The sequence below is a fragment of the Schistocerca piceifrons genome, chromosome 1 (assembly GCF_021461385.2).
Source record: "Schistocerca piceifrons isolate TAMUIC-IGC-003096 chromosome 1, iqSchPice1.1, whole genome shotgun sequence".
Lineage (NCBI taxonomy): Eukaryota > Metazoa > Arthropoda > Insecta > Orthoptera > Acrididae > Schistocerca > Schistocerca piceifrons.
The window spans coordinates 987,015,146-987,303,503 of record NC_060138.1 but is presented as its reverse complement, the minus strand read 5'-3'; the positions used below and the strand labels follow the sequence as shown (position 1 = coordinate 987,303,503).

The 288,358-nt window shown below is 40.1% G+C and overlaps 2 protein-coding genes across 3 annotated transcripts; one reads left to right on the top strand and one right to left on the bottom strand.

Annotated features, from left to right (window-relative positions):
• Positions 1–145,343: 145,343 nt before the first annotated feature.
• Positions 145,344–147,422, bottom strand: LOC124795022 (nucleoporin NDC1). Its single transcript, XM_047258791.1, has one exon. The coding sequence runs from the start codon at positions 147,282–147,284 to the stop codon at positions 145,608–145,610; it is 1,677 nt and encodes a 558-aa protein (XP_047114747.1). The 5' UTR covers positions 147,285–147,422; the 3' UTR covers positions 145,344–145,607.
• A 146-nt stretch (positions 147,423–147,568) lies between these two features.
• LOC124777354 (ras-related C3 botulinum toxin substrate 1) lies at positions 147,569–271,852 on the top strand. Of its 2 annotated transcripts, none has more exons than XM_047252767.1 (7): positions 147,569–147,729; positions 147,902–148,048; positions 167,645–167,759; positions 179,774–179,891; positions 194,531–194,691; positions 249,522–249,655; positions 265,242–271,852. In XM_047252767.1, the coding sequence occupies exons 2-6, from the start codon at positions 147,933–147,935 to the stop codon at positions 249,597–249,599; spliced, it is 588 nt and encodes a 195-aa protein (XP_047108723.1). In that variant the 5' UTR covers positions 147,569–147,729; positions 147,902–147,932; the 3' UTR covers positions 249,600–249,655; positions 265,242–271,852. The 2 variants fall into 2 exon arrangements, with proteins under 2 accessions (XP_047108723.1, XP_047108799.1); XM_047252843.1 differs by having other exon boundaries at positions 147,601–147,686.
• Positions 271,853–288,358: the final 16,506 nt, after the last annotated feature.

The window sequence follows — 288,358 nt, the reverse complement described above, 5'->3', positions numbered from 1 at the left end:
TTTTCTTACAAGTTTAGTAATTGTGGAATAATTAAATAAAGAAACTTTTTTTGGTCCAGGTAATTTTTAATCGCCATTTCATGGGCAGCTATCTTTTGTCTTTAAATGCCGATAGACCCTGCAGTCATTTTTACATTATGAAGTCCGATTATAATTTAACATATGCTTTTCCGAAAGGAAATAGTATTAAATTTCAAGATCAATTTATAGATGAGAAATAGAACTGCTTCCAAGAGGACTGTGGGCCACAGCTATTTTAAAACTGATACCGAAATTGTTTAATAAGTTACATAAAAGCATCAACAATAGACTTTAATGTTGCTATCATTGCTAATTATTTCAAGTCAGAAATCAAAGAAAGTTAATATTTTCATTTCTCAGTTATTTCACGTAACATCAGTTCATTTACAGAAGACCGTCGCCACGACTTTATCAGTTGAGGGTTCGTCTTCGAACTTTTTCTACGGAGAAGAGGTGGTATAGCACCACTCCATGGATTATCGTTTTGTTTCTGGTTCGAAGTGATGAACCCATGTTCCATCGCCTGTGCCGATGTTCGACAAAAAATTGTCTTGTAACCTGCAAACAATTCAGCACAGATGATCCTTCGTTACTCTTTATGGTTTTCTCTTAGGCGGCGAGGAACCCAGCCTTGCACACACCTTCCTGTTGCATTACTTACTGAACGTTTCTCGCACTTCTATGCGTTTCTCATACACGCCATTTTCCTTACCCCCAATCCTGCCACAGTAAACAAATAAATCATCAGTGCCAGTGGAAGATACGGGAATATTGACGCAGAGATTAAATTTTTTCTTCGGCACAGTGTGTCAAGGGTGCATCAGCGACGTCTACGTGAATGTGATGAGTATATGAGAAATGCAGTGCAGTGTTCGTGTTGATAGGTGAACATGAAATGAAAATGAAGCACGATTTCGGTATATTGTCCCTTCCTCTCGAATAGCGCCGAGGCAATTACTGAGGTAGAAGTCGCTATCCAGGTCACACGCACTCATTTCACGAGACACAATGGAGAGCTATGAAATTTAAGCAAAGACACTGACGCTCATCAGGTGGCCAGGTACTGGGCGCTAACACCTGTCAACATCCTGACGTTTTTCTTTCTTCCTGTGGGTCTAACGTGGCCCGGCATCTTGTGTCAAACTTTTTATCTCAGTGTAGCACTTAATAGTTAACGTCCTCCATTATTTGGTTGGTGCATTCCAATCTCCGTCTTTTCCTACAGCCCCCTGCAGTACCATGAACGCTACTCCTGTTGCCTTGAAACCTGTCCCATCGTTCTGTCCTTCTTCTTGTCAGTGCTTACCACATACTCCTTCCAGCGCCGATTCTGAGGAGACCTCATTTCTTATCTTATCAGTCCAATCTTCTATAGCACCACATCTCATACGTTTCCCACAGTCTGTGACTATCTTATATACAGCGCTTTTCTCCACACACACATTATCAGAATTTTCTTCCTCAAATTAAGGTCAACGTTTGTTTTATTCTACCGAGAAATCCCCTCTTTGACTGCATTAGCCCGTTTTTTATGTCCCACTGGCTTCTTCCGTCATGTGTTATTTTTCTTCCAAGGTAGCAGAATTCCTTCACTTCGTCTACCAATGTTGTTAAGGTTATCACCAACCTCATTTCTGCTACGCTTAAATCCTCTCGTCATTCTTTAGTTAACTTTCAATCCATATTTTGTGCTTATTTCACTGTTCACTCCATTCAACAGGTCCTCTAATACTTCTTCACTTTCACTGAGGGTAGCAATGCAACCAGCGAAACTTGTTACTGAAATCCTTTCCCCACGAATTTTAAATCCACTCCTGAATATTTCATTTATTTCTTCGGTTTACCTTTTTTTAAGACGAGCACTTTGTTCTCGGTTTTTCATTCTGACACTTTCCTCTGGGTTCATGTGTTTGTTGTGTAGTGCTGTCTTTCCCTGTAGCTTACACCTATTTTCCTGAGAATTTCGAACGTCTTAGGCCATATTATGTTTTTAAACAAATTGCTGTAGATCGACAAATCCTTTGAATGTGTCTTTACCATTTTTAAGTCTTGTTTCCATTATCGAGTGCATCGTCAGAAATGTCTCTCTGGTGTCCTTAACTTTCCTAAAACTAAACTGGTCTTCATCTGGCAGGACCTCATTGTTCTCGTAAAGTCTTCTGTATATTGTTCTGGTAAGCGATTTCGATGCAAGAGCTTTTAAGATGATTGTTTAACATTTCCCGCACGTATCTGTTCTTGCTGTCTTCGGAATAGTGTGGAAGATATTCTGACGAAAGTCTGATGACATATCTCCAGTCTCATAGATTCCACATACCAACTTCAACAACCCTTTGGTTGCTGCGCCATCCAATGTTTTTAGAAATTCTGAAGGAATGCTGTTATGCACGTCACCTTATTTGATCGCAAGTCTTCAAAGCTCGGTCAGGTTCCTATGTCTTCCAAAAGCGACTCTCATTTCTTCTTCTATCACGTCAGCGAGTCCTTCTCCCTCGTATTTTCTTTCCACCTATCCACTCTCTCACTCTCGTATAGTTATGGAATTTCTCATGCGCCCTTTATGTTGATACCTTATCTTTAATTTCACCGAAGTCTGTTTTGAATTTTGTATTTGCTGAATCCGTTCTTCCGACGACCATTTCTTTTTCGGTATTTTCATATTTTTCCTGCAGCTATTTCGCTTTATGGAGCTAAGCTGGCAATGGGAATTTCTTTCACTACCAGGACTCATGACGCATAGCAGCTACCTCGGATTCGAGTATCATCGTTCTAACTTACGCTAGGGACGTGATTGCGGAAGCAAAACTAGGCATTGTGTACGCTGAACGTATTTGTGATGGCGCGGATGCTCGTATCCGCCGACGAGGGCCAAAGCTCTCGAATTTGGGCCGTTGCCCTCACGTGGCTCTGACAAGAATAGGCCGGAGGCCAAAGATAATCGCCGTGACACAGCAGGCACTCTTTTGTGATAAAGCAGATGTAAAGTCCGTACAGCTGGCAGCTGGTGCGACTGTCACTTGATTATCACATGCTTTTCTCGCTTCGGTATCGCATGTGATCGTAGGACTTCCAAGTTCTCTAAATCACAACACGCGGTAGCATTAAACTGCGTAGCAAGTTTTTTGACGTGATGCGACACACTGTGTAGCTGTCACAACGTACTTACGAACGACAAAATAAAATGGCCAGTTGCGAGTAGGACACGCACACTGAGGGTTCCGTGCAGACTTCACTATTTATACACACAGTTCGTCCATTACGGTAATCTAGAATCTCGACCATTTTTGCCTGTTGCCGACATTGGTACTGGCAAGATATCGGTCTCAGAGATTCCAAGATTTTCGAGAAAGTTTTAATTTCAGTAATATAAAGGTGACATAAAGTCATGCAGGAGGCAGGAATCATTTATTATAATAATGAACAGTTCTGCATTCAGGCTGACTGGGTTGCAATGGCAAAACTCAAACATCAAATAAGGAATGACTTTATTGCTCATATGATGCGTTACGTCATATCTAAATACAGTAATCGCTCCAGGATACCTGATGATGGATAAACTCCGATACGCGTCATATGAGCAATAGTCATTCCTTGTCTGATGTTTGATTTTTACTACTGCGACTCAGTCAATCGCAGTGGTTAGACACTGGACTCGCATTCGGGAGGACGACGGTTCAATCCCGCGTCCGGCCATCCTGATTTAGGTTTTCCGTGATTTCCCTAAATCGCTTCAGGCAAATGCCGGGATGGTTCCTTTGAAAGGGCACGGCCGACTTCCTTCCCCATCCTTCCCTTATCCGATGAGACCGATGACCTCGCTGTCTGGTCTTCTTCCCCAAACAACCCAACCCAACTCAACTAAGTCAATCTGAATGCAGAACTGTTGATTGACTTAATTTCAAGTTTGACGTCGGATAGCAAATGATAAAAGAAATAGTTTTTTCCTTGGATTATAAATTAACCATTTTTACGGTTTTTTCCTTTGCTTTTACTGTAAAACCTTGTTTTTTGCTAAATTTCATGATTCTAGGTCAGCGGGAAGTACCCTGTAGGTTTTGATGAATGAGTTTGCGAGCATCAAAACATGTGACGCCGGCCAGTGTGGCCGTGCGGTTCCAGGCGCTTCAGTTTGGAACCGCGCGACCGCTACGGTCGCAGGTTCGAATCCTGCCTCGGGCATGGATGTGTGTGATGTCCTTAGGTTAGTTAGGTTTAAGTAGTTCTAAGTTCTAGGGGACTGATGACCTCAGAAGTTAAGTCCCATAGTGCTCAGAACCATTTGAACCATTTGAAAACATGTGACCTAAATGAGCGTATTTTTTGGTTGCATAGACTTAGAAGCTTATATTTATTACACCAAGGGCCTATAGACGTGCCTATAGACCTCAGTAGGTGACAAATTTCAACTTGATACGTCTATTCGCTCCCCTTCAGTATATCTTATAATGAGAAGTATAGCTTATAATGAGAGAGTAGAGTCGTACCGCAAGGAAGCAAAGGAGAGGATGTTGTTATGGGTGGCTGGTATCCTCTATCTACAACACAAATGCACACGTGGATTAATTTGGTTATTTTATTTACATGAACTTTTACTTAACCTGAATAGAGTCCATGTGTTGTGGTACAAGCTTATTAATCCTCTTGCAGACAATATCGGTAATATTTCTGTTTCAAAATTTAGTCTCACTGCTTGTCCCAAAGTAGTCACTAATCTGATCACTATGCACTCTCATAGCCTTTTATGTGGACTGAGCCCGCTCTACGAATGTACTGACAGACGGCAAACTTGATGAATGAGTCAGTGCGTGAGTGAGACCCTCCGGTCAGCGGCGGGGGCCTAAATAGAAGCTGGCGAGCGGGCGTTGGCGGAATGTTGCTTGTCAGTGTGTCTCTGGCCTGTCTCTTGATGGGCGCACCTGATCCAGCGCCTACTAATCTTCACTTCATCTTCCTCGACCAGTGTACTGGTGACAGCTTACGCCAGCACATAGGGACTTGGCGAGTGTCTAAATATGGGACATAAATTGCCATGTCTTTTGACTGCATTGACTTAGAAACTTCAGTATTTTTGCAGATTAATACATCTACTCCTTTTTGCAGTCAAACAGACAGACAGAAGGGCAACAAAGTGACGCCGTAAGGGTTCCATTTTTACCGATTAAGGTACGGTATGGTAAAAGACTAGCATCTCACAATTTAGTGTTCTTGAACGTCCTGCTTAAGAAAAAGGCTTCATGATATTTTGTCTCTAGAAATTATTTCACGCTGTTACGAACTGTTAAATCTGAGCGTACACTTTGCCCTGAAGAACTACTCAGTGATCCCTCATTCTGTTACATAGTCGGAACATATGACAGAGCTGTAACTAAATAATTCCTTGCAAATTATCCATACTGCCTGATGAACATTCTGTTGTATCTTCATTCAATAAACTACATATTCACTGGTACCTAACCCACATCTTTAAGTCTAGCTCTTCAGCTGGAGTAATTTCAAAACCTTTTTTTTCCCAAAGTTTTACTTTTAACCTTTTGTTACCTTTGTCTGTGACTATAGACTCTGAACGTTATAGTGAAGTTTCTTTTTAAATCAATGAGAGGATAAACCGTGTATTCTACGATATCCTATTCTGTTTTGAATTGATTTTCCATTTAAAAAGTCCTTCGTCTGACAATTAATGACTCGAACTCCATGTCATTTATTGATAGTCGATTTCTGACTTTTATAGCGAGGAATTCCATGTCACCCATTGATGTATTATGTTCCCTGCTTCCCTTAAAATATTTTGTCGAAACGAAAATTATGGAAATCACAACTCTTGGATGGAAGCACAACTCGCACCAACTGTTCTGTCTGCAGTAATAAGAAGTTAAAGAAACACAAGAACTGTGGATAGAACAGTACAAAATTACAACTCATATATATGAAGTTACAACACTGACACTATCTGATACATAATCTTACGTGACATAGCCAAAGTTCAGAAGCAACCTTACGCTATCCTACTGGGAAGAGTCATTAGATGAAAAGGAAGGAAGATCAGGGTTTAACGTCCTGTGACAAAGGGGCCATCAGAGACACAAGACGAGCTCATACTGAGGAAGGATGGGGAAAGAAATCAATACCGTCCTTTTCAAAGGAATCATTGTGGCAGTTGCCCTACCGCGACGGAGCAAAGTAGGAAGTCTAAGCACCTACAACCGTATTATTGTAATTGTTTGTTGGGAAACAAAACCGTGTATTTTGGTAGCGTGTGGCGGAAAATTTTAATAGCAGCAAAGACAAGTGCGTTTACAGAACCATCGAATGCTTGAGGCAGAAGTCACACATGTCGTTAACGAACTTAGGGTAGGACCAAGATTTGATTACGTAATCTGCACTTCTTAAGGCCCAAACAGAAGGATGAGGTCGACCGTTACGCTTTCTCAAAGTGACAACTCATAAAATCAAAGTTGTTCTAAAAGAACAGAGTTGCAGAATTGTCAATTAACAATTATTGTAGTGTTGCCTAGTTGCTTGTTTTATCAGTAATTTTTTTGCTGATAAAACAGGCAACTAGGCAAAGCTACACTAATTGCTAATTGACAATTCTACAACTCTGTTCCGCAAACTGCATATCTGAAACATTTCTTATACAAGAAGAGCTAATTTAAAAAATAAATGTTTACAATTAAAACAGGCTTCTTTTTCGTTTTACCGATACATTGTGTTAATGTTTAAAGTAGCATTCATTACAATTGTTGTTCACCATACCTGGCTCCTTTTTTTTGTCACCTGTCTTCTGTTCGGCATCGGTGTTCGTCTTAACAACATGAAAAATTTCCTCTGTAACAATTATGCAATTAATCTGGAGTACAGCGTCGCTTAAATCTTTGTTTGTGATTTACAATTACTGTAAACAACTAAAATACTTTGTCACATCAATTCTCTCTTCTAACAGCGCGAGTGTGTATTATCTGCACCTATCGTAAATTAGCGCTGTTATAGAATTTGTTAGGGACCCTAATCTCAAAAATATTTAAAAAACATTAACTTTTGTTACAAGGTTTTCTGTGGTCGCAGTAAGTATCTCGTTTTGTTTGTTAACGCTTCAGTTCTGAAGGCCACTGGAAATATTTGTAGCGTATCATACCCATAAATTAAAAGCTAATCAGCAAACTTAGTTTAAAGTTATTTGCTTGCTATTCTGTAAAACATTGCACGGGCATAGTTCAGCCCACAGTGTAAGCAGTTCTCAGTAAGTTGCTGTTCGTAAGCAGCGGGAAATCGTCCTGACTTCTGTCAAGCGGTTGGAAGCTATTGCGAAGGGGTGTGTTGGGATGGCTACCGAGAATCTTGTACCAGATACACCAAAGGTATCTCTAATACTGTCCTCTCCTGTGGACGTTGTTTCTTCTGCAGGAAATGCAGGCTCTATCACGACTCGTCCATTTGACTGTGAGTGGTACGTCAATGATACGTCTAGGCGTTCTGTACAAAGGAGACAAGAGACCAGAGAGACCTCAGGATGTTACATGCCCATAGCGTGGTACTTTTTGCTTGCAAAAAACACGGTAGAAGATTTTATTTTTTTATCTTTTGCATATAGTTGAGAGTATGTTGAATCCAAGTTTTCGACCTCCAAACCCCTCGGGACGATTCTTTGTGGCCAAAAAAACCAAGAAATTTTGGCACTTTTTCCAGGCTTTCACCTATTACTTGGAAATTATGCGTCCTACCGAAAATTTAACTATCACCAGAATGAAAGAGCACTAAATTTTGCGTCGAATGACCAACTTCAATGTCAAAATCGGTGCATCCGTTTGCCCGCAGTCAGTTGTGAAAGTTCGTTTATTTTTACCAACTTCCCTAAAAAGTCGGTCCCCACGCCTGTAATTCAAAAACGGCAAATGAAAATGTCATGTTACGAATGATGTAGAGCTTGAAATTTCGTGTTACAAAAGAATCCAGTTTTTCAGATTTAGGCACAATTAAGCGTTCATACACTTGAAAGCCAAAGAAATTCCTTTTTTTTTAAGTCAAAGTTATTCGATGAAATGAAATGAAATTTCCAGTGGGAAGGCGGCTCTCTAATGAGCACATGCGCGTTTTCTATTTACATTTTTTAAATTTCTTCAGTCATGTCTGTTATTATTCATTTTTATCCATGCCTTAGTTGATAAATATGGGCTGCTATAATGAAAACTAAGAACATAGTAACGGCCAATATGTATTCACGTATGAGTTATATAAAAATTTGTACAAATGAACAAATAAAATGGCATGACAGTATTTAAAAAAACACAATTTAAATATCAGAGATTCACATTTCATCAAATTTCAGTTCCATCGAGGTCCTTTTTGGAGGTTGCGGCAGGTCGCGGTCCAGCACCCGTTCTTCAGGATCCATTGCGGCACCTTCACCAACTTCCTCGTCCTAAAAGATGTCTTCGATCTCTTTCTCATGCTCACCGTGCTCAATTTCTGGGGCGTTCTCGCAAGATAAGCCACAACAGTGTTTACACGTCGAGAAGCAGTTCAGTCCACATACTGCTGTACATCCTGTTTTACATGTGCATGAAACCATCTTCAGTAGCATGTGTGGCGCCGCATCTTTCATCATTGTCGCGGGAAACAAGCGTGATAAGTTTTCTTCCGGCCCCACTGGCATGGATCAGTTTTCTTCCCTAGGTGAGATTGCACTTGATGGTAGGATCGCAATTTGTGCCACCTTGTTGGGTCCGATGTTGGAGGTAACCCTTCAAGCTTGAAACATTTTCTCGGGTCAGACTTAAAAAAAGCTCGTAACTGAGCTCGTTCAAAGTTGCGCAGTTACAATTCCCGTACAGTGTCAACATCTGCTGTTCTCCTGCCTGTGCTATTACCTCTTGAGAGACTGATCGTTTAACAAATTCAGCTGCTTGCACTTTGAGGTATGGCTGTTGCTCTACAAGGTTTAGCAATTTCCCTTTTCCGCGGCCAAAAAAGAATATTCGGTATCACATCCTGTGAAGACATCGTTGAAAAGGGCAAATGCAGGATCGAAATTGAAACAATTACGGAAGTATCACACTCCTGCTGATTTCCCTCTTCCCGGTTTATGGAAGTACAAATTGTTGTTTCCTCGACGCGTTAGAAGGACAAGCACGTGAATATCCTCGCTCGCGATTGCTACACTGTCAGACTCAGCAACTTGGGAAATAGCTGTTCCCACGATTAATGAATCCGCATCTTCTTCTGCCTGTAGTACTTGAATACCTCCGTCCTCAAATTTCCGCATGAGCAACAAAATCGACGGTTCTTGTTGCTCTTTTTTGCGAGAATCTTCTCCTCTGCTACTGCAGCATTTGTATTTTCATCGAAAATTTATATGATGAATAACCTGGTGTCTTTAAACGACAAGATCTTTCAGAGGACTTTGTTCTCCTTTGCGAAGCATTTCTTGGGTGGCCATCGAATATAGCTGTGATTTCGGATCAGTGGTGCTTTCTCATTTAGGTTTCTTTTCTTAGATGCGCCAATCAATCTTTTGGAGCTTTTTATTTTGGGTTCTTCATTCTGTTGGAGAGGTGTGAATGCATCATAGAGAGATGATTTTGAATCTTTATTGAGACTGTCTTCTGTGAACAACGACATGGGGTATAGGTAAATTACAAATGAGAAAGAGAACTTCAAGTCTTTATTACACTGCTTGATAACACACAGTCTGTGAAACCATTTTAATGGGTTTATGGCAGAAATCCTCTTCTTCCTCATCTTGAGAGCTGTAGTGCAGGATGCAAGTCTTGTAATCTTGAGGTTGCATTGAAATGAGACGTTTCTAAAGTTCTCTCCTTTAATTCTGGAGATGCCCTTAGTTCCTTCTTCTAATGTCTCATGACCATTCATCACCAGTTGCTCCACTGCCTATTGACATACGCACATCACATTTTGGAAAAGGTGGATGTTTTAACAGCCAGTCGTTCAGTTTATCACTGTCTGCTGCATTTTGATCTCTGCGTGAAGCTGTTAAATCCATATGTTGCTCGCTTGCTCCTTATGATATATTATAGAATTCATAAATTTTTTGACAAATATCCTGTAAGGATGTCGTCCCTGAAGTCTACTTTGTGAGCGCAGTATTTGAAAACCCATGTCCGCAAGTTAAACCGCCTTTTACTTTCATTGTCTTCATTAAAGTTTGCTCCACTGTCATATCAGACCGTACGCACACCAAAATTTAACACTTCGCCTAATGGTGAAGTAGCCTCCAGTTGTAAATTTTTTGATTTCAGCAGCATCCATTCGGTCTTCCAATGTGAGCACCTGTTGTAAGTAAAGGTTAGGTTAGGTTAGTGTTTTTTAATGTCCCGTCGACAACGAGGTCATTAGAGACGGAGCGCAAGCTCGGGTTAGGGAAGGATGGGGAAGGAAATCGGCCGTGCCCTTTCAAAGGAACCATCCCGGCATTTGCCTGAAACGATTTAGGGAAATCACGGAAAACCTAAATCAGGATGGCCGGAGACGGGATTGAACCGTCGTCGTCCTCCCGAATGCGAGTCCAGTGTGCTAACCACTGCGCCACCTCGCTCGGTGTAAGTAAAGGTGAGTACTTCTAGCGTACAGCAAATACCAGCAGCATGAAAGTACGATATCATTTCCTTAATGGTGTTTAAATGTAAATTCCAATTTCCAGTACACTCAGCCTCGATGAACTGTTTTGTGAGCGTAAGCATGCGAAAAAATTGCACCCATAATTTAGCTGTTTTTTCTCTTGCTTCAGTGCTGCAAATCGCATTTTCAAAATTGGTTATCACCTTTATGTAATCTTCGTTCTCATGGCACCTGAACACTGATGGCACTTTACGGGGAAGTAACAATTACTCAGTTATTTTCGTTTCATCTTCTTTGAACTCACTCTCCTGAAAGATGTAATATGACAATATCACGTGAACCAGAGTTTGAGCTCTTACTGCTCGAGCGTAAGCTTGCCCATTCAAAACTTTATCAAAACTGTTTTCAGCAAATATTGTGGACAGTAAGTCTCTCAAGCCACTTCCTGCCATTTTTATACCGATGCACCCCAAGAAGAACATTAGAAGCAGCCGTGTACCGCAAGTCTCTAGAGGAACGGAGGGTTCCAAATGACTGGAAAAGAGCACAGATAGTCCCAGTCTTCAAGAAGGGTCGTCGAGCAGATGCGCAAAACTATAGACCTATATCTCTTACGTCGATCTCTTGTAGAATTTTAGAGCATGTTTTTTGCTCGCGTATCATGTCATTTCTGGAAACCCAGAATCTACTATGTAGGAATCAACATGGATTCCGGAAACAGCGATCGTGTGAGACCCAACTCGCCTTATTTGTTCATGAGACCCAGAAAATATTAGATACAGGCTCCCAGGTAGATGCTATTTTTCTTGACTTCCGGAAGGCGTTCGATACAGTTCCGCACTGTCGCCTGATAAACAAAGTAAGAGCCTACGGAATATCAGACCAGCTGTGTGGCTGGATTGAAGAGTTTTTAGCAAACAGAACACAGCATGTTGTTATCAATGGAGAGACGTCTACAGACGTTAAAGTAACCTCTGGCGTGCCACAGGGGAGTGTTATGGGACCATTGCTTTTCACAATATATATAAATGACTTAGTAGATAGTGTCGGAAGTTCCATGCGGCTTTTCGCGGATGATGCTGTAGTATACAGAGAAGTTGCTGCATTAGAAAATTGTAGCGAAATACAGGAAGATCTGCAGCGGATAGGCACTTGGTGCAGGGAGTGGCAACTGACCCTTAACATAGACAAATGTAATATATTGCGAATACATAGAAAGAAGGATCCTTTATTGTATGATTATATGATAGCGGAACAAACACTGGTAGCAGTTACTTCTGTAAAATATCTGGGAGTATGCGTACGGAACGATTTGAAGTGGAATGATCATATAAAACTAATTGTTGGTAAGGCGGGTACCAGGTTGAGATTCATTGGGAGAGTGCTTAGAAAATGTAGTCCATCAACAAAGGAGGTGGCTTACAAAACACTCGTTCGACCTATACTTGAGTGTTGCTCATCAGTGTGGGATCCGTACCAGGTCGGGTTGACGGAGGAGATAGAGAAGATCCAAAGAAGAGCGGCGCGTTTCGTCACTGGGTTATTTGGTAACCGTGATAGCGTTACGGAGATGTTTAATAAACTCAAGTGGCAGACTCTGCAAGAGAGGCGCTCTGCATCGCGGTGTAGCTTGCTCGCCAGGTTTCGAGAGGGTGCGTTTCTGGATGAGGTATCGAATATATTGCTTCCCCCTACTTATACTTCCCGAGGAGATCACGAATGTAAAATTAGAGAGATTAGAGCGCGCACGGAGGCTTTCAGACAGTCGTTCTTCCCGCGAACCATACGCGACTGGAACAGGAAAGGGAGGTAATGACAGTGGCACGTAAAGTGCCCTCCGCCACACACCGTTGGGTGGCTTGCGGAGTATCAATGTAGATGTAGATGTAGAATCACCTAATAGTACAATGATCACATAACTAATGAGGAGAGAAGAGGAGTTTGTGGCACATCTTGACAAGACGAACGGACCGGTTGGTAGGATATGTTCTGAGGCATCAAGGGATCACAAATTTAGCATTGGAGGGCAGCGCGGAGGGTAAAAATCGTAGAGGGAGACCAAGAGATGAATACACTAAGCAGATTCAGAAGGATGTAGGTTGCAGTAAGTACTGGGAGATGAAGAAGCTTGCACGGGATAGAGTAGCAAGGAGAGCTGCATCAAACCAGTCTCAGGACTGAAGACCACAACAACAACACAACATTGTGTCGTACAAAGCTGGAGGATAATTTTAAAATGGGAGACACATTATTTTTGAACAAACCGATTGTCGATGATTTGTGGCTGCTTCTATGAGTCGCCGGCCGGTGTGGCCGAGCGGTTCTAGGTACTTCAGTCTGGAACCGCGCGACCGCTACGGCCGCAGGTTTGAATCCTGCCTCGGGTATGGATGTGTGTAATGTCCTTAGTTTAGTTAGGTTTAAGTAGTTCTAAGTTCTAGGGGACTGATGACCGCTGATGTTAAGTCCCATAGTGCTCAGAGCCATTTGAACCATTTTTTCTATGAGTCAATTCCACTCTGGCATGTCAGTGAATTACTTCCACTTTCCATAAAGCCACAGAATCTCATATCCAGGGATCGATAAGTTCAAGCACTCAGGGCCGTTTAAGCCAACACCATTTGTTTTTTGATAGGTGATCAGCTGAGGCACACGAACTGTAGACAAAAATTAAGAAGTTAAACGTCTTCTTTCCCTATCAATGTTCTTGTCACATTCCACAGCTACATATGCACTGACTATCATGATTCCTCCTATGGAGTGGAAAGTATGCAACCCGTCAACGGTGCATATGTTAAAATCGGCGTTATCAAAGATGAACTGGATGAATCCTTCACTGGTTATGTTAGGGTGTTCAAGTCGAGCAATCGAGGACGTCTCAAATAGGGACGCTTCCATATATATGGAGCTGCGAAACCATTTGCAGTAAGGGCGTCGACAATAAGTCATGATCCGAATCTTTTGTTCAAGAATGTAATGAGTCCAATCAGTAGTTAAAATAGAAATGACCATGGTCTTACTGCAGAAATCACTGCATGTGACAAAGCAACACATTTTTCCCCTTTACCTAGAGTCCCTCCTTTGTTTCTCAAAATCAGCGACTTAAAGAACTGATTCAGAGATCACTACTTGGACATATGACAAGAAATCATCAGGTGGGTGATATTGCGATGTATCATAGACATGTGTATGGATGTCCTCACGAAGTATATCTGCAGCAGCGCGTACAATTCTCAGATGTTCTTCTCGTGGATGTGGTAGCTTGCTGTGACAGAAACTATCAGACAGTATCTTATAGCCTGTAGGCCCTACTTTTGAAACTCACTACTGTGCTCTTTTTATATATTTCAACAATCGTTATTTCTTCGCCATACTTCCGGAAATGACGGGTTTTTATGGTCCTTACATCTGCTTCCTAGCCATTGATTTGGTTCTTTAACTCTTGAAAAGTAAACTGGCATTCTTCTGATTGTTCGATACAGGAAGAAATCGTTTCCATTGCTTCATCTATCTATGTGGATCCAGGCCTTCCTTGTTTTCCTCCACCCTTGACCGGCCGGCAAAAACCCGTTTGACAAAACCAATGATACAAGCATCCTTAGCACAAAGGTCTTCACCATGGTTACGTCCCAATAATTCGCAGGCTCAGTCATCATCTCACCTTCAGCTACCCCAATAACAGATCTCTTAATTCAAGTTTCATCACTTTATGAAAAACATTTCGCTTTGCATAGGGAAGTATGCTGAGTTTCTCCAAATTAGCATCAATTTCCTCGTCACAATAAAAACAGTTATTATTAAAATCAAATATCTTCTTGTATGATGGAAGATTCGACTCGACGTTGACGGTGCAGGGCTTTTTGTTAAAGGCGATCCAAACAGTTTTGGTTTACTGTACTTTTTCTGACAAGTACTTCTTCAGCCAGACCAGTTAATAGCTTACTATGTGTTGCGATTTTCCTGTATTTACTGGATTGTAGTAGCGTTTCCAGTCCTTTCCGTTTCACTTTAACCATATCACCATCTGTCAAATTGCCGTCGCATATAAAACACACCTCCGTACAATCCGGAGCACTCATTTTAAATACACTGACGGCTCAACAAAAGTAAACTCAAACGAGGAAACGAAAATTTTGCAAGGCACGATAATCTTGAGGACAATATTAACAGTAACCCCAGATCGCACAGATGATTCAGTTATCTGTTATGAAGTACTATCTGAAAGAAGCTGCGCAAATAATTATTCAGATCTTGATAGAATTTCAGAGTAGTGTAGATACTGACAACTTGCTTATAATGTTCAGAAATGTGAAATTGTGCACTTTGGAAAACAAAAAAACGAAGCATCTTACGACTATAACATCAATGTGTGACGGCTGGAATGGATCATCTTACACAAATGCCTGGGTGTAATAATTTGTAGTGGTATGAAACGGAACGATTATTAGTTAAAACAGGTGGCAGACTGCACTTCTTTGATAGAATACCAGGGAAATGCACTCAAAAAGTGTGAAGGACTCGAACCTCCGGCGGGAGTGGCCGCGCAATCCGTGACATGGTGCCTCAAAGCGCGCGGTCACTGCACACGGCAAAATGAACTCAGCCGACAGAGTAGATTGCATACAGAACACATGCGCGAGCCGTCGTAGAATATTGCTCAAGTGTAAGGGATCCATATCAAATAGGACTGACAGCACGAATGGTCTCATGTTGTTTGACCCATGGGAGAAACTTGAAGATAGACGCTAACAATCCCCTGAAAACCTACTTAGAAAGTGTCTAGAACCGACTTTAAGTGATGAATCTAGAACTACATTACAGCTCCCTGCGTACTGTTCCCACAGGGATAGCAAAGACAATATTAGACTAATTACAACACGTACATAGGCATTTAAGCACTCATTCTTCACGCGATCCATAAGTGAATGGTAGAGTGGGACGTATTCTCTGCCACGCACTTCACCGTGTTTTGTAGAGTACATTGATTGATTGATTGATTGCCCAAAAACAAAACGTTTACAGCGATGTAAAGCTTGAATAAGCAACGTCAATAAATGTACAAACAACAATGACAATAAATACACAAATAATTAATCTATTTTAGAAATTATGCTCATAGAAATCTTCCATTGTATAAAAACAATTCTGAATTAATAAAGTTCTTACAAATATCTTAATTTTTTTCAGCTCCAGACTCTTAACTGACTCTGATAGTTAATTAAATAGCTTTACAGATGTGTGCTTGAAGCTGTTTAGAGTTTTGGTATATGAGCAGTAGTCTTTTCTTACATCATTACAGTGTCGTGTGTTATAACTATGTACATCAGAATTCAGATGAAAACTAGGCAAGTTCTTTTTAATGTACAAGAGACACTGAAATATGTATATACTTGGCAAGGTCATAATACTAAGTTAATAAATAATTCGCTACAGTGAGTCCTAGGTGGTACTTTACATATCAGTCTGACAGCTTTTTTCTGGACTGTAAATAAGCATTTTGAGTAGCAATTATTTCCCCACAAGATTGTCCCATACGTCAAATGAGAGTGAATATAACTATAATAGACAGATAGCAAAATTTTCTCATCTACTGTTGCTTGTAATTTTCTGAGCATAAATATTCCTTTGGAAATTTTTGGTGTTAAATAATTCACATGTGCCTGCCAGCCTAAATTGTTTTGCAACACAATGCCAAGATACTTTACAGGAACTGTCTCTAAGGTGATTCTAGTGTTATAAGAAATGTTTAATTCCTGTGTTTTATTTATGTTCATAGACAGGCTATTGGCATTGCACCAGTCAGAAAGTATATCTACCTTGAGTGAGGTAGAGTTACTTATGCTATTGTTCGTAGGAACTGTAACACTTAAACTGATATCATCTGCATACAAGTAACAGTTTGTAGTATCATCTATTACATTGCTAGGTAGGTCATTCATACATAATATGAGCAAGAGAGGGCCCAAGATTGACCCTTGAGGAACACCATGGTTAATGGGTAAGAAACTAGAATACAGATGTAGATGTAGGTGTAGAAGCTGTCTTTGTTCTCATAACAGTTTTCAAATTCGGTAGTTAAACCACAGTAGGTGTTTCCCATACCACACAACCTTTCTTGGCACATATGTGTTTTGAGGACATTGTGCAATATTTTTGATTTTTATCCTTTGGGAGTCCACTGTGTCACCCCAGATAAGAATACCTGGCACTGACTGCTCAGATTTTTGTGATCAGTTTCCTGTAACGATTTTTAAACAAAAATATTTTTCTACATTTTTTAATGTTTCTTTTAACAATTGGTGCTACAACAGCTTTATCGACGGAGATTCCCTCCACTACGGTAACTTAACCGAAACACTGCGAGTTTATTGGTTACCATAACATCTAATACGTTGCTCTTACAAGCTCGGTTCCCTGTTCAACAGTTGCAGATAGCTTTCTTGTTTCATTAATTTGTTAGTTTATTTTGTTTATAAATTTTCTAAACATCATCCTGTAAAATGTGCACTAACTCCGTCCCATGAGCAAGCGGCTTTGCCTCGCATAGTCCCACAGAATCTGATAAATAGATAAAATAAATACGTAAGGCTGACGAATGTCCTCAAAGAAATGGTGAGCAGTCAGGAGCTCACACGTCAAAGAAATTTAAAAATGAACCTACCGAAAAATTTTATTTGACGGCCGTGAAAACCTGGATAGTATTTTCCGTAAGTAAACACCATATCGGCAACCTCTCGATTCGAATAAGGAACCATTGTGTATAACGCTGTATCACAACCAGTACAAGGTGAGCCAGCAAAAGAAGTGAATCGGACACAACATTACCAATTACTATGGCAGCAGAGGGCGCTAGGACGTGACGTATGAGGAACAGACCACCCTCTAGCTGTAAACCGTGCATACTGTAACAGTGGCTCGATGATACAGCGCATGTTGTTGTGGTCTTCAGTCCTGAATTCAGTTCTGAATCTGCTTAGTGTATTCATCTCTTAGTCTCCCTCTACGATTTTTACCCTCCACGCTGCCCTCCAGTACTAAATTGGTGATCCCTTGATGCCTCAGTACATGTCCTACCAACCGATCCCTTCTTCTAGTCAAGTTGTGCCACAAACTCCTCTTCTCCCCAATTCTATTCAATACCTCCTCATTAGTTATGTGATCTACCCATCCAATCTTCAGCATTCTTCAGTAGCACCATATTTCGAAAGCTTCTATTCTCTTCTTCTCTGAACTATTTATCGTCCATGTTTTACTTCCATACATGGCTACACTTCATACAAATACTTTCAGAAACGACTTCCTGATACTTAAATCAATACTGGATGTTAACAAATTTCTCTTCTTCAGAAATGCTTTCCTTGCCATTGCCAGTCTACATTTTATATCCTCTCTACTTCGACCATCATCAGTTATTTTGCTCCCCAAATATCAAAACTCCTTTACAGCGCATATTAGAGCGCAATCTGTAACAAAGTATGACTGAATAAATGATCGCTAGTATGGAAACAATGCATTTCCGGACATAAGTTCATTAGAACATTTTTGTTCCGTATCTTCTCGTCAATCAAACCATACAGTTTGTACACAGTGGAAAAATCACACTGAATATTGCTGCAAAATACGTTGGTTAAGTCGAGTGTCATGCCTGGAACGGTTTTTTATTTAGAAGTCGCTATTGTTAAATTTATGGAAGGAAAAGGCGTGCATGAATGGAAAACAGAAACACCCGGAATGGATTCCAGACCTCGCTTTGTAAGTGGACCTGACTGCACACTGCCCAGAGTAAGACATTTCAAGGTGTTGTACATTGCTTCCCTCACGTTGTTTCCACATCTCCATAATGAGGTTGCAAATGTGCTGCCATATTTCGACCAACATTACTGTGTAAAGGAAGTTTTTTTTTCGATTATGAAACTAAATAAGTCACTTTTACATGGCAATCTGAGTACGATAATCCGTAGAATTGTTTGCTTCTGTCCCTATACCAACGGTTTGTACCAGATGAAAGCTATATATCTTCAACGCGACAAAATTAATTCAATAATACTGAAAATTTGTTTTATTTTTATCTGTTTTGTTGAGAAATGTGAAACACAAACCCAAGTCGTACGCAGTGCGGCTACACTACCACTATGTAATTGAAGGCAGAGGAGGAGAAAGGAAGGGAAAGGGGAGGAATTGATGATATCAAGTGCACCAAGACTTTATGCGGAATCGGTCGCGACGAGGGAAACTTCGAGCTGGACCGGGACTCAAACGCGCGATCTCCTGTTTAGAACGTATCTGCGTTAACCACTGCGCCATCCACACACAGCGTTCACCGCAAATGCGCGGACTATCTTAGCACGCCACCCAGCCCACCCACATTCCCATCCAGCGCCACCTATCCGCAGCCCTCGTCCATGTTCTCCATGCTCGCTAATTATAGCCAAAGGAAGCTGAACGATATTGTGAATCCACATGAAGGTTGTGGAGTCGTTGCCCATCGAGGCGAATTAATTACATGAATGCATGGTGTCTGTTCTTCATACATGTCAGAAAGAACAGGTACCACACATTCATATAAGACGTAACCGTTTAGAAATGCGGAACGTTCGCAGTTTTCCCCTCCTTATGCTGTGACAACGTGATCCTACCCTTCAACGGTCCCAGCGTACCCTCTAAACCCACCTTGACCAATTCACATCTTGGTGCAACCAGTGGTTCCTCCGTATCAACCCCTCCAAGACCCAGGCGACCATCATAGGCCCCACCACCCGCTCCTTCTGTCTCCATGATTTCTATCTCACCATTTATGGCCGTCCTATCCACCTCACTCCTACCCTCAAATACCTTGGCCTGACCCTCGACCGCCACCTCACCTGGATTCCCCATCTCCCTACTATCCAAAACAAAGCTCACAACAGACTCTGCCTCCTGAAACTCCTGTCTGGCCGGATGTGGAGTCTGCATCCTTCCACCATCCCTCACACCTACAAATTCTTGATCTGCCCCATCCTCTGTTATGCCAGCGTAGCTTGGATTTCCGCCCCTCCCCTGTTCTATAAAGCCCTCCAAATCCTCGAATGCCATGCGCTCTGTCTCCCCTTCCGCATCTGCCTTCCGTCCCCCACGCGCATTCTCTATGACCTCATCCCCTTCTCCCACCTTCTCCTTTTCCTTGAACACATCCGCACACTATATATTGTCCGCCGCCTTGATCCCCCTCACCCTCTGGTGTCTCCCATCCTCTTCACCCCCAACCCATTGCCGCATCTTTACTGCTTTGTCCCACCCTCTCTCCATCTCCACACCCTCCCAACACAACTTCCACCATCTACCCCTCCCGGATGATGAGCTTCGCCCTGATATCTACCCTTCCTACCAACTCTAACCCCATCTTCCTGCCTCATCCTCAGGGCTCCCTCTCCTCCCCCTTCCTTCTCCTGAGCGGCTTCCCCCTCCTACTCTGCCCCTCTGTTGTGCTCCCTTTAAGTGTCTCTGCACTCCCTCCTGCCTTGTCTTCCCTCTTCATCCCCTGCCCCACCAGTCTCCTGCCTCTTTGTGTACCTGCTGACGCTCCTACTCTCTTCATCCTGCCGCCTCCCCTGCTGCCCTTTGCTCTCCCCTCCTTTTTCATCCTCTCCCTCGCCAGGTCCCCCTGGCAGTTTTATACTTCACCGTGTGTGCTCCAAGTGGGTTTAAAGTGTGTTGTTCTGGAGTGTTTTTAATACTGTGGTCGACTTTTAATCTGTGCATATGCATTCAGTGTCTTCTTTGTGTTTTAAGACTCGCCAACTGTGTTTTTTTAACTTTATGGTAACTTTTTTAATTGTCCCCCCCATGTACATCTCCCTGTCAGTGTATTTTTACCTCCATTATCTCCCCTTACTTTGTTTTATGTTCCCCTTTTTTATCACCTTTTATATGTAACATTTTATTCTTGTTATAGTTGTCATGTCACTCGGCTGAAGAGCGGCGGATTGTGCCGCTGACAGCCCTCCCCTGCCCATGTGGGGTAGGGGAATGAAATCACAATAAAGAAGAAAAAAAGTGACAACGTGGTGTGCTAGTAGGGGAAATGTGCCAGGCAGGCTGATTGCTATGGCCCTCGTGCCAGAGTAAGGCCCGCGAGCCGAATTCTTGGCCATCCTTGACGTTTGGGGATGGCAGAGCGGGAACTTCAAGACATCTGAAAAACGGCATACATGGAGTTCTCAAACTGACACCGAGCATCAATCTGACCGTCATTTTCTGGGCTAAGAGTATTCTTGGCGAGTGTACGGAGTTGCCGCAAAAAAGTTATTAGGGCTTTCGTGGCCAACTGTTGACAAACTACTTGTCGGCTTCTGTCTCAGGTTCTTCGGCGGACGTTTGTTCGATAATTTTTCTGACATTTCGCCTGAACGAGTTGCTAATATTGCCAAAGCACCACCAGCAATGGAGAGTGAAGCTTTGAGAATACCATCTATTCGTGCAGGCGAAACGTCAGAAAAATTATCAAATGAACACTGGCTGACGAACCCGAGACAGAAGCCAACAGGCAGTTTGTTAAGGAAGGTAAACAAGCCTTCGCATTCCAGTGTGAGAAATGGTAGAGATTGCTCTTATAGTGAAGACTGCAGCATTCAGTTACTGCACAAGATCTTGAATGTGGGACTTCCAACAAAAATTTCCATCAGACTACAGTGCTAAGAATTTAAAATGGTCATCTTCACTGTTTGGGCACCTTGAAGTTATAAATTCCACTTTTAAAAAAGTTCTTTTTCAGAAACTGAAAGCATTGTGTTTTGTTCCAATTAAGCGTTAGTTTGTTCTCTGAAAGCCACATAGTAATGTTACTGACTACCCTATTAGCTAGACCATTTAATTACATTCTGTGACTTTCACAATTACGCTTGGGTCATCTACAAAGAGAAAAAGTGGAATTATCTGTCATATTTAGTGGCAAATCATTAATATGTATCAAGAAAAGCAACGGACCCAAAACGTACTCCTGTGGTACCCATCATTTTACATGAGTCCAGTCATATTCAAATCTCTTTCCTTTTTTTTGACATTGGAGGCAACTCTTCAGCTTCCTACTTTGCATATGTGCAGAGAAACATTGTTGAGCTTTTCTCCTAATTGCATATTGTTATGACTTATGCAAAAATATTGCATGGCCCTCTAAATCACATACTGTTGATGAATCGAAGAAAATACCTACTTTATTCAATCTATGGTTTAGCCCTGCTAAACACATAAATAAATAAACTGCATTTTCTGTGGCTTCCGCTTTCCCAAAGCCAAACTAGGTGTCTGTCAACGAACTGTGAGGGTGGTTTGTTAAGTCTGGAAAAAAGAAGAAAAAATTCTGTTTCCTAAACAGATCAACTAACTTCTCAACATATTCTCCTTTGAGGGACATATAACTGGTCCCAGCGAACCTCCAGCTTTTTCATCCCATGAGAAAAATAGGTTCTGTCACACTCTCCAAAATATTCCGTTGACTGCAACTATTACTTCCTCATTCGATGAAAATTTCTTCCCATCAAAATAAAGTTTGAAGAAGGGGAACAGGAAGATTTCATTTGAGCTTAAGTTTTGTGAATAGGGTGGATGAGGAACCACTTCAAACCCCAGTTCATGCGTTTTCACCATTGTTATCGCTGACGAGTGCGTGCAAGCTTTTTTATTTTTTTCATCCAGGACAAGTTTCAAACTATCCAACAATGAGGCATAATAGGGTCCAGTTATCTATGAGACTTATTCACTGGGAATCGCAAAAATTCAGTGGTATCTCATTAACAGCTAAGAAAATGGTCTTGCCTTCTTCGGTGCACTTTCACCAGCCTTTGTCCATTGTTTTCACTGCTGGTTTGACTCCAGTGTATAACGATGGATCCAGGTTTCATGAACAGTTACAAACTGGTACAAAAAGTCTTGCGGATTGCAATTAAACATCACAAGACATTGTGTTGAAATGCTGTGCCGGATGCGCTTTTGGTCGACTGTGAGCAGTCGTGGAACCCACTTCGCACACAGCTTTTTCATAGCCAGTTCCCCGGGTAGACTATTATGGATTGGTTCTGTTGAGTGCTTACAGTCCCAACTCATGAATTTTTATTCGGCGGTCTTGCATTATCATATCATGGATTTTGTCAATGGTTTCCTTTGCACTGACCTCAATTAGACGGCGAAAGCGCGCTTCGTCTTCGATGCTTGTCCAACCATGTTTAAATTCATTAATGATCTTCAAAGATAGTGCGAAGTCTGCGTGAACTTCATCCAATTCTGTTTTGATTTGTGTGGCAGCCCAACCCTTCGAATGAAAATGTTTAACAGCAACACGAAACTCGGTTTTCTCCATTTTCATCACAGTAGACTTGGTCACTGTTTCTATGTTTCGATACAGTGTATCGATACGTGGAACTGTTTCAGTGTTTCGGAACGGCTGTGGTTCACTGTTTCGAAACAGTGGTGTTTCATTCCGCCCCTGGCTCGGATAACCGGACCAGATTCGATCTCGAACCAGACACAAACTGTATCGTTGTTTCAAAATAAGGCTGTTTCAGTCCACCTGTGCTTGGAACGGACTAATTGTATCGAAACATTGATGTTTCATTCCGCTCTGTGTCGGACGAGATTCGGGCTCGGCACAGGTACTGAAACACAACATACCACTTCGTGAAACAGTTTCAAGAGTGTCGAAATCTTTTTGACAAGCAATAGCATGAAGCTTAAGATATCCGAAAATAAAGCTTCGTTTCTAGCTGACTGACCTATTCCGAAATGGCGTAACATCTGCTTTATAAACAATAACCAAACAATAAAACAACGCATACTATTCACATTCAAAGTAATAAATATATGAAAATCATTCAGTTAAATTACACTTTTTTACAACATACGCTTCTCTGTTCATGTACAGTAATCATATTAAGAAACGGAAGTAAGCCTACAACATTTTGAATAAATAAAGGCGTAGAGTGACAGTTATTAGACATATACATAAATTTAATGTAGGTATAATTGCAAGCAATCTGTTTGACATATCACTGATAGTGTAATGGTGAATGGGAAGGGCTGGGAAGCATGGTGAATTTATAGTAACGGTTCTAAACATCTTGGAAGACAAAATTTTTTTCTGTTATATTTTGTTACTTATTCTAATTATTTGGCGTTATTTGTGAGTCTGTAGTCACTGTACCTATTATCCACAATGATTCCCTTTGTGTGCATGTAAATTAGTAGGATGGGTGTATTACCCATATTAACGGAATGTGGGAATCCCAGTAGCATATCCGTTGTTTCTGCAGTTTGCTCCCATCTCCAGATCCGTTCGTGGTGGTTCTTCAGTCTTCAGCTATGGCTGTCCTCAGCCAATCGAAAAGTATGAAAGTCACACGACACGAAAGCAGCGCATTTGCTGCAGGAAATACTAAGTGATAGTTTCATACTTCCTGCGACATGATTAGCGCTCTCGTACCTCATTTGCGTTTATATGGACATACTTATACAGTAGACATTCAAGATGATGAAATGTGTAGCTCTATAAGACTACAAAACACAAACTGTTTCACTGTTTCGAAACAGCGTATCGAAACATTACATTGTACTGTTTCATTTGTTTCGAAACAGTTACGTATTTCAATTTGACCATCTCTACATCGCAGTCGACACACTGACGAATTCAAACGGCTGTCAACAATGAACTTATGCTGTACATTATTGAAACCGTTTATACGATCCTTGGATAATAAAGCTTACCAATCACGAAGGCGCAGCAAAAAGGTTTCATTCTTTCGTGGAAATCTACCAGACTTATCAAACCACCCTTGTATGTGTACTGTGATGTAGCACTTGTCTCTTACGTAAACCCTTTCTCAAATATTTGACGAAAACAGTGTCAGCAAAGAAACTGTCTGTCAACTGTCAACATTACTTCTTCCCTCCGTTTAACGAATTCGTTTCACATTAGGGAATTTCAATTAGTGAAGCAGCTGACCACACCAAAAAGACACGCTACACAATTGATTGGGTACAAGACTAAGATGTAGTCCACTGATTTTTATAATCTCCATGGGAATCTTTAGACTTTGGTGACTCAATACATGATTTAATTTCATATTTGCTAGTTCGCTGTAGCTGCATGTGATACAGTTGTCACGGAACTCTAGCCTTTAAGAGTTCTGCAAATTTGACTGTTCCAATAAAATATTGATTTAGCTGCAGACTACTGACAGGAACTGATTATTAAATATTTTACACAATTCTAGTGGATCACTAGCACTTTTAGTCTCACACAAAAGTAGTGTGATATGTTGAGCACCCACGTCCTGACCTGGTACCTTTTTCACAGCTGTCCATAAAGTTTTAATTTTGCCCTGAAGAGCTTTCTTTCCTCTTGGTGTAATAATGCATTGTTTGAGCCTGTCTGATGACATTCTTCAGTTGTTTGCAGTATGGTCTATAGTGAAATTCTTTTAGCTAGGCTGCGACGGTGGTTTGTATTATTATATATCTTTCGTTTCCTCGTACTTAATATTCTAATGCTGCAATTTATCCAGAGTCGTTGGTTATTACAACTGCATAACAAATGTGTGTGAAACATACACCTTAACCATCGTTACGTTCTTTGCCGTAATTGAACTTGACAAAATAGTGGTGCCCACGTGTTGTCCATTTTAGGTTTTCGTCCTTCTTCTTAAAGTTTGTGACATTGCAGTCACATATCGCTGAGCGATATTTGATTATTTCTCTTCTCATTTCTTGGTTGTTTTTGAGGAGAGTGCTAGGAAATAGCCAAAGGGAGGGGGTTCCAGACCCCACCTCCCCCCCCCCCCCCTATCAACCAAATGAAACTACACACAGACCCTAATTGTTAGCACTAGAGTCTTAATTTGGAGACTGTTAGAAGTTTGGAGTTGCAATATTTCAGTATTTCACATGGCAGCATAACGGTGAGCATCATTAGAAACAACATTACTTTAAAATCGGCACGTCAAAATAGCTCTGGCTTTGCCTGTGTCGCCCAAAAATCGCGTCGATCAACAGATTATCGCCCAAAGGGTGCTAGTTGTATTTCTTTTAAAAAAATGCTCAAAATTCTATTATTGGTAGCAAAATATCGTCCAATGTACTCACGTGGGTAGTACTCAGTTATGAAAACCAGTTTCGATTCGAAGCGATGGGGGAGGGATTTCTACAGAGTGAAAGGGGTATGTGATGACAGCACGTTCTGTATTTCGTTCGTTTCTAAAAGACTTTTTCAGTCGACTGCGCTCTGTGTCTCCCCCCCCCCCTCTCCCTTTCGCCCAAAATCTAATTAGCCCTCGTAATACTATAATAACTATGTCTGTACTTCCATGCAAATTAAATCTTAAAATATGCATGCTTTCATGCACTCTCAAATGATTAAACATGGACAGTTAAAGGAACAACATGGAGTATCAGAATTCCATCTGATATTTTGTTATATTTTTCAAAAAAATGCACGACAACTAGTTTTCCAAATTCTCCACCCACCGGGCTAGCCCTACGCATTGAGGTGCTGAGCTGAGCTCAGGCGTATCTATGGATTCGAGAGACGAGTTGATTCAAATCCATCTGCCGACAACCTCTACAATGGTTTCCTATGGTTTCTTTCCCATTTTCAGTTTAGACAAAGACTGTGATTGGCCTCTTAGTATGAGCCACAGCCAATTCCTTCCGAAATCCTTTCTTCCCTGAGAGAATCCAGTTCTCTTAAAGGTCCAGCCTCCCTGCTTAAATGAAAAGAGGTGTATTAAAGATAAGCTAAACGTCTCTTTGGAGTCTCCCGACACCCAAAGTCATAAATAACTAAATAATAATGTACATTATCCTTATTTAGGCTCTTGCTTTTATGTGCCGATAGATTCTGTAATGCAGAAAATTATGTTTCTACAATGCAAGAAGTGACAGATGCATACTTAAATAAGGTAATTTGGGATGATATAAGGCTGAATAATTCCAGAGTCCTTGAGTTTTCGCCACCAGAAATTATTCTAGTTTCCCTGTCCAACAAAACGCTATCAGATCTGTTTATTGCAACAGCTCTGTCGGTAAAAATGACGGTGTTCCAAACAATCAGCACTCATCCTTTCCTGACCACTTACTTGCTCGAATGCAAAGTGAAAAAAGAAGAGTGAAAATGACGTTGGAGCATGACTGCCTTTTAGTGGTTTTCGAAAACACAGCACTCCTAAGTAACGAGATTACATCCTGCTTGGTGAAACCTCTGAGATCATTATCGAATAAATTTGTTTACTGTTCGTTATGGAAACTTCTTATTTTATGGACTATTTAGACTCGTCTTCTGCCTGGAATCTCACTGACTGTAGTAGAATTGTGTTCAGTGCTGGTTCCCGCTTCGAATTTTGCTCCGATTACCGGCGAAAACGTATCTGGAGACGCCCTGGATAGCATTGGGAATCCAACCTGACGGTGGCCCGGCATACAGCCTGAAAACGAGAACGATTTCTTTCCATAGTAGGACCACTTTGGTTGTCATTCATGGCACTTCTACAGCACAGCGGTAGGTCGACGATATTTTACGCCCCGATGTGTTACCCTTCATAAAAAGCCATTCTGGGCTTATATTTGAACAAGATAATGCCCGCCCACATACAGCGAGAGTTCCTTCTTTTTTTCGTCGTGCTTGCCAAACCCTACATTGGCCAGCAAAGTCGCCAGATTTCTCCCCAATTGAGAACGTTTGGAGCACTTTGGGCAGGACCCTCCAAAGTTCTAACGCGTCAGTTGGGCAGAATTTGGTACAATATCCCTCAGGAAGACATTGAAACACGTATGTAACGTAGCAGCGATGGCGAGGCATTGCAGCGTCTCTGACCAGAGAGCCTTTTATCGTAGTTAGTCTGCGCTTGACCGCGCGAGTGTTGCGAGCAGTTCGCTAGTAGTAGTCGTGCAGTGCAGTGCAGTAGTAGTCGTCATGTAGAGCAGTTCGCTAGTTGTCGCTATGCAGAGCAGTACTCTGTCAGTAGTCGTTGCGAGCAGTAGCTCTGTTCAGTTGCGTGCAGTATGTCCGTAATAGCAGTCGAGTGGAGTTGTGTGTGTGAGGAGTCGGCGAGCGTCGACATGGCATTCTGGTCAAGAGGCTAAATGAGGTATATTGTTAAGTAAGGTAATCAACAGATAATATAAAGTTTATTTATTGTAATTAATCTCCAACAAGTGCCCCAATAATAATTTTTATTTCAAAAGCAGTTTTTACAAAACAAAATTTATTTCGTTGCACTTCCCATTTCATTCCACTTCTTTTAAAGAAAAATTTCAGTAAAATTACAAAAAAAAAAAAAAGGGAATATTATTATTTGCAATGCAGTTCCTCCAAGCCGTGGCGAAGAATAAGAGCAGAAATTTGACATCCAGTTATACTGAGGTAAGAATTTAATTCTGATTGTTTTATACAGGGCCAAAGACCGATATTTCGGTTTAATTGAATTAACATTATCGGTGAGATTTTGTTGTCACTGAATTGACTTTAAGAACTTATATTTGAGTCAGATTGCGATTATCAGTTTTATTGTCATTAAATTTAATTGCTAGAGAGGTTACGTTTGGGTCCTATTTCTATTAAGTATTGTCTTTTTCTTTAAAATTTCGGTGGGGAGGTTACACTTGGCGACACCCAGTCCAGGATCGTATTTCGTTGAGAGTCTTTTGAAAAACAGTCAGATATCTGCTCTTATTTGCTTAGTATAATTAGGATTTGGCGCTACGCTTTTACTAATCTTGTGACTTTCTTTCTACAGGTCAACGGCAATTCGTTGCTCTGTTGTATTTGTTTGTTGCCTTTCTGTATTTGTGCTTATTTCTTTTGTGAATAATTGTGACTACTGTAAAAATGCCGCGAAAGACTGTGAATAGTGTATCGCGAGGTATTATGAACGAAATTACCGACTTAAACAACGTGACTGATAGTAATTGTGACACGCAGTGTAATGATGTCAATCCTGCGTTCACTAACAATCAGTGTATTCCAACCACTAATGATGACCTTTGTCTTAATGATGAACAAACGAACTCGATTGTGTCTTGTGTTGATTTGACGACAATTGATGACGCGGGACGCTCCATTGTAATGAGCGCTACCCAGCTTAACACAACCGGTTTGGAAAATTTAAGTAACATACAAACAAATTTTTCGAATGAAAATGGTCAGTGTAGTGAAAGTACGACGGATTTATTTAATTCCGAAATAGGGACTGACAGTGTATGTTTAACTGGCAAACCTTTTTGTAAATTACAGAATGACCAAATGGTCACGCAAAACGAGACAATTCCAGATCGACCATTGAATAGCACAGAGAATAGAAATGCTAATTTTGAATCGGATCCAATTATGGCATTTTTGCGGCAAAATTTCAAACAGTTTAATGAAAAATTTAATAAAATTGATGAAAATTTCAAACAACAGAACGAAAAACAAGACAAACTTAGTGAACAGGTCAAACAACAGAACGAAAAACTTGACAATAATGACGAAAATCTCAAACAACTTAGTGAACAGGTCAAACAAGATAATGAAAAACTCAAACAACACTTAAATGAAAAATTAGACGACAATTCCAGACAGCTTAGTGAACAAATAAGAGCCGTTGCCGCGCAGTGTCAAGACACTAAGGAACAGTTGCGCACGGCAATTGAGGCTTGTTCACAAAAAAATAGCGAAGAAATTAAATCTGTTGCGCAAGAATTAAGGGAAATGCAAACAGCCGCAACAGAAACACTTAGAGCGGAAATTAGTACAGTCGCTAAACAATGCTCTGAAAAGGCTACACAATTACGCGACGAGTTTAAAACAATGACAGCGGAACTTTCGCGCACAATGGATGAAAAGATAGACGCAAAATTCGAGCAACAGAACTCTCAAATTAACGAACGTCTTAGTGTTCACATACAAAACAGTGATACGCGTTTCCGTAAATTTATTCAGGATCAAAACAAAGTAAAACGTCAAATCATGGAAACAATCACGGCTCAGAGACAAGAAGACAAACGTAAAATGTTCGCGAAAGCGAAGACATACGTGGACAACAATATTGCCACAGTGTCCGACAAAATTAATACCATAGAACAGTTGAACGCGGAATTACGGGATGAAATTTCTGATCTTAAATCAAAAACAGATACACACACAGTAAATATCCAAACAGTGACCGACTGAGTCGAACAATTAGAACTAACACAGGATTGCGGTGTCGTCAAAACTGACGTTAAAAAACTGAATGAAACTACGAGTAAATTGCAAAAACAGATTATTGCCACTGACACTAAAACCGATGATCAGGCAAAAATACTGACTGAAAAATATGATGAATTGGCCAGTCGTATTGATGCTATCGAAAGTGCCAATGACAATAAATTAGACGATACTTCACCGGTTTCATTTAATCAAACACCTGAATTTCAAAATTTACAGCAGACAATTAATGAGATCGATTCATCTAACAACACGTTACGTAGGAAGTTATCAAATTTACAACAAGAAGTAACAGAGATGAAAAACATTTCAGTTAATAACATGCCACAACAGACGCCACTTTATGAACATGTGTCAGACTCACGCAGCGCGTATAATTTGGGTGATCTACAGAGAGTACGGGACTTAGATTCCGATCAACCACAGTTCAATAGATTCTCTTACGATCCTGAACCTGTTCCATCACACAGAGATGATAATTTCGACTACAAACATTTTCTGTCAGTGAGAAAGTTTAAGGTTTTCAAAAACGATAGAATGCAGATTCACCCACTGGATTGGATTCAACAATTTAGCTTTGCTCTTCCACCGACTTGGCCTGTAACACATAAACTTGAATTTATTTGCAGTTTTTTGGAAGGCGAACCGGCAACTCGTATGAGACCGATCGCGAGGCAATGCTATTCAGTAGAGGAATTTCAGAATGCTTTCCTGTCAGCGTACTGGTCGAAGACGACACAGCGCGGAATTAAAGACCAATTAATTAGCTTACCAAATTATGAGAACACAAATTTTCCCAGTGTTACGCAATTTTTTGAGCACATGGTGCAACAAAACCAGTACCTAAGTGAACCGTACAGTGAATCCGCACTGATACAATTATGCATCTCTAAATTACCACGGTCATTACGAGTGTCACTTCTAACGGGTCAGTAAAAAGAAAATATTTCAGCATTCAGAGATTTGTTACAGCTCTTGGAAGTACAACAATCTGATTATTCTTTTGTAAACAAAAACTTTTCGTGTAACAACCAAGGTCAACAACAGTACTACAATTATGATCAGGGACGTAATTTCAATCGGAAAGATAACAGACGCTTTAGGAACGACAACTACCAAAACTTTAATAACAGGCAAAATTCTAATTATCAATACCGTCAAAATTTTCAGCAACAGGAACAACACTTTAGTAACAATAGAGGTGTTTCACAACAACAACATCAAAACCAGCCGGTTAGCATACCTAACCAACAATGGAATACACAAGGTCAACCAGGCTTTAATGTTTCGCCGCGTGGACGTATAGTCCCTGGTCCAACAAATAGTAACGCACGGGAGCAGAGAAACAACTATGTACAAAGAAGACAGTATTTCAATTCCCATCGCAATACACCGTATAGGAATGACTATTACGACAGACGTAAAAACAATGAGCATAATTACCAACATACGTTTAATAACAGTCGGTCTTACCAGCAACACAATAATCAACAAGAGCATATTCTCATGAATGAACCCGACAGTAGGTATCATCCAGAGCGTAACACGTCTGGAAGAAGTAATAGGACAGTTCAAATAGTCGAAATGCCACAGAATCCTCCTAATAATAATAACACGTCAGATAGAATCTGACTAGATAATGTACAGGACGCATCTTCCAATAATACAAGCACTACCTTAGACACGCAAAATGTTGTTCACGAAAATGTAATTACTTTTGACGACATCAGAGACACTCTTTTACAGGAAAGACCAGTTATTCAGAAAACCATTTCACATCCTGTTATCGAAATTAAAATTGGTTCATCGAAATTCTCAGCAGTAATTGATTCCGGCTCACCTATATCAGTAATAAATGAAGAAACTTTTAACGAGTGTAACAAAGAAAATACCTATCCGACATTACCTCTGGCAAAACAAAAGTGAAAGGAGCAGTATCGAGTAAAGGAGTAGACGTTAAATTACAGACGCATTTATCATTTTGTATTGGAGGTCATACTTTCCACTCAAATTTTTGGATTGTTCCTTTATTGACAACAGACGTTATTTTAGGTACGAATTTTCTGGTACAACACGACGCAGTCATCGATTTTCAGAATTCTTATTTAATGTTAAAGGATGAAAATATACAATTGGCTTTAGAATTTCAGCACTCTTTATCTGCGGAAGAACAAACAATTAACCGCACAGAGGTCATTTCCGCAACACGTAACATAGACTGTAATCCCACATTGTTCACGGATACGTACGTACACAACTATAATACTCCAGACGAAGCTGACTACGACGTAATACAAATGATTTCTGATAAGGTTAAAGAGAGCAGTGCAACTACAGACGACGAACGAACGCAATTACACAAAATTCTTTTACAGCAAGCTCCAGTTTTCGACAACATTCCTGGTACTATGTCCGGCTTTATGTATGAATTTCAAGTCAAACAGCACGATACATTTAAAGCTAAACATTATCCTATCCCATATATCCACAGAGAACAGGTTAAAAAAGAATTGCAGGATATGCTCGACCAAGGAATTATAGAACCAGCAGTTAGTCCGTACATAAACCCGCTACATATTGTCAAGAAAAAGGATGGCTCACTTCGCCTTGTACTAGATTCACGTCACATTAATGACATTATTATTAATGAAACAGATCGACCACAGACACTAGAGGAACTTTTACAGAAATTTCATGGTACTGCTATTTATTCAACATTAGATTTGAAATCGGGATTTTGGCAAATTCAGCTTCATCCGAATTGTAGAAAATATACAGCTTTTCTCTGTTTTGGCGATTGTTATCAATTTTGCAAATTACCGTTCGGCTTAACTATTTCTTCTGCAGCTTTTATTCGCGGTTTGAACACTATACTTCCGACAGAACTTAAGGACAGAATTACGACGTACGTAGACGATATTCTTATTGCAGAAGCTAACTGGTCTGAACACAATGTGATTTTAGAACAACTGTTACAAACTTTCCATGCACAAGGACTCACAGTTAATCTTAGTAAATCGCACTTTGGCAAAACTTCTATAAAATTTCTTGGACACGTAATTTCAGCAAAAGGCATTGCACCTGATCCGGAAAAACTTCAAGCTCTACATGACATTACCGTTCCTACGACGAAGAAGCAATTGCGCAATTTTTTGGGCTTAATTAACTTTTTTCGTAAATTTATTCATCACTCTGCTTTAGACACACCCAGATTATGCCAATTAACAGGTAAAAACACTATTTGGTCATGGGATAAGCAAGCACACTCTGAATTCATGAACCTGAAACATGCTTTGTTGAATGCTCCACTTTTATCGCACCCAGATCTTACCAGAAATTTTTCCATCGCTACCGACAGTTCCAACACCGCTTTAGGCGTACACATTTTCCAGGAAATAGAAGAAGATGGTTCAATAGTAATTAAAAACATCGCATTTGCAAGCCGCATTTTGTCACCTGCTGAACGAAATTACTCTGTTACAGAATTGGAAACATTATGTGTTGTGTGGGCTTTCACGAGATTTAGGCACTTTCTTTATGGCAGACATACCACCGTTTACACAGACCACAGAGCGATACAATTTTTGCTTTCAGCTAAATTTACTCACGACAGATTAAGTAGATGGAAACTTTATTTACAGGAATTTAATTGTACAATAGTTCACATTCCCGGCACACAAAATGTTATAGCAGACGCACTATCGCGTTCTCTGGGCAACAATCAGCAAGACGTAGCAACCAACTTCTGCAAAACAAATTTCAGTGTCATGTACATTCAGCAAGTTGCATTTGAAAACTTTATTTCATCGTCATTACAGGACATAGCGCAAGAACAAAATAAAGACAATGTGTGGAAAGAAATTATACACCTTTGGCAAGATAAGAATAATGTTACGATTAGAAACCATTACACTGTACGCAATGACATTCTGTTTCGCCGCTCTCATCCTGACAGCAACAATTGGTTATTATGCATTCCTGACGAACTGGTTAACAAATTAATCTGGTACACTCATTTAAGTTACGCACATTACGGAGCAAGAAAATGTTTTCTTATACTGAGACAGAACTGTTATTTTACCAATATGGAAAAACGTATACGACGAGTTTTAGCGTCTTGTAAAATTTGCCAGAAAGCTAAATCAGACACCACTTCACATATTCCTCCTTTATATCCCATTATACCTGTTAAATTAAGACATATGGCCGCAGTAGATATTTTTGGTCCGATTCCGAGAACTAACAGAGGTTTTTGCTACATCTTTGTCGCTGTTGAGCTCACTTCAAAATTTGTTACTTTCACTCCGTTACGCAAAGCTACTGCTAAAACTGTTTCGAAAGCATTTGTAAAACATTTTCTATTTCATGTAGGGCATGTGATGAGAGTAATTTCTGACAATGGATCTCAATTTCGTTCTGGCATATGGACACGTATGTTACGAGCCAGAAACATTTCTCCGATCTATATATCCAAGTACCACGCTTCTTCGAACCCCTGTGAAAGATTAATGAAAGAAATTGGTAAACTGTGTAGAATATACTGCCACAAAAGACATATTGATTGGGATACACACATACTCTCATTCCAAGATGTAATTAATTCCATTCCAAATGAATCCACTATGCTATCTCCGTCTGTTATACTGAAAAACGTTGAACCACCGAACAAAATTAAAGAATTAGTAAAATTCCCCAAATGTCGGCGACTAAGACACCACGAAGTAATTGACATTGCGCTGAACAACATCAAACGTGCCGCAGAGCGCCGGAGAAGACAGCAAAAACAGGTTTGTACACGCCGCGACTTTCACGTTGGACAGAAGATATTAATACGTACACACTATTTATCCAGTAAATTAAAAGGTAAGTGCATTAAATTTGAACTTCTATACGCAGGTCCATATCGGATTCGCAGCATCCCTCACCCCAATGTTGTACACGTCGAAACTCTGAGAACCAGAAAATCGAAAGGCAACCACCATATCTCAAACATTAAACCGTTTATTGAGTGAAACCACTGTATGATTCAACACACTATGATGCCATTTACTAATGCAAATTATATTCACCTGACTAATTACTGATGATTATCGTATTTTTTCTTGGCAAGTGCCCGGCAAGGTAAGGTTAGCAGATCGCTTTTCTTGTCGTTACACATCAGACCGTACACATTTTCCACTTTTTTTTGTATATGATTGTACTCCAGTTTTGTTTGTATGCACTGTGAAATAGTTAAGATATAACACACACCAGTTGACTTTGACATTTTTTGCTTTATGACATCTCAACATCGTGACTGTTTTACATTTTTGCTGCTGCATTGTATTATTCTGTGTACATTTTTGCATCTGAACACTGTCAATGTCTTTGACATATCACGTTTTCTGTCATGTTATGCTGTATGCTTAACTGTGTCACCATAAACCAGTCATTATTTAGTGGGTATATGATTTAAATGCAGGACATTAATCTTTGTTCATGAATTTCAGAAAGAAATGATGCGTGTAAGAAATAAATTCAACAGAAATGGGAATTTCACCTACGGAATAAACGAAAGAAGATGCAATAACTTTATGAGGAAGAGTAAATGGATCAGGATTAACAAGCATTAACAAGAATATACTATACTCATCATAGAATAGCAGTCTTAACTAATTTTTTCTTTCAGAATACAAGGTGATTGATGCAGGCTGTCAGAGAGAACTACACATCTTAGTTTTTAGTGATGAAATATGCTAGAGATAAGGAATAGTTGTATAATGAGTAATGAAGTGATTTTTTGCAGATGATAATGAATGCTGATGAATAATGATGAAGGATATGCTGTTATGAATAATGAAGTTTTTCTTTACAGGTGATGATAATAATGAAGTTATGATAATATGGATAATGAAGTGATGAATAATGAAGTTTTTTCTTTACAGATGAGGATAATGGTGAAGTTATATTTAGGCTATGTAGTTATTTAAGTATTTGTTGCAGTTTGTTTTGACAGCAGGTGTTATATTGCATAGTAGGATGACAGAAAGTTTTGGAAAGGACAGCTATGGAACACATTTTATACACATTTCACTACCTGTTAATTCGAAGTTCACTACTTTTCAGCATAGTGTGCGTTTCTTCTTTCAGGTCAATAATCCATTTTGTATTTTTTCCAGGAGAAGCTTTTCATGATACTTACTAAACCTGTTAGTTATTATACCTGTTCTAGTACTTGCATTTTCATTTTTTACCCATTTGTGTTTATGATTTATAAATGTGATCACATATACTGCCTTGTTACATAACCTTGCTACAGCTGACTCATGACGAATGACGTTACCTATCCTCATTTGCAGCAACAGGTCAAAAGCAAATAGTGTTATGTCTCAGCAATTAATTATCGATCCCAACGCAATGCATTGCTAAAAAAAAAATGTATTACCAGTCCCACATAATGTCACTAGTTTATGATAATTCTGAGTAATACTGATTAGCTCTGAATAGTATGTCACTTGAGTAATGACTTCTTAATGAGACAAAAAATATATATATATTTAATAATGCTTTGTCACTAGCTAATAACTGCCACTGTTTATTGTAATGAGACTACTTATAATGCCCGTGATTATTAATGCTTTGATTGTATTTAGCTGATTTTTAATAATGACTTCGTAATGATATGAATAATACTGAATGATGAACAATGTTTTAGTCTATTCAATACTTGCTGGCCACTGAGTGCCAATAATTAATGTCACTCGATGAATTGTTATTAATTATGCCATTAATTAGCTCTTGTTTTCAATGTTCATACTTTGTAATTGGAAATGAATGTGACTGTTTAATAATGCTTTGTAATTAGAAGAAGGCTAATGATTCTTACTAGATTGGAATGACAAATGATTAATTAACTGTAATTAGGAAAAAGCTAATGATTATTACTATTAAAATGACAAATGATTAATTAACTGTAATTAGGAAAAGGCTAATGATTATTACTATTGAAATGACAAATGATTAATTAACTGACACATAATTAATTAACTATGCTATACTTTGTAACCAGAAAAGAATATGATTCTTACTATATTGAAATGACAAATTATGCTATGCTTTGTAATTAGAAGGCTAATGAATCTTAATTACTGTTTAATAATGCTTTGTAATTAGGAAAAGGCTAATGATTAATACTATTGGAATGACAAATGATTAATTAACCATGCTATACTTTGTAACTAGGAAAAGAAGATTACTGATTCTATGTAAAACAATTCATGAACATTTTTCTGTAATACTACATACTTGGTACAGAAATGTTCAATAACTGGGCTATGAATGCCACAAACTACTAATGAAGACTGTAATTGTCAATATTATGTGACTTAATGTCCTTCACCTCATGAGCTAACTACCCTGAATTACTGCAATATCCATTTGTCCTGTTTATCCCAGTGATCATGGAGCACTATATTTGGTTTTGCACTAATTCTACGTTGGTGTGCCTTGTAAGAGCGTGGTGTTGACACGACATGCTGTCCACCACCGTGAGCGATGAAGACATTATTATGGTCCCACTGTTTGGTGTACCTAATGTACTGCCAAAATGAAAACATGGAATATTATTACGACAATTCAGTGTCTTGGCTACACTGATAAATTCTGATTGGAAAAGAACTTCAAGTTGTGTCACTTGGTGTTGTACTTCTGTGGAAAGATATGGACTTCCAGAACAGCTGTGTGCAATCTAAAGTGCTACAACCATGATGCAATCCTTCCCTTTCCTATCCTAATTCTTGTCACATAGTGAAAATCATTTTTTTGCTAACATCATTTATGTTCGTGGGTTATACATTTTTTTTCGATTCGCTGAACTCCAGTGCGAGTACACTTATGTCACTGGTCGACATGATGTTTTGCCATTATGTTTATTTGTTGTGAAAATGCTAAAGACATTTTTTCAGTGCGTGTGCACTTTGGACATGATTTTTTTTTTGCCATTATGTTTATTTATTGCGAAAATGCTAAAGACATTTTTTTCGATTTGTTCTGAAGTACAGTATATGTACACTCTTGTCTTTTATATTGTATATACATTTTTTTTTATTTTAATGATATGTTCTGAACTACAGTGCATGTGCACTTATGTTAGGTGTTAATATGTTTTCTATTGAACTTCAGTGCCTGTGCACTTTTCTCATTTTTCAATATGATTTGTACTATTCTGTATATTCAATACTTCAATGCGTATGCACTTATGTCATTTGTTACTAATTGTATATACATTTCATCATTTACTGATATGTTCTCAACTCCAGTGCGAGTACACTCATGTCACTTATCAACACGATTTTTTGCCAGTCTGTTTATTTGTTCTGAATATGCTAAAGAATTTTTTCAGTGCCTGTGCACTTTGTTATCTATCAAATAATTTGTATATACATTTTTCTGATTTGCTACTATGTTTTGTACTCACATTTTGTCTTTGTCTGATATATTTTGTACTTAGTGCGTGTGCACAACATTTAATTTATGTACTACATCTAAATATTCTGTAAATTGTAGAAGTTTATTAATTAGAAAAAAAATTTTGCCGCGATTGGCAAGTCCAAATGACTCACCATCGCTGCCAAATTTTTGCCCCCCCAGTGGAGGGTTATGAAACACGTATGTAACGTAGCAGCGATGGCGAGGCATTGTAGCGTCTCTGACCAGAGAGCCTTTTATCGTAGTTAGTCTGCGCTTGACCGCGCGAGTGTTGCGAGCAGTTCGCTAGTAGTAGTCGTGCAGTGCAGTGCAGTAGTAGTCGTCATGTAGAGCAGTTCGCTAGTTGTCGCTATGCAGAGCAGTACTCTGTCAGTAGTCGTTGCGAGCAGTAGCTCTGTTCAGTTGCGTGCAGTATGTCCGTAATAGCAGTCGAGTGGAGTTGTGTGTGTGAGGAGTCGGCGAGCGTCGACATGGCATTCTGGTCAAGAGGCTAAATGAGGTATATTGTTAAGTAAGGTAATCAACAGATAATATAAAGTTTATTTATTGTAATTAATCTCCAACAAGTGCCCCAATAATAATTTTTATTTCAAATGCGGTTTTTACAAAACAAAATTTATTTCGTTGCACTTCCCATTTCATTCCACTTCTTTTAAAGAAAAATTTCAGTAAAATTACAAAAAAAAAAAAAAAGGGAATATTATTATTTGCAATGCAGTTCCTCCAAGCCGTGGCGAAGAATAAGAGCAGAAATTTGACATCCAGTTATACTGAGGTAAGAATTTAATTCTGATTGTTTTATACAGGGCCAAAGACCGATATTTCGGTGTAATTGAATTAACATTATCGGTGAGATTTTGTTGTCACTGAATTGACTTTAAGAACTTATATTTGAGTCAGATTGCGATTATCAGTTTTATTGCCATTAAATTTAATTGCTAGAGAGGTTACGTTTGGGTCCCATTTCTATTAAGTATTGTCTTTTTCTTTAAAATTTCGGTGGGGAGGTTACAACATCCAACAACTCTGTCAATCAATGCGAAGACGAATAGCTGCTTGCATAAGGGCCATAGGTGGAGCAACTTGTTAGTGACTTGTTCAATTTGTAAAGCTCGTTCTTTTGAATAAATCATCCAGTTTTTCTGAAATTGTAATCTTTTGTTTGTCTTTCCACGTATATCACATCAACCGATTTCAGTCCCATTCAGATAATTTCTTCGTGGTGCGTCCTTTTTTTGTCTCAGAGTGTATTTTTAGCTAACTTGGTTAACTCGGTCTATAGTTTGCCCGTTGCCGTGATATAAAGATAATTGAATCTGTGTATAAGACGTTCTAATAACGATTTGAGTGACTGAACTACACTACTGCCCATTAAAATTGCCACACCATGAAGAAATGCAGATGATAAACGGGTATTCATTGGACAAATATATTATACTAGAACTGACATCTCATTACATTTTCACGCAATTTGGGTGCATAGATCCTGAGAAATCAGTATCCAGAACAACCACCTCTGGCCGTAATAACGGCCTTGATACACCTGGGCATTGAGTCAAACTGAGCTTGGATGGAGTGTACAGTACAGCTGCCCATACAGCTTCAACACGATACCACAGTTCATCAAGAGTAGTGACTGGCATATTGTGACGAGCCAGTTGCTCGGCCACCATTGACCAGACGTTTTCAATTGGTGAGAGATCTGGAGAATGTGCTGGCCAGGGCAGCAGCCGAACATTTTCTGAATCCAGAAAGGACCGTACAGGACCTGCAACATGCGGTCGTGCATTATCCTGCTGAAATGTAGCGTTTCGCAGGGATCGAATGAAGGGTAGAGCGCCGGCCCGTTGTGGCCGAGCGGTTCTAGGCGCTTCAGTCTGGAACCGCGCGACCGCTGCAGCCGCAGGTTCGAATCCTGCCTCGGGCATGGATGTGTGTGATGTCCTTAGGTTAGTTAGGTTTAAGTAGTTCTAAATTCTAGGGGACTGATGACCTAAGATGTTAAATCCTATAGTGCTCAGAGCCATTTTCGAAGGGTAGAGCTACGGGTCGTAACACATATGAAACGTAACGTCCACTGTGCGAAGGGTCGTCAATGCGAACAAGAGGTGACTGAGACGTGTAACCAATGTCACCCCATACCATCGCGCCGGGTGATACGCCAGTATGGCGATGACGAATGCACGCTTCCAATGTGCGTTCACCGTGATGTCGCCAAACACGGATCCGACCATCATGATGCTGTAAACAGAACCTGGATTCATCCGAAAAAATGACGTTTTGCCATTCGTGCACCCAGGTTCGTCGTTGAGTACACCATCGCAGGCGCTCCTGTCTGTGATGCAGTGTCAAGGGTAACCGCAGCTATGGTCTTCGAGCTGATAGTCCATGCTGCTGCAAACGTCGTCGAACTGTTCGTGCAGATGGTTGTGGACTTGCAAACGTCCCTATCTGTTGACTCAGGGATCGATCCGTTACAGCCATGCGGGTAAGATGCCTGTCATCTCGACTGCTAGTGATACGAGGCCGTTGGGATCCAGCACGGCGTTCCATATTACCCTCCTAAACCCACCGATTCCATATTCTGCTAACAGTCATTGGATCTCGACCAACGCGAGCAGCAATGTCGCGATAAAATAAACCGCAATCGCGATAGGCTACAATCCGACATTTATCAAAGTCGGAAACGTGATGGTAGGAATGTCTCCTCCTTACACGAGGCATCACAACAACGTTTTACCAGGCAACGCCGGTCAACTGCTGTTTGTGCATGAGAAATCGGTTGGAAACTTTCCTCATGTCAGCACGTTGCAGGTGTCGCCACCGGCGCCAACCTTCTGTGAATGCTCTGAAAAGCCAATCACTTGCATATCACTGCATCTTCTTCCTGTCGGTTAAATTTCGCGTCTGTAGCCCCGTCATCTTCGTGGTGTAGCAATTTTAATGGCCAATAGTGTAAGTATTAAATATTTCTTTCGTCCATTTTAAAATATTCAAAATAATTATTTTTACTCATGTTCTTTTGTTTGATAGTTTTTATTCTTTTCTAGATGTTGCATTATTATCTTCAAACTGTAATGGTTTTCAGTTGTAGAAACGAAAATATAAAAATTATTTTTTTCGTTACTTTTGTAGCCGTACATGCTTTTATTTGGGAAATGGTTATTTATTTCTCGGGCAGGCGCTGTTTAATTTTAATGTTGCTTGCATAATACCTGGACAATACATGTGCTTCAGTGATGTTTACAGTGGAAGGCGGTTACTGATCGTCATTTGGTACTATGTATCTGTGAAACGGTTCAAATGGCTCTGAGTACTATGGGACTTAACATCTGAGGTCATCAGTCCCCTAGAACTTAGAACTACTTAAACCTAACTAACCTAAGGACCTCACACACATCCATGATCGAGTCAGGATTCGAACTTGCGACCGTAGCAGTCGCGCGGTTCCACAGACTGAAGCGCCTAGAACCGCTCGGCCACCGCGGTCGGCACGTACCAGTACATAGAGACGATTCACTTGTGGAATGGCGCTATAACACGTCTTCAAGTTTTACAAGGGCTGCCCACAAAGTAATTCACCGCATTTTTTTTTTTCTCAGCCGAAAACAATGTTACAAATGCGAAACGTTACGTGTGTATTATTTGAAGTCTCCTGAGCGAGCGCACCAAGTTTGCGTCACTTCCGATAGACAGCGTAGCTGCAGGACAGTTCCCAAGTGGCGTCTGTAAGTGATGTACGTTGCAAGCAACGCGCCGTCACAGAATTTCGCACTGCAGAGAAGGAAACTGTGGGGAATATCGACAAACGTTTGTGCAAGGTCCATGGAGCATCTGCTGTCGACAGAAGTACAGAACGTCGCTGGGCACAGAGTGAGGTTATCAGAAGGCAGTTCGGCGGAGCTCCCCGATTTGCAGCGGTCGGGGAGGCCGTCCACGGCTGTCACACCTGACACACCTGAGCTACCACCCTGGGACTTAACACTTGTTTGGGCCATTACAGGATGCATTTCGTGGAAGAGGACGATGAGGAGGGGAGTCACACAGTGAAGCACTGGCTCCGCCACCGGGACAAGTATTGGCACCGACAGGACATGCACGCCCTTGTTTCACACTGGAGGAAGGCCATAGAACGGGATGGATATTACGTGGAAAAATAGGGTATGTAGATAAAACACCATTCTTTCGTGTGTATAATTCTCATTACGTTCAATAAAGAATTGCTGAAGAAAAAAATGCGATGTACTTCTTTCTTGGCAACCCTCGCGCTACCAGAACGATGTTCCACTGTGAATTATCTTATTCATAATATCCTTGGAACAGTGAGTCCAACCGTCACGACTCTAATGTATTTGTAAATAAACTTCATATAAACGACAACATATGTTGTACATCATAGAGGAGTTGAGTAGCATTGAAGACTATATATTAATTCGTTGGCAACAGAGTGAAGTTATCATACTACCAAATAAAGGAATATTTAACTGCGGATTTAAAAAAAAAGTCGTTTCCAAAATAAATGAAGATGATGAGCCTTTTTAAGATCTTCTTTAAGTCAGGCTCCCTCCTTCCTTTTACAAAATCCTGGCTACATCCTTGGAGAGTACAGGGCACTGCAAGTCCCTAAAGTACAGGGTCCGGCATAAAAAACTCCCCGATTACAAAGTAACGTGCAGCGGACAGTAGAAGGAGCAGAGTGGTGGGGGCGCGACGTTAAGTAGCTGCCTACGTGCCGTTTTCAGTGTACGCCATGGCGTGGTCTGGTGAACATCGTGCCTTCGTAGTGGAAGATTTTATTCAAAATGGCGAATCGCCTATTAATACTCAACGTGCTTTTCGCGTTCGCTTTGCGCTCGGACGACGGGACCCTGTTCCCGATAAGAAAACAATTTATTCTTGAGTTGCTAACTTTCGTGAGACAGGTTCCGCATTAAAAAGGAAACCACCTGAACGACCACGGACTGGCCCCGGAAATGTTGATGCAGTTAGAGCTTCAGTTCAACAATCTCCTCGACGATCCGCTAAAAAGCATGCGGCAGCATTACGGATATCTGATCGAAGTGTGAGAAGAATCTTGCATCGAGATCTTAAAATGCATCCTTACAAAATTGTAACTACGCAGGAACTGAGTGAACGAGACTGTGGTGTCCGTGTAAGTTTGTGCCAAGACCTTCTTCGGAACATTCGTCCCAACGATATTGTGATTTTTTCTGATGAAGCACTCTTTCACCTTGCCGGAACAGTGAACAGCCAAAATTGCAGGTACTAGTGTGAACACAATCCCCAAGAACTTCATCAACGACCACTTCATAGCCCTAAAGTAACAGTATGGTGTGCTGTTTACAATTCCGGAGTGATCGGTCCTTACTTTTTCGAAGAAAATGACAGGAATTTAACCGTCAACAGTGAACGCTATTGTGCCATGCTCCGCGACTTTCTCCAACCGCAACTAAGGGAGCTTTTTGGTGAAATAGAGAACGTGTGGTTCCAGCAAGATGGTGCTACAGCCCACACAGCGCGGCAGTCACTGGCATTGGTGAAGGAAATGTTTCCTGGACATGTGATCTCGTTGCATGGAGACATTGGCTGGCCCCCACGATCGCCGGACTTAACGCCCTGTGATTTCTTTCTTTGGGGCTATTTAAAAGCAAAAGTTTATGAACAACGTCCACAATCTTTACGAGCCCTGAAAGAAGCAATTACACAAGAGGTTGAAGCTATTCCACCTGAAATGACTCAAAGAGTAATGAATAACTTCAGGGAAAGACCCAAACAGTGTGTCGACAGTGCAGGAAGCCATTTAAGGGATGTTTTATTTAAAAAGTAAGACCATAAGAGTATTTTCTAAAATGGCATAATATGTACTTTTATTTAGTATAAATAAAATTGTTCTACCTTATTTGGTTTTGTTTTTATTAGCTTTCCTTAAAGGGGAGGTTTTTCTGCCGGACCTTGTATAATTGTACATGACGAATTCATCTCCCCGTACGAAGATCTAAGAATGTGCCACCACAGCGCCGCCCTGCCACTGTGAGAAAATTCGTTGCCTTACCCACAAGATCTGGTTATTCAATCAAATGTGCCTTGCTAGCCAACATGCTTAGGTGCAAAGGGTTTGACCAACTAGTGGAACATGGCTAACAGCCAATACCAACCTCTTGCATATTAAGATAGCCGGCCGGGTTGGCCTAGCGGTTCTAGGCGCTACAGTCTGGAACCGCGCAACCGGTACGGTCGCAGGTTCGAATCCTGTCTCAGGCATGTATGCGCGTAATGTCCTTAGGTTAGTTAGGTTTAAGTAGTTCTAAGTTCTAGGGGACTGATGACCTTAGAAGTTAAGTCCCATAGTGCTCAGAGCCATTTGAACCATTTTTGTATATTAAGATACGTTGTGTAAGCCAAGAGTGCGAAGCTTTTGCGTGATTCCCTTGTATTCATGCATATAAAGCGAAATTCTCGCTCGTATCTGTGTCAATGACTGGGAATCCTCCCCTCCATGTAGTTTTCGAAAAGTGTGGAGTTTTGCCGTCGTGCCATGGAGGGACAGACTTGCAGTTCAGCCCCCCCCCCCCCCCCTCACACACACACACACACACACACACACACTACAGACAGACAGAGAGAGAAAGAGAAAGAGAGAGAGAGAGAGAGAGAGAGAGAGAGAGAGAGAGAGACTTCCGGTCCAGGCCCAATTGGAGCACACGTTTGGCAAGTTTAAAGTTAGTGTCGCATTTTGCTATTGCATTATGAATTTTCTGAACAACTCACAATTTGCAAGATTTGCTACACAACTTGTGATGCCTGATTGTTATCTTTTAAACTGATTAATGGCTTTTGGGTATCACTTATACAGCCAGTCTCAGACTATAAAAAACAACAGTGCTAATTGTATTGTTACGCAGTTCTTGGCCTTGTTTACATTGTTTGAGCAAGCTGCACAAATTAGAAAAGCTTGCAGCGTTTCCCAACCAGTCTTCCTCGTAGATGACATATTCGTGGGAAATTCAACACTAAATTGAGCTTCTAGAGAGCTTTATGTTTCAGTATTCTAGGTGACTTTTTGCCCAGAGCGCCGGAGTAGTTTCTCAGTCAACTTTACAAGTCTTTATATTCATTTGTGTAATGATGTGTAACACCTACAGCCGTCGTTACGATGATATTTATTATGTGGCTACCAGTTTCGGTGCTTCAGTACGTCTTTAGGCCTTAACCTCTTATCAGAAGGATGGACATACAAAAACTTTATATTTATTTCGTTGGAAACTGATTCTCTGCCATTTTAATTTGATGTGTGTCTAGGTTCAAATGGTTCAAATGGCTCTGAGCACTATGGGATTTAACTACTGAGGTCATCAGTCCCGTAAAACTTAGAACTACTTAAACCTAACTAACCTAAGGACATCACAACGTCCATCCCCAAGGCAGGATTCGAACCTCCGACCGTAGCGGTCGCGCGATTCTGGACTGTAACGCCTAGAACCGCTCGGCCACTCCGGCCGGCTGTGTGTCTAGGTCTTACAGTAAATAAGCAAGCTACCCCCTTCCTTCAACAGTGGCAGGTGGCAACGTGGATTTAACCCTGACCTCCTCTTTGTGAGTGAAGACATCATACAACTTTGCTCCAAATCAGTGTGCTCGCCCATACCAAAGACGCAACACTGGCCACTACTGTGTCAAGTTCTTCCAGCAATAAGGCCACAGGAGGTGAATTTCAAACGGAGATACAATTTCAAGAAAGCTGATTGGAAAAAATTTGCTAAGATGCTGGACAAGGAGATTAGGTCTGTGCGACCTATTCCTGAAGAGTATGACAGCTTTGTTCAAACTGTCAAACATTGCTCCCGGGCATCAATTCCAAGAGGGTGTAGGACAATGTATCTGCAGGGTGTGACACCTGAAACAGCTGCTCTGCTGGACGGATACTATCGACTATATGAAGAAAACCCTTATGAAGAGTATGACAGCTTTGTTCAAACTGTCAAACATTGCTCCCAGGCATCAATTCCAAGAGGGTGTAGGACAATATATCTGCAGGGTGTGACACCTGAAACAGCTGCTCTGATGGACGGATACTATCGACTATATGAAGAAAACCCTTATAGCGAGGAGACTTATCTGGCTGCGCAAAATACTCTCTCCTCAATCTCTGAGGCGAAGAGAGAACAGTGGATTAAACTGATGACAGAATGTGAGATGAGTAGAAGTAGTCAAAAGGCCTGGAGATTGTTACGACACCTTAACAACGATCCCTCCCAACCCAATACGCATTCAAATGTGAAGGCAGACCAGATCGCACACCAGCTTTTGAAAAATGGTAAACCTGACCATACCAGTAAAATCGGGAGACGAACCCTGGAAAGGGAGCCCGAACAAGAGGGAAACACTCTGTCTCGACCATTCAGTTTGAATGAGCGCGATTCAGCTCTAAATAAGTGCAAAGCCGGAAAAGCAGCAGGGGTAGACGACATAAGAAGTGAACAGATCAAGAACTTTGGTCCAGGCGCAAAGTGCTGGCTACTCGAGCTAATGAACAATTGTGTCAAGAGTGGCAAGATACCAAAATCTTGGCGGAAAGCAAAAATTATAGCTATACATAAACCAGGGAAAGACGGGGATGACCCCAAAAGCTATAGGCCAATCTCCCTCCTATGCCACCTGTATAAGGTATTGGAAAGGTTGATCCTCCAAAGAATTACAGATACGATAGAACCATTACTGATCCCTCAACAGGCAGGATTCAGACAAGGGAAGAGCTGCACAGTACAGGTGTTGAATTTGACACAGCATATAGTGGATGGCTTCCAAAGGCGGTAGATAACAGGAGCGGTGTTTATAGATCTTTCAGCCGCCTATGATACTGTCAACCACAGACTCTTGTTGCTGAAGCTATACAACCTCACTAAGGACTACAAACTAACCTGTCTAATTAGTAATCTTCTGCAGAACCGAAGATATTTTGTGGAATATCAAGGACAAAGAAGCAGATGGAGGCAGCAGAAAAATGGGTTGCCACAGGGCAGTGTACTGGCACCCACCCTCTTCAATATATACACTAATGACCAGCCGTTACCAGAAGGAACACAAAGCTTCATATATGCAGATGACCGAGCAATCACAGCACAAGATCACAGCTTTGAGAGGGTGGATCGGAAGCTAACTGATGCTCTGAAAGAATTAACTACCTATTACAGGGACAATCAATTGAAACCAAAGCCTTCTAAGACCCAGACCTGTGCCTTCCACCTCCGAAACAGACAGGCTAGTAGAACCTTGCAGATAGATTGGGAAGGAACCTCTTTAGAACACTGCAAGACTCCAAAATACCTCGGAGTCACTCTGGACCGTGCTCTTACATATAAAGAACACTGCTTAAAAACAAAGCAAAAAGTGGCTGCCAGGAGCAATGTGGTTAGGAAGCTGACTGGAACAACATGGGGAGCACAGCTAGACACAGTGCGCACATCCGCATTAGCCCTCTGCTACTCTGCTGCTGAGTACGCTTGCCCAGTATGGTGCAGATCTACACATACAAAGAAAGTTGATGTTGCTCTGAATGAGACATGTCGTATCACTACAGGTTGTCTAAGAGCCACACCTGTGGAAAAACTGTACTGCTTATCCGGCATAGCCCCCCCCCCCCCCCCCAGACATCCGAAGAGATACAGCAGCACGGAGTGAAATGAAGAAGGCATTAACATCCGAAGCCCACCCACTACATGGCCAGCAACCGGCACAGCAAAGACTTGTGTCTAGAAAGAGCTTCCTTCACAGTACAGAACCACTCGCTGACACTCCGCATCAACACCGGGAGAAGAGATGGCAAGTCAGATGCCACATCTGGAGGAGTGGCTGATCCCGCAAGAAGTTCTTCCCCCAGGCCACACAGAGAAATGGTCCACATGGAAATCACTCAACCGCCTGCGTTCTTCTGTCACAAGATCCAAGAGTAATCTGGAGAGGTGGGGCTTCCAGGTGGACTCTCTCCAGTGTGACTCCAGAGCTGCCGTGCAGACATCAACACATCTACTACAATGCACATTACCTCCAACTGTGTGCACCATGGAGGACCTCGTAAACGCTACACAAAGTGCACTGGACGTTGTAAATTTTTGGGCATCCACTGTATAGATTAAAATTACCTTATGTTTGACAGCACAATTTGTTTCTAATCATTTATTTCATTCTTGGCTAGTTTAATTTATAAATCATAATGTATGAATGTATGTAGTAACGTATCTAATATTATTTTTAGTTTGCCTCTGACACGATAAAAAAAAGTAAATAAATGACGTATTAAACTCAGACTTGATTTGAATTTCTGAACCGAACTATTGCCCTACAACTGATCTACATTTACATACATACGCAACCTACCGTACGGTGCGTGGTGGACGGTTCCTTGTACCACTACTAGTCATTTCCTTTCCTGTTCCACTCACAAATGGAGCGAGCAAACACAACTGTCCAGATGCCTCCCCGTGAGCCCTAGTTTCTCGTGTCTTATCTTTGTGGCCCTTACGCGAAATGTACGTTGGCGGCCGTAAACTTCAAATGCCAGATCTCTCAGTTTTCTCAATATTGTTATTCGAAAATAACATCATCTTTCTTCCAAGATGCCCTTTTGAGCTCCCAAACGTTCTCTGTAACACCTGCGTGTTGTTCGAACCTACTGGTAACAACTCTAGCAGCCAGACTCTGAACTGTTTCATTGTCGTCCTTTAATCTGACTTGGTATGGAACCCAAACGCTCGAACAGCGCTAACGTCTTATATGCGTTGTCCTTTACACATGAACCACATGCTCCTAGAATTCTCCCAATGAACCGATGTTGATCATTCGCCTTCCTACCACAAAAATCACATGCTCTTTCCATTTCATATCGCTTTGCAAAGTTACGCCCAGATCTTTTAACGACGCGACTGTGTCAAGCAGGACACTACTAATGCTGAATCCAAACATTATACGTTTGTTTTTCCTATTCATCCTCATTAACTTACATTTTTTCTACATTTAAAACTAGCTGCCACTCATCACACCAACAAGAAATTTTGTTTAATTCATATTGTCTCGTGCTACAGTCACTCAACTTCGACACCTTTCCGTACGCAACAGCGTCATCAATAAACAATCGTGAGTACTGCCCAGTCTGTCCGCCAGATCTTTCATGTATATAGAAAATAACAGCGATTTTATCACACTTCCCTGGGGCACTCCTGACAACGTCCTTGTCTCTGATGAATACCCGCCATCGAGGAAAACATTCTGGGTTCTATCACTGAAGAAGTCTTCGAGCCACTCACATATCTGGGAACATATTCCATACACTCGTATCTTCGTCAACAGTCTGCAGTTGGGCACCGTGTCAAATGCCTTCCAGAAATATAGAAATATGTAATCTGCCTGTTGCCCTTCATCCATAGTTTGCCATATATCGTGTGAGAAAAGTACAAGCTGAGTTTCATATGAGAGATGTTTTCTAACCATGTTGATTATCGCTTTCAAGAAAATTTATCACATTCCAACTGAAAACATGTCCAATGATTCTGCTGCATACCAATGTTAGGGCTATTGACATGTAATTTTGTGGGTTCGTTGTTTTAACTGTCATACTTACAGGAGTCACCAGCTTGGAATTAGTAGAGGGGCAAGGATGACACAAGCACAATTTGTCAGTGTGGGTTGCCTACATCAGAGGCAACTATGCACTCATGGGCAAACTGATTTTTCTCTTTTGATTGACAGGTCGTTAACCTATTGTTCTGCTACGAGGATTAAGACCCCCTGGGGATAATCCTTCCTTTTGATTGACAGCTCCTTAACCTATTGTCCTCCATCCCCCCATCCCCTTTCTCCTCCCAACCCCTCAGGAAACTCCAGCCCTTCTCCTCACTGATACAGGTACACTTTCAGGCCTGAGTTATTCAAATAGCCCCCTCTCACTCTATCAATTTGATTCACTACTTAATTAAACTGACTGATTAAGTATCCCCTCCCCCTCTGATAAACCCACCCACCCTACCCTCCCTTCTCCCTCTCCCTTACCTGGAAATTGGCGGCTCTGTGGTGGAGAGGAAGGATCTCACGACAAGAAATTCAATTACTTAGTAGTGGATATAGTGATTATTTATTAAAAAATTCAGTTTGCAGGGGCTGCATCTCTCTTGCTTTATCATCCTCTGCTGTTTGGGAAGATGCAGGTCTTGTAAAATACATCGAAAATAAGTAATTAAATTGATCGCTTGTTTTATCCCGATCGTGCAAGGTATACCGCCATGAAACACCCATCACACGTAATTGCAGTGTTAAAAATCTCTCGATCGCGAAGCATGCACCGTCCACTGGCCCACACAGAACGCAACCCACACAGGCTGCCTGGAGTCGGTCGGAGTATACCGGCCGGCCCCACCAAGCGATTTGTCCATCAGTGTCCAAGAGGTAGCTACTTGGGCCCTCGCACTGACAGACTGTGTTTCACGCCAATCCCCGAAAAACCCACCTCTCTCTGTAACGTGCCACTGCCAGGTCTGCACACGCCGTCGGTCGTGATTGGACAGAACCACAAACAAAGTAACGTTTACCCAGTAAACCTCTAAGGAATACCGGTGAACAACTGAGACGCCATCTTTCCAGAGCAGCTGCCTGACTGAGAATTGATCCAGAAATATTACTGAAGTTAATAAATAATTAATTCCCAGTCACTTGATCCTGATGTAGGGGATATAATGCTGATGCGGTAGCTATTTCACACACACCAGTTGATGTTGTCACAAAGCTAGTAGCATGCTAACTCGAAATACACTTTATAAAAAGATAGTTGCAGACAATGACAGAGTTTTGTAGTTTGCTTTGCTGCTGACATTGAAACTAGCACAGGATATTTCATTCTGCCATGGGCTCTAACCTGCCCCAGCCTTTTTTATTTAAATATTGCTGAAGTTAATAAATAATTAATTCCCAGTCACTTGATCCTGATGTTGGGGATATAATGCTGATGCGGTAGCTATTTCACACGCGCCAGTTGACGATGTCACAAAACTAGTAGCATGCTAACTCGAAATACACTTTATAAAAAGATCGTTGCATACAATGTCAGAGAGTTGTAGTTTGCTTTGCTGCTGACATAGGAACTAGCACAGGATATTTCATTCTGCCATGGGCTCTAAACTGCCCGAACCTTCCTAGAGCACTTTACTTGTGATGCATTTCGCGAACTGCTTCAGGAGTTACTAAATCTGGTGCTATCCTGAAGGCAACTCAATGAAAACTGGATATTAGTCCACTATTTACACGTCCAGGGGGAGCCGCGAGCAAATTCGTCATAAGCTGGAAGCTGTCTCGGCCTCTTTGAACTGATGTACAAAGGATGGGCCAGACCCAGCCTGGAACAAAGTTGTTTGCTGAGATACTGTTTCCGGGCCTAACCTGCTCGCTTGCTGCTAAGGTTTCTACGGTCCTCTCCGGACTCACAAGCGTATTGGGACTACAGTTAAATGTTACGATTGCTTCTGTAGTCTGACACTGATCGATGCACTGGAAATGTCTTTTCTTGACGGCTGTGATTCTGGGACGAATCTCACGTTGAAATTTCAATATCTACAGCGCACATAATTTTCCACGTAAAATATCTCTCATACCCTAATGTCTATCGATGTGCTGTATGTATACCTTTGTCACGGTAGGAGACACGGTCATTTTTTCTGGAACTTCCAGAACATAAGCCACAGTAACTGAAAAAATTATGATATTCCCACACTCACACCCGCTGTATGTCCCGATTCTCCTCAGTTCTGGAAAATTATTCGACGTTTAAGTCTTCCAGTCAGCACTTCTAGTAGGTGTTGCATCTTGCCAAGACTCTCTCCAACAAGTGCTGTAAAAGCGCAGGCATTCAGCACTATGTGATAATCAACAGCGCATCCACGGGGTGAAAGACATTACCGATACCGGTTGGTGTACAGTAATCTACGCCGGAGTAGATAGTGCAACAAGGAGAAAGCGAGGATACACTTACGAGTGCCGCTGAGTGGACGTTTTGTTACAGACATATTGCCCATCTTTTTTGTTCACAATAGCAGATGCAGTTGAACCCTTGCACTGCTATGTTGTACAGCTGTTTACGAAGTGAATCTATTACCCCTTAGGTTCGGCTATACTCCTCACGGTTTTGAAATCAAAATTCACCACGTCAGATCTATTCTTCCCTTAGGACTAGACACACGTAATTTTTTCGCCTGGTGACATGTCAGAAAAAAACCACGGCACCTTTACGTTCAAGCAGTAGCGTAACATTTCTGTCTATCATTTATAGGTGTATAACAAATTATAATACGTCTACACTTGCACCAGCAGGGCGTCGTTTCCGAACTACAAAAAAGCCTTGCGCCATCACATATTTGACAATGAACAAAGGATGTAATTACAATTTTAAAAAAATCCCATAGTCTTTTGGTGTATCCATTTCACCACTTACACGAAAGCTTTCCGTATTTTTGATACTTGTAAATACAGTCAATACACAACGGCGCCTTATATATACTCAGATCGGAAAGTTGGAGTTTGTATCAATGCATTCCATGCATATCTACCGTAGATCTACCTACCACCACCCAGATCATACAAATTTCCCCTGACTAAGATATCATTGCGAGTGCAATATAAACCAGAGCACGTCCATTCAGGGTTAATTTTCAGGGATGAAGTGTAGGGGCGGAGAAAACGCAGAACTGTTGTAGTCTAAGCACATTTTTAAGTTTCTGCATCTCCTTAACACTTTGGAGCAGGAGGTGGATCACCACGAGACGGATCTGTTGTTGCAGCTGAAAAAATTGAGTTTGTTACGAAAAACCAAAAATTCATTTTTCGCTAAAACAATGGAGAATTTGAGGGAACGACGTGAAATTTTGATTAGAACCGAATGGGGTGGGTGTTATGGCGTAATAAAATGCATTGCGAGGCCAAATTTTAAGCGACCCATCATATGCAATGATAACTTTGTTGCTGTGGAGTTAGCGAAGACTGCAGTAGAGTTTATGAAACGTATTTATGTGGGGATGTGCATGCTAGACCTATCCAAACTCCACATGTACTGTTTTCATTATGAGTTCGTGAAAAGTCATTTTGCAGATCCTCTGTTACTTTATATGGATGCAGATAGCGTCATTTAATGGGTGAAAAAATGAGATTCACGTGAAATAATGAAGTACCGCGGTAATTAATTCTACACATCCTCACAGACGGCCAATAACCCTTCCGGTATTGTTCCAGAGAACAAGAAGGTTATCGGCCTTATGAAGGACGAGGCGAACGGATTGCCGATTGTGGAGTTTATAGGTCTGCGATCAAAAATGCATGCCTATCGCACATTGGAAAGTGCTACCCAGAGGCGGGCTAAGGATGTGCGTCGTATGGCATCGAGAGTCCTATGTGTCGAAGACTATTTGCAGTGCCTGTACAGCAGCGTTTAGCGTGCTGCACTGCATCCGCCGCATATGGTACGGTGAACTAGAATTTGACCGAGAGGACACAAGGTGTATATATGCACACCGTTTGTGTGAAAGGAAAAAAGTTTAAAATAAGTTGAAAAGCATAAACAGAAAAAAGAAGTTTGTATATTTATTTATTCATACGTTATGTACGCACCATGTGCATCTTGTAAATAGAATAGTTTTTAAGTTTTTCATCCGCCACTAGCCATCTAAGTCAGAGTAGTTTATATATATATATATATATATATATATATATATATATATATATATATATATATAGCTCACAGTCCATGAAAATTAGTATTATTGTAAAAACCTTCGCTATTGGGGCTGTGGAATATGATTTCTAAGTGTACACAGTCCATTAGAATTATTGTAAAAGCAATGCTACTGGGACTGTGAAATTTAGTTGTAGTAAAAGTATCTCCGCATTAGTTTTTAGCGAAGATTTATAAAAAATTGTTAACCTTCTCATCCAGTGCTACTTGAAAAAAATTGTAAAAAATATTCTTGACCAGTGTTACTGTTGTAGCGTGTAGCGTGTATCTCTGCAGTGGAGTAGCAGAGTCAAATTGTACGTCAAGAACTATATTGTAATCTCGAGAACTGAACTATAATCTCAAGAAGTGAATTGTATTTGTGTGAACTAAATACACGAAAAAATTCTTTACCAAACGTCTTTGTTGTTATTTATAAAAGAAAATCTATCCCATTTTGCATTATGTATGTGTACATAAAGGCTGTGCAGGTCACAAATGACATTAGTTTTTCTGAAGATGAATGCTATGAAGGCGGTGAAGTTTAAGATGGAAGATAATAAAATATATAGAATGGTTGCATGGAATTACGCCTATCGTGCAGCACAAATTGGGTTATGGGAGCAGCGGGCACGTGACTTTGTCCGCTTCCAAAGACACATAGCAATATGTCTAAAATTATATCTAGGAAAACCACAGACATAGTATCTGAACAAACCGGTGTAGTATCAAAGCGTGAAAAAGGATGGGAAAAAAAGCGCACAGAGCTTCTGAGGTAAAAATTCATTCATTTCTCAAAGTAATTTTACATATTTATAGGCAGACAGACTGTTTTCACACATTTTCTTCTTCCGAAGTCGATGAAGAGCAGGACGTCCGTAGAATTCCAGTCTTGAATAGCAACAAACATGAAAATTCGATTCATCCATGAGATTTACTCCTTCTCCTTCACGTAGATGATGGTCGAATAATCGATGCGACGTCACCATGTCTTTATAAGGCATGCTGCGATCATCTCAGTGAATTCCATGGTACTCGTACAAACGTGTTAACCACTTGGCAGTCTTCCGTATTTTAGCGCACATCACATCCTTGAAGGACCTCGGTTATGCAATATTTGCTGAGAATGTCTCTATTATTCCGGCCTCTTCTGTGTATGCCATATCTTTAAATATGAATTGTCTACGATCATAATCATGAAGTAAAGCAACAGGTCATGAAAAAGGTGGCGGCATCTTTCTTGGCTATGGAACAGACATTATTAATATTCATCACTTCAGCTATACACCCAATACAATACGTCTTAATTGGTGGTGTTTCATCAGTGTGGTATCGTGCATTCGACTCGTAGTGCTTAAAGCAGGGCACATACTTTGAAATGAGTACATCCCTTTTAAATACGTCAGGTAGAAAATAAAATATGTACCACATAATAATGGTACAGGTTGTATAGGGAACATGTAGTAATCAAAAGCGTTCACGTAGCGACGACTTTCAGTCAATTTCACGTTTCTTGATTTCATCTACTCTAACATGCTGTAAGCATTAACATTCTCTTTTCGCAGCGAATCCGTCGTCCTCAAGGCTAATTGTCGTAACATAATGAGGAAGTAGAGCTCTTGAATATTTTTTTCTAAGGTGTGACTGCAGCTCTGTTCTTAAACAAGCGGAGTTGTGCAGTTACTACCCCACTTCAGTAGCGATAACTAAATCATGACCATACTTTGCACAGTACACTCGCTACCACTCCTCAAATTCCTTATCAGAATTACGACATTACCTTATTCACAGACATCTTGCATAACCTTGAGATTGAATAACTGAATGACGATGAATTCATAGTGATTATTCAGTACATACAGGGGCAAACAGAAGTTACTGTACTCTTGGAGTAAAGCATTCTTTGCGTTCAAGCCTATAGGAGGTTGTTACCTAATATGCTATTCCTTTTTGAAAATTCGACTCCCGCACACACGTGTTATAGGAACAGGTCTGTATCATCATGTCGCCGTTTCTCGCACATGTAAAAAACGTAATCTTCGTATGATGCTCTACCGACCTCTTTTGTTTTTTCGTATCAAACACAGTTTTGCCAACTGCAACAACAGATCTGCCTCGCGGTGATTCTCCTCCTGCTCCAAAGTGCTAAGGAGATGCAGGAACTTAAAAATGTGCTTAGACTACAACAATTCTGCGTTTTCTCCACCCATAAATTGATCCCTGAAAATTAACCCTGAATTGACGTGCTCTGGTTTATATTGCACTCGCAATGATATCTTCGTCAGGGGAAATTTGTATGATCTGGGTGGTGGTAGGTAGATCTACGGCAGATATGCATGGAATGCGTTGATACAAACTCCGACTTTCCGATCTGAGTATATATATAAGACGCCGCTGTGTATTGGCTGTACTTAAAAGTATCAAAAATACGGAAAGCTTTCGTGTAAGCGGTGAAATCGATACACCAAAAGACTCTAAGATCTTTTTAGATTGTAATTACATCCTTTATTCATCGACAAATATGTGATGGCGCGAGGCTTTTTTGCAGTTCGTAAAAGACACCCAGCTGGTGCAAGTGAAGACGTATCATAATGTTTTATACGCCTATAAAAGATAGATAGTAATGTTACGCTGCTGCTTGAATGTAAAAGTGCTGTGACTTTTTTCTGACATATCACCAGGCGAAAAAATTACATGTGTCTAGTCGTAAGGGAAGAATAGATTTGACGTGGTGAATTTTGATTTCAACACCGTGAGTAGTATAGCCGAACCTAAGGGGTAATAGATTCATTTCGTAAACAGCTGCACAACATAGCAATGCAAAGGTTCAACTGCATCTGCTGTAGTGAACAAAAAGGAAGGGCAAAATGGCGGTAGCAAAACGTCCGCTCAGCGGCACTCGTTAAGTGTATCCTCGCTTTCTCCTTGCTGCACTATCGACTCCGGCGTAGATTACTGTACACCAAGCGGTATCGGTAATGTCTTTCGCCGCGTGGGTGCGCTGTTGATTATCACATAGTGCTGGATGCCTGCGCTTTTACAGCACTTGTTTGAGAGAGTCTTGGCAAGATGCAGCACCTACTAGAAGTGCTGACTGGAAGACTTAAACGTCGAATAATTTCCCAGAACTGAGGAGAATCGGGACATATAGCCGGTGTGAGTGTGGGAATATCATAATTTTTTCAGTTACTGTGGCTTATGTTCTGGAAGTTCCAGAAAAATGACCGTGTCTCCTATCGTGTGCATACAGCACATCGATATACATAAGGGTATGAGAGAGATTTTATGTGGAAAATTATGTGCGCTATAGATATTGAAATTTCAACGTGAGATTCATCCCAGAATCACAACCGTCAAGAAGAGACTTTTCCAGTGCATCGTTCAGTGTCAGACTACAGCAGCAATCGTAACATTTAATGGTAGTTACACTCATAAATATGTGTTTAGTTCCCAGTATTCTTGTGAGTCTGGAGAGGGCCGTAGAAAGCTTGGCAGCAAGCAAGCAGGTAAGGGCCGGAAACAGTATCTCAGCAAACACTTTTGGTCCTCGCTGGGTCTGGCCCATCCTTTATACACCAGTTCAAAGAGTCTGAGACAGCTTCCAGCTTATGACGAATTTGCTCGCAGCTCCCCCTGGAAGTGTGAATAGTGGACTCATACCCAGTTTGCGTTGAGTCACCTTCGGGATTGCGTGTGTCGCTTGCATACTCTGTGGAAATTTGAAAAGATTCAATATGTCAAGTGTTTACGCTGGAAGTATTGATAGCGTTCGATCTCCAACTACTCAGGTCCTCCTGGGATGGGGACCCTCCAGAGCTGGCGGGACTCTCTGGCTGGCATGAGCTTCCACGGCTGTGGTCCTCAGCCGCGTTGACGACCGGTCTCTGAGCGCTGGCACTGTACTGCAAACCAGTGCGGTGGGCGTTCGGAAGGTGAGTACTTGGGATGCAAGATGTTTTGAATGATCTCAGTTATCCAACCGTGAATGGATCATATTTATTAATTCATCGCGGCAGTATTTGTCGTTGTTGTTGCTATCCTGTCACGTGATAGGCCCTTTCCTGAGGTGAGAGAACCAGTCAACTTTGGAATTCTACAACGCTTTAAAAAAGCAGACCTGTGGTGGTCGGGGACTCTATAACTGTGACAGTATAAACTCTCGTCGAAATTTGAAATTCCGACTATCTTTCATACATTACCGCATCCAATTATGACATCAAACAGTAATCTGTTTGATTTATTTAATGAAATTTCTTATCGAAAAAGCAACACTGTTGTTTACACATGCAATCTTTTTATGAAGGCAAACTACTGTGCAGCGCCGATGTTTTTTTTATTTCGAGTAGTTTTAAACTGTGTGAAGCTAATTGTTTCAATGCTGTATTTCAATGCTGTATTAACGATTTTATTGATACTTCCCATGACACGTCGTCTGAAGCACCATCTGTGACATCTTCAAGATGTGATATTCTGCACCAGGTTTAATAACTCCTGAAGCAATTCGTGAAATGCAGCGCAAGAAAAGTGCACCAGGAAGGCTGGGGCAGCTTAGAGCCCATGGTGGAAGGTTTAATAACTCCTGAAGCAATTCGTGAAATGCAGCACAAGAAAAGTGCACTAGGAAGGCTGGGACAGCTTAGAGCCCATGGTGGAATGAAATATTCCATGTTAGTTCCAATGTCATGTGCAAAGCAAACTACAGCTCTGAAACTTCCTGGCAGATTAAAACTGTGTGCCGCTCGCTTTGTATGCAACTATCCCTTTATAAAGTGTATTCTGAGTCAGCCTGCTACTAGCTTTGTGACATCGTCAATAGGTGTGTGTGTGAAATAGCTACGTCTGCCTTATATCCCTTACATCACCATCATATGACCAGAAATTATTTATTTATTAATTTCAGAAATATTTCTGGATCGATTCTCAGTCAGACATTTGCCCTGGAAGGAAGGCGTCTTTCACGTGCACCGGTATTCCGCAGGGGTTTACCAGATAAATGCTGCTTTGTTTCTGGTTCGATCTAACCATGACCAACGGCACTTGCTGACTCGGCAGTGGTACATTACACGAGGAGAAACAGAGAGAGAGCATGTGTTTCAACAGGAATTTCTCAGATGGTTTTGTTCGGGGATTAGCGTGACATCCGATCTGTCAGTCACAGGGCTCGAGCGACCACCTCTTGGACAGTGTCACGTGGTGTGGCTGCTGACGGACAAGTCGCTTGGCAGGGGCTGCCAGTACACTCCGACTCGACTCTGGGCAGCCTGCTTGGGTGGCATTCTGTGTGGATCAGTGGATGGTGCATGCTTTGCAATCGAAAGATTTTTAAAATGGTTCAAATGGCTCTGAGCACTATGGGACTTAACTTCTAAGTTCATCAGTCCCATAGAACTTAGAACTACTTAAACCTAACTAACCTAAGGATATCACACACATCCATGCCTGAGGCAGGATTCAAACCTGCCACCGTAGCGGTTGCGCGGTTCCAGACTGTAGCACCTAGAACCGCTCGGCGACCCGGGGCGGCGAAAGATTTTTAACACTGTAATTATGTGTGATGGGTGTTTCATGATGGTATTCCCTTTATGATCAGGATAATAAAAGCAATCGATTTAATTACTTCTTTTCGATACATTTTATAAGACCTGCCATCTCCCCAAACAGCAGAGAATGATGAGCAAGGAGATCCAACCCTGCAAACTGAATTTTTTTATAAATAAACAATATACCCTCTGCTAAGTAACTGAATTTCTTGTCTTGAGATCCTTCTTCTCCAGCACAAAGCCTCCATTTTTCATGTAGGGGAGGGGTAGAATGGAGGGTAGGATTGATGGGTTTACCAGAGGGGAGGGGTTAATTATTTGATCAATTTAATTAAGTAGTCAATCAAATTGATAGAGTGAGAGGGGCTATTCGAATAACTTAAGCCTGAAAGTGTACCTGTATTAGTGAGTGGGAGGGCTGGAGGTTTCCTGAGTGGTTGGAAGGAAGAGGAGGGGGAGGGGGAGGTGGTGGGGGAGGGGATTGGGTGGGAGGACAATAGGTTAAGGACCTGTCAATCAAAAGAGAACAATAGGTTTGCCCATGAGTGCATACTTGCCCCTGATGTAGGCAACAAATCGTGCTCGTGTCAGCTTTGTCTTCCTACAGGGATTTTGCGTTGGGTGAGAGATTCGCATGAATGTGTAAACTAAGTAAGGAGCCAGTGCCGTAAAGTACTCTTTGTAAAATCAAATTCAGCTTCCTTCCGGATCTGGCGACTTACTCCTTCAGTTGTTTCTCTATTCCAGAGATGCTTATTACTATGTCATCCATAAGGGAGTCCGTTCGATGGTGAAACGACGCTATTTTTGTAATATTCTCCAGCGTGAACGATTTTTTAAACGCGAAATTTATAACTTCGACTTTCGATTTGCTATCATCAACTGCCACCCCAGACTGATAAACGAGTGACTGGACGGAGACCTTATTCAATTATCGACTTCACGTAGGACGAGAATTTTCTGGAGTTCTCGGTCAGATCCTCTGCTCAGGTATGTCGGTGGTTATTGTTGTGTGCTTTGCACATAGAACTTTTCACAGAACCAGGAATATCTATTAAATTTTTCCTGTCGTCAGTTGTGCGTTCTTTTTCGAATGGAGAGTGCAACAGCCTTTGTTTCTTCAGCATTTTCCGAATTTCTTTGTTAAATCATGGCTAGTCTTTTCCGTGCTTAATCCACTTACTAGGCTCATAGTTCTCAGATCCTGGTTAGGCGACCCTCTAAAAAAGAAATATAACCCTTGCATTCCTAATTTGTTTATCTCACTGTGACGATGTTCCATTGCAAAGCAGGTGTCGACCATTTTTATTGAAATATTAAATATGAGAGTATTTTGATCTGTAGTTACAGCCTACGATTTACGAGCAACGCACTTAGCTCGTCACAGGTATGCTACATGGCAGGTTTGAGAGACATAAGTGAGACAGGAGAGCAGGTTTGCTTCACGTCGACCCTGATCTACAACACATAACGCCAACTTAACTATTGACATGCATGTGAATTTCAGTCATCTTGTTGAGGAAATGACTAAGGTAACCGTCAAATAGACAACTTAGTCGCAATCGCGTAATCCTCCCACAATACCTAAACTTCGGCAAGACATGACAGTCTGTAAGAAATTTGTAAAGGATAGGAATAAATCCTAAAAATAAACACTACATAGACTACACTGAATGAATGGATGGAATGGTGAGACACTCGACTCTCCTTCGGAAGGATGACGGTTTAAAACCCCATTTGGCCATCCAGATTTAGCGTTTTTGTGGTTTTCCTAAATCTCTTAAGACAATTACCAGGATAGCCAGAATGAGATTTTCACTCTGCAGCGGAGTGTGCGCTGATATGAAACTTCCTGGCAGATTAAAACTGTGTGCCGGGCCGAGACTCGAACTCGGGACCTTTGCCTTTCGCGGGAAAGTGCTCTACCAACTGAGCTACCCAAGTACGACTCACGCCCCGTCCTCACAGCTAATTACCAGGATAGTTCTTTTGGACAGTGATCGGCCGAGTTCCTTCGCAGTCCTTCCCCAGTTCGAGTTCGAGCTCCGTCTCGGACGACCTGGTCGTCGACGGGACGTGAAACCCGCACTTTCCTTCCTTTTTACTTATATAGCTCATGCTGTTACTTAAAATATCTTCTGCGTCACACAGATAGCAAGAAAACAGGACGAATGCTAATATTCTACCGATATGCAAACGCAAATTTCTTTCTAGGCTGCTTAGCGAGGTACGGTACCGCAATGCTTAAACTACTGGACTCTCATTCAGTTGGAGCGACGCTAATATCCTCTTTCTACTGCTCCAGTTAGAGTTTCCCACCGTTTCCCTTACTCACAGAACGTCGAAGGCTAAGGCCAAGATGGTTCCTCTGGTAAATTCAATGTTTCCACATCCACTCCTGCAAACTGTGTCTTGTGCCGATACTCCTGGAGAGTCGAGAGCTCGCAATGCATCTACCTATTGTTTTTTGGGTCAGCCCAAAAAAGTACGTATGAAGTGACCACATATTGTGGCGTTCGCTGTGTTATTCAGTGGTTTGGTATTTAACTAATTTGTAAATGGAAATGATAATCTTATTTTATTACAATAATTTTTCTCCCGGCTAAAGATTCGATCAAGTTGCTAAAGAACTCCAAGTTAACGTCGTGTTAAAGTGTTGTCTGTAAGTTGTGTAAGTGTCACTAAACCACAGTTCATACAACAGATTCTATACAACTATTGAGTAAGATGGATGCAGTTATCTACAGCAAAATGATCATTAAAACCACCGAATATCAGCCGCGCACAACACTGACGTATGTTACCTGAAACAATATTCTTCGCAACTCGTGCGTAATTAATTTCGGCTCGATACATCAGCTAGAAAAGTTTGTTATAACGTTCGTGCTATGAGCACTGTTTTTTAAGAACCAATCTGATTCGAATTATTTTCATTAAAATGAGTTCGGGACGACCGGTACACATTTATTTTTACACATTTGTATCACCTTCGGCATTTATTCTGCAGTTGCGTAATTTAAATTTGAATTTGCCGCTGAGATAATCGTTAAGATGGCGGCAGACAATTGATAGAGACTTTCTATTGTTAGAGCAAATAAGTAAATATTTAAAATGGTTACTAAACGCTATAAAATCTACTTTCGTATTGTGCACTTTTTAGACTTCATCAAGCAAACATTTGATTTGTTTCTAAGGAATACACAGACAAACACGCGATACAAATCGCTATCATCAATGGCTGCGCTCATTGCAGCGGAAAGAAATAATTAACACAGATAATGCTTACTGAGAGAGGAATTAGAGTTACAAATAATTAATCACTCATATTTACAATAATAATGAACTCTATTTTCAAGTAATAATTAACAAATAATTACAATTTCTTAACAGACCTCAGTTTGATATGCGTCCGCAACTTACAAAAGCCAACCAACAAAAGGTAAAAACAAAGGAAGACAAACGCAGATCATAAAAGCACTTTACAATTATCATTGTCTTTGTATGATACACATCGATATGTCCAATTATATCATAGAATATTATATAAATAATTAATATTTATAAGTTTTCACTGTTCTTTCATACGTCGAATAGATAATGTTTATAACTGTTAGAGGCATAATTTCCTCTCGTAGCCAAAAATTTATCACGTGGATGTTACAATGCCCCTTGGGCTGAGAAAAAAAATTAGTCTATCTATTGTATATTTTTTATCAGTCCACGTAATCCACGTAGATTTGCTACTCTCAAGATGCAAATGTTTAGTTTCAATGTTGTTTTAGACATGACAAAATTATAGTTGAATCGAGTAGTTTAAATGACTTCAGTGACTGTATTATCTCGGAAATTGCTGCGGATACTTCCCGGATTAACCCCCCCCCCCCCCCATTTGGGTTCACTGGACTCGGAAAACCGGGAATAAAACCGTCCAAGGGGCTTCAAGAAAATATAGACACCTACTTTTAACAGTCAGGCTTGACATGAATGTAATAAAATATGCTGGACAATGCAAATTTATGACTCTGTTGTAAGCATCTGAGATAATGAATGTTCTCTCATGGTGGGGTATCATAAAATTTCCAAAGTCACTCATTTATCGAATGTCATAACAATTTGCTGCTGACGTCGTAAGACCGCCCCCGTGTCGAGCCGCTGGACCGCAGTGGCTGCTGCTGGACCGCCCCCGGCCGAGTCGGTGGGGCGTCGGTTGCCGTCGGCTGCATCTTGGTTTGGATCTGCTGCTGGCTAGAAGTCGCGCTGCAGCAGGTCTTGTTTCTCCTTTCCCACGTCCCTCAATTTAAGACGGGTACATGAAATGTCAAAATATAAGTATCAGTGACAAGATAATTACTATTCTCATCCTTGTGGAAAAGTTTATTAGTGTCCATTTCACTTGCATTCACACGGATGGAATTAGACTGTTTTTGCAGTATGTTCTGTATTTTGACACTGTTCAACACAGTGTAGTGATTCACATGTAAGTTTATCACAATATGCACATTTTGAACACTGCACCGTTAATCATAAAAGTGTCCGTAGTGTGCTTCGTTTACTTAAGCGGAATGTAAATATTTTCGCGACGCGCTGCGTAGCCAACGTTGCAGTATTGTTTTGCCGCGCGGCTGGCTGTACAGTCTGTCACATTAAATTTGGCACGCGGAGACGCTTCATATCAAACTACTAAAGGTCATCAGTTCAAGTTAATTATTAATACAGTCAACAGTACGCAACGTTCATAGCGTTGCTGCTAACTTTGACACTCCAAGAGCAGTCATAAGGTTACGTGATCACAGTTTTTATCACTGTTCATAATTATTCACAATGTAAATCACAGTTCTTCCGCGTCCACTAGTTCCTGCGAAACACGTTTCACTGTTCTGATTGCTGTCAGTAGTTTTCCACAGTACTTAACAGACAATCTATATGCAAATGACACTTTTCAAGTAATGAGGTCTGGTACACTTGCACATAAATTCATATTACCATGAGACAATATAAAACTTTCAGAATCTGTTACATTATCTTGACCATGAGATCATTACTGAACTGTCCAGATAACAGTACATTTCCATTTTTATTACAGATACATATATTTATATATTTCTATTTTTTACTTTTTTTATTGGGATTGTTATTTGCCATGTTTTTGGGACAGATGTCCATGTTCGGTTTATCTAACCGGAATGTTGCTCATAAGAGCATTTTAAATGACTGTAATGAAACCGTGTATGTAAATCAGTACACATTCAGATTTCGCTTCACTAGGGGTGAAAGCAGTTTATTTTATTTTTTATTTATTTTTTTTCTCAGTCACACAGCTCACACACCACCAACACTCGTTACGTATGTGGGACTACATGACTCAATCTTACGAAAATATTATTGTTGTATCCATTCTTACACACGAACAAATATATTACTTAAGCATTTTAATCATTTCTATCCTACGTATAGAAAGGTAAAATTCCTCACATTTTATACAATAACACTCAAGTGTTTATCAAGTTATTTATCCCTTTTAGAGTCAAAATACATTTATTATGGGGATTCTCTACTCCTTGCTCAAATAATTCAAGAACATTACAGTGTAATACTCGACGTAAAAGCTTATAAACTAATACATACATAATACTATCACATTATTACTGCTAATTATTTTACCATAAACATAATATTTACAGTTATGGGATAGTGTACTTGCACTTCTGATTGGTCCTTTGCATATTCACTTCGTTTTTCGTAGTCCAGGGGACCGAGTAAGATGCTCTGCAATAGGTCTTGTGCGGATATACTTTCATATTATACTGATAATCTTTTATGATTCCAGGGCGTTCAATGAATACTTCGAGGTATCAGGATAATAATTCTATTAATTGTCTAGTCTCTGAAGCATTAATGCAAGTTGCCTCCCGTACTTTCTCTTCTATTGTTGTGACGATGTCACTCATGTTGCTGGGTGCATCGTTATTTCCATTTTTGTGACACATCTGTGGATGCTTATGATCCAACACTAACAACTTCTGTTTGCTGACTGAAAGATTCATTTTTCTCATCAGCGGAAGGTTCGCACCGAACTCCCGATTCAACATTAATGTTATGGGTCGCTGTTGGTACTTAAGTGCACATGTCCCTCGGGCGAGATCAATTACAGCTTCCCTTACCCGAAGGAACTCAAGACCCAGAAGCACCGGTACTGACAAGTTATCCATTAGTAGGAACGTCCATAATAAGCGATCATTTCCCAAGGAAACTTCCACCTGTGTCTGGTATTTTATACTCTGTGCCTTTTTTCCCAATGCCCCTATCTTATCTCCAATACCTTCTTGAAAAAACTGCGAGTTCATAACTGATACATTCGCACCTGTGTCAAGCAGAATAGTAGTTGCCACACCATTTACAGCTCCGGTGACACTTGCTTGGATATTTTGCCTTTGTGGCTTATCAGAGACAGTAGATTCCTGATAAAGCTCATCTTCGATCCTGTTGCCATCCTGATACCGTATCATGTTTATTTTTTGTTCCATCGACCTATTGCCTTCATTGCTGGCCTCGGTCACCTGGCGAAGGCCTACAGGGACCGAAATTAGTTTGTTGGCTTCTGAGTGTTTTGTTTTGTTTCTGAAGGTACCTCCACTATTCTAACATTTTGTGAGTTTTCAGTCGGAGGAGGCCTGCTTGGATTCCACCGCTTGGATTCCACCACGATGGATATTGATTGCTTGGTATAGGTATAGCCTGTACATAATTTATTGGCTGACCTGAATTGATAGAATTTTGCTGCGGCTGCCAATGACTTGGCCCTGGCTGTCGCCAATATTCACTGTCACCCCGCATATTTTTAGGCTTGTCTTTATATGGACTGTCTGACCTGTTGTCATTTCGTCTCTTTCGGTTGCTATTGTTATTGTTTGGGTTTTCATTGTGGTACGGTCTCTGATTACCATTCGGTTGCTGGTGTTCTTCGGCCTTTTGATAATTACTGTTATTATTAGGATAACCAAAATTTTGGTTGTAGGGATTCCTACTACTATTATTATTATTGTATTTTCCGTTACTATAAGCTTTACTTTTATTTTTCTTTGGACTACCTTCGCCCCTACTTCCATTATTTCCATTCCATGAATTTTTCCTATTAGGACTATTATTATTGCTAATCACGTCAGAATTTTTTCTGGCGTCTTCTTGCACTAGATCCAGAGAATCAATTACAGACAGAACTTCTTTCAGATCGGTGTCTGTAACATTAAATAATTTTTCTCTAATATGTATGGGTAATCTAGCTTTTAACACTCGCAATAAGTCTCTGGTGGTTACTGGCTCATCTCAGTACCGGGTCATGTTAATATATTTTTCAAAGTACTTTCTTAAGGAACCTGACTTCGGATTGCACATTTCTGCATTGTAAACAATTTTACGGAGTCGCTCTTGAGTAGACGCTGACCAGAATTGATCAAGGAATGCCTTCTCAAAGTCGTGGAAAGTCTTGCAAGTTTCTGCTGCATTTAATGCCCAGAGCGACGCATCACCAGAAATATGTGAAACCACAAACTGTATTTTCTGTTCTTCCGACCATGATTTTGGAAGAACACTTTTGAAGTTTCGAATGAAAACTACTGGATGTATGTTTTTCTTGCTTTCTTCGTTAAATATTTGAAACTGTCTATGCTTAATTAGGCTTTCTTCATGCATCAAAGTAGTTAAGTGCATGGAATTGCTATCATTCGCAGGTGGTCTGGTTACTTTATTAGAAGTACATTCTATTCCACCATTATTGTTCCTTGGTCTCACATATTGCTCTGATAATATCGGTTGATTACCAAAATTTGGTCTTCCTTGTGGTGCATTAATATTCGCCGTCAGATTATCTGCGATCTTTTGCCTGTCAGTACCAGTGTTGTCGTTACTGCATACTGTCAGATTTTCAAAGTTTTGATTTTCAGAGCTCATCAACCTGGCTACTTCTGTTCGGACTTGCTTTCGGATTTCCGAGGGAATGTCCTCCTGCATTATTTCCATAGCGGTAGCCAAGGCTTTGAATTGGTTCTCTAGTCTATCTACTTCAGTTTGAAGACTATTGACCTGAACTGGAATGTTTGTTAACGGTTCAATAGTGGTTTTTACTGCATCGACCTCCTGCTTAAAATGGGTAGTAATAGCATTATCACGATCAACCAACACTTGATTTATCATACGGACAATTTCTTTATCTCTTTCCAGAAAAATATTGTTTAACTTCTGTTCGGACTTGCTTTTGGATTTCCGAGGGAATGTCCTCCTGCATTATTTCCATAGCGGTAGCCAAGGCTTTGAATTGGTTCTCTGGTCTATCTACTTCAGTTTGAAGACTATTGACCTGAACTGGAATGTTTGTTAACGGTTCAATAGTGGTTTTTACTGCATCGATCTCCTGCTTAAAATGGGTAGTAATAGCATTATCACGATCGACCAACACCTGATTTATCCTACGGACAATTTCTTTATCTCTTTCCAGAAAAATATTGTTTATATTTTCCATAAATTTCTTCTCCTTTTCTTGGTCCCTGAGCTCCTGTTACTGTTTTTCTATAAGCTTTTCCTGTCTACGTTTTTCCCTTTCCTGCTGACGTCTTTCACGCTCCAGCTCTTTAAGCTCGCGTTGTTTTTCACGCTCCTGCTCTTTAATAGTAAACTTTTCAAATAATGCTGTTAGCATATCCTGTATGGACATAGCTTGAGGATTGCTAACTTCTGCCCCTTGCCCAGAAAAAATATTGTCATTAATTCCTAACTGGTTGAATCCAGGAGTGTCAATTTGTTTTGGCAACTCCTCGGTTTTACTATCGCTCGGGACATCAGTTTCTAAATTATCATTCATAATTAAATTTTCTAATAATTCGACAGAAATGTGGGTAGATTGCTCTACCTGAGACTCTGATGTCATCTCTGCATCAGTATGCTCATTCAGTTTATTTTTCTTTTGTTTAACCATTCTATCACCAATATAGCACAACAAATATATAAATCACTGACAAGCACCAGTTGACACAAAATGATCTTATAACTAACACATATTCACAAATAACACTCAAAAATATTATTCTCGCAGCCAGAATATTCAATTATTACTACTTATGGCTGCAAGTACTGATTTTAATTAAAATTGCACACGCAGCAAATGTTGTTAGTGTGCTACTATGTAATTACAGAACATGAACATCTGTTCCTACCTGAATTGATTGACAGTTGTGGACTGCACTGCTTATTTGAAGTTACTCGTGTGTCTAGCACCAGTGCAGATACAGATTCATACAGCAGTTCGGTAGGAAGATGTCAATGTTCATGAAACAAATAAATAAACAACGATTAATAGTTTGTTTTGGTACTGCGTACCTCTAATAGATCACAATTTCAATTATTAAAATGAATAAATTTGCATTGGTGGCCCCACGTTGGGTGCCAGTGTGGCATTCGCTGTGTTATTCAGTTGTTTGGTATTTAACTAATTTGTAAATCGAAATGATAATCTTATTTTATTACATTGAGTAATTACTAAATAATTTTTCTCCCGGTGGTGGCAGACAATTGATAAAGACTTTCAATTGTTAGAGCAAATAAGTAAATACTTAAAATGGTTACTAAACGCTATAAAATCTACTTTCGTATTGTGCACTTTTTAGACTTCATCAAGCAAACATTTGATTTGTTTCTAAGGAAAACACAGACAAACACGCGATACAAATCGCTATCATCAATGGCTGCGCTCGTTGCAGCGGAAAGAAATAATTAACACAGATAATGCTTACTGAGAGAGGAATTAGAGTTACAAATAATTAATCACTCATATTTATAATAATAATGAACTCTATTTTCAAGTAATAATTAACAAATAATTACAATTTCTTAACAGACCTCAGTTTGATATGCGTCCGCAACTTACAAAAGCCAACCAACAAAAGGTAAAAACAAAGGAAGACAAACGCAGATCATAAAAGCACTTTACAATTATCATTGTCTTTGTATGATGCACATCGATGTGTCCAATTATATCATAGAATATTATATAAATAATTAATATTTATAAGTTTTCACTGTTTTTCATATGTCAAATAGATAATGTTTATAACTGTTAGAGGCATAATTTCCTCTCGTAGCCAAAAATTTATCATGTGGATGTTACAATATACCGCACAGGACTTCGTGGTAATTACGTCTGTTTAGTATCAACTGTTACATAAAACAGTGACTAATGTGTCATTCATTTTTGCACTTTCAGGGCACGGCATAACGAATGTTAAACGGGTGAAAGGGTGAAATTGTATACAGAAAGAAACAGTGCTTGCCTGTTTAGTGAGCCTTAGTAAAGGCCTGGTGGTCCGTAATATTTTCCTAAGTTACACGAAGTGCCAACAATACAGTGGAGCATTGTGCACAAACTGTATCATACAAGAGGCGGCCAAAACTAAGAAAACGCAAAAACCACAACACATTGCTGTGCCTAATACTGTATAGGTAAACAATATTGTAACCTCCCCACAAAATAAATTCTCTAGTGTAACCTCCCCACAAAATAAAATAAATAATATGAATAAGATTCTAATTTAGTGTAACCTCAAAACAGAAAATTCATTGACATTTAACCTCCCCACAAAATTCATTCACATTTAATCTAAGCTCAAAATCAGAAAATTTCCTAATCCTCTCAACAGTAAAGAATACAATAATTTCGTTCACATTGAGTGTAACGTCCCAACAAAAAAAATAAATTCAGTAACCTGGTAATAAAACAATGTAACAAACCTCTCAAATAAATTGTCGCTCACTTATAATTTTTCAATAATTGACTGTGAATTTAACCTGGTAAATTTTGGACGTCAGCACTGCTGCGTCATGACCCTGAAAGATCATTCTGAATAAAAAAAGAAAAATTCTTACCTCAATGAAGTCGCCGGATAACGCATATATATCTGCTCTTAAAATAATGTTTTCTGGCACAGCCCTGTACAATGCTGGCCGATAGATTTGTCATTTATGAAAGGAAGCAACTGATTTTTCTTTTGTAACAATCGGGATGATCATGGATGGAAGAAATTAGTAAATTCTTTAAATTGAAATGAATGGTTGTTAAAAATTACTTTATATGAGAAAGATTATTATTACGAGATTATTAAAACATTTACATGGGACTTGAGATGACATTACTAAATATGCGCGAGGCTGCTTTTTACCTTATACAATAATACTCAGGCTCTGACATCGCTGCACCGTGACCGGCCCAGCCAACACGATATACTAGACCAGACCAGAGCAGACTAGCAACAACTTACTGCTACAGCTACACAGTTCGTGCTGCAGTCAACACTGCTCTCTGGTCAGAGATTCTCTTATACCTTGCATATCGAAGGCAGCGCATGAGCAATACATCGAAATTACATTTGCTCAGACCTCTTACATAACCCTCCACTGGGGGGGGGCAAAAATTGGCAGCAATGGTGAGTCAATTGGACTTGCCATGAGCAACAAATTTTTCTATAATCTACTTAATTAACTAAGTTTACAGTCACAGAGTATATACATATATATAAGTGCAGAACATGAAATGAAATAGAGTGCACATGCACTGAGTTCAGAACGTATCAAGAAATGACAAAATGTATACGCAATGAGTACAAAACATATTAACAAATGACACAAAGTGCACATGCACTGTATATATTTTTTACCATTTTACAAGAACTAGGATAGGAAAGGGAAGGATTGCATCATGGTTGTAGCACAGTAGGTTGCACGTAGCTGCACTGAAAGTCCATATCTTTCTACAGAAGCACAACACCAAGTGAGACAATCTGAAGTTCTATTCCCTGAAGTATTAATCAGTGTAGCCAAGACACTGAAATGTTGTATTAATATTCAATGTTATCATTTTGGTAGTACATTAGGTACACCAAACAGTAGGACCGTAATTACATCTCCATTGTTCAATGTGGTGGACAGCATGATGTGTCAACACCACACTCTTGCAGAATCCATACTGTTTCACCAACGTAGAATTAGTACAAAATCCAAATATAGTGCTCCATGATCATGAGGATGGACAGGACAAATGGATATTGCAGTAATTTCTGGTAATTAGGTCAGAAGGTAAAGGACATTAAGTCTTACACTAGTCATCATTGAGAATTACACTAGTCTATCAACCGATTTGAGTAATTGTTGGCACTCATTGCCTAGTTACTAAACATTTCTGTACTATGTATGGAGTATTACAGAACATTATTCATAAGTCATCTGATTACACTAAATATTGGCACTCATTGGCCAGTTACAAACCATTTTTATGCATTGTTCAGTAGTCATCATTCAAAACAAGAGTTAATTAATGGCATAGCATTTACATAATTCATCTAATTATAGTAATCGTTGGCACTCATTGGCCAGTTACAAACCATTTTTATACATTGTTCAGAAGTCATAATTCAAAACAAGAGTTAATTAATGGCATAGCATTTACATAATTCATCTAATTATAGTAATCATTGGCACTCATTGGCCAGTTACAAACCATTTTATGCATTATTCAGAAGCCATCATTCAAAACAAGAGTTAATTAATGGCATAGTTATGCATTATTACAAAACATCATTCAGTATTACTCAGAACTCTTCATTCAAGTGACATAACATAAATATTATATACAGAAATTATTGACATAGCATTTATGCATTATTACAAAACATCTTTCAGTATTACTCAGAATTCTTCAAGTGACATAGGACATATTTAAAATGTAACACACTGTAACTATTACTCAAGGCCTGTGGTCCAATAATACATAGATATAATGGATTCAATACATCTGAGAAATATGCGGACAACAGAAACACCCAGTTTCTGACCAGAGAAAATCCTCCATCTGGCCGGAAATCGAACCCGAGACCAAGTGATCCAGAGGCAGCGACGCTAGCCACTAGACCACGAGCTGTTTACTTTAAGCCATGAGTCTTTTAAATCAAGAAATAATATTACGTAACTTTGTACCAAAGTATATATCGTAATACAATCGTCACTGCTACCTAATTGTAAAGTTAGGATACGTTCAAAGCTTGTATATCCATCCTCAACCCCCGATCAAAGTCTTCTTTCTGAAGCTTTTCAGTGTGCCGCACACAGTGTGCCCACACTGAAGGGGGATGTTGTCTATGGCTTCATACACAAGTGATTCAGGTTCTGTAATGTTGAATATTTTGTTTTTTTCCTCACATATCTTTTAACTTGTACCCAAATTAATTCTATCGTATCATACTCACAGTGATATGTGGGTAAACGTAAACCTTTGTGACCATATTCAAGTGCATGAAAGTCAAATTTATATGTTCTGTCGTGTGACCTTTATAAATTAACAAGCTGCACAAGTTCAGCAAGAGTTTGGTTTATAACACGCAGAACATTAACATTTTTATTTAAGCCAGAGCACTATATCCGCTTTCTTGGTGTTTGTACTTAGTGTTTTCTCTGTAACAGCTGAATGATAACTGACATGGTAATTACAATGACCGACTTTGAAGCAAGGTATGACAAGAATTGTTCAGTGAACGACATTTTGAAAGTGACAGCGTTCATTTCCGAATGATCGTCACTGCCGTTGTTCTTACACTCAGTTACCAGTTTACTCTCAAGAAAAAAATATTAATAATTATCATCCGAGAACCTATTCCCATGGGAACTTTAAAACTGCCAATACCATCAGTCATTTTCCAGCAGGTATTCTTGGAATGATTCTGATTCATTCACCCATATTTCATTTTGAACTACATGCTCTTCTTGTATCGTGCATATTTATAAGGGATGTGGTTCGAGCTGCACCTATGTTACTTCTTTCAATCAAAAACTCTCTTGTTGTTGTTGTTGTTGTTGTTGTGGTCTTCAGTCCTGAGACTGGTTTGATGCAGCTCTCCATGCTACTCTATCCTGTGCAAGCTTCTTCATCTCCCAGTACCTACTGCAACCTACATCCTTCTGAATCTGCTTAGTGTATTCATCTCTTGGTCTCCCTCTACGATTTTTACCCTCCACGCTACCCTCCAATGCTAAATTTGTGATCCCTTGATGCCTCAAAACATGTCCTACCAACCGATCCCTTCTTCTAGTCAAGTTGTGCCACAAACTTCTCCCCAATCCTATTCAATACCTCCTCATTAGTTACGTGATCTACCCACCTTATCTTCAGCAGTCTTCTGTAGCACCACATTTCGAAAGCTTCTATTCTCTTCTTGTCCAAACTGGTTATCATCCTTGTTTCACTTCCATACATGGCTACACTCCATACAAATACTTTCAGAAACGACTTCCTGACACTTAAATCTATACTCGATGTTAACAAACTTCTCTTCTTCAGAAACGATTTCCTTGCCATTGCCAGTCTACATTTTAATCCTCTCTACTTCGACCATCCTCAGTTATTTTGCTCCCTAAATAGCAAAACTCCTTTACTACTTTAAGTGTCTCATTTCCTAATCTAATCCCCTCAGCATCACCTGGTTTAATTTGACTACACTCCATTATCCTCGTTTTGCTTTTGTTGATTTTCATCTTATATCCTCCTTTCAAGACACTGTCCATTCCGTTCAACAGCTCTTCCAAGTCCTTTGCTGTCTCTGACAGAATTACAATGTCATCGGCGAACCTCAAAGTTTTTATTTCTTCTCCATGAATTTTAATACCTACTCCGAATTTTTCTTTTGTTTCCTTTACTGCTTGCTCAATATACAGATTGAATAACATCGGGGAGAGGCTACAACCCTGTCTCACTCCCTTCCCAACCACTGCTTCCCTTTCATGCCCCTCGACTCTTATAACTGCCATCTGGTTTCTGTACAAATTGTAAATAGCCTTTCGCTCCCTGTATTTTACCCTTGCCACCTTCAGAATTTGAAAGAGAGTATTCCAGTTAACGTTGTCAAAAGCTTTCTCTAAGTCTACAAATGCTAGAAACGTAGGTTTGCCTTTTCTTAATCTTTCTTCTAAGATAAGTCGTAAGGTTAGTATTGCCTCACGTGTTCCAACATTTCTACGGAATCCAAACTGATCTTCCCCGAGGTCCGCTTCTACCAGTTTTTCCATCCGTCTGTAAAGAATTCGCGTTAGTATTTTGCAGCTGTGACTTATTAAACTGATAGTTTGGTAATTTTCACATCTGTCAACACCTGCTTTCTTTGGGATTGGAATTATTATATTCTTCTTGAAGTCTGTGGGTATTTCGCCTGTCTCATACATCTTGCTCACCAGACAGTAGAGTTTTGTCATGACTGGCTCTCCCAAGGCCATCAGTAGTTCTAATGGAATGTTGTCTACTCCCGGAGCCTTGTTTCGGCTCAGTTCTTTCAGTGCTGTGTCAAACTCTTCACGCAGTATCTTATCTCCCATTTCATCTTCATCTACATCCTCTTCCATTTCCATAATATTGTCCTCAAGTACATCGCCCTTCTATAAACCCTCTATATACTCCTTCCACCTTTCTGCCTTCCCTTCTTTGCTTAGAACTGGGTTGCCATCTAAGCTCTTGATATTCATACAAGTGGTTCTCTTCTCTCCAAAGGTCTCTTTAATTTTCCTGTAGGCAGTATCTATCTTACCCCTATTGAGACAAGCCTCTACATCCTTACATTTGTCCTCTAGTCATCCCTGCTTAGCCATTTTGCACTTCCTGTCGATCTCATTTTTGAGACGTTTGTATTCCTTTTTGCCTGCTTCACTTACTGCATTCTTATATTTTCTCCTTTCATCAATTAAATTCAATATTTCTTCTGTTACCCAAGGATTTCTATTAGCCCTCGTCTTTTTACCTACTTGATCCTCTGCTGCCTTCACTACTTCATCCCTCAGAGCTACCCATTCTTCTTCTACTGTATTTCTTTCCCCCATTCCTGTCAGTTGTTCCCTTATGCTCTCCCTGAAACTCTCTACAACCTCTGGTTCTTTCAGTTTATCCAGGTCCCATCTCCTTAAATTCCCACCTTTTTGCAGTTTCTTCAGTTTCAACCTGCAGTTCATAACCAATAGATTGTGGTCAGAAACCACATCTGACCCTGGAAATGTCTTACAATTTAAAACCTGGTTCCTAAATCTCTGTCTTACCATTACATAATCTATCTGATACTTTTTAGTATCTCCAGGATTCTTCCAGGTATACAACCTTCTTTTGTGATTCTTGGACCAAGTGTTAGCTATGATTAAGTTATGCTCTGTGCAAAATTCTACAAGGCGGCTTCCTCTTTCATTTCTTCCCCCCAATCCATATTCACCTACTATGTTTCCTTCTCTCCCTTTTCCTACTGACGAATTCCAGTCACCCATGACTATTAAATTTTCGTCTCCCTTCACTGCCTGAATAATTTCTTTTATCTCGTCATACATTTCATCAATTTCTTCATCATCTGCAGAGCTAGTTGGCATATAAACTTGTACTACTGTAGTAGGCATGGGCTTTGTGTCTATCTTGGCCACAATAATGCGTTCACTATGCTGTTTGTAGTAGCTAACCCGCACTCCTATTTTTTTATTCATTATTAAACCTACTCCTGTATTACCCCTATTTGATTTTGTATTTATAACCCTGTAATCACCTGACCAAAAGTCTTGTTCCTCCTGCCACCGAACTTCACTAATTCCCACTATATTTAACTTTAATCTATCCATTTCCCTTTTTAAATTTTCTAACCTACCTGCCCGATTAAGGGATCTGACATTCCACGCTCCGATCCGTAGAATGCCAGTTTTCTTTCTCCTGATAACGACGTCCTCTTGAGTTGTCCCCGCCCGGATTTCCGAATGGGGGACTATTTTACTCTCTTCTTAGCATATTTGAAATCAATGTCCTTCAAAATGATTTGCGTTGATGAAGTGCCACCTGTGAAGCCAATTTTCTCGTGCTTAGCAGTAACAAGTTTTTGTTATGTCAGGTATTTACTCCTTTATGCGTTTCAAACACGACGTACTTTGAAATATCATTGTCAAAACCGTCGATTTGTGTTAAAGATTTCCTGAGATTTCGATGCTTTCCAGGCGACACTAAAGCACATTTTCCTGACGTTTCTACATGTCTGACAACTTCGTTTAGTATTCTCTGTACAGTTCTCCTGCCGACACATGCTTCTGCCGTTCGCTCTTGTGTCTCAGAATGTCAAGGAGTGCCACTTTCAGCTCCTCCTCTGAACGAGTTGTAAATGTGATAAATAAACATACTAGCCTGATCTGACATATTTGTATGGCAGTCACACTAAAACATTTACAGAGACAAATTCATAGCTATACTGTAACATTGACAACTGATTGAATAATTCGGTCACACTGTGAATAAAAGTGTATTGTCTCCAAGCATGGCAACAGCGCAGCATTTGGGAGTGTGATTCTCGCAGTCAAGGTGTAAATCGCGGCTAGCAGTTCGGAGAGAGAATGAATCTTACTGGCTGCTTGCAGTCAGCGGAGAGGGATGCGCAGAACGGCTGAAAATCGGGTCGCCTTCCTACATGAAGCGATCTTTAGTGTTTATATGTTTTTTCTCTTGTTTATAAGTTCTTTGAAAAAAAATTTTGCAATACATTGTCCACATACCTGTCAGAAGTTACGTTTTGGAGGACAAAGATAGGTCCAATACTTCGTGTTACAATTTTTGTGTACCATAATCCCGGTCTCACTTAAAGTAGATGGTCCTAACGCCATTAATGAGGACTTTCAGAACTCCAACATCGACTGTTCTGCTAGCTCGCATGTCCCAATAAATGCACATCATCAGAAAAGTGCATTTCAGACTCAAACTCTGCCTCATGCACACACTGCAATAGCCAGATGCAGTACAGATAGTCGAGCAACAGTATCTGAATTGTTCAGTAGCTACTCTTTGTAAGAATTAAAGCATGCGTTTGAGCACAGCTCCATGATCAACTGCTGCTGACACTTCAGCTGATTGGTGCAACAATTTCCTTGGACTCCTAACTCGTCTGGTTTATTCTTGGTTAAAGCTGATAGCCACCTACCACACATTCCTAACAATCCCCAGAGTGAGATGCAGAGTGACTGCAGCTTACCTGTGGCTAAGAGGTCTGCACGTGTAAGGAGGTCGGCATCCGCAATGTAAATATATAAACCACATGTCTTCTATCTGCATCTGCTTATATTAAAATTCTGTAAACCATTTTAACTTATTCCGTATACGAGAGCACTGTCGGTAGGAATGCTCCAATTTTTGTCTGTTGAAGTCGGATATCGTAATTTACTTTCCATTAAAAAACAATCACGCCTATATTTTAATACAATATGTTGTTGTTATGGTCTTCATACTAAAGACTGGTTTGATGCATCTCTCCAAGTTAGTCTATCCTGTGAGAGTTGTTGTCTCTACTTAATTACTATACTCAACAGTAATTTGAATTTGTTTCATCCCTTCCTATTCCTAATTCTTACTCGCAACACTTACCTCCATTACCAAAATGACGATTCCCTGATGCCTCAGGATTTAGCCTCTGAACCGATCCCTTCTTTTAGTTGTTCCATAAATTTCGTTTTTCCGCAGATGGATTTTGTACCTCATCATTAGTGACAATACTTTATCTACTAACCTGATCTTCAGCATTTTTCTGTAGCGCTAAATTTCAAAAGTATCTATTCTTTTCTTGTCTGAACTGTTTATTGTCCACATTTCGTTTCTGTACAACGCTACACACCAAACAATTGCCTCCAGAAAAGACTTTCTAATATCTAAACTTGTATTTGATGTTAACAAATTCCACTTTTTAAAATGTTTCATATGTTTATTTATTAGCCATTCAGCATGTTTACCATGCAATTGGCTTCATCAAAATAAAATTAACATATTTCATATATGTATAGTTGTTACTAATTTTTACATTATACATTATGCATACATATACATACATCTTTTTAATAGTTAGCAATTTGTACATTTTACTCACATCATTATTTTACATTTACATAAATACATGTAAAAACATAAATGTCTGACTAATCAGACAATTTCAGCTATAATCATCATACAGTTTACATTCAAGAATTAATTATAAAGTTTTACACATTTAGTTGATAGTTACATTATTTCATTGTTAATACATTCCTTTCAAATTACTTTCAAGATATTCTTCAATTGAGTAATATGCTTTATTTTTGAGTCATGTGTCTAATACTTCCTTAAATTTAAAGTGGATGAGGGTTTTGACAGATTGCGGCAGTTTATTATATAACTTTAGACCAGGTGTTTGTGACTGTTGTGTGTCAGTGACTGCCTGGAATAATGTATATCAAGCATGCAGTGCAAATGTAAATTATTTCTCTGTGTAAATTGTTGTATATTTTCTTTTATGTATATTAAGCAGTTATACATATAGAAACTTGGGAGTGTCATTACGTTTAATATACTGAAATGCTCCTTAAAGCTTTCTCTTGGATCCAATCCTTGTAAACATCTAATTGCTTTTGTTTGCCATTTGAATACACAGTTTCTGCCTGGTGAATTACCCCATAACAGAATCCCCTATTGTAGCTGTGACTGAAATAATGCATAGTAGCTAAGCATCAATAAACTTTCACTGACAGAATTTCTTAGTTTATACAGCAGGAATATTACATGTGCAGGTTTGCCTGTCAGATAGCTTATATGGTCATCCCATGAGAGCCTTTGGTCTATTTTAGTCCTGTTACTTTAACACTCTGATTCTCTGCTTTCCATACCTTCAGATTAAAATAAATTTCCTTTGTTTTTGTGTTGTTTATACATAACTCGTTAGCAATACACCACACCCAACATTTTTCAAAAAGTTCATTATTTTTGTTCACCACCTCTTGCATACTCTCACCTGTGGATATCATGGTCATGTCATCAGCATACAAAACATTTTTGCAAGCTATATAGTTTGAGAAGTCATTAACATAGATAATAAAGAGGAAGGCCCAAGAACAGAGCCCTGTGGAATTCCTCTCATAATTTTCATTAAATCTTACCTTTCATTGTTCACATACACTGACTGTTGCCTGTTATTTAGTTATGACTTAATCAAATTAAGTGGTTTGTCCGCAGTACCATAATATTCTAATTTTTAACAATTATCTCATGTTATACTGAATCAAATGCTTTGCTTAAGTCTATGAGTGTTGCACAGGTGATCAGCTTCCTTTCAAAAGCGTTGTGGATTTCAGTTATCAGGCTTTCAATAGCTTTTATGGTTGAGTGATTAGTTCTAAATCCAAACTGGCAGTCATGAAGTAAGTTATTGCTCTCAAAATACATGTAAATCTCTGTGTGTGAGCAGCTCTCTATGATTTTGGCTAGTATAGGGACAATTGATATTGGTCTATAGTTGTCTGGCATTTCTCTGTCATCCTTTTTCTATATGGGGAGTGTAGCTGTAATTTTGAGGCAGTCAGGAAAAATGTCATCATCAAGGATTTTATTTGCAAGGTAGAGTACAGGAGTTCTAATTTCCTTAATTATAGCCTTTATTACAAAGTTACTCAATCCATAGTAGTCTTCTGTTCTAGAGTTGTTCAACTTGTTTACAGAATTATTTATATCTGTAGCAGTTATTCTACTCCAGTTAAATCTGTTATCTTTTTTATTCTGTTATTGCGAAAGAAAAGCTTCCACATCAGTTAAATCATCTCTGTTTGGTACCTGGGTACTTACTGAATTTATGAAGTGTTTGTTGAGACTGTTGCAATTAATGGGATTACTGATTTCTTCTTTCCCCATGTTTATCTCAGTTTTAACAATGTTCCAGGCATCTTTACATTTGTTTTTAGAATTTAAAATATACCCCTCATTTGCTTTCATTTTTGCTGCTTTAATTTCAGATTTGTATATTTTTCTTAAGTTTATATATCTATTCTTGTGTTCTTGATTGCCTTCAATTTTGTCCTTCAGCATGAATAGAAGGATTCTAATTTTATTGAGGTGCAGGGTGTACCACTTTTTTGTGTGTTATGGTTTATGCATATTGCTATGGTTACATCTCTTAGTAATAAGAGGGCAGTTATTGTCTAATGTATTTATTATATTGGATATGGATGCAGAAAAGCTTTCATTTATATCTTTGTCAATGGTTAGTATTCTAGCCCATTCTATTCTACTCAGGTCATTTCTCATTACTTCAGTGTTCTCTTCCTTGAGACTCTATATGTAGTTAGCATCATGGTACCATCAATTGTCAGGTTTCCAATTTTGAGCCATATGCCATCATGATCAGTTATCCTAATTTGATGGTATCCCATTCTACTTGATTCCTACAGACATTGCTAATTATATTGTCAAGGCATGCCTCCATTCTGGTCGGTTTTATTGCTAATTATATTGTCAAGGCATGGCTCCATTCTGGTCGGTTTTTCATTTAAGCAGTAGTAATTCATTGATCTTAAGATATTTAGGATGTATACCATAGTTTTTCTCTTCACACTTAATGTCTCCTGTGATAAATGTTTTATACTGCTTGTATTTGGTAGTCACTAAGTCTGTAAATATCTCATCAGAAGCTGGTAGTCAGTAAGCTGTTGCAATTATGGGTTTGTGAGTGTGTATAACCAAGGCAGATGCTTCGAATAGTCCTTCAACAGACAAGCTTGTGAGGTCTATGATTGAATATTTTAGATTCAAGTTTTTGTTGATATAAATGGACACTCCACCATGGGCATTCTTTGGTCTACAGTAGTTTGTTGCCAGTGAGTAGCCAAACGGTACAAATAGGCTTATTTTCTTACTTTTAATCCAATGTTTATTCACACAGAGAATGCCACACTGAATTTCATCCAGCCAATACTGTAGTTCACTGACTGTACATTTATATGAAACAAAAGTAATTCATTTTTACTGTAAGATGGCATACTGGTTACATTGGGCTTAGTTTGATTATTTACTTTCAGTGTGTTTTTTGTATTGTGATCGAAAGCTCTTTCCCTGATCAGGTTGAGACATATGTTCCAAATTTCTGATGCAAGATAATTTTTTATTTAGCATACTAAGTATTTTTTGGGCCAGCAGTGTCTTTCCTAAACCACTTAGGCCTTGACCATGTCTTGTATGAAAAGTTCTTGAACAGTAACATTTGCCAGAAGGTTGATGGTTACAACTTATATATTCCTTAATATCTAAAAGCATTACATTTTTAAACTGTTTGCAAGTTGTTTCAAAATAATTGTTAGCTTTGGTTATTTCTCTGTTTACACATGATGTTTCAATTAAATCATAACAATGAGGTATTTTAAATAATATAACACTTATGTTTGTTGACTTGCCCAGTGTTGTCTTCAGAGCTGTTGTTGCTGCAGCTGTTTCAGAAATGTTTTTCTAGGTATAACTACACTACACTTTATATCCTCTCTACTTTGGCCATCATGAGTTATTTTGCTAAGTCCCTGATCATTATCTGATTTAATTTGACTAGATTCCACCAAATTACAATGTCATAAGTAAACCTCAAGTTTTTATTTCTTATTCCTGAACATTAATTGCCTTTCCAAATTACTCCCTGGTTTCCTTTGCTGCCTGATCAATATACAGATTTTATAAAATTGGGGATAGACTACAAACTCATCTAACTCCCTTTTCAATCACTCCTTCCCTTTCAGGTCTTTCAACTCTTGTAACTTCTGCAAACGTTATGAATCACCTTTTGTGCCTTCTACTTAACCTCTGCTCCCTTCAGAATTTTAAAGAGTGCTTTGCAATCAACACTGTCAAAAGCTTTCTTTAAATCTACAAATGCTATAAACATAGCTTCATCTTCCTTTGACCTGTCTTCAAAGATGTTGTGGTACTGGATGGTATGATGGAAGTCTGGGACCAACTGATTGAGTTGAGTTACAGAACTGCAAAAATGTGTTTATTCAGTTAAATAACAACATTGAAAATACATAACAAATCACAATAACTTGAAAAAATCACTCCCTGGGGCATCTTTGCAAAAGCACCTTTCTGTCTCAAAATTTAACTTGAGCTCAAATGACTAACAGCTTAGACTTTCAGTAACGCCACCAAAATTCTATTAAAAAGAAACAACATCAAACATGTTAACAACTGCAAAAAGGAGGCTCACAGGCAGCTTAACTCAACATTTTTAAAAATTTAAATGCATCTTGACAGCTGTTAAAATACCATGCTTCACAACCAGAGCACTTTTAAAAACGCAGCTGAATGGTAATAAAACCAATATTTAATACAGAATTCCAGAATGATTATATAAGATGACACTTATGTAACACTATCTTGGAAGTCAAACTTTTAAGAACAGTAGATTCGCTTTAATAAGGAACTTCAGTGGTTCAAGCTTTTATGCCAGACATCTTGCTCAAACTTGACTGCTATTAAAAATCCACCTGGTTTTATTACACATGAAGAATGGTTTCATGATACGTTTAGCTGAACAATCCCTCACCAACCATGCATATTGTTTGGATCAAAATTATGCATTATTCAGTGATTTACCTGAAACAGTTCAGTATTGGACATGAGGCACAACAGGTAACCAACACCAATTTAACAGACACCTCTCTTTTGTCAGACAGCTTAAATATTCAAAAACCTCTTCCAGTGCTAGACCATTTACAACAGTATGTAATAAACCAAAGCAGTACCCACTGGCTACTGGAACACATTTATGAATCATTTTAAACCATAGCTGATCATAATAGTTAAACCCATTAATTTCCACGCAACAAAGACTTCATACATTGTGCTATGTAACCTGATTACTAATGGGCAATTCATCTGACAAACATGTTACCAAAGTTTCCAGCAAACTAAAACAATTCAGTCGCTCTGACTATGTGGTAACACTATTGCCGTTGTTTTCATAAAAAAGCTTTATGCGTATAGCCCTGCTCACATTGTCCAAACCCATGTTGATTGTCTGCAACGGTAATGCACACTGATACTTTTATTTCAACCCTAATTTGCCATATCAGTACCGGTACCTAATGATAAGTCAAGGCATTAACGCTATTAACAACACAAATTCTGCAGAGCATCATCTGAACATCATTCCCATAAAGTTTGGTACCCATATAGTAACCAATTTGCTGTCTAAACTGGCTCAAGTAGTGAAAGTTTAATTATAACAAACCTGTACTTCAATCACAAGCAAGATTACCCCTAGGAGTCTAAGCACACGAGCTCTGCAACATCTTCATGCACTCAGGACCTTTCTGAATCGAGTTTGCCATTGATGGTAGGTTCCTTACGGTCGGTCTAATTTAAGAATCATCCCTCAACTTTCTAAATAATTTCAGTTCCACAAATTAATGCCTTTTATTCACGACCGTGTACCATGTGCGCACCCGCAATCCTTTCTTTAAGAAGGCTGAAGCGGGACTCGAAATAATCTACGATATCATAAAACTAATTCACTTTTATATATGATGGCGTGGAGCGCGAGTGCACGCAACCTGTACAGCACGCTTGCTCAGGCTCAAGTGACTCACTTCCACCAAACAGAACGGTGGACACCAAGCTGTACCCTTCCAGTACAATGGAGATTCCGCCTCAGCAACATAAATTTTCTGGTTCAAAGATGCATAAGGTTAGATACTATCCGTCCAGGGCTTGTTCGACATCTGTACCCCCATAGGACTCAGAACATGAAAGATTCTAATGGTCAAAATATCCTAGAAGAGCAGCTTTTGATAGGGTGTGGAAAAATTTCCGCTATCAGTAACAATAAAAGATTATTTATTCGTCACACGACCGGTTTCAGGCTTGTGTCCATTCTCATGTGTTTAAACATTCATATACATGTTTATATTGCTGGAGATCCCTGTATAAATACAAAAAATTATTATAATTACACTGTGGAAAAACAGTCACCTCAGCGTAATTATAATAATAATGCTTCATCTTTATTTAAGTACAGAGATATTTTCGAAAAATGTTACTTTGCCACTTACAGTTGTTCTGCTTGTATCTGTTTAGTCACCGCAAATAATTTTTTTGTATTTGTACAGTGGTCTCCAGAAATATAAACATGCATGTGAATGTATAAATACCTGAAGACGGGCACAAGCCTGAAACCGCTCGTGTGACGAATAAATAATTTTTTATTGTGACTGGTAGTGGAAATTTTTCTACACCCTGTAAAGGTACAGTCACACAGTTCAACATCATCCACTATGGATAAAAAGCACTTAAAGCTTTTGATAATTTATATGGGGCCTCTGTTACAGCAAAATAACCATGAGGGAACTACTAGTGTTACAGATTATGTGTCTAATTACACAGAAATAACCAGTGAAGGACAACTTGTTAAGATCTTTTGCAGTAGCAGATTTCAACAAAACTATCTACTCTTTGCAGGACAGTGTTCATTGAAGCCAGTGTTGTGGCACTCTGTCCCAAATGGATGATAATAATAATAATGACTTGAAACAATAATTATTATCGATCACTTGTAATGAAAATAGACAAAAATCGTAATACTGACAAATATTTTGTACTTTTATCCACAAAGTAATCATCATTGTTGATATCTGCAGATATGCCCCCCCCCCCCCATTATCCACATTGATGCAGAATTTCATCCGCAAAGTAATCATTACTGTGGATGTCCATATTGCACAGCTGCCAACAGTTAACTGCTGAAGCATTCGCAACAAAGTGCCGAGTTTGAAGCGCTCACAAAAAGCAGAGAAGCTCATGTAATTCTAAGTAAAGAAAGCTGTTTGAAAACTGAAACTGATAGCAGTGAGATTTTGGGGGAAAATTTAAGTGTATGTCGAAATTATAGGCAAATGGGAAATGGAAGTGGTGTGTTTGTTGCATTAGACAAGAAACTCAAATCCATTGAGACAGAAACTGAAAGTGCACGTGAGATTCTTTGGGCAAGGCTCAGTATCAGGGTTGGGCATAAAATGATAATTGAATCCTTCTACTGCCCACCAGATTCATCTCCTGATGTAACCAAAAACTTCAGAGAAAATTTCAGTTCACTTGTACATAAGTTCCTTAATCAAGCTGTAATCATCAGTAGGGACTTGAATCATCCACCAATTAATTAGGAAAATTACAGTTTTGTTAGTGGAGGGTGTGATAAGACATCCTGTGAAACTTAACTAAGTCTTCTTTGGAAACTACTTAGAGCAGATAGCTAGGAAACATATTGGATCTGTTGGCAACAAATGGACCTGACCTCTGAGGATGTCAACATCAAAACTGGTATCAGTGACCATAACACAGTTGTGGCAACAATTGTAAGTAGGCTATTCAGGTTTTTACGTTGGTAGCGCTCTGTATGAAAATCACTGACTGTGGCTGGTTGGCATTGTTGGAATATTCGCTAGTGTAGTGTTGTGCAGTTGGTGTGAACAGCGTGTAGCGTTGCGCAGTTGGAGGTGAGGTGCCAGCAGTGGTGGATGTGGAGAGAGAGATGCCAGAGTTTTGAGAAGTTACCATAAGCAGACGATCTGGACGTGTGTCCGCCAGAAAAAGGAAATTTGTAAAGATTGGATGTCATGACCTGATACATATATTATGACTTTTGAACACTATTAAGGTAAATACATTGTTTGTTCTCTATGCCTATCAGTAGTTAGTGCCTTCAGTAGTAAGAATCTTTTATTTAGCTGGCAGTATTGGCGCTTGCTGTATTGCAGTAGTTCGAGTAACGAAGATTTTTGTGAGGTAAGTGATTCATGAAAGGTATAGGTCATTGTTAGTCAGGGCCATTCTTTTGTAGGGATTATTGAAAGTCAAATTACGTTGTACTTAAAATATTGTGTGTCAGTTTAGTGATGATCAGATTATGTAGAGAGAGAAATGTCAGTGCGTTCAGTTTTGCTCAGCTGTTTGAAAATCAAATAACGTAAGAGTTTTTCCAGCACTGTCATTCTTAATTTTCAAAGGGGACGTTTCATATGTCTACCCTTAGGCCCGTTGCACACTTAGGATGATGGTCCGCGCTCCGATTTCCGCGCGCGGTTGGTAGTCACGTATTCGAATGGGGCACTACACAGTTACGCTTGTATTTGGTAGTCACTAAGTCTGTGAATATTTCCTCATCAGAAGCTGGTGGTCGATAAACTGTTGCAATTATGGGTTTGTGAGTGTGTATAACCAAGGCAGATACTTCGAATAGTCCTTCAACAGACAAGCTTGTGAGGTCTATGATTGAATATTTTAGATTCAACTTTTTGTTGATATAAATGGACACTCCACCATGGGCATTCTTTGGTCTACAGTAGTTTGTTGCCAGTGAGTAGCTAAATGGTACAAATAGGCTTATTTTCTCACTTTTAATCCAATGTTTATTCACACAGAGAATGTCACATTGAATTTCATCCAGCCAATACTGTAGTTCACTGACTTTGTTTCTTAGGGACTGTACATTTATATGTAACAAAAGTAATTCATTTTTGCTGTAAGATGGCACATTGCTTACATTGTTTGTTCTCTATCAAAGTCTTTCATTTGCTAACTATGCCTATCAGTAGTTAGTGCCTTCAGTAGTAAGAATCTTTTATTTAGCTGGCAGTATTGGCGCTTGCTGTATTGCAGTAGTTCGAGTAACGAAGAGGTAAGTGATTCATGAAAGGTATAGGTTATTGTTAGTCAGGGCCATTCTTTTGTAGGGATTATTGAAAGTGCTAAAAATATTGTGTGTCAGTTTAGTGATGATCAGAATAAGTAAAGAGATAAATGTCTGAGTGCGTTCAGTTTTGCTCAGCTGTTTGAAAATCAAATAACGTAAGAGTTTTTCCAGCACTGTCAAAGGGGACGTTTCATATGTCTACCCTTAGGCCCGTTGCTCACTTACGCGGATGGTCCGCGCTCCGATTTCCGCACGCGGTTGGTAGTCACGTATTCGAATGGGGCACTACACAGTTACGCGGACGGTCCGCAAGAGGCACAGCCGTCCGCGCAGCCCTTGCGCGCCGCGGACCGTCGTCATCAGTTGAATATACAGGAACAAGTTGGTGCGTGCACAGTCCTGCGGATGCCGCGCACGCAGTAGAAGCCGAGTACCTCATTTCAGCCGTAGTATTCGACTAGTGTGGTAAATATGGGTGTGATTTACGAAGTTTCCAGAATGTTTTGTGAAATCGATACAGACATGTTAATTGACGAAGTTGAAGGAAGGCCTCAAATATGGGATCCGTCGCATGGGGACTACAAGAACCGTGAAATGCGATTGAAGGCGTGGCTAGACGTCTGTGCAAATATAACACTGGCTTTGAAGGTTTGAACGAGGCAGATCAGAAAAAGTGTGGTAAGTAGACGCACATTTTCCTTGTGTTTTTATTGTAGTTCTATACAAAATACAATGATTTACTGTTATAGAATTATAGACATTCACAAATTCAGTTTATGCACAGTACAAACATTGATTATGTAGAAAAATTGTACACAACCGCAAATGTCTGTCATTGAGATAAGTTGTCTGTGTTAAGTGAATTTTTGATCCCTGCCAGGGCACAGCTCCTCTACCGACAAAATATTCCGCAAATTTATCTCGTACAGTATTACCCAATTTACTCACAGGTGTAGTTTCCGCCACATCTTCGAAGCCGGTAACATACAGGGTGTCTTCAAAGCTGTATCTGTTTCTTACTCGAACAAAATTATGCAAAATGCAGCATGTTTTGACAATAGATACTGCTACATCAAGATTGACATACAGGGGGCGGTGAAAAACCCTCCATTTCTGACTTAATATTCCGAAAGTACATTCAATAAACCTTCGGGCTCAGGTAAGTCGGTAACTGAAAATCTTCTTTTTGTGAGCCATGTTTTTTCACGCATATGGCCTTAACACATGTTGTGTTAATGTGAAGCCTTCGTCTGCCACAAGAACATATGGCACTGGAGAATCGTGTCTACCTGGCAGCGGCTTTGGTGGGGTAACGCTCATTTTCCTTTTTCCATTTTCCCCCAAAAGACGCTGTTTTTAAATATATTTGAATTGCAGTTCCTTCCGTATCCTCCGACATCAATCAACGTGAAACAATAGTTAGTGTCACAGATGGCCATAAGAATAATGGAGAAATAATTATTGTAATTGAAGAAAAGTGATCCACTTTTGATTGGTTTTACTGGACGAATATGTTTTCCATCCAGGCTCCGATGCAATGAGGAAAATTGGCGACATTTTGGAAACGATGGCTAATTTCGTTCCATTTGTCTGTTGAGGGCTCAGGCATGCATTCTTCCCTTAATGTAGCCCAAATAGTGGCGCTCACCTGCCTCGCAATCTGACCAGTTGTTGATGCACCCATTAAATAAGAGTAATGGAGATCTGTAAATACGTTTCTGCTTCCAAGATACCTGTAACGTGTAAAGCATATATTTGAAACTTATGTACATTCACAGAGGAAAGTAGGTTTGGCCAAAAAAGTAGTATACACTGTAGAATAATTATTTTGAAAAAGGACATGAAGAAAAAAGTAGGGTTTAGGGACAATAGGTTTAGGTAGCAAACAAGTGAAGAGGTAAGATAATGGAAAATAAATAATGAGGTAAGAAATTTGTGAACATACAAATACAGAACGCGTGCTTAGATAGGATTTTTTTTTTGGGAACAAATTTTGAAATAAGAAGAAAGGTCTGTGGAATGAAGTTTTGGGTTGGACTGTTAGTACCAAATGTCATACTGAAAACAAACCCTGTCCTTTCCTTTTGTGTTATTCCACTATGTGTTTGTGTACCCTTGTGTATTTGTGTTCTTCCTGTCTTTATTTGTTTATCTGATTAGAGTTACGTTGTAGGATCTTCTAATACTAAGCTACATTCACTATGATGAGGAGTGCTATGATCCTCAAATACTTTGGAAAAATGTTTAGATATTATTTACTCTGTTACGTTTTCCTTTAATGATCATATTATGTCAAATTAATGTTTGAATATTCTCATTTATTTACTTATGTCATAATTCCTGTAACACTGATGTTTATGCTTATTTCTTTTCTTTTGTAAAGCCTGTATTTCTACAAATGTTTTCTATATTATTGTGTTCTTTAATGATGTTTTCTGTATCTTTATAATTGTCTTCTTATGCTGTAAATTTGTAATTGTATAGACACCAGTTCTTCAAATTAAGTATACAGTAGTGTTACTGCACAAGTTTCCGGTGGTCATAGTATATGCACAATATGTGAGAAGTTAAAAAAAGGGGCTGTTAGTGCTCACATGTGTGTTGGTAATTCAGCAAGGGGCTGGTTAACAGCACTGCTCGGACATTCCAAAAATTTTGTGAGTGCACAATTGGTGGTTTATAGACTTGCTATATTATCCGCAAGACTCTTCGATGGTGATTGTTTACCCACACAGTCGCAACAGATGGGTGCTGACCATCTCTACGGGGACTACAGTGGGTCTGCAACTTGGTGGCCCACCGATACCACCATCTCTACAAGAAGTACTGTGGGTCTGCTCTGTGATGACCTACCTAACAATATTCTTCAAAACTTCGACTTATTCTGCTGTGGGTTTGCTCTGTTGTGGCCCATTACCTGTCTGCATGTCAAGAGTCTGTCTTTCCGTTGGAAGAACAACACTACTTCTTCAAGACTGCATGGAATCCACTACTTCCATGTGCACTTTCTTTTACTGCTCAGACTTTTTACTACTGTGATGAAGATCAGGACTGTCTTTATGGACTGTGAGAACAACTTTGTTTTTGACCAACATTGTATCGATAAGGGTGTGCATTTGATATCGTTGTTATTGTAATTATGAAAATTTTTATCAAATCAGTATTGTTCATTGCCCAAAACAATTTGTAAATTTTTTTGTTGGGAGCATGGGGGCTAGGTAAGTAGGCTGTTCAGGTTTTTATGTTGGTAATGCTCTCTATGAAAATCACTGACTGTGCTGTGTGCAGTCTGTGGCTGTCTGGCATTGTTGGAATATTCGCTATTGTAGTGTTCGGCAGTTGGGTGTGAACAACCTGTAGCGTTGGGCAGTTGGTGAGCCGCCAGCAGTGGTGGATGTAGGGAGAGAGATGCTAGAGTTTTGAGAGCGGACGATCTGTACGTGTCTCAGTCAGAAAAAGCAAATTTGTAAGACTGGATGTCATGAACTGATATACAGGGTGAGTCACCTAACGTTACCGCTGGATATATTTCGTAAACCACATCAAATTCTGACGAATCGATTCCACAGACCGAATGTGAGGAGGGGGGCTAGTGTAATTGGTTCATACAAACCATAAAAAAATGCACGGAAGTATGTTTTTTAACACAAACCTACGTTTTTTTTAAACGGAACCCCTTTAGTTTTGTTAGCACATCTGAACATATAAACAAATACGTAATCAGTGCCGTTTGTTGCATTGTGAAATGTTAATTACTTCCGGAGATATTGTAACCTAAAGTTGACGCTTGAGTACCACTCCTCCGATATTCGATCGTGTGCATCGGAGAGCACCGAATTACGTAGGGATCCAAAGGGAACGGTGATGGACCTTAGGTACAGAAGAGACTGGAACAGTACATTACGTCCACATGCTAACACCTTTTTATTGGTCTTTTTCACTGACGCACGTGTACATTACCATGAGGGGTGAGGTAAACGTACACACGTGGTTTCCGTTTTCAATTACGAAGTGGAATAGAGTGTGTCCCACTGGAAACGCGTCGACGTATGTGGTATCAGCTTGATGGTGCACCTGCACATTCCGCAATTAACACTAGGCTAATCCTTGACAGGATGTTCGACGGGCGTTTCATAGGACGTGGAGGACGCATAAATTGGCCAGCCCGTTCTCCTGATCTTACACCTCTGGACTTCTTTCTGTGGGGTATGTTAAAGGAGAATGTGTACGGTGATGTGCCTACAACCCCAGAGGATATGAAACAACGTATTGTGGCAGCCTGCAGCGACATTACACCAGATGTACTGTGGCGTGTAGGACATTCATTACGTCAGAGATTGCAATTGTGTGCAGCAAATGATGGCCACCACATTGAACATCTATTGGCCTGACATGTCGGGACACGCTCTATTCCACTCTGTAATTGAAAACGGAAACCACATGTGTACGTGTAGCTCACCCCTCATGGTATGTACATGTGCGTCAGTGAAAAAGACCAATAAAAAGGTGTTAGCATGTGGACGTAATGTGCTGTTCCAGTCTCTTCTGTACCTAAGGTCCATCACCGTTCCCTTTGGATCCCTACGTAATTCGGTGCTCTCCGATAAACACGATCAAACAGCGGAGGAGTGGTACTCAAGCGTCAACTTTAGGTTACAATATCTCCGGATGTAAACAACATTTTACAATGCAACAAACGGCACTGATTACGTATTTGTTTATATGTTCAGATTTGCTAACAAAACTAACGGGGTTCCATTTAAAAAAACGTAGGTTTGTATTAAAAAACATACTTCCGTGCATTTTTTTATGGTTTGTATTAACCAATTACATTAGCCCCTCTCCTCACGTTCGGTCTGTGGAATCGATTCGTCAGTATTTGGTGTGGTTTACGAAATATATCCAGCGGTAGTGTTAGGTGACTCACCCTGTATATATATATAATGACTTTCGTACGCTATTAAGGTAAATACATTGTTTGTTCTCTATCAAAAACTTTCATTTGCTAACTATGCCTATCAGTAGTTAGTGCCTTCAGTAGTAAGAATCTTATTTAGCTGGCAGTATTGGCGCTCGCTGTATTGCAGTAGTTCGAGTAACAAAGATTTTTGAGAGGTAAGTCATTCATGAAAGGTATGGGTTATTGTTAGTCAGGGCCATTCTTTTGTAGGGATTATTGAAAGTCAGACTGCGTTGCGCTAAAAAATATTGTGTGTCAGTTTGTGATGATCAGAATAAGTAAAGTGAGAACTGTCTGAGCACGTTCAGTTTTTCTCAGCTGATTGAAAATCAAATTACGTAGAAGTTTTTCCAGCACTGTCATTCATAATTGTTCAAAGGGGACGTTTCACAATGATCTCAATGAGAAACTTGAAACTTTGAGCACTGCGAAGGGACATGTAGAGTAGCTCTGGCTCAGGTTTAAAAGAATAGTTGACTATGTACTGGACAGATATGCACCCAGTAAAACAGTTCATAATGGGAGGGAACCTAAATTGCCGCACGGAATTAGAAGAGTGGTCGGGGTGCTGCAGTCATGGACTGTGCGTCTGGTCTTGGCGGAGGTTCGAGTCCTCCCTTGGACATGGGTGTGTGTGTGTGTTTGTCCTTAGGATAATTTAGGTTAAGTAGTATGTAAGCTTAGGGACTGATGACCTTAGCAGTTAAGTCTCATAAGATTTCACACACATTTGAACATTTTTGAACCTAAATTGTATGCAGTCACTGTAAAGAAACTTCTAAAGAAACAGAGATTACTTCATAATGGGTGTAAAACAAAGCGTAGTGGTATAGATGAATAGACACTGAATGAAACACATTTGGCTGTCAAGAGAGCAATGCATGATGTCTTCAATGACTACCATACCAGAATACTGTCAAGTGATCTTTCGCAGAACCCAAATAAAATCTGTTCATATGTAAAGGCTAGTAGTGGCACTAAAGTTTAGTGTCCAGTCCCTAGTGAATGGAACAGGAACCGAAATTGATGGTTGTCAAGTAAAAGCTGAAATACTTAACTCTGTTTTCAGATGTTCCTTTTCAGATGTTCCCAGGAGAAATGACCTAATTTAATCCTTATACCATTGAAAAGAATAATGAAATAATTATTAGGGTCAGTGGTGTTGAGAAAAAGCTGAAATTGTTAAAACTGAGCAAAGTTTCAGGGCCCAATGGAATCCGTCAAATTCTATACTGAATTTGCAGCTTAGTTAGCCCCTCTTTTAACTATAATCTATTGTAGATTCTTCAAACAAAAGTCCGTGCCCAGTTCTTCGAAAACCCACAGGTCACATACATCTGCAAAAGGGATAGTAGAAATGACTCACATAAATGCCGTCCAATATCCTTGACAGTGATTTGTTGTGAATCTTGGAACATATTCTAAGCTCTAACATAATGAGGTATCTTGAACAGAATGATCTCTTCAGTGCCAACCAACATGGATTTGAGAATATCGATCCTGTGAAACAAAACTCTCATGTCACAATGAAAGTGTTGGATCAAGGCAATCAGGTAGATGCAGTATTTCTTGATTTCTGAAAAACATTTTACTCAGTGCCACACCCATGCTTATAGTCAAAAGCACCATGAATGCATCATATGGGGTATGAAGTGAAATTTCTTATTGGATTGAGGACTTTTTGATAGGGAGGACGCAGAATGTTATCTTCGATGGAGTCACCATCAGATGCACAAGTAACGTTGGATGTGCCCCTGGGAAGTGTGTTGATTAGTGTTATAGATTTTGCCATTCAGACAGATTTAATCAAATATAACAGTAATAAAGATAATGTCTGGCAATGTTTGCCGACAAGATAAAGAATGCAACCTATAACACTAGATTGCGTACTCACAGCAGTTCTACTTTGCTGTTTTTGGTAGGACTTGGAAAGAGAGAAAAATTAATGTATGATCGCCGATTCTCGATTGTGTTCAGGAGACGTAATGTTTGATTACGCAAAGGTGGTTTTGTGACTGACCTTTGACCCAGATTGCCTTCATGGATTCAGAATCTTCGATGAAAATACCTAAGGCACCTATTTGAATATCAATAGTAAAAAAAATGGAAATGAATGCAAAACAGTGAAATTTTGTAAAAAGAAATCGGATTGGAAATTGAACACATTAATGTCCTCCCGAATACACTCGAGGTACAGCGATGAAGAACGAACCTGTAACAAAACTTACATGCATTGAAAAGTCATGGTGAGTTTAAAGAAGAAGCAGAGATTTTCTGTAAAGTGAAGCATCAATATATTCTCAAAGAAAAGGGCGTTAAACTAATAGACATTCACAAATATACAATGAATACAAAACTTACATTTTTATGTTTCTTTCAAACATAGAGCAATCCAATAATCGCTGCTTTTGTCTGTCCGAAATTTCTTAAAAATTAAATGTTCTGGCGAACGCGTAAGTACTTTTTAGCGTCATACGGTTTACCGAAGCGTTTTGCTTGGTGATTACATTGTTTTTGTCACTAAATAAAATATAACTTGTAGCAGTGCTACACAACACGTCTTAACAAATCGGCGACCAAACGTAAAAAGGTAATGAAACCTCTAGAACATTTCTTAACAAATGATGGATTGTTCTTTCAAATGTTTCGCAGCTTATTGCTATCGAGTGCTGTGGGAATGATTTAAATATCTGCGCCCAGTGGGTCATAGTGTTTATTTGAAATACTTTAAAGCTGGTCGTGCGTCTTGGTGTAGGCGCACATTATGAAGTATTTTGTCTCTTTACACATGCGCTGTGATGCTTAATATCTTTACGAACTACAGCCCGATGGCTGTTCCTCTCTTTTATGACAAATATCTCATTTGCAAAGTACGTGAAATCGAATAATATTACATTGCTTCCCGCGTGAGGAGCGGTGACTCCGCGAGGATCATCGCGACTCACGTGTAGTCGTAATATTCTTGTTTTCGTGAAACGAGTTAGGATTATTCTTTGAAATTCTTTACAATAAATCTCACATATGACATTAAACACAGTAGTTGACACAAGGAATGAAAGGTAAATATATTCGTACACATGAAATTAATTCTGACTTGTTCACAGAGTAATTACATGACGATTGGCTTGTACTCTTTCTAATGTGTTATACTAAGATAACAAATGTTCATTTCTCAGTAACAGACAGTGAAATTAGGACAAAGATACACATTCATAGGTACATAATACATGGCATAACAAATATTAAAAATAATAAAGAAATAAATCATTTGACTTCACAGGAAGTCTTGGAGCACTGTGCACTCTTGGAAAAATATATCACAAAGAATTGACATTCTTGTTCTACAGTGACTTTTACGGGAACATTTTTGTCTTGGTCTCGACGGAGATTTCTTGGGGTAAACACGTAGCACTTCACTGATTTATGGCTACTAAAAAAATAAATAAATAAATAAATAAAAAATTCAGATTTCACTACACTTGGGTAGATATAACTTGCGCTGGGAGTGGCAGAATTTCGGTTAAAAATGGTGCCACTGCACATGAGCGGGGAAATTGTTGCACTTTCACAGGGGAGTAAAATTAGGGCATCACTTTCACTGTGGTGGTTGAAGTGGTCGTCTGGACGTGATGATCCGTTGGAAATACTGTACGTCGTGGATCATGAAATGGAAGATTAGTTCTGCAACGTGTTGAGCCGTTTGGTGGCGGTCTCTATATCACTTTACACATGTTCGAGCTCCCATTCATGTTCCCATACATGAAAAATACAGAGAAAATCTGTATTAGAATGTGCTTACTTACTAATAACTTAGTCTAAAAGGAAATTGGATTAGGTAAGGATAACAATTTTTTTATGTTCATTAAGTCTCATACTTCTTTGAGTGCTTAGCTTTAGTATTGATTCAACTTTCTTGTTTTATTTTTCGTTGAAACGTTTCGGCATTACTTGGCCTGGTCTATAAATTCGGTAAAAATTGTCAAAGTCGAGCTTAAGATTTTTCTGATTAGTGTCTATATAATTTCATAGATATATGAGTGCTTAACTCATTGTTTTATCATAGTATATTTTGATAGCATTTAAAAACATTTGGCGCACGCGCTCGTTGTGCAAAGGAATTTGGATTGTTGAGTGCGCAGCGTACGCAGTGTTAGGTCCGTTTGTCATCGTCACGTGATAATAACTTGACGGTTCGACAATGCTGGTTGCAGTATTCTGCGAGAAGCAGAGCATTTAGTTACTACCAGTCGTGCTGTAAGTTTTACACACTTTCATCGACTCTGGAATAGAGGAGCAGCCAGACACGGCATCTTCCGCATCTGTGACGAAGAATATTTCCGTAGAAGGGTGTACAGTACCGGTTGAGGTAAGTACAACACTTATTCACTTGCACTGATCAGCTTTCACATCGTGGTTTCGCGGTACAAGTACTAATAACATTACTTCACACGCGGAATTCCACTCCATGGAGTTATCACCTTCTCAAATGGTAGAAATGGCTCTAAGCACTATGGGACATAACATCTGAGGTCATCAGTCCCCTAGACATAGAGCTACGGTACTTAAACCTAACTAACCTAAGGACATCACACACATCCATGCCCGAGGCAGGATTCGAACCTGCGACCATAGCAGCAGGGCGGTTCTGGACTGAAGTGCCAAGAACCTATCGGTCACAGCGGCCGGCTATCACCTTTTCAGTTCACACGTTATTATCTATTCGTTTCCACATGTCTATGGTCGTCACGTTAAGGTTCACACGCTACATTTTTAGACGTGTCATTAATTGCATGTCTGTGGTCGATTCACACATAGCAGAATATACGTATCTATTAATAGCTTGTCTATGGTCGATTCACACACAGCAGCATATACATGTCCATCAACTGCTGGCTGCATTAACCCTACAGAGTACAGTGAACATTTGGTATACATATTATGTCTGAAAATTATTTACAAGTGAAAAATAGTCTCTGTGACTACAAGGCCCAACGAAAAAAAATATATTTATATATATGTCTCTTATTTATAGTTTGTGCTTCCAAAGGCACTTTACGTTTACACCTAGTTCGAAATCTTGTTATTCTTTTCTTTTTACAATAGTTACTCTTTGCTCTTTTATTTTCTATCTGTTAATTACGTCGTTAGTTTGAAGACATAGTCAACGTGGCTTTATTGACGCGATGAACAGTTCATGTTCAAGTTTCCACCAGGGAACTTGGGAAGCTTGGTCTTCCCTATTGTGCAATTGCACACAACAAATCTTAATTGAATTCACGGTTCGCGGAAAATAAGCATAGTCTTTCAATGACTAAAGTGTCACGACTATCCATACGTACAGTCTGTACGTATCAAGCACTCAATCAGCCCTTAAAATTCGCTTCTCGACTGGGTAAGGTAGGAAGGTAGGGATGCTGATTGGAGGAAAACACAATAGAATTTAATAGAGTGAAGAAATCTTAAGACACAATGTCAATGACATGAAATGATGAGCTTAACAAAAATTATTCATTACCACCTTAGTTTTTCATGACTACTTAGTATAATTAAATCGCCGCCCGGAGTGGCTGAGCGGTTCTAGGCGCTATAGTCTGGAACCGCGCGACCGCTACGGTCGCAGGTTCGAATCCTGCCTCGGGCATGGATGTGTGTGATGTCCTTAGGTTAGTTAGGTTTAAGTAGTTCTAAGTTCTAGGGGACTGATGACCTCAGATGTTAAGTCCCATAGTGCTCAGAGCCTTTTGAACCATTTTATAATTAAATCGATACAGTAGTTTCAGTATTGTCTGATCCAGCTATCTAGGCATTTCTCTATACATATCTAAAATTACTTAAAGCATGCATTAGCAGTGAACAGAGTCCGTTGGCTACCTTCTGTTTTGTGTATTCGTAAAATTGGTTTCTTAAAACACTCGTCGTATCTCGAAGATTTGGCATAGATAATTCTAATACTAAATTAGTTTACTTGCAACTGATCTCCCTAAGTATGTCAGCTGCGCCGCGCTGTAGAAAATTTTTATGAACGCATACGGCTTTCACTGTGCAGTAACAAAAATAATTACGATGCGTATTTCTTTCCTGTTACCAGAATCGTCATCGACTTACTACTTCATTCTTACATGCTAAGTTGCTGCCGTTGTTTACTGCGTTTCACAGTTGGTCTTATAGAAATTGTTGTCAAACACACCTTATTCATAACATAACATTAACCTCGTTAGAGTTGTTGTTGTTGTTGTGGTCTTCAGTTCTGAGACTGGTTTGATGCAGCTCTCCATGCTACTCTATCCTGTGCAAGCTTTTTCATCTCCCAGTACCTACTGCAACCTACATCCTTCTGAATCTGCTTAGTGTATTCATCTCTTGGTCTCCCTCTACGATTTTTACCCTCCACGCTGCCCTCCAATACTAAATTGGTGATCCCTTGATGCCTCAGAACATGTCCTACCAACCGATCCCTTCTTCTGGTCAAGTTGTGCCACAAACTTCTCTTCTCCCCAATCCTATTCAATACTTCCTCATTAGTTATGTGATCTACCCATCTAATCTTCAGCATTCTTCTGTAGCACCACATTTCGAAAGCTTCTATTCTCTTCTTGTCCAAACTATTTATCGTCCATGTTTCACTTCCATACATGGCTACACTCCATACGAATACTTTCAGAAATGACTTCCTGACACTTAAATCTATACTGGATGTTAACAAATTTCTCTTCTTCAGAAACGCTTTCCTTGCCATTGCCAGCCTACATTTTATATCCTCTCTACTTCGACCATCATCAGTTATTTTGCTCCCCAAACAGCAAAACTCCTTTACTACTTTAAGTGCCTCATTTCCTAATCTAATTCCCTCAGCATCACCCGACTTAATTAGACTACATTCCATTATCCTTGTTTTGCTTTTGTTGATGTTCATCTTATATCCTCCTTTCAAGACACTGTCCATTCCATTCAACTGCTCTTCCAAGTCCTTTGCTGTCTCTGACAGAATTACAATGTCATCGGCGAACCTCAAAGTTTTTATTTCTTCTCCATGAATTTTAATACCTACTCCGAATTTTTCTTTTGTTTCCTTTACTGCTTGCTCAATATACAGATTGAACAACATCGGGGAGAGGTTACAACCCTGTCTTACTCCCTTCCCAACCACTGCTTCCCTTTCATGTCCCTCGACTCTTATAACTGCCATCTGGTTTCTGTACAAATTGTAAATAGCCTTTCGCTCCCTGTATTTTACCCCTGCCACCTTTAGAATTTGAAAGAGAGTATTCCAGTCAACATTGTCAAAAGCTTTCTCTAAGTCTACAAATGCTAGAAACGTAGGTTTGCCTTTCCTTAATCTTTCTTCTAAGATAAGTCGTAAGGTCAGTATTGCCTCACGTGTTCCAGTGTTTCTACGGAATCCAAACTGATCTTCCCCGAGGTTGGCTTCTACTAGTTTTTCCATTCGTCTGTAAAGAATTCGTGTTAGTATTTTGCAGCTGTGACTTATTAAGCTGATAGTTCGGTAATTTTCACATCTGTCAACACCTGCTTTCTTTGGGATTGGAATTATTATATTCTTCTTGAAGTCTGAGGGTATTTCGCCTGTTTCATACATCTTGCTCACCAGATGGTAGAGTTTTGTCAGGACTGGCTCTCCCACGGCCGTCAGTAGTTCCAATGGAATATTGTCTACTCCGGGAGCCTTGTTTCGACTCAGGTCTTTCAGTGCTCTGTCAAACTCTTCACGCAGTATCATATCTCCCATTTCATCTTCATCTACATCCTCTTCCATTTCCATAATATTTTCCTCAAGTACATCGCCCTTGTATAGACCCTCTATATACTCCTTCCACCTTTCTGCTTTCCTTTCTTTGCTTAGAACTGGGTTTCCATCTGAGCTCTTGATATTCATACAAGTCGTTCTCTTATCTCCAAAGGTCTCTTTAATTTTCCTGTAGGCGGTATCTATCTTACCCCTAGTGAGATAGGCCTCTACATCCTTACATTTGTCCTCTAGCCATCCCTGCTTAGCCATTTTGCACTTCCTGTCGATCTCATTTTTGAGACGTTTGTATTCCTTTTTGCCTGTTTCACTTACTGCATTTTTATATTTTCTCCTTTCATCAATTAAATTCAATATTTCTTCTGTTACCCAAGGATTTCTACTAGCCCTCGTCTTTTTACCTACTTGATCCTCTGCTGCCTTCACTACTTCATCCCTCAAAGCTACCCATTCTTCTTCTACTGTATTTATTTCCCCCATTCCTGTCAGTTGCTCCCTTATGCTCTCCCTGAATCTCTGTACAACCTCTGGTTCTTTTAGTTTATCCAGGTCCCATCTCCTTAAATTCCCACCTTTTTGCAGTTTCTTCAGTTTTAATCTACAGGTCATAACCAATAGATTGTGGTCAGAGTCCACATCTGCCCCTGGAAATGTCTTACAATTTAAAACCTGGTTCCTAAATCTCTGTCTTACCATCGACTTACTACTTCATTCTTACATGCTAAGTTGCTGCCGTTGTTTACTGCGTTTCACAGTTTGTCTTATAGAAATTGTTGTCAAACACACCTTATTCATAACATAACATTAACCTCGTTAGAGTTAGCAACCATAATCAATTGTCATTTATGAGCAGTCACTCTGGTCCGAATGATCAATTTAATTTATCGCATTCATGAAGAGAGCTCTGCTGTACTTAAAACTAGTTATAGCAGGTGGCACTTAACACGTTCCTACTACATTATTTATTTCTCAGCTCTTTGGCTGCAGCCATTCATGACTCAATTAACTTAAAACTACGAGGCTCACTCCAAAATAAATGCACATTATTTTTGTAAAAATAGTTTTCATTCTTCATGTGTGAAAGTTTTACAGTGTGTAGATACATCCTCCCACTTGTTTTCAAACTTAGTTCAACCTGTTCCCGTGAGTGGCGCCGTCACAGCATGTCTTCAAGATGGCTGCTACACTTGACGTTCGTCAGAAGCAACGTGCTGTCATAGAATTCCCGTTCTGTGAAAACGAGACAGTGGGAAACATCAACAAGAGGTTGAAAAAGGTTTATGGAGATGCTGCTGTCGATCGCAGTACAGTTAGTCGGTGGGCAAGCAGGTTATTTGATGAAAGTGGGCACAGAAATATTGAAGATTGTCCTCGCAGTGGCAGGCCTCGTATTGCACACACTCCACACAATGTGCAGAGAGTTAACGAATTGGTGACTGCTGACAGATGCATCACAGTGAACGAATTGTCACGCTGTGTTGGGATAGAGGAAGGAAGTGTTTGCAGAATACTAAAAGTGTTGGCGTTAAAAAAGGTTTGTGCCAGGTGGGTTCCCAGGATGTTGACAGTGGCTCACAAAGAAACAAGAAAAACGGTATGCAGCGAACTTTTGGAACAGTACGAGAATGGTGGAGATGAATTTCTTGGAAGAACTGTGACAAGTGATGAAACATGGCTCCATCAATTTTTCACCAGAGACGAAAAGGCAATCAGTGGAGTGGCATCATGCGAATTCACCCAAGAAAAAAAAAATCAAACCCACACCTTCTGCTTAAAAAGTTATGGTGTTTTTCGATTCTGAAGGACTCTTGCTTGTGGACATCATCCCAAGTGGAACCACCATAAATTCTGATGCATATGTGACGAGACTGCAGAAACTTCAAGCTCGACTGAGTCATGTTCAACCACATTGGCAAAAGCAGGATGTTTTGCTGTTGCACGACAATGCATGGCCACATACCACTCAAAAAACCATGAAAGCGATCACAAAATTCGGATGGACAATACTGAAACACCCGCCTTACAGTCCTCACCTGGCTCCATGTGACTATCATACCTTTGGGAAACTGACAGACTCTCTTCATGGAACAAGGTTTGAAAATGATGACTCCCTTGTGCATGCTGCCAAACAGTGGTTCCAGCAGGTTGGTCCAGAACTTTACCGTGCGGGTATACAGGCACTGGTCCCAAGATGGCATAAGGCAGTTGAGAGAGATGGAAATTATGTGGAGAAATGAAAATATTGTTCCTAAAGGATGTATCTACACACTGTAAAACTTTCAAACAAGTAGAATAAAAGATGGATTTAAAAAAATAGTGTGCACTTCTTTTGGAGTGACCCTCATAACTATAATGTAATGCTCTTGTTGAGGCATGTTGACAGGATACTAATCCTGTGCACTATTCTTAATTATGTATCCTGGTACTTCATACATAGTATGCAATTTATAATTATACACATAAATACACACACACACACACACACACACACACACACACACACATATATATATATATATATATATATATATATATATATATATATATATATATATATATATGATGAAATTCTTGGAAGAACTGTGACAAATGATAAAACATGGCTCCATCAATTTTTCACCAGAGACGAAAAGGCAATCAGTGGAGTGGCGTCATGCAAATTCACCCAAGGAAAAAAAATCAAACCCACACCTTCTGCTTAAAAAGTTATGATATATATATATATATATATATATATATATATATATATATATATATATCAGCTTAACTTAGCACATATCTTCAAGGATTTGCTCAGTATTTCTTCAAGTCTGTATGGTGATACAATTCTTTTATTTGTCCAGATACAGGATCAGCTAATAGATAGCAACCAATGTATGTACGACTTTCTTAGGATGATAAATGGTCCTTCATGTAAGTGCCGCCACTTGCGATTCTTATGATGAATCAAAGATGGTTTGAAGCGGGTCTTCAATAACAGTCGTTCATTTATACGATTTGATAAGACTTTGCTAATGTGCTTATCATGCGCCTTTTTTCTTAGGTCGGCATGAGTGGTTAAAGATATGAGAGCTTGCCTTAACTTGTCGTCTAATGTTACTTCAGGGTGTTGTAATTTTGGAATAGGGTGTCCCATTCATTTCTTTCTAGTCATTTAGAAACTAGTTCACATGGTGTGAACGCTGTTGATGTGTGAGGTAGGTTATTGACAATCTCTTCAAAGGGTGTGACGAAATCAATCCAGCGAGTCTGCTGGTTTGGAATATAAGTTCGTATGAAACGATTGAACTCTTTGAAGATTCTCTCTGTGCGATTACTCTGTGGTCTATATCGGGATATCAACATTTGCCTGATGTTGCTGGTTGCAAGAAAATGTCTCCACCGTTTCCCTACAATAGTTGATGCATTATCGGATAACATGGCTTCAGGTTTGCCAAAGTGAGGAAAATAATCTTTTTCAGTTCGTCTGATCAGTGGAAGTGCGTTAGATGACTTCACTGCATAAAGTTTTACATGTTTGGTAAAAAGATCTAACAATACGACCAGATACTTCCCACCTCCTCTTCTCTGAGGAAGCAGATCTGAATAATCTATACTGACGATTTGGTTGCGCCTTTCAGTACGTATTGGTTTTAAAGGTAAGGCATTTGATAGGTTGAAAGGTTTCGCCTTTTGACAAACGGAGCAATTTATTAACAGCTTGTGAACTTTCTTGTGAAGATTAGGTACATAACAATATGCTGAAATTTTGCGTTTATATATCTCCAGGCCATAATTACCCCAGGAAAGGTGAGTGTACCAGATGAGATGTTCAACATAATCTTTAGGAATACAGACACACCACCTCCCTATCAAAAGAGAAGGTCTGTGGAACACAACTTCATTGTGTATTTTATAAAATTTCGACAACAAGTGATCAGGATTATTTCAAAGACGCTGTTTAATTTTTAACCAGTTGCGCTCTGTGTCTTGAAGAGTGTTCATTCGATGGCACAGATGAAGAAAGTAACTTCGATGCAGTGGATCTTTCATGAGAAGTATCTTGTGATTAGAAATCTGTTCTATTAATTCAGTAGACGCCGGCAATCCTTACAGCATAAGTGACAAGAAGAGCTTCTTTGGTTTTCTGAAAGTCAGTTTGACATTCAGAAGTCTACATCCGGTGGACGTTTTTCTTGAGTAAATTCAACAACGCTGGATGGTTCATTGATCTGGAATGAAGAGACGGAAGAATGAGGTTAATCCGATGAAACCTTTTAATTGCCTTTTAATGCAAGGTACAGTAAAATTTTTTATTGCTGTTAACTTGTTGGGATCAGGAGAGATTCCTTCTGAAGAAATTAGATGTCCTAAAAACTTAACTTTTCTTTTGGTGAATTTGGATTTTTGAAAATTAGTAGTAACTCCGAAATCAGAGAGTCTTTGAAAGATCTGTTGTAGAAAAGTTAAATGTTCTTCCCAGGATGCTGTTGCTATCAGTAAATCGTCAACGTAGATGGTTATTTGACAAGTAACTCCGGACCTAGCACATGATCAAAGGCTACAATGAAAACACCAGAAACAATGTTTGGACCAAAAGGTACCACTCGAAAATGGTAAGAGCGACCAGCAAAGATGAATGCTGTGTACTTCCCAGATGATGATGGCAATTTCGCCTGCCAATAGCTACTGTTGAGGTCAATGGAGGATAGAAATTTCACACCATGGAATCTTTGTAATTGTTCCTCCAGGACTTCAGGTCTTGTGCATACTGGCATGATGCTTTTATTGATATTCTTCACGTCCTAGACAAGCCTGACGCTTCCATCATGTTTAAAAATAGACAACAAAGGACTACTGTAAGGAGAGTCGGGTGGTTTTATTATTTTCCATTTAAGCATTTTACGAATTTCTTGTTCGTCTGCTTCCTTACAGGCCTGCGGAACAGAATAGGTTGTTTTACAAAAAGGATCATGGGGTTTCACCTTCATGTCAAATTCATAGTTAGCTATGATACCTGGTTTTCGGGAAAAAATGTTCACAAATTTTGATAGTAACTCATGCAGTTCATATTTCTGTCGGTCGTCGAGTCCGTCTGTTTCCAAAGTTTTCGTGCATAGCTCGTCTGCAGTTGGTAACAACTAAGGATCATTGGTGATGTCGCTAGACTCGTCAATCGCACGATAATAATATTGCCTGTCAGAGAGTCTGCGTATTTTCACTTTGCGCTCAAGGTTGGTTATCCTGACTTTTGTTCTCATTAGATGTATGTCTAATGTCCTATCGTTGATTCTTAGCGCACATTTACCTTCAGCTAGATCGATAATAGCACGATTATTTCTTAGAAAGTCCATTCCTAACAAGCATGGGACAGACACGTTCTTAACTACTAAAAATGTGGACTGTATACAGTTGGATTCAAATAGTATCGGTGCTTGTACTTGCAGGCTAACCTTCTGTACCAGGGAGCCCAATTCTCCGGATACAGTACATCCTTGTACAGGGAGTGATTACAGAGCACACCTTTTTGTATACACACATAGACAAAGCACTGACGTTTGCACCTGTGTCGATAACGGCAATGATAGGTATATCACAGACGTAAATCAGAGTTGATGCCTGGACTTGGTTCTCCCACAGGTCGTTGTTGTCGTATGTGTTCTATTCGTCTAATAGGTCGTCCCGTAAGTCACTGTCTTCTTCGTATCTAATTACGTTGATATGTTCTTTAATGAAGTTGCCCCCACAAATGTTCCACAGCTTCTCCGTGGAGGCATAAAGAGACTGCTACTGTTTTCCATCTAGGCTAGAAATGATCTTTCAGTTATTTTCAACTGATTAGTATTCTGTATATTTGGCTGGAAATTTGCGTTCGTACTCCATACGAACTGTGTGTCACTTAATTGCGGGTCATTTGACATCGCGTTTGTTGCTTGATTCGCCTGTGTGTTGAAACTGGTCGGGTTTCCTTGGTTATTGTGACTGGTGGTGTTCGGTAAAGCATGTGACGAATTGTTTTGATTATTGTTCCTCATCTGTTGATTAGGTTGGTGAGGAAAGGTCGCATTCTGAGGGTGAGAAAAATTCATTTGGTGTGAGGGAGTGAAGTTACTTTGCTGATTAAACTGTTGTGGCCTGTTATAATTGTTCCATTTCCTTCCCCCGTGGCGACTGCCATTGTGTTTCCTGTTGTTCTGATACTGGTAATTACCATTGTGATTTAACGGTGAATTACCGTATTGTCACTGTGTGTTTTGATAAATCGGATTTGTATCTATTTTGATTTGGGTATTTGGCATATGGTTGCTCATTGCGGCGATTGAAATTGTTATGATTACTGTAAGACTGCATGTTTGGTGGTCTCTTGTTGTGTTGGTATGACATACTGTTGACACTGTTTACTACGTGCTGTCTTGAAGCGAGCGGTCAGTTATTATAGCTATTCCGCACACTCGCACGCACGTCCTCATATATCACATCCAAGTTGTCAAGAACGGAAAGGAAAGCTTCTTGGTCATCTTTGCTTACATTGACTAATTTTTCCTTTATTGACACTGGAAGTTTCGACTTTAAGATCATGATGACATCTTTGGTTGAAATGGGCGTGTCCCAATATGAATTTTACGTAGGTATTTTTCGAAATAACGCCTCAGACCTCATCCTTTGGCGTTGAAATGTTCGGGGTTATAGATCTCTTTTCGAAGTCTTTGTTGAATACCTGAACTCCAGAATTTATTCAAAAAATGTCTTTCGAAATCTGCATAGGTGCGACATTTGCCTTCTATTTCTGTACCCCAGATTGATCCTTCTCCATGTAAATACCCTAATGTGAACTGTATTCGCTGTTTGTCATTCCATGAACCGGGAAAGGCACCTGAGAATGATTTTAGAAATACCATGGGATGTATATTCCGTTTTTCAGGTATAAATGGCTGGAAAACTCTATGTTTCAAAACACTCTCATCTCGCTTTAGTTCGACAAGTGTCAGCTGATCAGTGTGACTAAGTGACGTTGAAGTTTTTTCACACATATTATTTGCTGTTGGTGAGAATTGCACATGATATTCCGGATAGTGCCGAGAAACTGGTTCTTGCGGAAGCGAATAGTCGCTTTGATTATCGCCTTGCAATTTAATAATTTGTTTCTTAAGCTGATCGATGTCATTGGTCAGCTGTTGCTTCCATCCCGCAAGATCATGGCTGAATGCTCGTCTGATTTCACCTAGTTCAGTGCTTAGTGTCACCAGAAGTCCCGGGAGCAGTCAAAATTTCTACTGTGCCTTCCAGTTCGGATTGTACCTTACTCTCTATGTACCGTTCTTTAGATTGTATCCACTCTTCAAATTCCCTATTAAGTGTAGTGCTAATGCCTGCGGTGACATCTTTGATCTTTTTGTCCATATTGAATCTGATATACACTGGGCAAGGTTTTCAACTCGTGCGCCAATGTTATTGACACCTTCTGTCAGTTGACTTACTCTCTTTCATTTACAGGCAATTTACATACGTCTACTTGGCCCTGCAAATCCGTAAACTTTCTACTAGTGTTGGCATCGGCGGATTCCACCATGGAAACAATACTGTCAGTTTTGGCATTCACTCTTGCACTTAGCACGCTTGCGCATGCAGTGGTAATGGCTTTAATTTTCTCTTCCATGGTGTCATTCGAACTTTTCATTTGGGCTTGGATGTCGGTGATAACGGAATTTATGTAAGTCATGCGCACTTGAGTATCTTCTATTCTCAAGTCTAAGTTTTTTAATTTGGTGTCAACTGTCCTGTTTTGCTCCTGCAACCTGACATCAAAATTTGCTATTTGACTTCCAAGATTACCCATGTGAGCCTCAAGATTGTCACTTTTGTGCGCTAACTGTCCCATTCGAGTGTCAAGATTACTCATCTGAGTTTCAAGACTCGTTTTCATGTCAGCAAACAATTTTAACACATATGTTAGCGAACATTCACGCGGACTGTGGCGCCAACTCATCGCCTACTACTTCATCGCCTGTTAGTCCTTCACTGTCCGCAGCTCGTGGTCTTGCGGTAGCGTTCTCGCTTCCTGCGCACGTGGTCCCGGGATCGATTCCCGGCGGGGTCAGGGATTTTCTCTACCTCGTGATGACTGGATGTTGTGTGTTCTTCATCATTATTGACGCGCAAAGGTGCCTAAGTGGCGTCAACTAAAAAGAACTTGCAATACGGCGGCCGAACTTCCCTGCGTGGGGCCTTCCGGCCAACAATGCCATACGATCATTTCATTTCACCACGAGATTCAGAGTTGTTTACACCCATGCGCAATCTAAGACAGAGAAGATATTTTATGATTATGATTTTCACTTGTCAGGCGCGCCAACGATTTCGCGTCGTGATTTCTCAGATATTGTTTCCACATAGTGCACAGTTGAAACTTTAACTCTAAGATGCCAACCGGAGAGGCAAAACAAATGGAAAGCACTTATGCAGCACTGAAACTGGTGCAGATAGCAGCCATTAAGTTTCACCAAAGTTTACAACAATGAGAATTTTTACAAAATTATTTCTAACTGTTTTAAACGAAATGGTGTGAAAGAGACTGTTCTAACTGGAAAAAGGAAACGGAAATTTGGAATTTAGAGAACAAAAGGAAAAGGAATAAAGCGTAGGGAACGAATTCCCATTAGCCGATTGGATACTTGGTACAGAAAGCTTCAAACGTAATGAAAAGTCGTACTAACTTTCGTCGTCTTAAATGCTTCAATTTAGGGCTGTTGTGCTTTCGTACTGCGATTTTTTTTTCTTTTACTGGTTTTTCTGCAACTCGCTTCCAAATCTCCTCCAGTTGATTGCGTGAAAAATAAAAAGAACAGATTAGTTTTCAGTGTTGCCGACAAGATAAAGAATGCAACCTATAACACTAGATTGCGTACTCATGGCATTTCTGCTTTGCCTTTTTTGTACAACTTGGAAAGAGAGAAAAATTAATGTATGATCGCCGATTCTCGATTGTGTTCAAGAGACGTAAGGTTTGATTACGCAAAGGTGGTTTCGTGACTGACCTTTGACCCAGATTGCCTTCATGCATTCAGAATCTTCGATGAAAATACCTAAGGGACCTATTTGAATATCAATAGTAAAAAAAATGGAAATGAATGCAAAACAGTGAAATTTTGTAAAAAGATATCAGATTGGAAATTGAACACATTAATGCCCTCCCGAATACAATCGAGATACCACAATGAAGAGTGAACCTGTAAAAAACTTACATACATTGAAAAATCATGGTGAGTTTAAAGAAAAGAATAAGCAGAGATTTTCTGTAATGTGAAGCATCAATATATTCTCAAAGGAAAGGGCGTTAAACTAACAGACATTCACAAATATACAATGAATACAAAACTTACATTTTTATGTTTCTTTCAAACATGGAGCAATCCAACAATCGCTGCTTGTCTGTCCAAGATTTCTTGAAAATTAAATGTTCTTGCGTGCGCGTAAGTACTTTTTAGCATCACACGGTTTACCGAAGCGTTTTGCTTGGTGATTACATGGTTTTTGTCACTAAATAAAATATAACTTGTAGCAGTGCTACACAACACGTCTTAACAAATCGGCGACCGAACGGCAAAAAGGTAACGAAACCTCTAGAACATTTCTTAACAAATGATGGACTGTTCTTTCAAATGTGTCGCAGCTTATTGCTATCGAGCACTGTGGCAATGATTTAAATATCTGCGCCTAGTGGGTCAGTGTTTATTAGAAATATTTTAACGCTGGACGTGCGCCTTGGTGTAGGCGCACATTATAAAGCATTTTGTCTCTTTACACATGCTCTGTGATGCTTAATATCTTTACAAACTACAGCCTGATGGCTGTTCCTCTCATTTATGACAAATATCTCATTTGCAAAGTATCTGAAATCCAGTAATATTACAGTAGGGACCCTTGCTTTTCATGCTGTATGCTAATGACCTTGCAGACAATATTAATAGTAACCTTAGACTTTTTGCAGATGATGCTGTAATCTATAAGGAAGTACTATCTTAAAGAAGCTGCATACGTATCACTGAACAACAAATTTGAAGTGAAAGTGTGTAAATTGCATGATTTTGAGTTAGTTATGTTTATTTCAGTATAAAATGATACAAAACCATCTTCATAAATATTTAGCTCTAGTTTTTTTTTAAAAAATAATCTACATTTTTGTATAAATAACTCACTAACTATATATGCATTCATGTTCCAAGATACAGCATAACAAATATTAAGTGAATAATTACTTGAATTATGTTGTGTGTTATGCATTGGTAAATGTCAGTGCCATTCCGGAAGTACAAAAGCAAAATATTAAGAAAAAATGAAGATAATATTACATGAATGAAAATACTTTGTACCAGAACTATGTAAAGCACAAAAGAAAATGTGTAAATTAACTGGTCAAAAATGCATATCAAGAATTACAAATGTTAAATGTCCATATGTACAGTATATACAATTACATGTTTTGTTCAAAGATAAATTCCGAAGATGACCATTTTCACTTAGCTTGATGTTTACACATAAGAAGTCAAGATGACTATGTAAGAAACGCATTTTTCAATGATGTGTTGCAACCACGTTTTTCATAAGATGACAATATGTTATCTACAATCTCCTTGTAATTTATTGCTCGTTTGTTCTCTAAGAACTGTAAACAGACTGTCTTAAAACATACCCATCACCTTGTATGATTCCATCAGAAGTATAGTCTTCAAAAAGCTCTCTAACCTGTGGGTCTACAAAATGCCCTCCTTTACTTTGGCCTCACTTCAGTAACGGAATTTTTGCCTTAAGTACTTAAATGTGTCACCATCTTAACAAAGTTTTTCATGATACCCAACTTGATGTGCAAGGGCAGGAGCAGAATATTTAATGTTTTTTTCATATCTGGTTGAAGAGATTTTCTGGTGGGCCATTCATGTTTAGTGTAATGAGATGCATGAGCTTGGCTAACCCATTCACAGAGAGAAAGCTGTAATATTGAGTATACCCTCACTGCACACCTAATAGCAGTGCAACCACTTTCAAGCCACCACAAATCTGCCATTGAGAGTCATTATACTTGATGGCTACTAGTAAAATTTTTATATTTTGGTATGACTCTTTCATGTGCACACTATGTCCAACTGGAGTAGAAGGAAGCTCATTACCAATATGTAAAAGCACTGGTTTTAATTTCAACTTTGACAAATCAATAAAGAATCTCCACTCACCAGGGTTGTAATTAATTCTGAGAACCTTCATTAGACCATTTATGTCTACACATGCCACAAGACTATCTTGCATGTTAAAAAAAAGAAGTGAATTGTTGCTCTCTTAGATTAGATTACATGTACTTTCATTCCAGTTGATCTGTAGGGAGGAGGTCCTCCAGGATGTAGAACATGTCACAAAAACAACAATACATGACAGATATATACAACTCAAACAAATAAGCTAATGTACCATTCCACAGGTCCAAAGTGGAATGATCGTCATTTTTTAATGAACACTATATGAAAGAATCATTTTACAAATACTAATGCACTGAATTTAAAATAAAGGTTTTTTTAAATTTATTTATAAGGTAATAAACGCATAATACATCTACTACAATACTTATTTACAATGAACACATTACTGCACTGAAATGGTGCAGAAGTTGGATTGTACTTATTTACACACACACACACACACACACACACACACACACACACACACACACACACACACACACACACACATACACACACATAAACACTTATTTACAATTAACACATTACTGCACTGAAACTGTGCAGAAGTTATATTGTACAAATCAGTTGGTTCTACTGAGAAATTCATCAATGGAGTAGGAGGAGTTGGCCACCAATGAATCCTTTAGGCTTCTCTTAAACTGAATTTCATAGGATGTTAAGCTTTTTATGGCTGCTGGCAAGTTATTGAAAATGTGTGTTCCTGAATAATGCACACCTTTTTGTACAAGAGTAAGTGACTTTAAATCCTTGTGAAGATTATTCTTATTTCTAGTATTGATTCCATGAATTGAGGTGTTGGTTTGAAAAAGTGATATATTTTTAATGACAAATTTCATTAAAGAATAAATGTATTGGGAAGCAGTAGTTAGTATCCCTAGTTCCCTAAACAGGCTTCTGCAGGATGTTCTTGAGTTCACACAACATATAACTCTTACTGCGCGTTTTTGTGCCCAGATAACTTAAGTTTGGCTTGATGAATTACCCCAAAAATAATCCCATATGACATTATGGAATGAAATTAAGCATAGCATGCCAGCTTTTTCATTTTTATATCCCCTATGTCTGGCACAATTCGCATCGCAAATAGAGATTTGTTAAGACGCTTCAGCAGTTCTGTGGTGTGCTCCTCCCAGTTGAATTTATTATCAACCTGTAATCCCAAGAATTTAACACTGTCCACTTCTTCTATCTGCTTGTCATCATATGTTACGCATATACTCGTGGGACATCCCTTACAAGTTCTGAACTGCATGTAGTGTGTTTTTTCAAAGTTTAGTGACAAGGAATTGGCTAGGAACCAGTGATTAATGTCTACAAATATTTTATTACCATAGCTGATCTTTCTAAGACTACACATGATTTGCTCTTTATTGCAATGTTTGTATCATCGGCAAACAAAACGAGCTTGGCTTCTGGTAATGTTAAAGGTAATTGATATACACAAGAAAAAGTAAGGGCCCTAAAATTGAACCTTGTGAGACCCCACATGTAATTAGTTCCCAGTTGGGTGATGCCTGATAGCTTGATACATGTCTCTTTCCTAATAACACCCTTTGTTTCCTGCCAGAGATAGAAGATTTGAACCATTTTGCAGCATTTCCTGTTACCCTATAATATTCTAATTTACTTAAAAGGATATTGTGATTTACACAGTCAAATGCCTTTGACAGATCACAAAATATACCAGTTGCCCGCAATTTTTTATCTAATGAATTAAGCACATTTTCACCGTAAGTGTAGATAGCCTTCTCAATATCAGAACCCTTTTGAAGTCCGAACTGTGACTTTGACAGTATGTTATTTGAGATAAGATGGTTATAAAGCCAATTGTACATTACTTTTTCTAATATTTTTGAGAAATGTGGCAAAAGTGAAATTGGACGGAAATTTGATGCTATTTCTTTATCTCCCTTTGTGGTGTAATAGACGACAAGTGGTCTGTTGCATGCGTCATCTATCGCCCCTGGCCTAGCACAAATTCTAATTAAATGATAAAATTGAGTTGCGGGTTAGGATTTGTTGGTTATGTGCATAAATACTGCTGAAGTATTTGGTTTTTAAATGTGCAGTTAATTCAAACACCGAGCCAGCAACCGGTGCGGACTTTCGTTGACACGGCAAGTAGCGGGCCGCCGTGGAGCAAACACAGTGAGGCTGATGACGTCGCTCCATGGAGGGAGAGACGCGGCGGCGGGATACTCCGAGGCGGTTGTTGGACTTCGGAGAATAAAAAAAAAAAAAAAAAAAAAAAACGAAGAATGTATAATGAGGAACTTTGTGAATAACAGCGAAAGTAGGAAGAAGCAATTTAACGGCCGGTAACGCTGTAGGCGGTACCTCAAGAGCTGACTGTATATAGGTATCAGAAAGAAATCGTTGTAACTCTTGTAAAAAAGGAGTTCTGAATAGGAGTTATTACGAGAAGCAGTCAGACAGCGTCAGTTACTTGTGAATGATCGCCATAGGCGACATTTTCTTCATCAGCTGCGCCCTCCCCTCTTTCACTCGACGAATTTAGTCAACATTAAGACAGAGCTGAACTACGCAAATAATAAAACTCATCAGTGGGGCGGGGATAGCGCACCTTCTTTAACAGTGGCTTAACTTCAGCAAATTTTAACCATTCAGGAAATATTACACTGATAAATGACTGGTTACACAGATAGCTTAGTATGTTAATTAACTCAGAATCACATTCTTTAATTAGCTTTGTTGATATTTCATCATACCCACTAGATGTTTTTGATTTTAAAGATTTTATGATGGACATTATTTCTGTTGGGGTTGTGAGGGTCAAATTCATATTATGGAAGTCACTTTAAATGTCTGGTCTGAGGTATTCCATAGCAGCATCTATAGAACCTAACAACTCCATCTTTTCAGTAATAGTTATGAAATGTTTGTTAAAAAGTTCTGCAACACTATACACATCTGTCAACATTGTATCATTTACTCCTAAAGCTATTTGTCCTTCTTCATGTCTGGTTCTATCGGTCTCCTCCTTCACTATATCCCATATTGTCTTTATTTTGTTATCTGATATGACTATCTTTTCCTTGTAATATATTTGTTTTGATGTCCGTATTACAGTCTTTAATAATTTGCTGTATTTCTTGTAATGTGCTATAGCATCAACATTGGCACTGTTTTGGATTGACAGATACAGTTTTCTTTTTGTTTTATATGATACCCCTATTCCTTGAGTAATCCATGGCTTCTTTGTAGACTTTGCTCTAAACTTGGTAAGTTTTGGGGGAAAACAGTGTTCGAATAAAGTAAGCACTTTATTAGCAAAAGTGTTATATTTTTCATCCATGCCATGAGCACTGTAAACATCAGTCCAGTGAATATCTCTGAGGAATGTCCTAACATAATAAATTTTTGGCTTATTGATTACCCTCTTGAGCTCAGATTTAACAGATTTTATATCCTGTTCACTATTAACATGTAACAGAAGGAACTGCATGTCATGATCTGAGAGCCCATTGACTATTGGTTTTGTAATATAATTTTGTTCATTGGACTTTTCTATAAAGATACTATCTATGGCCGTTTGTGAGCAATTGGCTACCCTATTGAGGAACTTTACAGTGGGAATTAAGTTGAATGATAGTGTTACTAACTCAAATAAGTTCGTATTGGGAGAGTCTTTAAGGAAATCTACATTGAAATCACCAGCTACCACTATTTCTTTGTTTTTGGTTGTTAAATGGGCCAGTACAGCTTCAAGGTGGTTTATGAACAGATTAAAGTTACCTGCAGGTGCTCGATATACACTTAATATTATGAAGGATTTTTTGTGAAATTCTACTTCTGTTGCACATGCTTCCATATGCTGTTCTAGGCAAAATTTATGAATGTCTATGTTCTTAAATTTATTACAGTTCCTGATGAATGTGGTAACTCCTCCTTTCCCCATTTCTGATCTACAACAGTGAGATGCTAACCTAATCCCTGTAACACTTAAAAGTTCTATACCAGTGGTCACATCATCTGCAGTAGAAATGAACAGAAAATTGTCCTGCTGCAATATTGATGCTAAAATCTCAGCCTTAGCTTTATAGAGCCCCCAATGTGTAATGAGATCAGAAGTAATCTCGTACTCAGTCAGTTGTTCAAGTATAGGCAATCATTCCCATGTACACTCCTGGAAATTGAAATAAGAACACCGTGAATTCATTGTCCCAGGAAGGGGAAACTTTATTGACACATTCCTGGGGTCAGATACATCACATGATCACACTGACAGAACCACAGGCACATAGACACAGGCAACAGAGCATGCACAATGTCGGCACTAGTACAGTGTATATCCACCTTTCGCAGCAATGCAGGCTGCTATTCTCCCATGGAGACGATCGTAGAGATGCTGGATGTAGTCCTGTGGAACGGCTTGCCATGCCATTTCCACCTGGCGCCTCGGTTGGACCAGCGTTCGTGCTGGACGAGCAGACCGCGTGAGACGACGCTTCATCCAGTCCCAAACATGCTCAATGGGGGACAGATCCGGAGATCTTGCTGGCCAGGGTAGTTGACTTACACCTTCTAGAGCACGTTGGGTGGCACGGGATACATGCGGACGTGCATTGTCCTGTTGGAACAGCAAGTTCCCTTGCCGGTCTAGGAATGGTAGAACGATGGGTTCGATGACGGTTTGGATGTACCGTGCACTATTCAGTGTCCCCTCGACGATCACCAGTGGTGTACGGCCAGTGTAGGAGATCGCTCCCCACACCATGATGCCGGGTGTTGGCCCTGTGTGCCTCGGTCGTATGCAGTCCTGATTGTGGCGCTCACCTGCACGGCGCCAAACACGCATACGACCATCATTGGCACCAAGGCAGAAGCGACTCTCATCGCTGAAGACGACACGTCTCCATTCGTCCCTCCATTCACGCCTGTCGCGACACCACTGGAGGCGGGCTGCACGATGTTGGGGCGTGAGCGGAAGACGGCCTAACGGTGTGCGGGACCGTAGCCCAGCTTCATGGAGACGGTTGCGAATGGTCCTCGCCGATACCCCAGGAGCAACAGTGTCCCTAATTTGCTGGGAAGTGGCGGTGCGGTCCCCTACGGCACTGCGTAGGATCCTACGGTCTTGGCGTGCATCCGTGCGTCGCTGCGGTCCGGTCCCAGGTCGACGGGCACGTGCACCTTCCGCCGACCACTGGCGACAACATCGATGTACTGTGGAGACCTCACGCCCCACGTGATGAGCAATTCGGCGGTACATCCACCCGGCCTCCCGCATGCCCACTATACGCCCTCGCTCAAAGTCCGTCAACTGCACATACGGTTCACGTCCACGCTGTCGCGGCATGCTACCAGTGTTAAAGACTGCGATGGAGCTCCGTATGCCACGGCAAACTGGCTGACACTGACGGCGGCGGTGCACAAATGCTGCGCAGCTAGCGCCATTCGACGGCCAACACCGCGGTTCCTGGTGTCCGCTGTGCCGTGCGTGTGATCATTGCTTGTACAGCCCTCTCGCAGTGTCCGGAGCAAGTATGGTGGGTCTGACACACCGGTGTCAATGTGTTCTTTCTTCCATTTCCAGGAGTGTATAACTGGACGTATAGCAGATGGACTGTTAGGATAGATCACTGTCCACTTCTTCTTCTTAGATATTCCCTTCTTGATAGGAGGAACCATACAAATGCAGCAGTGACTGACATGGTTCGTTGGCTCACGCCAAATCACGGGCACTGCAAAGGGCATTGAACATCCTTTCCCATGCATCCATTTCCTGAGGTTGCTGGCATATGGGTTGCAGATCAAATGTGGAGCCCAGGATTTATCCCGATCACCGGTTTTGCACCCAAAATAACAACTGTAAACTTTTTTAATCAATGAAGTTATTTGCTGTTTTGTGAAGCATATGTCATTTCTCTACACACACTGCAAAATGTGTAGGCACTGTTAACACAAACACATGTCATTTTTGTTCACTTCAATAGCAGTCAACTTGAACAACTGGTAGTTAATCTGGAAACAAATGTGCAAAAATTACTACATACATTAATAAAGTCACTGAAGTTGAAGAGGAGGGAGTCAAAAAGATGACTAAATTTATATCCAAAATATTGCACACAAGTAAGACCAGGGACAATAACATAATCCATTGTTATTATGACTTTGACAAACCATTATAATATTTCATTTTAACCCTTTGCCTTACGATTTAAGTTCCTTTAGCGTGAGCCGTAAGTGGCTGCAAGGTACAGATGCGCCTTACGATTCCCGGCGCTCACACACGCTAAGGCTGCATTGCACTACGCCTGGTGGCGTCCGAAGTCGTGCAAACGCCCTCGAGATTTGTAAGTACGTGTGTGAGATACCAGTAACGTGACATTTCTACAGGTACCATAAATAGTGACGATTAGTTGCCCATTGGAAACGAAACATTCACTGTCTCAAACGCAACGATATATTCACAAACATTTTATTTCTCTTTATAAGCAAACATATATTGATGAAATACATCTTAATAATAATATTCACAACAATGCAATAATCTAATATTCACAACAATGCAATAATCTAAGACAGGATAATATTTTGTTCAAAACATGCTGGGACCTGTTACGTTAGTACGTTGGCAAACACATTTTCAAACGCAACGTCCTCACAATGACATGTACACGAATTTAATAGTCTTCAATTGTATGACATCTTTCAAAACAATCTGGCACATTTAATGCAACCCTGTTCTTTTTGCATTCCCACGTTGTTTCGCTGCGTCGTTTATGCTTTTTGCACACTACACATGCTCTTGCAGGATTTACTTTTGATGGTGTTGGGTCAATGTGTCTGGGAAAATGTGCCCAATGTTGCGCGTGCAGTCTTTATGGTATATCGCCGGATGCTAATCGTCCCTTCCGATTATATTCCAGTAAAGATGTAGTTTTCAACAATGATTCTGCAATATGAATCCTATATTCTGCGTAGCTCTGTCGTTTGCGGCAATGTATTTTGTAATACAGAATGTAAGTGTTAAATAAAGCAACATCAAATAGGTAAAAGAACATCTTGCGGTATCCTTTCATACATTTCCTCATCACAGGGAAGCATGCGAGCATCTGATCTCGGCGATCAATTCCAATCATGCCTCTATTGTATTCGACGAAACATTTTCGTTTCCACGACGCATTGTAGAGAGGTGTGTCTGTGGCAATCATTTCTGCTGTTAAATGTTTTGTGGAAAGCATGTAAACGTCTCGTTTATCTTTCCATTTTAGTCCCAATATTCCATTACAACTCCTCACTGTATATTCTCCCTTCTTTAATTTTGCCTTCGGGAAGTCTGTGGGCATATTTTTTCTGTTTGAGCGCACTGTTCCAATCACATTAGTTTTATTGGTGAGGAGAGTTCTGAAAAGTTTCGGTGAAGAAAACCAGTTATCTAAATATAGAGTATGCCCTTTGTGTAATACCGACTGTGATAGTTCTAGAGCTACACTTTCAGAGGCACTACCACTAGCATCATGTTTGTCACTACCCGTGTATATCTTAAAATCATAGCAGTATCCTACATCTACATCTACATCTATACTCCGCGAGCCAACTTACGGTGTGTGGCGGAGGGTACTTATTGTACCACTATCTGATCCCCCCTTCCCTGTTCCATTCACGAATTGTGCGTGGGAAGAACGACTGCTTGTAAGTCTCTGTATTTGCTCTAATTTCTCGGATCTTTTCGTTGTGATCATTACGCGAGATATATGTGGGCGGTAGTAATATGTTGCCCATCTCTTCCCGGAATGTGCTCTCTCGTAATTTCGATAATAAACCTCTCCGTATTGCGTAACGCCTTTCTTGAAGTGTCCGCCACTGGAGCTTGTTCAGCATCTCCGTAACGCTCTCGCGCTGACTAAATGTCCCCATGACGAATCGCGCTGCTTTTCGCTGGATCATGTCTATCTCTTCTATTAATCCAACCTGGTAAGGGTCCCATACTGATGAGCAATACTCAAGAATCGGACGAACAAGCGTTTTGTAAGCTACTTCTTTCGTCGATGAGTCACATTTTCTTAGAATTCTTCCTATGAATCTCAACCTGGCGCCTGCTTTTCCCACTATTTGTTTTATGTGATCATTCCACTTCAGATCGCTCCGGATAGTAACTCCTAAGTATTTTACGGTCGTTACCGCTTCCAATGATTTACCACCTATGGCATAATCGTACTGGAATGGATTTCTGCCCCTATGTATGCGCATTATATTACATTTATCTACGTTTAGGGAAAGCTGCCAGCTGTCGCACCATGCATTAATCCTCTGCAGGTCCTCCTGGAGTACGTACGAGTCTTCTGATGTTGCTACTTTCTTGTAGACAACCGTGTCATCTGCAAATAGCCTCACGGAGCTACCGATGTTGTCAACTAAGTCATTTATGTATATTGTAAACAATAAAGGTCCTATCACGCTTCCCTGCGGTACTCCCGAAATTACCTCTACATCTGCAGATTTTGAACCGTTAAGAATGACATGTTGTGTTCTTTCTTCTAGGAAATCCTGAATCCAATCACAAACCTGGTCCGATATTCCGTAAGCTCGTATTTTTTTCACTAAACGTAAGTGCGGAACCGTATCAAATGCCTTCCTGAAGTCCAGGAATACGGCATCAATCTGCTCGCCAGTGTCTACGGCACTGTGAATTTCTTGGGCAAATAGGGCGAGCTGTTTGCGGAATCCATGTTGGTTATGATGAAGGAGATTTGTATTATCTAAGAACGTCATAATACGAGAACACAAAACATGTTCCATTATTCTACAACAGATTGACGTAAGCGAAATAGGCCTATAATTATTCGCATCTGATTTATGACCCTTCTTGAAAATGGGAACGACCTGCGCTTTCTTCCAGTCGCTAGGTACTTTACGTTCTTCCAGCGATCTACGATAAATTGCTGATAGAAAGGGGGCAAGTTCTTTAGCATAATCACTGTAGAATCTTAAGGGTATCTCGTCTGGTCCGGATGCTTTTCCGCTACTAAGTGATAGCAGTTGTTTTTCAATTCCGATATCGTTTATTTCAATATTTTCCATTTTGGCGTCCGTGCGACGGCTGAAGTCAGGGACCGTGTTACGATTTTCCGCAGTGAAACAGTTTCGGAACACTGAATTCAGTATTTCTGCCTTTCTTCGGTCGTCCTCTGTTTTGGTGCCATCGTGGTCAACGAGTGACTGAATAGGGGATTTAGATCCGCTTACCGATTTTACATATGACCAAAACTTTTTAGGGTTCTTGTTTAGATTGTTTGCCAATGTTTTATGTTCGAATTCGTTGAATGCTTCTCTCATTGCTCTCTTTACGCTCTTTTTCGCTTCGTTCAGCTTTTCCTTATCAGCTATGATTTGACTACTCTTAAACCTATGATGAAGCTTTCTTTGTTTCCGTAGTACCTTTCGTACATGATTGTTATACCACGGTGGATCTTTCCCCTCGCTTTGGACCTTAGTCGGTACGAACTTATCTAAGGCGTACTGGACGATGTTTCTGAATTTTTTCCATTTTTGTTCCACATCCTCTTCCTCAGAAATGAACGTTTGATGGTGGTCACTCAGATATTCTGCGATTTGTGCCCTATCACTCTTGTTAAGCAAATATATTTTCCTTCCTTTCTTGGCATTTCTTATTACACTTGTAGCCATTGATGCAACCACTGACTTATGATCACTGATACCCTCTTCTACATTCACGGAGTCGAAAAGTTCCGGTCTATTTGTTGCTATGAGGTCTAAAACGTTAGCTTCACGAGTTGGTTCTCTAACTATCTGCTCGAAGTAATTCTCGGACAAGGCAGTCAGGATAATGTCACAAGAGTCTCTGTCCCTGGCTCCAGTTCTGATTGTGTGACTATCCCATTCTATACCTGGTAGATTGAAGTCTCCCCCTATTACAATAGTATGATCACGAAACTTCTTCACGACGTTCTGCAGGTTCTCTCTGAGGCGCTCAACTACTACGGTTGCTGATGCAGATGGTCTATAGAAGCATCCGACTATCATATCTGACCCACCTTTGATACTTAACTTAACCCAGATTATTTCACATTCGCATTCGCTAATAACTTCACTGGATATTATTGAATTCTTTACTGCTATAAATACTCCTCCACCATTGGCGTTTATCCTATCCTTGCGGTATATATTCCATTCTGTGTCTAGGATTTCGTTACTGTTCACTTCCGGTTTTAACCAACTTTCCGTTCCTAATACTATATGCGCACTATTTCCTTCACACAGTTTATAAATTTAAATACCAAACCTCGCTCTTTTTGATAGGTTAAATTGTTTGTAGGATAAGCGCCCCTTAAATTTCATTAATGGTTCATCAACGGCAATATTCTCTTGGACTGTGTATACTTCCTTAAATTTTTGATTGAACATATCTATTACTGGCCTTTGTTTGTATAGCTTATCTGTGTTGTTGGCTGAACTGTTATTAGCTAGATGCAGAAATCTACTTATGTGCAGAAATCTCCTGAATGGCATCGTCTTCCTAAATATTGGCGTTTCTATAACGGCCCTCGGACACCAATACATCTGAATCGACGGTTTCCTTACTTCAGCCATAATTATACATAGCGCAATGTATATTTTTATTTCATTACAGCCGATAGGAGACCAATTTTGGTCTATTTTTCTTCTATTCTGTTCATTGTTGAGTACGTCTTGTGCAATATATTCGTCTCAGTTACGATGTTTTCCCAAAATTTACTACTAAATATTACATAGAAAACGTCTAATTTTCTTATACTTGTACTCACGTGCTGTAAAGCTACTTCCTTTATTCCGGGAATTTCCGTATACGTCCAGACTGTTGGTTCATCTAATCTAATCTTCCTTTTGCCACATCCACGACTCAGATTGTTGCTCGTAGGTTTGCTCTTCTTCGTCAGTATCATCTTCAATCACCAGCCGCTTACACCGTTTTCGTACAGGAGGTAAAACGTCGCTATCACTGTCACTGCCGCTGTCAAAAATCCTGCAAAATCATTGTTGGCTTGCCACCACATGTCTCCCTTTCCTCGTGAACACGTTTGCTACACGTCGGAAACATTGTGAAAGTATTTTTGTAATGTCGGCAGGTCCGAATGCGGCGAAGAACACTTCATGTATGCCGCGTGTACTCGATCAGCTCCGCAACGTGTCAGAGACGTTCTGTTTACATTTGGCGCGGCCGACCGACGACGTCTCTTACACGACATGTGCTTCTTCGGCGCGGTAAACACGTCTCTGATACGTCTAGGTGATGTTTGACCAGGTCGGCATTCCTAAAACCAGTGTACATTGTATTCATACATGACACCGGTTCCATCCTTTCCATGTACACCTATAACACGCATTGCATGGGAATGATTTCCAGAATCGTTTACAGTTCTGTCAGTGGACACAGCAGCAAATCCTCGCCAACCCAAACCTCTCCTCCAGTGTTCTATTTACTAATGAATTTTCATTCTCAAACAAAGGACAGGTAAATACAAGGAACATGCATTATTGGTCCAGCGACAAGCCACGATGGCTTAGACAGGTGGAACATCAGAGTCAATAGAGAGTTAACATCTGGTGTGGGATGCTTGGTACTACAATTATCGGCCCTTATTTCATCAATGGTAGTCTAAATGGCACAGCATATGCCAACTTCCTCAGATGAATTCTTTCTCCTCTTCTGGATGAAGTGCCGCTAAGAACCAGAATGCTTGTGTGATATCAACATGATGGATATCCAGCACATAACGCCTTGCATGCATATCGTGTTCTGAATCAAAGGTATCCTGCCAGATGGTTTGGTCGAGGAGGAACAGTTACTTGACCTGCTAGGTCTCCCGATTTAAATCCTCTGGACTTTTTTTTTTTTTTTTTTTTTTTGGGATGCATTAGAGACGTTGTCTATCACGATATTCCAACAACTCCAGAGGACATGCAGGAACGTATCGTGCTTGCTTGTAATTCTCTTCAGCAGGCAACACTGGAAGCAGCAAATAATTCTTTAATTCAACGAGTGCACCAGTGTATCGGTGTCACCACTTTGACCATCTTTAAATGTTCTACTTTTGGGCAATGGTACAGGAGAGTCAATGTCAATTTTGTGTTATGTTTTTACTTGGTTTTCATTTGCTTTCTTACAACTCCAGCAAGTGGACGAGTTTGTGTTCCAGGGCTGAAAGTCAGTGTTGTTTTACGTAATTAATAACATTGTGCTACAGTGAATGGTACACTGTGATACATTTTTGAATAGGTATTTAGGAGAAGAAATGAATTACTGAATAAAAATATAGGGTGCCATTTAAAAAAGTCATGCCACTGTTCATATCTTTGTAAAAAAACATAAGTACAACGAAGGCAATCATATTGATTGATGTCACCCTGACGGCTAAAGAACATTTGCTTGAAACATTTTGTAATTTGCATTAGAACAAACAGTTATTTAGGGTGGGACACCTTGTATATCACTCACATAGGGATGAGGAAGGTAAGTTTTGAATAATTACTGCACACACAGAGGCATTCAATCAATCATTCTTTGCATGCCCCATGGAAAAAAAATGAAATAAACGTGTGGCATAAATGAATGGAACAGGACAAAACCCTAATAACTGGTACAATGGGACATGCTCTCTGCCATGCACCTCATGGTGGTTTGCACAGTATAGATGTAGATGCAGATGCCCATGGGCATAACTTAAACTCGGCTGAGTTGGGGGTATTGGTTTGCCCACAGCAGTAGAGGTAGGGCTTGAGGTACAATGATTTTCTAAACCACTAAAATGCTTTAGAGCAACTACTGTCACTATCAGCACAAATAAAAGTAAGAACACTTTACATTTTTGGCTCAAGACAAATTTGGAGAATACAAAAACAGTATTTCACACAAATAATTGGGTATTAGACAGTGGAAAGTCTTAGCAGCCCTTATGTGAAATGTTCATTGGAAGCAGTAAAATCACTCAGCAGTCTGCTGCAAATCGTGTCAGCAGTATTTCAGAAGAGACACCAATCTGTAGCATTAGGGTGTCGCAATCACTTCATTTATTCTGCTCTACTTGTTTAGTCAGGTCCTGAAGAAACCTAGTTGGAGATGTCACATTGGTCAACTTCACCATTCAGAGGTGCTAGGTAGCTATTCTCACTTCATCAACTTCCTGAATAAGCACCCTTGCCCTGTGACTACATCTTCTTATTTCTGGCCATCTAGGTACTGTCATGGAGGAAGCAATGCAGGACTTAGTTATGTGTGTACTACATGATGTACTCCTTCCTGCAGTACTGTCACGTTCACCTAAGCATCATGTAGGATGTCTGTCAGGGACTGCAACAACTTTGCTATAGCCATTCTCTCATCCAATAAGTTCAATCAAGTTTGCAGTTTGTCCAAATCCCCGTCAATTGTCCTGCAGAGTTGTCTTCACATATCCCATTAACTCTGTAGTTAATTCCACATCACTGTGGTGTTTTTCAACACATCTTGCTCCAAATGTGCCAAATGAGAAATATGCTTTTCCACAGTCATTCTGTTAGTAGCAGCTACTTGTGCCAGCATGTATTTAGTTCCAGGATGTCATCTCTATCTGCTGATCCAAACACCATCTTCAATAACTCTGTGCCTGCATGTAACCATCCCCTTTTCCACCGTAACAACATAGATGGCACTCAATCCATCACTTGTTACAATTGATCCTGTTGCTGCTCATATGAGAGTTGCAGCCTTTGATACTCTCCTGTATTTTCCTTAATATTCCTTCAGTCTCAGCTTTGACATGCAGCTCAACGAATGTTTCTTCTAATTTCTGTGTTTCATTTCTTACTTCCCAAGTTATAGGTTAGCCATAATTGCTACTGATGGTTAATTAGCATGACGTTCTCCTGCCTGGGAAACAGCACTCCCAATTTGAGCTGTTGGTTTCATAGTGCATCCACTACAGCTTCCTGAAGAGATGCAGTAACATCAGAATTATCATACTCATTCTGGATTTTCTCAAAGGTTAAGCCACCTGGGGGAAAGGAATTCACATCATTCTCACTACCCTCTGGAAAAGTTGGCTTACACAATTCATTACTAAATTAACAACATATTACAATAGCACACTCCTTTTCCTTAGAAACTCAACACCTACCCCAAAAACTTAGCAGAATGCAACACAACCCCATTACAATAAGACAATGATATAATTATTATACATATTCATAAAACTATTTTGTATATGCCACCTCACTGATATCTATTAGCATGACCTGAGTGTAAAAGGCACTACATTTACTTTTTGCTAGTCAGGTTCTGTTTCTTTTCTACCCTTGATAGTTTTAACTTTTCTTGCTAGCACCGGTACTAGCAATTGTCTTGAAGTGTCTAAATCACCCATAAAAGGCTTGCTGCATCCTGAGTGGACAGTGGAAGTTCTTGTTGGTAACTATAACTTCATGTTCATGAATGATGCCATTTCTCTCAACATAGGATTACACAGCCAACCGGTTGCAAATAACTGTTTTGTACATTGACCTAGGTTTCAACACCTACTAAAGATGTCTTCATGAGAATGAAATTTTGACAAACCCTATAAAACAACACACAGAAAATTTAGTAAGACAAAAAACAAATTACTCAAGATGACAATTGTCATGACATACAGAGGTTGCTTACGTAATATTACACTGCGAAAAAGCAATGGTCAGAATTTCGAGCAGCTATGCTAAAGTAAAAAATAAAATAAAACGTTGCACTCTTTGTCATGCATGCCTAGCTAGGAACACCATGATCTCTATACTACCTGGATGTAGAAGTCTGGTCTCCGAGTATAGAACTGAAGCGTGTTTGTAGATTCATGTGCTTTCCAGTGTCCCCCATGTTGTAGTTTGGCAAAGAAATTTAGATCAGTCTCTATGTGGCAAAGAATTGCAGACTGATTCCTTGTTCTGACCTTTACATCAACATGTGATGTAACAGGCTGATATGGGAGTGGAATCGAAAATCATTTTCTTTTTGGTTCTAGTGCCATTTCCCAGCAGCGATGTTGTAATTTGGAAAGAAACAAAATATAAGCATCTTCGGCTGGCACGATAAGACAGCTTTAGTTCAACATCCAGATAGCATAGAGATCACTGTAGGATCATCATCAGAGTGATCAGACCAGTGGCTTACATTGCTGCCAAGAAAGTTGTGCCGCCTATCGGGCGCGGACAGTAACATGTGCCCATATGAAACATTATAACACAAATAACTGAGAAAAATGACAGTTACTTTCAAAAACAAAATGTAAAGGAAGAGAGCTTATGTATTTGTGAAAATACACAGTAATCAAGCTGATTAAGTATAACTAAGAGCCATCTATTGGGCTTCACAGAAATTACTATTACATAAAGGACAAAATAATACAGAAAAATGTTACAAACAGTTGTACAATCCAGAAACTAGTTGCATTAACCCTTTGTTTCCTGACATAAGAAAAAATTTACTGTTCAACATTTTCTTTGCAGAATTTATGCTATTGTGGCCTCAAATGATGGTAGGATTTTTTGTAAAATTTTATTTTATTTTTCATAAATTTTTGCTCTCCTGGTACTCAGAAGTACCGTCAGACTCCATGGACACAATCACAACATGCGCAGAAATATGCTCCAATTTTTATAACTTGTATTTTATTCCACATAAATATTAAATATTTTTACATTAGAAAATCAATTAACAGAAATATGATATTTCTGAACTTTTTTTTTAATTTCGCATAAATTTATTCTAGAGCAACTTCAAAATACATAGTAACTTAGCTATACATTTTTGACAGTATATACATATCACATATTTAGTGATACCTCATGAAATTGCAGGAAACAGTTCTTTTTCTCATTGCAGCACAAATACACTTTACATGTACTACATTGTGAATGTGGTCTCGACTGAATTTTATTTTTCGCACACATTTCGCATCGTCCTCTTTTACAACTGAACACTACAAAACGGTTTCCTCGGTTGCCAAGACGTACATCCTTCAGAATAGAAAAGTTATCCTTCCTTCTCTTTGGGAGAGTTATTTCATCTTTACCAGAGTTTCTCTTTTTGAGATTTGGCACTTGCTATTCATTCATTAGCCCTAGTGCCACAGATCGCCTGAATTCCAGCAGTGGCAGTGCCCCACGTAGATCGCTGAAAATGACGTAAGCATTGACAAAAGCAATTTCTATTGCTCCACAGAAGAGACGGTGCCACCATTTCTTTGATCGCTTGTCAAGACCATAAGTTGAACGTAATCTGTCTGCATGATCCACACCACACATGTTTTTATTGTAATCACATACAATAACTGGACATGGTATAGTCATACTAGTTTCATCTTTCTGTTTTCTTGTCACTAAGCTCTGTTCAGTGCCATGGAAGTTTGACGCAAAATGCAGTACTTTATTTTCCTTCCCTTGAAATACTGTTAGGTCTAAAGATGACTCTCTGTGATTTGATTTAGACATTTTTCTTTAGGTAAAATCCCTGGCAAACCTTTCCTGTTTGTTCTAATTGTTCCACAGGCAAATGTATTTACGGATTTCTGTGTGAGAAAAAGTGGACAGAACAACTATAGTTGAATTCTTTTATCTTGGCGGCTCGCGCATGCCCGCCCAGACGCGGGAGATTGCTGCGTTGCCAGTTGCACACGACGCACACGCCAATAGAAGCAGCGCCATAGTATAGCATAGTTCGCAAGCTTACATTTAGGGGGGAGCGCGTAGTTCATGAAGTAAAGTCACCACGGCCGCATTAACCCTTTCGCTGCTACAAAGACGTGCTCCCTGCATTCCGCGCTGTGCGCGATTTTGTCACTGCACTGCTCGCCTGTGCAGACACATCGTGTTCCGACTGCTTTGACACTCTTATCAATCGATTCCACAAAAACTATTTGGCCCAAAAATTAGATTTTTACACATCTTCTTGACTGATACCTTCCCCCCATAAATGACTTAATTTTGTTTCGATGTTCAACGCAGTTATTATGCAGCATTAAATATAGTAAACCATTGCACGAAATTTTGAAGAGTTTGCAGAGGTAAAAGTCCATAGAGTATACTTTCCGTATGGTCGATTTTAGTTGCCACAATGTTGAGAATGAAATGTGGACAAGATACCTAAATTTCATATAAAATTTACTGTTTAACAATAGCTCATTTAAGTACCACATAGGTGTCTTATGTAATATTGAGAAATATTCCGTCTTTCGCGACTGTAACAAAAGTTTTATTTACACTGAGCACGTTTGGCTTTATTTTAAATCACTTCAATGAATCAGAAGGAAGTAGACAAAATACATTAAACAAACTGTGGGCTTACAAAAACATTAGGACTTGAATATACCGTCTATCAGTGAAGTGCTCTGAGCTATGTCAAATATAATTTTTGTGTGTGGCACACACAAACATCATTTATTTGCTAAAACACTGATCTGCCAACACAAACGTTGGATATTGTGTTACCGCAGCACAAAACTACGAAAGGTGACTTGGCAATGGAGGAGACAAAATACTGTCCACTGAAGATGCTTCAAAAGAGAGAAACGCGTCTGGTCTAAATAAGCCCCTTATTACAGTTGCAGAAGAGGAATATATTTCAGTACCATTGGTAAAACTGCGACTGTGGAACAAAAACAAGAAAGAGAACATGAGTACCATTGTGTATGTGCCATACCTTTCCTTGATTGCAGTGCTTTAAAATAAAGCCAAACGCGTCCAGTGTAAATAATACTTTTATTACAGTCGCGAAAGACGGAATATTTCTCAATATTACATTCGACACCTATGTCGTACTTAAATTAAATGAGATATTGTTATACAGTAAATTTTATATGAAATTTAGGTATCTTGTCCACATTTCATTCTCAACATTGCGGCAACTAAAATCGACCATACGGAAAGTATACGCTATGGACTTCTACCTCTGCAAACTCTTCAAAATTTCGTGCAATGGTTTACTACATTTAATGCTGCATAATAACTGCATTGAACATCAAAACAAAATTGTCATTTATGGGGAGACGGTATCAGTCAAGAAGACGCGTAAAAATCAAATTTTTGGGCCAAATAGTTTTTGTGAAATCGAATGATAAGTGTGTCAAAGCAGTGGGAACACCATGTGTCAGCACAAGCGAGCAGTGTAGTGATGACAAAATCGCGCACAGCGGGGAATGCGGCGAGCACGTGTCTGCAGCAGCGAAAGGGTTAATGAAGTGACAAAGCACTAGAAATTTCAAAAAATTGCATTCAAACGAATATAATTAGTGAAGTAAGGCACTTCGATATTGTTTTTAAGTAATGAAAATATTAAGCACCGCACAAGATTTGACCTCATAACCTTTCGTGTAGCAGACCAACACCTTATCCATTACACTAACGCACCTTGTCTGACTACGTAACGCCATGAGGAATATAAAACATCACGTAAAATACTGACAAACACTGTTGGTATGACTATGAATTACTCACGCTTCGTCGAAGTACAATAGGAAATAAACAATTACACTGTTCTTTATTGCGAAAAAGCGGTTCGTGAGAGTGATACAAACACCTTTCCTTGCTATCGCCTGAAATAGGAGTCTTATTGCTTGTTTGGTTTAATTAATTAATAGAATATGAAGCAATTGGTATAAAGAATGCTTTTTCCAAACTTTCTATAGAAGAATGTCTGCTATCAAGACATTGCTTTTGTTCTATTACTTTATTTATGACTGAACGTTTCTAAAAATGAAGACACTCGTCCATGCTCTGCACTGCAGTCGAGAAGTGGCAACGTCGTTCTCTGTTCATTGGCTGACTGTGTTTTGTGACGTCAGATGCGCAGAACGAACCTAAACTCGGCCGCCAACATAAATGACGCGCACTTTAGTGAGAGGTAACGCACTGTTGCTACAATAAAGTGTTCGCACAACCTGACGGTACTAATAAGTCCGCCTTATATTTTCCACTTTATCTCATTCATTTGTAACTTAATGCTTCAAACTATTATAAAAAGCAAAGAAGGTAAGTACGTACAATGGAAAACTCAACGGAAGTTTCAATAAATTGCGCACGAATTCAGGCAACACCATGGAAACAAGCACTTACAATCTTCTGTTTTCACAGCAGCGCGCGAAAAACAATTTCAAGCTCTGACCGCCAGAGAGGTCTATGTATTGCACAATAACATCTATGAAACAGTAGAGCAGAGTTACTGTTACGTACCGACAGGCTCTCAGATCACGAAACTGCACCATGAGAAAATAATGAGAGTCAAAACTTACTGGTACTTTGAAGTACCGCCAGGCGACAAAGGGTTAAGATAACTTTAGTAGCATGTATCTATGAGGCTTGAAGAAAATGATGTTTCGGAACCAGAGGCGGGAAAATATAGTAAAAATAGAGGAGTCAAAATTCTGTGAGCAGTGAATTGAAACCAACAAAAAAAATTTTTTTGTTATGTAGTTGTAACTGCTCATTGAGGATGAGGCCATCATTCTTAGAAATATACTCGAATATCTCCATCTTTTCGAGTACAGCGACCCTATGACACTTCTTTCCTCTATGTAAAATGGAAATTTCTTCAATGCATTTCGATCTGCGTCCGAAAGTTAGCAGATGATCAGCAAATGTTGTGTATTAGTGCCTCTTTTTTCCGATACATGTTCCTTGTATCGGACACTAAAAGACCTTCCAGTTTGTGCTTTATAATAAATGGGTCATGCATCACATGTTATTTTATATACCCTTGAATTGTGTATAAGAGCAACTGTGGACTTGAGATTGTGAATGAGATTACTTTGCAAGTTATTGTTCATTAATAACTTTTTAACAATGATCAACTGTAAGTTTTATCGACAAGATACTTCCCCAGAATTTGCTGACTGAAAGTTTGCAACAAGTTAACTTCCACTCACTTGGATCCGACACATTTCAACAAACGACTTTTATTTTCATAATCATGCTATATACAAAAACGCAGTGGCTCACTAAACGTTAATGAAATGGAGAAGCATTCTCTCCTATAAAAGGAACAGCTTTGTTTCCAAAAGAGCTCTCTAATCTCGAAGACAAACCACTGGCAGAAGCTTTGGAGTATCTCAACATTACGGAAAATATGTATCCGCTATTTCCTGACAGAAACTTCATTTCGGTGTTGTCTTTGAGCCTCTGAGTTGGAATGTGTTCCTTCAGTAACAGATGTCCTCATTGTACACAAGTTACAGAGTGTTGCTATTCCTGTAGAACTTCCTTATCTTCCTGTGGGAACTGTAAACATAAATGTAAATTTTCATTGACATCATATGTAAGATAAATGTGGACATTAGCTAGACATCAGCAATGAAAGAACCGAGACAAGAGTTTTGGATCGGTAGAACATACTTAAGAAAATGCTGAGTGCTCCACATAACTTCACAGAGGCTCAATCTGACCCACAACGTAAATTTCAACACAATGAATCCATGTGCGGTTTTTGTGGTTGTAACAGGTACTTCCATGTGTCACAAGCGGAGCACCTGACATTTTGCAGTGGAACCACTGAACTAGGGGTCAGCACAACCTACCAGTGGCCCATGTGTTCCAGTGGGAGGAGGAAATTTCAAGAGTTCCATCTCAGCCCCACAAGCAGTTATGAAAATAAGGTTCCACCCATACAGAACCCCACATGCCTATGTAAGCCTTATATCACTGAGACGTGGCAGGTTCCCAAGAGGCTACCAGTTAATGACTGTTACACCTCAACAGCTATGCATCTCATCAGTGTGCAGTACACCTTGAGACAGAGATTTTTATCATCAACTGAATGGTGAAGCCAAGATGCAGGGCCTCATACAGATCTGTTGAATACATAATTTGTATATAGAAATACTTCAATATAAAATACACCGTTTATACCTTATGCTACAGAAACTCCTAGGACACACTATACTATGGAGCTACTTGTGCATACTTAAAACTTATTCAGAACCACAATAAATAAAGATCAATTAACTATGAGGTACTCATTTTAAGTTACTACCTTATTAGAGGCAATCATTTATGACACAAATAGAAACTGAGTTAACTGTACTAGCCAGGCAAAGTACTGTCTACAAATTATTATTGTCCCAGAAAAATTATAACACTATATATAACTGGCTATTTTCTTAAGTTTGTGTGCAATTTTGCAACACTGTATTAATTTGGTATTTCAGTGTAGATAAAAATTGCACCTCTACAAAAACAAGTTGTGTCCAGTTTGTGGTTGGCCAAAATAGAATCTGCAGTGCAAGTTCAGAATGAAGTATTACCAACAATCCAAAGTGTAAAGGAACATCTTTCAGTCAGTTGACAGTCAACACCAAGAGCTGGGGCAGGCTTTCAATAACAGGTTAGTGTCAGAGATGTTCATGAAGGATTTACAAGGAGCCTCAAGAAGCATACATATGATGCTCCTCATGAACTGTGTGTACCTTTAAAAAAATGGATGAAGTTATACAGCCGTACGTGCATAAGAAGAAATTACTGCCAAAGCTTCAGTCACATTGAGACTTGTACTTGACATACTTTATCACAGTAGTGTAGACCTGAATTTCTATTATGGATCTGTTTCAGTGCAGACTATACATGTTTCTAAATAAATTAATAGATACAACAGTAGAACCTGGGTGCAGAGATTCCACACATGTCGACAGACTATAAGAGTAAGACAGCTCTAAGGTGAATGGTGGGTTTGGCATAATGGTTGACTAAGCCCACTAAAACACAGACACCACACCCCGGGACATCTTATCACAAATTTTATTGCAGTGCTGATGTATAACTATCTTAATTTTGCAGCAAGACAGTACATAGATCTGATCAATGATTTATATAACACAGCCTTCTGTATTAGGCAACCTGTTGCACCATACATGCTAATAAGCTATCAGGTAAGCAACTGTCAGTGGTTATGCGAACACTTACTGACCATGTTGTACAAATCCTAGATTTGTGGTATATTTAGTTTACAAAATAATGTTTCTTTGGCATGCCCAATGATTTCAATCCAAAGATAGGTGTTATCACTTGTGACACTCACACTCTACTATATAAGGGTTTGAATGCTAGATAGTTTTTCACATTCGGTCTTGGTTATAATTGAAAAGGAATATACCTCCTCTTTTCCTACCACAGTCTTCTTTTTTTTTACCCAACTTTTATGTAAGGCCTGAAGTTGGTGTGTACTCTGAATACCTGTTGAACTTAGCATTGATGCAAATGTCACGGGTAGAGCAAAATTCAACTTTGGAGATAGTGTGAACTGACATATGAAAACAATTATGGGGTAGGGGATCCATTCTGTTTTTATTTTAAAAATGGGACATTTTACAAAGTTTAGAAAAAATCTGGGACAATTAAGGAAAGACAGATAAAAAAGGGACACAAACTGACCTGACAATTTTAATGAACATAGAAGTATACCTTTGTGCCAATGAACTCAGAAGATTCCAAATGACTTTTTACAATTATTCTGCTGTACTGTCACCATACTTTTCACTCACATGTATTTTATAAAGACGTGCATGTTCATTTTAACAGTCTTGTGACATTTCTTTGTCTTAACATGGTTCGTCACGTACAAAAGCACAATTTGATTTTCACAATGTACATTATACAGTTTCTCCAACGCCAGTGGTAAAAGCAAACTCACTTTTTACACTGCTCTTAAAATTACTTTTATTTTGGCATTATGAGTTAACATGAATTGGTATGGCTGACAGTGCAAAACATTAACAGTAAATAAACAAAGACTGTAGAACAAATTGTACAAGTGGCCGGTAGTCCTAAAGCACTTTAGCCACACCAAACAACAACAAAATTGTGACATTTGAGCATCCCCAAAAAGCTACTGGGACAGTTTGTGGGGAGGGGGAAATTAGACTGTCCTCATAGAAATGGGACGAATGGGCACTGTATAAAAGGGGACTTGCCATGGTGTAACTATGCATTTATCACAATAAGTGGACCAACTAAGTATTGAATTCTGGGCCCTTAAATGCAATAGTTCAAATGTGTCTTATACAGACAAGAGTCAGATCTGTTGTTACAGTACAAATAACCAATATTCATGTACGAAACCTTGTTACCAATTATACAATCCTAGAAGATTTCAAGTTAGAAGTAGAAATTGTGAACTCAAAATTAAATTGCCATAATCTGTTGCAGATCACTGTGTGTAACACACACACAGTTTACAAACAGAAAATTTCAGGACTTGAAATACATCAGTAATGGAATACATACAAGTTGCACTTAGTAATGTTAAATATTCTCTGGTTTATTAACATAAAAAATAATTTGAAGTTAAACTTTCAAAATGTTGTAGAAATAACACCCCTGGTCAGAATGACGTCAGATTGCTATGGAATATTATCAGAGAAGGGGAAAACATGTCGCAAAAGAAAAAAATATAGTGTGAAAACTGATCAACAGATGGCGCTGTAAGTGTAAGAATACGTAAATGAAAACACCTGTCATGCACACGACCCACGGAAGTTGGTATAAACAAGCTGGGTACACGGCTTTTGCTCTTTTCGCATCTGCGACGTTCGCTGTGACTGTCTTAATGCAGGATCATACTCTGCTCGTTAAGCTGTATTATGAGAATGATGACTGTGCACACGTCGCTCCGTAGATGTTCTGGACACTGAAGGGTTTGAAAAAAGGCAAGGTCCAATGACTGCCGTGGGTCTGGAGAAAATTATTTGGAAATTTGAAAAGATGAGTTCTTTTGGTAAGCAGCCTGGTAGAGGGAGGAAACAAACTGATTCGATGTCAGTGGCCGCAGCAATGCAGGAAAAGGTGAGGGATGGTGTGCAAACTTGTTGTGTACGGAGAATTGCCTGAACATTGGACATAAGCTTGAGCACGGTGCGTAAAATCCTACGAAACATCCTTCTTTGCTATCCATGTGCACGAGTTGCTTCCTGTTGACCTGCCAGCAAGAGTGACCTTTGCTTTAGAATTTCTTGCTTGCATGGGAGTGGACAATGATTGGCCATGGAAGATTTTGTGGACAGATGAAGCCTACTTCCATCTGGCAGGATATGTCAATACACAGAATTGTTGAACACAGGCAATGGAAAATCCACATGCAAATCAACCAGTACCACTCCATCCTGAAAAGGTAACTGTGTGGGTTTATGGCGCCATTTCTCATAGGGCCATATTTTTTTGAAGAGACATGTGCGTCCAGTCACTCGTAAGCGCTATGAGTGTCTTTTGCGCAACCATGTCATTGCAGCTCTACAACAGCAGCATGGATGAAATCATTTTTACGCAGGACGGCGCACCTCTGCACATTGCAAATCCAGTTACGCAGCTGCTGAAGCACCATTTCGGAAATGCTAGAATTATCAGCCGCCATTCCCCTACAGCCTGGCTGTCCCGACCACCTGATATTAATCCATGTTGTGTTCAGTGTTCCCACTGCAAACTTAGCTGCACTGAAGGTACACATTGCGCAACACATTCTGAACGTGACCCTGGAAGCACTTCAATTAGGTGTTTCTCAATTTCAACTTGTTGCATAAAATGTTGGACAGCATATTGAACATGCTTTGTGTCAGTCACTCGGAAATTAATAATCTGATTTGACTGATGCCTTTTATGCAGTTTTTGGCCTCAGGACAGTTAAAAACCGATGTGAGTGATGCTTTTTGTGCGGTTTTTGGCCTCAGGAAATTAAAAACCAATTTTTCTGATCCGATGTGATATGACCATACTCTAAGGCTTATGTAACTAAAGGAATCGCACCTGTAAACTCATGCACACCGAGTAGTACAGTTTGTTTATCAAACGTACACATTAGACATTGTTGTACGATTTATTTGTCATTTGTAGCCAACCACTATTAAATTATGATGCTTACAGCACCATCTATTGTTACATTTTGTAACTATTTTTCTTCTGCCATTCTCCCCCCCCCCCCTCCCCCCATGAACAATGGACCTTGCCATTGGTGGGGAGGTTTGCGTGCCTCAGCGATACAGATGGCCGTACCGTAGGTGCAACCACAACGGAGGGGTATCTGTTGAGAGGCCAGGCAAACATGTGGTTCCTGAAGAGGGGCAGCAGCCTTTTCAGTAGTTGCAGGGGCAACAGTCTGGATGATTGACTGATCTGGCCTTGTAACATTAACCAAAATGGCCTTGCTGTGCTGGTACTGCGAACGGCTGAAAGCAAGGGGAAACTGCAGCCATAATTTTTCCCGAGGACATGCAGCTTTACTGTATGATTAAATGATGATGGTGTCCTCTTGGGTAAAATATTCCGGAGGTAAAATAGTCCCCCATTCGGATCTCCGGGCGGGGACTACTCAAGAGGACGTCATTATCAGGAGAAAGAAAACTGGCGTTCTACGGATCGGAGCGTGGAATGTCAGATCCCTTAATCGAGCAGGTAGGTTAGAAAATTTAAAAAGGGAAATGGATAGGTTAAAGTTAGATATAGTGGAAATTAGTGAAGTTCGGTGGCAGGAGGAACAAGACTTTTGGTCAGGTGAATACAGGGTTATAAATACAAAATCAAATAGGGGTAATGCGGAGTAGGTTTAATAATGAATAGGAAAATAGGAATGCGGGTTAGCTACTACAAACAGCATAGTGAACGCATTATTGTGGCCAAGATAGACACAAAGCCCATGCCTACTACAGTAGTACAAGTTTATATGCCAACTAGCTCTGCAGATGATGAAGAAATTGATGAAATGTATGACGAGATAAAAGAAATTATTCAGGTAGTGAAGGGAGACGAAAATTTAATAGTCATGGGTGACTGGAATTCGTCAGTAGGAAAAGGGAGAGAAGGAAACATAGTAGGTGAATATGAATTGGAGGGAAGGAATGAAAGAGGAAGCCGCCTTGTAGAATTTTGCGCAGAGCATAACTTAATCATAGCTAACACTTGGTTCAAGAATCATAAAAGAAGGTTGTATACCTGGAAGAATCCTGGAGATACTAAAAGGTATCAGATAGATTATATAATGGTAAGACAGAGATTTAGGAACCAGGTTTTAAATTGTAAGACATTTCCTGGGGCAGATGTGGATTCTGACCACAATCTATTGGTTATGAACTGCAGATTGAAACTGAAGAAATTGCAAAAAGGTGGGAATTTAAGGAGATGGGACCTGGATAAACTGAAAGAACCAGAGGTTGTAGACAGTTTCAAGGAGAGCATAAGGGAACAATTGACAGGAATGGGGGAAAGAAATACAGTAGAAGAAGAATGGGTAGCTCTGAGGGATGAAGTAGTGAAGGCAGCAGAGGATCAAGTAGGTAAAAAGACGAGGGCTAATAGAAATCCTTGGGTAACAGAAGAAATATTGAATTTAATTGATGAAAGGAGAAAATATAAAAATGCAGTAAATGAAGCAGGCAAACAGGAATACAAACGTCTCAAAAATGAGATCAACAGGAAGTGCAAAATAGCTAAGCAGGGATGGCTAGAGGACAAATGTAAGGATGTAGAGGCTTGTCTCACTAGGGGTAAGATAGATACTGCCTACAGGAAAATTAAAGAGACCTTTGGAGAGAAGAGAACCACTTGTATGAATATCAAGAGCTGAGATGGCAACCCAGTTCTAAGCAAAGAAGGGAAGGCAGAAAGGTGGAAGGAGTATATAGAGGGTTTATACAAGGGCGATGTACTTGAGGACAATATTATGGAAATGGAGGATGTAGATGAAGATGAAATGGGAGATACGATACTGCGTGAAGAGTTTGACAGAGCACTGAAAGACCTAAGTCGAAACAAGGCCCCGGAGTAGACAACATTCCATTAGAACTACTGACGGCCTTGGGAGAGCCAGTCCTGACAAAACTCTACCATCTGGTGAGCAAGATGTATGAGACAGGTGAAATACCCTCAGACTTCAAGACGAATATAATAATTCCAATCCCAAAGAAAGCAGGTGTTGACAGACGTGAAAATTACCGAACTATCAGTTTAATAAGTCACAGCTGCAAAATACTAACGCGAATTCTTTACAGGCGAATGGAAAAACTGGTAGAAGCGGACCTCGGGGAAGATCAGTTTGGATTCCGTAGAAATGTTGGAACATGTGAGGCAATACTAACCTTACGACTTATCTTAGAAGAAAGATTAAGAAAAGGCAATCCTACGTTTCTAGCATTTGTAGACTTAGAGAAAGCTTTTGACAATGTTGACTGGAACACTCTCTTTCACATTCTAAAGGTGGCAGGGGTAAAATACAGGGAACGAAAGGCTATTTACAATTTGTACAGAAACCAGATGGCAGTTATAAGAGTCGTGGGGCATGAAAGGGAAGCAGTGGTTGGGAAAGGAGTGAGACAGGGTTGTAGCCTCTCCCCGATGTTATTCAATCTGTGTATTGAGCAAGCAGTAAAGGAAACAAAAGAAAAATTCGGAGTAGGTATTAAAATTCATGGAGAAGAAGTAAAAACTTTGAAGTTCGCCAATGACATGGTAATTCTGTCAGAGACAGCAAAGGACTTGGAAGAGCAGTTGAACGGAATGGACAGTGTCTTGAAAGCAGGATATAAGATGAACATCAACAAAAGCAAAATGAGGATAATGGAGTGTAGTCAAATTAAATCGGGTGATGCTGAGGGAATTAGATTAGGAAATGAGACACTTAAAGTAGTAAAGGAGTTTTGCTATTTAGGGAGTAAAATATCTGATGATGGTCGAAGTAGAGAGGATATGAAATTTAGACTGGCAATGGCAAGGAAAGCGTTTCTGAAGAAGAGAAATTTGTTAACATCCGAGTATAGATTTAAGTGTCAGGAAGTCATTTCTGAAAGTATTTGTATGGAGTGTAGCCATGTATGGAAGTGAAACATGGACGATAACTAGTATGGACAAGAAGAGAATAGAAGCTTTTGAAATGTGGTGCTACAGAAGAATGCTGAAGATAAGGTGGGTAGATCACATAACTAATGAGGAGGTATTGAATAGGATTGGGGAGAAGAGAAGTTTGTGGCACAACTTGACTAGAAGAAGGGATCGGTTGGTAGGACATGTTTTGAGGCATCAAGGGATCACAAATTTAGCATTGGAGGGCAGCGTGGAGGGTAAAAATCGTAGAGGGAGACTAAGAGATGAATACACTAAGCAGATTCAGAAGGATGTAGGTTGCAGTAGGTACTGGGAGATGAAGAAGCTTGCACAGGATAGAGTAGCATGGAGAGCTGCATCAAACCAGTCTCAGGACTGAAGACCACAACAACAACAACAACAACATGCGATTCCCACCTATAATATTCCATTACATTTTGCCGTCATTCTGACCAGTGGTGTTATTTCTACAGTGGTTTGAAAGTTTAATTACAATCACCCTGTACACCACCTCATAATGCAGTACACAGTAGCAGGCTTTGTGCAGCTAACTGTGTGGGGCCACAGAAAGCAATGAAGGCATTGGATTGTAAGATCATTTAAGAATGCACATTAATGCATAAATTCAGATTTCAGTAGACTTGACAGCTCTGTACATAAAAAATAAACTGAAGCATCTGTCAGATTTAAAGAACGGTTATGTTTTAGAAGTTTTAAAATTTAATTCCAGAATTACTGGCCCATATTTACCTACAAGAAACAAAATATTCTGTATTGCCTACAGTCACAGTGTATGTAAAGGCACACAACATTGTCCTAGCTTTTGGAACTATTAATAGGTGCACAACTTTGCTTCAGTCGTTTGCCGATAGGTGGTGACAACGGTAAGTAGCGGTCGACAGAAACAGATGTCAATCAGTTGGCTTGGACCTCGGTCAACATAACTTCATTCAAACATTAGTCGATTTGTGCCTGCATCATAAAGTTGTTCTTGATTGAAAATTTCAGTTTATGAGCCTAATTCTCATCATTAGTGGGAATTGTTACTGTTTTGTTTCAATATGAAGAAAACAGTGGCTGAGTATCATCGAATGCTCTCAAGCATGTATGGTAAGGACGCTATTAGTGAAAGAACATGTCGTGAGTGGTTTAAACGCTTCAAGAACGGTGATTCTAACATCGTAGACTGGCACAGTGGCGGAAGAGAGAATGTTTTCAAAGACGCAGAATTGGAGACACTGCTGAGTGAAGACTCGCGTCAAACTCAAGAAGAATTGGCACGATTAGTGGGAGTGACACAGCAACTTGGGTCCCGTGTGAGCTGAAACCTAGAGACGTTGAAAGGCGTTTGTGAACAGTTGCTTCAGAGGCAAAAACAGAAGGGATTTCTGCATAGCATGGTGACCAGGGATGAAAAATGTGTTCATTACGATTACCCTAAATGCAAAAAATCATTGGGCTATCCCAATGCTTCCACGTCGACGGCCAAACCGAATATTCACGGCTCCAAGATAATGCTCTGCATTTGGTGGGACCAGCTCAGCGACGTGTACTATGAGGTGTTAAAACCAAGTGAAACAATCACAGGTGCTCGTTATCGAACACAATTAATGCGTTTGAGCAGAGCATTAAAAGACAAACGGCAGCAAGAGGCACGATAAAGTGATATTGCAGCACGACAATGCTCGACCCCCATTGCAAAAGAGGTCAAAACATACTTGGAAACGCTACAATGGGAAGTCCTATCCCACCTGCCATACTCTCCAGACACTGCTCCCTCTATCACCTGTACAGATCAATGGCGCATGGCCTGGCTGACCAACACTTCCGATCTCATGAAGAAGTCACAAACTGAATCGATTCATGGATCACTTCAAAAGATTAACAATTTTTTCAACGTGGAATTCATACACTGCCCAAAAGATGGGAGAAAGTAGTGGCCAGCGATGGAAATTACTTTGAATGGTACATGTGAAACCAATTTGTTTCATTAAAGCCTCAAATGTTGGACAAAAAATGGCAGAAGCAAAGTTGTACACCTTGTAGTTCCGTCTTCATGGAGGATATAAAGAAGAATCAGTTAACTAACAAGAAAGGGATAAGTTAGCAAAGGATAAAAAGGGAGGGCAGGTCACTCAGACAGACGCTGAAATGAGAGGGGACACTTGTTTTGAGGATGTGATGTGCCTATTGGCAGTCCTAAATGTTACTATATTACACCGTTCAAACAATATATATTATCATTCTTTTTAAAATGCAATGTCATGAACTCTGAGGTTTTACCAACAACAAAATCTAGCTGCTTCTTGTTACGAAGTTCCTTACACATTCTGATGTTTGACAGTGGTGGCTCATGCAAAATTTCACCAATGTGTTGGCCTACAGCCTTTTGACTTACATGGGTAGTAATCCTAACTACATTAATTTGACATATATAAATTTAACTGTTTAAGTATATTTAATTTTTATAATTAATCACTTAATATTGTGAGGAATAAAGGAAAAAATTTTTTGAGACCAGCAGGAAATGAACTAAATTCGCTCAGCAGTGAGTCTGCACTCTTGAACCGCTCGGCAGCTACCATGTTCGTCTAACATCCACTGCTGGAATTTTTCTTATTCTCTATGCATAAATCTTTTAGAGAGCATTTTACCTTTTCCTATGTCCCAATTAGGTGAAATATTCTAGGTACTTGAAAGGGGCATTTATCTGCTTCTATTAACATAATTGTGAACCAAATCAGTGAGCCTCATCTTATGCACATCTGTTGTTTGATTTACAGTAAAAAACTTTCATACTAAAAGAAGGTGGCATTTTCCATTTTTTTCTGTGCTAATTTTATTTGTTCATTGTTAGTTCCATCTTCTAGGCCATTCTCAAATGATTTTCTGGTTCTACAAGAGAAAACTATGCCTTACGTATTGAAATCTCAGTGTCTTTAAATTTGTGTCTTCTATTCATTTTGGTTCAAAAATGCTGTCTTTTTGGTTTTACAGCTTGAATGGAGATGGCTGAAAGTAATTGTTAACAAATAAAATGAATACAGTAAAAGTGGAGAATGCCACCTTTTATCAAATGCATTGCTGTAGTGTACCTGCCGCCCCCCCCCCCCCCCCGCCCCTTTTAACTTTCATACTAAATTTAATTTGTCCATATACTCGCTTTTTACAACCACCTGTAGTCTTTTGACTTATAAAGGTAGGAATCATAACTAAACTGAATAAATTAATTTTAATTGCACAAATTGAACTATTTAAATATATTTACCTCTTATAATTAATTCTTTAACACTGCAAGGAATAAAATAAAATGAAGAAAAAAAATATATTAGTAGCAGCCGGAATCAAATCCAGGCCAACAAATTACCAGTCAGTGCAGCTGACTATTCAGCCACGCTCATCATAAACCCCTCTACTCTGTGCAATAGGTTATGTGTAATTTGGAAGAAAAACTGGCCTGGTGCTGTAAGCAACATAGCACTCATAGTGCTGGAAGGGATGGTGTCGCATCAGAGCATGCACAGTCGAAAACAGACAACTGCATCCCTTCTCAGAGCTGAGTGACTGACCATCATTTCAGGATTTGACACTGATTTCTAGGTATTGTGATGAGAGCGCTACAAAACATGTTTTTGTCCACTTTATTCACATACCAGCACCTATTCAAAGAGAAAGGTCATAATTTTACTGTAATTTCAGCTCACACTCCAAGAGAAATGGATTAATTTCAGTGTAATATTTACAGTGTGCTGTAGAACACAACTGTGAAGTTAACATAAGTTTTTTCACCGTATTTCACCTGTGAGCACCTACATTTGATTGTTCATGTTGTGATGCAGTACAAGTAGTATTTATTTAAGGTTTCTCACATGCAGTGTCATTGGTTTTTCACACCGGTTCTACTGTTTTCACAACTATATGCACAGCACACACTTTTACGAAGTTTATTATACACTCGACTACTCAGTGTATATTGTACACTGTAACAGTGTTTGTTATGTATACTGTCTACGATGTTACGACAACGTGGAGGAAAAATCTGCAGATGAACAACAAAATGTGATGTTTAGTAAAATAAAGAGAAAGCCAATGGTAGTTGTGGTGTAACATCACCAAAAAATAAATGTGAAACAGTGAACAACAAGAAATTGTGTTCTGCTCAACACACAGTCCTCAAAATACATTTCATCACTCACTAGTGAGAAATCTACGAACTGAAATGCAACATTAATCAAATATTGTAAGAAACTTCTACTTTAAGTTTCATGCTAAGGATTCTGTGATCAGAGAATATGATACTGTTAATGGGTGTTACAATGAAAACTTACCATCTATTCTCCGACATGCAATAAATTATTCTGACAACTTAATATGATCTTAATGATTAAAAATTTATATTTCACAATAATACTATGAACCAACCTGGATAACTTATTATTAAAATTCCATTAACTTTAACACTGATAAAGTATCTAGTCTTTGAATTCTCAGGCGAAATTAATGACAATTTGTGCAGTCCAGGCATACTCTCAGTGCAGTGGCTGATTGGCCTGACGTATACAGAGAAGGCCAGCATGAATCATCACAGGTTTGTTTGATCTGTGGGAGAGTGTCCCATAGGTACTGATGGAACTGAACTGGTAAGACTCTTGAAGATACAAGTAAACTGTCCCGGGAAAGTCTATAAACAAAGTTTCAAGAACCGGCTTAAAATGACGACACCAGGTATATGCTACAATCCCCTGTGTACTGCTCACATAAGGATCGTGAGGATAAGATCAGAATACTACTGTACTGCATGCAGACACATTCAATCATTCTTCCCACACTCCATCTGTGAATGGAACAGGAAGAAACCCTAATAACTGGTACAATGGGACATACTCTCTGCCATGCACCTATCGTTGGTTTGCAGAGTATAGGTGTGAATGTAGAAATGGAAGATGTCTTTACAATTGCTCCCAGCAGAACCATCACACTGAGTGTCCGCTCTGAGCGCACAAATAAAACTAATACTGGATGCTGGCTTCATCCCGTAACATATGATGTGGCATGTGATGTATACATGCACAAACAGAAAGATAACAGAACACATACAACATTTCTTATGAGTCTGTATTACTTTTTGGAATGTGGGTTGTGGTGACAGACTGATCTGTATGTTAGTCCAGATCTAGGTTACGTTGACAGATGACAGTCTGATGCAGAGTTGGCAAAGACACAGAAGGTGAATACAAAACCTTAAATATGGTGACATATTGATATCTATGAGATCGAAAAGTGACAATGGTTGTGAGGCAAACCAGTATAGAACGTTTCAGTTAACCAATATTTTCTACCAGGATTTAAGAAAGACTACTTTTAACAATCAGCACATGGACAGAATTTTAAATTCTCTTGTTGAAACAGTCTTAACATTCTTAGTATATATGATGTCCACTACTGTGCGACTATAGATGTCAATAAGGTAGTGGAAAAATCCTAGGAGATTGTACATAATTTAGAAGTACAGGGAACAACTCACCAAACAGTGGAAGCATCAAGTCTTAACACTCATGTAAACAAGACTGAAAACCAGCTAGCTTTCGGAAGAATCCTTTTTCGAGCCAGAGCCCCTCCCCCCTTCCAAAAAAGTGCGTGTGTGCCGTCTGCATCATTTATGTCTGTTGACTATGCCCCACTCTTCAGTGAGTCATTACCTTCCCTTTCAAATTATTTACTGACTGCAGATGTGCTTTATGTGACTATCATTCCCTCTGCCATCAATGCTGCCTATGAAATATGTATGCTTGACATTGCAAGCTGTGCGACACAATGGTTAAATAACTATTATCTACAGAATTCTGAAGCTTTCGCTTGACTGAATATAAATACAAAAGAGGAAATTAACGATGAACCATTATAACACAAACAATGGAGTTCGGTGATACAAATTTAAGACAAGATGGCTTTAAAATGAAAACTTTTATAAAAATATATTCATGCCACTTTCCAAAATTCTCTCACATAGTTGTAATGGTGCCATTGAAAAACATGTCGTCCTACTTATCTAAAGAGTATGATTTTTTATTAATAACAGTAATCTTCAGACTGGTAAAATATGTATTTCTTTCAAAATAGTATGAATATACCGCTATTCTGATCTGTTCCGACTAAAAATTTCTTATTCTTACAATCTTAAAAAAAAAAAATCAAACAAAATAAATAAATAAATAGGCTAATAAACAAACATATACAGTATATACTACCATACATTCAGAGGCTTCAGAAATGCCAGTACCAGCATTGTCAGAAACAAACACCAACCTGTGTGGGCTCAACAGCTAGTTCATTTTTACAGTAGCAAATCCTAGGCAGCATACTATTTAGTACAACAGGTATGGCAAAAAAGATAAGTTCACCACAGTAAAAATAAATTTACACTAAAATGCAATTTTCATTAGTTTTATAAACAGTATCATAACCAACACTATAAGGAAAAAAAAAATCACATTTTATTTAAAATTGCAACAATGACCTTATAAAACATACAAAATAGTTGTAGCATTTAATCACTACAAACACACACATTCAACATCATAAGTAAAAATATACATAACATATTGGAAAGAGACAACATTTAGATGTTCAATAAATTGTATTCAGACTTAATTTCATTTTGAGCAAAATTTTCTTGATGTAAAGCTCACAAAAACATACTTTCAAGAAAAATCTTGTGGCAAGTACTTTGCATTATTTAACCTTCCAGCTGATTCCTAAAATTCTGCAGCTCTTGGAAGATATCAACTGGCAGCTTTATCTCCCTCAAATAAATGTCATATGTAATAATTAGCTTGAAGAGACTGCGTTCTAATGCACTTTTGAGTGCTTGTTTCATTCTGTTGCTTCTTGCTTCCACGTACCTAGTCTTTTTCTGCACAACAAACTTTGGTATTTTTATTACAGCCCTATTTAGATTAACAAGAGAGATTATTATATTAGGAAGGTCTCTGAGAGAAATACCATAATCATCCTCTTTGAAGGATGCTGTTGTAATAAAAGCTAGTCCTTGAGCTGCCCAAATAACAGGGTATGCTTGTGATAAGGTCCAGTGAAGTCTTGAATCTGGGAGAACACCACAAAAATATGAAATCACAGTATTTTTGCATATGTAATCTACAATTTGAGTCCAGTATGACTTTATTGCATCAGAAAAAGAAATATTACTACCAAGTGGAGACACGGATTCTTGAACAGACTCATTTAATGACACTAAAGATAAGTTTCGCATGGACACACTGTTAGCTTTAGGTAATGTTGGCTGTGGAGTCTCTCTCTTTTGTGAAGATACGCCACCACATTTTTCTCCAGACATTTCCATACAAGCTAAATTGATAAATTCTGTGTATGATTTAATTAACTTTATACATTCTGAAATAACCCCATTCCAGTTGTATGGATGACCACCAGGTTGACTTAAAATATATAATTGCTGTCGACGTAACAAGTCTTTCTCTGCTAATAACTTGAGGTCTAAATATGCCAAATTTTGTATTAATGGTAACTGTTGCAGAGCCATGGCGTCTGCAAGTTTAATTTTGTCTGTGTTGCTCTCATTTATTACAATTGGAAACACATATCTTTCAGTAAGATGCAAGTTTAACAAGTATTTGCCTGCTGTGACAGCAAAAACATAAAAGAATGTCAGCCCATAAAAGTAAAATACAGCCATGACGTTAAAAGATGCATTTCCTGCAATTTTCAAAGACAAGAGGTTTGATATACAATTTCTTAAAGCACTGCCAAAGATGAAATACAAAACGGCAAACATTACAACTGGTGATATACTTCTGATTATGGATTGTTTCAATAGATTGAGAAATTCTTCTTTGATTTGAATTAACCTCAACTGTTGCACAACTGGATATTGTAGAGCATTCGCTCGTAATATACATTCTGTTAAGAAAATATATACCCCCACAAACACGCTACCAACAATGAGGTATAGATTTTCTTCGACCACAGAGCTTCCACCAGTTCCTGTTGTACTGGGGGACCTCTCGTTAACTACCGATAAATAAAAAAACGATGAAAACGTACTAAGCAGTAAAAGTGACAGTGCCAAACAACCATTATGTAACGTGAGAGTGCGCTGAATGCACGATATTCTGTTTGGAGTATAAGGAGTAACGTTTGCAAACTCTGAGCCATGAAGGTATCCAAATGAAACCGTACACGTCATCACTGGAATAAAAAATACCCAGGTTTTTGGTGAAACTAGCACAGTTACAGCATCCACCATCCATGTCAAGGGGCTCCAGAAATCGAAGTGAATAACAGCGAGGAAAGCACATGCTAACAATATCTCAAATATTATAGTCCACGTAACTGCTGACAATATTCTTCTAGAACAGATTTTCTTTCCTTCATTCATGTTTTGTTCGAAACTGGCTGGAACACACGGACATTAATACATTTCTTCAAGCTAGCCGGCAAAAACACACCGCCAAACACACAAATTGTATAACGGTTCAACACCCGCCAAAACACTGAAATGTCTGAACGCTGGAGTCAGAGATACAGTAGTTAACAGCGCTTCGGTGAAGCGAGTTCCTTGAACTGTTCTCATAACATAAAATATTTCAATGTTCATAGAATTCGCCTTAAAACTTTTTATTAATTTCTATCGAACAGTAAGTGTTAATATATTTAAAGAAGCTTATTGCCAGGAAAAACTCAAAGATCACATTTTAAACGGCTTCATCATTGCAATATGGCACTGTAAATAATTGTTTGGCGCTGTCGGAACTGAAGTATTGCGTGTACTACTCGAGAGGTGTGGTGATTTTGCTGTGAATTTCTGTTATTAGACAATAAAGGTAACTAGCTTGTCATGGAGTAAAAGTAAGACCACGTAATATTTATGCGTGAACATGTCTCATCAAGATGATTTGTTTACCGTTACCAGAAGTTTGAGATCTGTCAACGGGAGCAGTGATTTTTCTTTGCCAATTGATGTTATGATGCTGAAGTAGTTTTTTCTTTTCGCAGACCATCGGATTTTCGTGCTGTGAAGTTCGCAATGTCTTCGGGGAGACCAATTAAATGTGTTGTGGTCGGAGACGGAACGGTGGGAAAAACGTGTATGCTGATATCTTATACAACAGACAGCTTTCCTGGAGAATACGTGCCCACCGTGTAAGTCAACATTGAAAACCATTCACTGTCTGTTTGCAGGCTGAACGTGTCGTTGCGGATACATAAGTCATTTTATTTAAAGCACAACTTATCAGGCAGCATCATCAGTTTAATAAGAGTTGTAGTTATTAGTTGAGGATTTGACATTGGATATTCAATATAATTTCTCGGAAGTAATATTACAAGACCTTATGTTATGGGATTCAAAACAAATAACATACAGATGTACAGAAATTTATAATTGTGCACTTCACAAAATGCTAAAAAGTAATTTCTTGTGACTACAATATCAGTGAGTCATAATTAGAATTGGTTATCTCGTTCTAATTCCAGTAAGTAACAACTTTGTAGGTATGAAATTGAATAATCACATATCCACAGTCATAGGTAAGGCAGGTGCAGACTTGGGTTCATTGGCGAGATACTGCCGAACTGCTATCAGGGTTTGAAGAAGACTGCTTACAAAACATTTATGCATGCCCCGTTAAGCATGGGACCCTTGCAAAATATTACTAACAAGGGATATTGAACATAGAACAGAAGAGTGGTGCATGATATTTTCTGAATAATTATAAAGTGCTTCTCAGAAATTGGACTCCCCATAAATTTTTAAAAACTCCACTATAGTAAGTTCTGTACAACAAGTAGTGACACCAACAATTGATGTAGCACATGCGGAGTCATTAAATAGGGTTGAATGCTCCAAATTTTTGAGTGTACATATTGCTGAAAACTTGCCCTGACCGAAGCATATTACTGAGCTTCTCAAATGGTTACGTTCAGCTATGTATGCTCTTTGTATACTTACTAGTCTTGGAAACAGATTAATCAGCTTCCTGACACATTTCCACTCAGTAATGTTACAGAATAATTTTCGGGGCTAACTCATCAATTACAAAGATTGTATTAATTGCACAAAGCCAAGCAGTAAGAATAATACGTGGTGTTCACCTGTATATGTCATCTAGGAAAATTAAGTTTCCATTGAATCACAAATCCTAACTCAGTCACACTATTGAGAGGCAACTTACTGAACAATCAAATTACCAAATGCACACAGTAGATCAAAAATTTAATAATTTTCTTAGTCTCCAAGAAGCATTTTAACTTCACTGTCCCAATACATATATTTGCCAATGAAATTTGTCATAAATAATTTATTTAAATTTGAGAAGAATAGTGATGTCCATAGCTACAACACTCGAGGATAACGTGACCTTCATTACCCGTTATTAAAACTGTCAGTGGCTCAGAAAGGAGTTCAGAATGGAGTAACAAAAAGTTTGATAATTTGTCCAATAGCATAAAATGTCTGACAGTTAGTAAAACAAGTTTTAAATCTTACTTAAAAAAATTATCTGGACAACTTCTATTCCATTGACGAATTTCTGCTTAAAAACTGGTAGAGAAAAGAGTTTTCAAATGTAGTAGCTTGTGTAGGGCTAAAATAATAATGTACTCATAAATGTTAGTACTAATCATGTAAACGTATCCTGTAATGACTCTCTCTATACCATTTCAATAAAAGAGTTGCTCAAATGATCTGTGGAACATGTAACTAACTAACTATAAAGAAGATATGAATATAATAGAGGGAAACATTCCACGTGGGAAAAATATATCTAAAAACAAAGATGATGAGACTTACCAAACAAAAGTGCTGGCAGGTCAATAGACACACAAACAAACACAAACATACACACAAAATTCAAGCTTTCGCAACAAACAGTTGCTTCATTAGGAAAGAGGGAAGGAGAGGGAAAGACGAAAGGATGTGGGTTTTAAGGGAGAGGGTAAGGAGTCATTCCAATCCCGGGAGCGGAAAGACTTACCTTAGGGGGGAAAAAAGGACAGGTATACACTCTCGTGCGCGCGCACACACACACACACACACACACACACACACACACACACACACACACACACACACACACACACATCCATCGATCCGCACATACACAGACACAAGCAGACATTTGTAAAGGCAAAGAATTTGGGCAGAGATGTCAGTCGAGGCGGAAGTAAAGAGGCAAAGATGTTGTTGAAAGACAGGTGAGGTATGAGTGGCAGCAACTTGAAATTAGCGGAGGTTGAGGCCTGGCGGATAACGAGAAGAGAGGATATACTGAAGGGCAAGTTCCCATCTCCGGAGTTCTGACAGGTTGGTGTTAGTGGGAAGTATCCAGTTACACCGTCCGGGTTATCTGGAAACTTCCCACTAACACCAGCCTGTCAGAACTCTGGAGATGGGAACTTGCCCTTCAGTATATCCTCTCTTCTCGTTATCCACCAAGCCTCAACCTCTGCTAATTTCAAGTTGCCGCCACTCATACCTCACCTGTCTTTCAACAACATCTTTGCCTCTTTACTTCCGCCTCGACTGACATCTCTGCCCAAACTCTTTGCCTTTACAAATGTCTGCTTGTGTATGTGCGGATGGATATGTGTGCGAGTGTATACCTGTCCTTTTTTCCCCCTAAAGTAAGTCTTTCCGTTCCCGGGATTGGAATGACTCCTTACCCTCTCCCTTAAAACCCACATCCTCTCGTCTTTCCCTCTCCTTCCCTCTTTCCTGATGAAGCAACTGTTTGTTGCGAAAGCTTGAATTTTGTGTGTATGTTTGTGTTTGTTTGTGTGTCTATCGACCTGCCAGCACTTTTGTTTGGTAAGTCTCATCATCTTTGTTTTTAGATATAACTAAAAGAAGATATGAATATAATAGAGGGAAACATTCCACGTGGGAAAAATATATCTAAAAACAAAGATGATGAGACTTGCCAAACAAAAGCGCTGGCAGGTTGGTAGACACACAAACAAACCCAAACATACACACAAAATTCAAGCTTTCGCAACAAACGGTTGCTTCATCAGGAAAGAGGGAAGGAGAGGGAAAGACGAAAGGATGTGGGTTTTAAGGGAGAGGGTAAGGAGTCATTCCAATCCCAGGAGCGGAAAGACTTACCTTAGGGGGAAAAAAGGACAGGCACACACACACACACACACATCCATTTGCCTCTTTACTTCCGCCTCGACTGACATCTCTGCCCAAACTCTTTGCCTTTACAAATGTCTGCTTGTGTCTGTGTCTGTGCAGGTGTGTGTGTGTGTGTGTGTGTGTGTGTGTGTGTGTGTGTGTGTGTGTGTGTGTGTGTGCGCGTGTGTGCGTGTGTGTGCGCGTGCGCACGCGAGTGTATACCTGTCCTTTTTTCCCCCCTAAGGTAAGTTTTTCTGCTCCCGGGATTGGAATGACTCCTTACCCTCTCCCTTAAAACCCACATCCTCTCGTCTTTCCCTCTCCTTCCCTCTTTCCTGATGAAGCAACCGTTTGTTGCGAAAGCTTGAATTTTGTGTGTATGTTTGTGTTTGTTTGTGTGTCTATCGACCTGCCAGCGCTTTTGTTTGGTAAGTCTCATCATCTTTGTTTTTAGATATATAACTATAAAGAAGGATACTTTGAATTGCCACATGGAGATGGAAAATCTGAATTGGTAGATGCTTGAAGACAGTTATCATATATCCCTTGGGAGCCTTCTTACACAGTTTCAAGAACCAGCATAACCTGAAAAGTCTAAAAATAAAAATTCAGCCCACTACATATTGCTCCCACAGTGTATTTTTAGCTACAACTTCTGTAGCCAAACCTTCTTTTTGTAAATTCTCTTCGCGTTTGCTGTACCTTTCCCCATGGCTCCTGTTTTTCTGCCATAAGCGAAAGTTTTTCTGCCATAAGCGAAAGCTATGTTTTCAACTAAAATATTTTTTATCAACAGCTGAAAAATAAGTTTCATTTCAAATCACGTGATCGGTAGTCTAGGAATCCACTATCCATTAGTATCTATTCAATGTAACTGCACTACAGGAAGCCCTCGTACGAACAGCTCCTTGCTTCTTTTGCTCTCTCTTAAATTTCCCATTTTCAAGGCAATTTATGGATATGTGTCTAACCTTGTGACCATTTTAACAAACAAAAGGACCTTTTTTATGTTGCTTAACGTTGTTTGTTCTTGTCCAGTGTTGTGGTATTCAATAAATGGTGTTTTTTATGGTACCTTCGATTACAGGTATTAGCTTTCAGAAACATCATAGAATGTTTATCTTCATTATATTCATGACGTATTGACATAATATATATGCCTATTTTTATCACCTTCATCAAGCTTAGTTATAATCCACAAATCTGAATCTATTTGAATAATTAATTTTCATTTGGTATGACCAAGAAACATAATTCATTCCATTTAGTTTCTCAGCACAATTTCTTTTCTCCGTCATCTCCATATATTTCGAAAATAATCTACTGTTGTTAAAAGAACATATTTTCTTTCCAGTAAATTCCGAACTCAGCTTGACGTCAGTTAATGTTCTCCAAATGCATCACACAGAAATGCTCATTCGGTATTAGCAAATGTTTGATTTTTGCCACATGTAGTAGTGTTAAGAAGTTTTCGAAGATACCCATGGGTTTTAGAGTCTTTGGCAAGGCTGTTTGAACCATGGTGCTGTGATCAAGATGGCAAAAGTAACTGGAAATTTCAGTATGCTGTGGCCGTCTTGTTTGTTAAATACTGTTATCAGTGTGGCCCTGTGTCTCTGGCCTTCTGAACAAATTACTGTGTGCATGCTATTAGCTACAAATATAGTGAAATAGACTCTTCATATCATAATCAGTAACACTTTATTAAAATGCACAGGGAGCTGGTTAATGACAAATGCTAGATCAAGGCATTTTACATGGGAGTAGAATTGGTCCAACAACTAGAACAGGCAGTAGCCAAAAGCAACTTCATCACTAATTAACAGTGGAATGCTAAAATTATTCTAAGCATCATAGATTACAGCACTTCAGACACCTGGTGCAGAAGCACTTTGATGTAGTTACAAAATTATGTGCAAAACCCACATGCCTTGCACTACACTGTAGCGTAATTTCTCTCTGCTATATGGGCCCCCATCGGAAAAGGAGAGCATTTTTTGTCCAGAGAGCTTCTTTGCATTGACAGTCATGGGAACTGGTGGTGATGAAGCAGTTAGAACTGGGTTGGGATTGTGCTGTTTTGTTCTCATTGGAATTTTTTCTTGAAAGAGGTGTGTAGGTTTCAACAGTTCAGTGAGACAGTAGTGCTTTTGCCATTGACAATAATGTCGAGTGTGTGGTCTTCTCGTTGCACCACTTCATGCGGTCCTGAATAAGATGGTTTAATGGGGGTTTTATGCTGTCGGAGCATAGCATTGTGTGTAGGTCTTGGTGTACATATGAAGGACTGGTGCCATGTCAAGACGGCTGTCGGGGCTGGAGATGGGAGATGTGATCTCTCAACTGACAAATAAATTCACCATGTGTCAAGTTGGGTACTCACAAGGACAGTGGATCAACAAACTCCCCTGGCAAGGGTAATGTTTCACCAAACACAAGTTCAACAGCTGGAACGTCCAAATCCAGTTTGTAACTATTTCTCGTACTTAGCAATACTATTGGTAGAGAAGCTGCATCATGCCACATCAGGCTGCCTGTAGCGTTTGTGCCAGCATTCTATCATAACATTGTTGGCAGGGTGATAGCTTGTTGTTCTATTATACACAGTGCCACAGAATTTACTCAGTTGTGCAAACAGGTTGGACTCAAACTGGCATTGGTGATCTTTTGTGAATTGTGAAGGACAGCCAAAGTGTGACGCACAACAAGAAACAAAGGTGGAAGCTAAGGTCTCTGCCTTGATGTTGTCTTATTGGTGCAGCTTCTGGCCAGCCAGTAAAGCAGTCTATCATTATTAATTAATATCATTTGCTGTGCAATGGAGCTAAGGGGCTGACAACATCGATATGAACATATGCCAACCGAGCTGTTGTATCTGGAAAGTTGCCCACTGGTATGTGCGCATATCTGTTGTCTTTGCTGTGCTAGCATTTAATACATGTCTGTACTCATTATTGGCAGTCTTTCTTGACTCGTGGCGAAACAAAGCGATTGGAGACTAGTTGTGTTGTAACATGAACTTTAGGTGACGCAGGTTATGTGTATTATCAAAAACACACTTCATGAATGACCTGGGTAGGAAAGGGTGAGGTTTGCCACTGGACACTCAGTACAACTTGACATCGGTATTCGAAACCTCCACTGTTTGAAGTTTGAGCAATGATTCAGTCTTCACGCAGGTCGTGCAGCTCCCGGTATTATTGTTGTGCTGTCGTGAGTTCTGTGAAATGTGTTGAATGATCGATGCTGCTGACATGGGGAGGCTTACGGTCAGCAAAGATACTAAATTCTCTGGCTTCCAGTTGAGATCAGAAATATTTAATGGCTTCATAGATTGCTAAAAGCTCTCTGTCAGGCACTCCATTTCTATTGAGACAGAGACAGCTTGTGTGAGAAGAATCCTAGCATCTGTCATGCTCTTGTGCGAAAAGAATGCTAGTGCCTGTCATGCAAAGTTATTGTGACTCTGCACTAGTTGCTGCCTGACTCACGTCAACTACCAAAGCCAGTGGTGCACTCAGTTCAGCGTTTGCGAGTAGTGCCACCTCCACTATACTCTGCTTGGCTGCTTAGAAAGCCGAGATCATTTCATCCATCTGTGAAACTGCTGAGTTTCCCTTGTTCCTTGGGCTGGTGAATGCTGCTGTTAATGGCACTTGAAACTCCACCGCGTGAGGTAAATTTTGGGTAATAGAAATTGATGACACTGAGGAAACAGTGCAGTTCCTTACAGGTCATTGGCCAAGTAATCTGCAGGATGGCTTCATCTTTCTCCAGCTAGGATAGCAAGCCTGACAGTGTGATACTGTGGTCCAAAAAATCAACTTGTGTGTGGGTGAAGACGCACAAGGATTTAGAATGAAGTCATACCATTCCAATCTTCTGAACATTTTGGTAAGAAGCTGCTGATGTTGCTATGGGAAGGAGAGAAGACCAGACTCTCATCAAGATAAGTGAAGCAAAAGTTGAGTCCTAGTAGCACAGAGTTGATGAACCTTTTTCCATGTGTGCACTGCTTTTCGTAGGCCAAACATTATGGACCTACTCTAAAAAAGGCCAAAAGGAATGGTAAAAGCTGCACATTCTTTTATATGGAGACCACCAGGGGTTACTCGATGGCCGCATTGTGCATTCACGAATTGTGCCATCAAATTCCACTTTAACTATGGTGAATCGGTTTGGTGCCAAGCACCAGGTTCAGCAGGAGACTGGTGGGCCTTCTGTAGTCAGTATGTGATGCCCCGTGTCACAGGGTATCTCCTTCAGTACTTGTAGTGGTTTTGTACGTGCTGGGAATCTCTTCAGTAAGTCAGTGTATTCGCCACCGGTGTCTTGCACAAGTTTAGCACTGTGCACTGCTGAATCTCAACAAAAACTAACAGCTGTCAACCCAGTGTTAGTAAACAGTTGATAATGTGCCAACAAATCCCACCCATTATTGGTCTTGACCTGTCTACAAATGTGAGAGTCCATGTAAAGGTGCACCATAGTCTAAGGTCCAGGTTGATTTGCAGGGCTCTGTACAACTTCAGTGAAAAAAATTCGGTTAGCCGACATTTAGAAATGAGCTAAGAAAGGTTGAATGGCATTACAACAGCTGTATTTTGAGTAATAGTAACTTTAACAGTTTTTAAGTAGCTTTCTTGAAATATTTAATGAAACTTTTCCACTTAGAACCACATTAACAAAACTACTAATAAACTTAAATGGACAACTCAGGGTATAAAAATTTCTAGAACCAGAAAGAGAAAACTTCACAACGAGCTGAAATACTATAGACAGACTTTTACTGAGTATGTTCATCATTATAAAGCTAAATTTAAAAAAAGTTGTGAAGGCAGCCAAACAGATTGCAAACAATAAGTTCATTGTACAATATAAAAGTAAAACAAAAGCAGTGTGGTCTATTGTTAAATCAGAGTTAGGTGTTAGAGTAAGTAGTAATGAAATATCCAGGATTAAAGATGATGATAGCTTTATTGTAAACCCAGCTCAAATATCAGTGTGTTTAAATGAATTCTTCATAAATGTGGCAAAGTTAGATGTTGATGTAGTAGAGTACCAGAGTAAAATAAATCCCTTTGGACTCCACCAAGAAGCTGAGTATTTTATGCATTTTAAAGAAGTCACAGTAAAGGATGTGGAAAATGTTAAATTAAAAAATAAAAACTCTGCTGGGAGGGATGAGATACACACTAAAGTGATTAAAGCAGCATGTGACATAATAGTACCTTCCCTAACTAAAATATTCAACTAATCTTTTGAACAGGGATGTTTTCTCAATGTTTTGAAGAATGCTGAAGTCTGAACTCTGTTCAAGAAAGGATCGAGGGAAGACATGGGAAACTATCACCCTATTTCTATTCTTCCAGTCCTATCAAAAGTGTCAGAGAAAGTAGCTGCAAACCAGATTAAAACTTTTATTGTAAAAATTATACTATTATAAGTAACCAATTCATATTTCAACCAGGAAAAAACACTCTGGATGCAGTGAATTACTTTATTGAAAAGATATGCAGATCAATGGATCAGGGGAGTAATGTTTTTGACTCCGTGAACCATGACTTGCTTATCTACAAATTAGACAAATACAGTTTTCAGGACAATGCTCTTAATTGGCTAACATCACACTCACGCAACGGAAAACAAAGGGTAACTTTTACCCCAAATGCAGTGACTTATTATTCTAAATGAAGTAAAGTATCACAGGGAGTGCCTCAGGGCTCAATTTTAGGGCCAATCCTGGTCCTATTCTACATAAATAACGTACCCATAAATATAAATTCCCCATCAAGTCTGTTTCCAGACGATACTTCTGTTTTAATTGAAGATGATGATGCGGAAATTCTGAGCTATGCAGAAAGAATTTCAAGCTTCATCATAAGCACACTAAATACAATAGAAAACTGGTTCCAGTTAAATGAGTTGAAACTGAAAATTGCAAAAACCCATATTGTTTGTTTGAAAACCAAATATTCAAGTTGTATGGAACTCAAGACACACTGTAACAATCAACTTATGAAAGAAGTTGACACAGTCAAATTGCTGGGGCTAAATGTGGACAAGAACTTAAGCTGGAATACACATATTGACTTCTGATTAAATAAACTATTTAATTTTGCATTTGCAATGCAAACACCAGCAAATTATTGACTTGAGTACACAAAAAATTGCTTATCACAGTTATTTTGAATCTGTTATTAGATGTGAGATAATTTTCTGGGGAAGTTCAAGTAGTGTATCTCGAATACTGAAACTGCAAAAGAAAATTGTCAGATACGTGTGCACTGCACAGCAAACAGTCTTGTTGTCCATTATTTTGGAATCCTAACTGTTCCCACGATATACATTTATGAAATTATGATCTTCCTACACAGCAGACAAAAATTATTTGAGGAGAATCATTTTAACCACACGCATAACACGAGAAACAAAATAATTTTGTGCTACCCCCCCACATCAGTTGAAATTATGTGTATGAACTCCACAGTAAACGGGGATGACAATGTATTACAAGTTAATGGGCAAAAACATATTTAATATGAAGCCAGAAATTTTAAAAATGAGGCTACAGCAGATTCTGTGGGAGAGATGCAACTATTTAATAGAAGAATTCATAGAGGATGAAATGATAATTGAGAAAGGGGTAATTAAGTGGTAGATTTTATTGTATGTAAAAATAATAAAATTGTACTATTATTGTGATGCTGTTTTTTAACATCTGCTGTTCTGTGTTTATGGTGAAATTTCGCCACAAATCTGACGTGTATCCTGTATCTGAACCAAATGATTTAGATTATGTACATTATGAGCCAGATAAACCACAGTTCACAATTCTCTGTTACAGTTGTGTTGAGCCAATAATCCTTCCATCTTCTTGGTCAGTAAATCCACTTTGGTGGGTAGTACATCATAATTGACCCGTCTTACCATGTGCAAAGAGAAGCTGTAGCACACCACTGGCACTTAAAACTCTGTCGCAGGTGATATAGCGTCAAATATTTTGTCAGCTGACTCTGCACCAGCATCTAAGGGCATGCCAGTTTGTAATGCAATAATGGCTTTCACTTGGGATGACAAGAGATTACTCCACAGCATGTACAAAAGACTATCAGGCATGTTTCACATATCCACCTTACTCCATAGGTGTTGCAAATGTAAGGGCTTCTTGGGCTAGGACTTGTCTGATGTTTTCTGTCTGTGAAGCGGAGTCCCTTCATATCAGTTCTGTTTTTAACTTCTCATGTGCATCCATCGTGGGCAGAGTGTTGATCACATATTCAAACTCTGCTGCATATTTCTGTTCCAGCTGACTAACAACGGTTGCGAATTTGGTTGTCTCTGCTGTAATTCCAGCATAGAGAAAGCTCACTTCCATCTGCGCAAACTGTAATGCTGGGTTATGTGACCAAGAAGGTAACAAATGCATGGTGAATCATGAGACAGAAACGGGCTCCATCAATGTGTCCGTCATGTCAAACGGGAGTCCTTTTCTGTGATACAGTCTGGCTAATTTAACCACATTGTAGTCACTAGTGTTGGTGTGGCCTTGTGTCTGTGGCCATCTGAAGAAATTACTGTGTGTGAGTACTGTTAGTTGCCAATACAGTGAAAGAGACTCTTCAGTCAGAATCAGTAACACTTTATTCAAATGCACAAAGAGTTCGTTAATAAAAATGTTAGATCGAGATATTCTCCATGGAAGTAGAAGAATCAACCCAACAACTAGAACATGCAATAGTCAAAAGCAACTCTGTAACTAATTAACAACATAATGCTAAAACTGTTCTAGGAGTAAGCACACAAGCATCATGGAATACAGTTCCTCTGATGGCTGGCATGGAAGCACTTCGACAGCATTACAAACTTACATGTGAAAACCAAACAAATTGCACTGCACTGTAGTGTCACTTGTGTCTGCTACAGAATTTCCCCTGACGGATTGTTTCCTGTGAGGTTTCTGAATGAGTAAAGTACTTGTGATTGGGCATTGGTTCCTTTGGATAGAGAGGTCAGAGAGGTTCCTATTGATGGCATAGTCAGTAGCTGTGGAACTTTAGCTCAGTTGAACAAGGATGAGGAAGGAAATATAGCAAGACCTATTCAAAGAAACCAGCCTGTTGTTTACTGAAATATGTGGGACCTGGGAATCTCAAAACAGATGTAGGAAAAACATGGATTTCTCATCAAGTGATTTTAATTGGAAATAGTGGCTAATAAAGTTCAGAGCATGGCTGAAACACTTCGGGAAATTTGAGTTTTTAATAGGTAGCAGATGAATTTATACAAACTATATAAAGATACGAACTGACAATTTAATTCATGGAATTAATACTAGATATAAAAATCTATGTAAAGATGTCAAGCCGTGTGCTTTGCTGCAGAAAGATTTCTGTTATTCAGAAACATACATTTTCATTAGGTTGTCAGCACCTGTACTAACATAGGCTACTAATAGAGCTCAGTTTAAGAGAAGGTTAAGGATTTATTGGTGGCCAAATCCTTTGTCTTAGTAGAACCAATTGATATATATTTTAGTAATATCGGATAAAATGAGCATTTTGTTAAATCTGACATACACATGTCTTCAATATAATATGATCTGTGCAAAGATGATGAGTGATTCCAATAGCTTAAGAAGTATCTTTTGTACTTCAGTATATGTTTAGGGCAAGTTTGCTATTACATCTTAAATATAACTATGTTTCATGTTTTTTACGTATTCCGCAACTATGAGAACCATTTTACTTATGAACAGTACACTGTGCAGGGAACATTAGCATCTCTCTCTCTCTCTCTCTCTCTCTCTCTATCTCTATCTCTATCCTTTTTAAGGAAAGTTCTGCAAGAATGTAAATAATTTACAAGTAAATGAAGTCACTCACCATACATTAGAAGGATTGAGTTGTGGAAAAGAAAGAAAAATATGGTAGCTTTTGGACCAGTTTATTGAGGCAGCAGGTGTGCGGGATAGGAATGGGCCGTGGTGTGGGGAAGGGGCAGGGCAGCAGGTGCTGCAAAACATGGCTCTGGAGCCACTGAGTTTATGAGGTGCATGATGACATGGAGAACAGGACAAAAGAAAGTGAGGCTACTTGGTTTAGGTAGTAAGTGCAGCGAGTTAGCAGAGGTCGAGGACAGGAGGATTATGGCAACAACGCATGTGTTGCACAACACCCATCTACGTAGTTCAGAAAGCTAATGCTGAGGAGAGGGAGGGAGGGAGGGGAAGAGGATCCAGATGGCACAGATTGTGAATCATCCATTGAACTGAAGCCTATTTTGCTCAGCAGCTGTTCCGCAAGTAGATGGCCAACTCTGCTTGTGGCCGCAGTATATCTCTGGTTGGTGATCTTGGTCAAGTAAAATGCTGTGCAGAAATTGTGTCAGAGCTGGAATAAGTCTCACACCTGTGTCTTCCAAACGGTACATCCATATGGTAAGGGAGTGGGAGTGGCGTAGGGATGTACCAGGATGTTGTGTAGGTTTGGTGGGTGGTGGAATACTGCTTTAGGAGGGGAAGGAAGGATTGTGGGTAGGATGCCCTTCATTTCCGGGCACAAAGTTAGTCAAAACCCTAGTGAAGATCGTGATTCAGTTACACCAGTCCTTGATGATATTGGATGATGGGGATGTGGGGGGTGCTCCAGTGCAGCTGGTTCTTGGGGCTGGCAGGAGGATTAAGGCTGATGGCAAGAGAAATCTGTTTGCAGACTAGGTTTGAGTAGTAGTCTGTGAAGGCTTTTGTGAGACCTTCAGCTTATGGGGAAAGGTAATTCTCATCATTAGAGATAGGCCTTCCATAGGTGTCACGCTGTCTGGGAGATTTTTGGTGTGGAAGGGATGATAGCTGCCAAAATGCAGATACTGTTGTTGGCGATTCTGATGTGGATGGGGGTGGAATTGGGCCAATAGAGAACTGGAGGTCAAGATCCAGGAAGGTGGCACATATGACGGAAGAGAACCAGGTGAAACGAGTGGGAGAGGTGTCGGGGCTGTGGAGGAATGAGGCTAGAGTCACTGAACCTGAACGAGTTGATAGTGAGAATGTTTCCAAGTAGGTATCCAGGTGATAATAGTGTAAGGACGGTCAAGAGTCAGTGAAGGAAGTGGTCTGTTCTTTAACATGAGACTCTAGGCTATGAACAGTTAGTTGGAGTTGTTGGTTGACAGGAAGGGAGATTCTTTCAGTGGGAGCACAGTAAACAGTTACAATGGGCATCCATGATTATTGGATTGATGGATTTTGGGAAGCCAGTGCAAGGTGTGTTTGTGGAAGAACATTGGGGTGATGAAGGAGATGGATTCAGGGGAAAGATTCTAGGAGGCCAAAGGTTTTGAATGGATATTGAAGATTATGTTTGACTTCTGTGATGGAAATCTTTCCTCTTAATCTTCTTTCTCACTCTAACTACCCCCACTAAAAAAAGAGAGAGAGAGAGAGAGAGAGAGAGAGAGAGAGAGAGAGAGAGAGAGAGAGGATCCCCCTCACACCCAACTCCTACACAGTTCCATAAGTCCAACAGTTTTGTAGGTTCTCAATATTCATACACCCAACAGTCCTGGATGACTCATTGTAGCTGTTTATTTTGCACCCATTGCAACAATCTCCACTCCGGTTGACGTTACACCTCCAACTTATTGCTTGAAACTTAGCCACTCGTATTAAAATTATGAACCAGTTCCTTCACCAGCTATTGACTGTCTCCGCACTGTTACCATCTGTATCCCTTTTCGTCATCACTCTTGATGACACCTTCTTGTACATCACATCTCCCATGTCCATAACCGTGCTGTTTATAAATACTAGTTATCCCAGCGTCTTTCTGAATCCAAACCCATTACATGATTTCTTCTACATCTGACCAGCTATATCCTCACCCATAAATACTTCTCTTTCGAGGGGGAGATATGTAAATAAATCCGCTGCATGGCCATGGGCATCTGCAAGACAACCTCGTATGTCAATCTGTTTGTGGGACACCTAGAGGAGACCTTTCTAGCCTCGTAAAACCCCTAATCCATCATATAGTTAAGGTTCACTGACAGTATCTTCATGATCTGGACCCAAGGCCAAGACACAATATCCTCAATCCTCCACAGCCTCAACTCCACCTCATCATTTGTTGCACCTGGACCTCCTCAGCCCAGTGTGCCACTTTTCTGGACATTGACCTACACCACTCCGATGGTTCCATGCATACCTTTGCCCACATCAAACCCATCAGCAATCAACATACCTGCATTTTGACAGCCAGTGTCCCTCCTATATAGTCTGGACACTCTTGGATGTCGTATATACAATGAAAACAACTCCATTGCCCAGTACAGTGAGATCTTACAAGGACTTTCACATATATATATTCACTATACTTCAAACGTAGCCTGCAACCAGTTTTTCAACTCGGTTTCCTCACAAATTCCTAATCCTCCAAAGGAGGATCCCCCCCCCCCCCCCCCCAAAAATCATCATCCAGTATCTTCAAGAACTGGAGCAACTGAATCATGCCCTGTGTCAGGCTTCTACACCTACATCTGCGTCTATACTCTGTGAACCACCGTGAAGTGCATGGCAGCAGCTACATTCCATTGTACCAGTTATTAGGGTTTCTTCCTGTTCCATAAGAATGATTGTTTGAATGCCTCTGTGCGTGCAGTAAATATCTTATCCTCATGATCCCTATGTGAGCGATATATAGGGAGTTCCAGTATGCAGGGTGTACATAAAGTCCGGGAACGCTTTCAGTTATTTATTGCACAATAACGAAGTCACGCATATTGCATTTTGAAGAGAAACTCTGAAAGTTTTTTTTTTTTACTAACATTCGATATGCGGACCATGAGTGGCCCAGCAGATGTCAATATGGTAATTGAAATCTTGCCATATGGCATCGTCGATTGTATCAGTCACTTCCCGTATTCTCTCCCGGAGCTCTGCTACATCATATGGTAGAGGCAGTACAAGATCTTTAATGTGTCCCCACAGAAAAAAGTCACATGGAGTGAGATCTGGTGATCGGGAAGGCCCTTCCGTAGCACGGCCAATCCATCAATGCGGCAGCTCCATGTCATGTTCAGGTACCCACAAACTTCACGATGAAAATGGGGTGGAGCCCCAACCTGCTGAAAGATGAACGGAGAGTCCGATTGTATTTGAGGCATTAGCCATTGCTGCAACATGTCCAAGTAGGAATATTCAGGGACAGTGCCCTCGGCGAAGAAGAATGGCTCGTACAGTTTTTGATGTGACAAGGCACAAAAAACATTTGCCGTCGGGGAATCACCGTCAAAATCTTTGTTGGTGGCTTCTTACTGTACTTTGTTCTAAACATCCGTTGAACACCTGTAGCACACTTGTTTTTGTTGAACTCCAACACACAGAAAGCTCGCTCTGCACCTGAACTTGGCAGGTTTGCGACTAGCGCTGACTATCGGCAAATTACCAAACTACGCTGTGCCAGTATACATGGAAGGGGGGGGGGGGGGGGGGAGCTTTCAGTGTTTCTCTTCAAAATGAAGTATGTATGATATCTGTACAATGTTTGGTTCTTCTGCAGTAAATAATTGAAAGTGTTCCCAGACTTTATGTACACCCTGTATTCCTAAAATAATCATTTAAAGCCAGTTTGTGAAACTTTGTTGATAGATTTTCTCAGGATAGTTTACATATATCTCCAAGTCTCTTCAAGTTCAGTTCCTTCAGTATCTCTGTGACACTCCCCCACAGATTAAACAAACCTCTGATCATTCGTGCTGCCCTTCTCTGTATACGTTCAATATCCTATGTTAGTCCTATCTGGTTCGTGTCCCAGACACTTTAGAACTGGTCTCACGAGTGATTTGTAACCAGTCTCCTTTGTAGATCGTTTGCACTTCCCCAGTATTCTACCAGTAAACCGAAGTCTACCACCTGCTTTATGTGATCATTCCATTCCATATCCTTACAAGGTATTTATGTGAGTTGGCCAATTCCAACAGTGACTCATTGATTTTATAGTCATAAGATACTATGTTTTTTAGTTTTGTGAAGTGCCAAATATTACATTTCTGAAATTTAAAGCAAGTTGTCAGTCTCTGCACCACTTTCAAATTTTATCAAGATCTGACTGAATATTTATGCAGCTTCTTTAAGATAGTACTTCATTATTGATATCTGCATCATCTGCAAAAAGTCTAAGGTTACTATTAATATTGCCTGCAAGGTCATTAATATACAACATGAACAGCAAGGGTCCCAACACACTCCCTGGGGCACTCCCAACCTTACTTTTGCGTCTGATGGTGACACCATCCAAGATAACATACTGCGCCCTCCCTATCAAAAAGCCCTCAGTCTAGTAACAAATTTCACTTGATCATGCTTTTGACAATAAGCATAGGTGTGGTACTGAGTCAAATGCTTTTCGGAAATCAAGAAATACTGCATCTACCTGATTACCTTGATCCAACACTTTCATTGTGGTGTTAGAAAAGTGTGAGCTATGTTTCACACAATCGATGTTTTCGAAATCCTGGCATTGAGGTGGTCCTTCTATTCAACAGACCTCATTATGTTAGAGCTTAGAATATGTTCCAAGATTCACAACAAATGAACTGTCAAGGATATTGGTGGTAGTTATGTGAGGTAACTTCTACTATCCATCTTGTAGGTGGATGTGACCTGTGCTTTTTTTTTCCAAGAAATGACACGGTCTTTTATTCGAGGGCTCTGTGACAGACTATAGTTAGAAGAGGGGCTAACTCAGCCGCAAATTCAGTATAGAACCTGACAGATTCCATGAGGCTCTGGAGCTTTGTTCAGTTTTAATGATTTCAGCTTTTTGTCAACACCAATGTCCCTAATAATTATTTCATTCATCTTTTCGGTGGGAAGGGCATTAAACTGGGGCAATTCACTTGGATTTTCCTTTGTAGAGGAACATCTAAAAATGGAGTTGAGCATTTCAGCTTTTACTTTGCTACTCTCAATTGCAGTTCCGGTCTCATTCACTAGGAGCTGGATACTAGCTTTGGTGCCACTAACAGTCATTACATTCAACCAGAATTTCTTTGGATTTTGTGAAAGATCACTTGACAATATTCTGCTATGATAGTCGTTGAAGGTATCGTGCAGTGCTCTCCTGACTGGCAAATGTGTTTCATTCAGTGCGCCTCTATCTGTAGCTCTATGTTTTGTTTTACACCTAATATGTAGTAATCTCTTGCGTTTTTAGAAATTTCTTTACAGTGTCTGTATACAGTCTAGGTTCCCTCCCTTATGAACTGTTCTACTGGGTACATATCTGTTCAGTGCATGGTCACTATTCGTTTAAGCTTGAGCTATACTTCCTCTGCATGCTCCTGCCCTGTGCTGAAAGTTTCAAGTTCGTCACTGAGATGTGATTTTTTATCTAGTTTACCAAACATATGTATGTTTTAGTTGTCCTTTGCACTTTGGTAACCATTGTTGCCACAACTGTGTCCTGGTCAGTGGTACCAGTTTTGATGTTGACATCCTAAAAGAGGTCAGGTCCATTTGTTGCCAATACATCCAGTATATTTCCGTCATGAGTCGAGTTCCTAATTATCTGCCCTAGATAGTTTCCAGAGAAGACATTTAGTAAAATTTCACAGGATGTCTTATCAGACCCACCACTAACAAAACTGTAATTTTCCTAATTAATTGTTGGATGATTAAAGTCCCCACTGATGATTACAGCACTATTGGGGAACTGCTAGGAAGTTTCATATCAGTGCACACTCCGCTGCAGAGTGAAAATCGCGTTCTGCAAGTGAGCTGAGGTTTTCTCTAGAGCTTTTGGTTACATCAGGAGATGAGTCTGGTGGGCATTAGAAGGATGCAATTATCATTTTATGGGCAACCCTTATACCGAGTCGTGCTGAAAGAATCTCACATGCAGCTTCAATTTCTGCCTCGATGGATTTGAGTTTCTTGTCTAATGCAACAAATACAACACCTCCCTTTCCCATTTGTCTATACTTAACACATGCAGTTAAATTTTCCCCAAAATCTCACTGCTATAAATTTCAGATTTCAACCAGCTTTCTATACCTAGTATAATGTGAGCTTCACTGCTTTTCATAAGCTATTCAAACTCTGGCACTTTGTTGTGAATGCTTTCCGCGGTTTACTATTAGGATTTTAATACTCTCACCTGTGGGAGGCTTCTTCTTCTTCTTCTTCTTCTTCTTCTTCTTCTCTCCCTCTCCCTCTCCCTCTCCCTCTCCCTCTCCCTCTCCCTCTCCCTCTTCTTCTTTTTTTTTTTTACACAGATACTTCTGGGTTTCCTACAGCTCTGTAGCTGGATTGGATGGAGAATTGCCTAATCTAAAAAAACCTTGTGTGCACCCCACACACAGTCATCTGCCTGCTGGGTAGCAGCCTCTGATGTACAGTGCACACCTGACCCTTTTAGGGGGACCTTACAGTACTCATCTATATGCCACAAGTCCAGGAACTCGCAACCTGGCTTGCCACAGAACTTTCGAAGTTTCTGGTTCAGTCCATCCGTTTGACTCAGAACCAAAGGTCACGATCAGTTCTAGGCACAATAGCTGCAAATTGAGAGCTTCATTGAAACTCTATGCACAAGGCTGGTCTTCTCAAACCTTCTCTGACAGTCACTGGAAGGACCCAAGATTGACATCAGAGGCCACATGACCGGCATCATTTGTTCCGTTTGCCACAATCTGCAGTTGGTTGTACCCTATTCCCTCAGTGGCTGGCAGAATATTCTCTTCAACATGTGAATGACGCCCCCAGGCATGCATACTGAATGCACCTGGTGTCATTTCCTGTGCCTTGCTGCCTTCATCTATCATCGTGCCTGGAAATTGGAGACATTTTATCTACAATCGTGCCTACTTTTCCTATAGTGGTAGTCTGCCCCCCCCCCCCCCCCCTGCCCACCTAACCTACACATCATCTTGGTCCATGCTTATTCCACCCCCACTCCAAACCACATGTCATAGTGGTGATGTACCTGTGGAAGGCACAATTGCAAGACCTTCCCCATGATTCACCCAAGCACATCCTTCTGTAGTTCTGTAACAGATTTATACTATCCCATCAGAGGCAGGGCGACTTGTGAAAGTAGTTGTGTCATACATAATCTTTGCTGCAAAAACTGCACATGACCATGAACCAGCTATTCACCAAAATGAATGGCCACCACTGAACTGTGACCAAGATCAGAGCACCCAGTTATTGTACATGCTGCTGAGCACAACATGCTCGAGCTCAGCGGCTGCTTCACAAGTCATGCCATCCAGCCCGTTCCCTCCCAGCACCATCTCTTCTGAACTACTTAGATTGGAGTTGTCCTTGCAACACAGCTTTTGTTCCTGTAAGCCTCCTGGTCACAACCATGGGGATTTGTCCAAACACTTGCGAAGTTTGAATTCTTTTTTGTGTACCAACGACTCTAAATGTCCCTGAATTATTTATATGAAGCATTCTTGTTTTATGACTTACTCTACATCCTTGAGAATCTCCTCGAGGAGTGTGAAACGAAAAGTATATAAAATCTAATTGATCTAGCTAGAGAGAAAGTCATCAATTCTCCACCTATTTGCCGTGATGCGTTAACTAACTGAAAGTAATAAAGGCATTTTTGTTTTAGGTTTGATAACTATTCTGCACCTATGGTTGTGGATGGTATTCCAGTCAGTTTAGGATTATGGGACACTGCTGGCCAAGAAGATTATGACAGATTGAGGCCATTATCTTATCCTCAGGTAAGTAAAGTAATGCCAAGCACTTGCTGTGGGTGGATATAATGAGGAATTCCATTTGTTTGCATACTGGCAAAAGATAATAAGTCAGATGGATTTTGTTCTCACTGAAAAGATTTCCCTTGTGCAGATGATTATAAACATTTTAGTTTACAATTATTTCAGAATTTACTAGAGTTTCAAACACTGTGATTTAAAAATAAATTTTTGTAGGTATTACATGGGTGGTTTCAAACATTTGCAGAATCACCACCAGATGTCAGCACTAGCACAACAAGGTTCCCGCATAATAATAGGACACCCTTTAGTGAATATGTGAAGCATGCTCTGGGTAGAGATCAGTAGTGCAGATGTCTCTCTCTTGTTGTTCCAGTGTAGTGATTTGTAAAGATGGAAAAATTGATATTCAAGCAGTGATTAAGTAATTAGTTAAGAAATGTATGAAACCAAAGGAAATTCATGCCAGCTTCCATAACACAATGAGAGACTCAGCTCTATCATATGCAACTGTTGCCAAGTGGACAAATGAGCTCAAATTTTATTGGGACTGTTTAAATCATGGTCTCCCAAGATGTGTCACTACCCCAGAAATTATTGCAAAAATGCATAACCTGGTGATGGAGAATAACTGGCTGAAAATGTGAGAAATTGATGAAGCTTTAGGGATGTCATCTGACTGGACTAACCACATTTTAATAGTGGAATTGGATATGAGAAAATTATCTGCTGGATGGGTGCAGGAACAGAAATGCATGAGAATGGAAATATCCGAACAATGTTGGTCCTGTTTTCAGAGCAACCAATGAGATTTCTGGGGCTAGTTGTGACTGAAGATGAAACTTGGGGTCAACTACCATACCCCAGAGAGAAAACAGTGGTCAAAGGGGTGGAAACGTGTTGATTCACCACCACGAAAGAAAGCAAAGGCAGTATGGTTGGCCAGAAAGCTGTGCACCCTCACACAAGTGTTACCATGGCAAAAATATATGAACTAAGTTACAAATTGTTTCCACACCTGTCTCATTTGGCTGTTTTGGCTCCATCAGACTTCTATCTCTTCCCCCGAGCCTAAAATTTGCCTCACTGAACATAGTCTCCTCAAATGTTGAACGGCCAGCTGAATTTGATGGGTATTTTGCAGGCCTGGAGGAATCTAAAGTTAGAGTTGGGATCAAAGCATTGGAACATACGTGGACCAGTGTGTTAGTATACAGGGCGACTACACTGAAAAATCAAGTTTTACTGTGATAAGTCTTTCCTAGAACTTTTCAGCCTATCCTCATATGAAGATTTTTCACTGCGAACAGATCACTTAGATAAAATGAGAAACATATTAGAGGAATAATTGATTGTTGAATGTAAATGAGGTTATAAACAGTGTAAAGACTGTGCAGTGTGAGGATAGGAGATTATTTTATTTATTTATTATCCATCTCTTCAGTGATTTGGCTGTAATTGAAAAGAATGTGTCATCACAGATGAATTCAGCTGCCAATATAATATGGTCCGAAAAGTCCTTGGTGAACATTTCTCTTTCTTTCTCACTTCAGTGTTCGACCTTGAAGTTGATTTGCAAGTTCAGTACTCAATTCCCCTCTTCCGTCTGTCTTCCCCTTCACTTCCACATTTTTAGTGCATGCCACGTCATTCATAATCTGCTGCATGTGTGACATCCTTGGTCATTCCCACCTATTCTTTCCATCAGTAGCTCTTTCTGCTATAGTTCCATTGTTGTTATTGTGTCTCAGAATGGGTCCTATGAGTTTCTCTCTCCTGGTTTGGATGTTCTTCCACAGAGATGTGGTTTCATGTACTCATCTCGGCATCTCTTCATTGGTAACTCTGTCTCATCAGCTGATCCTCATCATCCTTCTGTAGCACCAAATCTCCAGGGCTTCTAGCCATCTTCTCTCTTGTTTTCCTATTGTCCAAGTTGCGCACCCATATGGGGCCACACTCCAAACAAATACTTTCATGACCTGTTTTCATATTTCCAGACTGATGTTCATGTTGATGAGCAAGCACTTCCACAGATTAAATGCAATTCTAGCCTGCTGTAAGCTGCTTACAATTTCTTTCTGACTTCTACCAACCCTTGAAATCCTGCTTCCCAAATAGCACCTCTGTTCCAGATCTTATTTCGAAAGGTTCATACTCTTCTTCAGCACTACATACCACCACTTTAGTCTTTCACTTATTTATTCTCATACCATACTGACAGCAGTGCCGAGAACCCCTTGTAGATCTTTTGCCTCCACGACCAGAGCAATATCGTCTGCATAACAGCACGTCTGTCTTCTGCACATTAATTTTGATCCCCAACTCAAGAGTTTCATGAACTTGATCTGTAGCTTCCTGGATACGAGCATTGAATATAAGAGGGGAGAGAGAGAGAGAGAGAGAGAGAGAGAGAGAGAGAGAGAGAGAGAGCACGCACATCCCTGTTACACACCTTTTCTGATTTTTGCATTTTGTCCTTGATGAAAATCTCTAATCACAGGCGCATCATTTTCGTAGACGCTGAGTATTGTATGTGTGTCTTTGTATTTTAGCTGCTAGTAAATCTTTCGAGATGTGAGGTCATGGTCCGAGAAACTCTTCTGTTCCTGACGTTTCATCCGGGACTACACTGGACATCTTGCCGGCGAAACTTCGGGAACAGAAGAGTTTCTTGGACCATGAACTCACATTCCAAAAGGTTTACCAGCAGCTATGTCATCCAGTCATGAAAGCCTTCATTCTTGATATTTTAGGCCTGCTTTCTTCAACACTGGGAACATCTCTTGCCGGATAACATTATCAAATGTCTTTTATAGATGTACACAGCCACTATAAGCTGTTTTTTTCTTTTTTTTCCAGTATTTGCTTTTCAATAAGAAGGCTCAGTGCCACGACAGCCACTTGCTCCTCATCCTCACCTGAATCCAAACTGATATTCACACAGCATGTCCTCCACCTTCTCATCAGTTCTCCTCAAAATTATTTTTATGAGAATTTTTGATGGTGTTAGGCTTAAGGTTTGACACTTTTCACATTTTATACCTACTGCCTTCTTCTGTATAAGAACTGTACTGGATTTGTGGAAGTTTGTTGGTATCTCTCCTGTGTTGTAGATGGACCTATTCTGTTTGTCCCTGATCATTTTCATGCTGTTACCGACGTATTTGTTTAGTTCTGCAGGAATGTCGTCAATACTTCAATCTGCTGTAATTTTTAAGAGCTTTCTCAGATTATTCTTGCAGAATGTTGTCTCTTTTGTCATCTTGGTCTGCTTCCTCTTCTTTCCCTATTGCATCCTCCAATAAAGGCATCCTGTCATACAAATCCTCCATGTTTCCATTCCATCTTTTCATCATGTCGTCACCAAACAACATATGCCACCTTGTCTTGTACTGTACACGAAATTGTTGTTTTGTGCGTGTTAATTTTTTTTTGCTTTTCTGTAGGCTTTATCGGTTCTTCCATTTCACATATTTTCTTCCCGTTCTCTGTTTCCTCAAGAAAACTTTAATTTGCTTTCCTAGCTTCCCTCTTGACTAAATTTCTTTGCATTCTGTATTCAGCTTTTCCTCGTTGATCAGTTGCAGTTTTGCATAATCTTCTGTTTATAATAAGCTGAATAACAATTACTGTAATCTATTTCCTCTTGTTTTTGTATCTAGTTTTCCTGACTATTTTTCCTGCTGCTGTATATGTGCCAGATTCCATTTGTTAGTAGTCTTCTTTTACTCCCCCATAATGGAAAGTTTTAGGAAGGTTGCCTGTTTCCTGCGCATAATGACTTGCCAGTCCCCCAATTTTTAGTTTTTCTACCTCCCATTTCTGTTTCACTGTCTGTTTCCTCAGACATTTGAATCTGAATGAATTTTTCATCAGGACCAGGTTGTGGTCACCACCTGTGTTTGCAGATGGATAGCTTTTGCAGTCTTTTACTTCATTTCTAAAATGTGATTTTACTAAATTGTAATTGACTTGTTTCCTCCTTAAGTCACCTGGGGCCTTCCAGGTGTGTCTTGTCTGCTTATAATGTTGGAAAAGAGTGTTTGCAACAACTAACTGGTGCTGTGAACAGAACTCTGTTAGTTGGGCAACTCTTTGATTTCTTTTCCAAGAAAGTCTTTAGTTGCAAACATTTCCCCCTCAGGGTGTATACGACCCGGGACAACCGGGAGATCCGGGAAAAACCCGTGAATTTTTTCATCCAGGAGAAAACCGGGAATTGTTTAGAATTCCGGGAATTTTTCATTGTTTTAGTTTTCAGTTAAATTTTTGTGATTTTGACTGGTAAGAACCAATACTCTAACAAAGGATATTACTGTATCCCGCTACTGCAGAATAATACTGCAGCACCAAAACATGAACGAGAGAAAAAAGAAAACGAAAATAATAAAACTTAAGTTGCAAAGGAAATGCACCATATACAACAACAAAACAGTGCTTATACAAGTGTCTGCCAACAGGAAATTGTGTCAAAGGCTTTAGGAAGACTATGCAATGCTTTATAACAACAAACTGCCTCCGATGAGCGTGACGTGACAACTGTTTAAATTAGATTTGTTTGAGCTGTTGCGCGCGGGCTCTTGAGCATGCGCAGTTGTGTTGCGTATGAGTTGTACCTTCTCCCGCTTCTGGTTACAGAAGTGTGGCTGGGCGCCACTACTTAATACTGCCTCGGTTCGGAAATATCGTAGATTCGGGGCTGATGCACAGAGCAGTCTGAGTTGAGGTGGGGAGCGTCCACGTGACCTGTGTTTACGTTGAGTGATTTTGTTGTTTCCTCTTCGTTTATTGCTCTCACGTTAAATGATAAGAAAACGGAATTTCGTGGCCGGGAGCTATCAAATGAATTAAAATACGTTCACATAATTACGGAAGGCGAAAGTATGTTATTAGTTTCAAATTTTATTTCCACCTTTTTGACAGAACAATGAAGTTATTTTTGCCGGTTTGGTAAAGAGATTTGGCTTTTATTAATCTTTTCTGTTCAGGCAGTCAATTTATTTGAAACGAAGTGTTTTCACACTATTGGCTAGTTTCAACTGTTCGCTGCATTTCAAGTGCACGTATGGCATTGTGCCATAATAAAGAACCAAACATGAGATAATACAGTACTGGTACTCCAAGAAAATTTACATACAAATGTGCATTTTAAGCCGAATTATGCGTTTTAGTGTGGTTCACGAAATTCCGACGTTCTTGAACTATCATCTGATGTCTTGTTTCTTTTATGCCATACGTAAGATCATGTAATGTTTTACACGTACGAACATATGGGCTTCCTGCGTCATCGTAGCTGCGCAAGCTCGGTGACGCCTGTTATTTGGCGTTCTCTTGCAACTGCTGAAACGAACCTATTTCTAACAGGTCGCGGCAAAATATTGCGAATGGTGGTTTGAAAAGCGTTACATTCAAAGCAGATTTCCTTTTACGCAAGATGAACTATGTGCGAGAATGTACGATGAATTTCTTAAATCACAAAGCGTTTGACTCTCATTCAAAAATCAACTCTTTGAGGACGGCCATTTAGAAGAATTTTGAGCCCAAAAGATCAGACATTTACGTCGTTTTAGTGGCACATTTGTGAGATGTAGCTTACAGTGTAACATGAGCAAAAAAGATCAACATTATTTGTGGAAGCTTAGCTTCTCTTCCAGCTTATTAATCTTAGAGACCAATATTATATGAGAATACTATGTATATTAATGTAAACCATTAACTTTTCTTACTTGTGTGTTCGCGCTACTTACGAGTGATCTCCCCCCCCCCCCCCCTCCCTCCCCTCCCCCCCCCCTGAGTTTCGTTTTCTAAAGTACCGGGAAATTCTACTCCCGCATATAAAACCATAGGACTGATGAGTTTCACAGTGCCGAGGAAGAGTATACTGTCACTTAACACGGAAAAAGTGTATTTTCATCCAGGAGAAAGTGTATTTTTAACCGGGAAAAATCCGGGAGTTTTTTTTTTTCTTGTCCACGTATACACCCTGCCTCTTTCAGTTCTCCATCCACATTTGCATCCCAGCCCTGCATGAAAATCCGGTTTTCCTCTCCCTTAATGTGTGTCATCGCATTATTTATTTCTTTGTATATTTCATCAGCTACTGCATCCTCTGCTTTGGATGTTAGTATTGCATTATCACAATTGACTTTGGCTTAGTTTCACACTGGAGTATTGTCTGTACAATGTGTGTTGTGTGTGTTATACCATATTGTACATATCCCTTGACACTTGAGCCAGTGTTCTTTTTTCTTTCGAAATTACTCCAACTCCTACTCGTGATCTGTCTTGATCAGTTCCAGTGTCAGTGACTGTCCTCACCAGACCAGATGGTTCCTAATTGGTCGTCTCATATCTGATAGACCAAAGATATTGATTTCCAGTTGTTCCGTTCTACTTAACTGCACTGCAGCAGTTTCTCACATTTGAAGTGGCTGTTTTAAAATTTGGATTGTTTTCTTCGCCTTGTCTGCATCTTTTGCAATCCCCGCCAAGAGATCCAGTTGCGAGACTATTTTATCTCCAGAAAATTTTACAGAAGTTGTTGTTGTTGTTGTTGTTGTTGTTGTTGTCATCGTCATCGTTGTTGTCGTTGTGGTCTTCAGTCCTGAGACTGGTTTGATGCAGCTCTCCATGTTACTCTATCCTGTGCGAGCTTCTTCATCTCTGAGTAATTACTGCAACCTACGTTCTTCTGAATCTGCTTAGTGTATTCATCTCTTGGTCTACCTCTACTACTTTAACCCTCCATGATACCCTCCAATACTAAATTGGTGATCCCTTGATGCCTCAGAACATGTCCTACCAACAGATCCCTTCTTCTAGTCAAGTTGTGCCACAAACTTCTCTTCTCCCCAATCCTATTCAACACCTCCTCATTAGTTATGTGATCTACCCATCTAATCTTCAGCATTCTTCTGTAGCACCACATTTCGAAAGCTTCTATTCTCTTCTTATCCAAACTATTTATCGTCCATGTTTCACTTCCATACATGGCTACACTCCATACAAATACTTTCAGAAACGACTTCCTCACACTTAAATCTATACTCAATGTTAACAAATTTCTCTTCTTCAGAAACGCTTTCCTTGCCATTGCCAGTCTACATTTTACATCCTCTCTACTTCGACCATCATCAGTTATTTTGCTTTCCAAATAGCAAAACTCCTTTACTACTTTAAGTGTTACAGAAGATACTGGCATGTTTTATTGCTGATGCTTGTGATATCTGTGGATCTTTAATGTGGTGGTTTCCCTTTGCTGCCACATCCTGTGCTATTGACCATCAGTTGGTTCTTCTACCTTTGGAAGTGGGTCTCATTGCCAGGACAAGAGTGTGCCCTTCCCAGCAAATGCTGGGGTGACAACTTATCCCAGTCATTCTTCAGTTCCTGTCTATCTTAGCTGTCACATAAAGTGGCGTTTATTGGTGGCTAAGGTAGACAGGAACTGAAGCGTGGTCTAGGAGTAGCATCTTTAATTAGCAAAGTGTCCTCAGTCCCGGGTTTGAAACCCGCCACTGCTTAAATTTTAAATAAAAATCAGCATTGGTGGCCGAAGATTTCTGGCATAAAAAGTCACCCTCATTCTACCAACGATGTTGTCAAAGAGGGCAGTGGAGAAGGCAGAGGCTCAGGGCACTCTTGCCCTAGGGTAGAAAACTGCACCTAAAGGCAAACGAATCAGTAATGGTAAACGGCATGAGGTTGCAGAAGGCAGTGGAAAGCACTGCATTAAAGACAAACAATACGTATCCATAGGACATTATGGCCTGTAATTGATAAAATGTAATGATGATTTCTCCATTAGCAAAAGATTCTGGAATAGTCCCCCTTTCTGATCTATGGGTGGGGATTGCCAAGGGGGAGGTGACTATGAGAAAAAGATTGATTAACCAACAGGAGGGTAACATTCTTTGAGTCAGTGTATGGAGTGTCAGAAGCTTGAACATGCCAGGGAAGCTAAAAAATCAAAAAGGGAAATACAAAGGCTCAGTCTAGATACAGTGGGGAGTCAGTCAAGTGAAATGAAGAAGACAAGTATTTCTGGTCAGAAACTGTTATAATGGGAGTAGAATTCTTAACAAATAGCAAGGTTGAGCAGAGTATGTGTTACTGTGAACAGTTCAGTGATAGGGTTGTTCTCATTGTAATTGACAGTAAGCCAACAGTGACAACAATAGTTCAGGTATACATGCAGACATCGCAAGCCGAAGAGACATCACATCGTAAGCCGAAGAGATACAGAAAGTATGTGAGGATATTGAATGAGTAATACAGTATGCAAAGGGAGGTGGAAAATCTAATAGTCATGGGGTATAGGAATGCATTTGTAGGGGAAGAAGCAGAAGAAAGGCTTAGGGCAGAATATGGGCTTGATACTAGGAAAGAGAGAGGAAAAAGACTAGAGTTCTGCAATAAATTTCAGCTAGTAATAGCAAATACTTTGTTCAAGAATCATAAGAAGCAGAGATATACTTGCAAAAGGCCAGGAGGTACGGGAAGATTTCAGTTAGATTACATCATAATCAGGCAGAGATTCCAAAATCAGATACTTGATTGTAAGGTGTACCCAGGAGCAGATATAGACTCAGACCATAATTTAGTAATGATGAAGAGTAGGCTGAAGGATAAGAGATTAGCCAGGAGGAGTCAGAAAGAAGTGAGATACTGAAGTGTTAAGGAATGAAGATAGACACTTGAAGTTCTCGAGGGCTGTAGTGCAAAGAAGGTAGTTCTGAGTAAATCATGAGTAAGAGAAGAAATACTTCAGTTGATAGATGAAAGAAGGAAGACAGAAATGTCCTAGGAAATTTAGGACTGCAGAAATGCAGGTTACTGAGGAATGAAATTCATAGGAAGTGCAGGGAAGCTAATACAAAATGGCTGCATGAAAAATGTGAAGAAATTGGAAAAAAAAAAAAAAGATTGTCAGAAGGACTGACTCAGCATGTTGAAAAGTAAAAGCAACCTGCGATGAAATTAAAAGCAAGGGTGATAACATTAAGACTGGAGCGGGAATCCCACTGTTAAATGCAGAGGAGAAAGTGGATAGGTGAAAAGAGTACATTGAAGATCTCATTGAGGGGAAAGATATGTCTGAAACGATAGAAGAAGAGCCAGTTTAGAAGAGATAGGGGATCCAGTATTAGAATCAGAATTTAAAAGAGCTTTGGAAGACTTTAGCTCAAAAAAGATGGAAGGGATGGATAACATTCTATCAGTATTTCTAAAGTCATTTGGGGAAATGGCAACAAAACGACTATTCACATTGGTATGTAGAATGTATAAGTCTTGCGATAAACTGTCTGACTTTTGGAAAAATATTGTCCGCACAAATGCGAGAATATCGCATAATCAGTTTAACAGCTCCTGCATCCAAGTTGCTGAAAGGTAAAGGCACAAGAGAGTTTCAGTTGATAATGGAAGCAAGATTAAATGAAAATCAAGACATGTTCATAGTATTTGTCAACCTGGATGAAGCATTCTACAGTGTCAAATGGTGCAAAATGTTCAAAATTCTGAGGAAAATATGGGTAAGCTATAGGTAGAGATGGGTACTATACAACATGTACAAGAGCCAAGGGGATGTAATAAAAGTGAAAGACCAAGAATGAAGTGCTCGATTAAAAAAGTTGTAAGATGGGAATGTAGTCTTCGCCCCTACTGTTCAATCTCTACATCGAAGAAGCAATGATGAAAATAAAACCAAGGTTCAGGAGTGGAATTAAAACTAAAGATGAAAGAATATCAGTCATACGATTCACTAATGACATTGCTAGCTTCAGTGAAAGCGAAGAAGAATTACATGATATGCTGAATGGGATGAACAGTCTAATAAGTCCAGAATATGGATTGGGAATAAATTGAAGAAAGTACTGAGAAGTAACGGAAATGAGAATAGTGAGAAACTTAATATCAGAGTTGATGGTACAAAGTAGAAGAAGTTAAGGAATTCTACTACCTAAGCAGCAAAATAACTAATGATGGACGAGTAAGGAGGACATCAATGCAGACTAGCACTGTCAAAAAGGGCATTCCTGGCCAAGAGAAGTCTACTAATATGCAGCTTTGTATGGTAGTGAAACATGGGCTCTGGGAAAACTGGAACACCAGAGAGTCGAAGCATTCGTGATGTGGCACTTCAGATGAATGTTGAAAATTGATTGGACTAATAAGGTAAGGAATGAGGTGGTTCTGCGCAGGATTGGAAAGGGAAGGAATATGTGGGAAACACTGACAAGAAGAAGGGATGGGATGATAAGACATCTGTTAAGAAATCAGTGAATAACATACATGGATCTAGAGGGAACAGTAGATGGTAAAAATTGTAGAGGAAGACAGAGATTGGAATGCATCTGGCAAGTAATTGAGGATGTAGGTTGCAAGTGCTACTCTGAGATGAAGGGGTTGGCGTGGGAGAGGAGTTCTGCATAAAACCAGTCAGAAGACTACTGACTCAAAAAAGAACCGTTGTTGCATCCTCTTTGCCTTGGAAAGGTGTAGATCAGGAACTTCCCCATCATTGGGTCTTTGATGTTAATGGCATTTCCTAGAGCCCTCTGGTACTTTTCTTTGTATTCTGTTTATTGCTTTACTCCATATCCCTCCTACTTCCACCCTTTTCCACCCTCTCTTTTGTGCCATTTCCTTTTCTGGTTTCTCTTTGGTTCGTAATTACACTATTCATTCTACTTTTCATTTCTTTTCCTCTCAGTCCATCTTTATCATGGGTCCAGGTGGCCTGCCCTTAATTCTCCAGCTTCCAAAAACTCTCTCTCATTCCTCCTTGATTAAGAAATAACAGTCTTGAAAGACAGGAAAGATTTCTCTAGTTTTAATGTATCTGTCAGCAGCATTTAAATTACACCGCCTGAAAGTAACTTTTCTAAGTCAGTTCTACTTTCGCTCTATAATTCTATGTGAATGTTTTCTTGCAAACTGAAATGCATGGATATATATATAGAGGAGGCCTTTAAGCAGCAGTAGATATCAAATGGTTGGTGGTGGTGGTGATGATGATGATGATGATGATGATGATCAACATTGAGTTGTTGAGTAATGTACTGCACTGTGGCCAATCTGTGTGCTGTAGTAACACTAGTTAGCAGACAGTAATTTCTATTATCTTTATGTTGGCCATTGCAACTGACTCTTGACTGTTGTGGTTTCACCTGAATTGAAGCCTACTGACATTAGTCTGTGAGAAACAGTCATCCCATAACTTCCATGAATCTGGCTTGATTGGTATTCTGAAATGATTTATTTTGACCTCTTGTTTTGCAAACGTTATTCGCCATCCTCTCAGATGACCAACAAAGATTCGTCAACATTGTTACATCTACAAACATATTCTGCATAGCGGAGGGTATCTTGTAGCACTGGTTGTCATTCCCTTTCCTGTACCAGTTGCAAATGGAATCAGGAAAAAAGGACTGTTAAAATGCTTCCATACAAGCCCTTGTCTCTGTGTCCTTACTCAGAGCGTGTGTTGTTGGCTGTAGAATCATTTTGAGCCTGTTGGAAATGTCAGTTCTTTAAACTTTCTGAATAGTGTTTTGCAAAAAGAATGTCTTCTTTCCTTCAGAGATTCCCATTTGTGTTCACCGAGCATTTCCATGATACTTGTGTATTGATTGAACCTGCTGGTAATAAATCTAGCAACACACCTCTCAATTGCCTCAACTTTTTCCTTAAATCAGACACGAGAATGGGTTGCACAAGTGTTCTATGTGTGTTCTCCTTTACAGATGATCTACACTTCCCTAGAATTCTCCCAATTACATCCTGTGCTGTACTTTGTCATTCACTGAGATGACAAACTTTCAATTATCATTAATTTAGGTGCCCAGTATTATATTTAATAATTTGTATAAGGTTTTTGTGGCAGCTGGAAATCATGTCTGCCCCTATAAATATAGTTAGACATTCTGTGTATTTCTTCCATAATCTTATGTTTGAATGAAATTAATAATTTTATGTTCATCTCAGCTATTTAATGCACAATGTTTCTCTTTCAGACAGACGTATTTTTAATTTGCTTTAGTGTGACAAGTCCTTCTTCCTTTGAGAATGTCACTTCAAAATGGTACCCAGAGATAAAACACCACTGTCCAGATGCACCAATGATATTAGTTGGTATGTATTTGATAGGAACTGTATTTGAGGTATATATTAAATTAACAAAGCTTTGCTGTTTTACATTATTTTTTAAGTGCTTATCCTACTTTAATTTGTGTCATTCCCAATAATTTGAAAATTTTAGCACTGAGTATCTGTATTGGGAGACTCTTACAGTTCTATATTTCTACAGCAATATGTAAAGGATAAATTACTGCTCACCACATAGAGGAAGCATTAACTAAAATGCTAAAATGTTTTAAGCTTTTAGACAGAGTCCTTCTTCAGAAGCAGAAAACTCCCTCACACATTCACATAAGCACAACTCGCACTTGTATGCCCATTGTCTCCAGGCATTGGGGCTCAAGTGTGACTGCATCTTATGTGAGCAGCATTCTGATGGGTTGGGTTGTGGGGGTAAGGAAGAGGCAGAGGCACGGTAGGGGGAGGGGGAGGGGGGGGGGGAGAGAGAGAGAGAGAGAGAGAGAGAGAGAGAGAGAGAGAGAGAGAGAGAGAGAGAGAGAGAGAGAGAGAGCAAAGTGGGGGTGGAGGAAGATGCTGTGCTGCCTGTGGGAGCATGTGGTGATATGGGGCAGGATAGGGCTGCTAGGTGCAGTACTGTGTTTGAGTGGGCGGGGAGGGGGGGGGGGGGCGAAGAGGGAGAGGGATGAGGAGAGAAGTAGAAAAGGAGAAGGGACTAGTAGATGCATTGGTGGTATAGAAAGTGTGTGTAGTGCTGGAGTGGGAGCAGGGAGGGGGATAGGTAGTTAGAGGGCTGTGACTAGTGAAGATTGAGGCCAGGGGGCTACAGAAATTAGGGATGTGTTGAAGGGAAAGTTCCCACCTGCACAGTATAGAAAAGCTGGTGTTGGTAGGAAGAATCAAGATGGCGCAGGCCGTGAATAAGGCATTTAAGTAAAGCACATCATGTTGTGACATATTCAGCAACTGGGTGTTCCAGCTGTGTCTTGGACACAGTTTGGCAGTGGCGATTCATGTGGACAGACAGCTTGTTATTTGTTATGCCCACATAGAAAGTGGCACAGTGGTTGTAGCTTAGTCAGTAGATCACATAGTTGCTTTCTCAGGTGGCCTGCCTTTGACAGGCTAGGAGATGATAGTGACAGAATTGGAGTAGGTGGTTGTAGGAAGATGTGTGGCAGTGGTCTTGAATCTAGTTCTATTGCAGGGATATGAACCAGGAGGCAAGGAGTTGGAAGCCCTCCAGTGCCCAGTGACAGTGGCTGTGTGTGTATGCGCGCATTTGTGTCGCTCTGTCCGAAAGTCTAAACAGTTTAGTATTCTTTTTTGTTGTGCCTGTCTGCAGCTCAGTGCCTCCTGTGTGTAGTAAGTTGAAATCTATCCTTTTCATATTGTTGTTCTGTCCTGGACTTTTCGTTGTTTGACTTGTATATTTCTTTTGGAGGATGTTCTGCAGTCTTAGTAAATGGTATGAAATGCATACTACTTTAATGATAGTCCACCATAGCTGCTTTTATATATGTGTGTGTATATATTTAATTTGCTATGTGTGATGAGCATAGTTCATTTTCATGTGGTGTGCTGTAAGATCATACATAATATTTGAGAAATAGCACTTATGATCTAATAGTGTACCACATGAATGTGAGCTATACTCAAAAATGGTAGCAATAAATAACATAAATATATAGAAAGCAAGTGTGGCAGGCAGTCATTACAATAGTATGCATTTCTTGCACTTGTGATATGCTATGTCACAGCTATTTTGGGAACAAATGGCATTATGTCTCTATTTTTGGAAACAATTGGCATTATGTCTGTAATTGTAATGTCCAGCCAACCAAGTATGTTTTTACTATTGATGAACACTTTGACTGTAATCAAGTACATATATTTAATGGGTTATACTGTACACCTGAAATAGTAAAGTAGTGATGATTGCAAAGGAAGGGATATTTTAAACCAACCAGTGGCAGTTAGGCAGATAATTATCAATCAAAAAAATTGTTTTGGCTGCGTACACAGTTCTTACTTTGGACATTGTCGTACAGAAAAATATGGAGTTACCTGTGGAAGGTGAAGTAACTTGGTTCATTTGCTCTCTCTCTGTAGGCTACATCACATGAAATAAGATTGTAACTGAGTCTATTTAACAGAAAAAATTCAGCCTAAGTAAAAAATATTTTTTATTGTATGTTGGAAAATGAAATTTATTTTTATGCAAAAGGTACAAAATATTTTTTGGTATTTACAGAATATTTGGTATTAGAACCTGAGCTAACATAAGATGCAGAATGCTCTGCATGACAGGAAAAAGTTATTCACAACACAATTTTCACAGAAATGGACATGATCTCATGTACAGTTCTGTTTGCTTGGGAAGTATTCTGTGCTTACATTATGATACCACAGCAACAAATTTGTGCTGCTGAGATACTTGTCTTCGAGCAAGTCGCAGTATCCCGTGCAACTGAAAATGGAGTGCAAAATATTGTTAGGTCAGTTTCTAGGCTACACAGATCCTGAAGCCCTGTATCGGAACTCTAACAAAGTTTCACAATGTTTTGGTAATAAACCAGGAAACACGTTGCCCATAGTAATGGTACCTATGAAATAAATGTCGTGTTAGGTTGCCTGTACCAAGCTAACTTTCACACAGACAAAATCTGCCCATGGAGCGTTAATTTTATTGCATATGTTAATAAATAGTAATTCTTTCCGTTGAAATCCTGTGTTTAACTGGAATTCTGATTTATTCATCCCATGACATATATATGCAATTTTATTTGCATACAGGAGACATGTCAAAAGTTTATAATACAGTTACAATAATTTTACAGTAATTAATAATAGTACTAAAATAAATAGTAACAATGAAATTATATTTCTTGGGCTTGTAACAGATATCCAGCTCAAATTTCCAGTTTGTCCTCCTTGAATTCATCCACTGAGTAATAACATTCTAGTATCAGTGGCTCGTATAACTTTCTTTTAACTGGACCTAAATTCATCGGCATTATTTGTTCCCTTATAATTTATTATAAATTTTCATTCCCTTGTACTGGGTCATTTTGCATACAGTTTGAGGCAGTGGGTGGGAAGTATAAAATTTTCTATGTTTCCTGTATCGTGTGAAGGAACTCACACACATACAGGGTGACAATTATTGAACTATTGTTAAGAAGTTCAAACTGCACGGTTGGCCACAGGGCATGATGGGAATTTGTATGCTCTATATGGTTTGGTTTAGCAATGAAGCCTACTTTCATTTGGATGGGTTCGTCAATAACCAAAATTGGCGCATGTGGGGGACAGAATTGGCATTTTGCAATAGAGAAGTCTTTTCAGCCTCAACCAGTAACTGTGTGGTGTGCAATGTCCATTCACGGAATAATCAGTGTGATATTCCTTGGCAGCCGAATGGAACATGAAGGTTTTGGAAGATGATGGTGTGCAATGTCCAGTCACGGAATAATTGGCGTGATACTCCTTGATGGCATGGTGACTACCAAATGATACGTGAAGGTTTTGGAAGACGATTTCATCCTCATTATCCAAAGTGACCCTGATTTCGACAAGATATTGTTCATGCAAGACTGAGCTCGACCCAATCGAAGCAGGAGAGTGTTTGGTATCTTGGACAGGGTGTATATGACCCGGGACAAACTCGAGATCTGAGAAATACCCGGGAATTTTTTCATCTAGGAGAAAACCGGGAAAAACCTGGGAACTTTTTAGAATTCCAGGTATATTTCATTGTTTTAGTTTTCTGTTAAATTTTTGTAATTTTGACCGGAAAGAACTGATAATCTAACAAAGGATATTACTGTATCCCGCTACTGCAGAATAATACTTCAACAATAAAACATAAATGAGAGAGAAAAATGAAAATAACTTAAATTGCAAAGGAAATGCGCCATATACGACGACGACACACAGTGCTCATGCAAGCGTCTGCCAACAGCAAAGTGTCTCAAAGGCTTTAGGAAGACTATGCAATGCTTCATAACAACAAATTGCCTCCGATGAGCATGATGTCACAACTGTTTACATTAGATTCGTTTTAGCAGTTATGAGTAGGCTCATGCGCATACACAGTTGTTGCATTTGAGTAGTAGATTCTCCCGCTTCTGGCTACAGAAATGTGGCTGTTGGCTGTGCAAGCAGTCGCAGCAATCAGCTATGCTACCGGGAAAAGGGGGCACCAAATTCATATTCTTGAGGAAAAAAAACCTGTTTCACAAAGCGATTAGCATCCAGCGCACGTTGGTCTATCGATTATTCATGATTTTGAAATGCATCCCTGTTGGTTTTTGGACATTTTTGAATACATTTTAAGTTGATTTCTAAATGAATCGTTAGTTGATTTTTGAATGTGTGCTTAGTATACATGATGTCCGTGTCAGACAGTCTGTGTGTGTGTGTGTGTGTGTGTGTGTGTGTGTGTGTGTGTGCGTGCGTGCGTGCGAATGTATACCTGTCCTTTTTTCCCCTTAGGGTAAGTCTTTCCGCTCCCGGGATTGGAATGACTCCTTACCCTCTCCCTTAAAACCCACATCCTTTCGTCTTTCCCTCTCCTTCCCTCTTTCCTGATGAAGCAACTGTTTGTTGCGAAAGCTTGAATTTTGTGTGTATGTTTGTGTTTGTTTGTGTGTCTATCGACCTGCCAGCGCTTTTGTTTGGTAAGTCTCATCATCTTTGTTTTGTTTGTTGAGCTACCCTGAAAACCAGTACCATACTTAATGTATATTTCCAAGTCCTGACTTTCAAGTAACACAGGAGTGTCTAGGGAGTTGATATTTAATGATAAGTCATTAACATGGAAGAAAAACAGGACTGGTCCTAGTATGGAGCCTTGTGGAATACCCTGAGATAATTTTTCTCCAGTCGGAATAATAATTTGCCCCATTTAAGAAATATGTGAACTCTTTGTTTTTTGTTTGATGAGTTGGGTTTAAGCCATTTTAGGGCACTACCCATAATGCCATACTTTTCAAGTAAATAAGCAAAGATTACAGAACCAAACACCTTTTTAGGTCATAGAAAATTCCTACCACCTTATTGCTCTTGACTAATGATGTGCTTATTTTCTCAGTGAAACTATTGACTGCTTCTGTGTTGTTTCTCCCCTGAATAAAATGCAGAATATTGTGCATGAAGGTTTGGATTTGGGCAGCACCAACTTTTTCAGATTTTTAGATGTGACTGGGAGTATTGAGATAAGATGATAATTTTCCTGACCTCTCTTAATCTCTTTTTGAAAAGTGGTTTGACTTGGGCATATTCCAGTGCCTCTGGGAAGCAGTCCTCTTCAAAGCATTGTTTTATTATTTTAGCTAATGAGTTTGTCATTTTGTTGTGTACTACTTCAATAACTTTGGTGGGTATTTCATCCCAACCTGCAGAGTTGTAGTGTTTTAATGCTAGGATTGCATTTTCTACCTGCTTCATAGAAACTTTTAAAAAATTTGTAAGCTACCCAGAGTTTTCTTGAAGGCCAAACAGGTTTACTTTGCTGTGCTAATCTACATCCAAGTGCCTGGCAGAGGGTTCATCAAACAACGTTCAAGCTAATTCTCTACTGTTGCACTCTTGAACAGTGCACAGGAAAAATGAACAGTAACTCTTTCTGTGTGAACTTAGATTTCTCATATTTTGTTATGATGCTCATTCCTGACGTCTGCTCAGGTGAATACAGGGTTATAAATACAAAATCAAGTAGGGGTAATGCAGGAGTCGGTTTAATAATGAATAAAAAAATAGGAGTGCGGGTAAGCTACTACAAACAGCATAGTGAATCCATTATTGTGGCCAAGATAGACACGAAGCCCACGCCTACTACAGTAGTACAAGTTTATATGCCAACTAGCTCTGCAGATGATGAAGTAATTGAAGAAATGTATGATGAAATAAAAGAAATTATTCAGATAGTGAAGTGAGACAAAAATTTGATAGTCATGGGTGACTGCAATTCAGTAGTAGGAAAAGGGAGAGAAGGAAACGTAGTAGGTGAATATGGATTGGGGCTAAGAAATGAAAGAGGAAGCCGCCTGATAGAATTTTGCACAGAGCACAACTTAATCATAGCTAACACTTGGTTCAAGAATCATAAAAGAAGGTTGTATACATGGAAGAAGCCTGGAGATACTGACAGGTTTCAGATGGATTACATAATGGTAAGATAGAGATTTAGGAACCAGGTTTTAAATTGTAAGACATTTCCAGGGGCAGATGTGGACTCTGATCACAGTCTCTTGGTTATGAACTGTAGATTAAAACTGAAGAAACTGCAAAAAGGTGGGAATTTAAGGAGATGGGACCTGGATAAACTGAAAGAACCCGAGGTTGTACAGAGTTTGAGGGAGAGCATAAGGGAACAATTGACAGGAATGGGGGAAAGAAATACAGTAGAAGAAGAATGGGTAGCTTTGAGAGATGAAGTAGTGAAGGCAGCAGAGGACCTAGTAGGTAAAAAGACGAGGGCTAGTAGAAATCCTTGGGTAACAGAAGAAATACTGAATTTAATTGATGAAAGGAGAAAATATAAAAATGCAGTAAATGAAGCACGCAAGAAGGAATACAAACGTTTCAGAAATGGGATTGACAGGAAGTGCAAAATGGCTAAGCAGGGATGGCTAGAGGACAAATGTAAGGATGTAGATGCTTATCTCACTAGGGATAAGATAGATACTGCCTACAGGAAACTTAGAGAGACCTTTGGAGGAAAGAGAACCACTTGTATCAAGAGCACAGATGGGAATCCAGTTCTAAGCAAAGGAGGGAAAGCAGAAAGGTGGAAGGAGTATGTAGAGGGTCTATACAAGGGCGATGTACTTGAGGACAATATTATGGAAATGGAAGAGGATGTAGATGAAGTTGAAATGGGAGATATGATACTGCGTGAAGAGTTTGACAGAGCACTGAAAGACCTAAGTCGAAATAGGGCCCCCGGAGTAGACAACATTCCATTAAAACTACTGACGGCCTTGGGAATGCCAGTCCTGACAAATCTCTACCATCTGGTGAACAAGATGTATGAGACAGGCGAAATACCCTCAGGCTTCAAGAAGAATATAATAATTCCAATCCCAAAGAAAGCAGGTGTTGACAGATGTGAAAATGATGGAACTAACAGCTTAATAAGTCACAGCTGCAAAATACTAATCCGAATACTTTACAGACGAATGGAAAAACTGGTAGAAGCTGACCTCGGGAAAGATCATTTTGGGTTCCATAGAAATATTGGAACACGTGAGGCAATACTGACCCTACGACTTAACTCAGAAGATACCTTAAGGAAAGGCAAACCTACATTTCTAGCATTTGTAGACTTAGAGAAAGCTTTTGACAATGTTGACTGGAATACTCTCTTTCAAATTCTGAAGGTGGCAGTTGTAAAGTACAGGGAGGGAAAGGCTATTTACAATTTGTACAGAAACCAGATGGCAGTTATAAGAGTAGAGGGACATGAAAGGGAAGCAATGGTTGGGAAGGGAGTGAGACAGGGTTGTAGCCTATCCCCGATGTTATTCAATCTGTATATTGAGCAAGCAGTGAAGGAAACAAAAGAAAAATTTGGAGTAGATATTAAAATCCATGGAGAAGAAATAAAAACTTTAAGGTTTGCCGATGACATTGTAATTCTGTCAGAGACAGCAAAGGATCTGGAAGAGCAGCTGAACAGAATGGACAGTGTCTTGAAAGGAGGATATAAGATGAACATCAACAAAAGCAAAACGAGGATAATGGAATGTAATCGAGTTAAGTCGGGTGATGCTGAGGGAATTAGATTAGGAAATGAGACACTTAAAGTAGTAAAGGAGTTTTGCTATTTGGGGAGCAAAATAACTGATGATGGTCGAAGTAGAGAGGATATGAAAGGTAGACTGGCAATGGCAAGGAAAGTGTTTCAGAAGAAGAGAAATTTGTTAACATCGAGTATTGATTTAAGTGTCAGGAAGTCGTTCCTGAAAGTATTTGTATGGAGCGTAGCCATGTATGGAAGTGAAACATGGATGATAACTAGCTTGGACGAGAATAGAAGCTTTCGAAATGTGGTGCTATAGAAGAATACTGAAGATTAGATGGGTAGATCATATAACTAATGAGGAAGTATTGAATAGGATTGGGGAGAAGAGAAGTTTGTGGCACAACTTAACTAGAAGAAGGGATCGGTTGGTAGGACATGTGCTGAGGCATCAAGGGATCACCAATTTAGTATTGGAGGGCAGCGTGGAGGGTAAAAATCGTAGAGGGAGACCAAGAGATCAATACACTAAGCAGATTCAGAAGGATGTAGGTTGCTGTGGGTACTGGGAGATGAAAAAGCTTGCACAGGATAGAGTAGCATGGAGAGCTGCATCAAACCAGTCTCAGGACTGAAGACCACAACAACAACAACAGCTCATTCCTCTCTATGTAGATGGGTGCCAACAAAATATTTTCACACTCTGAATAGAAAGTTAGTGCCTGAAATTGTATAAGAAGATCTCGCTACAAAGAAGACCCATTTGTATTAATGATTACCACTCCAATTCATGTATCATATCCATGGCACTGTCACCCGTTTCACAGTAGTACAAAATGAGCTGCCCTTCTTTGAACTTATGTGATGTCTTCTGTCAATCCTATCTGATGCGGATCTCACACTGCACAGCAATACTCCAGCAGAAGATATACAAGTGTGGTATAGGCAGTTTAGTAGATCTGTCACATTTCCTCAGTATTTGGCCAATAAATCATATTCTTTGGTTTGCCTTCCCCATGACGTTATCTAAGTGATCATTCCAACGTAAGTTATTCATAATTTTAATCTGTAAGTATTTCGTTGAAACTTCAAACCTTTAAATTTTTGTGATTTATCATGTAACCAAAATGTAATGGAGTCATTTTAGTATTCATGTGGAGGACCATGTGACTTTTCCTTATTTAGTCAATTCCACTTTTCGCACCATACAAATATTGTCTAAATATTTTCAATTTGTTTGGTGTCTCTCTCAATAGCTGTCAATACTATTTCTTTGAATACAAACCACATCTGGTCTATGCTTACGCAGTGAGATTGGAAGATGTGGAGACTTGTTTCTAGGGAAGGCCTCAAGCAAGTTTTCATCTGCTTTTCTAAATAGATATATTGTGCTTTTATTTTTGGTGGGTTTGGATGTTATGGCATTCAGTCTCACTACAGCAACCTTTTGGTCACTAATCCCTGTATCCATCATGATGCTCCCTACTTGCTCAGGATTATTTGTTTAGAAGTCAGGTATATTTTTGCAACCATTTACACTTCGAGTGGCCTCCTGAAGTAGGTAATTATTTGAAATGAGACTCAAGTCATCCCCCCCCCCCCCGCGCCTCCCTCCCAGTAACTGTTACATTTACATCATAATTTTTGAAATTTCTTGGTTACAGCCTTTAACACCTAACTCAGTTTTAATTATTTATTTTGATGGTTTATAGTTAGCCACTTATTTGCAAATTGTTTTGCTGCCTTGGCAACTCATTTCAATATAATATTATTGAGTGTAACATATTCAATGAAATCAGTATCTTTATTATATTTTAATTCACTGTGCAGCTGCCTTTTCCGTACACTGGAAATTTTTCTGCCCTAGGTGATCCACTTTAATTTATTTCTGACTTTGTTGTTGCAAATTCTAGGTGGAAATGTTTTGTTAGTGAAACCAAGAAAACTATTTAGGAATTGTTCAGAGTTTTTGTCACTTGAGTTACAATGATCAAAATGCCATTTTTTACCCACTTTTAACTTATTACTAACTATTAACAAGTTTTCTTTGTTAAGCTTCTTTTCATGTGGGTTTTCACACTTGAAATGTTTCCGTCTGTCTGTAGAAACTCAATGAACAATCACAATGATCTTAATACCTGAATCTATACAAAATTTACACACATCTTCATACACGTAATTTGTTAAAACATTGGCATACAAGTTGCTGGTTGGCTGTTGCCTCTGGTAGGTTTGAAGAAATTCAGTTTGAAACTGTTTCTTTACCAGGTCAGAATCTTGAAGTATGGCTACTGTCAAATCTGATATCAATATTAAAATCGGCAGCTATTAGGTTATTTTTGTTTTTCCCTCTCCAAAGATCTCCTAGCTTCTTTTGAAACATAGATAAGAATAGTTCTGTGTGTTAAGATTACTGTAACATTTACTGGTGAGTGCATTGTTTCTACAGAACAGCTCTCGACACATACATGTTATTTAAATAATTAAAACAATTACCAGTTTCATAATTTATATCACTATTCAGAAGTATACCTTAGCCTCTATATGACTTGTTTGTTCTGTAAAAGGTACTTGCTAAACTAATATCTCCATTTTGTGTAGAATTTTAATTTAAATGTATCATTATATCAGCAAGTAAGGCTGTGTTCATGCAAATATTCAAATGTAGTTATTTAAATTATTGCAAGGCTGTAACAGTGTGTCACTGTGTGCATGTTGGGGGTGAGGGGGTGGCAGAATGGTGTCTGCACCGTTAGTGGAAATTGAAGTTTTAAGAGTGAAAGAAGAGACAACTGGGATGCTGCTGGTTCTGGATGCTCACCACTGGACAAAGGGCCAGGCAGTAGAGAATGTAATATGCATACGGAATTTATAAAAAAAAAAGATATTCTTTTTATCATGCAAAAAATGTATCCTAACTTTTTTAATTTTTGGTGCTTATCTTTGAAAGTTCACTTTTAATTCTAGTGTGTGTTCTTTACATGTCATTTTTCTCACAGCTGTCCTTAGTAAAGAAAGCAGTTGATCTATGTTGCAAAAAAGAATTAATCATTACCTTTGATGTAAGGAGAGCATTTTTCAGAAACATTTAAGTTGGTGTACTGTTAATGTGATTTTGTGATGAAAACATGTAATTGAACTAAGAGCACTAATTTAAGAAACATTTGTGCAAACTGTAGAGCTCCATGTGCCATTGAAATTAGGTGTTTCTGTTGACTTTGATGCTACGGAGAAATCATCAGAAATGCTACACTGGAAATCTGTCTATATACACTCCTGGAAATTGAAATAAGAACACCGTGAATTCATTGTCCCAGGAAGGAGAAACTTTATTGACACATTCCTGGGGTCAGATACATCACATGATCACACTGACAGAACCACAGGCACATAGACACAGGCAACAGAGCATGCACAATGTCGGCACTAGTACAGTGTATATCCACCTTTCGCAGCAATGCAGGCTGCTATTCTCCCATGGAGACGATCGTAGAGATGCTGGATGTAGTCCTGTGGAACGGCTTGCCATGCCATTTCCACCTGGCGCCTCAGTAGGACCAGCGTTCGTGCTGGACGTGCAGACCGCGTGAGACGACGCTTCATCCAGTCCCAAACATGCTCAATGGGGGACAGATCCGGAGATCTTGCTGGCCAGGGTAGTTGACTTACACCTTCTAGAGCACGTTGGGTGGCACGGGATACATGCGGACGTGCATTGTCCTGTTGGAACAGCAAGTTCCCTTGCCGGTCTAGGAATGGTAGAACGATGGGTTCGATGACGGTTTGGATGTACCGTGCACTATTCAGTGTCCCCTCGACGATCACCAGTGGTGTACGGCCAGTGTAGGAGATCGCTCCCCACACCATGATGCCGGGTGTTGGCCCTGTGTGCCTTGGTCGTATGCAGTCCTGATTGTGGCGCTCACCTGCACGGCGCCAAACACGCATACGACCATCATTGGCACCAAGGCAGAAGCGACTCTCATCGCTGAAGACGACACGTCTCCATTCGTCCCTCCATTCACGCCTGTCGCGACACCACTGGAGGCGGGCTGCACGATGTTGGGGCGTGAGCGGAAGATGGCCTAACGGTGTGCGGGACCGTAGCCCAGCTTCATGGAGACGGTTGCGAATGGTCCTCGCCGATACCCCAGGAGCAACAGTGTCCCTAATTTGCTGGGAAGTGGCGGTGCGGTCCCCTACGGCACTGCGTAGGATCCTACGGTCTTGGCGTGCATCCGTGCGTCGCTGCGGTCCGGTCCCAGGTCGACGGGCACGTGCACCTTCCACCGACCACTGGCGACAACATCGATGTACTGTGGAGACCTCACGCCCCACGTGTTGAGCAATTCGGCGGTACGTCCACCCGGCCTCCCGCATGCCCACTATACGCCCTCGCTCAAAGTCCGTCAACTGCACATACGGTTCACGTCCACGCTGTCGCGGCATGCTACCAGTGTTAAAGACTGCGATGGAGCTCCGTATGCCACGGCAAACTGGCTGACACTGACGGCGGCGGTGCACAAATGCTGCGCAGCTAGCGCCATTCGACGGCCAACACCGCGGTTCCTGGTGTGTCCGCTGTGCCGTGCGTGTGATCATTGCTTGTACAGCCCTCTCGCAGTGTCCGGAGCAAGTATGGTGGGTCTGACACACCGGTGTCAATGTGTTCTTTTTTCCATTTCCAGGAGTGTAAATCAGGAGATAGCAGTACCCGTCTATCACAACAGTTCAGTGTGTTTTGCAGCAGATGATGGTTTGATGAAGAGAGAAGCTATTTTCATCCAGCTAATAATAGGGCTTCAATGGAAGGAAAAGCTCCATATTGTAAAAACTTTACAGACTACTGTATTTACTCAAATCTAAGCCACAGTTTTTTTCCGATTTTTGTAATCCAAAAAACCACCTGCGGCTTAGAATCAACTGCAAAGTAAGCAGAAGTTCTGAAAATTGTTGGTAGGTGCTGCCACAATTAACTTCTGCTGTCAAATATATGTAGCACTACACAAGCATGCTTTGCAGGCACAAAGATAAATACTGGCGCCAAAATCTCTGCGTCAGTAAACAAAATTAAAAAAAGGTGGAAGACGAGCTTTTTTTTTCTCCGCCCCAAGTTTCGAACACTGCATTTTCATACATTATCCAACGAAGTAAATACAAATCCCATATTGTTCATCTTCGAATGTAGCAGCATTTCAATGTACTGCGAGAATCCGACTGGCAAGACTGTTTGCGATGTTTGTCAATATGGCCAACTCTACGTTCTGAATTTTTTCCTACCTGTGAGAAGAGATGGTTGCTAATAGGAGCTTTTATGAATTGTGAATCACATGCAGTATTCTCTTCACCATAAAAATAATATGAATATAAACATTTTGCCATGTATTCTTTCGTGTTTGCTGCTATCTCATTTAAATCCTGTCTGCCTAATAAGCTACGAAACTAGAGCAAAACAACAGCAAATGTGGAAGAATATACATATCATGTCATGTTTATATTCGTATTATTCTTATACCTAATAGTGATACAATCAGAAATGAAGCACAGCAACTGACTAGATTTTTAAATCTAAGATGACACTAATTTCTGTGAAGAATGTAATGTACTAAAGAGGCGTCTGCAAAGATTTTCAAACGGAGAAAAATTTTCGCTAAACTCTCGTTCAGAACATCTTCTATCATACGCAGTCTATTATTTGGTTCTTGTTGATCATTGTCAAAGAAAGCAGCAGTGTAAGTAACAACAAATAGCAGTCTCTTGCCATTGTTTCGCTAATGAGACAATTCCTCTCTCTCTCTCTCTCTCTCTCTCTCTCTTTTTTTTGTGTGTGTGTGTGTGTGTGTGTGTGTGTGTGTGTGTGTGTAAGCCGCGGTAGCGCTCACAAAAGCAAGCCATGCCGCGAGCGGCGACAAACAATGCATGACCCAATACAGTAATGCATTTTCAGGTTAGAGTGACGTAAACACTTATAACAAAGAGAACGGCACCTATCAGATCAAAGAAAAATAAGCAATCAATTCAAACCAGACGAAGCATGTGAAAAAGGAGAAGGGTGCCCGTATAAATACGGAAGGAGCGCCTGACGCGTAGCAATGGCTACCTGGTAAAGCTTAACTGCTAAGCTTATGACTCGAACCAAACTACTGTAGCTGTATTGTAATTCATTCGACCTAAATTGTGTCTCATATTACAATGGACCAACTTTGTTTCACTTAGGAGGTGCAGCCTAAAACTTTTCTCTCCCCTTGAATTTTGAGTCTCAAGTTTCAGGTGCGGCTTAGATTCGGGAAAATTTGTTTTCCTTGATTTCGAGTCTCATTTTTCAGGTGCGGCTTAGATTCGAGTAAATACGGTATGCTGTTACTGTTTATGAAAGAACATAATATGGTTTGGAAAGAGTTAGGATTGGAAAATGTTACTGTCTCTATGGAAGAACTACTCCTCTTTTCTGATTTGGTTACCAATTAGTCTCAAGAGCTGTACACCATCATCTTCCCTGAGGTGAGGGATCTGTTAGAAAAATAATACACCTTGCCCCATGACTACAAAAAACTGGAAGACCATGTTCCACACCTTGACATACTCCTCTGGCCCCTGAATTGCCTGGTTCTTAACCAAACTAAAAGCTGTGGTACCACCTTGATTGTCATGTTCACTGAATAGATCCTTCTCCACATTGTCTTCAACATCTTTGGGAAACATAGCAAACATCACAGGACATGGGATATCCATAAATGTTTGAGTCTCTACCATCTCATCTAGCCGCAATGTGTGCTGCAAATAATTTTTATTCCAAGTACAAACAGGAAGATGTAATTATTTGACCAGTGTTGTGTGAAGTTTCAGTGATGGGAAAGTACATGAGTGTTCTAAAGATTATTTTAAGATTACTTGTAGAGTTGTACTTAAAAGTTTTTAATCATTGCAGGAACCAAAATTGATCTCCGTGACGATCGTGAAACTCTGACAGCTCTTGCAGAGCAAGGCCTGTCACCTATTAAGAGGGAACAGGGACAGAAATTAGCAAATAAGATCAGAGCAGTAAAATACATGGAATGCTCAGCTCTAACACAGCGTGGACTCAAACAGGTATTGATTTTGTCCTTATTTACTGCATGTATAATCTGTGATGTTAAGGAGCATCTTTACAAAATTGTTCGAGGCTGTTCTACGTTTTGAAGACCCAACCAGGTAGCCGTGCGTGTTAAAGCGCCACTCCTGGGACGGGTAGGTGCACCAGCCGTTAATTGAATCCAACCAGCAGATTAATGACAAAGGTTGGCGTGTAGACCATTCCAGAAGTGGTTTTCAGGCGGTTTCCCACTGGTCTACTACCCAAGTCAGTTACACAAACCACAAACATTTCTAAAGCTTTCATTCACTTTCACATGATTAACACTGGACGTAGACAGTTGGGGTACACAGATTGTTGTAGAGAGTAGTGGAGTGCCGACAGGAAGGGCATCTGGCCACGCCGTGAACTACCTATCCCAAATTCGTTAAAAACCATGTGACCTTGCACCAGTGCAGGACAAAGGGACAACAAACAGAAGTCCTTCTTTGTTTGGAAGAGAAATTTTTCATTGTAGTGTATATAAACTGCCAAAAAGGTGTTCTCCACAATCTTCTTAACTTGCATACTTTTTTTTATTTAATACTACTTAAATCACAATGTTAGAGAGGAGATTACTTGCAATTTCCATGTGGAATGATAATTCTGTGCCATGCAGGAAGTAACAGATTTGTCAAACATATCCAGCATTGTTGGCAAGATTGTTGTGCTACCTACACGAAGGATACCAACAGATCTGTTCCTTGAGTCGTCTGCGAAGTGTCTATTGATTCTGTCTCAAAGACGCCAGTTATACGTACAGAGTCTTATTCGCATCTCTGTTTCTAGGCTAAGGGAGTACAGTGTAATTATTAGTAATACTCGTATACACAAACTGCAAATTAAACGGCATACATCAAGAACAGTGACAATTATTTGTGTTTTTCTGTCTTCAGTGTACTGAAAGCTAAAAAACTCATTCACATTTCTGAAGCATCTCCAGTGTTTATATTGTCAAAATTGTAAGTAAACAAAACATCTTTTTCATAATTATAGTATTAGAAAATATTTTTCGAAGATTGCTATCATTTGCACAATCCCAAAAAGAGAGGAATGAAGAGACAACACAACATTGCAAAATGTTAACATCCACAGACCACTTCACTTCATAAGCTACGAAGAACCAAGTTCCAGTCAAGAAAGGCTACTGGTAGGAAACGATATGCAGTGACAGAAAACATGAACTCAAAAAGCCATTGAAACTTCAACCAGTCACAGCTAGTGAGGCATCAAGAATGTTCACATTGTCTTGCTGTAGTTGAGGCAAAGGTAGAAAGAAGCAGGTTTCCCGCTATGTAAATGACAGGAGCATTGGAATTTACTTGTAAAATAATCTTCTTGCAGTTGAAAACACCTTTTTCCAACTCACAGCCACCTATTTACACATGGATTGTTTGGAATATTTCACCAAAGTTACACATAAATATCTAGCGAACATAGTAGGATAATGCAGCTCCAGTCCTGGAAGTCTGGCGACTGTCACTCGGTCACCAAATATTTTCTGGATAGCATTTTACATATAATTGTTTTTTTGTGACAATACTAGTTATTTGTGGGCATTTGTTTGGCGGTGTCTTGACTGTCGTGAAGCAAAACCCTCAGAAAACGGCTCAAAAATTCATTTATTTGATGAATGCAAAACAAAACAGATGTAACTTAAACAAGGTAAACGCATTTTATACATGTGCTCTGCACTACAATAACACAAAGCCAGTTTTATCTAAAGCATTTGCATTTACTACCATCTTGCATTTACTACCATCTTGTTCTTCTGCAGTTCAAGGTGTGGGCACTTCTGTATGTTCAGTCTTCACTTTTCAGTGCCATCTTATTCTGTATCTTCCTGTGTCTCTCCTTCTTGGCTGGGCTTATGTGGGATTCTCTCTGCACTCATTCTTTGTTGGTGATGTTTTCATAATGTTTTATTTAGTTCAATCTTTTAATTAATATTAAAATTATCTAGTTCATTCCTAATGTCATCATTTCTTGGAGACAACGTAGGCAAGTCAAGGATTATGTATGACAGCTAGATGAAAATTGCTACGTGGAATGCAAGAGGGAATGAAAACAAAGAAATAGAGCTTGACCATAAATTAAGAGATAAACAGATTAATTGCGTTTACAATACTATACACAATCAATCTATTTCCCCCAGGGGGTCCACAACTCTTTTGTGGATACATGCGTAGCGAGCACGGGATCCCGAGCTAATGTGGCCCTTCTTCCTTTCCGGGCTGCATACCTTCCCTTTCCGCATCCTTCCCCGTCCCCCATCTTCGCCCCCCTCCCTCCCTCACCTCTGGCTCTTTCCTTCCCTTTCTCCGCCTCTGGGAGTATGGTTTGTGCCTACGTCCGGAGACGGACGATCGAAACTCTTACAAATTCCTTGCTTTCTACACTTGCAAGTCTTCGTCCTTCCTCTGTCCTTCTCTTTTCCTTACCTCTTCTCTTTGCCCTTTTCTCCGCTGCGGCGTTTGAGACCCCTCTTCTTTCCTTTCCCTTTCTCTTTTTTCCTCCCTGTGCGTGTCTGAAGGCTGACCCATGCATTTCCATGCGTAGCCGGTGACGGGGTAACGTGTAATTCCCCGCCCCGGGTAGACAGGTAGGACACGTACGTACCCCCTGGTAACGGCCAGGCCCAGGGAGGGGTGATTACCCGAGCTGATACCTTCCGAAAGTACCGATTGGTCCCTCCGTCCGTTTGTCGAGAGGTGTGACCTGAGGTGTGAACAATCACCTAAGGCGGGAGTGCCCTCAGAGAGGGCCCCCACAAGGGAGGACCGCGCCATCGGAGACGCCGGTAATCATGGGGGATTCTTCCGCAATGGTTTCCTCACCTTCCACTATGTCTGCTCACAAGCGTAAGTTCACTGAGTCTCAGCCACAAACAGTTCTTCCATCGTTGCCACTGTTCCTTGTTGTTTCTCGGTCTGACGAAGGTCACGACTTCTCCACGGTCAACCCTTTCATTATTCAGAAAGGTGTCAACGCAATTGCAGGTCCTGTAAAGTCTTGTTCCAGATTACGGAATGGCACCCTGTTATTAGAAACAGTCAGTGCCCTCCAGGCACAAAAATTGCTGCGTACTTCACTGCTCCACACCTTCCCTGTCTGGGTTGAAGCACACCGCACTCTAAATCCCTCGCGTGGAGTCGTTTATACACGCTCCCTCGATGGATTGTCTGACGAAGAAATTCAGCACTACCTGTCTGACCAGGGCGTAACGGCTGTTCATAGAGTTATGAAAAGGGTTGACACGAACATCATTCCAACCCGCACTGTCTTCTTGACATTTGACAAAGTTCAACTCCCATCGAAAATCAAAGCAGGCTATGAGATAATTTCCGTTCGCCCTTACGTCCCAAACCCTACGCGTTGCTATCGGTGTCAGCGGTTCAATCACACCAGCCAGTCCTGTTCCAATCCGGCCAAATGTGTTACGTGTGGCAAGGATGCCCATGAGGGTGCTTGTCCACCTCCATCCCCTCACTGCATCAACTGTATGGGTGACCACACTGCTTCCTCTCAAGATTGCCGCGTTTTTAAGGGTGAAAAGCTCATCCAGGAAATCAGGGCGAAGGAAAAGGTGTCGACCTTTGCTGCTCGAAAATTATTCGCCAGTCGACAGCCCACCGTGCCTCAGACAGGAAAATACAGCACTGTCCTTGTTTCTCCTCGGCCAACACAGGAGGCGGCCACGCAGACTTGCGACCTCACCTTTAGTGCCACGGTCGTCAGGTCGGCCAGCGCAAAGATCGCCTGTTCAACCTCACCACTTTCGCCTGCCCACTCTATGGCTCACCCTTCATCGGGTTCTGATAAATCTCGAGCCGAAAAGTCAGACACCAAGACTTCGAAAAAAGAGCATACTCGTGAAGATTTTTTACGTACCCCAACTTCACACCCATCGGTTCCTCCTTCATCTAAACAACATATTTCCAAGAAGGCTACAAAGAAACACAGTTCATCTCCTTCTCCGCCAAGGCGTGTCCCATCTACAGCACCACCCGGCGGACATCGCCCTCGGCCGTCTTCTGTGTCGCCGAGGGGCACTGCTGGCGGCCGATCAACCGGCCGATCGCTGGTGGCAGGAGCTGCTCCTGAACAACCTATGGATCAGGATCTTCTGCCTTCGGCTGAATGCCATTCCATGCTGTCGGTCGCAAGCTCTGAGCAGTCATTGAGTTGACAGCAACCTTGGTCACATTTCTCCATTTTCTGTTCACCCTATGTCCATTATCCACTGGAATATCTGCAGCATTCGAGCCAATCGGGATGAATTGACGATCCTCATACGATCCTACTCGCCGGTCATCTTCTGTCTTCAGGAAACAAAGCTGCGTCCCCATGACCGCTTTGTTCTCCCTCATTTTCAGTCCGTCCGATATGATCTCCCCTCTGTTGAAGGCACTCCAACCCATGGAGGACTCATGATTCTTCTCCATGATACTCTCCATTATCATCCAATCCACTTAAACATTTCCTTCCAAGCTGTCGCCGTCAGTCTTTCCCTTTCTGGATACACGTTCTCTCTTTGTACTGTATACATTCCATCGTCCACACAAATGGCACGAACTGATCTCCTTCATCTTCTTGGTCAGCTTCCACCCCACTATTTGCTGGTTGGGGACTTCAATGCCCACCACCCGCTTTGGGGATCTCCACATCCTTGTCCACGTGGCTCACTATTGCTAGACGTCTTCCACCAAGCGGATCTAGTTTGCCTCAACACCTGGGGTCCCTACATTTTTGTCTGCCTCCACGACAACTTTATCTCATTTGGACCTTGTGGTCAGTACTGTTCCGCTAGCTCGGCGCTTCGAATGGTTCGCCCTTGATGATACACACTCGAGTGACCACTTTCCATGTGTCCTTAGACTGCAGCCTCACCTGCCATATATGCGCCCGCGACGCTGGAAGTTTGCCCAAGCCGATTGGACACTTTTTTCGTCTCTAGCAACATTCGATGACCATCACTTTTCCAGCGTTGACGATGAGGTCAAACACATTACCGACATTATTCTTACAGCTGCGGAATGTTCAATACCACGCACCTCCGAATTGCCCCGGCGCCCCCCAGTTCCTTGGTGGAACGAGGCATGCCGTGACGCAATACGTGAGCGGCGACCTGCTCTCCGCTTTTTCCGGCACCATCCTACTTTGGCCAAATGTATCTGCTATAAACAGTTCAGTGCGCGATGCCGTCGTGTCATCCGCGATAGCAAGAAGGCAAGCTGGAAATTCTTTATTAGCTCATTTAACACCTTCACTCCCTCCTCGGAAGTTTGGCGTCGGCTTCGACGGTTCTCAGGCGCGCCTAGTTTCTCCCCGGTCTCTGGGCTCACTGTCGCGCATGATACATTAGTGGACCCCGTCGCAATTTCTAACTCATTGGGTCAGCACTTTACTGAGATTTCGAGCTCTTCAAATTACCCGCCAGCGTTTCTCCCGAAGAATCGTGCAGCGGAATTGCGACATCTTGCTTTCTCCTCCCAAAATCGCGAAAGCTACAATACTGTTTTCTCCATGCGGGAACTACAACATGCACTCTCTTCTTCTCGCTCCTCTGCCCCAGGACCGGATGGTGTCCACGTCCAAATGTTGCTGCATTTATCAACCCATAGTCTGCGTTACCTCCTTCGCCTTTATAATCGAATTTGGACAGACAGTACTTTTCCCAGACGATGGCGGGAAGCTATCGTCGTTCCTGTTTTGAAACCTGGAAAGGACAAACATCTCCCCTCTAGCTATCGCCCCATTTCCCTCACGAGTAGTGTCTGTAAGGTTTTGGAGCGTATGGTGAATTACCGTTTAGCTTGGTGGCTGGAATCCCGCAGTCTTTTAACACCTGCCCAATGCGGATTCCGACAGCATCGTTCTGCAGTTGACCACCTTGTTGCTTTCTCCACTTATATCATGAACAACTTTCTCTGGAAACGCCAAACAGTAGCAATATTTTTTGATCTGGAGAGGGCATACGATACCTGTTGGAGGACAGGCATCCTCCGCACACTTTTCTCTTGGGGCTTTCAAGGTCGGCTGCCCCTTTTTCTTCGCGAATTTATGGCAGAGCGCACATTTAGGGTGCGGGTGAACACTACTCTCTCCCGTACTTTCTCCCAAGAAAACGGGGTACCCCAGGACTCCGTGCTGAGTGTTGTATTGTTTGCCATTGCCATAAATCCAATTATGGATTGTCTCCTTCCTGATGTCTCGGGCTCCCTCTTTGTGGATGATTTTGCGATCTACTACAGCTCTCAACGGACCAGCCTTCTTGAACGACGTCTTCAAGGATGTCTCGATCGCCTCCACTCTTGGAGCATCAAAACCGGCTTCCATTTTTCTCCCAGTAAGACCATTTGTGTTAATTTTTGGCGACGTAAGGAGTTTCTTCCGCCCTCCTTACATCTAGGTCCTGTCAACCTTCTGTTTTCAGACGTCGCTAAATTCTTGGGTCTTATGTTTGACAGAAAACTGTGCTGGTCCTCCCATGTTTCCTGTCTTTCGGCTCGCTGTCTGCGATCCCTCAAAACCCTCCGTGTCCTGTATGGTACCTCCTGGGGAGCGGACCGAGTGGTCCTTCTCCACCTCTATCGCGCCTTAGTGCGCTCGAAATTGGACTATGGAAGCATAGTCTACTCCTCTGCTCGGCCGTCTATTCTTCGGCGTCTCGACTCTATCCACCACCGTGGATTACGTTTAGTGTCTGGTGCTTTTTACACCAGCCCTGTGGAAAGCCTTTATGCTGAGACTGCTGAACCTCCGCTGTCCAGTCGGCGAGCAGTCCTTCTGAGTCATTATGCTAGCCATCTGTCTTCCATGTCAGCTAATCCAGCCCATGACATTTTTTTCGACGCCTCCTTTGATGTAGGGTATGCAGGCCACCCCTCCTCCCTACTACCACCGGGAGTCCGCTTCCGTCAACTGCTCCATTCTCTTTCCTTCCGCTTTCCTAAAACCTTCTTGACAACTTGGGGTACAGCACCGCCTTGGCTCCGTGCTCGGATCTGCCTGCTCCGTGACCTTTGTCGATTTCCCAAGGATGGTACCCCTTCACTTGTTTATCACCGGGCATTTGCTGCTCTATGTGCACAAATGACGGAAGCCACATTTATTTACACCGACGGCTCGAAAACATCGTTAGGTGTAGGGAGTGCCTATATTGTTGGCGACACCCCAAATCAATTTCGGCTTCCCGACCAGTGTTCGGTTTATACTGCGGAGCTTTACGCTGTTCTCCAGACTGTCCACTACATCCACCGCCATCAGCGGATACAGTACGTTATCTGCTCAGATTCTCTCAGCTCTCTCCTCAGTCTCCAAGCTCTTTACCCTGTGAACCCTCTGGTCCACCGGATTCAGGACTGTCTGCGCTTGCTCCACCTGGGGGGGCGTCTTGGTGGAGTTCCTCTGGCTCCCGGGACACATTGGTATCTGTGGAAATGAGGCGGCTGATATTGCAGCCAAGGCTGCAGTCTCTCTTCTTCGGCCAGCTATCCAATCGATTCCCTTCGCCGATCTACGGAGCGTTTTATGTCGTCGTGTTGTTCATTTATGGCACGCACATTGGTCGACAATTCCCCATAATAAATTGCGGGACGTGAAAGCTCTTCCTTGTGCTTGGAACTCTTCCTCCCGAACGCGTCGTCGGGAGGAGGTAATTTTAACTAGACTCCGGATAGGGCACTGTCTTTTTAGCCATCGACATCTTTTAAGCGGCGATCCTCCCTCACTCTGTCACCACTGCTCTCAGCTGTGGACGGTAAGACACCTTTTAATTGAGTGCCCCTATTTTAACCCATTACGCTCCTGTCTACAGCTATCGTCTGATATATCGTCGGTTTTAGCAGATGACATGCGCTCAGCCGATCGCGTTCTCGAATTTATTAGTGCCAGTGAAATGACGTCAGTCATTTGAAGCTTTTTTTTTTTTTTTTGGGGCAACCAACCCGTTTCTGTAGTGGATTTTTAAGCCTTCCTTCTGCTTTTAGTTTCTCCAATTTTATGACTTTCGTTCCCATTGCTGCTGGTTTCCATTTTCGGTTTTTTACTGTTTCCCAAGTCAAGGACCGGGCGCTAATGACCATAGCAGTTTTGCGCCCTAAAAAAAAAAGAAAAATCAATCAATCTATTGGTATCTCACCTGAAATGGGTCATTGGTAATGACAGAAAATGTTTTCCAGTCAGAAAATATGGCTCTGCACCAGTCAATCATTATGCAAAAGCCATTTCATAGACAGTCAAGCATTGCTTTATAGAACTCTTTGGCATAAAAGCTTCATTGTTGTTTAGTCTTCTTCTCAGAGTTCTTGCACTTCTAGAAAACCGAGAAATGTATCCCATTTGATGGCAATTGAGAATTGGATTGGCACTATGTTGTCGAACAGACATTGGTTTTCTGTCTCACTGGAATCGGGATTCCACACTGCCATTTTTTCGTCTGGTACGTCCTGTTTCAACATAACCACTTCACTTATGCCGCATCTTCATATGGATGGTATCAACTCAGGTGTGCACAGTTTTATGACAGTACACTGCCATGTCTCAGGCTTTTTCCTTTCAAGCATTAGTGCCGCACTCAGCCTCATAGTTAAGGACTTCGGCACATTGAGTTTTCCAGCAGAATGAGTCTTTTGTTATTTCTCTAATTTCTTTGCACATACCTATGTTCAGCACTGACTGCCAGATATCACAACTTCTTTTAAAATTCAGGTGACAGGCAACACAACTTTCAGAGCAGTTCAAACATCATTCCATAAGTCGTCAGGAGAGCGACCAATTGCCAAATTAACGTCGCATTCAGAATCATATTCAATCCAGAATGGAGTATTGCGTAAGGTAATCAAGTGTTACAGTTATTAAACTTCGATAATACCATATGATTATTTCGATAGCCAAAAGACCTGATAGTGCTCAGCTATCAAGAATTAAGATCGAACAGCAAGAACTCTAGAACATAAGTAGAAGCTCTGCCCTTCACTCCGTTTTGTTAACTTGTTATTGTTATTTTTGAACTCAGTCTTAGGCGTAAAGCAAATAGAAGTTCTCATTCATAAGGCACTTTTTGCATTTCTTGGCAAAGCATCAGTAGCAGTTATATTGCAGTAATAACAAGTAAGTGATAATGTATGATCAGAATGGCATGAGTGCTCAGTGAATGTGATGGTGTTACACTGTCAGGGTGTATACGACCCGGGACAACCGGGAGATCCCGGAAAAAAACGGGAATTTTTTCATCCGGGAGAAAACCAGAAAATACCCGAGAATTGTTTAGAATTCCAGGAATCTTTCATTGTTTTAGTTTTCAGTTAAATTTTTATGATTTTGACTGGTAAGAACCAATACTCTAACAAAGGATATTACTGTATCCCGCTACTGCAGAATAATACTGCAGAAAAATAAGAAAAAAATAAAAAATAAAAAAACCTTAAGTTGCAAAGGAAATGCGCTGTATACAACAACAAAACAGTGCTCATACAAGCATCTACCAACAGCAAAGTGTGTCAAAGGCTTTATGAAGACTATGTAATGCTTTATAACAACAAATTGCCTCCGATGAGCGTGATGTGACACCTGTTTGAATTAGATTCGTTTGACCTGTTGCGGGCAGGCTCCTGAGCATGCGCAGTTAAGTCGCGTATGAGTAGTACCTTCTCCCACTTCTGGTTACAGTAGTGTGGCTAGGCGCCACTACTTAATATTGCCCCGTTTCGGAAATATAGTAAATCTGGGGCTGATGCGCAGAGCAGTCTGAGTTGAGGTAGGTAGTCTCCATGTGACCCGTGTTTACGTTCATTAATTATGTTGTTTCCTCTTCATTTATTGCTCTCACGTTAAATGATAAAAAATGGCTTTTTGTGGCCAGGAGCTGTCAGATGAATTAAAATACGTTCGCATAATTACGGAAGGCTAAAATATGTTATTAGTTTCAAATTTTATTTCCACCTTTCTGACAGTCAAGCATTAATCACCTTACAGAACAATGAAGTTATTTTTGCTGGTTTGCTAGAGAGATTTGGCTTAAAATTAATCTTTTCTGCTGAGGCAGTCAATTTATTTGAAACAAAGTGTTTAATTTCACACTGTTGACTAGTTTCAACTGTTCGCTGCATTTCAAGTGCACGTGTGACATTATGCCATAATAAAGAACCAAACATGAGATAATACAGTACTGGTACTCCAAGAAAATTTACATACGAATGTGCATTTTAAGCCGAATTATGCATTTTAGTATGGTTCACGAAATTCCAACACTCTTGAAGTATCGTCTGATACCTTGTTTCTTTTATGACATATGTAAGATCTTTTAATGTTTTACATGTACAAACATATGGGCTTCCTGTGTCATCGTAGCTTCACAAGTGCGGTGACGCCTGTTATCTGGCGCTCTTTTGCAACTGCTCAAACAAACCTATTTCTAACAGGTCGCGGGAAAATATTGCGAATGGTGGTTTGAAAAGTGTTAGATTCAAAGCAGATTTCCTTTTGCGCAAGATGAACTATGTACGAGAATGTATGATGAATTTCTTAAATCACAAAGTGTTTGACTCTGATTTAAAAATCAGCTCTTTGAGGACGACCATTTAGAAGTATTTCGAGCCCAGAAGATCAGACATTTATATTGTTATTAAAAATTTTGCTGGAACATTTGTGTGATGTATCTTAAAAGTGTAACACGCCCAAGAAAGAGTGATCTTGCTATTGGATCACTACATCACGTGACCTATGCTGCCATCAGCTGGTGAGATCACATGACATGAGCTATGACTGTCTTACAAAAATGCATCACAATCTTGATTTCAATGTTTCGGAAAGTAACATGCAGTGTTTGGTGGAATTCAAATTTATACCTTTGTAATATGAAACTATGCAGCGTACATGTTGCTGCACATCAGAGGTCTTTCAAAACGTGTTTGTCCCTCCTGAGTTTCGTTAACTAAAGTGCCGGTAAATTCTACTCCGGTATATAAAACCATAAACATTCAAAGGATTGATGAGTTTTACAGTGCCGAGGAAGAGTATACTGTCACTTAACATGGAGAAAGTGTATTTTCGCCCAGGAGAAAGTGTATTTTTAACCAGGAAATCTGGGAAAAATCCAGAATTTTTTTTTCCTTGTCCATGTATACACCCTGACTGTCCACCTGGTTTGAATGATGTTAGTGGTGACACACTTACTTTAGCACTGACACCTGTGTATGGCAGCAAGAGAGGGGAAGAAAACCAATGTGCACTCTGTGTGCATACCGGGGGGAGTCATTCCAGATGTGGAAAGGGTCCTTCCGGATGCCATGAAGGGTACAGGGTGCACCCATCTGCAGGTGGTCGCTCATGTCGGCACCAATGATGTGTGTCGCTATGGATCGGAGGAAATCCTCTCTGGCTTCCGGCGGCTATCTGATTTGGTGAAGACTGCCACTCTCGCTAGCGGGATGAAAGCAGAGCTCACCATCTGCAGCATCGTCGACAGGACTGACTGCGGACCTTTGGTACAGAGCCGAGTGGAGGGTCTGAATCAGAGGCTGAGACGGTTCTGCAATCGTGTGGGCTGCAGATTCCTCGACTTGCGCCATAGGGTGGTGGGGTTTCGGGTTCTGCTGGATAGGTCAGGAGTCCATGACACGCAGCAAGCGGCTACACGGGTAGCAGGGGTTGTGTGGCGTGGACTGGGCAGTTTTTTAGGTTAGATGGCCTCGGGCAAGTACAGAAAGGGCAACAGCCTCAAAGGGTGCGGGGCAGTCAGGATATGCGGGGGCCAAGCAGCAATCGGTATTGTAACTGTAAGCTGTCGAAGCTGCATTGGTAAAGTACCGGAACTTCAAGCGCTGATAGAAAGCACCGAAGCTGAATTCGTTATAGGTACAGAAAGCTGGTTGAAGCCAGAGATAAATTCTGCCGAAATTTTTACAAAGGCACAGACGGTGTTTAGAAAGGATAGATTGCATGCAACCGGTGGTGGCGTGTTTGTCGCTGTTAGTAGTAGTTTATCCTGTAGTGAAGTAGAAGTGGATAGTTCCTGTGAATTATTATGGGTGGAGGTTACACTCAACAACCGAGCTAGGATAATAGTTGGCTCCTTTTACCGACCTCCCGACTCAGCAGCATTAGTGGCAGAACAACTGAGAGAAAATTTGGAATACATTTCACATAAATTTTCTCAGCATCTTATAGTCTTAGGTGGAGATTTCAATTTACCAGATATAGACTGGGACACTCAGATGTTTAGGACGGGTGGAAGGGACAGAGCATCGAGTGACATTATACTGAGTGCACTATCCTAAAATTACCTCGAGCAATTAAACAGAGAACCGACTCGTGGAGGTAACATCTTGGACCTACTGATAACAAACAGACCTGAACTTTTTGTCTCTGTAAGTGCAGAACAGGGAATCAGTGATCATAAGGCCATTGCAGCATCCCTTAATATGGGAGTTAATAGGAATATAAAAAAAAGGGAGGAAGGTTTATCTGTTTAGCAAGAGTAATAGAAGGCAGATTTCAGACTTCCTAACAGATCAAAACGAAAATTTCTGTTCCGACACTGACGATGTTGAGTGTTTATGGAAAAAGTTCAAGGCAATCGTAAAATGCGTTTTAGACAGGTACGTGCCGAGTAAAACTGTGGGGGACGGGAAAAACCCACCGTGGTTCAACAACAAAGTTAGGAAACTACTGCGAAAGCAAAGAGAGCTTCACTCCAAGTGTAAACGCAGCCAAAACCTCTCAGACAAACAGAAGCTAAACAATGTCAAAGTTGGCGTAAGGAGGGCTATGCGTGAAGCGTTCAGTGAATTCGAAAATAAAATTCTATGTACCGACTTGACAGAAAATCCTAGGAAGTTCTGGTCTTACGTTAAATCAATAAGTGGCTCGAAACAGCATATCCAGACACTCCGGGATGATGGTGACATTGAAACAGAGGATAACACGCGTAAAGCTGAAATACTAAACACCTTTTTCCAAAGCTTTTTCACAGAGGAAGACCGCACTGCAGTTCCTTCTCTAAATCCTCGCACAAACGAAAAAATGGCTGACATTGAAATAAGTGTCCAAGGAATAGAGAAGCAACTGGAATCACTCAACAGAGGAAAGTCCACTGGACCTGACGGGATACCAATTAGATTCTACACAGAGTACGTGAAAGAACTTGCCCCTCTTCTAACAGCCATGTACCGCAAGTCTCTAGAGGAACGGAAGGTTCCAAATGATTGAAAAAGAGTGCTGGTAGTCCCAGTCTTCAAGAAAGGTCGTCGAGCAGATGCGCAAAACTATAGACCTATATCTCTGACGTCGATCTGTTGTAGAATTTTAGAACATGTTTTTTGCTCGCATATCATGTCGTTTTTGGAAACCCAGAATCTACTCTGTAGGAATCAACATGAATTCCGGAAACAGTGATCATGTGAGACCCAACTCACTTTATTTGTTCATGAGACCCAGAAAACATTAGATAAAGGCTCCCAGGTAGATGCTATTTTCCTTGACTTCCGGAAGGCGTTCGATACAGTTCCGCACTGTCGCCTGATAAACAAAGTAAGAGCCTACGGAATATCAGACCAACTGTGTGACTGGATTGAAGAGTTTTTAGCAGACAGAACATAGCATGTTGTTATCAATGGAGAGACGTCTACAGACGTTAAAGTAACCTCTGGCGTGCCACGGGGGAGTGTTATGGGACCATTGCATTTCACAATACATCTAAATGACCTAGTAGATAGTGTCGGAAGTTCTATGCGGCTTTTCGCAGATGATGCTGTAATATACAGAGAAGTTGCAGCATTAGAAAATTGTAACGAAATGCAGGAAGATCTGCAGCGGATAGGCACTTGGTGCAGGGAGTGGCAATTGTCCCTTAACATAGACAAATGTAATGTATTGCGAATACGTAGAAAGAAGGATCCTTTATTGTATGATTATATGATAGCGGAACAAACACTGGTAGCAGTTACTTCTGTAAAATATCTGGGAGTATGCGTGCGGAACAATTTGAAGTGGAATGATCATATAAAATTAATTGTTGGTAAGGCGGGTACCAGGTTGAGATTCATTGGGAGAGTCCTTAGAAAATGTAGTCCATCAACAAAGGAGGTGGCTTACAAAACACTCGTTCGACCTATACTTGAGTATTGCTCATCAGTGTGGGATCCGTACCAGATCGGGTTGACGGAGGAGATAGAGAAAATCCAAAGAAGAGCGGCGCGTTTCGTCACAGGGTTATTTGGTAACCGTGATAGCGTTACGGAGATGTTTTGCAAACTCAAGTGGCAGACTCTGCAAGAGAGGCGCTCTGCATCGCAGTGTAGCTTGCTGTCTAGGTTTCGAATGGGTGAGTTTCTGGATGAGGTATCGAATATATTGCTTCCCCCTACTTATACCTCCCAAGGAGATCACGAATGTAAAATTAGAGAGATTCGAGCGTGCACAGAGGCTTTCAGACAGTCGTTCTTCCCACGAACCATACGCGACTGGAACAGAAAAGGGAGGTAATGACAGTGGCACATAAAGTGCTCTCCGCCACATACCGTAGGGTGGCTTGCGGAGTATAAATGTAGATGTAGATGTAGATGTGTAAGGAGAGTTTGGGGGCATTGGTGCTTCTTATGGGCAACAACTCTGATGAAGCTCTACTTACTTCATCCTGCTATGTGAGCAAGCATACGCTGTACACAGACTTGCGACTAGGAACACCTGCCCTGCTACACATTTTCATATTTCCGTCCAGAGCAAGCAGAGAATGGAACCAAAAACTCCTAATGTCTGGAAGGAAACACTGGTCCATCTGCTCAATATAATATACGAAGCACATGACTCTTTAGCACCAAGTAGACACAGAGTTTGTTCTTGCGATAATTACATTAATTCTGTTGAAAGTTCCATATCAGATATTACCATCTGATATGCAGCTGAAATGGCAGTCACTACACGTTACAATTAGTTAGGTAATAAGCTTGCAGCATTCCTGCTTCCATTGCTTTGACCATTAGTTACTTGACTATATAGGTGTTACACTTTGATTCATATGTTCTGATATGAGTTAGGGGTATCACAAAACAATGACTAAGGAAAGGATGTAGTTAAAGTGTTATCACACAGAAAGCAAGACAAATGTTCACATATTACTAGTATATAAATTGCTGTCCAGAAAATGTTTGGTAACTTACAAGAGAAACTCCCCGTCGCCCCCCACTCCCCTCATATTTAGTGGTAGAATGGCCCAGTAGATGGCATCAAAAACTGACCATGGATCAAGCATGAAAGCAGGAAGAAGGTGTACTGAACTGTAAAATAGATGCGAAATAGAAAGAGTGAACGGTCCAAGCTCAAGATCTGAAACATCGAGCAGGCTCCGAGAATTATGGCTTCATGGTTGTGTGGTTGTGGTGTTGGACTGTAAAGCGGGAGATCCATGTTTGAAACTACCTTGTGCCCCATTTTTTTTTTCCTCGCAGAATTATCAGCTTTCCATCCAGTCATTGATTTGTCTATTCTCCTTCTGTAGACTTAACAATTGTCATACTATACATTAGTTATAGACAATGAGTTATGTGGTAAGACTGTATTTCCAATGTCCGTCGCAAGTAAATGTAATGAATGGTGAGAGGTGGTGAGATGCTGCATAGACATCTCACAGAAATGAAAGCAACCAATAAACTTGTGTGGACTATATTGCAACAAAGAAATTCTGGAGTCAAAACTTGCAAAATGGGACGCAAGAGTTGTAACACATGGTACTTATGTTGAACAAATAAGAGGTGCGTACATCTGGGGTCCCTTCTTTACACCTCGCTGTTGCAAACAGACATTGCATCATGGCACAGACACAAATTTGAATACAATGAACATACATGTTAATGGCCAGATGGACAGTTCATAATTTTTTGTGTGTGTGCGTGGGGGAGGGCAGGGGGAGGGGGGGGGGGGAGGAATGGGGCATCAGAGAGATTTGAACACTTATCTCCCCCTTCACAGCCTACCACCGTGACCACATAACCATGACGACAGAGCTATTCTTGTTCGCTCAATGAGGCATATCTTGAGCTTGGACCGTTCACTGTTTCTATTTTGCTTCTTTTTTCACTGTTCAGTACACCTTCTTCCTGCTTTCATGCTCGATCCATGTCCAATTTTGACAGGGGCTGTCCACTGGGCCATCTTGACACTAAATCTAAGGAGGGTGCAATGGGGAATTTCCCTTGTGAGTGACAGTCGATGGACTTCCAGGACTGGAACTGCGTTATCCTACTATGTTCACTAGATATTTGTGTAAATATTCCAAACAATCCATGTATAAATAGGTGACAGTGAGTTGGAAAAAGGTGTTTTCAACTGCAAGAAGATTATTTTACAAGTAAATTCCAATGCCTCTGTCTTTACATAGCAGGAAACCTGCTTCTTTCTACCTTTGCGCCTCAACTACAGCAATGAGATAATGTGAACATTCTTGATGCCTCGCTCGCTGTGACTGGTTTAAAGTTTCAATGGCTTTTTGAGTCCACGTTTTCTGTCACTGCATATGGTTTCCTGCACAGTAGCCTTCGTTGACTGGGACTTGGTTCTTCGTAGCTTATGAAGTGAAGTATCCTGTGGGCGTTAACATTTTGCAATGTTGTGTTGTTGTGTTCTCTCTTCAGTCCTCTCTTTTCGGGATTGTGCCAATGGTAGCAATCTTTGAAAAATATTTTCTAATACTATAATTATAAAAAAGATGTTTTGTCTACTTATAACTTCAGCAATATAAATACTGGAGATGCTCCAGAAATGTGAATCATACCTGATGATGAGTTTTTAGTTTTCAGTACACTGAAGACTGAAAAACACAAATAATTGTGACTGTTCTTAATATCATTATTGTTAATAATTACGCTGTACTCCCTAAGCCTAGTAACAGAAATGTGTACATAGTATTGTAAGCGGTTTCCTGCACAGTAGCCTTTCGTGATTAGAATTTAGTTCTTTGTGGTGTATGAAGTGTCCCTGTGGATGTCAACATTTTGCAATCAATGCTTTGCTGTTGTCTCTTCATCTCTTTGTTTTAGGGATAGTGCCAATAATAGCAATCATAAAAATATTCTCCAATACTAAAATTTTGTAAAAACATGTATTGCATACTTACAACATTGACAGTGTAAACACTGGAGGTGCTCCAGAAATGTGAATCACATTTGGTGATAAACTATCTATAATCTGTTCATCATAAGAATAAACCGATGTAAACATTGCACTATGTATTCTTCCACGTTTGTTGGAACGCCATTGGATTTCCGTTTCACATGAGACTGCAGCCAAGCTGTCTCGAGTACTGTCAAGTACGATAATAATGGTACATTTTGCGTTGTGCGTTACTTACACATTGACTTAGTGATAATATGGGGCAACAGCTTTACCGGCGCAGTTAACTGGGGCAACACTGGTGGTCAACTGGTAAAGCTAGCCTGCAGTGACGTGGCCAGCTGCAGTTCACATGTAAAAAGAGATGAGCACAGGAGCAATACAGCTTCAAATGTCATCTAATTTTTAGGAAGAATGAAATAATACGCTGCAAATCTCCCACAATACGCTCCTTAGACGAATGGAGAAAAACCACAATACTTAATCGTTTTTAGCTAATGTATTATTGTAATTAAAAACAAGAATGATGAAAATTCCTGACTTAACCATGGGGTAATTTTTCTGCACAAGCCGTGTGTAATGTAAGAGAGTATTGAAGGATTGCACCATATAATTAAATATTGCAGCCCCAGAAGGTATTACTTACAGTCAGTGATCTGGTAATCTCTTAGCTCTTTTCTTATACAAATCCGAGAAATACATTTCAGTTCTTAAAGTAACACTTGCTACGTTGATAACGAGCCTATCAGCAACAGAATCCACGAAGCCAACCAGGTGCAGCATTTTCTCTTTTTCTTTTATGACAAGCCGTTCTATATCCCGCCAGCATTCGGCAGTGACGAGTGAAAAAGCTGCGTGCATTAGTTCCAGTACGTCTGGCCGCTTAACAGTCTTGTTAGTTCTGGGGCCATATCCCGCAGCTTGGCTCCGGATCAGTTCCGTTCATATTGTAATGGTACAGTAGCAAATGTAAATGCGGCATTTGTATGATGTGCCCGATGCTGTGAAAATGATTGCTTTTCATGTTTCTACAATACTTATCTACCTCTATATAGCAAAGATTCACACAGTTATAGCTTTTGGCCATTAAGGCATTTGTCAGCAGTACACACACACACACACACACACACACACACACACACACACACACACTCGCAACTTGCACACGTCTGCAGTCTCAGAGGACTGAAACCACACTGCGAGCAACAGCATCAGTGCGTGATGTGGGAGTGGTGATTGGGTGGGGGTAAGGAGGAGGCTGGGGTGGAGAGGGGGAGGGATAGTATGGTGAGAGTGGCGGATAGTGAAGTGTTGCAGTTTAGACAGAGGGCAGGAGAGAAGGTGCAGAGGGTGAGGGGGTAAGTAGCGGAAAGGAGAGAAATCAAAGGAAATTAAAATACTGTGTGTGGCGGTGAAATGACGGCTGTGTAGTGCTGGAATGGGAACAGGGAGGGGGCTGGATGGGTGAGGACAGTGACTAATGAAGCTTGAGGCCAGGAGGGTTACAGGATCCTAGGATGTATTGCAGGGAAAGTTCCCACCTGCACAATTCAGAAAAGCTGGTGTTGGTGGGAAGGATCCATATGGCACAGGCTGTGAAGCAGTCATTGAGATGAAGGATATCATGTTTGGCAGTGTGTTCAGCAACAGGGTGGTCCACTTGTTTTTTGGCCACAGTTTGTTGGTGGCCATTCATGCAGACAGACAGCTTGTTGGTTGTCATGCCTACATAGAATGCAGCAGAGTGGTTGCAGCTTAGCTTGTAAATCACTGGTTTCACAGGTAGCCCTGCCTATGATGGGATAGGTTATGTTAGTGACCAGTCTGGAGTAGCTGGTGGTAGGAGGATGTATGGGACAGGTCTTTCATCTAGGTCTATTACAGGGGTGTGAGCCATGAGGTAAGGGATTGGGAGCAGGGATTGTGTAAGGATGGACGAGTATATTGTGTAGGTTTGGTGCACGGCAGAATACCACAGTAGGAGGGTGGGAAGGATAGTGGGCAGGACATTTCTCATTTCAGGGCACGATGAGAGGTAATCAAAACCCTGGCGGAGAATGTAATGCAGTTGCTCCTGTCGGATGATACTGAGTAACAAGAGGAATGCTACTCTGTGGCCGGACAGTGGGACTTTGGGTGGTGGTGGGAGACTAGAAAGATAGGTACAGGAGATTTGTTTTTGTACAAGGATGGAAGGTTAATTACGGCCAGTGAAGGCTTCAGTGAGACCCTCATTATATTTTGAGAGGGTCTGCTCGTCACAGCAGATGCAACGATCATGGGTGGCCAGGCTGTACAGAAGGGACTTCTTGGTATGGAATGGGTGGCAGCTGTCGAAGTGGAGATACTGCTGGTGGTTAGTAGGTTTGATATGGGCGGAGGTACTGATGTAGCCATCTCTGAGGTGGAGAACGACATCGAGGAAGGTGGTTTGTTGGTTTGGGTAGGACCAGGTGAAGCCCCTCCTCCCTCCACACCTTCTCTCCTGCCCTCCGTCTAAACTGCAACACTTCACTGTCCGCCACTCCCACCATACTATCCCTCCCCCTCCCCGCCCCAGCCTCCTCCTTACCCCCACCTAGTCGCCACTCCCATCATGCACTGATGCTGCTGCTCGCAGTGTGATTTCAGTTCTCTGAGACTGCAGACTTGTGTGCAAGTTGCGTTTGCGTGTGTGTGTGTGTGTGTGTGTGTGTGTGTGTGTGTGTGTGTGTGTGTGTGTGTGTGTGTGTGTGTGTGTGTGTGTGTATCTACTGCTGACAAAGGCCGTAATGGCCGAAAGCTATAATTGTGTGAATCTTTTTGTTGTGCCTATCACTACTCAGCACCTGTGCTGTATGGTGAGTAGCAACGTTCCTTCTCTGGTATTGTTACATTTCTGTGATATAAAATGTTGGGCATTGTCCAAATAAAGAAGATTTGGGTTTTCATTTTTGCTGTAAAAAATTAAATTGTTATGTTTTCTTAATTTAAACAACTTTTATGAACAATGCTTCACAAAACACCGATAATTAAGAATTTCTATTCGAAATGGGAACAGGAATTTCGCTTCCAATATGTAATTAGAAACAAGGAGAGATGCACTATTCATAAAAAAGATGATGAGTTTTATAATTGCTAGATGCAGGTATTTGAAAGTGAATGAGAAAAAAAAATGATATTGGGGCACGAATAACGGTAGGTTCACATTCCATTACGCTACTGACTGCACTACATATTCAACATGTAAAGGATTGTCAACTACATAGTATACATGGCTGGAAAACTTCAAAGCTGATTATCTCCATAAATTTATGAAAAACATTAAGAACAGCCTATTTCTCGGCACTTTGGGACCATGATCCACCCACGTGTTTCAGTACGTTACAGAAAGCAGCCTCAGCCATTTTCATAATGCACATTAACAGCACGACAATCAGAGCACAATGCTGCAGAGGCTGTGACTGTACATGATTCTTGAAATAAAAACTACGTAGCTAAAGCATGATTAAGAAAACTTTGATGGCTTTTAATACCCTTGAATATCTTAAAGTTTCATTTAACGTAACTTAGTAATTAGATATCTAATACATAAGTAGGACCTACTTCCAGGAATGTAACAACACCAGTGCGTGTGCTACGGCTTCTGACCAATCATCGTGTTTGTGTTTGTTTACATCAAGTTTATTCTTATGATGAACGGATTATAGTTTTCAGTATGCTCAAGGTAGAAAAACGTAAACAATTGTGACAGTTTTTGATGTATGATGATTAGTTTGCAGTTGATGCATCTGAGTATTTAATAACTGTGCTCTACTCCCTAAACCTAGTTACAGAAATGCGACTAAGGTTCAGTGGCATACATTTTTGGTATTTCAGCCCTCAGCAGCTGTGTGTTGGAGACAGAATCTGTAGTCACATCACAACTGACTCAAGGAACGTGTCTGGTGGTATTCTTCATGCTGGTAGTATAACTGAATTTGGCAACAGTGCTGGGATATGTTTGGCAAGTCTGTAAACAGTGAGTTACTTCCTGGATGGCACTGAATTATCATGCTAGATTCACTTGATCTATTCGTATTACTTACGTTGAATAGCCAGAGTGTTTGTTTCATAAGGTGTGAATTAAGGTTATCAATTACTTTCTAGTTCCACATCTTTTACATCGTGATTTAGCTGTCATAGCCACAACTGGGCCAATAAGAGAGAGAGTAATGCTATAGCTCTTCCCTAACACACCTGTGAAGGAAAGGCTGCTCTGGTTCGTGTTTCCAGTTCCGCTGATGGCCTTATTTGTATCGGTTTTGTGACAGAGCTACAGGTAGCCAGATCTAAAATTAACAAGAAAACTTTATTTTATTTATTAACTGCCTCGTTTCTGTACTATTCAATAGCAACATGGGACAAAAAGTAAACATGGAATGTTTCAAATTTCAGTGTGAGTAATACCTTCCTAATTCCTGATGATATAGGCTCGTTCATTTTACAGATACGTTATGTTTTTACAGTGGACTCCTTTTTGAGCCACCAGATGGAAAATGCTGTGTTGAGACTGCCTTTTACTCAAGTATGTTTCTTTTGTTGGGGCTCGGAGATTAATTTCTTGTTAAGAAGTTAACATAAAGGTATCTTTAACACCTCACAACTAACAATATTACTTTGGAATTTTTGGTGAGCGAACTGATGTTCAAGGAAAAATGCAGCAATAGTCATTCCTTTGACTTTTGTTGCTTTTTAAGTTAGAGCATCCAGTACTCCTACTCCAGACTCCTGAACCTTGCCTATTGTATGCAAATGTAGCAAGACATTTAAATGGTCACAGTTCACCACGTAATTCTGTTAGCAAGGCTTCCTGAATGGGGAAATATCATTCATGCCAGAACAATATTTCTTGAAAGAAGAAAACCACTTTCTGATGTGCTTTTCCCAAAAGCACTCACCCCACACACAATATAAAGGTTCCAAGCTGCCTCTATTGCCTTAACCCTTTTATTAGACCCATAGCGAATAGTATGTCTCAGATGTTAGGCCTTTTTCCACTTTGACTATTTTACAATTCTTGAACAACATTTATAAGTTTCTTCTTTGCACAATCCCATATTTGACTGCAAGATAAATCCTAGAACTGCAAATAAGAAAATGACAGTTGATAATACATTCGAAGCACCATGCTGCATTAGGCTGGTTGGATGGCACCTGGCATTAGGTGGCAGATGGCGTTCAGCTGGTAGCCAGTGCCCGCTGTAGGGGGGGGGGGGGGAGAGCAATGTAAACTTTCCTCTTCTTGATGCAGCCACAAACTGTTTAGTGGAATTGTTTCTTGGAGTTTTTGCTATTCTTGGTGTGTTAAAAAAAGGCATCGGGGGCTCTCAAACATGCGACCTCATATCTATCTTGCGTGATGTTTACCAGAAGACCATGAGCAGATACAGCTTGTAGTGGCTAGCAAAGAATGACAGCATTTCCTCCATACAGTTCCACATCCTGCAGTGTTGTCAGTTCATGCATATGGCCAGACTTAGAATTCTGAGGGGCTGCTGGTTATATTGGCCACCTTAAGTGAATGACTCCAACTTAATCTCTGCAGCGGCTCTCAGGTGGATGGGTGTTATGTCTTAGACTCTACAAAAATTATCAACACAATGCATTTAAATAAGAAAACAATTTTGTAATTCAATAATTTAATAGCTATTGTACCATTTTCGTATCTTCTCGCCTGCACCCACTAAGGTGGTAAGAAATCTAGTGTAATTGCCACTTAAATTCTGGGTTAACACTGCTGCAATCTGTGTGAACACGGAGTTGAGAAGGTTGCTGCTGACTGAAATGAAATATCATATGAGTGCAGTGTCTGTTGCTACAGTCGGAAAATGGGGATGTACTAGACATGGCCTACGCCTGAATAAGAGAGGGAAAGACAGGTTGGCTGAGCTTCTTGCAGAAAATGTACAGGGGGGCACAGCCACACAAAACAAGAGCCCTGTGATGGTAACTGGTGTCAGAGGGTTAGTTTTTTAAGATTAGAACCAGGAGTTAGGTATCCTGTTATGAAAGAAGTTAAAATAACAGAAGAGAATGCTTAAGAGTGCACGGCAAAGTGATTTTAGGTTATTTCTTCAGAATATCGGAGGATTGAGTAATAAGATAGAAGAGCTGCTTCTCTGTGTGGAAAATTTAAAGAACTGTGAAAAAATAGACATCCTGTGCCTGCGTGTGCACCATATAACCACAGAGTTAAGGAACTTACATATAAAAAATTAAATTTGAGTGTTGTACTCAAGTGGAAGTAATGTGGGAAAAATGGGGAGTTATTACCTGTATTAACCCTCACAGTGCCAAGGGGGAAGGAGGTACTTATCACCCACCTTTTGAAAATAATGCAATCTAACCAGTTACTTTATATTTTAAAGTTTTGTAAAAACAATTATAGTTTTTTAATGAATTCTTCTACCAGATTTCGTAAATATTTAAATTTTTTAGTGAAACTTAACCAAAAATTTAAGTCCCAGTCGTAGATGTCACTTACTTCAATGAATGTCATATTCAATATTTTCAGGTTGAGGACTTTCCTTACACATCAATATCTTTTTAAAAAGTGTGTTGTGATTAAAAGTCAACAGCAGTTAACAATTTTTTTCTTTCACGTTGGGCATAAAGTATGGTCCCCCACCCCCATCCCTCCCTACCCAACCTCCCACTCCTCACTCCCATTGATAGTACACTTTACTGAAAATGTGTTGGTACTGTTAAGTGTGTGATAAAAGATATTTTCGGTTTCTGGGTCCTACTTACCACTTCAGTATCTCTTTAAAAACTATGTTGTTAATGGGTCATTCCATGTGAAAACAACAAGCCAAAGGATCAGTTTCAATCTCACCGTGTTAGATTTTAGTAAAACGTTTAGTATTATGAAGGATGGCTATGTGGTATATGTTACTTGTATATTTTAATTTTTTCTGAGTTATTGATGTCATAAAATCAGGAAAATTGATGAAATTGTCGATTTATGCTGTTAGTTATTTTCCAGTAGTTTGAAGTGGGAAAACTCTAGACTTTCCGAGAAATGAAATATAATATAATACAGTATGTCCCGTTTGAATGAACTTTTTACCTGCTGTACTAAATTTAATGTACATTGCCAATCAGGTAATTACATCCATAAGTTATTTGAATGATTAGACGAAGTTCTTAACTATTATTTAACAGATCTGAAAAATTTCTTACTTCATCAGTCACCGGAGCTGTAATATTATAGGTCCTCCCAGTTATGGTATGCAAATCAACTTTGCTGATTATGGATTTCTTATGAAGTAAATGAATATCTGGTTTCATGGAATAGGCAAGTGCTGAAGCAGGTCCATTATGAAGAAGAAATATTACTTTCACTTGGTTGATATCCTCTTCAACACTCAAAGCACTTGCAGTCCACCACTTGTCATCCTGAACACTAGCAACGAATCCTGATATATCTTCAAATTGATTTCTTTGTGCAATGGTTTCAAGTTTTCTTCCTTGAATTCGTCAGGGTTAGAGTAGGTTTTTGTTATTAATTTGTGTTAAGTAATTGGCATGAAGGCATGCTATTTCTGAGTTCCTGCCACTATCTTCACATTTTAAAAGCATTTTGATAGACTAAGGTCTTCATCCTGATGCTTTTGGGCTGTTAAGTATTTAAGTGTACAACTTCTTATGTTCTCCACACATCAGTTATGAAGCTGAAGAGGTGTTATAATTTGATTATTGTAGGCTAGCTGAAGATGCACGTGCGGCCAGTCACTTAACTGTTTCTGTTACACCATTGCATGGACCTGTCCCATGAGATGTGCATTTTGGTGGAGTTTTGATTTCAGTTCAGTCTGGAAAATTTCCTGTTGTTCTGCAGTAAATGAATGGTGTAACTGAGCTTTTAGTTTTTCAGTTAAAATGTCAAGAGATTATTCTGCTGAATGGGTTATTGTTTTTAAGATTGATCTGTCGGTATGAATCTATTGTTTGTAACATATCGTGAATCAAATTCAATTCAAACAATTCATAAATATAATGGAAAATCCATGATGGAATGCATCTACAAACAAATCCGGGATATGGCTATGGGCACCCACATGACACCATCCTATGCTAACTTATCCTTGGGCTATCTAGAGGAATCCTTCGTAAACACCTAGAATCCTAAGCCCCTTACCTGGTTCAGATTCGTTGATGAGATCTTTGCCATCTGAATCGAGGGTGAGGGCACCCTATCCACTTTCCTCCAGAACCTCAACAATTTCTCCTCCGTTTGCTTCACCTGATCCTACTCAACCTTCCTGGATGTTGACTTCCACCTCAAAGATGGCTACATCAGTACCTCCGTCCATATCAAACCTACTAACCATCAGCAATGTCTCCACTTTGACAGCTGCCCACCCGTTCCATACCAAGAAGTTCCTTCCATACAGTCTAGCCACCCGTTCTCATCACATCTGCAGTGACAAGCAGTCCCTCTCGAAATATACTGAGGGTCTCACTGAAGCCTTCACAGACTGTAATTATCCTTCCACCCTTGTACCAAAATAAATCTCCCTTGCCTTATCTTTCCAGTCTCTCACCACCTCCCAAAATCCCACTGTCTGGACACAGAGAAGCATTCCCCTCGTAACTCAGTACCACGCTGAACTGGAGCAATTGAATTACATTCTCCACCAGGGTTTCGATTACACCCTGAAATGAGAAATATCCTGCCCGCTATCCTTTCCACCCCTCCCACAGTGGTATTCCACCGTCTACCAAACCTACACGATATACTCGTCCATCTCTACACAACCCCTGCTCCCAACCCCTTACACCTACTACTCCAGTCTGGTCACAAACATCACCTATCCAATGAAAGGCAAGGCTACTTGTGAAACTAGTCAGGTAATCTACAAGCTAAGCTGCAACCACTGTGCTGCATTCTGTGTGGGCATGACAACCAACAAGCTGTCTGTCCGCATGAATGGCAACCGACAAAATGTGGCCATGAAACAAGTGGACCACCCTGTTGCTAAGCACACTGCCAAATATGACATCCTTCATTTCAATGATCGCTTCACAGCATGTGTCATACGGATCCTTCCCATAAACACCAGCTTTTCTGAATTTTGCAGGTGGGAACTTTCCCTTTGATGTATCCTACGTTGCCTTAACCCTCCTGGCCTCAACCTTCGTTAGTCATTGTCCTCTCCCTTCCAGCCCCTTCTCTGTTCCCTTTCCAGCATTACACAGCCCTCATTCCATCATCGCATGCAGTCTTTTTACTTCTCTCCCTTTTCCACTAAGCACCCCCGCCCCCACCCCACCTCTCCCCTGCTCTCTGTCTAACCTCTCGACTGCAGATAGCTGCCCTACCCTGTCTTCACCTCGTCCCTGCACGCTCTACAGCTGCACGTCACTGTCCTCCACCCCACCCTACTATCCCTCCCTCTCCTTGCCCCAGCCTCCTCCTTACTCTCACCCAGTTGCCCCTCCCATCATGCACTGGTGCTGTTGTTCGCAGTATGGCTTCATTTGCCTACGATTGCAGTTTGTGTGTGTGTGTGTGTGTGTGTGTGTGTGTGTGTGTGTGTGTGTGTGTGTGTGTGGGCGGGCAGTTTTTGACAAAGGCCTTACTGGCCGAAAGCTTTATGTGCGACAGTCTTTTTGGTGTAAAAGTTACATATAGGATACCCCCTTGCACTTTATGTATGATACACGTACATAACATGCTCCAAGACTTGTCAGGGACTTGTTTATTATCTAATAAAAACTGCTGGTGTAACTGGAACTGATAACTGCCTGTGAAGTAGGAACGTTTCACTCAGTTTCACATGTAATAATCGATGTTTTTCAAAGCCTGCAGCTGTCATTCATTATTTAAATAATGAAATACTGCACTAGTTACGTATTTTTTCATGCTTAGCAGGACGCGTTTCGAGAATTTTTTTCTCGTTGTCAAGTGCAAATATGTACATAAGTATTTTGTGTGGTGTTTGAATATGTGTTGTTCTGTGTCTCTTGTACCATTGTCATCTTTTTGAGGTTATCAGGTACGTAAATACTGCACTTTACAATGAAAATAAATTCTTGAAATACGTTTTGCTCTGCATGAATAAAATACTCAACTGGTGCTGTGTGTACTCAACTGGTGCTGTGTTTAAACTAAAAACATGTGAGCAATGCTGCGTTTGTGCAGTATAGACAGTTTGGAAATGGTTGTGATTGATCATGATATCTTCATTTGAACGAACCTAGTTACTCTGATAAGCCACCATGCCAAGTAGAGCTTGGTAGCGGCGGGAGGTAAGGCACGAATTGTTCCAACTTTTACACATTCACCAGTTCAGATCCACTGAGTATATTGCCCTGATGTAAAGAAACTTAACCATGCCCAACATCATGCCAGTGTCATTTCTTCTCCACAAACATTCTTTCTAAATGCGTAAATATTGTGAAAATTAAACATGTTGATGCAAAATCTGATAAAAATTACCATTGTTGGCGTAGGAAATTTGACAGGACCGATAAAAAATTTTGTAAACGGTTTAATTCTGGGAATGCAAAAGCAGGGTTATACTGTTTAACACTTTATTAGAGCAGGAATACATACTAAACATGACAGGCACTCTTCCTTTTTTTTTTTTTTTTTTTCCACCAGTCTACTGTGACTTGTTTGATGCGGCCCGCCACGAATTCCTTTCCTGTGCTAACCTCTTCATCTCAGAGTAGCACTTGCAACCTACGTCCTCAATTATTTGCTTGATGTATTCCAATCTCTGCCTTCCTCTACAGTTTTTGCCCTCTACAGCTCCCTCTAGTACCATGGAAGTCATTCCCTCATGTCTAAGCAGGTGTCCTATCATCCTGTCCCTTCTCCTTATCAGTGTTTTCCACATATTCCTTTCCTCTCCGATTCTGCATAGAACCTACTCATTCCTTACCTTATCAGTCCACCTAATTTTCAACATTCGTCTATAGCACCACATCTCAAATGCTTCGATTCTCTTCTGTTCCGGTTTTCCCACAGTCCATGTTTCACTACCATACAATGCTGTACTCCAGACGTACATCCTCAGAAATTTCTTCCTCAAATTAAGGCCGGTATTTGATATTAGTAGACTTCTCTTGGCCAGAAATGCCTTTTTTGCCATAGCAAGTCTGCTTTTGATGTCCTCCTTGCTCCGTCCGTCATTGGTTATTTTACTGCCTAGGTAGCAGAATTCCTTAACTTCATTGACTTCGTGACCATCAATCCTGATGTTAAGTTTCTCGCTGTTCTCATTTCTACTACTTCTCATTACCTTCGTCTTTCTCCGATTTACTCTCAAACCATACTGTGTACTCATTAGACTGTTCATTCCGTTCAGCAGATCATTTAATTCTTCTTCACTTTCACTCAGGATAGCAATGTCATCAGCGAATCGTATCATTGATATCCTTTCACCTTGTATTTTAATTCCACTCCTGAACCTTTCTTTTATTTCCATCATTGCCTCCTCGATGTACAGATTGAAGAGTAGGGGCGAAAGGTTACAGCCTTGTCTTACACCCTTCTTAATACGAGCACTTCGTTCTTGATCGTCCACTCTTATTATTCCCTCTTGGTTGTTGTACATATTGTATATGACCCATCTCTCCCGATAGCTTACCCCTACTTTTTTCAGAATCTCGAACAGCTTGCACGATTTTATATTGTCGAACGCTTTTTCCAGGTCGACAAATCGTATGAAAGTGTCTTGATTTTTCTTTAGCCTTGCTTCCATTATTAGCCGTAACGTCAGAATTGCCTCTCTCGTCCCTTTACTTTTCCTAAAGCCAAACTGATCGTCACCTAGCACGTTCTCAATTTTCTTTTCCATTCTTCTTTATATTATTCTTGTAAGCAGCTTCGATGCATGAGCTGTTAAGCTGATTGTGCGATAATTCTCGCACTTGTCAGCTCTTGCCGTCTTCGGAATTGTGTGGATGATGCTTTTCTGAAAGTCAGATGGTATATCGCCAGACTCATATATTCTTCACACCAACGTGAATAGTCGTTTTGTTGCCACTTCCCCCAATGATTTTAGAAATTCTGATGGAATGTTATCTATCCCTTCTGCCTTATTTGACCGTTAGTCCTCCAAAGCTCTTTTAAATTCTGATTCTAATACTGGATCACCTATCTCTTCTAAATCGACTCCTGTTTCTTCTTCTATCACATCAGACAAATCTTCACCCTCATAGAGGCTTTCAATGTATTCTTTCCACCTATCTGCTCTCTCCTCTGCATTTAACAGTGGAATTCCCGTTGCACTCTTAATGTTACCACCGTTGCTTTTAATGTCGCCAAAGGTTGTTTTGACTTTCCTATATGCTGAGTCTGTCCTTCCGACAATCATATCTTTTATCGATGTCTTCACGTTTTTCCAGCGGCCATTTCGTCTTAGCTTCCCTGCACTTCCTATTTATTTCATTCCTCAGCGACTTGTATTTCTGTATTCCTGATTCTCCCGGAACATGTTTGTACTTCCTCCTTTCATCAATCAGCTGAAGTATTTCTTCTTTTACCCGTAGTTTCTTCGCAGCTACCTTCTTTGTACCTATGTTTTCCTTCCCAACTTCTGTGATGGCCCTTTTTAGAGATGTCCATTCCTCTTCAACTGTACTGCCTACTGCGCTATTCCTTATTGCTGTATCTATAACGTTAGAGAACTTCAAACGTATCTCGTCATTCCTTAGTACTTCCGTATCCCACTTCTTTGCATATTGATTCTTCCTGACTAATGTCTTGAACTTCAGCCTACTCTTCATCACTACTATATTGTGATCTGAGTCTATCATTTTTCTTCGTGGCAAAGTGATATTTCCAGCAGAGAGTACGAGAGTAGAACAGTAAATCTTTGACGAGGGCTGTTTGGTTGAATCTGGGAGCGGGGCTGAAGGTGAGGCCTTTGGATAGGACAGAGGTTTCGGATTGGGAGAGAGGTTTAGAGGAAAGGTTAACTACTGAATTAGGGTGTTGCGGTTCCAGATAGTGTTGATTGGAATTTTGAGGTTTTGGAGGGAGTGGAGCTGGAAGTGGGAGATTGAGTAGATGGGAGAGACTGGGTTTGTGTGCGATGAGAGGAGGTTGAGGTTTGCTGGAAAGGTTGTGAAGGGTGAGTGAGTTGCCTTTCCGGAGGTGGGAAAACAGGAGATTGGATAGTTTTTTGAGGTGGAGGGTAGCATGCTGTTCTAATTTGCGGTTGGCCTGTAGGAGGATGCTCTGAACAGCCGGTGTGTTGAAAGCGGCAAAAAAATTTTTTTGGTCATGGTTTGGAAGTGGGTTACATATTATTGAGTATATGTAGGCGGGATAAAATTGTATAGCAGATTACGGTAAAAAGGAGAAGGTGAATACAAAGTGAAACTACTGGCAAAAACAGGAATATATATATATATATATATATATATATATATATATATATATATATATATATATATATATATATATATATAAAAAGAAAGATGTTGTGACTTACCAAACGAAAGCGCTGGCACGTCAATAGACACACAAACATACACACAAAATTCTAGCTTTCGCAACCAATGGTTGCTTCGTCAGGAAAGAGGGAAGGAGAGGGAAAGACGAAAGGATGTGGGTTTTAAGGGAGAGGGTAAGGAGTCATTCCAATCCCGGGAGCGGAAAGACTTACCTTAGGGGGAAAAAAGGACGGGTATACACTCGCGCACACACACACACACACACACACACACACACATATACAGACACAAGCAGACATATTCAAAGGCAAAGAGTTATATATAATAGAGACAAACATTCCACGTGGGAAAAATATATCTAAAAACAAAGATGATGTGACTTATACCAAACGAAAGCGCTAGCAGGTTGATAGACACACAAAATTCAAGCTTTCGCAAACAACGGTTGCTTCATCAGGAAAGAGGGAAGGAGAGGGAAAGACGAAAGGATGTGGGTTTTAAGGGAGAGGGTAAGGAGTCATTCCAATCCCGCGCGCCCACACACACACACACACACACACACATACACTCACATATCCATCCGCACATAATACACGGACACAAGCAGACATTTGTAAAGGCAAAGAGTTTGGGCAGAGATGTCAGTCGAGGCGGAAGTAAAGAGGCAAAGCTGTTGTTGAAAGACAGGTGAGGTATGAGTGGCAGCAACTTGAAATTAGCGGAGGTTGAGGCCTGGCGGATAACGAGAAGAGAGGATATACTGAAGGGCAAGTTCTCATCTCCGAAGTTCTGACAGATTGGTGTTAGTGGGAAGTATCCAGATAATCCGGGCGGTGTAACACTGTGCCAAGATCTGCTGGCCGTGCACCAAGGCATATTTAGCCACAGGTGTGTGTGTGTGTGTGTGTGTGTGTGTGTGTGTGTGTGTGTGTGTGTGTGTGTGTGTGTGCGCGCGTGTGCGTGCGAGTGTATACCTGTCCTTTTTTCCCCCTAAGGTAAGTCTTTCCGCTCCCGGGATTGGAATGACTCCTTACCCTCTCCCTTAAAACCCACATCCTTTCGTCTTTCCCTCTCCTTCCCTCTTTCCTGATGAAGCAACCGTTGGTTGCGATAGCTTGAATTTTGTGTTTGTTTGTGTGTCTATCAACCTGCCAGCGCTTTCGTTTGGTAAGTCACATCATCTTTGTTTTATATTTAAAAAAAACCATGTCATTCCAAGCATGTGTGTCAGTTTTTACCTCTCTATCTACATTATTCCATAGTTTATTAAGTTTTCAAATTTATACTGACTTTTTGATCACCCAGTATTTGGATTTGCTCACTCCTCTTTGTAGTGTGTTTAAATTTTTTTTAAGCTGTGAAATTATTTCCATAATATTTTATAATAAGTTCTTCATATTAATTGGAGGGAATTTAAAAAAAAAAAATTTTTTTTCAAAAGATCTATCCCTTTCGTTTTTTTTACTAGGCTACTGTTTCTCTTGAAATTGCTGCTTCTTGATAGGGGATACCCCCACAACCTGTAAGCTGCTATTGAGTGACTCTACAGTACTTCAGAAGCAGCAGTATTAATGTCATCATCAGAATCCCTTAGGACTATATTTGGGTCCCCTTTTGTTTCTTGTTCTGGACTATCATTAGATTCCCTTTTTCACAATTTAGTAAGCTTCATTCTGCATTTACTAAAGACTTTGCAGGTAAGTTCGCACCAGTTATCAAATTCACCATAGATTCTGGAATATTTCCTAAGAATTTCACAACATGATTGTGCTTCCCTTCTTTGAAAGGGTTGCAATGAAAGAGCTGTTCACATACACTCATTGTAAACAGCAAAAATATACCACTTTGCTGAGTATTGTTGGTAGAAACATAACCTGCATATCACACCCAATTAGGCTGCCACCTGTGGACAAAATTGTAAATTAGGTTTGGTTTCACACACTCCTATCTTTCAACATAGTGTCGTCGTAACTGCCGTCTGCTTCATGTCTGCTGTGCAGCGAGCTACGTTAATTTAAGTATAAACTGTATTTTTATTACTTGTCACTTCTTCTTCCGTGTGTTTTTGCTTTTAGGAAGCTTTAATTGTCGAGTGCTAGTAATAGTGTTCCATAGATTTCGTGTTTGTTTTGAATACAGTCAGAGAGAGTCCCTTTAGTCAACCATAGTGCCAGTAGTGCTAGTGTTTGTTTTCAATACAGTCCAGAGACAAGTAGTTCTATTTTCATTGTTTTCTACAAGAAGTGTCTAGCAACCACAGTTTAGTCAACAATCAGCCGCTTTTACTGAATTAGCAATCTAGTTAAAAGTTGATTAACTCTCTACAGTAAATTGATTTCTTAGGATGTGTGACTGCTGTGTACAGACGCAGGAGGAGCTGGCCACTGTTCGCAAACAGCTGAATGTGTTGATGGCCGTGGTCAGCCGTCTTCAGGCTGCTGCCTTGGAGTGTAGCGGCATTGGGGAGTCTGGTGCTTCACATGGTACACCCCAGGTGTTACATGCTTCACCCACTGTCCCTGCTGTCGAGACATCTTTGCGGGTACCGGGCGCGGTTGGGCCACCCTCTCCCCAAGGGGAGTGGTGGGTTCAGCGCCATTCGCTGCGCCCAAGGCGGAGGGTCAATGTGGAGGCTGGCCGTGTGGCATCGCCCGCTCTGCCTGTGAGTGGACATGTGGCCATTCCTTCAGCAAGGTCCGAGCAGGCACACGGGGGGGGAGGGGTTCATTAGTTATTGGGAGCTCCAACGTTAGGCGGGTGATGGAGCCCCTTAGGGAAATAACGGAAAGGTCGGGGAAGAAGACCAGTGTTCACTCTGTCTGCTTGCTGGGGGTCTCATCCGAGATGTGGAGGAGGCCCTGCCGGCGGCGATAGAGAGCACTGGGTGCACCCGACTGCAAATTGTTGCTCATGTCAGTACCAATGACTCCTGTCGTCTGGGTTCAGAGGTCATCCTCAGTTCGTACAGGTGGTTGGCGGAGTTGGTGAAGGCGGAAAGCCTCACTCGCGGGGTGGAATCTGAGCTAACTATTTGTAGTATCGTTCCCAGAACCGATTGCGGTCCTCTGGTTTGGAGCCGAGTAGAAGGCTTAAACAAGGAGCTCAGACGATTCTGCAGAGATCTGGGGTGCAAATTTCTCGACCTCCGCTATCGGGTGGAGAAATGTAGGGTCCCCCTGAATAGGTCAGGCGTGCACTACATGCTGGAAGCGGCTACAAGGGTAGCGGAGTATGTGTGGAGTGCACATGTGGGTTTTTTAGGTTAGAGAATTCCCTCCCTAGGCCCGACAAGACGCCTCCTGAGACGCGGCAAGGTAGGAGTAGGCAAAATGCAACAGGGAATAACAATATTAATGTGCTAATAGTAAACTGCAGGAGCGTCTATAGAAAGGTCCCAGAACTACTCTCATTAATAAACAGTCATAATGCCCATATAGTACTAGGGACAGAAAGTTGGCTGAAACCAGACGTAAACAGTAATGAAATCCTAAACTCAGATTGGAATGTATACCGCAGAGACAGGCTGGACAGTGAAGGGAGAGGCGTGTTTATAGTGATAAGAAGTGCAATAGTAACAAAGGAAATTGATGGAGATCCGAAATGTGAAATAATTTGGGTGAAGGTCACGGTTAAAGCAGGCTCAGACGTGGTAATTGGATGTCTGTATAGGCCCCCTGGCTCAGCAGCTGTTGTGGCTGAGCACCTGGGATAATTTGAAAAATATTTCTAGTAGATTTCCCCACCATGTTCTAGTTCTGGGTGGAGATTTTAATTTGCCAGATATAGACTGGGAGACTCAAACATTCATAACAGGTGGCAGGGACAAAGAATCCAGTGAAATTTTTTTAAGTGCATTATCTGAAAACTACCTTGAGCAGTCACAGAGAACCGACTCGTGGCAATAACATATTAGACCTTATGGTGACAAACAGACCCGAACTATTTGAAACAGTTAACGCAGAACAGGGAATCAGCGATCATAAAGCGGTTACGGCATTGATGATTTCAGCTGTAAATAGTAATATTAAAAAAGGTAGGAAGATTTTTCTGTTTAGCAAAAGTGACAAAAGGCATATTACAGAGTACCTGACTGCTCAACACAAAAGTTTTATGTCAAGTACAGAGAGTGTTGAGGATCAGTGGACAAAGTTCAAAACCATCGTACAATATGCGTTAGATGAGTATGTGCCAAGCAAGATCGTAAGAGATGGAAAAGAGCCACCGTGGTACAACAACTGAGTTAGAAATCTGCTGCGGAAGCAAAGGGAACTTCACAGCAAACATAAACATAGCCAAAGCCTTGCAGACAAACAAAAATTACGCGAAGCGAAATGTAGTGTGAGGAGGGCTATGCGAGAGGCGTTCAATGAATTCGAAAGTAAAGTTCTATGTACTGACTTGGCAGAAAATCCTAAGATATTTTGGTCTTATGTCAAAGCAGTAGGTGGATCAAAACAAAATGTCCAGACACTCTGTGACCAAAATGGTACTGAAACAGAGGATGACAGACTAAAGGCCGAAATACTAAATGTCTTTTTCCAAAGCTGTTTCACAGAGGAAGACTGCACTGTAGTTCCTTCTCTAGATTGTCGCACAGATGACAAAATGGTAGATATCGAAATAGACGACAGAGGGATAGAGAAACAATTAAAATTGCTCAAAAGAGGAAAGGCCGCTGGGCCTGATGGGATACCAGTTCGATTTTACACAGAGTACGCGAAGGAACTTGGCCCCCTTCTTGCAGTGGTGTACCGTAAGTATCTAGAAGAGCGTAGCGTTCCAAAGGATTGGAAAAGGGCACAGGTCATCCCCGTTTTCAAGAAGGGACGTTGAACAGATGTGCAGACCTATATCTCTAACGTCGATCAGTTGTAGAATTTTGGAACACCTATTATGTTCGAGTATAATGACTTTTCTGGAGACTAGAAATCTACTCTGTAGGAATCAGCATGGGTTTCGAAAAAGGCGGTTGTGTGAAACCCAGCTCGCACTATTCGAGACTTGGGTTCCCAGGTAGATGCAGTGTTTCTCGCCTTCCGCAAGGCGTTCGATACAGTTCCCCACAGTCGTTTAATGAACAAAGTAAGAGCATATGGACTATCAGACCAATTGTGTGATTGGATTGAAGAGTTCTTAGATAACAGAACACAGCAAGTCATTCTCAATGGAGAGAAGTCTTCCGAAGTAAGAGTGATTTCAGGTGTGCCGCAGGGGAGTGTCATAGGACTGTTGCTATTCACAATATACATAAATGACCTTGTGGATGACATTGGAAGTTCACTGAGGCTTTTTGCAGATGATGCTGTGGTGTATCAAGAGGTTGTAACAATGGAAAATTGTACTGAAATGCAGGAGGATCTGCAGCGAATTGACACATGGTGCAGGGAATGGCAATTGAATCTCAATGTAGACAAGTGTAATGTGCTGCGAATACATAGAAAGATAGATCTCTTATCATTTAGCTACAAAATAGCAGGTCAGCAACTGGAAGCAGTTAATTCCATAAATTATCTTGGAGTACGCATTAGGAGTGATTTAAAATGGAATGATCATATAAAGTTGATTGTCGGTAAAGCAGATGCCAGACTGAGATTCATTGGAAGAATCCTAAGGAAATGCAATCCGAAAACAAAGGAAGTAGGTTACAGTACGCTTGTTCGCCCACTGCTTGAATACTGCTGAGCAGTGTGGGATCCGTACCAGATAGGGTTGATAGAAGAGATAGAGAAGATCCAACAGAGAGCAGCACGCTTCGTTACAGGATAATTTAGTAATCGCGAAAGTGTTACGGAGATGATAGATAAACTCCAGTGGAAGACTCTGCAGGAGAGATGCTCAGTAGCTCGGTACATGCTTTTGTTAAAGTTTCGAGAACATACCTTCACCGAAGAGTCAAGCAGTATATTGCTCCCTCCTACGTATATCTCGCGAAGAGACCATGAGGATAAAATCAGAGAGATTAGAGCCCACACAGAAGCATACCGACAATCCTTCTTTCCACGAACAATACAAGACTGGAATAGAAGGGAGAACTGATAGAGGTACTCAAGGTACCCTCCGCCACACACCGTCAGGTGGCTTGCGGAGTATAGATGTAGATATATTTTAGGGTAATGAGTGTATCACTGGATAAAACTAACAACAACTTGAAAGCTATTTTGAGTTACAGCTTTAAACTTTCAGGTTGTATTAAACACACACGGACTAATATTACATTAATTTATCAAAATTTTAAATTTGTGGGTTTTTCACAAAAAGTAATTCGAAATTTTGGTCAAAAAATTTTTTGTGAAATTTGAAACAAGCATATAATTAAAATATATTAAATGCATGTTTGACTATCAGCTCAGTTTTAATTTAAAACTGAAATGTTGACCAGTTTCAGTCACTGACCATCTTCACGGATTAGGGTTAAAGCAGTTTAGCCCACAACATCCCAAATTTTGTTACTTAAATAACGACTACGTCTCATATGTAGGGCCATGAATTCTAGTATAATACACAGAACTTTGAAGAACAAACGTATAATATCAACTCCGCTATATGGTGAGTGGCTGTCCTTTTCGTAATATTGTCAGTATTCAATCCTAGATTTTCCATTGTTCTGTAAGAAAGACGATAGAAGAGATTTTGGTTACTGTTGATCAGTTTCACTGCCGATATCGTTTTCCGAAATTATTGAGATGATGTTTTCTAGAATAGTATCCCACCTGAGTGACAATAATGTTCTCAGTAAATCTCAGTTTAGACTTCAGAAAAGCTACTCAGCCGAGAAGGCCATTTACACATTCATTTGCCAAATTTTACAGGTATTAAACAACAAAATAGTTATGGTTGGTATGTTGTGTGGCCTACATAATGGGGCAAATAAACGTGGGCAGTGGGACAAATAAAAGTGGCCCGAAGAATAGAGTTCCAGGGTACAAAGAAACACAGTAGAGAGAAGGAAATGCAGCGCTAAGCTGACATTTAGCAGATGTTGAAAGTGACCACCGTTTGTTTACCTCTTGGCGATTTTGGGCCCTGGTCAGCAAGATGCTGAAGCTGGACTGCTGGAATTGCTGCAATCTCATCCAAAATGTTCTGCTGCAGTTCTTGAAGATTATGAGGGTTGTTGCAATATGCTTTAGGCCTGAGAGCACCCCACCCAAAGTAATTGCACACTGACAGATCCGGTGACCTGGGTGGCCAGATGGGGCTGCGACCAAACTGATGTCTGTTAACATCTCTGTCACGTGTGAAGATTGTGTAAATATGCTCCCAGATTTGGCTGGCTGTATGGGCAGTTGCATCATCCTGCTTGAAGTAACTGTAGGTCTTTTCATCCTCTTTTTTTAATGCTGGTGATGTGGATAAATTCCTGTGCGATCATATCCACTCATCTGGTTCACTTTTATTTGCCCCACCTCGTATCAAAGGCGTCTGACTGTATTGCAGAATTGGTGGAATAGCCAAACAATGGATAATGTCATATCTAACCAAAAGAATACAGGAAATTATATTTAATAATTCATCCAGAGTAATCAGGAAAGCTGTTCCTGACTGAGGATAAATCACTTATGAGGTTCCCTAAGGCTCTGCCTTAGGTGCACTATTGCTCCTCGTATAGGTAACAACCTTCCACTAATATGCAACAAGCAGAACTACACTGAAGAGCCAAAGAAACTGGAGCATCTACCTAATATCGTGTAAGACGCCCCCCCCCCCCCCCCCCCCCCCTCCTCCGGGAGCATGCAGAAGTGCCACAACACGACATGGCATGGACTCGACTAATGTCTGATGTCTGAGTGCTGGAGGGAATTGACACCATGAATCCTGCAGGGCTATCCATAAATCCATAAGAGTACTAAGGGGTGGAGATCTCTTCTGAACCGCATGTTGCAAGGCATCCCAGATGTGCTCAATAGTGTTCATGTCTTGGGAGTTTGGTGGCCAGCGGAAGTGTTTAAACTCAGAAGAGTGTTCCTGGACCCACTCTATAGCAATTCTGGATGTGTGTGCTAGTGTATACCCGTCCTTTTTTCCCCCTAAGGTAAGTCTTTCCGCTCCCGGGATTGGAATGACTCCTTACCCTCTCCCTTAAAACCCACATCCTTTCGTCTTTCCCTCTCCTTCCCTCTTTCCTGATGAGGCAACAGTTTGTTGCGAAAGCTTGAATTTTGTGTCTATGTTTGTGTTTGTTTGTGTGTCTATCGACCTGCCAGCACTTTTGTTTGGTAAGTCTCATCATCTTTGTTTTTAGATATATTTTTCCTACGTGGAATGTTTCCCTCTATTATAACCAATTATAGTTCAGAAGTTACAATGAACCAGAAGAAAAAATGACATTCAGTACTCGATACTAAGCTTGTTGTTAGCACAAAAAAGGGTGCCAAAGCTGCAACAAAATGTTTGATCGCTTACCTAGTGATATAAAATGTCAGAGAATGAAATTAGCTTTGAAAACAAGCAGAAAACATATCTCCTTGACAACTGCTTCTATTCTGTAAGATAATTTCTATATTTGTATTCTATAAAACTTGGTGGGGAAGAGTTACTAACTTACATATGTAAAAATGGTCAGCATATAGCCATATTTACAAATTAATATGTAATGTGAATGTAAAATGACTTGTTCCACATCATTACACTCAGTCATACAAATTATCCATGGAACATGAAGAGGAACAAAAATTACTACATTGTTCTTTGAGTTTGATGGTATTTCACCTGTCTCATATATCTTGCATACCAGGTGGCATAGTTTTGTCATGACTGGCTCTCCCTAGGATCTCAATAATGTTGAAGGAATGTCATGTGTGCCAGGGCATTTTTTCAACTTAGATCCTTCAGTATTCTGTAAGATTCTTCTTGCAGGAACACAGTTCCCATACCCTTTTCATCTGCTTCCTTTTCCACTTGTGTAATTGATGGTTAGAGGCATTGTTCTACCTTGGTTTAGTTACTTTATTTGCAAGTATTTTTATTTATTGCATTTTGCGCCGTTGGTCAAATTCAACTTTGCAGGCCATTCTCAAATGCTATAGGTGGCATAACACAAGCAGCATGGCAACATATCATAGCTCTCATATCAATCTTGGCAGGAGGAACCTTGTCTTTTGCTGGTTTGATGATTTTCCCTTTACTGTAGCATTTCTCAAACCTACACATTTAACTTATATTATGGTTCTGTCCTGTGTCTCAGTCAATAACTGTCTAATGCTTCCTTTGAAACTGTTGACAATTTCTGGTTCTGTTAATGTACCCAGGTCCTATCTCCTTAATTTTCTCCCTTTCTACACTTTCTTCAGTTTTGATCTGCCAATCTTAAACAATAAATTATGGCCAGAGATCACAACTGTCTCAGGAAGTGTTTTGCAGATCTTTTTTTCCTTGTCTTGCTCTTCCTACTGTTGATTTCCTGTGCCCCATCAAAATTAAATTTTCATAGTGATTTGAATAATTTCTTTTATTTCAAGGTTAAATAAGTAGGAGTCACTTTGTGGGCTTGGGTTAAGAGAGGAACAGTAGGTAGGATATAGTCAACAGTGATTTTGTTGATAGTCATTGCCCCCTTTCTTGCCTTTCTATCTTACTTCCTGAATTGTCTTGTCCATCCAATACTCTCCAGATGAAACTGGACTCAAATTTGGGAGGATGATGGTTCAGACCATCATTCAGCTACACGAATTTAGGTTTTCTCTGATTCCCCTAAATCGCTCCAGGCAAGTGCCATGATAGTTCCTTTGGAAGGGCATGGCTGATTTCGCTTCCCCATCCTTGACACAATCCGAGCTTGTGCTCTGTCTGTAATGATCTCGACATCAATGGGACATTAAAGCCAGTCTTTGTTTCTTCTTTCCTTCCTTGTTGTATTGTTGTTCTTGTTGTGGTCTTCAGTCCAGAGACTGGTTTGATGCAGCTCTCCATGTTACTCTATCCTGTGCAAACTTCTTCATCTCTGAGTAATTAATGCAACCTAGGTCCTTCTGAATCCGCTTAGTGTATTCATCTCTTGGTCTACCTCTACTATTTTAACCCTCCATGATACCTTCCAATACTAAATTGGTGATCCCATGATGCTCAATACGTGTCCTACCAACCAGTGCCTTCTTTTAGTCAGGTTGTGCCACAAATTCCTCTTCTCCCTAATTTTATTCAGTACCTTTACCATTACTTACGTGATCTACCCATCTAATCTTCAGTATTCTTCTGTAGCACCACATTTCAAAAGATTCTTTTCTCTTCTTGTCCAAACTATTTATCATCCATGTTTCACTTCCATACATAGCTACACTTCATACAAATACTTTCAGAAACGACTTCCTGACACTTAAATCTATACTTAATGTTAACAAATTTCTCTTCTTCAGAAACGCTTTCCTTGCCATAGTCAGTCTACATTTTATATCCTCTCTACTTCGACCATCACCAGTTATTTTGCTCCCCAAATAGCAAAACCCATCTACTACTTTAAGTGTCTCATTTCCTAATCTAATCCCCTCAGCATCACCTGACTTCATTCGACTACATTTCATTATGCTCGTTTTGCTTTTTTGATGTTTATCTTATATCGTCCTTTCAAGACACTGTCCATTCCATTCAATTGCTCTTCCAGGTCCTTTGCTGTCTCTGACAGAATTACAGTGTCATCTGCAAACCTTAAAGTTTTTATTACTTCTCCATGGATTTTAATTCCTGCTCCAAATTTTTCTTTTGTGTCCTTTACTGCTTGCTCAATATACAGATTGAATAACATCATGAAAAGACTACAACTCTGTCTTACTCCCTTCTCAACCACTGCATTCCTTTCATGCCCCTCTACCCTCATAACTACCATCCGGTTTCTGTACAAATTGTAAATAGCCTTTCGCTCCCTGTATTTTACCCCTACCACCTTCAGAATTTGAAAGAGAATATTCCAATCAACATTGTCAAAAGCTTTCTCTAAGTCTACAAATGCTAGAAACGTAGGTTTGCCTTTCTTTAATCTTTCTTCTACGGTAAGTCATAGGGTCAGTATTGCCTCGCGTGTTCCAATATTTCTACGGAATCCAAACTGATCTTCCCCGAGGTCAGCTTCTACCAGTTTTTCCATTAGTCTGTAAAGAATTAACGTTAGTATTTTGCAGCCATGACTTATTAAACTGATAGTTCGGTAATTTTCACATCTGTCAACACCTGCTTTCGTTGGGATTGGAATTATTATATTCTTCTTGAAATCTGAGGGTATATCGCCTGTCTCATAGATCTTGCTCACCAGATGGTAGAGTTTTGTCAGGACTGGCTCTCCTAAGGCTGTCAGTAGTTCTAATGGAATTTTGTCTACTCCGGGGGCCTTGTTTCGGCTTAGGTCTTTCAGTGCTCTGTCAAACTCTTCACACAGTGTCGTATCTCCCATTTCATCTTCATCTACGTCCATTTCCATAATATTGCCCCCAAGTACATCGCCCTTGTATAGACCCTCTGTATACTCCTTCCACCTTTCTGCTTTCCCATCTTTGCTTAGAACTGGTTTGCCATCTGAGCCCTTGATATACATACAGGTGGTTCTCTTTTCTCCAAAGGTCTCTAATTTTCCTGTAGGCAGTATCTATCTTACCCCCTAGTGATATATGCTTGTACTTCCTTACATTTGTCCTCTAGCTATCTTTGCTTGGCCATTTTGCACTTCATGTCAATCTCATTTTTGAGATGTTCGTATTCCTTTTTGCCTGGTTCATTTACTGTATTTTTATATTTTCTCCTTTCATCTATTAAATTCAATGTCTTTTCTGTTACCCAAGGGTTTCTACTAGCCCTTGTCTTTTTACCAACTTGATCCTCTGTGGCCTTCATTATTTCATCTCTCAAAGCTACCCATTCTTGTTCTACAGTATCGCTTTCCCCTGTATTTGTCAATCATTTCCTAATGCTATCTCTGAAACTCTCTGCAACCTCTGGTCTTTCAGTTTATCCAGGTCCCATCTCTTTAAATTCTCACCTTTCTGCTGTTTCTTCAATTTTAATGTACAGTTCATAACCAATAAGTTGTGGTCAGAGTCCACATCTGCCCCTGGAAAAGTCTTACAATTTAAAACCTGGTTCCTAAATCTCTGTCTTACCATTAAATAATCCATCTGAAATCTTCCAGTGTCTTCAGGCCTCTTCCATGTGTTACGACTTCTGCACCATTTTTTAGCAGCAGACACGGTGACTGCGCCCAAGACTGAGACAGCGTAGAGTTTTACAGTTATTTATTGAACTTTCTTTACAATTTCTCCCTCATCGTCGCTGCCCAGCCCTGCAGGTCCCTCCGCCTGGCTGTTGCTGTGTAGATTCTCCGACAATGCATGCAACACGTGCCGCTGATCACACTCAGGAGCCTCAGGCCACCAGTGCTCCGATGAAGCCAGGATGCCTTGTGGTTGAGATGAACTCGTCACTGCTTGGCGCCCCAGTACGGGCACGCCCACGGAGCCGTGTCGCGGTGATGTCAGCTGCCAACGCCTACTGCACCGGCGGCTGGGAAGCCGTTAGTCATGATGTAACAGTGATACTGTCTCCCCACACTAGTTACTGGAAATCTAATCTCTATATACATCTTAACTAGACCCTTTGTTACCTTAATCCTAGCCATATGATAAAAAAGTGACATACTCACTTCAATTATCAGCACTACGTGCTCTACCTCCTCTGGAAACTCTCCCTCTGCCTGCTTCAGACTCCATCTGAATTTTTCTGGTGACATCAACGTCACACTCACCTGCCCGTGCAATGCGTAATGTACTGCCTCTTGCAATTCATCCATCCTCACTCCTACATCACCAATGCTGTTAACCAGTTCCTGCAGCAATTTAGCCATTTCCAGCTTCCTTTCCACTATATCCAATCACGTTTTTACCTGTTCCAGATCCGTATTCAGTAATTTCTGTGTTTGTTCTATATATGCTCGTAACCCTGTAGCCATCCCACGCACCACGCATGTCACATTCAACAACTCTGTACCTAATCCCCGTATCTCTGTTGTGTGTATATCCACTAATTTCCCTATGCTTTCCGCCCTGTCGTGAACAGCTGTTAAAGAATTGTTCAAACACTCAATATCGTCTCTATCCGCTGTTCCAAAAATTGTTTTCAGCAACTTCCCACCTGCATTCAATCAACCCCCCTTTACTCTCTTTCTCCTCCCTGGAATCATGCTCACGACTTGGCGCAGTTGTTCCCTTATTTCCTTACATGATCTATCCAAAGCCTCGTACTCTTCTTGCATATCCTGTAATATTCTGTTCTTAGATGCAACCGTTTCCACACCTCCTGTAGCTGCCGCATCTCGTTCCTTACCTGTAGGATGTTGAATGCCAGCCGAAGCGTCCCCTCGTGACTCGTGAGGACCACATCCAGTTGTTTCCCGAACAACACCTCACTTCACAACGGCATATCCTGTACCTGGTCAGCTTGTGTCAGCTGCCAGAGGACTACGCCTCATACTATCCACTTGTACCCCATCCTGCATCACCTACAGAATGGAGAGAGAAGGAAAAAACTCCCATCACTACCCCTTAATATCAATAAAATAACCCTAGTCTATGCACGAAAATAATACACACATGATAATTACTGCTGACTTCACATCCCTCGAACGCAACTTATACTTAATACCCGGTTTGCCGTCTGCTTCTGGCGCTTCTTTTCGCTTTCTGTCAGAAGGAGAAGTACATATACACGGATCTACTACCCCCTGGAACGGCTTAACTCTACTAATGTGAACCACCATTGTCTTGGTAGGCAATTGTAATTTTACACTGACAGGTGATGTCATTTCCACAACCTGGTACAGCCCCTGGAACTTGTTTGTGAAAGTCTTGCTTCTCCCTTTTGGAACATACGGATTAGCTAGTAGCACCCATTGGCCTACTCTGTACGGTGGCAACTTCCTTGTTGTACCTCCCATCCGTTCTGTCATTCCAACGCTTTCGTGTTAGCTCGTCTAACTCTCTGCCATACTTCCTTAATGGTTTTCACAAATTGCCTTACATGCTTGCCCTCCGCTCCCAGCCTTGGACGAAGCATGCCAAAAGGTGAATGCATCTTCCGCCCATACACCACTTTGTACGTCGACAATCCTATCGACGTATGTACCTTACTATTATATGCACTGGTTACGAATTGCAAGTACACATCCCAGTCGGTGTGTTGATTATTTACATAGTGACTCAACATCTTAGCGATCGTGCGATGCACTCTCTCTGTTTGTCCATTTGCTTGCGGATGGAATGGACTAGTCCGTAGTTACTTTACCTTCAGTAACTTACACAGTTGCTTCATCAGATCAGACATGAAATTAGTACCTTGATCCAAGATTAAGGACTGAGGTATCCTATACCTGAGCAATCAATTATTAACTAAAGCTTGTGCCACCGCACTTTCTTTCTGATCTGGTAATGCGACCATGACTAAATACCTAGAAAAGTGGTCAATCACTGTTAACACATACTTATTCCTTGCTGTACTCCTATTAAATGGGCCTAATACATCAATTCCGATTTGTTTCAAAGGTCTGTCTGCCTCTGGTAATCTTTGAAGCTGAATCTTTTGATGGCTCAAGTCCGCACATTGTGCGCATGGCACACAATTCCTGATGTACTTGTCCATGTCTTGATGTTGTGTCCTCCACCAAAACTTCTCCGCTATCCACCTATCCGTAGCTCTTTTCCCACCATGTCCTGAAAGAAAATCGTCGTGTGCCTGTTGCAAAACTTCAGATCTTAACGTTGTTGGTACGACGACGCGCGGGCCTCATTTCATTGACCTGCAAAGTAACCCGTCCTGTACTAGGAACTGCGGTTGCTTTCTGAATAATTGGCAATCACTATCCATGGCTTGTGCCCTTTTCCACTCATCTTCAGTCTCCCCTGTTACTTGTAATACTGCCACTTTCCTACTCAATGCATCAGCATTGGCATGTTTCACACCTGGCTTGAGTATCACCCTATAATCGAACTCACTGAGTTTCAGCACTCATCTCACTAACCTACTCGCTGGGTCTTTCAGACCTAATAACCAGTTCAGAGCTGAATGATCCGTCAAAACCTTAAACCTTCTACCATACAGATACATCGAAAGTACGAAATCCCGTATATTACCACTAACAATTCCTTCTCCGTCGTGGAGTAATTTTGTTCCGCCTTGTTAAGTTGACGAGACGCGAACGCAATCTGATGTTCTTTGCCATCAATTTCTTGCCCAATTACAACCCCAAGAGCATGATTAGACGCGTCACGAATTTTCGATAATAGCTCGCAAGACCAATATACGATTGCAGTTGTTTAACTGTTACGGAACTGGAAAATCTCGATCTGCAGAAGTGAGACGAGGATCTGTCCTTACCCCATCCTGACTGATAACATGCCCGAGATAATTTACTTGTGCTTGCGCAAAATGGCATTTGTCTAAACTTAATGTTAGCCATGCTGCCGCTAATCTTTTAAACACCTCCTCTAACCGTTCCACATGCTGCTCTATATCTCTTGAAAAAACTATAATGTCATCCAGCTACACCATGCATTTTTTCGGTTTCAACCTGCGGAGGACTCCATCCAACAACCTCTGAAATGTTGCTGGAGCGTTTTTTAGTCCAAATGGCATTCTTTTATACTCGAAGTTACCACAATGCATCGTAAATGCTACTTTTTGCCAGTCCTCCGGACATACCTCAGTCTGGTGATAACTGCTTCGCAAATCCATAGTAAAGAAAAATTTACACTGCCCTAGGTTGTCTAACGTTTCTGTGATATTTAGAATCGGATATACGTCCGCCACTCTCCATTCATTCAAATGTCTGTAATCGCAACAAAAGTGAATTTTTTTTTACCCATCCAGTGTCTTCTTCGGGACTAGGACCACGCTACTAGACCAAGGACTATTACTGTGCTGGATTATCCCATCTTCCAGTTGTTGCTCTATTAATTGCTCTACTACTGGTTGTAATTGTTTCAGTAGTCTGTATGGTTTACGATACACCGGAGCGTGATCCCCAGTCGGAATACAATGCTGTGTTATCGGTGTAGCAGGTAACGTACCCTGTGCTTCAAACAAGTCTTTATACTTTAGTAATAATGCTTCCATACCCAAACAATCATTTTCCCTTAAATGATTTACCTTGTCACAAAGTGCAGAAGTGCTGATGGTTTGCTTTACATCATAGTCTAGCCTCGAACTATTGATGTCCTCTTCATCCATTAACTCTACTGTGGCTATTACCAATCCCTTCGGCAGATCGACATCATCCCGCCCAAAGTTACCTAAACTCACCGGAACCATAAACTGCCCGTTTATGTCCGTTACCCGTGATACACTCCTACGAATAAAGCAATGCTTTTCATCTAAAACCTCATTACTCGGCAGTGGCTCTACCAAGAATAACCTCTGCTGTGGCACATCGACATCCACTGTACCCAGATCAACTGTACCTGTTCGTACTTTGTCACACGAAATCACCTTTAATGCACTTGTACGCAGTTTAGTTGGTATCACCTTAGCTATCGGTGCACCGTGCGACTCCGAAACATTTGCAACGGCTGTACCCATTGAGAACAAGTTCCCATCGAGTTCCAGCGTATGTTGCGAAAGGTCAATTTTGGCGTGATGTTTAATCAGAAAGTCCAACCCAAGTATCGCTGAAAATCCCAGTCCCACAGTTGACAACACCTCCATTTGCCACCGGAACCACACGTTTCCTATCTTAAACTTGAGCTGTGCTGTCCCTAGTGAATCTAATTTTTTATCATCTACTGCGCGCAATCTGTATCTCAAAACTTCCAATCCTTTCTTGCCCACGAGGTCCACACTGACAACTGATACCTGCGCTCCAGTATCCACTAAAACTCTTCGCCACTTATCTTTTATCCAGATCATCGAACTACAATCCGTCTCTTCGTGCACTCTTTGAGTACCTCTTTTTACTGGGAATGCCTCCCGACAGCTGGAACACTCCCTTTTTTGTTTAACTTTTTTTTGCCTGCTGTATCATTAACCCGTTTCTTGGGTTTACACTGCCGTGCCTTATGTCCTGTTTTCTGACAATTGAAACACTGCGGTTCCCGACATTGTCTCTTAAAATGACCTTGCTTCCCACAACGGTAACACTCTTTGGAAGACGAAAAAATTTTCTTGTCATTGCGACTTCTAGTGGTGCTGTCCACTTCCTGCAAATGTGTAGCTATGAGCAATGCTGCTGCTAAGTCACTTGGATTTTCCATTCGTATCCCCCCCCCATGAACCATGGACCTTGCCGTTGGTGGGGAGGCTTGCGTGCCTCAGCGATACAGATAGCCGTACCGTAGGTACAACCACAACGGAGGGGTATCTGTTGAGAGGCCAGACAAACGTGTGGTTCCTGAAGAGGGGCAGCAGCCTTTTCAGTAGTTGCATGGGCAACAGTCTGGATGATTGACTGATCTGGCCTTGTAACAATAACCAAAACGGCCTTGCTGTGCTGGTACTGCGAACGGCTGAAAGCAAGGGGAAACTACGGCCGTAATTTTTCCCGAGGGCATGCAGCTTTACTGTATGGAAGAAGGGATCGGTTGGTAGGACATGTTCTGAGGCATCAAGGGATCACCAATTTAGTATTGGAGGGCAGCGTGGAGGGTAAAAATCGTAGGGGGAGACCCAGAGGTGAATATAGTTAGCAGATTCAGAAGGATGTGGGTTGCAGTAGGTACTGGGAGATGAAGCAGCTTGCACAGGATAGAGTAGCATGGAGAGCTGCATCAAACCAGTCTCAGGACTGAAGACCACAACAACAACAACATCCAGCGTGAAAAATCTGCATGACCCCTCGCAAAAATGCATCTAAAGCTCTATTCTCTGCTTCTTTCAATAGAACTTCATTTGCACTCGCATCTTGCGTTAACTCATACGTGTGCGCATTCATTCTCCTAATTGTGTCTGAAAATACTTCTACCGTTTCACCCGTTTTTTACATCATCCTCCCCAATTTTTCTCTAAAAAATCTGGCACTGTTTTGTTTCCTAAACCTTTGAAATAATCCCCCAGCCAACTCTGTGAACGTAGTAGCATCCTGTAACCCTTCTTGGTGTGCCACATAAGTCTACTAACCGTAACCTCGCCGTTTGCAAACACATTTCATTCGACCAGTCACACAGTCTAGCCGTACAACGTATGTCACCAATGAAAACATTCACATCCTCTGATGTTTTACCCGAGAAGGAAGGTATCAAATTAGCCGCTGAACAATCTGCCACACTGGAAAAGACATTACCCTTGTATTGTCCACTATCGCTTCCCGAGCCTGATTGAGTATTTTGCAACAATTGTTGCTCCATCCTCTGCATCTGCTGCTTTTGCAACTTATTTTCTTCAATCAGTTTCTTAACTTGCTCTGTCAATGCGACTATGGCATCACTTGTCCCAGTTGCACGTGTCTCTGGCATTTTCCATGTGGTATACCTCACCTGACAAAAATAGAATTGTATTACCCAGAAGCAAGTTAATTCCTAGCACATCTAATGGCAAGCCATCTAGACTTACTACATTGCCCTGTTACATGACCATAGAAGCCACACACATCACAAGTGCTTGGTACTAATTTATCGCAAGGAGCGACGTGACCTGTTAATCCACACACTACACATTTAGATGGTACTAAGTTAACGTGACTATCATTCCCACAAAACTGCGATAAGTCCACAGGGCTGCTAGGCCTTTCAAATGACACTCTCACATCCCATAATGTTACCCTCGACATGTCTAGCTACACAGAAAACATAGAGAGAAGGCAGTTGCTGGACTCACCGTATTCGGAGTTTCTCGGTTGCTCGGCACAGTGCTAATCAAAGTCGTGGCATGGGTGCACCTGACACCACTTGTTATGACTTCTGCACCACTTGTTAGCAGCAGACACAGTGGCTGCACCAAGGACTGAGACGACGTGGAGTTTTACAATTATTTATTGAACTTTCTTTACAATTTCTCCCTCGTCGTCACTGCCCAGCCCTACGGATCCCTCCGCCTGGCTGCTGCTGTGTAGATTCTCCGACAATGCGCGCAACGCGTGCCGCTGATCGCACTTGGGAGCCTCAGGCCACCAGTGCTCTGCTGCCCTGTGTTTGAGATGAACTCAGGCCCCCAGTACGGGCACGCTCACAGAGCCGCGTCGCCATGAGGTCAGCTGCCGACACCTGCTGCACCGGCGGCTGGGAAGCCATCAGTCGCGATGTCTGCGAGGTCCCACCATGGACGGACCACTCGCCGTGGGGCCGGGTTGCCGTGAAGTCCGGGCGTCAGTCCCCGGCGGCGCCTATGACCAAGACCGCGCTGCAGCCGGTCCTACTGGAAGTTCTCGCCATAGTTTGTCAGCCATGGTGCCGACCGAACTCGGGCCAACCTCCAGAGCTGAAGTTGACGTCTGGCGGTGAACTGATGACTCCTGCGAGCTGGAACAGACTTCCGGAATCGTCACCTACGAAGATTGAACATTCGGGCACGGACTATGTCCGTCCTCAGATTCGAAGTGCTTCCTACTGGCTTCTGTCTGTTGTTGCCTGTGCTCCACTATTTATATCCGGCAGGAGGACGTTTATTACCCTTGGTGGTAGCTTTTTGTTATTACTCCCGCAGTATATTGCAGCGTAACTTAGCGTGCTAGCCTCACTTCCCCTTACTCGGCACTCTCCAGGCTTCGCTCGGCGCTCGGTCTGTGTGCATCCTTGCGTCAGTCTGTTGGTAGAGTGCTGCTGTAAGCAAGGCTATCTGTGCATGCTTACTTCGCAACGCCTCGGTTGCCAGCGTGCCTCTGTTTTGTCATTCTCTACTTCATGAAGCAACGCTTACTACATGTGGCCGCAACACATGTATACAACCTTCTTTCATGATTCTTAAACCAAGTGTTAGCTATGATTGAATTATGCTCCGTGCAAAATTCTACCAGGTGGCTTCCTCTTTCATTCCTTACCCCCATTCCATACTCACCTACTACTTTTCCTTCTCTTCCCTCCCCTACTAACGAATTCCAGCCTCCCATGACTATTAAATTTTCATCTCCCTTAACCATCTGAATAATTTCTTTTGTCTCATCATACATTTCTTCAATCTCTTCATCATCTGCGGAGCTAGTTGGCATATAAACTTGTCTTACTGTGGTAGGCGTTGGCTACAATATTGCGTTCACTATGCTGTTCGTAGTAACTTACCCGCCCTCCTAGTTTTTTATTCATTATTAAACCCACTCCTGCATTACCCCTATTTGATTTTGTATTTATAGCCCTGTATTCACCTGACCAGAAGTCTTGTTCCTCCTGCCACTGAACTTTACTAATTCCCACTATATCTACCTTTAAACTATCCATTCCCATTTTTAAATTTTCTAACCTACCTGCCCGATTAAGGGATCTGACATTCAACGCTCCGATACATAGAACGCCAGTGTTCCTTCTCCTGATAACGATGTTCACTTGAATAGTACCCGCCTAGAGATCCGAATGTGGGACTATTTTACCTCCGGAATATTTTATCCAAGAGGACGCCATCATCATTTAACCATACGGTAAAGCTGCATGCCCTCAGGAAAAATTACGGCTGTAGTTTCCCCTTGGTTTCAGCCGTTCATAGTACCAGTGCAGCAAGGCCATTTTGGTTAATGTTACAATGCCAGATCAGTCAATCATCCAGGCTGTTGCCCCTGCAACTACTGAAAAGGCTGCTACCCCTCATCAGGAACCATATGTTTGTTTGGCCTCTCAACAGAAAAACCCCTCTTTTGTGGTTGCACCACAAATCTCTAAGGCACACAAGCCTCCCCACCAATGGCAAGGTCCATGGTTCATGGGGGGACTTTCCTTCCTTATCAGATGAAGAAGTAGTTTTACAAAGTCAACGACTTCTGTCAACTTTTGTGAGTTTTTGTGCTTGTCTCTAACTGGTAAGTAGAAAATTGGTCTTGTCTGTATTTGATTGTAGTTTCATTTTCAATATTTTTGCTATAGATTTTTATGCTATAATATAAAAAATTTAGTTTAAGGACTACACAGAATATGATAATTTTGTTATTATTTATTTGCAACTGATAATTTAAATGTATGTTTGCGATTTAGCTATACATTAGCCAGGTCAGACCCACATTGTGTGGATCTGTAACTTTTCAAGGGCAGTCGTTGGATTTATATTACTTGTTGATCACTGGCTATGTGTATCATGTTTTGAAAGTAGGTTATTACTAATTTATTGTTTCAAAAGAAATTATGGCAGATAAATTGACTGATTGGGTTGCAGTTTGTCAAACAGCTTGCAGTAATGTATAATTTAGAATGACTCATAAGAAGGGTGTTTATTCTGAAAAATATGTTCCAAAGTGTATGAAGAGAGTAAAGATTCTTATTATTTGGCTTACTATAATATTTACTGTAGCTGTAAAATTAATCAGAGTAACTTAGGGCACCTGTGCTCCCTTAAATATATATTTTTCACATGTATGAATCTCAGTTAAATAATTATGTAATTGAACAGTTGAAAATCCATGATGGAATATAACAATATTGTGAAAAGGAATGTTGCCACTCACCATATAGCAGAGATGCTGAGTTGCAGATAGGCAAACAAAATGACTGAAGTCATGTGTGCGCGAGTTGCGTTTGCTTGAGTGTGTTTGTCGTCTAATCATCACGAAGGGCTTACTGGCCAAAAGCTTTATTTGTGACAGTCTTGTTGTTGTGCCTGTTTGTGACCCAGCATCTCTGCTGTATGGTGAGCAGCAACTTTCCTTTTCACAATATAATTATTTAATTTGATAGATAAAATCTACTCACCAAGCAGCGGCAGAACACACACACATAAAAGATGGTTGTAATTCACTGCTTTTGGAGCCAGTGGCTCCTTCTTCAGGCAGAAGGGATGAAGGGGAAGGAAGAGGAGTGAAGGAAAAGGACTGGAGAGATTTAGGAAAATGGATAGATTTCGGGAAGGTCACCCAGAACTGTGGGTCAGGGGAGACTTACCGTACAGAATGAGAAGGAAAGACTGATTGCTGGAAACTGCATCAGACGAGATTTGAAAACCATTAAAGGTGGAAGACAGGGTAATATGCAGACAGAGATTACTGCTTAAATATCATGCATGAGTTAATAAGAGTGAAAAGCTAAGTGCATTGTAAGTGACCTGAGGTGGGAGGGGGACGTTGAAAAAAGATACATGGGAAAGACAATGAAAGATGTAGAAAACTAAAACGGAGTTAAGCAAAGAGCAGTTACAGTGAAGAAATGCTGAAATAGAAAAACATAATGTAAATTAAGGCCAGGTGGATGGCTAAGTGGACTGGAGGTGGTACGAGGGGCATAGGCAAGTCTTGTAGTGGGGACGGTCACAGGAGTAGGAGCCATGTGGTAGGGAGATGGGTGCAGAAGGATCATAGGGTGTTACAAGAATATTGCGGAGATTGGGAGGACAGTGGAAAGATTTTCTAGGTATGGTGAGGAAAATTTCAGATAGAATGGATCTCATTTCAGGGCATGATTTTAGGAAGTCATACCCCTGTCGAAGTAGCTGATTAACATATTCCAGACCAGGATAATACTGAGTCACCAATGGTGTGCTCCGAAGTTATATTTTGGCGGGATCAGCAGTACCAGGATTGGATGTGATGGCCCAGGAAATTTACTTTTTAACTAGGATGGTTGGGTAATTATGTGCAGTGAAGGCTGAAGGCTGAGATGAGAATGGTGGTGAATTACAGTAAAGAGTCTGCTTCTGAACAAATACATTTTCCTCTGATGCCGAGGCTATATGGAGGGAACGTTTAACATGGAAAGAATGGCAATTGTCAAAATGTAAATATTGTTGTTTGTTGGTAGGTTTAATGTGGACGGAAGTATGTAGCTGGCCTTTGGTGAGGATGAGATCAACATCAAGGAAAGTGGCATGGAATTCGAAATAGGACCATGGGAAATTTAATTGGGAGAGGGTATTCAGAGTTTGCAGGAATTTTAGCAGGTCAGCCTCACCATGAATCCATGTGGTAAAGATTTCATCAGTGTATTTAAATCAGACCAGGGGCTGAAGACTTATAGATCCCAGGAATGCCCCCTCCAAGCAACCCATGAAAAGGCTGGCATAGAAAGGAGCCATCCTGGTTCCCATGGCCGTACCCTTGATCTGTTTGTATGTCTGCCCCCTCAAAGGTGAAGTAGTTGTTGGTAAGTATAAAGTTGATTAATGTAAGTAGGAATGACGTCATTAGTTTGGAATCAATTGGGCACTGACTGAGAAAATGTTCAGCAGCAGACAGATCATGTATGTGGGGGATGTTGGTGTAGATGGAGGTTGCATCAATGGTGACAAGCAAGGTGTGTGGTGGGAGTGGGACAGGCCTGGATTTCAGATGTTCTAGGAAACGGTTGGTATCTTTGATGAAGGAGGGGATAATTTTGTCAATAATTGATTGTTTTCTCAGTTAAATAATCGATGTATTACTCATTATGAAACATGTAACTCACTATTTAAATGAAATGCTGTGCCTCATACATGAAGGTTAGAATGTTCTAAGTGGATCTGAAAATTTGTGAAGACAATATAGCACTTTTATAACCACAGAAATGAAATTTTACTGAAGTTATGCTAATGATGGCGGGACAAATTACCATGATTTTGCTGTATTTTTGTATGAGTTTCATGCCTTTTCGTAACACTAATACATATCATGGTATTTTTCTTTACATTATGACATCTGATGGATTAAGCTGTAAAGATGACAATGCCGACAGACAGATGAATGCATGTGGTATGAAATGTAGAAAAGAAGTTGCTGCAATTGACTACTGCTTAATATAAAGGTGAAGAGAAACATCAGTGTTAAGAATTGCATTGAAGTTTTCCATGTTTTGACATTATGTTAAAACTCTAATGCTGGAATGATTTACAAGGGAACCGGAAGTTATCAGACATAAAACAGTGAGTTTTCTTTGGATTAGGAAATAGGGAATTCAGAAGGCACTGCATGTACACACTGTATTTCTTAGCCACATTTTACTGTTAATAGTATTACTCATTGTTTATAGTTATACATTTTCAGGGAAGCTTACAACCACCTTGCTTGTAAGTCCTCAAATATTTGTGCAGTTACCTTGTACATGTGCATCCAGCACTGCAAATTTTTGCAGTGATAATCTTATATATCGATACATGAAATTCATTATCATACAACTAAAAATCAGTATATACCCTTTCCTGATACACTTAGTATTGCTAGAATAACTCATACATATTTTACTAATTCATGACATGCTGTCCGCAGGTATTTGATGAGGCAGTCCGTGCTGTATTACGACCAGAACCCCAGAAAAGACGCCAAAGAAAATGTGCTATACTGTAAAAATTAAGAACAAAAGAACTATATATACAGAAGTGTGTAACTCGATTACACTTATGGTAAGAGTGTGATAAAAGTTTATAAGGGAAGTAGTTATGTGTTTTAGTTTAAGTGTGCTCGAGAGAACTGAAATGACTTCTTAACAGTTATGGTACTTACAGGAAAAAAGGGAGCAGAGCTTGGCTTTCAAACTTGGTCAGTTAGTACAGGAGCTTTCATGTGTAAAATTGTCGTGGCCTAGCCCCCGCAGTCTTGAGCTTAGATTTGTTTGAGCGCAAAGTTTATATTGGTGGCCAGTTCGTTGTTCTGTGGCAAAATAAGACTAAAGTACTGAATTAAAAAAAAAAAAAAATTGTGGTTCACCCAAATATTAGGGCATGCAGCAGATATGGTAAATCAGGATTAGAATACATTTTTTATGCTAGCAGTGGCATGTTTTCAGGGATTCCTTCGATGGATTTTATTTATAAACTGATGACTGATATACATAAATATGATTTATGTAAGTACTGCAAAATGTTATTTGGTTATATCTGAAAATACAATCCAAACACTTTTCACAGCAGGGAACTTCAAAAAGTAAGTTACACGCTACCATTGCAGGTCATGTAACTTTCATTGAATGCTGCGCTACACACACAAGTGACACAGATACACAACATTATTTTTCAACATAGTCACCAAGTGTGTATAAGCAATGGTCTGAACGTTGTACCAATTGCTCAGTTTCTCAGTGATAGCTACCAGCTTCTTGAACATTTCCCATGTCTGTGTGGCTTTGATCGAATTATTGGCACCATTTCCCTACAGCTCTATGGGACATTGCATTTGGTCCATTACCCCACCAGAAATTTATGGGGAATCTGTGCAATTTAGATACTTTTCCCACAAAAATTGTACTGCCCCTCTTACTTCGACTATGGAGCATGTTTCCTGTCGCTGTGCCGTTTATTTCCCACACTGTGATGCATCTGTTGTCCATATGGCATTGTGCATGCAGGAAAAGCAGAACATCTCATCTAACAACGCACAACTCTTGTTACGCAGTGATCTTAGCTTGGGAAGACAAGCGTAACTTATTTTTTGAAATCACTAAGTATATTGTCCATTCTACAATTTTTCTATGACATTTTTCTGCAAAACAGTGACATATTTGGCATTCAGCAATCTGCGCAAATGTGAAACTCCTATGTCCAGGAAACACACATGTGAAACAACTTCCTGCATTTTATTCTTCATCTCAGGTAGATGGCATGGAACAACATTGCTGTTGGTGGTGGCAAAGGCTTTGTCTACTGGAGCATTTCCTTGCATTGTCTTTGTCAACACATTCCTCCTCCTCTTCTTCTTCACTCTCTCGTTCCTCTTGTATTCTCTCATCTGAATGTGAAATTACGGGTTATTGTTGAATGCAGACCTAGTGTTGCATTGAAAGTATGTATCGCCACATTGTTGTGAGGAAATAAAAGTAATATAAGATACATTAACTTATTACATCTTATTCTTAACACCTTCTGCTTCATAATTACGAAAAACAAGTAGGTATTACCTTTATTTCTCAAAGCCACGCTAACACTGCAACAAACAGGTTTCTTCCATCAGATGCGGAAACTTGCTGGGAAATTGCAGAAATGAAAACAAACAAGTGTTGCACAGAAAGCACATAGCGTAAAGTACAAGCTGCTAACAGGCACAGTAAGTTTAGTTATTAGTCTGAGCTGTGTGTGTGTGTGTGGGGGGGGGGGGGGATTGGATGTAGCTTATATGCTACATGAGGACTGAGGAGGCTAGACAGAGAAATGTAGAATCCGCAAGAAAAGTAATTTCACATCTTGAATTTTGGAAATGTGTGTTATGTTTAATTTTTTAATTGTTCATTCTTGTAGAACAAATACTTTCCATGAGGTTAATTGCACAACCTCAAAAGATTATACCATAAGAAATCAAGGTGTAGTGGTGTGCAGAGTATATCAACATTTCTCTGTGGGTAATAAGACAATGACATATACTTAAAATTGCAAAACAAGCTAAACAGATGTTTTGGTCAACATATATACATTCGGTGGACATACGTTCAGTAAAAGGTAATAGCCATTGTGGAGATGCTGATTCGTTTATTCCAATCCAAGTGGCTCATGAAATGTATTTATTGCCTCTTTGCTTAAAGATTTGTTAAATTTGTGGGCAATAGTGACAGGAGTATTGCGTTACACAGATTCCTTACATTCAGATATATTTGTATTGGTGTTGCAGAAGTCAGGACTATTGCACAGCTGGCCACAGAGAGATTTGTTGACCATGGAGACAGAATTAATTTGTCGGCGAGGTCAAAGTTCAGAATACAAGCAAGGTTATTTGTCATTTAGCGGTAACTTTGCTCAGAAAAAAAGTTTAAATCTGGACTAGTGCCATAGGTATATACTTTGATAGAGTAGAAACTAACAGGTTGTTTCAATTCATATTATGCTTGACTTGTAACTAAAAGGCTTTGAATGTGTCCAATTGGTATTAAGAAGCTTGTCATTTGTGCATTGTAGGCCAGTTTTTGTTTCTTGAACCTAATCCTAATAGTGTATACAGTTTCTGAATCATGGCTCCTCCAAATTTGTTCAGGGCAAGGTGTACTACATAGAAGAACTGGAGGTAGCAAAAACAGCACCTTTGCTTATGACTGATATTGTCATACCACATCCAGACTTTTCAGAAATAAGTGGATTATTTTTTATTTGTTATTTTCTTTTAGTCTGTTATCTAGGAGCAAAACAGACCAAATGATGGAGACAAGTTAGAATAACTAAGCAATTCCGTGTTTAATTAAAAAATCACACAAAAGTATCTACTTAAAAAATATAAAAAAATTTAAAAGATGGCGGTGGCCATTTATCCTGGTGTACATCTGGTTGGCAGTCATACTGGTGTAAAAAGGTGTGCAATGCTTGCAGCAGAGCTGGTATATGACATGGCTGCTTTAACCTGAACTTCCCCTTGTTTGAAATCATAAATTTTGTACGTCAAAATTCTAGACCATCACATAACATCTCACTACATTCCAGAAAAAAAACCTAGATTTCCTCATGTGTGGGTAGTTTGCCTCTGGCATGCTGAGGTGCAACTCAAGGTTCACAGGAGTTGTACTGCAGTGCTACTCAAGGTTGAAAGGATTGGGAGGTAGCTGCAGGATATCAGGAAATCCTTCCTCGTTCTTCTCGAGGTTTATTTCCTGGCTGCCTCTGGAAGGTTGTTGAGATGGATCTTCTCTGGCATTACATCTCGTTGTCTTGATGTATGGCCTCTTCTTGGCTGTCTCTCGGCTGTGTAGGCTTGTAGCTTGTAAGCTGTCAGCAATTTCAGCTTGTGCCAAAGCTCCTGGCCTCTTCTTGGCTGTCTCTCAGCCGTGTGGGCTTGCAGCTTGTAAGCTGTCAGCAATTTCAGCTTGTGCCAAAGCTCCTGGCCTCTACTTGGCTGTCTCTCGGCCGTGTGGGCTTGCAGCTTGAAAGCTGTCAGCAATTTCAGCTTGTGCCAAAGCTCTACATTCTGTATTATGTTATGCACAGGTGTATTACCAAAGACGTCCCTATGTTGGTGTGTAACATGTTGGCTAACAGCACACTACCGGACAATGTGATCCCTGTGTACTGATTCCTCCACTTTCACAAGTATCTGTGGTATGCTGTCATATTTTTATCAAGTATCTGGGGTTTGTACCATGGCCTGAATGGTTCTATGTAGCTTCCTTGATCAGAAGGAAGTATGACATTGTTGATTTTTCTTTAACATTAGGAAGGAACAGGTAGGTTCTCCTTTCTGTTTCTGCCCTGTCCCAGATTTCCTGCCTTTCTCTATCAATGCATTCCTTTATTTTGTTATTTTATGCAGCTTTTGTGTCTATTATCTCTTCTAAGTCATCATATTCAACCTTCTTGATTTATGGCTGTATGAGCCCCAAATGTTCAACCACATCCCACAATAGTGATCAAGATTGCATTTTGGTACGTTCTTTTTGCACTTAGAGACAGCTGGAAGCTTCTTTGGCCATTGTTGCTATTTTGTTCACTTTAATGCCTATCTGGCAAACAATTTCTGTTTGTTTGGATTTTGTCAATGCTCGTACCTAGGTACCTATAAACTTGTTTTCTCTTCTTAGAACGGCCATTTAGTCTGATTGTTTGATCTCTTTATCATGACAATATATATAAACTGTTTTGTGTGCTGCTGCTGTTAATTTATTTTGTGCACACCAATTGCAAAGTTATGCAAGAACTTCCCCTACTATTTTCCCCTAATTTAGCTCTTATGTTGTCAGAGACTATAATTAGTATATTGTCTGCATAGGCTATGCAGCCTCTAGTGGGTGTCATAATCTACAGCTGATTCAGTGAAAGCTCTATGCCAATATCCCAGAATTATGGACCACAAACAGAGCCCCGTGGGCAGCCTTTGGTGATGTTTTTCGCAGTTTCCTTTCCGGAACGTTCCAGTTTCACCTGCCTGTCTGTGCAGTAATCTCATAAGCTGTTACAGAAATTCCTTCTGTCTCGGTCTTTTGAACAGTGCGGGCCACCATATGTTATCGAATTCCCCAACTGTTTCAGTCATTATGACTACAGTGAATACTTGTCATTTGATGTGTTCAAAGTATGCATTGTGTGATCTACTGCATCCTTAGTGGGTTTCCCTTTCTTGAAACAGTATTGCTGGGGGCTCATGCCAGTTACCCATCTGTGATACCTCGGGCGGCGGCACACAAAATTTTCCTGTACTTTGGCTAGGACATTCAGCAGACAATCAGCCTGTAAGATTTCAGTTCTTGTGAGTCTTTATTGTACCCCCTTTTTTAGTATAATGATATTTGAGATTTCGCATGTTCTGGGCACCCGTCCCTGCAAAAGACTCTCATTTAGCAGCATTGTTAGGTATGAGACAATTTGGTTTACTAGCTGTTGCAACAATCTGTTATAATTCTAACTGGCCAAAGTGCTTTCTTCTTCTTTAACTTCATTATTGCCAAGCTCACTTCTTCCTGGACAAATGGAATCTCAGTTCTATTGTTCACATGATGCTTAGTACTCAGAGCGAAGATACTGATGGTACTCTGTGTCTTTCATCATCATATTGCATGGCAATCTCATTAGGCACTCCTCTGGTGTCTACCAGTCTGTCATCATCATGCCATCGGAGTATCTCAATCTTAATAATACAGTGGGTAATCAAACCTTGTTTGTTGGAAGTTTGTCTGGAAAACCTCATATTTCTGTTACCATTTGGTGCTTTACGTATGCTTCCCATTTTTCTACTCTGGTTTGGTGTAACAGTTCTTCATATTGTTGCTTAACTACTCAATAGAAAGCCATCTTTGACATTCTGTTTCCCCTAAGGATCTATGATAATATCTCCTCATCTGCCTCGCTTTGCATCTGAATGACTGTAGGGCTGGACTTTTATACCCCCTTGCCAGCCACTGTGGCCGAGCGGTTCTAGGCACTTCAGTCCAGAACCGCGTTGCTGCTACGGTCGCAGGTTCGAATCCTGCCTCAGGCATGGATGTGTGTGATGTCCTTAGGTTAGTTAGGTTTAAGTAGTTCTAGTCTAGTGGACTGATGACCTTAGATGTTAAGTGCCATAGTGCTTAGAGTATTTGAACCATTTTTTTAATAACATTTTGAGTTCCAAATGAATGCTGGAAGTGCCTTGTTTTAAGCAGTCTGCAACACTTGCACCCATGTATTGACTATGGCTTCAGCACATCAGATCCACTTCTTTGACACGATTGCCTCTTGAATTCTCCCTTTAAAAGTTCCCAGATTGCTTTGCATAGATTGTATATTCACTCAGCTGGATGTTAGCATCTTAAATCATTATCTGTGTCTGTAACGGTGAAATAATTGAGATGATTGTCATCTGTTGTAAGTTTGTTATGGACGTTCCAGTTTGCAGTGTAGTCACTGACTTTCAAGTTTGCAAGTATTATATCTATATTCGTTACCACACCTGCATGAGTTTGGTAAGTGATATGAAGCCCAAATTCTTGTATAAACAATCAGATGGTGCACAGTGAGAGCATATTGGTTACCGAGCGAGATGGCACAGTGATTAGCACACTGCACTCACACTTGGAGGACGACAGTTCAAACCCATGTCCAGCCATCCAGATTTAAGTTTTCCTTGAATTCACTAAATGGCTCCACGCAAATGCAGGGATGGTTGCTTTGAAAGGGCACACCTGATTTCCTTCCCCATCTTGACACAATCCGAGCTCATGCTCAGTCTCTAATGACTTCAATGTGGATGGGACTTTGAACCCAATCTTCCTTTCTTTTTTCCTTCAGGATATCAGTTTCTTTTCTTTATGGTTTTTTGCAGTATCTCCATAGTCACTACAGTTGTAGCATTTGATGACAACAAGGTAGTCCTGCACCCTGATTGACTAAAACCCAATGTATATTCTCTTCCGTGTAACCTACTGTACACTGACCTTTGGATTTACCTGCAGTACATATTTTACTGTCAGCTTCCCTCGTGGCTCTGTTTTAAATTTGACTTGTGTTTCTTGTAAGAACCGCTCGCTATCTATAGTTATCTTCAAGTTCTATTTATCTTTTTTTAGCTCTGAAATTTTTGTCAGCTTCCTACTTTCCTTTTCTGTTTCAGATATGAGTATATTGTTTGCCATCTTCGTTTTCTCAGTTCTGATCTCTTTTTTTTCCAGATCAATTAGCCCTATGAGATGCATGTGTATTTCCTTTGCATCTTTTTTGTTCTTAGATTTGGTGAATAGTGTGCTACATTGCTTGGCTTGTGCACTTTCAGTCTTTGATTTTGTGGTGGCCACTTAAGTGAATGGAGCAGTGGCTGCCACACTAGTAAATGACCAGACTGTCTTGTCTTTATTTTCCTTGCTGAGCCTACGATTTTCATTTTCAAATTTTTTATATGCTCAGTCAGTTTTGCTGGTGATATTGCCCGATGGGTGAGTTTGTATTTTAACTCTAGTATTTTTGTGGCAGTAACCTTCACGTTTACACAGAATTCCTCATCAGTGTATTTATATTATGTCCTCAGGTTTGTCTGATCTACTGGTTTCTGAGTACTCGGAAGCTTTTGTTTTTGTGAAGGGCTTTGCTGCACTGTGTGTCACTTTTTGCATCATTCATTTTGCATGGATGAGATGCCAAGGTGTTTTTGTGGAATCACTTAGCTTATTAGTGCTCATGTATATGTATAAACACTATTGTTGCTGAAGCGTCTACTCTGTCCACAATCGCTGATGTCTCATGTCTCGTCCATCTCTAAAGGTGATGTCTCCAGTATATGGTAGTATGTCAGTCTGTGTCAGCCCAATACTGTTCTTAGCCCCCACTCTTTGCTCCATTACTAAATTGGTGATTGATTGATGCCTAAGGATGTGTTCTGACAGCTCATCCCTTCTTTTAGACAAGTTGTGCCATAAATTTCATTTTCCCCAGTTTGAGTCTGTGGTGTCACCGCCAGACACCACACTTGCTAGGTGGTAGCCTTTATATTGGCCGCGGTACGTTAGTATATGCCGGACCCGCATGTCGCCACTATCAGTGATTGCAGACCGAGCGCCGCCACACGGCATGTCTAGTCTAGAGAGACTCCCTAGCACTCGCCCCAGTTGTACAGCCGACTTTGCTAGTGATGGTTCACTGTCTACATACGCTCTCATTTGCAGAGACGACAGTTTAGCATAGCCTTCAGCTACGTCATTTGCTATGACCTAGCAAGGCGCGATATTCAGTTACTATAATTCATATCTTCAAGAATGTATTCTGAACAGATAATATTGTGAATCATGTACTGTCAAGAGCGACGTTCATCATTAATGGATTAGAGTTAAGCATCAAACTAATTACGTCCGCTTTCTGAATTCTCATTCCTTGTCATCTTCCAGACCTCACGTCAGTATAGTTCTTCCCGCCTCACGCCAGCCTGCGTGAGCTAAAACGCGTGCATTTCGGCCTCCACTCGTAACACGGTGTTGGCTCTTCTGCTAACACAAAAGATTCAGTATCGCTTCATTAGTTATTCAATCTACCTATCTAGGCTTCAGCACTCTTCTGTAGTGCCACACTTCAAAGGCTTTTATTCTTTTCTTGTCCGAATAACTTATCGCCCATGTTTCACTTTCGTACGATGCTACACTTCAAACAAATAGCTTCAGAAAAGACTTCTTAATACTTAAATTTCTATCATTAACAAATTATTATTCCTCAGAATTGCTTTCTTGCTATAGCAAGTCTGCTTTTAAAATCCTCTTCACTTTAGACATATGCTAACCAAATAATTCAGCTACTGCTTTTAGTGTTTAGTTTTTTGCTCTAATTCCTCAGCATTGCCTGATTTATTTCGATCACATTCCATTACCTTTGTTCTACATTGCTTGATTTCATCATACGACTTCTTTCCAAGATTCTTTCTATTCCATCCAACTTTTTTCAACAGTCCTCTGGACACGTCCAATGAACAGACACCACACATTCTGTCTTTTTATTTTCCCTATCAAAAGAATCTATGTCTTTCTACTCCAATGGAAAATCCAAGATGGAATGTAACAAAATGTAATATTCGTCTCCAGCCATTCTACAGTGTCATTCTCCCTTCTGGTGCATGTTGGGGCTTTGTTTCACTGATTAATGTAATATGGTACATTATCGAATATCATAGCTGAATTCTTGTCTGTGTTTTGAAGCAAAAAGTGTGTTGATAACTGTTCAAATTTCATTTGATTTGAACAACAATAAGACATTTGCAACAAACCCACTGATTGTTCCAGCATATGGTAGAATGAGCCTACTGCCTTTTCCATCTGGAGCTTTCATTCTTCCTCGTGCAGTCTCATCAGCCCATGGAGTCGGTCTGTAATAACCAGCAGTTACCCACATTTTGTCCAACCAGACTATTCTGTGAGCTTTGCACTTAGATACTGCCCTCAAAAAATGGACTAGACAATGATATCCTCCAGTTCAGGCAGAACTCTTCTTCCAGAAAATGTCTTCCATCAAAACATTATCTTCTTTAGTACCACTGAAGGGCCAGTTTCCCTCCCAAAAACAACTCACTATCTCATAGTGAGAGAAGCAGTTGCTTCTAGGTGCTATATTCTTTCCTTGTGCAACTCGTTCGACAACTTGATAAGAGGCCAATAATTGTCCCTTTCTTCATAAAAATAGCAGCATACATTAAATACAAGCTCAAGATATTGGCTCCTTAAGTTAGTGCCCCTACTTACTTTTCTGCAGTTTGGGGAAAAGGCCATATCACGTAAGTTTGAAATGAACAATATGAGACTAAATCAGTTGGTAATTCACGATTGGTGTCAAATACTTTGCAGCCACACAAAAAGTGTAGCACCAGGTGCGACCAAGAGTTGTACAAGTGGCTGGCAACACTGTCACCAAGCCAATGTTTACGAATCCAGAGATCAGTTTGGTGCTAGATCGTCCCCTCCATACAATGCACTCCACATGTGTGAAGTGTCAGGAACCTTCTTTTAGCAGCCTAACTAAAGTGTTCAATAATTCTGCTGTGGATAATGGTTGTTAAAATGGAATTTCATGCATGATACTGAAAGCAGATACAGAATAGATATTACGTAAAATCAAGGAAAGGCAATTGCTCACTTATAGCTGATTGATGTGTGGTGCATAGAAACACACAATAGAAAGCAGTATTCACATTAGCTTTCAAGCTCTTGCCCTTCCTCTAACAAAAGTGCGATTCACATGCATAACCACATACACTCTCAAACAAACACATGAATAAGTATTAGTTATTGTTTCTTACAAACAGAATGGATATTATATAGTTCCAAATATCTATTAGTATTATGGTTTGAGGATTAATAATCTATTGGTACCCCGGGAAAGGAAATTGCTTATATCAATAAACTCTGATATGGAAATTTTAGGATTCAAACCACCTTCTGTTTACTTAACTCATTTCAGGTGAATGTGCAATTTTTCCTTATTCCTTGGCCAACATGCTTCCCCATCAATTTCCGAATGAGCTGCTGCTTCATCTGTAATGATTTGATGGTAGATGAGGCAATCCTAAAACTAAATTGTGTCCTTCATAACATAAATGGTAAATGTTCAAGCACCAAAAATGTAAGTTTGCAAATAAATACTAAGGAGGAAAGTTATATCATCACCTCAGACTATATGGCATGTAAAAATGTCACACCGCTGTTTTTCCTCATTAACCCTGTTAGCTCATCTTGGATTCTGTAGAATTCAAAGCTTCTAAACTGTAGATGAATTCTAAAAAATTTGGAAACAGAACATCACAGCAACCAGAAAATACATCTCAAGAACCATTAATACATTTGAAAAACACAGCTGTTATATGAAACTTGTTAGCAATTTCGTATAACATCTGTGCTTTAGGGTCCAGAAATGAAAGTGTGCAATATATTTAAGCATTTTAGAGATGTTCTTACTTTTATAATGTCAGATCTGGCCTGTATGACCAGATACATTTTTTCAACAAGAACTTGTACTTCAAACCAATCTGATGTATTTTGACATATAAATAAGTTTTTGTACTTGAAAATGGCCCAAGACTGAAATTTGGCTTGTATGGCAATAAAATAAAAATTATTACAGTCAAATGGTGGCAGCATCATCAAAAAAAAAAAAAAAAAAAAAAAAAAAAAGTTGTGGCTGTCTGTTTCCTTACACCATTCATTATGATTTACCCATGAGTCTGGCAATACCTCATCTTCCTCATTTTTGTGGTCTTCTCCATGGTTTCCTGTTACTGTTTCATATCCTCTTCTATCATTCCCAGCTCTAGTGTTAAAGTCTCCTATAATCACAGTCTTATTAGATGTTTCAGCATCTTCCAGTTTAGTGATAAACTCTTCCTACTCATCTGTTTCACATCCTATTTGAGAAGCATAAACATGGACTACATTAAAAATATTTCCTTCTTACCTCACTTAGTCCGGTTATCAGTATGTTCCTTTCTGTCATCAACTGTCTGATTTCGTGTATTCTTGCATCTTTGTCTAAGGATACAACATTAATAGTGCCAATTCTTTTATATTTCTTCAGCCAGCTCTTTCTTTCACTGGGATGCTGGCAGATCTGTTCAAAAGCTTTGTCTCTTTCGGTATTGGTTTCGGACCGAGGCTCATTTGATTGTTGAAAGCAGATTGGTTATCCACTTCTGGCTTGTTGGGTCTAACATAGCTTCACCAGAGCCCCACTGGCTGGCACTTTTCAGAATTCCTGTAGGGCCTTCACAGCTACCATAGCGGTCCTGAGGCACACACAGTCCCCAGTTGGAGTGAACGAGGGGGTTGGACTTGTGGGAGAATAACTCGTGGGCAGAATGGTTCAAGAACAGAACAGAAAGGAGCATAGCAGAGACAGATGGAAATGACTAATCAGGGCAGCAAGGAAAATGATAGCATTGGCTAAGAAAAGTTTTTTGGGAAAAAGAGAATTTTAAGGATGTAAAGACGATATTATACCACACATTAGGCAACAGAAGGAAGCAAAAAGAAAATACTTCAAAAGTCATCAACAAGAAGGAAAACCCTTGCGGGAGGAAGTAGAAGAAGTTTTGAAAGTTCGGAAAGAATAATTGCAAAAGCAATATGAAGGACAGGATAAAACAAATACATGTGATAAAGTAGAGGAAGATGAAAGAAATATGACCATCACAGAGGAAATAGAAACAGAAGATCTGCAGATGTTGGATGTAGAGAAAGCTTTATTAAAAATGAAAATTGGGAAAGGAATAGATGACATCACAGTGGGAATGATCAAAGCCACAGGACCTTTTGAAATTCAGTGCCTCTATAGAATAATGAGGATAGTATAGACATACGGAAAGACTGCTCATGATTGGACAAAGCCATTTATTGTACCTATCTTTAAGAAGGGTGACAAGACGCTCTGTGAGCATTATGGAGGAATAGCACTACTGTGCCACTACCTGAAGATTTATGAAAAGATAATTTTGCAGAAAATTGGGAATTAGATAGAACCACAATTAAGAGAGGAACAACAAGAATTTCAACCTCTTAAGATCAACCGTAGATGCCTTATTTACAGCCAGACAGTTGTAGAAAAGAAATGGGAGTTTGGGAAAGACATCACAATTGCATTCATAGATATAAAGAAGGCATATGACACTGTTAGAAGGAAAGAGATATGGCGAAGTCGAAGTAGACTGAAGTTGTCAAAAGGAATGTGACTGAAAATAGGAAACATGCACAAGAAATGTCAGAATTGTGGTTTAATAAATGGCAAAAAGATTGTAATGCTTTCTAACGGGCAGAGGGGTCATCAAGGGAGTGTGCTCTCACCAGTGCTTTTCAATATAGTCATGGACATCATCATAAGGAAAGTTCACCAAAGGTCAATAATAGTTCATATTAAAATTGCAGCATAAGCAGATGATGTGATGATTTGGGAAGAAATGAGTGGGAAATGGGAAAAGAAATCAACACCTGGCAGAGTGTAATTGAAGAAGCAGGCGTGGAAATAAGCGTAACAAAAAGTAAAGTAATAGAAATCAGGGAAAAAAAAGAAAAAAATATCAAGGATGTGAGTTGTAGTACTGTAGATACTGTTGAGTATCTAGGAAGTAATATAACAAAAAAAAAAAAAAAGAAAATAACAAGGATGACATTTTGGAGACAATAGAAAATTGTGCAAAATTTACTTATTGCATGTCTGACATAATTAGAAATTGGAAAATACCTGCCAAAGCAAAGATCATGATGTTAAAATCATATTTTATGCTAATTTTGACCTATGGATCAGTGTGTTGTACTTGGAACACAAACAACAGAGATGGATTTTCTAGAGGGGCCCCCAATAAGGACAGGATGAGGAATGAAATAGTATGAGCCACTCTCCAGATCAAGCCCCTAAAGGAACCTATGGAAAGTGATATGCGTAAATTGTTTGGCTACATTAAAAGAATGTGACCAGAAAGACTTCCAAGAAGAGCCCTAGAATGGGTGAATCTGGAAGACCACGAGCGAGATGGAGAGACCAGGGGAAGGATGATATAAACCATAGAGGACTGCAATGGGAGGAGATGCCAAATGATACTGTGGCAGAAAGAAGCAGCTTCAAAGAGGCCCTGTGAATGACTCTCATAAGCAAAAAACGTTTCAGGAAGAAGAGGAAGACACTTGTGATTAGCTATGTAGCAGTTACAGCATTGACAGAAGAAGATGGCCATTAGGAATGTTTTTTTCATCAAAACATGAATTTCTGAAGGATTACGAATTGACTATATTGTCCAATGTATGAATAGTTCTTAATATACTATTGAAACCTACGACAAAAAAATAAAGTTTTATCTAGTAGAGAGAGGAATTGTTGCCAGCGCGCAAGGATGTGAAGAACAAGACCTTGTATGACTGCGTAGCAAGAGAAGAAGCTGTTACATGTGCCCAAGTGAGAATGACACTAAGCACTCCACAGTAAGTGTGATTTGTTCCCCATATGTATTTCAAAAACACTAAATTCATATGCGTACCATATAAAAATAACAAAGAATGAAAATTTTATACCGTGTAATATAAAATATTATACTTCTGTCTTATAAGGTTACTGAAACTTAGTTTTAAAAAAATCATTTATTTGGAAATGAAAGATGATTAAAAGGGAATGAAAATGTGTATTTAAAATGATTGTCTCATGTTACAATGGAGTATAGCATGCTTCTTTGTGTTTTTAGTTTCAGTTCAAATAGATCCGACGCAAGTGCGTATCAGAATATGATACTATTTAAGAGTTAAATACATAAAAGGTGCAGAATTCTAAAAACACTTTAATCATATTGAAGCACAGTATCAGTAAGCACAGCAGTTTAGCGAGAAGAAGATCAATGTAGAATCTGTTTCAGGAAAAGATCATGCAGCAGACATTTTTATTAAGGGGTCTGCCAGTGAAGATTGTTATCGACAATGAAAAACTTTTATTGGAATGACTGAGTTAAATATTTGATTCAATAATAAATTGTGACCATTGTGAAAGTGTGTAAAGGTGTGTTAAGTTCTTAGATGAGTTGCTGCTGTCCTTATTGTGTTTGTCATGAGTAACATATTTTTAAATAACACTGATAAAGCTTTGTTAATGCAGCATATTAGTTAGGTATTTTTATTCCTGACAGAGTTCTGAGTGAACTGTGCAAATAGTGGGATGGTGGTGGACATTACATGAAAATCTGCTTTCAAGTTCTCAAGAGCTGTAGATGGAAAGCACGAGTTGTTTAAATTGCAGGGAAATCAGATTTCTTGTGATATCTTCCATAATTATAGCAGTAGCACTATTCTACTCTAAATATGAATCACAATTAATTGTAGCTGTCGTATTAAATTATTTAATTCATATTGATTTGGAAAATGTGGTTTGTCATTTGATTTTCTCCAGGATATCCTTTGTCTTGGAGAGTAGTTGGTACATGCAAGCTTGCAGGTGTGTGCAACAAGTCTCTGAGATAGTGGATGGTCAGGGTAGTCAAAACCCACTTGCAATTTTCAAGTGATGTAGCGTTTCATTCACTGAAGTACGCTGAACTTCATCCTCCTATTCTCTCTCATGGAACAATATTATGAAAGGGATAGTTGCTACTCACCATATAGCAGAGGTGCTGAGTCACAGGCAGGCACAACAAAAAGACTGTCAAACAAGTAAGCTTTTTCCCAAAAAGGTGTGTATGTGTTGCATTTGTGTGTGTGTGTGGGGGGGGGGGGGGGCGGGGGTTGCTGTTGTCTATTTTTGACAAAGGCCTTGTTGGCCAAACACTTATTTTGTGACAATCTTTTTGTTGTGCCTGTCCTGCGACTCAGCACCTCCACTACATGGAGAGTAGCAGCTATCCTTTTCATAATACTGTTACATTCCATCCTGGATTTTCGACTATTCTTTCTCAAGTGCCATAAATTTATTTATATTTCAAGTAGAACTGCTTGAGAGTTGTGGCTTGAAAGTGGGTGTGCAACATCCACAAACCATATCAAGTACTTGTTTTGTGTCGTGATTGATCAGATATGTTCCAGAGTAGTCCTTGCAGGTGTGTAGAAAATGTTGGCTTCTGAATTTCTATTTTGACTCTTTTACAGCTGCAAAAAACTCTACATGAACTTTCTTTCCTGCAAACACCATCCAGAAAGAAAAGAGAGACTGTAAAATTGTAATTATTTAAAAATAACATTTCATAGCTGTTTAAAATGTCTGAATGAAGACTTTTATGCAATTTTGCATTGTTCACGAACATTCTAAAATTTTTTTCTTCCTTTCAAAAATAATTTTGCCTTTGTGCCAATATTGTCTTTTTGTTTAAGATTAAAAAAAACTGTACTTGTAAAATATTCACTTAAACATATATTTCAATTAGGCGATGATTACAATTACAAGCCTTTGAGTTTTCATCAGACTGTTAAAAACCAAACAGTTTTCTGCAGTACTCATTTAGAACAGAGTATGTAATTGTCAGATTCAAATAATTTCCCTTAAAGACTTAAAATGTGATAGAAAATATAAATATGTGGAGTGAGTTTAGTGAACAGTGACTCAAAAAGTCACATGGTGATTTAGTGGCATTTGGTGTATGTAAAATGGAAGTTGAATTCTTTTTCATTGTTCTGTTTTTCAGTCACTGAAGTCTGCCACTGGAAGACTGCCTCTTCATCCAGCACCTGCATTTTAAGAATATGTGAAGAGTATGACTGAATTATATGACCAGTGGGACAAAAAAACCATTGTGTTCAGAAACAACTTTTTGGTTTATACAAGTGATTTGTATTTGCAAAACTTGAACTGCTTAGACTAAAGTTTTATTTTTGCTGTTTTACAGGGTGATCTTCTCTGTAGCTCAGGAATTTTAAAGTGAATGTAATACTTATAGGTTAGTGAAAACTGTTTGAAACGCAAAACTACAAGCTTTGCATGTTCATTAATTTTCTCTCTTTTTTTTGTGCTCTATTCCTTTTTGTATGGGTGAAGAAGAGTGATGCATAGCTGTTACAAGGAGTAGTAAATCATTATTTACATAAATGAATTACTGTGCCTCTTACCAGCATCAAGATTGTGACAAATAAATTTCCACAATAACTTGTGTAATGTTTCAACTACTACTTTAAATTAGATGATTGAAGGCAGTATTTAAGTGATAGGTGATCACTGCTGTTGTATAGTTACAGAAATTTTGTAAAGAACATGTGTTTGATATGCCACTGGCAGTTCTTTTCTCCAATTACAGTAAGTTCTTTGTGAACCAGATCCCATTGTTTTCATGATGGATCACTCTTTTGGATGGCTTACATTACAGATTAGATTATCATCATGAAAGTCGTATTTTTTCTTACTAAGCTTGTTAATTGCAGATAAGAGTGACAGTAGATCTCACAGTTTTTATTCTCTTTAAACCCTTTGCATGAGATGTTCAACAATAAATTTCTCAGTTCCATTTTTACGCAATGGGACTTGATGTTTACCACTGTTTGCCGTCCGTGATCACTGTACCCAGTTTGGCACCCAAATTGATTAGAGTTCACATTATTTCAAATAATCTTTTCATGTGATGGAAATTTCTACCGTAAATCATATATCACATTGGCATTTGGGAGTTTTGTCACACAATATGTGACTCTGTGGCCAGTGCAATAGAAACATTAGCAGAATCTCTCTTCATGTGTTGTCTTCATGATAATTGTCTGTGTCATGCCTTAATATCTTTGTTTCCTACTTTTTAAAGTTTGAATCATATTGTCAAACAATTGAAGAAATTTGCGCAACATCAAAGATGGAAAGAGTAGAGGAACATATGTGACCTCTTTTCATGGAGTCATAATAGTAGGTCTTCTAAAGTTTAGGAACATAAACAGTGTGGCAGTGAAAGTATTCTAAGAAATTTTATGTACCTAATGTTTTGAATTTCTTTACTTTTGTTATTGAAGACTTCATTGTTGAAGTAGTAAAGAAAACCTTGTGGCTGAATTATTATTGTATTGTAGTTATTGAAGACAAAGATCTGTAACTGTTTGTAGTGTCATACCTTTGTATAAATAAAGATGAATCTCCTTGTGTATGCTGCAGTAGCGTAAATTCATCAAAAATATTTTTCAGTAATGTTTTTACAATTACTTTTTAAACAGTAGTGATCATGTATTACGTTGTGTATAGCGCTATTTAAACTCTAATGGGTGATCAACATCAGAACAAAAAGTATTATGAAATATTTGGAACGTGTAAGAATGTTTGTGATCATGTATGGACAGTTACCTTCATTATATGTGCTGTTAAAAAAACTTTTCTTTTCGTGTTGATGCTTGTTTTTTGGTAAACTTTTCCAGTAAAAAAATTATGCTTTTTTCATTCTTTTAACACAAATTTGGGATATCACTCATGTTAACTTTTTTTGAACAATAAATGTAAATGTGAAAGTGATCTTGCAGGTTATATGCAGAAATGAAAACCAAAGTCTCAGGTCTTGGAAAGAAGGCCCCTTTCATTCAAATTGAAATTTTTGAATAAAATTCCTATGCAGTTTCTTTTCATTTTGTTTCCTGTATGATGATTTTTATGAAATAAAATGTCATTCAGTATATTTCAAGTTCCCAAAATCTTGTTGCAGTTTCAACAATGCTTAACTTCCTTGAATACAAAATAGAAAATTCAGCTTACATTTCTTCCATGTATGGAAGAAATCCATTGTATGGATTTCCTTTTACATGGCTCTCTGATTTTTGTGAGCTTTTTGTGTTATGTTAATTTTATATGTCACACATTTTTGTTAAGTAAGAAGTAAACAATGGAAAGTCCAGTATAGGGTAAGAATAATAATAATGGAAAGGATAGATTGCAGCTTACCACTTAGAAGAGATGTTGATTTGCAGACAGGCGCAAGAATACTAGAAAAATTTAATCTTTTGGGCAAAGTCCTTCCTCAGAAGCAGGATTCTCACACATTCAAGCAGCAGCAGCAGCAACAAGAACAACAACAAGTGCTGCCCGCAAGAATGTGGAGATACATGGAGGGGAGATATAGCATTGGCTGGGTTTGTAGTGGGGGAGGAGAAAAGAGAAGAAAGTAGAAAAGAGGAAAGGACTTTGTAGGCACATTGGTAGGATAGAAAGTGAATGTGTGTACTGTAGCAGGAGTAGGAAAGGGGATAGGGAGGTGGAGGATAGGGACTAGCCAAGGTTGAAGCCGTGGGGGTTACAGGAACAAACGATATGTTGTAAGGATATTTTCCACCTGCGCAATTTAGAAAAGCTGGTGTTGATGGGAAGAACCCAGATGCACAGGCTTTGAAACAATCATTAGTGACTAGGATCTTCCCCCCATCCCTACCCTGCTATCCCTCCCCCTCCCTGCCCCACAACCCATCCTTACTTGCACCACCCCCCTAGCAGATTGCTACTTACATCAGATGCAGTTGTAGTTGGGCCCTAGTGGCCAGAGACAGTACCATGTGTCTGAATAGTTGAGTGAATGTTAAGAATTCTACTTCTGGGGCAGGACTTCGTCCAAAAGCATAAATGTGTTTAGTATTCTTTTCACTGTGCCTGTGTGCAACTCATCTATGTGGTAAGCAGCACTCTGTCTTTTCCATTGTTATTGTAACAAGTAAATTATTCACTGTCCATGGATTGTGAAACTGTTAATATGTAAAATATAAATAACGTTTGAAAGGTGCATCACTGTGCTGTTCTTAAACAGCTAAGTTTTGTGTTCAGGTGGTAGGAGTGTTACTGCTGAAATAAATAAAATGAAGAAGGGATACAGTGCACCTTATCTCATAAATAATGCGGCTAACAATGTCTGATGTGAAAAAGTCTAAAGTTTCTTGGAACATCTTGTTGTGCATAACAACTAGGTTTTGAATTTACATTGTTTCTGCCATGACAACCTGTAACGACTGTATCCCTCCAGTTTGTGAGAACTTGTTGTGAGACACAATTTTAGCCCACTCTGCTTAGATACACTTTATTAATATTGAGGAATCTTTCATGCTGTGAATGTCTTTTCTGAAACTTGTTTGTCAATACTTTTCATATTTCTGTTTTATAGTACACATTACAATTTTGTTAGTACAAAGTGCATGTAAAGATATTTGTATTGTCATTCTCCGTTGAGTCTTGCCAGATTGCAAATCTTGATTTTCATGCTCATGAGCCATTCTTGTTGCTATCCATAATCACAAATTGACATTAGCTACAATATGTCCACCTCATGAAAGGAATGGTCTCAGTATCATTAAAGTCTTTAAGTTACACCATATAATTCACATAAACTGTTTTTGAAGACTTGTCAACATTACTCCTCATGTCTGCTGTCTCCAAGCCATTCTGTTGTTATTGAATACTATTATGTTATTCTGTGAGAGATGTATTGAATTATATATCATACATTTGAAACTGTGTATTGTAGCTTATTTGTTGTAAGAAAATTTGTTCATTTCCCTATTGCAAATGGTTGAGAATGCTGCTATGAAGTAGGTTATGGTGTATATTTGATACTGTTTCTTACCTTTCCTAACATAACTATTGGGGACATAAATGTGTGTGTAGTTTATTTTTTTCCATACAACATTGTAATTTTTGTATACAAGAAACCAGAACTATAACATAATCTGGAGGTGCTCTGTTTCGTGCATTAGCAGGGTAATTGACGACAATTCCATTTGTGCTGTAGTTAATGTGGACTCTGTCTTTAATAATAGCATTTGCGTTTTTGAGTACTTGTGGCCTTAAAAAAACTCAATGCATTTATCCAAGTGTACATGACACTGAAAAAAATATTGATTTTAGTATTATAATCCACCTAGGCAAGAATGAAGTAAGAAAGTATTTGATCTTACTTCGTGAACATTATATTCTGAGGCAGCTGTCTTGAATAAGTAATAAGAGTACTAAAAGTGTGCCTGTTACTAATACAGAAATAATTCTTGAGGTGTAAGCAAAACTCTGGAAAATGTTCAAAAAGGGCTACCTAAAGATTGAGAATATTACCAGGAAATGTAAGCCTGTCATGTGACTGATTCTGTGTTTTCATTGCCTTATGAAAGCATTTACGTAAACTCTTGAAACACTTTGTGCCATAGGGCATATAAAAAAAAAAGTCATTTGTAATTGATAATTAATCTGCAAACCTTTACCTGTGTACTTCAGAACACACTTAATATTGAGATTATGGAACAGATATTGTCATTCATATAAAAAACTGTTTTTGTGTTTTCTTTGCACTAATATCTTGGCATATTTGTTGAAATTTATGCTAAAATCTTGGCTATTGTAATAACAGTGCTATTTAACCAAAGTCGTAATGCCAGACATGGTTGCTGGTGCATTTTTAATATTCTAGTCAGAGATAATTTGCAAGATATATTCTGTAGTGATATTTATCTAGTTTGTGATTTTTTAAAAGAGGGAGTTGTTTTAAGGTTTGTCATACTATATTAATATTTTTTTATTATTTAAGCTTCGGCTTTCATTATGTAGTGTTTTGTACTCAAGGCCAGAAGAAGAAAGTGATGAATGTTGTACATTTACTTTCATAAATTTTATATGAAACCTTGAGATAATAGTTATTTGTCTGACATATTTATAACATACAACTGTATTTAGTTTGTGATGTGTTAAAACAAAAAGAACTAGCAGTCACAAGCAGCACAAAGTGTAATTATTTTCTTTGTAATTGTATGTGTATGTAAACAAAAAAAAAAAATAGTTACAGCACAAAATTTAATTAGACTGAAGGGCCATTGTTTTTGTTTGTGATGACTTTACTTCTTAGTGGATGATGTTTTTATGGAGAATAGAAAATCTGTTTCAGTGTATAATATCTTAAATATTAAAATTTGCCAGCTCTGTTCCAAAAACATTGAGATAGGGAGAAAAGAGCATTTAAACTCAATTGTATGGAGGAGTAACCATTCATTTTGTTCAGCAAGTGACACAGTTTGACAGAGGGTGGGCCTCATCGTGGAGTTAAGACATTTTCTTTATGTTAATAGCTCATATTATCTGTAATTGTATGTAATTGACCAAGTTTTTCCAGTTGGTGGTGCACTAATGTTTGTGAATGTCTGTAAAAAGTGTCCCTTAAATTAATATTTATTTCAGAATATTGAAATTTGAGGAGTATAAAGACAGGATTTGGCCCTAACACTCAACTTACTTCTGTTAATTGTTTCTGAGCCTTGTGTGGTTCATTCTGAATGGAGCAAAGGACCCCCATGTGCATCAACCAAGCTTATTCTTTTACTGTAATATGAGATGATTATTTCATAACTAAAATAATAGTAAATTCAGACATCTAATCTTTTCCATTGTAGTGTTTGTGGTTAATGTGCTTCTTGCTTCATTTAAAAACAAATTTGACGGCTCACTCAAGTGGTCTGAAAACTGCCTGTTTGACTGTTATTCTGTGGTGTCTAGAATCAAATTGATCTGTTAATTTATGGCTGCCTTTCTGCTCTTATTGTACACTGTAAATATGCTATAGAGAATTTTGTAATACATATATCCTGATCCCAGTTGACATGTGTTTGCAGTAATTTGATAGGAATCTGAAGGACAGGAAAAATGCCGAACATACTGTACAGCTAAAATCACTCCATTTTCTGTTATTGGGAATGAAATCTTTGTTCTTTATATGGGAACATAAAATGTCAGTTCTTCAATTATCAAGGGTATTTAAATTTTCAAATATATTTCCCAGTAAAATAGACAGCATCACAGTTGCTGCCTCACGTTCTATTTGCTATCCCAATTAGATGGAGTTTGATTTTTCATTCGTCAGTAAATGATGGTCTGCCAGTTGCAACTAGCATATTTTTATAATTCCTTTCTGTTGCCTTTGTATTGAGGCGTAACATTACTCTTTTTGTGTGATCAACTATATAATTGCTACAATAATCAGTTCTATAATGCTGTTAATTTTTGAGTGGAGATGAAGATCAAACTATTTTCCTTCGCATGCATCAAATGGAAACTGGATAGAGACGTGATTGTCCCCTTTGCGATAAACCCTGTTTTTCCTTATAGTTAATTCATGTTCTGAAAGTGCCACAGACATAGACAATGGCTCTGTGGAATACCTATGTAGAAAATATAAGTCCTCTCAGTTAAACTTTTCAGATGTTGTTTCTCTGAAAGTAAAAGGACTGTTCTGAGTCATCACTGATATTATATATATATGTATATTAAGTTTTGCCAAATTATTTTGTATGATTAAGAAATAAAATTTAAAAAGTTATACTTGCAGTCTTTTATTCAACCATATTTTCTTAACATTCCTTCCGTCCTAGTCAGAACTCAGTGACAGAGATTTTTATGTCTGAAACTTTTATTTTCTGAGAATTTATATACACAGTTTTACATTCTATAAAATTTTGAAAATATTTTGTATGTCAAGGTGTACACCTGATCATAATATATTAAATCAGAGCTGAGCTCATGACCACATGATTTCCGTTATACATCCAGTTGAATGATATCAAGTATTGTTCATGAGAAATCTACGTGGCACCGTAAGGCAAAGCAGCACTGAAGGAGATCTTTAATTTTGAAAGTGGGGTGGGCTGCAAGGTCTCTAGTGATAGCATACATACAACATGACAAAGCAGATAAAAATAGTCAGCTTTAGAGGAGTATAAATGAAAGATTAACCCCAATAATATCCACAGATTTCTAATGTTAAAAGAAGGCAATGTCCATTACATCTGATACTTGGTCAGTGGTAGACTGACAATAGACTGAACACCTCAATATGACTTAACAGTAATGGACATTCCTGGATGGAACAACACATAAAACAAGGGAAAGGTAACCACTCACCTGTAGTGGACTGATGTGAAACACACAACAGAAAACTATTCATACAACCTTTCAAGCTCTTGCTCTTTTTGTAATCAAAGTACACACAGACACCCAAAAATACACTCCTGCAGAGAGACTCTAGCAGGGGTGCATGTTTGTCTGTCTTTATTGTTGTGTGTGAATGTATGTACTTTTACACGAAAAAGAGCAAGAGTTCGAAAGCTAGTATGAATACTGAATAAAATGTTCTCGGGTTTCCAGCCATGTCAGGTAATTAAAATTAGATGAGCTTTCGGTCAAGCACTCCTTGGCCATTGTCAAGTGGTATGACTGCTGGAATGCCCCTTATATACACTAGCTGGTGGCTGTAATGTTACTGATGCCCATGGCATTGCCATATATGAGCATATATTATTTGCTGATGGCAATCATGACTGTTTACAATGCTGGTATCATTTTCTTTGTTTGAGAGTAGGGCCAAATCCTTTCAAGGGTTGATTTACACGCTAAGCCTAATGCATAGAGTGATTCTTGAAGGGCATTGTTTAGTTGCTGAAGAGGTAATTCTCAGCATTGTTAATGTGGCAACTAGATCCCACAAACAGTAAAAGTAGAAAACTCTCACATGTATCCCAGGCTTCACAAAAAAAAGTGTGCCACCCAGCTACTGCCTAGTGGAGAGTTCATTATATAAAAAATTTGTACCATTTAACAGCCTTACAACCTGATTCAGTGAGGCTAAATGGCCTGTATTTGAATTTTAATCAACAAATTACTGCTCTGTAATTTTGTTTTTTTCACTTTGCTTTATGCCAGTCATTTCCATCTCAAGTAGTCTACAGGCAGTGCCCCAAATTTGGGTCCGTTGAGCCCCCAGGCATAGCAAAAATTTTGGATCCCGCAAAAAAGTGTGTGTTGTTGCCATTGTGGTCTTCTGTCCAAAGACTGATTTGATGCAGCTCTCCATGCTACTCTGTCCTGTGAAAGTCTCTTCATCTCCGAATAACTACTCCAACTTACATCCTTCTGAAGCTGCTTACTGTAATCATCTCTTGGTCTCCCTCTGCAATTCCTCCCCCCCCCCCCCCCCCCTCACACTTTCTGCCAGTATTAAACTGATGATCCCTTGATGTCTCAGAATGTGTCCTGCCAATCGATTCCTTCTTCCAGTTGGGTTGCGCCACAGATTTCTTTTCTCCTCAATTCTGTTCAGTACCTTCTCATTAGTTATGTGATCGACCCATATAAACTTCTGTAGCACCACATTTCAGAAGCTTCTTGTCTAAACAGTTTATCATCCATGTTTCACTTCCATACATGGATAAACTCCGTACAAATACTTTCAGAAAAGACTTCCTGACACTTAAATCTATATTCGATGTTAGCAATTTTCTCTTCTTCGGAAATGCTTTTCTTGCCATTGCCAGTCTGCATTTTTCATCCTTTCTGCTTTGCCCATTATCCATTATTTTCCTGACCAAATAGTAAAACCCATGTACTACTTTAAGTGTCCTGTCTCCTAATCTAGTTCCCTCAGTTTCACCTGATTTAAATCGACTACAATCCATTGTCCATGTTGACGTTCATCTTATATCCACCTTTCAAGACACTGTCCATTCTGATCAACTGCTCTTCCAAGTCCTTTGCTGTCCCTGACAGCATTAAGATGTCATTGGCAAACCTCAAAGCATTTATTTCTTCTCCCTGATCTCTAATCCCTTCTCCAAATTTTTCTTTGGTTTCCTTCACTGCTTGCTCGATGTACAGATTGAATAACACCAGGTATGTGCTACAAGCCTGTCTCACTCCCTTCTCAATCACCATTTCCTTTTCATTCTCCTCGACTCTTATAACTGCTGTCTGTTTTCTGTACAAGTTGTAAATAGCCTTTTTCTCCCTATATTTTACTCCTGTTATCTTCAGAATTTCAAAGAGAGTATTCCAGTCAATATTGTAAAAAGCTCTCTCTGAGTCTACGAATGCTATAAATGTAGGTTTGCCTTTCCTTGTTCTATGTTCTCAGATAAGTTGTTGTGTCAGTACTGCCTCGCACATTTCTCCGGAATCCAAACTGATCTTCTTGAGGTTGGTTTCTACCAGTTTTTCTATTCTTCTATAAAGAATTCATGTTAGTATTTTGCAACCTTGACATATTAAACTGATAGTTCGGTAATATTCAACCCTGTCACTGCCAGCTTTCTTTTAGGATTTTGTATTATTATACTCCTCTTGAAGTCTGAGGGTATTTGCCTGTCTCATATATCTTGCATACCAGCTGGAAGAGTTTTGTCATGGCTGGCTCTCCCAAGGCTATCAGTAGGTCTGACTGAATGTTGTCTACTCCTGGGGCCTTGTTTTGATTTAGGTCTTTCAGTGCTTCGTCCATTTCTTCTCACAGTGTCATATGTCCCATCTCATCAGCTACGTTCTCTTCCATTTCTATAATACAGCTTAAAAGTTCATCTCACTTGTACAAACCCTCTATATACTCTTACACATTTCAGCTTTCCCTTCTTTGCTTAGGACTAGTTTTCCATCTGAGCTCTTGATATTCATACAGGTGATCCTCTTTCCTTCAGAGGTCTCTCTAATTTTCCTGTATGAAGTGTCTATCTTTCCCCTAGTGTAATATGCTTCTAAATCCTTACGTTTGCCCTCTAGCCATTTTACAATTCCTGTCAATCTCATTTTTTAGACTTTTATGTTCCATTTTGCCTTCTTCATTTGCTGTATTTTTGTATTTCCTCCTTTCATTAGTTAATTCCAGTACCTCCTCTTGTCACCCAAGGATTTCTACTAGGACTTGCCTTCTTACCTATTTGATCCTTGGTCGCCTTGACTATTTCATCTCTCAAAGCCACCCATTCATCTTCTGTATTCCTTTCTCCTGTTCTGGTCAATTGTTCCTTAATGCTCCCTCTGAAACTCCACAACCTCTGGTTCATTCAAATTATTCCGGTACCATCTCCTTAATTTCCCATCTTTTTTTCAATATCTTTAGTTTTAGTCTACAGTTCATTACCAATAAATTGTGGTCAGAGTCCACATCTGCCCTGGAAATGACTTACAATTTAACATCTGGTTCTGAAATCTCTGTCTTACCCCTATATAATCAATCTGAAATCTTCTGGTGTCTCAGGTCTCTTTCATGTATATAATCTTATGTCAAAATTCCTAAACCCAGTGTTAGTGCTCTGTGTAAAATTCTACCAGGTGGCTTCCTCTTTCATTCCTTTCCCCTAGTCCATATTCACCTACTATTTTTCCTTCTCTTCGTTTTCCTACTATTGCATTCCAGTCCCACAACACAATTAAATTTTTGTCTCCCTTAACCATCTGAATAATTTCTTTTGTCTCATCATACATTTCTTCATGCCTTCATCATCTGTGGAGCTATTTCACATATGAACTTTTACTCCTGTGGTGAGTGTGGGCTTTCTGTCTATCTTGGCTATGATAATGAATTCACTATGCTGTTCACCCCCCCATGAACCATGGACCTTGCCGTTGGTGGGGAGGCTTGCGTGCCTCAGCGATACAGATGGCCGTACCGTAGGTGCAACCACAACGGAGGGGTATCTGTTGAGAGGCCAGACAAACATGTGGTTCCTGAAGAGGGGCAGCAGCCTTTTCAGTAGTTGCATGGGCAACAGTCTGGATGATTGACTGATCTGGCCTTATAACATTAACCAAAACGGCCTTGCTGTGCTGGTACTGCGAACGGCTGAAAGCAAGGGGAAACTACAGCCGTAATTTTTCCCGAGGACATGCAGCTTTACTGTATGATTAAATGATGATGGCGTCCTCTTGGGTAAAATATTCCGGAGGTAAAATAGTCCTCCATTCGGATCTCCGGGCGGGGACTACTCAGGAGAACATCGTTATCAGGAGAAAGAAAACTGGCGTTCTACGGATCGGAGCGTGGAATGTCAGATCCCTTAATCGGGCAAGTAGGTTAGAAAATTTAAAAAGGGAAATGGATAGGTTAAAGTTAGATATAGTGGGAATTAGTGAAGTTCGGTGGCAAGAGGAACAAGACTTTTGGTCAGTTGATTACAGGGTTATAAATACAAAATCAAATAGAGGTAATGCAGGAGTAGGTCTACTAATGAATAAAAAAATAGGAGTGCGGGTTAGCTACTACAAACAGCATAGTGAACGCATTATTGTGGCCAAGATAGACACAAAGCCCATGCCTACTACAGTAGTACAAGTTTATATGCCAACTAGCTCTGCAGATGATGAAGAAATAGATGAAATGTATGACGAGATAAAAGAAATTATTCAGGTAGTGAAGGGAGACGAAAATTTAATAGTCATGGGTGACTGGAATTCGTCAGTAGGAAAAGGGAGAGAAGGAAACATAGTAGGTGAATATGGATTGGGGGGAAGGAATGAAAGAGGAAGCCGCCTTGTAGAATTTTGCACAGAGCATAACTTAATCGTAGCTAACACTTGGTTCAAGAATCATAAAAGAAGGTTGTATACCTGGAAGAATCCTGGAGATACTAAAAGGTATCAGATAGATTATATAATGGTAAGACAGAGATTTAGGAACCAAGTTTTAAATTGTAAGACATTTCCTGGGGCAGATGTGGATTCTGACCACAATCTATTGGTTATGAACTGCAGATTGAAACTGAAGAAACTGCAAAAAGGTGGGAATTTAAGGAGATGGAAGCTGGATAAACGGAAATAACCAGAGGTTGTAGAGAGTTTCAGGGAGAGCACAAGGGAACAATTGACAGGAATGGGGGAAAGAAATACAGTAGAAGAAGAATGGGTAGCTCTGAGGGATGAAGTAGTGAAGGCAGCAGACCATCAAGTAGGTAAAAAGACGAGGGCTAATAGAAATCCTTGGGTAACAGAAGAAATATTGAATGTAATTGATGAAAGGAGAAAATATAAAAATGCAGTAAATGAAGCAGGCAAAAAGGAATACAAACGTCTCAAAAATGACATCGACAGGAAGTGCAAAATGGCTTAGCAGGGATGGCTAGCGGACAAATGTAAGGATGTAGAGGCTTGTCTCACTAGGGGTAAGATAGATACTGCCTACAGGAAAATTAAAGAGACCTTTGGAGAGAAGAGAACCACTTGTATGAATATCAAGAGCTCAGATGGCAACCCAGTTCCAAGCAAAGAAGGGAAGGCAGAAAGGTGGAAGGAGTATATAGAGGGTTTATACAAGGGCGATGTACTTGAGGACAATATTATGGAAATGGAAGAGGATGTAGATGAAGACGAAATGGGAGATAAGATAATGCGTGAAGAGTTTGACAGAGCACTGAAAGACCTGAGTCGAAACAAGGCCCCGGGAGTAGACAACATTCTATTAGAACTACTGATGGCCTTGGGAGAGCCAGTCATGACAAAACTCTACCATCTGGTGAGCACGATGTATGAGACAGGCGAAATACCCTCAGACTTCAAGAAGATTATAGTAATTCCACTCCCAAAGAAAGCGGGTGTTGACAGATGTGAAAATTACCGAACTATCAGTTTAATAAGTCACAGCTGCAAAATACTAACGTGAATTCTTTACAGACGAATGGAAAAACTGGTAGAAGCCGACCTCGGGGAAGATCAGTTTGGATTCCATAGAAATGTTGGAACACGTGAGGCAATACTGATCTTACGACTTATCTTAGAAGAAAGATTAAGAAAAGGCAAACCTACGTTTCTAGCATTTGTAGACTTAGAGAAAGCTTTTGACAATGTTAACTGGAATACTCTCTTTCAAATTCTGAAAGTGGCAGGGGTAAAATACAGGGAGCGAAAGGCTATTTACAATTTGTACAGAAACTAGATGGCAGTTATAAGAGTCGAGGGGCATGAAAGGGAAGCAGTGGTTGGGAAAGGAGTGAGACAGGGTTGTAGCCTCTCCCCGATGTTATTCAATCTGTATATTGAGCAAGCAATAAAGGAAACAAAAGAAAAATTCGGAGTAGGTATTAAAATTCATGGACAAGAAGTAAAAACCTTGAGGTTCGCCGATGACATTGTAATTCTGTCAGAGACAGCACAGGACTGGCAAGAGCAGTTGAACGGAATGGACAGTGTCTTGAAAGGAGGATATAAGATGAACATCAACAAAAGCAAAACGAGGATAATGGAATGTAGTCAAATTAAGTCGGGTGATGCTGAGGGAATTAGATTAGGAAATGAGACACTTAAAGTAGTAAAGGAGTTTTGCTATTTAGGGAGTAAAATAACTGATGATGGTCAAAGTAGAGAGGATATAAAATGTAGACTGGCAATGGCAAGGAAAGTGTTTCTCAAGAAGAGAAATTTGTTAACATCGAGTATAGATTTAAGTGTCAGGAAGTCGTTTCTGAAAGTATTTGTATGGAGTGTAGCCATGTATGGAAGTGAAACATGGATGATAACTAGTTTGGACAAGAAGAGAATAGAAGCTTTCGAAATGTGGTGCTGCAGAAGAATGCTGAAGATAAGGTGGGTAGATCACATAACTAATGAGGAGGTATTGAATAGGATTGGGGAGAAGAGAAGTTTGTGGCACAACTTGACTAGAAGAAGGGATCGGTTGGTAGGACATGTTTCGAGGCATCAAGGGATCACAAATTTAGCATTGGAGGGCACCGTGGAGGGTCAAAATCGTAGAGGGAGACCAAGAGATGAATACACTAAGCAGATTCAGAAGGATGTAGGTTGCAGTAGGTACTGGGAGATGAAGAAGCTTGCACAGGATAGAGTAGCATGGAGAGCTGCATCAAACCAGTCCCAGGACTGAAGACCACAACAACAACAACATGCTGTTCATAGTAGCTTACCCGCATTCCTATTTTATTATTCATTATTAAACGTACTCCTGCATTACCCTTATTTGATTTTGTATATATAACCCTGCATCCACCTGAGAGACGTCCTGTTCCTGCTGCCACCGAAATCCAGCAGTTCCCACTATATCTAATTTCAACCTATCCATTTCCCTTTTTAAAGTTTCTAACATACCTACCCAAGTAAGGGATCTAACAGTCCACACTCCTATCTGCAGAATGCCAGTTTTGTTTCTCCCAATGACAACATTCTCCTAAATAGTCCCCCACCCGGAGATCTGAATGTGGGATTATCTTTCCTCCAGAATATTTCACCCAAGAGGATGCCATCATCTTTTAACGACACAGTAGAGCTGCATGCCCCCAGGAAAAATTACAGATGTAGTTTCCCCTTGCTTTCAGCCATTTGCAGTACCACCCCAGTAAGTTTGTTTTCGTTAATGTTACTAGGCCAGATCACTCAGTCATCCTGACTGTTGCCCCTGCAACTACTGAAAAGGCTGCTGTCCCTCTTCAGTAACACCATGTTTGTCTGGCATCTCAACAGATTCACCTCCATTGTGGTTGCACCTATGGACAGTTATCTGTATCCGTAAGGTGTGCAAGCCACTCCACCCACCAATGGCAAGGTCTATGGTTCATGTGTGTTAACAATATTTTCAAAGAAGTAAAAAATATTATGAAATATCAATGTTTTGTATTTAGTAAAATGTGAATATATGTGAATAATTTCATTTTCTTCTCAATGTCTGTCCCACTTTAAAGGAAGGTCCATTTGTTCACACTTTAGTGTTTAGAATCAACATTACAAATCTTTCGGTCCCCAGTGTTGACATGTGATTCTGTAATGTTCATTCATTCATTCACACATTGAATTCTTTCATGAATGAGAGCCTTCAGGGATGGGTAATGAGTGAAGTTACAAATTAACAGGCAGAAGCAAGCACAAGCACTGCTGGCTATTTCTGTAAAGTTCACTAACAAGAAATCATGACTAGTACTAATCTAACCAAACTGATCATTATGGTAATTACTTCCAGATTATTTGACAGGCTTATGTTAGGAGAAAAAGAGCTAGTTTGAAAAAAAAGCCAGTTCTCCTTTTCCTACACTACTCAGCTGCTTTTATTATCTAATACTTCAAACATTGCATTTTAACTTAACACAGCCCAGTATTAGCTGTCCACACAGGTAAGTCATGTAAAACGTAATATCTCTTTTATTTCATGAACAGATCCAGATACTGAAATGGGGTTTTCCACAGTTGATAGTATTCTGAAGACCGTGTAATGATTTGTATGGGTAATGTTCTGAACTCTGGTATCAACCGAAATATTGGAACAAGTATTTTTTCATTGGAACCATATATTTTTCATAACTGCATTCAGTCACTCGTGGAAAGAAGATCACAATGATGCATCACTTGTTAATATAGACATTAGAACCTTTCACAAAATAATCTGAGAAATGTACTAAAACAGGAAACCAATGTGGCCAGAGTTGCCTATTGCGGTGTAATCACTGCTAAGCAGAGCGCTTATGCTGGGATACAACATTATATGCAGCAAGATAGGCCTTTGCCATTAAGGTAAAATGTCATTTCCTGTACAATATTGATATAGGGTCAGCTGTGATTTTTGTGTATAGAAATACGGTATTCGCAAGCTTCTGTTGTGTCAGATGGGGCTTAGGAGAACTATTTCAAATGTTTGTACATTTCCAGATTTTTGTGGAAACAACCACAGTTTCATCAGGCAGTTTTCCATTTAAACTTTCCCTGTTGCTTCTTACTTGTCAAAGCTGAAAGAGAAATTTCAGTCATTCATATTTCAAAATGATAAACAGCCCTATTCATGGAAAAAAATAAACTGCTGTATTAACATTCTGGGATTGAATATCAGCTGTCTTTGCCTGGAGATGCCTGATTGCTTCATAAACTTAAGACACTCAAAATTTTAGTTAGACGGAAGACACTTAATAAACATTTCGTTCAGAATGACTGACAATGTGTCACCCACAAATTAAATACTGTTCTTAATGAAACATAGTTTTATCTTTATTTAAGCATGCACTCAAACTTTTTAACATCAACTGCATGGCATACTTGCAGTCACCATTTGAGAGATATGTGAACAGGTGAAAGTACATTGGACGATATGCCATTGCATGCTGTGGTGTTTCTATGACCCATATTTTCTGGAATAGTCGGTCTTCATGACAGACTGCATCTTTCAATGTTACCCATAGACAGAAATCAAAAGAAGTCAAACTGGGGGACCTGGCTGGCCATTGTGCTGCAGCATTCTGTCCTATCAAATGTTCAGGAAACTTTTCAGTCAGTATTTCCATTGCAACACAAGAAGAGTGAGCTGAGCAGCCATCGAGCTGGAACCACATACACTAACGCTTATCCAGTGGCACCTCTTCTAGAAGAATAGGTAGAATGATCATAAGAAAGTGTGCATACATACTTCCATTTAACACCCCTGGGATGAAGTAAAGTCCCACAATGGAATTTCCTATGATGCTGCACAGTATGTATATGCTCCACAGTCATTGATCATGTACCTGATAAAGTTACTATAGTGCATGTTACGTGAATTTATGTTCCTGTGGTTCATAAATGGTAAACTGACAAAATTTTGTATATGCACAAAATCACATTCTCCAAGCATTTGATGCAGTGGCAGATGATAATTTGTCCTTGTCCTCTGTTTGACACTGGTGACCTAAAAATTCGTGCAAGCATTTGGTGTGACAGAGAGCAATGATCAGGATAGACCTCCCTATACCACTGTACCATTTCAAAAGTGCTTTTTCATTATCATCGTATAAAAGTAGCATGTCTAACTTGTCCTCATTGGTGTACATGTCGCATGAAAGGCATGTTGAAGCTGAATTGACCTTCCAATAGACTACACAATCCCTGTCAGTTCTGCAGAGCAGACAAGTAAACAGTTGAAAGGCTTGATACAATAACATAGCCTGATATGAGCATGTTTAAATTGCAATAGCTGATTCCAGCGGACTTGCCTTTCAGTTTTATAATATTTCTTATATTCTTTTGATAAGAGTTTCAACCTCAAAATTAACAAGCATTATAGCACTGTACTCATCCTCTGAAGCAGTTTCAGATGGCGTTAAAAAAAGTATACCATTCTAATTAAAAAAAAAATCATACTTTCTTCAATATCTCAACTGATACAAGAGGTAAGTCTCTTTATCACATAACAAAAGTTTGTGCCCCTTATCACACTAGCATTTGCTGAAAATCTATTCTGTTATCTATAACTATTCACAAAAGAAAAGGGGTGTTACATCTTATGTCACTCAGCCTGTATACTGGCATAATAAGGATCTATCTTTTTCTTGTGCCTTTGTTCCACATCAGCAAAGGGTTGACATGGTTACAAACAGATTCAGTATGGTTAATTTAATGGGGAAAATGAGCAAAATGTTCTAAATGTTTCAAAGTCATGTAACTGAGGTGGAACTTGGATACCAGCCTGGTATTCACATAGCGGGATGTGGAAAACTGCCTAAAAACCACATCCAACTGGCCAGCACACTGGCCCTCATTCATTAATCTGCCAGGTAGATCCAATATAGGGCAGGGGCACCTCTCCATCCCAATCCCAGAGGCTTGCTTTAACATTCAGGACTATCTGGCTGGGTCATAATCAGAGGTAGAATTAATAGTCCTAAGGCCATGTATCCAGTCCAAGAAAGTAAAAGGAGTCTCCTTCTTAGCTGAGGTGTCAGCATGGCTGAGTCCCATGCAGGGGGCCCAGTTTCAATTTACAGCTGACTTGGAGATTTTATCCACTTGGGGGCTGACTGTTGTGTTGTCATCATCATCATTGACACGCAAGTCGCTGAAGTGGCATCAAATAAAAAGAGATGCACAAGGTGGTCGAATAACCACAGATGGGGTCCCCTGGCCAATAATGCCTTTCAATAATCTCTTTTTTTTTTTTTAATGTGAAAAGAGAGGCTAATAAGGTGGTCTTACTTTTGTATTCAGATATTTTAGGATTTTCAGTTGCTTACCTATTGTGCACTGGCTACCTGTTATTGACTTTTGTACCAGAATATTGAACTCCATTCTGAATCCTGTGAGTACAAAGGGCTGCAAGACTACATTGAAGTTATTTCTACTTTAATATTGTGATTGTAAATTGCTGAGTTCAGCACTACAGTTTTTTAACAGTCCTCCAATTTATCCTGTAAATTGTTTAAGTAGGGCAAGAACATGAGCAGGCCAATCACCAAACCTTGTGACACACCATATTTAATGTCACCCAATTCTGAATTAAATTTTACTCCTTTTATATCATTTGTCCCATTTTCTGTTGTTGAGATATTAAGATATGGTTCCATCCATGCAAGGGGAAGACCTTTAATGCCACGCAATTTTAGTTTTTCTAGTAGACTCATCAACTGTTTACAAAAATAACTCAAGGGTGGCACTACCAAGTCAGCACTAGGTTTTAATAATTTGGCTGAGATAGCATCATAGCCAGGATAGTTACTGTTTTTTAGTGACCTAATGATTTTTGTGATCTATCTAATAGATGAGTTGGCAAAACTGATATCTGGTGGCGGAGTATACATTACTCCTCCAAGTGAGTTTATTTGATATGCTTTTGATGAGGACTATTTGTGCCCTTGTTTTCAGCTACTGTTAGCAAGAATTCATCAAATTTAGTATACAATAGTTTTAATTTCGTGCTTACTAATGATCCAAACTGTCCTTTTCTCTTTCTTAGAATTTTGAATTTTTTGTGCAGAGCTCATAGTCTTTGGCTTTTTTGTGACTCACTGAAGATTTGTTCAATAACACTTATACTGCATTTTAACTCATGATTAGAATTAGTCCTCTGTATTAAATTAAGCTCTGTTTTTGTAGCTCAAGATATTTTGATCGCAGATGTTAGCCACCCTTTTTCTCAGATTTCAGTGTAAATATCCTGGACCTATTATAAAGGAAAACTGGCTTCATAATGCATAATGCTGTAAGAATAATTTTAGGAAAGAATTACATCTCTTATCTACTGCATGTCCTTGATACACTTCTTCCCAATTTTCACCCTGTACATTTGCTGTGAACAGTGCAAGTGAAACAGCATTTACAATTCTGTGAATATTTTTTTCTTCCTTAGTTAAACCTGCTTAATGAGGGTGTGTCATTGTTGCCATTTGACATCATCATCAGATAAATAATTTATTATGGGGCTCACGTCTATTTCATTAAAGACAGATGGATTTAGAAATAAATTGTCAGTTGCTGTTAAATTAGATCCTTCTATCCTTGGTAAAGATACCATGTGGATCAAACCAAAGTTGGACATCATTAACTCTAAATCTGTAGAAGATCAAATCTATTGCAATCTTCATACACAACCAGTTCCCAGTTATTTCTACTAAGTCTTATTAGTACCCCCTCTAATTGCTTAACGAAGCTTAAAACAGTTTCTGTTGAGGGCCTACAGAATGTCAGAACTTTTATCTTGAATGGTTCCAAGTCTGTTACTGAAGTACAATAGTCAAACAGGTCAATGAGGTATTCACTGAGCTCTATTGCCTGGGACTTTACTCCAGTTCTTTTGTAGCCAATGTAACTTTCCTCCTGTTATCCTATACTACTGTGGTACTTCCGTGTACCTGGCTAGATTCATCTGTTCAATTTCTGACCTTCAACCAATGTTACGTTATGCATAGCTCATGGGTAGAAATGCCTTTAGATTTTTCAACTCTTGCATTGACATCAGAAGCTCATTTTTCTTACTGAAAAACATTGTTACATTTTGATAGAAAAGTGCAAATTATTATGATAATTAAACTTCCTCCTGTCCAATCTGCCACTGCAACTACATTTATAGTTATCTGGCACCTCTGTCGGTCAGAAACATTTGCACTTAAAAGGCATAGTGGAAATATTGGAAATTACAGGGATTGTTCGCATTGAATGCTACTGGAAATTGGTTGTGCAAATTATTGTTGTTGTTGTTTTGTTTTAAGGTGCAAAAACAACTAGGCTCATACGTGTCCAAGTCAAAACTGTGAAACACAAAGACAAGGCAAGGGCTTAAACACAACTACATGTAAATCCCAATCAACAGAAGAGAAGACAGCTAAAAACAGGGACATGGAGAAAGCTCTATAAAATACGCCATAGAGAAATGGACCTCCAGAACTAAGAATTAAATGGCCTTCGCCATCCGTTACAACAGATAAAAAGTAAAATGTGGTCGACAGGCCATACGCCATCCGCTAAAATGGCTGATAACTCAGACGGCAAACACAAACAAGAATGTAAGTGCTTAAAAGTAGGGCATTCCATCAGGAAATGGCAGATCGTCAAAGATGAGCGCCATGTGCACAAAGTGGTGGGGGAACACCACTTAACAAATGGTGATGGCCATAAAAACATTGCCCAATATGGAACCTAGTTAAAATGATCTCCTCGTGGCAAGAGGGCTGAGAGGAGGTCGTTCAAGCTGCTGGGAGAGGCTTAATAACCCAGAGCTTGTTACCATAAAGGGAGGGCCCATGGTGGTGCCAAAGTGACACCACGGCAACACACAGGTCATCGGAGGGAATGTAAGAAATAGTGGACTGAGATACAAGGACTGCAGTCTTGGTAGCAGCGTTAGTGGCCTAATTTCCTGTCAGACTCATGTGACCAGGAATCCACATAAACATCACAGTGGTTCCATCAAGAGTGAGCAAGTGACAGCTTTCCTGTACCCATTGCACTAAGGGATGGAAGTGTACAGCACACAGAGGATTTGAAGCGCAATAAGAGAGTCTGAGCAGATGACACAATTGTAAAGCCTGTGACCCTGGATGTACTTCATGGCCTGATACAGGGTGAAGAGCTCTGCTGTAAATACTGAGCGGTGTTCCAGAAGCCGATATCAAACAACATCGGTACCAATGACACAGGCAGACTCGACACCACAGTCAGTCTGAGAGCCATCAGTGTACACAGAGATATTATGCGAAGTTCCATGCAAAGGTAGTGAAACTGAGGGTGATAGAGAAAGGCTGGAATAGTGTCCTTACAAATAAAATTAAGGCCAAGGTCAACACGGGGCACTGCACAAACCCAAGGTGGTGAAGGGTTCACACCCATGTGGAAAGTTGCAGGCAGCGTGAAGTTAAGCTGCCGGAGCAAGAGCTGAAAGCAAACTCCAGGAGGTAACAGAGAAGAGGGATGCGCCCCATACTGCCGATCAAAGGAGTCATCGAAGAAGGAGGCATAGGATGGGTGACCATACAAGGCAGACAAATGGCATGCATATCTGCTGAGGAGAAAGTCGTGGCAGTAGGACAATGGTAGTTCGGCAGCTTCTGCAAACAGGCTCTCAATTGGGCTAGTGTAAAACATGCCAGTGGTCAAACGGGTGACAATATGGTGGATAATATTGAGACAGCATAAGAGGGACAGATGTGCAGATGCATAAACAAAGCACCTGTAGTCTAGTTTCAAACGGGCAAGGGACCGTTACAAATGGAGGAGGGTAGTTCGATCTGCTCCCCAGGAAGTACCATTGAGGACACATAGGACAATACGGGACCACATACAGTGGACTGCAAGGTAAGGCACATGGGAGGACCAAAAGATTTTCCTGTCAAACATGAGCCCCAAGAATTTTGTAGTTTCCGTGAATGGTAGAGCAACAGGCCCAAGATGTAAAGATGGTGGGAGATATCAATTGTGGCGCCAGAAATTCATGTTAACGGTTTTGTCAGTGGAAAAACAAAAGCCACTGTTGATACTCCATGAGAAAAGATGATCAAAACATCACTGAGACTGGCCCATGGAGAACTGCAATAGATGGAAAAATCTTCAACAAAAGGGGAGCAGAGATGCAAGGCGGGAGACAGGCCATTATAGAGTTTATGGCAATAACAAAGAGGATGTTGCTCAGAGTGGAACCCTGAGGCACACTGTTTACCTGGATAAAGGTGTCTGGCAAGGCACAGCCCACACATACCTTGAAAACCAACTCTTTTAAAAATTCCTGAAAGAAATGAGCCATGTGGCCTCACATGTAAAGAGTATGGAGGATACAGACCTCCAGCAGGTGTTGTAGGCTTTCTCCAAATTGAAAAACATGGCAACAGTCTGGGATTTCCACAGAAAACTATTCATGATTTGGGTGGACAAAGTGACAAGATGGTCAACTGCAGAACGGTATGTTCAAAATCCACAATGTGCAATGGTTAGTAAATTGTGAGATTTGAGCCACCATACCAGCTGGGCATGAATCATGCATTCCATCATCTTGCAAACACAGCTGGTGAGAGAAATGGGGCAGTAGCTGGAAGGAAGGTGTTTATCCTTACTGGGCTTAGGTATTGGTATGACAGTGGCATCATGCCAGCATCTGGGAAACGTACCCTCTGCCCAGATACAGTTATACATATGAAGCAAAAAATGCTTGCCCACAAGAGAAAGGTGCTACAACATCTGAATGTGAATATTGTCTGGCTCTGGGATGGAAGAGCAGGATGAAGTGAGAGCATGATCTAGCTCACAATTCTGAGAAGAGAAGGGTATCACCCAAGCCTCCTCCACTAGTTTCCAATGGAGGATGGTAGGGTGATAGTGAGAGGAGCTCGAAATCTCTGAAAAATAGTGGCACAAGGTGTTGGAGTTAGCAATAGGATCCAAGATGACATCATCTGCTACTGTCAGGCCAGAAATTGGGGAATGGATCTTGGTCCCAGAGAGCCATTGGAGATTCGCCCACATGATAGAAGAGGGAGTGGAACTGTTAAAAGAACTAATGAATGAAATCCAGCTATCCTGAATAATGTGATGGCATTGTGCACACAACTGTTAACAATGAACGCAGTTTACCACCGTAGGATGATGGCTAAAAATGCAGAGAGCACATCTCCATGTCCGAATTGCATCATGGCACTCCTCATCCCACTAAGGAACCGGGACACAGCATGGTAAAAAAGAAGTGCGAGGAATGGAACATTCTGCAGTGGTAAGGATAATGTCTGTAAGATAGTCCACCTGGCCATCATGACTGGGGAAATGTTCTTCGTTGAAGGTCATCAGGGAGAAGTCAAGCCTCTAGTTGCCATTAGGAAGCTGCCATTTGGGTGTACACGTAGGTGGGGT

Bases quoted from the DNA above. Each gene is read 5' to 3' on its own strand.
- LOC124777354 (XM_047252767.1), top strand. From the start codon at position 147,933: ATGTCTTCGGGGAGACCAATTAAATGTGTTGTGGTCGGAGACGGAACG. The intron at 167,760-179,773 runs GTAAGTAAAGTA...TTTCTCTTTCAG, and splicing joins GGCCATTATCTTATCCTCAG to ACAGACGTATTTTTAATTTG. The intron at 194,692-249,521 runs GTATTGATTTTG...TGCTGTCCGCAG, and splicing joins CACAGCGTGGACTCAAACAG to GTATTTGATGAGGCAGTCCG.
- LOC124795022 (XM_047258791.1), bottom strand. From the start codon at position 147,284: ATGAATGAAGGAAAGAAAATCTGTTCTAGAAGAATATTGTCAGCAGTT.